The sequence below is a fragment of the Phycodurus eques genome, chromosome 11 (assembly GCF_024500275.1).
Source record: "Phycodurus eques isolate BA_2022a chromosome 11, UOR_Pequ_1.1, whole genome shotgun sequence".
NCBI lineage: Eukaryota > Metazoa > Chordata > Actinopteri > Syngnathiformes > Syngnathidae > Phycodurus > Phycodurus eques.
Genome location: NC_084535.1, coordinates 6,328,792 through 6,575,096, shown reverse-complemented (window position 1 = coordinate 6,575,096; position 246,305 = coordinate 6,328,792). Strand labels below are relative to the sequence as shown.

The 246,305-nt window shown below is 41.0% G+C and overlaps 10 protein-coding genes, 2 long non-coding RNA genes and 1 other non-coding gene across 29 annotated transcripts; 7 read left to right on the top strand and 6 right to left on the bottom strand.

Annotated features, from left to right (window-relative positions):
• The first annotated feature begins 53,039 nt into the window (after positions 1 to 53,039).
• LOC133409536 (E3 ubiquitin-protein ligase NEURL1-like) lies at positions 53,040 to 81,361 on the top strand. Of its 2 annotated transcripts, XM_061689671.1 has the most exons (8): positions 53,040 to 53,248; positions 56,584 to 56,954; positions 58,948 to 59,269; positions 72,874 to 72,905; positions 72,978 to 73,551; positions 76,358 to 76,480; positions 77,794 to 77,919; positions 78,320 to 81,361. In XM_061689671.1, exons 1-8 carry the CDS (start codon positions 53,221 to 53,223, stop codon positions 78,544 to 78,546), a joined length of 1,803 nt encoding a protein of 600 aa, XP_061545655.1. In that variant the 5' UTR covers positions 53,040 to 53,220; the 3' UTR covers positions 78,547 to 81,361. The 2 variants fall into 2 exon arrangements, with proteins under 2 accessions (XP_061545655.1, XP_061545654.1); XM_061689670.1 differs by having other exon boundaries at positions 72,874 to 73,551.
• Positions 81,362 to 85,865: 4,504 nt separating this feature from the next.
• Positions 85,866 to 141,440, bottom strand: sh3pxd2ab (SH3 and PX domains 2Ab). Of its 3 annotated transcripts, XM_061689470.1 has the most exons (14): positions 141,174 to 141,440; positions 138,140 to 138,220; positions 129,685 to 129,760; positions 128,005 to 128,081; positions 126,273 to 126,364; positions 119,416 to 119,447; positions 110,996 to 111,124; positions 99,197 to 99,310; positions 96,425 to 96,508; positions 92,258 to 92,375; positions 91,845 to 92,173; positions 91,521 to 91,570; positions 89,351 to 89,470; positions 85,866 to 89,274 (listed from the first exon to the last, which is right to left on the bottom strand). In XM_061689470.1, exons 1-14 carry the CDS (start codon positions 141,243 to 141,245, stop codon positions 87,355 to 87,357), a joined length of 3,294 nt encoding a protein of 1,097 aa, XP_061545454.1. In that variant the 5' UTR covers positions 141,246 to 141,440; the 3' UTR covers positions 85,866 to 87,354. The 3 variants fall into 3 exon arrangements, with proteins under 3 accessions (XP_061545454.1, XP_061545455.1, XP_061545456.1); XM_061689471.1 differs by lacking the exon at positions 96,425 to 96,508; XM_061689472.1 differs by lacking the exons at positions 138,140 to 138,220; positions 141,174 to 141,440 and adding an exon at positions 129,842 to 129,941.
• On the top strand, positions 108,135 to 108,207 carry trnar-ccu (transfer RNA arginine (anticodon CCU)). Its single transcript has one exon. It is a non-coding gene; the product is annotated as a tRNA-Arg (tRNA).
• On the top strand, positions 132,715 to 141,497 carry LOC133409460 (uncharacterized). The gene is made up of 3 exons (XR_009769410.1): positions 132,715 to 132,916; positions 139,543 to 139,633; positions 139,750 to 141,497. It is a non-coding gene; the product is annotated as an uncharacterized LOC133409460 (long non-coding RNA).
• A 1,275-nt stretch (positions 141,498 to 142,772) lies between these two features.
• Positions 142,773 to 165,892, top strand: slka (STE20-like kinase a). 5 transcript variants are annotated; one of them, XM_061689466.1, is made up of 21 exons: positions 143,233 to 143,347; positions 148,271 to 148,435; positions 150,605 to 150,662; positions 151,253 to 151,301; positions 151,742 to 151,891; positions 153,290 to 153,362; positions 153,918 to 154,112; positions 154,549 to 154,630; positions 154,778 to 154,909; positions 154,993 to 156,042; positions 156,402 to 156,532; positions 156,832 to 156,955; positions 157,739 to 157,918; positions 158,887 to 158,979; positions 159,981 to 160,052; positions 161,758 to 161,887; positions 162,064 to 162,188; positions 162,450 to 162,644; positions 163,121 to 163,246; positions 164,184 to 164,297; positions 164,779 to 165,892. In XM_061689466.1, the coding sequence occupies exons 1-21, from the start codon at positions 143,322 to 143,324 to the stop codon at positions 164,923 to 164,925; spliced, it is 3,417 nt and encodes a 1,138-aa protein (XP_061545450.1). In that variant the 5' UTR covers positions 143,233 to 143,321; the 3' UTR covers positions 164,926 to 165,892. The 5 variants fall into 5 exon arrangements, with proteins under 5 accessions (XP_061545449.1, XP_061545451.1, XP_061545452.1 ...); XM_061689465.1 differs by lacking the exon at positions 150,605 to 150,662 and having other exon boundaries at positions 142,773 to 143,347; XM_061689467.1 differs by lacking the exons at positions 150,605 to 150,662; positions 159,981 to 160,052 and having other exon boundaries at positions 142,774 to 143,347.
• Positions 165,893 to 165,960: 68 nt separating this feature from the next.
• col17a1b (collagen, type XVII, alpha 1b) lies at positions 165,961 to 196,595 on the bottom strand. 2 transcript variants are annotated; one of them, XM_061689463.1, is made up of 51 exons: positions 195,960 to 196,595; positions 193,589 to 193,653; positions 190,191 to 190,241; positions 189,921 to 190,037; positions 188,973 to 189,230; positions 188,811 to 188,867; positions 187,086 to 187,121; positions 186,952 to 187,002; positions 184,914 to 185,069; positions 183,204 to 183,890; positions 182,143 to 182,220; positions 181,975 to 182,040; positions 181,537 to 181,671; positions 181,362 to 181,454; positions 181,250 to 181,294; positions 181,035 to 181,169; positions 178,940 to 179,830; positions 178,809 to 178,859; positions 178,517 to 178,543; positions 177,957 to 178,019; positions 177,787 to 177,882; positions 176,561 to 176,596; positions 176,445 to 176,471; positions 175,492 to 175,536; positions 175,351 to 175,413; positions 175,030 to 175,056; positions 174,239 to 174,310; positions 174,064 to 174,099; positions 173,957 to 173,992; positions 173,500 to 173,562; positions 173,362 to 173,388; positions 173,212 to 173,286; positions 172,201 to 172,281; positions 172,068 to 172,127; positions 171,922 to 171,981; positions 171,826 to 171,852; positions 171,642 to 171,692; positions 171,473 to 171,559; positions 171,359 to 171,397; positions 171,010 to 171,120; positions 170,815 to 170,934; positions 170,630 to 170,743; positions 170,397 to 170,531; positions 170,210 to 170,329; positions 169,954 to 170,133; positions 169,242 to 169,382; positions 168,937 to 169,167; positions 168,525 to 168,689; positions 168,373 to 168,453; positions 167,534 to 167,617; positions 165,961 to 166,596 (listed from the first exon to the last, which is right to left on the bottom strand). In XM_061689463.1, the coding sequence occupies exons 2-51, from the start codon at positions 193,641 to 193,643 to the stop codon at positions 166,544 to 166,546; spliced, it is 5,595 nt and encodes a 1,864-aa protein (XP_061545447.1). In that variant the 5' UTR covers positions 193,644 to 193,653; positions 195,960 to 196,595; the 3' UTR covers positions 165,961 to 166,543. The 2 variants fall into 2 exon arrangements, with proteins under 2 accessions (XP_061545447.1, XP_061545448.1); XM_061689464.1 differs by lacking the exon at positions 193,589 to 193,653.
• Positions 196,596 to 197,199: 604 nt separating this feature from the next.
• LOC133409434 (uncharacterized) lies at positions 197,200 to 200,113 on the bottom strand. Its single transcript, XR_009769409.1, has 3 exons — positions 199,851 to 200,113; positions 199,462 to 199,557; positions 197,200 to 197,495 (listed from the first exon to the last, which is right to left on the bottom strand). It is a non-coding gene; the product is annotated as an uncharacterized LOC133409434 (long non-coding RNA).
• Positions 200,114 to 201,104: 991 nt separating this feature from the next.
• sfr1 (SWI5-dependent homologous recombination repair protein 1) lies at positions 201,105 to 204,564 on the top strand. Its single transcript, XM_061689421.1, has 3 exons — positions 201,105 to 201,344; positions 202,213 to 202,572; positions 202,657 to 204,564. The coding sequence occupies exons 1-3, from the start codon at positions 201,264 to 201,266 to the stop codon at positions 202,843 to 202,845; spliced, it is 630 nt and encodes a 209-aa protein (XP_061545405.1). The 5' UTR covers positions 201,105 to 201,263; the 3' UTR covers positions 202,846 to 204,564.
• cfap43 (cilia and flagella associated protein 43) lies at positions 203,523 to 216,945 on the bottom strand. 6 transcript variants are annotated; one of them, XM_061689413.1, is made up of 23 exons: positions 215,874 to 216,945; positions 214,929 to 214,980; positions 214,443 to 214,555; positions 214,237 to 214,314; positions 214,020 to 214,145; positions 213,853 to 213,957; positions 213,677 to 213,781; positions 212,454 to 212,624; positions 211,249 to 211,455; positions 211,037 to 211,123; positions 210,632 to 210,712; positions 210,401 to 210,529; positions 210,201 to 210,320; positions 209,495 to 209,602; positions 209,274 to 209,360; positions 209,111 to 209,199; positions 208,897 to 209,020; positions 207,383 to 207,495; positions 206,264 to 206,423; positions 206,026 to 206,190; positions 204,447 to 204,524; positions 203,918 to 204,071; positions 203,524 to 203,856 (listed from the first exon to the last, which is right to left on the bottom strand). In XM_061689413.1, exons 3-23 carry the CDS (start codon positions 214,497 to 214,499, stop codon positions 203,681 to 203,683), a joined length of 2,520 nt encoding a protein of 839 aa, XP_061545397.1. In that variant the 5' UTR covers positions 214,500 to 214,555; positions 214,929 to 214,980; positions 215,874 to 216,945; the 3' UTR covers positions 203,524 to 203,680. The 6 variants fall into 6 exon arrangements, with proteins under 6 accessions (XP_061545398.1, XP_061545397.1, XP_061545392.1 ...); XM_061689408.1 differs by having other exon boundaries at positions 203,525 to 203,856; positions 212,454 to 212,627; XM_061689411.1 differs by having other exon boundaries at positions 203,525 to 203,856; positions 212,454 to 212,627; positions 215,993 to 216,945.
• On the top strand, positions 216,354 to 219,009 carry LOC133409432 (glutathione S-transferase omega-1-like). The gene is made up of 6 exons (XM_061689420.1): positions 216,354 to 216,497; positions 217,639 to 217,747; positions 217,824 to 218,046; positions 218,373 to 218,474; positions 218,559 to 218,665; positions 218,741 to 219,009. The coding sequence occupies exons 1-6, from the start codon at positions 216,470 to 216,472 to the stop codon at positions 218,889 to 218,891; spliced, it is 720 nt and encodes a 239-aa protein (XP_061545404.1). The 5' UTR covers positions 216,354 to 216,469; the 3' UTR covers positions 218,892 to 219,009.
• A 1,235-nt stretch (positions 219,010 to 220,244) lies between these two features.
• Positions 220,245 to 223,538, top strand: LOC133409431 (glutathione S-transferase omega-1-like). 3 transcript variants are annotated; one of them, XM_061689416.1, is made up of 7 exons: positions 220,245 to 220,330; positions 220,553 to 220,615; positions 220,944 to 221,052; positions 221,831 to 222,053; positions 222,855 to 222,956; positions 223,018 to 223,124; positions 223,207 to 223,538. In XM_061689416.1, the coding sequence occupies exons 1-7, from the start codon at positions 220,303 to 220,305 to the stop codon at positions 223,355 to 223,357; spliced, it is 783 nt and encodes a 260-aa protein (XP_061545400.1). In that variant the 5' UTR covers positions 220,245 to 220,302; the 3' UTR covers positions 223,358 to 223,538. The 3 variants fall into 3 exon arrangements, with proteins under 3 accessions (XP_061545400.1, XP_061545402.1, XP_061545401.1); XM_061689418.1 differs by lacking the exon at positions 220,553 to 220,615 and having other exon boundaries at positions 220,247 to 220,330; XM_061689417.1 differs by lacking the exons at positions 220,245 to 220,330; positions 220,553 to 220,615 and having other exon boundaries at positions 220,889 to 221,096.
• A 56-nt stretch (positions 223,539 to 223,594) lies between these two features.
• itprip (inositol 1,4,5-trisphosphate receptor interacting protein) lies at positions 223,595 to 229,282 on the bottom strand. Its single transcript, XM_061689415.1, has 2 exons — positions 229,147 to 229,282; positions 223,595 to 226,074 (listed from the first exon to the last, which is right to left on the bottom strand). The coding sequence occupies exon 2, from the start codon at positions 226,005 to 226,007 to the stop codon at positions 224,421 to 224,423; it is 1,587 nt and encodes a 528-aa protein (XP_061545399.1). The 5' UTR covers positions 226,008 to 226,074; positions 229,147 to 229,282; the 3' UTR covers positions 223,595 to 224,420.
• A 564-nt stretch (positions 229,283 to 229,846) lies between these two features.
• Positions 229,847 to 234,304, bottom strand: LOC133409656 (tumor necrosis factor receptor superfamily member 6-like). Of its 2 annotated transcripts, XM_061689978.1 has the most exons (9): positions 234,154 to 234,304; positions 233,779 to 233,888; positions 232,940 to 233,077; positions 232,091 to 232,211; positions 231,930 to 232,000; positions 231,757 to 231,849; positions 231,612 to 231,658; positions 230,979 to 230,997; positions 229,847 to 230,551 (listed from the first exon to the last, which is right to left on the bottom strand). In XM_061689978.1, exons 1-9 carry the CDS (start codon positions 234,228 to 234,230, stop codon positions 230,271 to 230,273), a joined length of 957 nt encoding a protein of 318 aa, XP_061545962.1. In that variant the 5' UTR covers positions 234,231 to 234,304; the 3' UTR covers positions 229,847 to 230,270. The 2 variants fall into 2 exon arrangements, with proteins under 2 accessions (XP_061545962.1, XP_061545963.1); XM_061689979.1 differs by lacking the exon at positions 231,757 to 231,849 and having other exon boundaries at positions 234,154 to 234,300.
• Positions 234,305 to 246,305: the final 12,001 nt, after the last annotated feature.

Genomic DNA, 246,305 nt, shown 5'->3' with positions numbered 1-246,305 from the left:
GGGCGCGCTGATGGAGGGTGCGGAAGAGTGAGCGCCTGCAGGAAGCCTCGGCGCTTGCATCGCTGCACGCTTGCATGGATGCGACAAGTGGAGGGGAAAACACATGAAATCTTTTTTTTCGTGGTGGCGACAGTATCATTTGAAGCTGTCACTCAACTTAAAATGCACTCCGGTGAATCCTGTGTTGTAAAATTGCTACATAACATTGTTATGGCTCGAAGTGCATTCCTGTCAAACCCTAAATCAATTTTTTTATTTAAATTAATTTAAACTGGTGCTACGAAAAGCCCCAGGCCTAAAGGTCCCGAGAAGCAAGAGCTTTGAACTCCATCATCTGTCGTCTGTGTGACTTCTGGCGCCATATTTTACACTCTTCTCTGAATCAATATGCTATTGATATATATGAAAAATACGAGAAATTGTCCCACACAAAACAGTGTCTGAATATCGCAAAACACATCAAGGATCAAGAATAACAACACAATTTCGACCTCTCTTTTTACAGCCTTGATGAAATCAGTCGGTTTTCCGGTGGGCTGTGATGTCTCATACAAATGAGCCACTGCTCATCCGCTCTCCTCCGGCAGGGTGCTCCAAAGCAAGTACGGTATAGCTTTTTGTTACCGTGACGATCGGGGACAGAGTTGTTTTGCACCCCGATCTTTGCAAAGGTATCAATCGTATTTTCACTCGTGGAGGGAGCACTTCATCACTAATCAATCAGGCCGGATTTGAGCATTTTTGCTCTCCTGCGATTAAAGTCAGCAAAGGTCTGATTATCGGATATGTCTCGGAGAATGATTTTTCCTCCCCAAACTGCTCGGAAAACAGTAGGGTCCGAAAACCGTAAATGTGAAACCTGTTCACTATTTATGATAGCAATCCAAAAGGGAAATGTGAAGGGTGCTGTAGTGTGTTTTTGATTGGAAAGGAAGATGTTGTCTGGTCATTTGTGATTGCAGTATTTTATATTTTGTTTTGTGTACGGTTTGTGTCCATCACATTTTACAATTTTCTTTAGTTGTCTTCAAGTATAACAGCACAATTTTTTACCTCTCACTTTACAGTCCCGAAACGATTCGGAAGCTCTCTCAAGCTCGCGCTGTTGTCGGACCCAAATAGCAGGGCAAGAAGTTATGGCGCAACAGTTAGCCTAGCTTTGTGTATTTATTCTTCTTCTACTACTATTACAACTCTCTCTCCTCTTTCCATCAGTCTGGTTGCATTATGGCACCTTGCTGCCACTCACAGGTCGGTCCGAGTAATACAAGAGACATTGTTATGCGTGTGGTGCAGTGTGGGTCATCTTGAGTGCGCCACAAACTACAGTAGAAGAACACATGACGAATTAAAAAAAAAAATCAGTGAAGATAGTAAAATTCAGTACGTGTGTACCATGGTTTATTTGGCGAATGACACTTGTCAATTAGTGTGCGGAAATGTGCACGTGGCGCGTGCAGTGGACACACTGCCATATGCTGATAACGTTCCGGATCCAACAACACAGTAGCTCTGCTTAGCTTTTACCTTTGATATGATGGTGTTTTAGAGTAGTCCAGCTGTCACTTGCAAGAAAATAACAGAAAATGGCAGGTTTTGATGGGTGGCACTTTCGAGACAAATATTTGTGTACAAGCAATTAAAGTCATCTTTCCATAATTTTGTTCCCTTTACTGGAACGAAACGAATCCTGAAAGAAATGAGACTTATTATAAAAACAAGAGTAGTATTTTATGGAAATGAAAACAAATTTGCATCAGCCGACCATGAGCGACTCATTGCGTGTTGTTCAAGGATAACCAGTGCATTCTTGTATCACAACAGGATGAGAAATGTAACTCTTATGACCTTGTAATGCAACAAGAAAGTTACATCCACAATCGTGATTGCTTTCGGTCAACGTGTCGTCGTTGGCCAAAGGCTATAGCCGAGTATCCTGCTGTGACAAGTAGCGACAAAGCCTGTTAATGCGACTGAGGTCGCGTTCATCGAATGACCACAACGCATTCTCCTCTCACCGGGCACTTCATTAAGTATAGCACAATCTAATGAGATCCTGCACAAGAGCTCGGTCAAGATATTAGTAGATTGCTCCCATGCACGCAAACAGTCCAGTACACAGAAGACAAAAAACAAGCTCCTGTTAATTGGTTCTCCGAGTTGTATTTCCCCTCCAATCCAGATGGTAACAGGAAAACCCAGAACACTAAAACATTATAACCCTTTGCTCTTGGCAGGGGAAATAATAAGCCTACTCAGTTTCGACACTCATAAAAGTGAATTTAAAAATAGTTGGTTTATTCTGTTTTTGTGCAGCGCAGTAGCCTAGAACTGGACATCACACTGAAATCTGATCAGATGATCAGTATTTGCTTGTTCTGCCATGTTTGAGATCCAGATCTGAGATAAGACAGGTAAAATAGGTGAACTATGTAAACGAGATTAGATAAACTGAAAATAACATTTTGGGTTAGTTTACAACACACTTGGCTCAAGTTAATTATTATGTAGTTCTGTAATCTTAAAGTCAGTTGATTATGTTTTAACTAAATGTATATTCACTGAATAAGACCAACAATATTAGTTGTATTATACCTTACGTTGCAATGGTCCACAATCAAACAGGTTTAGATGAGCCATTTCCTGTTTCTCCACCAATCCGATTGTGCCTGTGGGTCAAACCAAGTGTAGGGAAGTCGTCGCAGGAGTTTGTTAAACTATACTTGTATTTTAGGTTGGTATATTTTGGTAATATTTCACAATGATATGCTATCGTGAGTTGGTAACTAGTTTGTTAATAATTGTGGTTGACCAAGTAGGACTTTGACACATGCACACAAAAAACAAACAAACAAACAGTTTCCCTTCTTTCAAAGTAGACATACCTAGCAAGTGATTCCTCCATTTTAAAATCGCAGCTTCATCCACTCTGGTAAATTAACACTTGCTATCATCTCTATAAAAATAGAAATTGGTAAAGTTCCTTTACTATACCTATACATTTTAGCTACACGACGTAGAGTTGTGCATACAAAGTGTCACTCTGCATCATATCCGTTGTAGCTTAAGCACTAATGTTGGGAATCTTTGCATTAGCCCCTGTCATTGGCCACAAGAAGATGCTAGCTTGGTACAGGTGCCAAGCTAACTTTGTTTTTGTTTTTGTTTTTTTGCTAGCTTGGTGTGTGGTATTGGCCTTGTGTGTGTTTTGGAACATTTGCTGAAGTTTAGCTTCCTTGACATCATAATGGTGGCAAACTGAGACAATGCTACCAGTTATCCAGATGCCCCTTTCCTATAGTGCTTGTCCTTATGAGTGCTGGGAAATAACAAAGTATAAATACTTTTCTACTGTACTTAAGTATATTTTTTCAGGTATTGGTAATTCACTTGAACATCTTTTTTTTTTTTTTTTTTTTTTTTTTGTTTTCTTTCTGACGACGTTTTACTTTTACCCTGTACACAAAAAACATCTGTAATTCCTTTTTTTTTTTTTTTTTTTTTTTTTTGTCTTTGTCAAGATACGCTTGTTAAATTTTTCAACCTCTGGGGATGACGAAAAGATGTAAATTCTGAATTAGATCGCTTTCCTGACACAACCCAGCCACTATTTATCCAGGTTTGGGACCAGCAGCGGCTACTGGCTGAGAATCGAACACTTATGGTCTGAAGCTGACGTGCTAATCACTTGCTAGGTAAATATTTGTGTGCTTCTTTTATTTTGCCAACTTTACACTTTGCATACTGGTCATTTGACAGGCCTGTAATTATTCTTTGTTTGAGTACCGGTTGGTGTACTGTTAAAAAAAAAAAAAAAAAAAAAAGTCTTAATTACATTCAGTTGCTTCAAGGCTCCATTGTAATGCTCTGTGGATGAACTCTGGGTTGCACAAAGCAACAATCTTCTGAGCAGTAAGAACAGATTTTGTCGGTCGAAAAAAAAATAAGGAACATTTGCTGTCCTTGAAATCTGCAAGTACAAAAACAAACCAATGCACTGACACCAGGTCCTCACCTTTGAATCTTGTAGACAACAGAGAAAATCAAGTTGACAGAAAAAGTACTGGCCGCCGTCGTCCTTCCCACCGGGATCATATCTTGGTCAACATTTTTTATTTGCCGGAGTCCCATTCTGTACAAACAAAACTAGATTTATACAACGCGAAGGCTGCGGGCAGCAGGTGCTACTGATACAGCTCGGCCACACGGCAGACAGTTCACTCTCTCCGCAGGCCATCCTCCGCCGGAACGCCTCGCCAATAATTGGACTGATCACTCTCTGTTTACTCATTATGCTGCAAAGATGAAGTGGCTTGCTCCCAAATAAAACTGTGGCAAGCTGGCAAAGGGAAGTGGAACCTCCTCCATCGGTGTCTTACCCTCAAACTCGTCTCTAGCCAGCGATATGACCCACGTCTGTTCAGTTTGTGTCGACTGTCAGAAGTTGAGAATGATTGTAGGGATGCACATTATAACTGATACAAAGTTGGTCGATTGTGTGAAATTGATCGTTCATGATCTTAAAAAATAATAGGTTTTGTTGATATAGTTGCAACTAGTTTGCATTCTGAAGAACAATATATTGTATATATTATTTGATATACTGTAGAACATCCATGCTGTGACACAATTAATCTGGGCAGCATTGTAGTGCTCAGAAAGACACTGGACATGGAAACCGCTCACCCGCGACCCTAAACTAAGCATTATAGAAAATTGTTGGATTGAACCAAAAAGCTAAACAAGAGAAACTCAAAAAACAATTACAAATGAAATTTGAACAGGGAAATGGTTCATTTTCTTTTATCTGGGCTATAATATCGCATCTGAGAACACAATATGGAGCACTAGATGAGACGGCAGGTTTGTTGAAGAAGAAGAAAATGCGCAGGGTTCCCAGTAATTGCAACAACTACATTCAGCGTTATGTCTTTACATGAAACCAGTTCGTGGCGCAAAAAGGTTGGGGACTGCTGTACTGTGCTGGGGGGGGGGGGGGGGGGGGGGGGGGGAGAATCACTGACTGACAATGTCATGATTAATCGACTTTCAACATATTTTAGTTGACTACAAAAAATGTTTAGTTGTTCGACCCCAAGTTAATATTATCCCGGTTACTCACCCTGGGGTGGTAGCAATCCAAATTAGGGTTTATTTTTCTGAACCTTCTTCTGCCGACCTGAACTGAACTGTACTGCTTAGAATCATGTCTGAATAACCCGAATTCAACTTTGGTGGGGAGAGAGCGCTATAAAGTACTGACTGTGCTTGTGTATGAAAGTTCTAAAAGTGTCTTTAGGAATGGGGAGATATCTCCTGGTGGATTGATGTTGATAACAAGGAAGTATCGCACATCTTTCAGGGTGGAGTACATGCCTTTGCGGTAAAAAAAAAATTCAAGACCGTGAGGCTGAGCAGTGTGTGCGGCAGTGTGGTTCGCTCTCCATTTTTTTTTTTTTATGTGCTTCTGTCTTCGGTGTAGATCATTAGCAAGATTATCAGATGCAATCATCTCATTCCGGTGGCGCATAACTCAGGCAGCCGTCCTCTCTTGCCTGTGTCTCTTGTGACGCAAACTCAAAAGCTTTCTGGACAAAAATCCCATTTGTGCATCTGCTGTCTGCCTTCCCAAGCTTGTTAGTTCCAACACTTCAGTGATCCCGGCGGAGGCACTAGGACGAGCCATAATGGCCATCATCCAGACAGCTCGTGCTCGCATACGGGGGATCAACAGCAAGGTGCACTTCCCGCTATGGTTATACCCACGCTGTTAAAAAGGAGAAATGTCCTTTTTGTTATTGCAAATGACAAAATGTCAACTGGAAAAATTGTCTTTTTACAATCTCTGCGGGAGGAGGACTTTATGATAGTTTGCCACTATAGTACAACCTTCCTCGTTGTGGCATTGGCGCATATTAACGTATTCATTTTGCTGACAAGACAATAACAAAACAATCACTAGCTTTGCCGCAATGTCATCTCCCGCTTGTCGCGTTTGATCACAAATACTCGGATGAGCTTATTTCCTTATGTTAACTCCTCGGAATATTGCTTCAAGGGTTCTGTGGTAATTTATTGCAACTTGGAACTGATTTTTATAGTTTGGCCGCAGCGGCTATCTGCGCTTATGTTAAAGTAATTGCTGAGATTTGGGGGACTCAGCACATCACTTCAACAAAGTCAAATGTGAGGGGGCGGGGGGTCTTTATAGGAGAATGTGAGTCCATGAGCACATGAGTTTTGTTTGGCGCCATTAAAACTGACACTGGACTTGCAAACACTCATATAGGGGAAGTTTTAAAGCAGAAGGTTACTGGAAGCGTACAATTTGGAATGAGACCAAAATATTTTGAGAGTCACATAAGACTTCGTGGTTTCAACAGCACAAAATGCACAGGACCTTTGTTCAGTGAGCATCAGATTAACTCTGTACATTTCTTGCTTTTTCTTTGGAGAGTTTTACAAATGTTGGCTTGTATCCCAAAAGATGTACAAGTACATGCCTCTGAAAAAAATATTTTTTTTATGGTTTTGAAGTTTTACAAGGTTTGCAAAATGTAAAAAAAGAAAAACATACATGTAAAATGTATAACAAACTAATAGTCCTTTTCCTTCTTCTTTAAAGTTAAGACTTATATTGTTTTTACATTTTAAATCATTTCGGTTTGTCAGCTGCACAAATCGGAGAACAAAAATGGCACAACTGCCAATCAAATTGAAGGCGGTATAAAACCAGAGATTACTCAGCAGGTAACATTCTGTACACATGGAGCAAATTAGCACCATTAGCATCCACTTATAGAGACGTTTACCTGAAAGTCAGTCGTTATTTGGTATGAATATGCACCACAGCAATTGGATTTATACTGTTTACTGTAGATCAAAATGTGTGCCTGTAGTTCCATTCATAAAATACTGTATTTATAGGATACAGGTAATGATGCTGTCACTGTTCTTTTTTTGGGGGGAGGGGGGGGGGGTCTTCATGTGTTTATTGGCATCATCCGCTTATTACCCACTGCACCTACAGTCAGGACAGAATAGTGTTGACAGCAATTTCATTTTGGCAAGAACAATCTCACAGCTCAGCTATCGACCCAGATCGCGCTAGTGATGTTAGCATTCTGAAAAAAAAACGCAGGTCGAGAGCTTGCCGAAATTGTCATTGGGTGGCAACTGGTGTTGCCACCCAAGACTCCTCCGCAGTCTTGTTTAAAAAAAATAAAATAAAATTCTGCCTGAGTGTTTCCAAGTCACCGACTGGTTTTATGTTTTTAAAGAGGTGTTTTTTTGTTTTTGTTTGTTCATTCATTATTATTATTATTTTATTATTCTTAAATTCAGTTTCTGAGTCACCGACTGGTTTTATGTTTCTCAAGAGGTATATTTTAGTCATTATTAATTTTTTTCCCCTTGTTTTATTTTCAAATTACACTTTTGTACAGCACTTGGTCTTAGCTGTGTGTTTTTGTTTGTTTTAAGTGCTCTATAGACAAAGTCGAATTGAGTTCTAAGAGAATGTGCGATAGAAGAGGAAGTGCTTATCCGCCTCAACCTGGCCAGTTATTGAGACCAACAGGTACGATGAAATCATCATAAGGCAGCACCATTAAATCTTAATGAAGATGTTTATGTATCGCCACTGGAGAGCAAACGCCATCTGTTTTCAAACGCACTGTACATTTTCTGACCCACTTTGGCAAATTATACCCCGCATCTGACTGTTAAAGTGGGGACACACTCAAGCGATTGTTATGCAAAGGTTAGTTTGACTTGTATAAATGAACCTTTAATCTCACTTGAACCGTATCCAATTTGTTAGCGTAATTCCGCTAACTGTGCAGGGAGCTTTTTTCTTTCCTTCCCCTCCCAAGGGAGAAGACATGTTAGCGCCTATTCTATCCACTGAATGGAGTCTGCCATTGTCAGGCAGATAAAGCCAGTGTTGAATCGCTAAAGGAACGCTTAAATGTAATGAAAGCAACCAGAGATTTTGAGCATACAGTAATTCCATTAGTAAATGGGAGAGTGAAATTTAGAGGGCATTATTCAGGTGAAACAACACAGCGAGACTGATGACTTTGGTCAACAACTTTATTTGCAAAGACAACAGTGTTCAATTGTTAGTACCTCCACTAAGAAGGTTATAAAACTCCAACGCAATCGCAACCCGAGTGAGGATAAGCACTATAGAAAATGGATGGATGCATATAATATATGCCAACAATGTGTATTTAAGAGAACTTTTAATCTGGTTACAAATTGATCACCAACGACTGGCCTGGGATGCATATTACAACATTTTCAGATGTTTTTGATCATGTTGTCTTGACGTGAAAGCAGAAGTCCAAGGCTTTAGAATGCCCCAATTATTTTGAGCTTTTTTAATTGAAATTCATGCCGGTCACTGTCACGTCACTCTGAAATGAAAGCACAGAACAAATAAACAATTGAAGTTACAAAAGAAATCATGAAAATCTATTTATTAACAAATGTATTAGAAACGTTTGGCTCAAACAGCTGAACGCACTCGTGGCATTCTTTCGACAATGGAAATGGAATATTCCTTAGAAGGTTCCTCCCAACTCTGTTGCAGAAGTTTCCATCAATGCGTTGTTTTGTCTTCACTGTTTTGTCCCTTTAATCCCAAACCAACTCAATGCGGTTTAAATCAGGAGACTGCCTTTTTGTATAATTCTGAAATTTTGAAATTCTTTTTCAGTTTTGGATGACCTTCCCTTTTTTTAACCTCTGATAGTTCACCACCATTTTAATGTATTCATTAGACTTGAACTGCTAGACTTGCAATTTAAAAAAACAAAAACAAAAAAACTGGAATAGGTGGTGTTTTCTAAAACGTTTGACTGGTAAGGTTTTTGGGAAAAATTAATTTTCTTACATTTGTATTGGTAAATTTGTAAAATAGGTGGGTTTTGAAGTACAATGTTTTATTGTAAACTTATTGTAAAATACTCAAATATACGTATATACTATGTCTTTTTTTAATATTTTCTGATACTGCTACTATTTATATTACTGATAATCGGTATTATTCATTATCAAATTTACCTTTCAAGAGGGGGCATTTTCTTAATTTACATAATTAAATAAAAAAAAAAGACTTCTATGCTACATTTGTAAAATTTGCAAATATTTTAATATTTATCATATTTTCATATTTTATGTTCTATTTATATAATAATTTTTTTATTGTTTACTAATATTTGCGAATAATGTAAAAACATTAATAACAACAAAACAGTAATATACATTCATATAATAAATATAGAACATTTTTGGAATCTGCGTCTGACGTGGGTATCGCTAAAGGTGTACAGTTTGGTGTGCAGTATATACAGTAGTTGGCCTCGTAGTATGCAGTACCACTGCTTTTTTACAACCACAATACTGTAATAAACATCTTGTTCAATTAAGACCTTTCTCTCTGTCATTGTCAGTTGTGAGCATTATTGGCTGTCTTTTGTTGGAATTGCTTAGAATATGCTGTATCTACTGTTGTGGCTGGCACTTTCACTGTTACACACGGACTGAATCTACATGTTGACTTATTATAAAGGCTGGCAACAATTGAGACGTTGTTGTCTTGCATTGCTAGTTGCTATCTTGAGGGCATCGCTAGCTGTTTAGAATGTCAGACCATAATGTGGGAGTAATATATGCATGCAAGTTCCAGTAGGGCTGCATGGTAAGTATGGTAACAATAGGCGCAGATTATATTAACAAGCAGCATGACACGGACACATCCCCCTTCTTCCCCTGTTAGCCTTAGTATGATGTTTGGCAGATTTATTATCACATAACATGGAAAATTAAAAGGGCACGGCATACGTGTCGGGAATGAAAAGTGAAAAAAAAAAAAAAAAAGTGCTTCCTTCCGTTTCCTCGGCACCATAAACAAGTAATGGTCATGTCAGTTTACTGTCCTGATATATTTTATGCTGACAACAGGGAGGGGAGAGAAACGCATCCCCCATTATTTATTTGGGGGATCATTGGCGTTTGGGTTTCCTCGGACTTGCAGCGGGATTCCTCGCGGCTTCCCTGGCATGCTGAAAGAGGAAAAAATCTATACTTTGCTCCAAAAACCCTCTGCAGCTTTTTCTGAAATGTCCAAATGAACACTTTGAAAGGGCTCCAAAGGTGACATGATCCCCGCTCCCTCATTTTTCTGGGGCCGCTGACAGACGATTGCTCCCTACCCAAGGTCCTTTTTACGTCTCCTGCGCACGCACACACACACACATACACATGCACACACACACACACACACACACACATACACACACACATAGACACAAATGCAGTATACACACGCACACATACACACCTCTTTGTCTATCTCCTTTCAAGTCCATTTCCACACGCTACTCTCCCAGCTGATGTACCTCCACTGGTTCTGCCCCTTCCGTCTCACCCTTTTGAAGTTGGAGACAGCTCCAAATCCATCGTGGCTTTCAGTGCAGCTGGGGGGGAGATGTCTCAAAAAAAGAGGGGCTTAAATTTTATTTTTTCAAAGAGAGAGAGATTCCAGAATAGGATGATGTACAGTCTCAAACCATCACAGTGTTATATGAAGATGTATTGTCCTCCTACACTCGCTCGCTGGATATAATTAACGATAAAAAAATGGAAAGCCATTCACAATACCTGAGATATGCACGAGTTGAGTGAGAACAAGAGCAAATATTGTACACCCTCCGTGATTGAGCTAACTTGCCTCCGAATCACTCATTCAGCACACAGATGTAATTGCTTGATATCAAACCTGCAGTATGCATATATCTTAGTGAATGTTCTTTTTGTGAATGTTTTTTTAAGGCATTGTACATGCCATTCTCAAGTGATTACAACCTCTGATGTCATAGAGTTTGGAATGCCACCAAAGTTTGTGGAAAAAAATATGCCTCTAAAGTCACAGAAGACTCAATATCACCACCTTAAAAGTTGAAATTTCCCATTGAACTTCGTAGTCATTGTATCAATCAGATGTTATCCTGTTAGAGATGCATCTTGGTCAAGCTCCCACTTTTTTTTATAAAATACATTTATGGCAAGCAGATAATGTACACGCAAACAGCAAAAATATATGAGCTTGCTGACAGGGTGGACATTTTTGGCCAATGTTGGCATTTGATGAGCATATGGTGGGCTTTTAATTAGCAACATGATTCAATTTGCAAGATGGCCATTTACTGTTGAACAAAATTTTTAAATTTTGGAATTTAAAAAAAAATATGTCTTAACATTTTACTATGACAGAGTGGGCATGTTAAACTAGACAACATCCAACTACACACACCCTCCAGTTATATTGTGGGTCAAATTGACCCATGAAGAGTTAAAAGTAGTCTTTTCGGTATGCGACTTCTGCGTGGCTATGTCTAATCATCTTACCGGTATCATAAAAATGGTTACCGTAATTTCACATATTTTCAATAGAATTGTTAGGATATTAACTGTTTATTGTGATTTTGGACACTTCAACCTTATCCGAGTCAAACCCACAAAAATACTGTATTGCTGTTCCTGAGAAACAAATGAAGCAGGAGGGTTAAAAGTAGAAGAAGACGACAGAAAGTTATCAGTGTGGCCCAATACAGTATTCTTGTCCAGCGTGACCATACACATTGGTGTCACTTGTTATAATTACAAATTGATTTTTAAAAAAATACTTCTGTTACAGTTATGAATGTTTAAACGTTACTTTTATTGTCTATGGTAAAAATGTGTTTGGATAATCAAATTGGAGGTAGTTTTTATAATTTCGCCGTCGGCGCAGAATGGCAGCCACGCTTCCGTGGCTACACAAGTAGCTTACCACCACCAGGTGTGACTGTGGATGAATGAATAATGTGGGCAATTGTAAAGCATCTTTGAGTTAACATTATCTTTGTTAAGGCAGATTTTCTTTATCTCTCTCTTTTTTTTTTAAATGCATACTGTTTTGGCTCATTGTCAATTGTGCAGATGTACCTAATGAAAATACCTATGAATGTATGTGAACTAGGATACATTCTTGTTGTGAGGCAGCTGGTTTAGTTATTCCCGGTTAATGCATATTGCTGCTAAGAAGCTGAGTCAAATTGGAACGTAAAGTTGCTTTTTGATTTTGCAGTCTCTCTGTCCAACTAATAAAATGTATCACAATTAGAGATAAGAGCTTTTATCCTTCAACTTTGTCTGCCGCAATACAAAGAGGCTTTGATCATTTATCATACTTTAAAACATTCTTTAAAAAAACATATACAGCAAGTAAATGAGATTTCTTTTTAAATAAATAAAATGTTTACTTCTGGTTGGACTGTCATCACTTTATCTATGTGTGCCATTATCCTATCCCCAACACCCCACCTTTCACATTAATGCAGAGCAGTTGACTAATGGCAGCAGTTCGCACAGAGTTACACTCGAAATGTTCTCCTAACGCCTCATTCTGAAAACCGGGCCGCCGTGTTTACAGGCGGTGCCATGAAACTTGTAGTAAAACTGTACAGATCAAGGGAGTGCGAGGGAGACATCATAAAGTTTCTCAGCTCTTGCAGCGTTTCTGCACAGAGTGGAAATGCAATGCATCCTTGGAGAGCAGACAGTTCTTTTTATTTACTATTATAATTTTTTAATCCAAGATCACGTTAAGCCTCGGCATGGAAATGCATGACTAATGCTCTATTCTTTGTGCATGGATTAATAAAAATATAAATGTCAGCATTTGCATTATGGACCTGTACAGGCTATATTGTTGGGTGTGGTCGCATAAGCACTCATAGGACACTTTATTATTAGGTACACCTGCACCAATACAGGGGTCCTTGATTTTCGACGGTCTCGGTGTACAAGATTCTGAAGCTACGAGCGACGCGCAGTGAACAACAGGATACGCTCAGATACTACTGACACTTACTGCTTTTCATTTGATTGTTTCATATACAGTTGATCATTTCATACAAACAATTCAGTGATAGTAGTGTTATGTGGAAGCCTAATTGAATTACTGTTGTATTACAAAAATAATAGCTAAACATGAGAAAAGTGTTTGTGCTTGTGATCTTGCTGCGCAGTTTGGTTTGGCAAAATTAGCTTGTATCTGTGCTATTGTTCAGATTAACGAAGGCAATACGTAAAGGCAGACAATGTGGCAAAAGGAGTGACCGTTCCATGATAAGAACACCATTGGTCGAAGTTTCAGTTCAATTCAGCTCCAGATTGTGTCGGCTGCATCACAGCTCCAGCCGCTCCACTTCCTGTTGCTATACAGACTCATCACCGTCTTTGATGAGGCCGACGACTGTGGTGTCATCTGCAAACTTCAGGAGTTTGACAGCCGGGTGCGTTGAGGTGCAGTCGTTCGTGTAGAGAGAGAAGAGCAGTGGAGAGAGGACACAACCTTGGGGTGCCCCTGCGGTGATGCTGCGTGTGGATGAGGTGGCCTCCCCCAGCCTCACCTGCTGTGTCCTGCCCGTCAGGAAGCTATAAATCCACTGGCAGATGGCAGGCGAGATGATGAGCTGGAGAAGCTTGGCGGGAAGGAGTTCAGGCATGATGGTGTGAACGCTGAGCTGAAGTCCACGAACAGGATCCTCGCGTAGGTCCCCGTGCCGTCGAGGTCTTCTAGGATGAAGTGCAGTCCAATGTTGACTGCATCATCCACAGATCTGTTTGCTCGGTAGGTAAACTGCAGGGGGTCCAGCAGGGGACCTGTGATGCTCATGAGGTGGTCCAGCATGAGGCGTTCAAAGGACTTCATGACCACATATGTCAAGGTGACAGGCCTGTAGTCATTCAGACCCGAGACTCCAGGTTTCTTGGGGACTGGGATGATGGTGGAGAGTTTGAAACAGGATGGTACTTCGCACAGTTCCAGAGATCTATTGAAGATCTATGTGAAGACTGGAGCGATCTGGTCCGCGCAGACTTTGAGGCAGGATGGGGACACGTGGTCTGGGCCAGCCGCTTTGTTCATCTTTTGTTGTTTGAAGATGCGTCTCACATCCTGTTTGTGGATGGTCAACGCAGAAGTCAGAGGTGTGATTGTGTTCGGTGGTGCGGCTGGGTGGGTGTGAGGTGTGAAAGTGTTCTTTTCAAATCTGTAGTAGAATGTGTTCAAGTCGTCGGCTAGTCTTCTTTTGTTCTCACCTTGGGGGGGTCGTCGCTTGTAATTGTATACAACCTATCCTATCATGTTTAGGTGGTCCTCACGAGGAATTCTGGTCATTTGTATTTGTTTTTGAATGGCATTCTGTAAGTAATGACCAAAAAAAAAACAAAAAAATGCCAATGGGGAAACAACGTTATGCAATCCACATCTCTCGCTCTCTTTCTCTCTCATTCTCTTTCTTACGTGTCAATCTCCAGGCAGTATCTATGAATAGACTTTTACAATTTACCAACATGTATCTGCTGTCCAGGTAGTGGTGTACCTGACATCTTAAAGGAAATTGACTACCGCACTTGTAGGACTTTAGCGTTGACCCCACAAGGACGACTTCCCACTAATGTACTTGTGACTTTTACAGCGACTTTACAAAATGCGCCATTAGTCCTGTGAAGTCGGCACGTCTCATTTGGAGAGGAGCTGCAGGTTCCGTCTGGCATTCAGCTGCCTCCAAGGACACATGAGGCGCTCGCTCTTGATGCAGTTCCTCCTAATGGAGAGACATAGCCTTCATCCAGAATATAAAGCTCTATTTTCAGCTGCTCAAATAAGATGCATGGCAGGGATCTACAAACAGAATTGTCACCTGCATCTGATGCCTTACCAGAGCTCCCAAAGGTCATAAGAATTCTTACTCTAACAGTTTGAAAAATGCTGAAGTAAAAATCAGACTTACTACACTTAAAGGATAATATTTCTCCCTTGCTATCTTGGTAACTGTTTGCATTGCATGTTGAGAAGTTCTCTAGGATACAATACAGTATGTTGGCAATGTTTTCTGCAGTGTCTGTGTAGCGACAGAAATCCATTAATGCAGACTGAAGGACTTCCAATGAGCACTTTGGAAGACCGCCGCAGCAAGCTAAAAACTTGACTACCTGGGAAAGTGGTTCCGCATGTATAAAAGTGCACAAAAACACTGCTCTGTCCAAGTGGAATTGGTGTAATTGTAGTCAAAGCAATACTCATCAGAAACGTTAAATTTTTACCACAAAATACTCATTTTGCTCATAATAATTCTAATTATAGCATTATGGTTGGACATTTGTTTTCAACTTACCATTACTATTGCTGCTGACATAGTCCTCAAAGTATGGCAGCATTTGCAGTTACAATATGTGTTCTCTCTTGCCAAATTCAGTCCACCATCCCCATCCCATTACTACAAATTACCTTAATTTCGTAAATTTGCAGACCAAAAAAAAGGAGGGGGAAAAAAGATGGTTTAGGGCATCTGTTTCTTCAATTCGGTCCATACTATAAACTAAAAAAAATTGCTCCTTTTTTTTCCCTCGACCCTGTGTTACATTCTAAAAAATGCCACAACACAACACTGAAAGCATTCATGTTTGACACAAAACTGGACTATTCTTCTCAAGATTAATCATAAATATTTTCACGTACGAAAAAAATTAAACACAGTGCCTTACTTTTTTTTCAGCAAAATGCTACCAAATTGTAAAAAAGAAAAATGCTGCAATATGGGTACGTTCACATATAGTTTCATATTGTTTATAAAAATGTATTTTTAAATTTTGTACAACAAAGATTTTTTTGTGATAAATATAGTGCCTTACTTTTTGCACAAAATCATGTAAAATGTATACAAAATTCAAAATCCAAAATCTTTTTGGGTTTTGTGAGATCTCGTGTGATCACGCGAGATTTCGAGATCGGCGGTGGGACAGAATCTCTCTGTGTGTGTGTGTGGTGTTCTGTGTTGAGATTATCGAAGAACACCACACACAATACGACCAAAACTGTTAAATACCAGATTTGTTATCGTCATGTGTGGGGGTCTGTCACAAATGAATCTTTTAAGATTTGAAAAATCCTTGTGTGTGCCAGGCCACGCAAGTAAAACATGCAAACTCCAACAATAGTTTGAAACCCCAACCTCAGAACTGTGAGGCAGATGTGCTACCCACTCATTCGCTATGCTACTGCATATTATAATGACAATTACTAATAATGACATTTCAAAATGTTGTCTTTTTTCCTGTACCCCAAAAAAACTTCCCTGCAATACTTAAACTGAAAAATGGAGCAAAATTCTCATACATTTACACGCTCCTTGCATTCAGCTTCATGAAGCTTTATTGGAGAATGGCTGAATGCTTCTAACATGCTTGTTTGGAATTGAAACATCACGAGTTAATGAAGGATCACATTTAATTTGCTTGCAAAGTGAGATGTTGACGTCGCACAATTAATCATTTTGGCTTCGATAACTTGCAGACATTTGCAGCTAAACAAACTGTAAGTAAATAGTTGTGATCGTATGTGTGGATTTTGATGTCAAAAGTTGAGGGGGGTTCTGGGTGACTCGTGGCTTTCCATGCAATGAGTCCAGTGGGAAAGTAGCAAATTAAGCTGCACAGTATCTAAAGAACAAACGTTGGCAAAGAGGAAATGTGATCCCGGTCACTCCTCCTCAGTGTGTATGTGACAGGACGTGAAAGGGTGAGGCTTTCCATTCCTGCTGAGATTGGCTTGGCTAAAAGCGTTCCCGTTCGGACTAATTTGAAAGGAGCTTCCCCTGCGAGGGCCAGCCTCCTCTGAGCTCGCTCACACGGCGAGATGGAAAAGTGTGACACACTTTGGTGGAAACTCCTGCCTGGGCCTGCTTGTGTGTGTGTGTGTGTGTGTGTGTGTGTGCGTGAGGCATATTTACAGATGCTGAGGACACTTGTGACAGCTTTCGACTCAGAGCACAGGATCCATCTTCCCTCCCATCACACTTCTATTCCAGTTCACTCGCTCTCATTCTCCCCTTCTGCACACATTCCGCAATGCTGTCAATCAGGAAACCTCACTTTTGCTTTTGCATTAGGAAACACATCTTTCACTTCTTAGCAAGGATATATTTTGGACCTGAACTGCATATATACACTCCCATGCCACACAACGTACACCCGCACCTGCCTAATAAAATGCTACAGATTCTAAAACAGGTACAGGACCAAAGTTTCCTGGAAAAAAAACAACAACAACAAAAAACACGTACCTATTCTGTTTTTGTTGTCGTTCCATTGCCATGTCTACTATTGCTTTGACTCCATCTTGTGGCATTTTGATGTCAAGAAACTATGTTGAAGTTCGGAATGGAGCTTCATTTAGTCTAATATAAAAGTGGTTTTGCTGACATCTTGTGGTATCTATAGGCAATTATAAACCTTTTGGTGGGGGGGTCAAATTTTCGCTTTTCAGGGCTCAGTCCCTATCCCGGAAAAAACATTGTACTCGCATACAATTTTTTCACAAATGTTTAACTGTTGCAAAATATTGCACTTATAGTGTGCGGTGTAGTCGAAATAACCAAATCAGCACAGCACACCCATGACAATATCTCCACCGACAATCTCAAGTCTCCTGCCCAAAATCAGATACACTATACTTCGTAGTACCAAGACTGATCTCTGTGAGAGGCAGCATAGTCCCACTGGGCATCCAGACTTCTGGAAAATGCAAAGAAGAAGAAAACAAGCTAGGCTAAAGGCTTCTTCATACTTCCGTGGACGTCACTGTGGCTATCCCGCACGCAGTTTGCCTTGATACTCAAGTGCAACCCACGCACACTGTTTTGAAAGTGTGCTGCAGTTCTCCTCCAAGTCAGGGGTGTCCGCTACGGCTGGTATTGGCTAGTACGCCACAGGGTGGAGTTTCTGCTGCATTTTGTGGCCATTTCCGGTAGCCGTTTTTACTTTCCTTTCCGTAACAAGGAACAAAGCAACAACAATGGTGACCGTAGAACAGAGTCTGCTCGAACAAATGGACCTAGATGACCAGATGATACGTTTAATTATGCTGCAAAATCGATCGAGAAGGCGGCGACGTAGGTGCTATGTGGAACCGGGAGGAACGCTGATTACATCATCACAGCATGTGACTAAAACGGACCAATCACAAGAGATGATCTCTGCGGCATTCTACGCGCAGCAACAATTTTTGCCATGTGCGCGTCAAGCTACGCAGAGGGGCCGCGCGTGCCAATTTGTCGGTCACGTGATGCAATGCGGGCGCTGTCTGCCCCGCGACCGCGGTAGTATAAAGAGGCCTTAACTGTTGGCTTGTAACGACATTGCGGTTGCAAGCTCCTCCCCTTGTCATTTTGACTGTGGTGCGTGACTTGGGAGACATGTTACACAAACAACAACACGACCAGTTATTTGTGTTTGTCAACAACACGAGTCCATGGATAATGTTTACGATTGTAGATCGGGGAGGACAAATCACTTTGAACACAGGATATTCGCATTGGATAATCTTAGCTCCCTCTAGTGGTACATGAAAGAATCACCGACTTAAATGTTCAGATTTTGCGGAATGTTTTAAATCTAGGATAGTACATTTCTTAAGTGCAGGTCAATTGGATTTAACTTTTATGTTCAGTGCACCCAAAACTGTACACTTTCCCACATTCTAATTCTGCTTCTAAAGTTATGGCTAAACAGTTTTTTACTTTACTTTCTGATGGCATCATGTTGTTCAGCCTCTATAATTTTGTATGACATTTTCATTTTGGTTGAATTTGCAAGGGTTCGACTTTAAAGGCGTTCACATTTAGAGGTTACACTGCACTACTGTACTTTCTATAAACTCTGCACAAAGTCAGAGGAGCATGGCACAGTAAGCATTTGCAAAATGGTTCATTTCTGCAGAGCATAATCTCGAAAGGGGCACCTGTTTGTGTCCCGCCTTTGCTGTGCAACACCAGTTCGACACAAGGACCAATATTATTTTTTTTTTTCCTCAGTAGCAGCTTATGCATAAAACGTAGCTGCATAAAGACGCACAAATTATAAACCGTCCCTCCCGGGAAAGAAAAGCTAAAAGATGCGAGCCACCCTGCATTCTATATATTTTTAAATTACATTTATTAACTTCTATGGAAAAACATGACATTCATGTTTCATTGATGTTGTGGTGCAGTGGTTCTAAAGACACAGCAACAATCAATCATCTCCCTTTTAGTCAACCGGCTTGTAAAAAGCAAACTATCATATATTCAGCCATGCAGATAGTGGTGTACACAATATTACACATGGAAGATTGCTAAAGAATGTTATCCAAACCCCCACCAATCAGGTTTTGTTTATTGATTTTTTTTTTCTTTTTGTTCCAGTTGTTTGTTTAGTTTGCTTTGTGTGCAACTTCATGACTCCATTAAAAAATAATTTAAAAAAAAGATAACTATACTGTAATTGGATTATGATTGGCTCACATTTTTGATGATTTTCCCAGAATGTGAAAATCCACAATGAAGTTACAATCAATGTTATCTAACTCAAATCTGTCATTTTTGTTCGAACTGTTTTTGTTTGGCTTCCTTTGTGTGCAACTTCTTGACTACATTTAAAAAAAAAAAAAAAAAAAAAAAAAAAAATTCTATTGTTAGTTTGTGATTGGCATAATTTCTCCACAGATTTTGCAAGAATGTGGAAAATCAACCATCAATTGCCTTCGATAAAGTTATCTAACTGAAATCTGATGTTATTTAATGTGAATCTCATTCATTCTTTTTATTTAAATAGTTTATTTTGTTTGGTTTGCTTTGTGTGAAACTTCTTGACAAAATTTTTTTTTTTTTTTTTTTTTTACAATAACAACAATTCTGTAAATGGTTTATGACTGGTACATATTCTTTAGAAAAGTTTCCAATAATGTGGAACTCCACCATCAATTGACATCAATAATGTTATCTGATGTTATCTGACTCAAATCTGTTGTGTTCTTTTGGTTTAAATTCTTAGTTTTGTTTGATGTTCTTTGTATGCAACTTCTCAACGACATTTAAAAAAAAAAAAAGATAACTATCATTGGTTTATGATTCACGTGAAATCTTGAGGAAAAATGTCGACTTCAAAAACAGGTCGAGTAATGCCCGGAAACATTTTTGCGCCGCTGGAACCCTTGTTTCACACGGACATTTATTGCAGACGGATGCATTATTGGGCCAATTATAAACTTGGTGAAAAACGACAAATGAGCGTCTTTAAGTGCTTTTTAAGACACTGTTAGATGTGTAATGTTCCTATAACATGATAAGTATGAGTGAGCTGAATGGTAGTTAGCGTTGTTTGACCTAAAATGCTAATCGCTATTGATACGGCTACAGCTACGTTTAGCATTTAGCTGTCTCAAATTCTGTACACCAAATTGATACCATACACTTAGTACCAACATATGGAGTTTAAGGATAATGCATCCCTCATAAATGAGTATAAAATGCATGCTAGGAGTACTTTAAAAAAAAATAATAAGTGTGTGTATGTGGGGGGGATTATTATTTGAATATTCCATCAATAGGAGAATCTTTTTGTTCAAATAATTTGTTTTGTGTGATTTACTTTGTGTGCAACTTCTTGACTACATTTTTTTTTTTTTTTTTTTTTTATAAAGATAACAACTGTAATTGGTTTATGATTGGCAGAAATACTTCAGACAATTTCACCGGAATGGGAAAATTCACTAGCAACTGACGTCAACAATGTTATCTAACTCCTCTCATCAAACGAGCTTCGAATTTGTTGTGCGAATGCATCTTTTTCTATTAATATTGTTTTGTTCACTGGTAGGCGGCACGGTGACGACTGTTTAGAGCGTCTGCCTCACAGTTCTGAGGACCGGGGTTCAAATCCCGGCCCCGCCTGTGTGGAGTTTGCATGTTCTCCCCGTGCCTGCGTGGGTTTTCACTAGGAACTCCGGTTTCCTCCCACATCCCAAAAACATGCACGGTAGGTTAATTGAAGACTCTAAATTGCCCGTAGGTGTGAATGTGAGGGGTTTGTTTGAATGGTTGTTTGTTTCTATGTCCCCTGCGATTGGCTGGCAACAGTTCAGGGTGTACCCCGCCTCCTGCCCGATGATAGCTGGGATAGACTCCAGCACTCCCGCGACCCATGTGAGGATAAGCGGCTCAGAAAATGGATGGGTGGATGGATGTTCAGAGGGATATGTATGATAAGCTGTATCTGGACTAAACTGTTGGAGACGTTTACACGGGCCCCTTAGTCTACAATGGTCCCGACATGCTCGGTTTGAACAAACAATGTGAAATTTGCTCAGTGGCATAAGAATACGTTGTCATAGGGCACAAGAAGGTATGCTCAGTTACTGCCATACTTGCTGTTTTTCATTTGATTATTTTATATTGATGAATTAGAAGTATTTGTCATAGGACTATTTACTAACGTATAGCATTCTCACTTGCAAAGTTGGGTTTCGTCATTGCTGGAAACCAAACTCTGCTCTAAATCAAGCTCCCCTGTACACAAGACCGATTTAACTGAAAATTGATATAAACTATTTTGTGTTAGCATTTCGTTTACATGGAAGCAGCAAATTGCATTTTTAAAACGATGTCAGCATTACAACCAATGGCGACACACAACGCATACAACAGCCTTTGCATTTTTAGCGCTTCTTCCGCAAAAACATAAATTTGCTACATGGCTACTGCATCTAGTGGTTGCAAATGTCAAAATTGAAAACTACGATGATGAAAAGGAGCTTTAAGAGAGAGGATTCATCACCATCTATTGGCCCGGTATGTGTATAAACACCAGCAGCCTGCATGAATGGAGAGGATTTTGACTTTGTTCCCTGTACTTTTCAAAACAATAATGTCAACCTCCCTTTCTTTTAATGTTCTTTTTACAGGTGTCCTAACTGCTCTAGTACAGCACAACTTCCTGCTGGTATCTGCACGTGGAAGCGAAGACATGCTGGTTCTCAATTCTGCAGGACAGGAGCACTCCCTGGTGCCGCTGGATGAACAGAGATGAAAGGTACATTCACACTAGACGCAAAACGGGGTTGACATCTTTTTGAACCGGGCACAACATTAGGTACGTCAGCACAATGGAATGCAAATATTCAATGATCTTTTACTGGCAATGCGGTACAATATACTGTAGATCCAGGACATACAGATAAATGTGTCACTATATGTGGCCCACCAGAACATATATACTGTGTGTGTGTGTGTGTGTGTATATATATATATATATATATATATATATATATATATATATATACATATATGTATATAATAGTTCGACCAAATGAATGCTGCATTCTCTGACTGCCTTTTGTATTTATTTACATTTTAGAGAGCAACTTCCTGCTGTTACATCCGCACCAGGAAGTGAGGACATGTTGCTGCTCATCTCCTCAGGGGAGAAGCGCTCTCAGGTAGTAGCGCTGGATGAACAACGATGATAAATGTACATTCAGGCTTTGCAGAGGTAGAAGAGCCGAATGTATTTTTGGATGACCTTGGAGTCAGCTGAGCACGGCGGATGATTGTAAACAGCATGGAGTCGAGGCCTATCAAACTCTAACTTAAGGCCCACCCGTGAGCTCCAAATTCTCATAGGACCACTTCTCAAGCAAGCGGGCCACAGTGCAACGGCCTCCTTTACTCTTCTCGGCTTATGGTCATGTGTTCGTGTATGTGCCTGTGTGTGTGTGTGTGTGTGTGCGTGTGTGTGCGCGCGCGCATTCCTTCCACGTTGTTCTGAGCCTTTATTCCTCACACCATTAGCAAGTCACCCCTCTCTAAATCCCCCCCTTCCCCCCTCAATCGCCCTCCTGCACACGCCTGCAGGATTTACTGTAGATCCCTGATATATTATGGATAGGGGGGAAAAAAAAAAACACTGCCCACCATTTATATGACACACTTGTAAGATCACATACTGGGGGTGATTACAGCGGGCAAACAACACCTCAGGGGACAGGGGAGGCACTCTGTGGGAGCACAAAAATAATCTGAGCCTGAGCCATTTTTCTTTTTTTTTTTTTTTTTTTTTCTCCCTTCATGTGCCGTCTTGTAACAAATTACATTGTTCCACCGCTCCCACCCATGCTGGGAAGTCTATTAAATCCTGCCGCCTTGATTTTATCGAGGAATTGCGTATGTTCTATTGGCATGATTATGCTTTTAATTGAGGTTGAGGGCAAACTTCATCAAGCCACAGGCACTTCCTATGCACAAGCGAATTAAAATATGGTTGCATGAACGACGGCGTTATGAGTTACATGAAGACATCTCCATGGTGAGGACGAGGTGTTGCTTTTAAAAATTTATCCCTTGCTTGGCGCTCATCATGGATGCACTGAAGTGAAAGTCACAGGTGGAAGTTGTTATTGTTTGGTCGTGTTTGGACAATTTCGAAATAATTTACCCAATAGGATTCCGTTATCATTGAAATAATCATTTAACTGACATAAGTGTGATAATACCTTAATAAAGCGTTGGAATAATAGTGTAAGAGTGTTGTCCTGTTTTATCATGACTCATCGTTTCAGCTTGTGGTCCCCAACTACCGATCCGCAGGCCATTTGGTACCGGACCCTCTACCCACCACCGCAGACGATTAGCTTCCCACTCAATCGTCACCGCCCCCACCATGGCAAGTGTCATTTTAGCTTTTGATCAGGAAAGTCAATGTAGTGTAACGTGTGCAGTATTTATTTTTTTATGCTTGGGGTATTTTGACAAAATTATGTCACAGTTCCCAGGTGCGTTAATAACACATCTGTTTTGAAATAGCACTTTCCCATGTCTATTACTTGTTCGATGGTCATAGTTATTTTCTTTGCCATTACAAACAAAGCCTAAGAAAAAGCTGAATATATTTCATTCTTTAATAATCAATGGGCTGAAATTTCACACCATTTGCAGAAGTATCACCTGACAGTGAGTGAATTTCTGCGGATTGAGACATAATCTTGTTTGAATTCCATTTGGGCATATGGCTTGGAAGCTTTACTGAAGTCATATTTGATGTATTTTAGCAGGGTGGAGGATAGGATGTCAAATTTCTGAGGAACAATTAAGATTTGGATTTTTGCTTCTTGGTGCTGTGCTTTATGTCGGCGAGGCAGTGTCAATCAAACTGGATGTGACTTAGCCACACAGAAGATTTAATTGCTTTGTGTCTTTGATAAATCATGGCAAAAGTTTGTAGTGTTATGCATATTTAATGTAAGAGAGGAATACTGCTTTAAAAAAAAAAAAAATCAGCCCTGTGTGCAGTTTAATATGAAATGCAAAATTAAACATATGTTAATTCCTTGCAAGCACACATCATTGGCGAAGTTAATTTTATTTTTATACAGCAGCACGGACATGGCCTCCAGAATTTAATTTGTAAAATACACCACATCAGGGTAAACACGCAACTGTATATACACCAGCAGACAGTTTAATCTTGACACTAATGCTCATTTGGCGTTCGGAAGGTCAAACCGTTGCTGTTATGCTAATAAAGCTCCATATAGTGTGTGTGGGGGTCTTCACTTGTCGCCCACGCATCCATACACAGGGAGACACACACTGCCTGTGTGCATACAACAGAACACAATTAGTGTGTAAAATATCCGTATTGTGTAAAAATGCTCAACATCCCTCCATAGTAAGCACCTTTGATAGTTTATATTATGACGGGAGTCTTGATAAGTTATCTAGGATATTCATCACATTCCATCCATCCGTCCCATCCATTTTCCTCTGCTTACCCAGTAACAATAATATCTAATCTAATAGTATTGCAATTTACAGTTTGTTTTCCTACTGTAAAATGAGTATGAGTAAATATGGTAATAATTATAATCATCATCATCATAAGTCTCCATGATGTTCCGCATATGCATTTTATGTGGTTTGCACCAAAATGTAATGGATTACTGCTCCACAAAGTTTTATGGAAGTTGGATATAGTTTTTGCACAATCCTGCTAACAAACAAAAAATGGGAAGGAAAAATAATTCTTGCCTTTTGCACTTGGCAGACGTAGCAGGGGTTGTGGAGAAACCTTTTGAAGAAATACACGCAATAAGACATAACACCGTGGGATGTTTACATTGTACATTAAGACTTCTGTACATGAACATTACACAAATGTTTTCGGCAGTTATCGTCAAGCGTGTTTAAAGTCTCCGAATTCACTTTACAGCGTCTTTGAAGATTAAATACAAATGTGTTGTACTAAAAACTTCAATACAATTGAACTAGACTTAGCCACTGATACTTTAGCGTTCCACTTTTGAGAATGACTGGCCTAAAACATTATTTAAATTACAAGTAGCACTTGTATGTAACTTAAATGGAGTAGAAAAGAATATTTCTTCAGTTTTAAGTTGCAGGGTTCAAATTTCCTTTCTGCATTATTCCGATTGCATCCTGCTTGCAGTTGAGACATCATTCATATGGATAGAAAAAGACACGCTTGACCTCACATTAGCATATATGGTAACTAGTATGGCGACCCAGATGAATTTAAGATAATAGCAATCAATAGGACACCGCTCCGGTGTCCTCTTGGTGGGTGTATGCTGCCGCTGCTCCTTCTGCAGCATCTTCATTTTGCACCGCGGTCTTTTTACTGTCTGGCAGAAATGAAAATGCATCCATAAAAAGCATCTATAAGTACGCGGCTGCACGGCAAAGAGTCTGATTGCGGCCACGGGATCGCTGTTGTAAAATAGAACACTCAAATGTGCCAGGTTCACTCTCTTTTGAAACACAAGCAGACCAACAGAAAAAGTTAACCGAGGTAAACGCATATCAATTATTGACATCTTCATTGATTTTTTTTCAATGTGAAAGATTCAACACTAGACGAAGAAATCAGCGTGTGTTCTTAAGTGCTCTTATCGTGTGCGGCGTACTCGAGATGACCAACACATCACAGCACACTCATAATGTCTGTCGTAGTACCAAGACTAACCTGTAAGAGGCAGCAGCATGATGCTACATGGCATCCAGTAGTTGTTGTAGAAGAAGAAATAGAAGAACTGGTAGCCCTTCGCAATAATCAGTACCCAAAAAGTAGCTCTCGGTCTCAAAAAAGGTTGGTGACCCCTGTTGTAAAGTAACAGTACTCTTACTTGAGTACAATTTTTAGCCACTCTACTTGATTACTCTGAGCTTTAATTACTATATACCATAAATGTACCATGGAATAATCGCTCAGGATAATCTTTTACAGACAGCCGATAATCAGCTTTGACAGTCAGTGGGAATGCTCAAATTCAGTGCAATTATCAGTATGTGTGTACCTTGCTTTAGCAGGACCAGGGTCCTGTGCATTGTACATTTAGAACTAAGGCTCACATTAGTCCATTTAACAAGTGGTAACGTTTCGTGTCAGTTGCATGAAAACACACATCCGGCTCAACTTTCCCGAAAGTTGGAATGAAGACAAATTCAAGTTGCGACGTATACATAATTTATCATCATTATTCCTTCCATCCTGTCAGACAGCCACAATTGTTTTAGTTCAAGGTCAGAGATGAATTGATAGCACAAACACACCATGGTAAAATGGCATTATATCTCTTCCTTAATGTTTTATCAACGGCGTCAGTGAGCTCCATCAGTCGACTCCATTTCAATAACTCTGCTTGTGTGTGCTCGCAGCAGCTATTCCTTATACAGTGGGGACATTAAAGTGTTTACACAGGCACATTGCGGTGACTCACCTCCTTTTTGAGGACAAAACGTCAACTTCGTGTGACGTAAATCACCATTTTGCAGAGAGGGTTTGTTGTAAAGCAAGGTGTGTGTGTGTGTGTGTGTGTGTGTGTTTACTCTTGGAGCCAGAAGAGAATTTAAATCAACATGCTGTACGTCCACTGAAGTGCTAAAAACATATCTATCGTGCGCGCGTGTGTGTGTGTGTGTGTCTGTGTGTGTGTGTGCACAGTTGTGAACGTGACCAGCTTAGAACTGAACGTTCTTTCAGAGATGTCCTAGAAGGTTTCCCAGTCTAATTCCGCCGCCCTCCCCACCCCACGCAAAAGGAGCGCTGAGAATCACCAATTAAAACGTCAATGCTAAAACCAGCAGCTGGGACAATAATAGACTTTTCTCCCAGTGACGCAATAAGTTCCACATGCATATTTCATAATTGCTTCACCCGGTTCAATTAATGGATTCGCTCCTCTCTTCCTCCGAAAGCAGCTCCGACAAACTCGGTCATCCCATTGACGTGTCGTGACGTTCACCAGTGTCTTTCAATAAGCGTGGCTCTTTTGGAAATATTAGGGCCGCGCTGAAGAAAAAAACCCATATGAGTATAGAATCAAGAGAATAAAGCTGTAATTACAATTTAAAAATGTATATGTATGTGATTGGGACACTCATTACAACTTGTAACACATAATGTCAATTTTAAGGTCTAAATTTTCTTTTCCTCCTCATTATCACATGATTCTTCTCTTACATTTTTCCTGTAATATTTAGGGTTGGGCATCGTTTGAATTTGAGCGGTTCCGATTCCGGTTCCTTAGTTCGATTCCGGTTCCAAACGATTTTCGATTCCGATTCTTTTTTTACCCGATTCTGGGTAAAAAAAAAAGATTGCACGGTTTAAAATAGTTATTTTAACAATGCTATATAGCTGCCCCTGTTTTCTGAATTTTGTCCCAATTCATTGTGATGTAAAGTTGCTACGGTGATGTTTTAGCCCAATATTAAGCTTTTGTTGTTGTTGTTGGGTTTTTTTTTTTTGGTCATTGGCACTTACATTGGTTTGAAGACTAAAATAAACGCTACAAACCATCAGTGCAAAAGTGCAAGCAATCGTTTACCTTGCTACTTGTCTCAATGTTGACAGACAATTTTCTCTTTCACTCACCCAAATGACTGACAGTTGACTTCACTGAAGCTCCACGCGGTTCAGGCTGAGGCTCGGAGCGCGTCAGATGCTACACATCGGGGAAAACTCCTTTGCATAATATAATCTAAAAAAATATAATATAAAAAGTTTTGCACTGAGGCGACTGGTCATTCATTTTAACAAAGTTAAAACACACTTTTGTTCGCCGCCGCTGACGTTTGGCACAAGCATGTCATCGTGCTCGTTCTTCTTCGTTGGTTTACGCTGCTTCTTCGTTGTTTTTCGCCACGACTTTTTCGCGGCTGGAGGACTAGGCATCGAAACTGGGAATCGAACATTAGTCCCGGTTCCTCTCGATTCTCGATGCCTAATCCTAGTAATATTATATTTTATATATTTTTTTTCCCATAAAATTACATTTCCTCTCAAAATATTATTTGTGCTATAAATACCACTTTATTACCTTAACATTATGAGTCATAGGGCTGCATTAGTCATTTCCCTCATATTACCACTTTTTTTGTAATATTACACATTAATTCTTGTAGCATTGCTGCTTTTGTCTTGTTATATTACAACTGCATTCCTGTAATCTAAACACTGTATTTTTCTTGTAATATTTCAATAGTTTTGTCAAATTATTATTTTAACATTATGACTTGTCGTAGAATTAAAAAAAATATTATCACCTTTCTCATAATTGTTATTTTTTAGTGCTTAATACTCCAACAGTTGTGCTACCTTCATAGTGTCTTGTCTTTTTCTACAGACGCCACAGAGAAAAAAAATGACCACGACTGTCATCAAAGCGAGCCAAATGATCAGAAAGCAACCCTCAGTTGGGTTCGGTCCATTTTCTGGCACCAATTAGGCCTCGCAATCTTCAAATTGGAGTTGTAGTGGTTTCATCTGTGGAGGTAAACCCATCTTGGTGGCTCAGGAGGTTGAGAAGCCATTTAATCTTATGACTTGCTTCCTTTTCTCTTCAGAAAAACATCCAAAATGGATTAATCACACAAAAGCCACTTGGGAGAGCAAAGGGGGCATGCTGGGAGCTGATTGGCCTGGATAAGGACTTTGTTAGGGCATGGCTGCACAGTATTTTACCAAGGCATGTTTTCAGTTATGTTTTGGACTCAAAATCTACTTTTTAATTGTTTGTATACAATATATTGGGTCTCTGGAGTGACTGCCTATCCAGCTAGTATGAAACTAAACAACCAGTTTTGTTTTGGTTTTCTCCTGCATACAGTATTTCTGAAAAGATCCAGAGCCACTTTCAAGCGGCCGTAGTGTCTAAATGCCGTAGTCAAGGCTCTGTCCCCGGTCTTCATGAAAACAAAAGCCGGACTCGCCATTGGTCCAGCAGTATATGGGGCGGGATATACAGTCGATCACTTTCATGAGACAGGGCCAGGTCGGCCCCTTTTTAAAACTGGCTAGTTTCAGGAAGACAAGAAATGCAGTACAATAATACTTCTTCCTTGTAGTAGTGAGACAAACGCGTGGCGCAGACTTATTAATGCACTTGGGAACTGCTTTAAATGCGCAATATGTCTTTACTCATTGTATGGTGGTGGATGTTTCATCAATACTCTATTTGTTTTTCACTTGTGTTCCGTGAAAAGTGTTTTGTCTTGAAGACTAAAGCCTGCTCAAGCCTGGAGCTTATCTGAATGCACCGCGCGGCCCTCTTGCAGACTTTTAAGACTTCCAAATGGGAGGTCATTACGCTTGACGAGAAAATATCGCCATCATTTCCCTTTTGAAAGCAGCCAGGCGAACACAAAACAAACAAGCCGAGGCATCACAATATAGGAGGCAACATGGCACGGGAAGATTATTTTCTCGGCAGGTCTTATTTAGATGTCTACGCAAGCACATTAGCGCTTTATTTTCTCCAGCATTGTGGCGGCCTTCCGCCCGGCTGACGTTTTAAACTCATCGCCAAGAGTGTGCGCCATTTACATTGCAAATTGCTCCGTCGCTAATTAGCGCACGCACGTGTAAACATTTTTCTTTAAGTGCGCCGGACCATTAATTCCACATCATGCGTCGTTAAAATAAAAGGATCGTGAGCTTGTTAGATTTATGAGATTAATTGCGCATGGAATCCTCCAACGTTCTTAAAATAGTGGAGCTGGGAAAAAGGAGACGGAGGATTCTCCATCGGGCACTTTTCATATTGTTTCAGGTTAAAGTGATGTAAAGCACAGCCTTCTGATTGCCAATAAATAATCTACAAGAAGTGCATGTGGCTGTGTAGTAAAAAAAAAAAAAAAAAAAGTAGTGTTGGGGGTCTAGGAGTGTAATAATTGTAGAATTTGCTCTATTGGTAGTGTGATAGAGGCGCATGGTGGCAAAGGAGTAGTGTTGGGAAGTACAGTTCCAAATAGCAGGCAGTGTTAACACAAAAGCTTCAGGCTTCTGCCGGAAAGAGCAAAAATAAAAATATATCAGGAAAACCCTACTAGGACAGACAAATTCTTGGGGGGGTTTAAAAGGAGGCACTTAGACTTTACACGGTGCCAAGTGTCTTCTGACACCCATTTATCATTAGTTTGATTGTATTTGGTTAATTCTGAACACAACCACATCCCCAGTTGTAAGAGGGTGTGCACACTTGTGCAATCACTTTATCTAATTTGTTTATTTTTACTTCCCCTCTCTTACGTCCCCTCTTTTCTTCAATTGAGTTGTATAGGACGGGATATAGGCCACATTGATGGTTGGAAAAACATTTATTTTGGTCTCTTTTTTTTTTTTATTGTCACGAAAACCTGGCATTTGAACAGGGGTAGACTTTTTATATCCACTGTAATTGACAGTAACGTACATTTCAGAATCTGTATTTTTTTTTACTTTTACTAAAGTACAGTCGTTGAATCATTACTTTTCCCAATCGTTTTTACGCAAGTATCTGAACTTCAATTGAGCGTGAGTACTCTTGCGACCTCCACAAAGGTGAGCGTGGCCCTCGGCTTATCAGCTACAGATTTCACACGCGCTAACAAGGAACATAAACAGTGACTGGATTGCTAATGACTGTGGCACGCCTCCAAAAACGCCTCCCTGCCAGTCTATAAACTGTGAAGGTTAGCCGACTGGGGAGGGCGCTGGTCCCCCTCGCACCCAGAGTCAATTTGTGGCCTGCGTCTTGGCCTTTTAGCCTCAAAGCTGTTTGATTGGGCTGTGCTGGCACTGCAGTCTGCTCAGCCGCTTTCCCGTTTTGCTCCTCGGGTCGCTGAGCACCGCTGGTCACTTCATCCGGCTGTTGGATCGGCCGCTGAGGCCCACGCTGTTTTCATACGGCTCATCTCATTTTTGAGGGGGGGGGGGGATAGACTTCAGCTCTGGAAGCAAAAACATGTCAGCACTGATTTAAAAAGCCGAGCTTGTGTGTTTGAGCAAAATAAGATTTTACCTGCTTGAATTTCCTTCTGTTTGTAGCGAAAACCAAGTCTACATGCACACAGTACGGTAAACCCTTGCCAATTCATCCATTCATCTTCTATACCGCTTATCCTCACTGGGGTTGCGGGTGTGTTGGAGCCTATCCCAGCTGACTTTGAGCGAGAGGCGGGGTTAACACTGTACACCTATCAGTGTATTTTTGTGCTGTTTTTGTAACACCCTAAGATGTTGCCGTAACACTTCTTCTTCTGAAGGCTCTTTAAAACTGCACTTAGCACAGCACAGTGGGCCGTCAACTAACCCATTCACTGTGTGTGATCTCCCGCTGAGGCTGGTAGCGCACGAGGCGGCCACCTGCTCACAGTGCGCTACGCCCGAATTGAAAAAGGTTTAATTGTGATAACTCGCCGATCAAATAGGAGAGATGGTGGTGGGGTTATTTCAGATTGACAGCAGCAAAAGATTTTGGTAGAGTTCCGCAGTCAAAACAGCATGGGGAAGGAAATTAGTGATTTAATATATGTATTTGTGGGTGAAGAATCCAACACTTTGAATCTTACCTCCAGACGCTTGGGCGTCTAAGGATCCAAATCAGCGTTTGCGTGTGAACAAAACTCACTTAATTCAATGGTTTCTTAAAATTCACTTTGGTACTTTTGCTGCAGAAGTTCAAAAACAAACTAGCACCAGCGACTACTATTTTAGAATTGTCCCTTCTTAGAGGTCAACCAAAAGCTTGGCGAGTATGAAAATATATTCATAGGATGTGAAAGCATCAAGTGGCGCTTTTATGCTCAAGCCAGTTTCGCTAATCAGGAACCCGAAGAAAGTTGCTTCAGGGAAAAGTATTAATAACAACATGGGCGCAGAGGAGTTAGTTATATGTTTTACGTCGACTAATAGTGAAGGTGAGTTACACAATTATAGTAGCCTACTTTGAAAAAAAATAAAATAAAAGTTAACAAAACTCACAATAAAAATGTGCTCACCCTGGCCTGAGTTTTTCAAGACAACCCTAATGAAGAATACAAAGTCAAGTTCTTCAGCATCAGCTTGAAGGAGAAGTTCTAGTTTCTGCGTTTGAAGAAAAAAGTAAAACCACACACTTGTCAGTACAAGCAGTTGAATATCAGTTTACTTAAGTCATTGGGTTCGAATTTCTCCAGTCAGGAAAAAAGATCTCTTTGTGTTTACTTTCCAAAGCTACACTGCCAGCTAGTGGCCTGGCATACATACTCCAGTGTTTCTTATATGGTGCAAACAAATACCAGATGGAGAAGAAAACAGTCAACATTTCCATATAAATGCCAAAGATAGCTCCAGTGTCTCAGAGAAATAGCATCTTAATTTTCATTTTCCTTTCCACTGATTTAACTATGATGAATATTTTATCAGTCTTTTATTACAACCTTCCCTCTAGTGAAACTTTGGAAAGTTTCTTCTTCTTCAAAACGCTGTAGAGTTTTATTCCTGGCTTTCCTAATGTGGCAGTCTGGATCCTTGTGGACACGTAATATGTCAAGATCACAAAGCTACGTTTTAATATCCAACATGCCTGTGCAGTAGAAATGAGTGATTCAAAACTATGTTGTATATTTCTGTGTAGACAATTTCAGATCGACGGCTCAGATTGGAGGCCTTGCATGATGGCTCTCAAGCTGATAATGGTGAGAAGATTTACTATAATAATTACAAGTTGTTGCTTGAGAAAAAAAATACAGCAATTGCACTTCATCTGCTTTGTGTGAGTTGAGGAGAGGAGACGGTGTTTTTAGATTTCTAATTGCTTGTGCAACAGTAAACCGTTCAAATCGTTTCTTGGAGATGATATATGTGCACATAGTGAGCAGTGTTTGGATTAGAGCAAATCTTGCAAAAAGCGAGAGGAACAATGAGTAACATGAGATAAATGGGAAGGGATGCCAAGACGTGTGTTTGTATTTGTCTATATACCGTACTGTGCTGTCTATACATGCAAAGTTATATTTGTAGGACGCATCACAGGCCTTGGCTTACATAGGATTTACCCTGAATGTCAGATGATCAAAAGCGTGAACGTTGGAACATTTGCAGCAACGGCAATACGTGATCATCTTATTTACGCAACGTGCGCTGGGAGTCCTTAGACGTTAAAACCGGAACATGCAGTATGTAGAGTCCACAGACATAGGGGTCTTGATTTGATTTGTGCTTTGCTGTCGCCACTCCCGCACACGGCGACGCCATTTCTGTAAAATACAACCAGCTGGAATTACTTTTAAACAGGTGTCAGGATTATCAGGAGGACGGGACCTATTGGGCTTTTGATTATTTTCTGACATTTAAAAGAAGTAAAATGTCGGATGGGCATGTTGGAGTGTCAAATAAGGTGGTAAACAACAACCAGACCCAAGGCAGGTTTTCAATAGATTTTCACACCAAGCTTACATATGTCAGCTCGCCATGGATTTTTTTTATATTTGGACGCAAACTCGCTGTGACATTCAACGGGCCTTGACGTGACAATGCACTAGTCAATGTTTTGTTACATGTAAACGTTTTATTGTTGGGTGTGTTCCTGCCTGAGAACGAATGACACACTTGTTGGGTTTGTTCCAACCATAATGTAACCAGAAGGCTTTTAGACAAATATTACACCTGATTATAATCAATGGTACATTTAGTCTTGTTCTGCTATCAAACGTTTCTCACATTACACTTCAATGTAATGCTCTTAAATTTAATATGCGCGTGGCACTCATACTCATACATAATTTCCCACAATTCTGTCAGTTCATTAAAAACTATAGGGACAAGGTCGGTCTCTAGAAACTGTTGGCAAGAGGTTTGGAAAATGTTCTCCTTGGTCGGAGTTTTACAAAATGTCATTTTCTTTTCAAATGGAAAAACTTTCTTTTGTCAGCCGTGTTCTTTTGGACATGGCCTAGTAGAGCAGCAGACTACCAGCCCCATTAGTGACAAAAGAGAGGAATCCTCTTTTCTTAGTTTAAAAAGCAAGTACTGAAACAATGGCGTTTGAGATAAACACAGTTTAAACGACTTTCTTTTAAATCTTAGTGTGTCATTTTCGCTGCTTGAACCAAAAAAGAAGGCGCCTTTTGCTTTTGCCGCTGTCGCCTTAAGTGGTGTTACACACGTACCGATAATCGGGCCTAATTTGAGCTCGATTCACCATCTTCTGATGAAAGTAAGCAAAGACTCAATTATCAACTGAAACAAACTGTACCAGCTAAAAAAAAAAATGTTTGTTTCTCCAAGTAACACCATCGTAGCCAATGTTGAAATTCAATAGCATCGATTGAACATAAAAATTAAATAACAATTATACCTAATGTTTAAAAAAAAACAAAGGGTTCGTCACGATGAAAAGCCCCCCGATCTGCTCCAAAAACGGTCAGGGCTGACAATCGCAAATGTTAAACCTCTTCAATATTTATGATCGCAAATCCTTACGTGCGTGGTCAACAGACTCTGCGATTGTGATGTGAAACGGCACGATAACCATTCCATCCATTCTGCCACCTGAAGCTCATATTGTTTGGACTTACGCTGTAAGATGTTTCCCAGCAGTAGCAAGCAAACACTTTTTCCCTGCCATGTGGGGAATCTCTTACATTTTAAACATTGGTTAAGATGTTAAAAACCCAGGCTATTGTGGTTGCTCCTTTGGATCTGTTGGGTCCGTTTTAATGTGTAAGTAGCATGGTCCTACTCTTAAGCCTGCTCGATATGAAAATTACCTCGATATAAGTTTTCTCTTTTATTCACTTCTACATAAATAGCAATTTATTCAACTGACTGCTACCAGCCAGCTGAAGTTTGTCAAGATTCGTCAAAAACTCTGCATCCGTAAATCATTAAATAGCCCGAAAGTAGGTCAGCGCCACACGTTAAGCATGTAAAATATATCTTGGTGAATTTTTACGACTTAACATAGAATATCTTGGTGATTTCCCAACTCATAAAAGGAACAATAGCGACAATACCCAAAGTGAATGTTTTGTCTAAGTGACCCAATGCTTTTGTAACCCTTACCGAGTGTTTTCAGAATAATAGTTTTGAGAGCATTTTGGAAGCCCATCCAAATTCAAACACCTGTAATTACCACTTATGTCAACAAAGGTTGCTGCTTCTGCGGTGAAAGCCACATTAGCATCTTTTTGCTTTAATGTGAAGTAACCATGTAGCCAAAGTAATGAGGCCTTTGGGGAACAGGCAGCCATTATTCATGACGCCTGTCTCTAAGTACGGCGGCTGAATGTCTGAGCGACTTTTCCGTATGTTCAATAATTCTTTAAAAAGTTCTTGAACATGCGTCGCGCTCAACATATTCTCTATGTTGAATACAGTTAAGAGTTGGCAGCAGGAGACAGCGCTACGCCCGATACGATGAGAATGAAAGCGTTTGAGGAATGGCGGCGATCGTCATCTGCCCCGAGATTGCAGAGCAGGCTGACATTTTGATTTCTTTCCCGCGAGCTTGATGTTAATGATTTGGCTTTGGATGGGGGACCGTCACAGAGTTGCAGTCGTATGAGTGCAATTTCCGTCCTGGGGATGAAAGCACATCGATTGCCCTCTGATGGTTTTATGGGGGGGGGGGGGGCTGCTTTCATCCAGACGGAGACATTATTGAACTGCGTTTGTCACTAATGTAGGCCTGATTCTGTGTAACTATATCAGCGTGAGTGCAGCAAACAGTCAATATGCTACACTCGTGTGCATGATCAAACTAATTCATTAGTGCAGATTACTCTGTACTCTCGTGAAGTACCATCATGTCATATTTAAAATAAAGCGGAACCTCAATTGACCCTATGGAGGAATGATGGGAAGACGGCATGGAGTTACGGTGAGGCGGGGGTGCAAACAATAATTTTTATTTGCTGTAATTGATTTTGAAATTACGATTACACGTACACTTTCCATTAAGCAAACCCTTCTGGATTCACGTCAGGGAATTTCCCCCCGCTGATGTACAGGCGCGATGATGCCCGCGGAAGCCGTCTTCCTGTCACGAAGCCCTTTCTGTGTCGGTCTGGATTACGGAATCCCCCGCAGCTTCTTTCACCTTGTTGGTGGGGCGTTTGCTTTAGTTAAACATTGACATTTTCTCAAACGATTCCCCTGCCAAGTCCAAACGTTTTACATTCATACGCCTTGGCAGGATCTGCTGTGATTTAGTCGTACCTAAATCAATTTACGCGGATATGCAAACGCATACTGATAGTCCAGACGAATTTGAACAGTTCAATCATATTTAGTCTAGCATAAATCACTCGTTATTTAATGGAGAATTATTATTATTAATTATTCGATCGAGAGCAGCATCCCACCATCCAACTTCCAGTAATCAGAGTTGGCGGCACATAGCGGCATGCTTGTGGCACAAAACAAAGCACTTGGGGAGGGGAAAAAAAAAAACAACTGGTGGTGCGGACTGTGATCTGCTTGAGTTCAAGTTTCTGATGCTGTCCCTTTTTTCCGAAATCGTGGCCCCCCCAAAAAAAAGCCAAAGAAAAAGCAAACCTGCAGTTAATCCTCTCACAGTTTCATGCAATAAGATAGCAGTTTAAATTCAAAAATTTTAATGCATCTCTCCCACAGATTTTGTCTAATTTCCAATTGTACAATTTAGATCGATTACATTTGTAATCCAGCGACTAGGGGGAAAAAAGCCCCGTTATAAATGTACAAACTCTACATTCGATTTTCCCACTAAATCCTCCTGAGAATACAGAAACATGTCACGGTTGCCACGCGGAAGCTTATTTAAATATTTTCCCTCCCTGTGTCAACGATCTGTCATCCATTTTTAATGTCTGTATGGCAGCAACACCCCAAGGGAGGCTTTACCTCGTTTATAGTACGTCATGATGCACTTCAGGCTACGTCATTATAACTTCGATTGAACGTTCAGACGTAAAGAACAAGAAAAACTCCCGAGGGATTTTCTTTTATTTTACGTTGGACACGTTACAGAGTCACGTGTGCTTTATAAGGGTGGTCTTTGTCAAAGATTACATTCTTGACATCAAAGAGCAATGATTTAAAAAAAAACAAATACAAGTTGTTAGCGTGCGTACAAGTCAAACCTTCTCCTTATAACATTATGCATATACTGTAATGCATTTAACTATTTAAAAACAGTTCCCAACTGTCTTAATATGTCTGGAATTCTTTTATCAAAATAAATTTTAAAAAAAGGTTATTAGAATGACGACAGCACACTTACTATCCACTTATTGAAAACGCTCGGTTTTGGGTGGTCGGTTCTGTCTCATACAAATGGCTTTTGTTACCATGACGACCGGGCATGGAGCTACAGAATGTGACAAAGCGAGCAGCTACTCAATAGTCACTATAGTTAGAAAACTCACCAATGGCTAATTTTACCAATTCGATTGAATTTTCACTCGTGGAAGCAGCACTTAGTCGCCATGCTACCGAATTTCACTTTGCCAATTAGTGTTGCGGCGCATGACATCGCAAAACACAAACACCCCTCATCCCACTTACAGTTTACCCCTTGAATATTCTGTATTACCAGAAGCTAGCATTAGTAACACTTTTCGCTAGTGCTTATATGTGCTCACACTACACTTCTGCTTACCTTTTGCCTTAGACGTAATAGTACTTCTGTGTAATCCTCCAACCGTACTTGGACAAGTGAAACTCGGTGTGTGTGTGTGTGTGTGTGTGTGTGTATGTGTGTGCATGCGTGCGGATGTGGGTGGGTGGGTGGGTGGGTGGGTGTTTTTATTATGTACAATAAATTAGCCCCACTGTCGTGTAACGTTAGGGCGGACATACAAAATGGCTTGCTTACAGGCACATTACTACTACTTACTAGCAAGCAAAACAATTGATTTCAGATGTGAAGTTTTATAGTGAACTTGATTTCTTTTGACTTTGCAATTCATAATATTGCGGTTGGAGGATAAATTACCGTAATATGCAGTTTGCTCGTACCGTGGCTGGTGCCCCATCGTTATTGGTGGTATCCAGTTCTACTAACACGAGAGTACTGTACTGCTAATATTCATGACTAATAATTGCCATCTGCAGTTATGTGTAGGGCCTGACTGAGTTGTGGTGCCCTTTAAGTGTGAACAATAATTCAGTCTGGTTAATCAATTTGTATGCTCAGTTTGAAGTGAGCCAATGAGTCGTCACCAGGACTCCAGTGTGGGCCAGCGAATGGGGAGAGGGGGACCCCATCGGGTGATATTCAGCACCCGAAGAAAGACTGTCGAGCGTGCGCCTTTGCCTGAGGGAGACGTGACCTCTGCTCCTTGACAGTGGAAATGTAAATATGGAATATGGCCGACTCGCCTCTGCAATCCAAATTAGCGCGACGCGAGGTGAGCTACAGGCCGGGTGGGGTGAGGTACATTGCAGTGGTATAAATATAAACCTGTATGGGTGTCAAGAGGTCTAATTAATCCCTTCATTACAATACTTGGCTCTATGCAAAATGAGCAGAGCGGACTTGGAGAAGGAGTGACACTTCCCCTCAGAAATATCCAGAAAATAACACCAGACCATCTACCTAATGGTCTGGATTCAAATAAACACAAATGATGTTTGCACCGCACGCTAACGGCGACCACCCGCAGGATTTTTTTTCATCCCGTCCAATCCAATTTGCACTTTTGTTCTTCAGCCGTCTCTTTTTTTTTTATTATTATTATTATTTGGTGTGTCTTTTTTTTCCCCCTCCCCCCACCACCTCCTCTCACAACTAAGACCTGCAATCCCCTCAGATCTCGAGAGGCTTAATCAGTGTCTGTGTCAGACTACTTCATGGCAGCATTCGGCCGTGGCGGATATTATCCATCTTTTCCTCCTAACAAATCTGTCAATCCACCCGACAGGAAATGAAAGTTTTCCTTTTTGCAGACGAGCAAACTGTTTGCATCACGACGAGAGATAAAACCTGTGAGATGGGGGGGGGGGGGGGGGGGGGAAGAACAACAACAAAAAGCAATATGAGGAATAAACTATTACAATGTATGCAATAGAGAAGTGGGGGTAGCGCTGGCTTTGATTTGGCACCATTTGCATAAACCCTCCCAACTATGCTTTTAATAAGTGATCCTCACCCAGGGAGTTGCCGGTGCATGGCTTATTAGCATATTCCGCACAACACAAGAGTGGGAAAGACAAGGGAAAGGGATGTGGGGAAAGTGGTACAAGGACAAATTGGAAGAGGAAGAGGAGGAGATATGTCTATGTGCACCAAATAGATCTGTTTGTTTTTAAATTTTATTGAGGCTCAAATGCAATCTTTTATGAGTCCCCTGCTAATTGGCCAATGGCTGCATTGCTTCACAGCGCCCCCTTGTGCTTTTTTTCGTGATGTGTGCGAGGGGAAAATGTGACAAAAAGCAGCAGAGCAAGAACCACGGGAGGCTAATGGCTCCTTAGGGCACCGATGGACTCAGATGAAATGTGTGCCATAATCCAATATTACTTCCAAAATATATATTTTAATCCTTTTGGCGGGTTATTGTCTTTTTTTTCTTTTTACCTGGTGTCAGCAATATTTCAATAAGCCACTTCAAGCTGTCACATGTAATTGTATTGTGACGTCGTCATGTCTGTAGACACTAGAGGGGGCTAAATCATTGGATGTTGCTGATTCCATTCACTGATGGAGGAAATAACATTATTCATTAAAAACAACATGACAAACAGAATGAAACCTTCAAGCCTTTCGGAACGTAATCCGCCAGAAAAAGAAGTGACTCTGAGTGGTGCATGAAGGAATTAGTCCAATAAAACGATGCAGTGCCGGCTGCGGGTCCACACCTTTGGGGCCTGCGTGGCATAAGAGGGGGAGCCAGCTAATTTGTCACAACCTTCATTTGCATGTGTTTCAAAAGACACTATGCAAAAAGAAAGAGAGAAAAATTGGTGGCTCTGTAAGTGTGTGTGTGCACGCGCATGTGGGAAGAAGGCAAGTGCCTACTGAATATTGGCAGGAACAGGAGCACAGGGTCTATTGTTTAATTGCCTTCCGAGGGGGGTGGGGGGGGGGGTAACATTTGCCAGAAGAGCAGATTCGGATTTCATAATAAAACACCTGAAAATCAACACCTGAGTGACCATTTTCACATTTTCATTTTATGTTTTGCCAGAAGGGATGAAAAACAACATTTTTTGTTTTCAATGGCAGCTTGGGGAAGAAGCACAATTGTCTCTCTCGCTCTCGCTCACACACACACTCACACACACACACGCAATAACTGCACACAGCTCATTAACTTTCTCACAGCAATATCTTAGAGAGTTTATGTGACATTGACAATATTTTCTGAAGAATATTTGTCTAATTTATTCATGCTGCTACATATCATTTTTAATTACCTTGGATACTCGTGTATAATTCGCATTTTATTCCCCCCCTCAAAATCTTCAAACGCCAATAGCGCGTATTATACATCCATCCATCCATTTACTGAGCCGCTTCTCCTCACAGGGGTCGCGGGCGTGCTGGAGCCTATCCCAGCTGTCATCGGGCAGGAGGCGGGGTACACCCTGAACTGGTTGCCAGCCAATCGCAGGGCACATACAAACAAACAACCATTCGCACTCACATTCACACCTACGGGCAATTTAGAGTCATCGATCAACCTACCATGCATGTTTTTGGGATGTGGGAGGAAACCAGAGTGCCCAGAGAAAACCCACGCAGGCACGGGGAGAACATGCAAACTCCACACATGCGGGGCCGGGGATTGAACCCGGGTCCTCAGAACTTTGAGGCAGACGCTCTAACCAGTCGGGTACCGTGCCGCCCGTATTATACCTTGGTATGGTAAAAGTTAAAAAATCTTTTCACAGTAAAATGAGGTATATGTGTATGTATGTGTTTTAGAACAGCCATAAATTAGTTTTAAAGCCGCAGTGGTAAAACTAAACACTAGGGTGCGCCCAATATTAAAAACATTTAAGAACAAGTAAACCTCAGTATTAATAATATTAGTTATAAATATTAATATTAGTATGAAACTCACATGCATAATATATACGAGACATTATGGTATACAGTAGATGCACATAGCTTTAACATCCCTGTAAAGTGAAAATAAATGTCTTCTAAATTTGAGAAATGTTGTTAACAACCCTGCCAAATTTGAATGAAAACGCCAATAGACGCTAATCAATCAAACCAAGCCGTTCTCCCTGCTCTCAAATGCTGTGGCCATGGCCGCTGAATGCGTGAAATCAAACCCCGCTCAACTGTCAACCGGTAATCAAATTCCACTTCTACAACCTGGAAAAATGGAGGCTACTTTGACTAGCATATGTCTTTTGTCTACACATTTGAGTCACTGCTTACAACCTCCGGTGGCGGGAAAATACAATATATACCTCCGGGTTGTGTTTTGGCAAATATTTTTCTGACAGAATAGGTAGTGTGTGTATATATATATATATATATATATATATATATATATATATATATATATATATATATATATTTCCACACCGCAACAATAAGTCGCTCTAAAGTAGCCACACCAGTGTGAAGCCCCTTTCCAGTGTGAAGCCCCAGTCCACGTGGCTGTCACGTAAGACTTTGTAAGAATTTTTTTTTTTTTTTTTCAGAACCACATTTTATTCCGGTGAAAATGAAATCGCTTAACTTGCTGACAGTTTCAGCTGTCACTCCAGCCTTCATCAGAGCTGTTCCTGCTTCCTGGTGTGACGTTTCTCAAAACAGCTGATCGGGTCTGATGAAGGCTGGAGTGACAGCTGAAACTGTCAGCAAGGTAAGACATTTCGTCTTCACCGAAACAAAAGAAATCTAAAAAAAAAACTATTAAAAGAAGAAGATAAGATGAATGTTTTAGACCTACTTTTTAGAAATGTTTTTGCCTTGCTCTTCCGCCTTCTCCCCTTAATGTGCACGCGCTGACTTCCTACAACGAGGCGCTCTAAAAAGGCCACACCAGCCCAAAGCAGCCTGGCCCCACATGCTGACTGCCAAGTCTGACTTAAAAAAAAAACATTTAAAAAAAAAATCTCACTCTTCTGACTCATTGCCGACAACGGGGCGCTCTAAAGCGGTCACACCAGCGGACTATCCAAGGGAATAGCTAGCTAGCCAACTGAAATTGTGCTGGACAACCGCTGATGCGGTGATGGGTGACTCCAAAGTGCATCACTGGGCCCTGTTTTAGCCACGCCCCCCCCCCCAAAAAATAAAGAACTGAAATGCTGAAAAACATTTTGATGCTATAGCTCCACAGTTGAGCACTACATAGTTCTCAGTCTCTGCACATTTTCAGCAATTATCTTCAGTGTAATAAGAAACAAAGCTCTGAATTCACTTTACAGGGTCTTTAATTAATAATTGCTCAACATGGCTACCATGTGCAGTACACATGTAAATTCAAATTTTATAGATATTGTGTTGTAAATCTAGAGACCTTTTGTTGTGTTATTGGAGACTTGTGGGGTCTCTGAGACTCACTCCAGAACATGTTGATGTTTACGATACATTTTTATTTTCATTTTGAGGAAGAACCTGATTAATTTTGAACGATGTCCGACAAAAGATGTTTGAGATCAGACTGAATCCAATTTAAATGTCCTTTAAACATCGGGCACTTATTGTTGTCACATACAGTATATGTACGTATGCAAGTATGCAACTGATTTATAAAAAAAAAAAAAAAAAAAAAATGTCTATCCTAAGAGGCCCTTGCTAAGCCCATTTTTAAGCATCTTTCAAAGTTTTTCAGGTCTCCATAAATCACAAAGCAAGAATCCTATTGATTTCAAAACATATCTTAGGTAGCTGAGGTCAATACACATTTTTTCTACTTAATTTTCCAACCCCAATGGAGTTATTTTGCTGAGTGTAGTAAAGCAACCCTGTTGATTTTCAATGATATCATATGAAAGGTCCACACACATTGTTCTCATTTAGTTGTGTGTTTTCCTTTAGCTCAGCAAAATGTCTAATCTGTTTTAATGTAAATCTCCAATTTGAATTATGATTCCCTTTGTGTGACACTTTGTGTCGGATCTTATCTTTGAAATTGCTCATAGAAAGTATAGTTCATCCATTTCATAGTAATATATGGTTGGGGCACAACCCGAAAGGGGGTTCGTTCAGTCCAGTGTGTCTATATTCCCCTCATTGTCCTTCTTCAGCACATCTGGTTTTAGTCACACTGTCAAAATGACTTCATCTCCACACGTAAACACACACTCAGATTAAATACATTCAAATCAACAACAGGCATGTGGTTGAAACAAGTGACTGGTTGCAGAATGAACCCTAGAGCAGATACAGTGAAGGTCAAAAAAACATTTAAATCTGTACTTTCCCTGACTACAGTCAAACGGGGCTAAATGAGGCAGGCCCCTTTTTTCCTCTCGTTCCTCATAAATCACACTAACAAGAGTGTGGCTTAATCACCAACAATGCAGATAAGGAAATGGCTGTGGTGTCACATTTGGTTGTCAAGGAAACCAGTCAAAATTAGCCCAGCAACCACATGTAGTTAAGCAAAACCTACCTCCTTTTACTGGCAGGATATTTACATCCACACAAACAAGACAGTTGTTAATATGTAGTGTGTATACTGTGCATACACGCAAATAACATATTTTTCGCCTTTGTAAACGCAATGCAACAGCTCTTGCATTGCATCACATTAGATTATACAAGCGGTCACCGTGTTGTGGCCCAAATTACAAAATTTACCGCAAAGTTCCAACTTTTCCAAGTGGTGGGCGTTGATACACGAGCAGAAACACGCACAAACACACGTCCCGCAGACTCAAGAGCGGCTCATGGTAACAGTGACAGCTCATATATTTGGGCGGCTTCGTACTCAGCCGAGCAGGCAAGCGTGTGATGGAGCATCTGTTTGACACAACAAATGGAAAAGAAAGAAGAAAAGAATTTTGAAGTAGACCCTGCACAGCCTCATCCCAAATTGTAACCAATAATGGACACGGCCATGGAAAATGCGGCGAGAGAAACTATCAACATTAATTCGACACTAGCATGTTTAACTAACAGTGACGTGCGAGCAGCAGTATAGTCGTGGTAGTAGAAGGAAGCGAGGCAGCGGGAGGATGCCGAAGAAGCTCATTTGTATCGGGAGGAGGCGAGCTGTCAGCCAGCTGTTTCACTGCGCGGCCTTCACCTTGGTGACAGCTTCGTATGACTGCCGCTCACACGCGCTGACGCCACATCTGCTTCCACGAAACCGATCGATACTCTGCAGCCGAGCACCGTTTCTGCTGAACGTCACGAGGACGGTATCACACCCGCTGGACACAACATTAGGTACACCTGCAAAAACCAGTGACAAAACTGAGGCCTTTACTAGGATGATCATCTATTCTTGTGGTAAAGTGGTCCCTCGTTCATTGGTTGGGCTTAGGTTTCAGAACCTACTATGATAGACCAAAATCCACAAAGTAGCAACTATATAATTATTTTATTATTTATGTACATTTTAAAGCTGTATGCGTAATACCAATACAGAATATGCATGTTACACGCAGGTATTTTTTTGGTTCTACGCTGTAGTACGATGGACTGACTGGGAGAACATGCAAACTCAACATGGGAAGGCCGAGTTGAAATTCGAAACCCTGAATTTACAATAAGTTATTTTTAACTTCTAAAAACATCAAGAATGTCATACCGGTAACAGTCACAAGTTTGGGCGCACTTGCTGTAAGAATATCAGGACATAGGTCATTTATATTATTGTACACTGTAAAATCGCTGTTTTTGGTTCATTTCACAGTTGCGAGGCCAAAGTGAGCTGCGTGTTCGTGTGACAGACGGTGTCATCAGTGTCCTCTGCTGCAGTAGTGGTCACTAGAGAGGGCGTGTCTCTGAGGAGCACAACAATTGCACCAAGGCTCTGTCACAGCTGTTACTCAATGAGGAGGAACATCCTGACCTTGACGTGTGATTGTTTGGACCACTTATCCTCTACTCTCTTTTACTCTCTGAAATGAGAATGGTTGTCTTCATCTATACAGATATGTTTTAAAAAAAAAACATACTGTAACACATTTGGGTTATGGAAGAATGTAAAAACAACAACAAATTTAAGCTCTTAACAGCAATGAATTGGCTCATGCAACACCTTTTGCTTGGTGAATCCTCAAATTGAACATCATACTTTGATGCCATGCTCCTTACACATCTGTCTGGTGTCATTTTTTTGTGTCTGTTATGGTACAGCAGATATGTGCACTGACAACTGTGAAACTTGCTTGACGCCATCTGAAACAAATGAGGTTATCTTGGGCTTGGTTCACACTGGAGGGCGTGATGCCCATTTCGGATTTAAAAAAAATATATATTTATTTTAATCCGACCTTTTTCTGCAGTCGTTCACATTACAAAGATAAATGCGATTTCACTTCTGTTGTGGACGGAACACGTCCACATGCGCACAAAACCGTGTACGTGCGTACAAGTGCGAGGCGGCGTGCTTATGGAAGTAAATGCGGCCCCTCGCAGAGGTCTCATCATGACGCAATTGTGCCGAATTCAAGGATTGACTGTTTTCTGCTGCTGCTCCAGCCATTGGCGTTGTGTGGCGTGTCTGCTTTCCTGAAAAATTATATGTCGGATGCGCGCCCCGTCAGCGTTCATACTGCCCTCGCGTCGGATACAAATCCGATTTATATGCACATATGAAAGAGGCCTGTGATGACCAATTTGATGCAGTGTGTAAAGGGTGGTCTAAGCACTTGACAGGCTAACCCCCGACCCCTTCAACCTCTGCAGCAATGTCGGCAGCGCTCGTACACGTTTTCCAAAAACAACCTCTGAATATGACGCTAAGTGCATGCATTCAATTTCTTTGGATGACCATGCCGATGCCTGTTCTGAGTGGAACCAGTCCTATTGAATCGCTGTACGGTCTTGGCCGCCGTGCTGAAGCTCAATTTCAGGGTGTTGGCAATCTTCTTTTCACCAAGGCCAGCTCTATGTAGAATAACATTTTTTTTATTTTTTTTTCCCCAGAACGTTCTTCCAGCCCCCTCAGAACAGTTTGCCCTGAGGTGCCATGTGGAACTTCCAGTGATCATTATGAGAGAGTGATAACATCAGAATTAACACACCTGCTGTCCATTCACAACTGACACCGGTGAAGGGAAATGGCTCACTGGGCCCAATTTGGACATTTTCATTTAAGGGTGTACTCACTTTTGTTGCCAGAATTTTAGACATTAGTGGCTGTGTGATGTGTTATTTTGAGGGGACAGCAAATATACATTGTTATACAAGCTGTACATTGACTACTTTACATTGTAGCAAAGTATCATATCTTCAGTGCTGTCCCGTGAAAAGATAATTCAATATTTATAAAAATGTGAGGGGTGTACTCAATAATAATAATACAGGATCTCTTCTACTGGATCTTATTAGATTGTAGACCTAATATTGTGGCCCTACAACGATAAATCTCCTGATCGTAGAAATATGCTTTCCAGTAGCATTTGCCAGTAGTTGCACAACGTACCAAAGTTTACCGTTTGTATACTTAAATATCTTGGAAACTTGTCATTGTGAGGACTTTTTGGTCTTAACTCTCCATCCCCGTGTTGAGGTTGTAATGATTTGTGTGGAAGTGGAAAGACGGCAATGAAGGAATTTGTAACATCCGAGCACAGAGACTTAATTTACCACAAAAAAACAAAAAACAAAAAGTGTCATATGAAAAGGAAAAAAGGAATCGTGTATCAATATGACATTAAATATCAGTTGGGTTCTTCCTATGGTGTAGAAAAAAATTATAATCTTAAATTATAATAGATGGAAAATCTGGTCTCGATGAGCGTTTACAGGGGAAATGGGGAAACTTTTTTATTATATAAATTTAAAATCAGTAGGGTTCCTGTGTTTCAAAGTCAATACAATTCTTGGGAGTCGGCATTGAGATATGATAATCGAGAGCCCCTGTACCAGGAATTATAATAAGCAAAAAAGCAATGCCTCCAGCAGTATACCATGATCACGACACGAGACCTATTAAACACACCAAGACGGGAAGCGTCTGCGTTGTCAACGCGTCCTTATAAAGTTACGCCAAGCGGTTTAATTATGCATTACAGCCAGGTTTGATGGGTACGCTTAAGTAGTTAGTCATGATAAATGTCGCATTGTATTATAAACACGCTTTATTCACGCTTTGTTTACACCTTGCGCCGGTTCACATTCCGACACGCTCTCGGCCGCATGCTTTACAGGCTCTATATTGGTCTAAACAATTTATAACAGAGCACTAACAATGGGTGATACTGCAAACAGCTGCGGTGCACGATACTGTAATACACCGTGCAAACGTGTTGTAATGCTAGTGGTATGCACATCGTCGTAATGCTAGCGGTATGCACATCTAAAATCTTGCGTCAGTGTAATGGACATGGGCACCACATGATGACCAATGTCAATTTTCCTTCGATTTGATCAAACAATTCAACCATTGCAAGGCAAAACAAAAGTGGTTATTTTCAATTGCCTGTAGCGTTTCACTCAGTACTTTTGCACACTGTCTTCATTGTCCCTATAATTGACAGAGAGTGCACCTTTTGGGTGTTATGCGGATGAGTGACCTGCTTCGAAAGGCATGCGGTTCGAGCAATGACGCACAACTTGTTTCCTTGTAGGTATAAAATGTTGATTGGAAAAAAACAAAACAAAAAAACACACATCATCACAGTAACTCAAAAATGAAAGAGTAAACATGAAAGGTGTCAAGTCATGCATGGCATGTGACTTTATTGAAACGCGCGCACAGAAAACGTATGAATATACAGTATAGGTAAATATAACACCCTCAGCTGTATGACGGGTTTTTGGTTCCACAGTCTTTGGAACATCGAAAACGCAGCCCTCGTATTTCTGTCTAATTAAATCTCTGACCCCGAGTAACCCTCTGCTCAAACGTCTAATCCCACTGAACAAATGTGAATCAAACGTGAAACTGGATCCCTATGACAGGTTAATAAACTTAAAGGCTTACAGCATTTGGCGCAAGTGTTCAGCATGGAGCTCAATAGAAAGAATCTGCCTTTACAAAGATAATACCGCTCACTTTTGATTAAATCGCCTTTTTGGGAACTTCATCATGCCGGAAAACTACAAAGCAGTGGTTTTTTGTTCAGTGAGAGTCAGAGTGCGTTCGTACGTTATGACCAGCTGTCAGGATGGTGGCACACGTGACACCCCCACACGCAATAATAATCGACAGTTGCAGGAGGCGTGGCTCTTTGCCCACGGCGTGTTCAGACCTTTCACTGAGACTTCTCAACATTGAAATTGGCGTGAAATGTGAGCCTTGCGCCGAGGTCGCCATGTCTAAAATAGTCATTCCTGGAAATTTCTGACACAACAGGCAGGGTGGGTGTTCATTTTTACAATCACTGTTTTTGTAGAACCTTTGGGGAAATGTTAAACATTCCCTGGTCACATGGACCTGGATGAATAAAAAGAAAAACATGCCACCATGCATCTCAAGCCTGTTGTTGGCAATGTCCCAACTCGCTGTCAGAACTGCTTATGCTGCCAAGTCTAATTCACAAGCATATTTTGAAACGAAAATAATAATGTACCGTATTTTCACGACCATAGGGCGCACCGCATGGTAAAACAATGTTTTTAAAAAGGCAGCGGGAGTAAAACTGAGTTCGGTTGTACTCTATTAAAGTATTTAACAATGTACTCGTGTTATTTTTTGATCAACCCTCATCCGCAAATCCATCAAAGTCCTCATCTTCTGTATCCGAAGTGAACAGCTGGGCAAGTTCTCCAACAAACACGCCGGGTTCCCCCTCGTCATTGTCAGAGTTAGTCTCGTTGCCGGGTGGGCTGTTCAGCAATGATGCCGGCTTTCACGAAAGCTCAAACAGTCAAAGCAGATACCTTAGCCCAAGCATCCACAATCCACTCACATATGGCGGCGTAACTCGCGCGGCGTTGCCTCCCTGTCTTAGTAACGCTGTGTTCGCCATCTGTCATCCATGGCTCCCACGCCGCTCGCAACTTCACTTTGAACGCCCTGTTTACACGGATGTCCAGCGGTTCGTCAAGCCTCCCGGAATGATGGCAAGCTCCGAGTTATTTCACTCAGTCGAATGGCGACTGTAGAGACGCTTCTCCCGGCTGTTCTTTGCTCATTAATCCATTGCTTGAGTTGGTCTTCCAACTCGGGCCACCTCGCCTTGTTTGCGCGTTTTGGTTTTCTTTTCTCAGCTTCGTCTTCTTGAGTTGGCGAAGCTCGTTTTCCTGCTTCCTCCACTTGCGAACCATGGATTCGTCGATCTTGATCTGATCTCGCGGCGGCTCGATTCCCATGTTCCTCCGCGTAACTGATAGCTTGCAGTTTAAACTGTGCTTCGTAAGCGTCTCTTCGTAGATGACATTTAGCCAAACCGATGTTGTTTTGCACAATGCACACCCCGGAAATGCTCCCAGTCAGTCAAGCGATTTAAAAATAAATAAATAAATAAATAAATAAAAAAACACCCCGGCGCAATATACGTACTGGGGTCGTGGCTTTAGCGTCCTACTTCACGCACCCTTTCCCCGTCCTCAGCCACGTGCGCTTTTCATCTGTGTAAGCAGCGTGTCAGCAGGAAATGCTAAAAAAAAAAAATAAATACATTTTAAAAAAGTCACACGGAGCGCTCATCACACAACAACATTTATAGATGTTGGAACTTAGTGCACACATAAGGCGCGCCACATTATAAGGCGCCCCGTCCATTTTGGAGAAAATGTAAGACTTTTAAATGCGCCTTATGGTCGTGAAAATACGGTAGCTGTCCACTTTGCTGGAGGAGCGTTCCACCATATTTTTGGTGGGGATGTAGTTGCACGCGCATCCTGTCCTGATAGGTCATTCGTGTTTTAAGTGTTTAAAAACACGAACATCTCATCTTCTTCTTCTTCTTTTTAATATCATTTCTGTATTTTCTCCATTGTCATTTTCAGTGACATCAGTTTAACCTGTCAGTTTCTGACAAATCGCGTTTCATCACGCCTGGTTTCTATTCGGCGCTCTCGCAGTTGACAACTGATCTATAAGGGATTATTTTTTTTTCATGTCAACGAGCCCTATTGATTTCACATGCATATACTGTACAGTACAGAAGACAAGATCAAGTGGTTTCATTTTCACATATGTGGTGTTTGGCATCATATGAGCTGGCTGAGGTATAGTTTTTGTCAAAGATCGAAAATCGATCCATGTCTCATTATTTGTAGTCGGGATTTTTTTTAAAACTGATTGTCTTTAAACTTTCCGTTGCTTTGGTCAGAGCAAGTCTGTACTGCTTCTTTTCCAAATACGGGCCATGGCGGTGCAAATACAGATTAGTATGTCCGCTGTTCAGTATGGACGTCAAACATATTTTATCTGTTTGATTAATGTCAGCCGCAATCGGTTCTTATTTAAAAGCGCTCATGCCCCTGAGACAGCAGCACCTTATTTCACGGCCCCTGGCTGCCCACGCACGTTATGTAATCGCCGAGGCCACCAGGCAGATTCCTGCAAGAAGCCTGCTGGGGGCGGCGACCATCACGCCGACCACGAACAAGGGTGTTCACTGTATTTCGAAATAAACGTTTTATTCATGCGTGTTGTTTTTTTTTGTGTGTATCTAACCGCAGCCGTCGCAGAGACGGATTATGACTTTAAACCACACAGAGCAATGAACAGTGCCATTAAAACTTTTCATGTAGAGTGTGTTGCGTCACCATTTTATTTTCATCTCCACCATCAGCATGCGGCCTCAAGCCAATCATGTCCGTTACGGAGTCATCACGGCAGATCCATCGAGCGTCGTCTGTCATAACGCATCAGCGTTTTTGCCCCCCTGTCATGTGAGTTGAGGGTGTGTTCACAATCGAACAGGACATGCGGACGTGTTCACAGTTAACCAATCACATTCACGATTATGTTAAATGCGAGTCCGCACATTTTAAATGTTTAACGCCAAATAAAGTTACGATGTTCGAGGAGGCTTTTCCTGACATGTTTTTCTTTCTTTTTAGCAGAAGCCTGAGAGTGTGCTAGAACACTGACTCCTACTTGGAACTGTTCATAATTCCCTCTTGACAAAGTTCCCCAGTTCCATCTGAAGACCAAAGCATGATGCTGCCACCACCATGCTCCAATGTCGGTATGGCGGTCTTTTAGTGTTGACCAGTTGTGTGTTTGCCCCAAACATAACATTTGGAATTATTGCCAAAACGTTCAACCTCAGTTACCCATAATATATTTTCACACGTTTGGGAGATTTCAAGTGAGGTTTTTTTTCTTTCTTTTCTTTATAAGATAAAGCTTCCCCACTGCCTTGTCAGCCTTACCTAATGGAGTTTACACACACGAAGACGAAGAGAGCTTGTTGTCACATACTACTACTACTAAACAGCCAGTACTTGCCAAAAATTCCTGCGGCCCCTTCAACATTGCCGTCATGCTCTTGGCAGCCTCCCCTGTCCAGTTTTCTTCTCGCCTTTTCATCAATTATGAAAGGATGCCCAGTTCTTGGTATTGTCACTGTTGTGCTATATTTTCCAGTTTTTAAAAAAAAAAAATTTTTTTAGGGGTGCTCCAGCAGCAGAATTTTTGGGAAATATAAAATCATTCATTAAGTGCATAACAACTGGATGCCAGCTTTATCTCCCAAACGACTTGTTTTCATTCTATTTCTTTGTTAGCCAACAGAATTATGCAATTTACGTCCTTAACACTGACAGGCAATGAATCAAGGAAAACCCCAATGAATTTTGATATTGATTTAAAAAAAAGTTTTTTTTAATTTTTTTAAATAGCCTCCATTTTTGGAGGCTATTTTTAGGAATTAAATAGCTTCCAATAATTAACTGCATTTGTTTTAAATTTAAATTTAATTCAAGCTTCTGGTTGGTCATAACTGTGTCACTTTCTGGGCTTAGCTGTTGTTTTGCCGTTTGCTTGAGAGCCGGCAAATGTGTTTTTAAAAAAATACAAACACCCACTTAAATATGTACTTGGACTGACTGGTAATCGGAAGTAGCCAATTCGGATCTTATAATGTGATGGTCAAATTTAAACAAAAGCAACTAACATATACAACAGCAGTTTATGGAACAGCATCATGATGCATTCAAGACTGCTTGGAAATCGACGTACTGTGTACCAGTTGGAGTTCACGAGGTCCGACCTGAAAGCTTTCAAGTCAAGCATAAACAAAAACAAAAACAAAACAAAAAAAGAAGAGGAAGACTACCGCACAACACACAAGGCAAGTAAGTAAAGTAGATAATTAGATGGCGTTGCAAACTATATTAACTGGCAGTCGCAATCATTTTTATAAAATAAATGTGTTCAAAATATGATTTTGAGTGCGTTTCTGTGGTTGCCGTCCACAAGTTGTTCCGTCGCCTCTGTTTGCGTGTCGTACAGCATTTGTGTGAGAATGACTTCCTCCGAACTTCTGCATGCCGAAAATAATCTCCAGGCGTTATAGCGCCACCTGTTGCTTTGGCGTGCTCTTCTTTGCAGCCTGAAGATATGCTGCTGCTGTCGTCGTTGTTTTCAACTGCCCGGGACTATTCAAGTTTCCCTGTTATGACATCATCTCCATTTTGAGGTGGGCTTTTGTTTAGAACACTTCCTGCATGCAAACAGAGTACTCACGTGGGTCGACATTTAGAAAACACCGCTTTCAATCATTTTTATTTTTAAAGAGTGTTGCATGAAGGGTGCACGCGTTCAAATGGATGTTCCCGACAAGCTCCACCTCCACGCTCACCTTTTATGCAAAGGGGGCATGCGTGGAGTGTGTGCGTGCCTACCAAACACACGACGCGCACCGTCATCTCGCACGCGACGCGTTTCGAAGCATTCAAGGACGCGCGGTGGTACGCGATCGTCGCGGATGCGCCGCTAAATTCCGAGTGGAGAAGACCGTGAACGCACCTTGCGTCCAGCAGCAGCAGCAGCAGCAGTCATGGGGGCCCAGATGACCAGACACTATAGTAAGTCCAGATCATGGGATTATTATTATTATTATTATTATTATTATCATTTTTAAAGCACATTCAACACCATTATTGTTTTTTTTTTTTTTTTTTAAAGTATTGTCCGTATAAGCTCTTTGGCTTGTAGTTTTAACGTCCTCCAGGCTACTTAAAAAAAAAAAAAAAAAAAAAAAAAAAAAAACACATGAAGATTACTTTTCAAATAAAACATTAATGTCATGCAAGTTCTTACTTTTCGCCCCACCCCATCCCTTGCCCTTGTTGAGTCGCCTGCAAATTGTCTTCGTTGTTTTTGACGGTTGCTTCTTTGCTTTATATAATGCAATGGGATGTAATCAAACAGGTACATGGGACTGCTTCTAGTCACTACAAGCTGTAAGGCTTCCCAGCAACATGATTCAATCAGCAAATTATTTAACAAATATATATATATATATATATATTACTTTATTCAAGGTTTTCACATCACTTGGTACTTCACTAGTACAGAGTGGACATGTTGAGCTTGACAACATCCAATTACACATATCATGTCAATAATTGCTCAACGTAAATATTTATTCTGCAAATATGTTTCAGCCGCCATTGAAGAAAGAGAAAATGCTGGTCGTAATGTCAAAGAGTTAGCCCATAATAACAAATAACTCTACATGGGCCACATGCCAAATGTTCAATATGATTATGAAAATAGAATATACGTGATGTTTTATGTCCCGTACACCCGATTTAAAAAAAAAAAAAAAAAAAAAAACACAATGTGGTATAAAATGAAGGAAACACATTTGAACACATCTTTGTACTGCTAAGTGTGCAACTGTTTGGCTACTTCTAATAAGACCTCACAGTTTAATTTACCTGCCACATTTTCATGATGACCGCACAATTCTGACGAGGACACAAAAGACACTTTATAGTGATGTTGACCCAACCGTTTGTTCTTTGTTTTATTGAAATAAATGAGAACATGTTGGCGTCTGTACGGCAGTTAGATCAGAGCTGAAAAGCAGACAGACAGATGGACTCGGTCCTTGCCAAATTTCACCTCGAGGGCGTGTTGGTGTTGAGTCGCGCTATCAGTTCTGTCTTGGAAATTCTTGGCCGCCCGACGGCATACTCTCATCCTCCTGGAACCCGAAACTTCACATATCAATAATCCCTGTCAGGGTCTTCTTGATCCACTTGTCCCGCTCAAGTGCCCATCAATCACGTGGGGTCTAACCTCACCCTGCGTGTTTGTCATTTTTAAGTCCACCGCCACCCCAGTGTGATGTAAACAAGGAGAGTGATTATGTGCATCTTGAAGGCGAACCTCAAAAGTTAACGCAATGGGCAGTTCATTAGGTACACCTGTACACTCTAATGGCGTCCAATACTAGAGCTGTTTTAAAGAATCAAGTCGTAAAGTAACGCTCATTTTGGATTGATACGGTCCGATTTGATTTATTTTATTATTTTAGCAAATAATTAACATGTTGCATGGTGTTTGGTTAATTACCTGAGTGGATATTAGTACCCTATTGCTGTTTGATGCCGTGCATTTGTACACAACTGCAAAGTACAACCACAATAATAAACATATTTTTAAATGACTACTTCACTGACACTGTCAATTAAAACTAAGCCGTGTTAACTTTTGTAAGACAGGCTCATTGCAACAGTGCACTTAGAGCTCCTAAGATTGTGTAGGTGTACAGAATGAAGTGTATTTGTTCACATGGACAGCTGCATAATACGTATTTAATCTGAACATTGGAAAGTACCATTGAAGGACGCGCTTAACCAATACTTTCACGTAAAGCCAACATGTTGAACAAAATTTGGCTTGTCATTTGGTACTCTGGTCCATGGTGCCTTTGGAATCAAATGCTTGGTTCACTTAGCGTTGACACTGGCATTCTTAAAACGTCGAAATTCGATTGGACGACTTTTTTCTTTGGTCCGAGTAGAGTTCACATTTTAGCGAACGCGAACCCAGCTGTTCCAGTCCGTTTGAAACTGGAAGCGCTCTCAGTGCTCACCAGGTTTCCGATATTAGCATTCACACTTGACCAATCGCAATTGTACAAACCTCACTAATGGTGAAACCACAGCAGAATTCGCCTTAACTGTGTGTAAGTGTGAACATAGACGTCAACATTGTGTTAACATCCTCCTGTTAAATTCTGGGCCGACACAATCGTGTTTTGTTTTCGACTAGACACGACGTATGACGTGACATCACACATGCGGTATGGTGGAAGTATTTATCGTGGCTTTGACCAGGGCAATTGAGCCTGCAGAGAAGAAAGAGCATACGAGTAGAATTAGAAATGCTTTGTTGATTGTGATTCTTGGCCAACAAGTTTAATGGAGATTAAATGTCAGCTGTCCAAATTGCACGTTAATCTGCCGCGTGACAATCCTGGAATAGAAACAACGGTGATGTGTCTGAAGTGGCACCCAATCAGCCGTTACCAATCCCAACTGTCTCGGGTTGATTGAGAATTTGTCTCTGGGGTGCAAACCTCTTGACATTCCAAGGTCAAGCATCGCAAAGCGAGAAAAGCGTGCTTAAGTGCGGGCGTCAAAATACAAGGAAACGTTAGTTTGACGTAAAACATTTGTCTTCCTGCTTCTCGGTTCTGCTGAATGTGTCTTGGACACCTTCTGATTGTTGATGAGATGTCAGTGTTGACATTAATGAGAACTTGTGGCCGCGTGACCTTGTCAACGACACACAAAGAAAAGAAGACCCTGATGGAAAGCATCATCGTAATTATAATTTTAAAGTCAAGTCAAGCTTATTTGTATAGCCCTTAATCACAAAATATTCTCACAGGTGTGTGTTATTAGTAATCCCACTCGTGTTCGAGGCAGGACATGTCCCGCTGTGATATGATTGGCTCCTGTATCGCGGGAAGAGCAGGCTATGCAAATGTAACAAGATGACCATTCCATATTATACTCAGGTCACATACTTTTTTTCCCCCGTCAGGAAGCAGTTGGCCTTGCTGCCAGCCAATCATATTGTAGTACCAAATGAACTGCAGCCAATCATATTGCAGCAGGATGATGCCTACAACATGAGTGGGATTCCTAACAACGCAGGCCCAAAGTTGACAAAGATTGGCGACATCCACTGATATAAACTCCCCCAGCGAAAGCATAATGGTGTCGTCTTGTTTCACAAAAGAAAAACCTTAGTCGCTTTGTTTATTTTTTTCAGCTGTTTATTTTTTTCAGCTTTGCTGTCCAATGAAAAGCATTTACCTCCAAACATCAGCGTGTCATGATAAACGTTTTCACCGTATTAGTTACACAGGTCCTGATTTAACAATAATTATGTGTCACAGATCTCATGCACGGACCGGTTCCCATCACGTCTCTTCCGTCCGGCTCACTCTATCACAAGCACAGCTGTGACTGTTCGGTTCCCGTCATGGCTCTGCCATGCACTTCGCACCGCCACATCAAGTCGGTACACTGCCCGGGTCCTAGCTTCACTGTGTCAGCGGCCTCAAACCACAGCAAGCAGCTATGCCTGCCGGCCTATCAGCCGTGGGTCCCCCTCAACGAGCCCCCTCTGCTCTTCCACCCGACGGCGAAGGGCTCGCAGATCGTCATGGACGAGTCGGAGAGAAGCGTCATCAGGAGGGCCAGCTTCTGCAACGGCATCGTCTTTAGCAACAGATGCGTTGCTGTTAACGAGGTGGTCCGGCTGAAGGTGAGCCAGATTACGTGTCATGTTTCTATGGCAACACACCTCCTTTGTCTACTTGGTTGCCTCTAGGAGTTTATTCTTTTGCCATCGTTTTATCCATCCGTCTGGTCATCCATTTATTTGCTCATCCATTATCACCCATCTTCTAACTATTTGTCCATCAGCCATCCATTTGTCTAATCATCTTATCAGTTTTTATGCATCTTTCAACCAATCCATCCAGCCATAGTCCATCCATTTTTAAGACCATAGATTACGTCCCATCCGTCAATTAAGCAATCATCTATCCATTTATCTGTTCATTCCTCAACCATCCATTTGTCTATCTATCCAGCAGCTATCAATTGTTAAACGCTTCTCTCCATCGACCAATCAATCCCCCATAGTCAAACCATTTTCCCATCCTTCAATTCATTAGCCATCCATAGTCCATCCATCTATCAACAAATTCATTATGTCCCATCTTTCAATTTATTCATCTGTCACTCATCCATCCATCAACCGGTCAATAATTGCGTTTTCCCCATTCCCATTTAGTCCATCTATCCATTTGTTCCATCAGATCATCCATTACATGTCCCCTATCAATCTATTATGCATCCATTTGTCCATTTATCCATCAGCAATCTGGTTGTCTAGAATCCATTTACCCATCCTTAAACCCATCTATCCATCCATCCATCCATCCATCCATCCATCAGACAATAAATCTTGCATCCTTCCATCCATTAACTATCCGTAGTCCATGTATCCATTTATCAGCCCATCCATCATCATGTCCCATCTATCAATCTGTCGTCCATATCAAATCATCCATCTAGCCATCCGTCAATCAATTAAACCCCCCATTGTTGATTCATTATCCCGTCCGTCCACCCATCGACCATTCAAACTCCATCTATCATGACATTCCAACTACCAATTTAGCCATCATCCATCCATTTGTTCGTTCGTCTGACCAACCATCCATTTTTTCTGTCCAGCCATCATCTACCCATTGTTAAACCATCTATCATCCGTCAACTAATCAATTCCCCCATTGTCTATCCATTTTCCATCCATCTACTGTATAGTTTTTCCATCCAGTTAGCAGCTCATCTATCCCCAGTCCCATTTATCATCTATCATCCATCCATTTGTCTCTTCGTCCATCAACCATCCATTTTCTATTCACCTATCGTCTGCTCACTGTATCCTACCACTGTCTAGCCACATCCCATCTATCCATGGAACCATCCATCTATCCCTTTGTCCAACCCTCCGTCAATTTATTATCTCTCGTCATCATCATGCAAATCCCCACCCTCTTAATCAATCTACCCATCCATCTGCCATTCATCCATCAAATATTTTCCAATACCTCCATTTACTACCCTCTGTCTAGCAACTCATCCTCTAACCTTCCACCAATCACCCATCCATCCAATTGTTAATCCATCCATCTTTCAACCTAAGTGCCCATATAGCCACCCACCCATCAACCCATTTGAACTATGTTGTATGTATAAACAGTATTGTCTTTTACATGTTTCTATGCTGCAATATTAGGATAGATAGCAGTCATTTTGTGAGACCGTGAGATAAAATCCTCCTTCACACCTACTCGTCTTCTCACCTCTTTTCTCTCCTCTCGAGTTTTCTCACTTTTGTATTTGTATTGGCCAAAGAGGCAGCTCAGCACAAGTTTCCACTGCACATATCAGGCCATCTATGTCTCGAAAAGGGAGAGCACTGCAGAGCTTGCCGTTTGAGGAATGCTGTCATCTTTGTACAGCAAACGCAATTTGATAGGGAAACGTTTGCAGTGCAGGTCGATAAATAATCATTCCTGGTTCAGAGAGAATGGACATGCTAAGTTAAGATTTTAGCTCATTCATTTAGAGCTTGCCTTAAAATGCATTACCAAGTTGCTTATCACCCTAAGATATGATTTAATTTTAATTGTTGTTTTATAACCCTCCAATTTTTCTTAATATTTCTTTAATGTCGCCCCCAGATCACGCATACCAACTACGTCTGGCAGGGTGCTCTACGCATTGGTTTTACAACCAAAGACCCGTCCAGGATGAACCCCAAAAGCCTGCCCAGGTATTCTTGTCCCGATCTGGCTTCTAAGTTCGGTTTCTGGGCAAAACCCTTGCCAGAGGATCTTCTCTGTGCCGAGACTGTCATTTCCTTCTGGGTGAACAAGAAGGGTCGGGTGCTCTACCGGATCAACGCACGCAACCCCAAACGGTTATTCAGGCAGGTTAACTCCTTCCTTCCATTGTGGGCTCTCGTTGACGTCTACGGAAAGACCAGGGGAGTCCAGCTTCTCGGTGAGTGTACATCATCACTACCTTTCTTTTTCAACAGAAACACACGTACATCTAATGCTACGTACGTATGAACAGCTGTTCCCATCTTCCTCACGCCCACCAAAATAGCTCAGTGGAAAAAGATGGTGGGAGATTAGGTAGATTGTAAACGCCACGCTTGTTAGTCACAAACAACTCTCCCTGAAGGGATTTTTCAAAGTTTAAAGGGTCGCTGGATGAAAGAAAACGAGCGATTGAGACATCTGCGATCGGCATCTTCTCACTGATTCACTTCTTGTAAGTTGGTTTTGAGAAGAGTTCATGAAGGAACAGCTGTGTCCAATTTTTGAAAACAATGCAAAAATAACAACGCAACTGTTGCGTTGTCTTAACTCTTCGAGTACTTATTTATAACCCTTTCCGAGAACGTTTCTGCTTCTCATCTCAGAATAGAGGCTGTCGGCACTGCAAATAAAAATAGAAGAGGCTCCTGTACGGTGGAGTTCAAACCATTTAACCTCATTTCTCGCCGTGCGGTTGAAAGCAAGTGGCATGCGCTATCTGGCGGTGGGCTTCCTGCTATCCAGCGCCAGAGTGCGATTATCTGAGGTTCGCTGGCCTTGCGGTGATGCCCGGCTTGCAGCTCTTGTGCAAGGACAAGTGGAGTGTGTTGGTCATCTCGGGATGACTGATGATGTCAGGTCTGCTGGGGATGTTTTTTTTTACCCCCCCCCCCCCCCCCCCCCCCCCAAGACAATCAAGCCTGTGGAATGTCTCACTCTTGGGATTTGAATGTGACTTCATGTGAGCGCCTAAAAAAGAGGTGTTATGCATCACATTCACCCAGAATCACATGCACGTTTTTTTTTAACCATTTTTAATAGCTTTCCTTGAAAATAGCTTTCCTAAAAAAGAGGTGTTATGCATCACATGCACGTTTTTTTTTAACCATTATTAATAGTTTTCCTTGAAAATAGCTTTCCTAAAAAAGAGGTGTTATGCATCACATGCACGTTTTTTTTTTTTAACCATTTTTAATAGCTTTCTTTGTACAGGTTTACTCTCAGTTGATGCGTTTGTAAAGAATGTCCATGTCCCTCCTGGTTTTGTTCATGTTTACATGTTTATGAGGTAACTAAAAAGACATTTCATGTTTTACATTAGGACGTGTTTGGAACTGTACCAAGACCACCTCGAAGTTTCGGACTGGTCCATTTGGTGCGCTCTAGAGTGTGTTCGCTGTGTTGACACCTATCCAATTGAACATCACCAAGGAGGGAAACAAACTGTAGTTCAAGGAACAGAAACTAAAGGGCCCTTAAAGCCTGTTGAACCTGTTGATTAACTACATCTCCTCAGTGCTTGATTAAATTCAAATCATGCATTTGGTGTCCTCATAGCTTAAACACGCGAACGCTACACCAGCTGCGAGAACAAGCCCGGTTTCCACCTGCTGCGGATGAAGCTATCTGACAATCAGCCTGCGTCCGCAGCAGTTGTTTCTGGGGGATATAAATGGAGCGTGGCGCTGTGAGTGAGCTCGACGGAGTGTAGAGAATGGCCCAGCTCGAATGACCTTGGTTTTATTTGAGATGTGAGATGAATGCGGCTGATAGGAGTTAGTTAGTTTTGGGTGGGCTTCATGAAGCCCAAGCCATCAGGAAAAAGAACAATACGGGAAAGCATTTGAAGTTTGCTTAGTTAAAGGTACAACAACGGCCGATGGTAAGAATATTTACTTAAGCACTGGATTAGTGAGACATTAAGTAGGCAAATGCTTTCAAAAGTATCCTGACAGTTTTCTGAAGTTGTCTTTTTATGTCAAGCATATTGTCATGTTCCAATGAAAAGCAAGTATCTCTCTTTTTTTTCTTTTATCCAAAAGACAAAGAAAAGTCATTTTTGTTGGTTTTGTGACAAAAAGAAGAAGAAAAAACTGGACTTATATGATTTTTGAAAAAGGTTAATTGAATAGGTGGGCAGTTATGGCATTTGAAGTTTAGACAAAAGGCAGCCACAAACGTCAAATACGTTGTTGTGGTCCAATTAAAAGCAAACGTGTCCAACATTGCCGAGTTTTTACGATGTGTCCCAATAAAACGAATTGGAGATACATTCTTTTAATTGAGCTGACATGGTTAAATAAGGCCAATCTTAATGAATACAGGGACAATTATGGGATAATATGAAGTTAATTCAGCAAGCCTAATGTCTCATAAGAATATTGTAGTAGCGTTATAATCAATTATATGCAGTGGATATATGATATTAACATCTAATCCCAACCTTTTAATTCAACCATTTAGAATTATTTCATAAATCATCCGCACAAGACGACAATTGATAGTATTTTTTCTCAGGACGCTTAATTATTGACGCTTCTTAAGGTCAACATTAACCTTGAGGTCAACTCTTTATTATTGGTAAGACTGCACTTAGTGTGGCTAAAGGCAAAACTTATATGTCGTCTATTTGTTTTTTCTAGCCCAACGTATGCTCTGTTAATGCTATCCAGCAAAAGTCTAGCGTTTTAAGGATGTTTTCAAGAGCAATGTTGCTATCGGGACCGTAAATGCAAGACGTCGAGGGTCAACCTGAGATCAATGAGCTGGCCTGAAAGCTGAGACATCATTGTATAATGGAGGAAGCTAAATTCATCCGGAGAAGTCAGATTTGAGACTTGGGGGGAGGGGGGGGGGTCTCTTGTATCATCACCTACTCGCACAGATATCAATCATGGTGAGAGTGCCTTGTATGCTTTTTGTACGGAACCAACCACTCTGTTGAGCATTTAGGCGGAAACACAAAAGCATCCCTTCAAGTGTGCTTTCTGTCGTATTTGTTTGATGCAATTTGGCCAAAACGCCCCTGCGCAATATTCGGTAAGTCTTATAGTGCGAAAGTCTTTAGCCAATTCAGCTTTTTTCACAGCAGTTACTGTCTTCAGTATTATACAAAAAAAAAAAAAAAAGACTGTCATTAGGATAAAGGTGCTAATACATTAGTTCCGCCGTTTGAGTCACTAAAGCTTGTGCAGTGGACAACTGGTTAGCGTTAGCATGCCTGCCTGACAGTTCGGAGGTTCCCTGCGTGGAGTTTGCATGTTCTCTCCGTGCTTGCGTGGATTATTTTCGATCATTTGCGCGCTTTCTGTCCATGTGCGCGCTTTGAGTGGACTAACCGTAAAAGGTGGGCGCTCCCTCTCACATCTGGCCTTGTGCAGATTCTGCCGAAGACTGAAGCGGGTTTCCTCTTACATGCTCCAAAAACTATAGTCAGTCTAGCACGAAACGTCATATTGCACGTTTTGCTTCGCTCCCGTGCTGCAATCCTCCCCGACGACTGCTGGCGGCCCGGCGGCTGACTCGGCACGCTGATGGACACCTCGCTGTACCATCGCCGACTGCTCAACGGCCGTAATGTGTCCTGACCACATTTCAATGGCAATCGCTTGTCTGAAGAAAACTCCACATTACGGGAATTCTACCCACCTGCAGATTTCAATGAATCACGCCTCTCGAGCCATTACGCGCAAACTGGCCGGGTGGTGTGTCAGAAGACATTATGGCAGAATCGGCATATATTTAAAACGCGCAAGCCAAGCACGTAAAAAAACGGCTTTCGCACCAACGAGAGACTATAGCCCAGTGTGTATCAACTGGAATATTTTGCAGAATTGCAGGATAGGGAACCTAAACAGTTGTGGAAAATTCGATATACTGTATCATATGAATACACTTGGAGTTAAAACACATTGAGCACAGTCACGCAGGAGCTGCTGTCGGCCACAGCTGACGCCCAGACACTCACATGCAGACTCGCTGATGTCAAGCACCACCCTGCCTGGCCCCACCTCTTAAAGACACATGCGCATGTATTTTCTATAGATTTTATGCTTGTTCAGATGTTTCCAATGTGTTTTAGAGTGTGTTTTAGTCCGTTTAAATGTGCTTAATTCTTGTGGGAGGAGTAAGAAAATAAAAAATATAATATATTGTCAGGCTGCGACTGTTTGTCTAACAGTCTCGAAAGACCATACTGGTTCGTACACGCATGATGGAGTCCTGCTAAGTTACATAAGCCCGGTAAGTCAACCGCATCGTTTGATGGATGCAAGAAACTCAACTGGGGGTTTGTTGACTTGAGTTGGATGAGTCACTTGATCACTGACTTGGTGCCAGTGGTCCACAAGGCTGAAATCAACTTGTTTCTCTTGGACTGTGGAGAAGAAACCAAACGTGTCTTTCTTAGCTCTCAGGTAATGAAGGCGAAGGTGAGGACATCTGTCATTACATTGAAACTGGAGAGGAGATAACCTGCTGTGTTCTTTTATTTGTATTTCTAGTACAGTAACTCCAAATGGTTTGGTTTATGTCCCAGGAGACCAGGCTGGAGGTTTGCTCGGGAATGTTTTGGGGGGAATAACTGTAGCCTGTTAGCATGTCAGCATTTTAGCGATTCTCATTATATTAGTACTATAATACAGCATTTTAAAATGGTCCATTTATCATATTCTTTAGTTCACATTCTATATTGTAACATTTCGACTAATTGGGCTGCTTTTCAGTTCAGCATTTACACGCATTTCTGGTAAAAATTGCATTCTCTCTCGTTTATAGATAAAGTCTTCCTAAATAGTAGTGATAAAAGTGCCCAGCTTTGATTGATGCTGTCTGAGAGTACTCTGGTTCCCTTATTTGAGCTATGCACAAGAGGGACAAACTGTAGACTAACTTCTAATTGTGATGCAGTGCAGCTCTCCAACCGCAACAATAAATGCATTGTTACATTTACACCACTTTTAAACATTTTATGGATGGAACGGTTAATACGGTTATAAACGTTGTCCATCAACCTGTCTCCAATTACGATTGACAGGTCCCACCATACATTTTGACGGGGTCAACAAATCAAATCTCGGCCATGAAATGCGAGGTTTCATCCGAGCCCTGCTTGCTTTTTGTTGCAGTGACCCCATATTTTTTGTGCCTTTGCGTCATTCAACTGCGCATTCGTTTTGTTAGCGTCACAAATATGGCCGCATGTTATTGTTGTCATCTGGACTCTAAACTCGATCATAGAGATAAACGAGAGTGCTATATGGCAGCTTGGCGTGGCACACAAACGTATACGAGGTCAACCCAACGACATTGTGTTGTTCTTTGCTTCTATTTGCGTTCACTGGCGTCAGCTTGCTTATTGTTTCACATGTCAATAAGGGATTACTTGGGCCTGTCACGTGTTTGTTTGGGGAATAAAAGGGTTTTAAATATAGAGCGCTCTGATACAAGTTACGTACTGGATGACCCATTCGGTCACCTTGTTGATAAGTATGAAGAATGCTATATCATCTTTGGAAGTTTACCAGCCTGCTTTGTCCCTGGCGAAGCCTCGCCTGCCTGTCGGACCGCTACAGGAAGCTTCCGTCACGCTGCTGCCTGGCTATCATCTGATGGCCAATGCTAGCTAATCTTCAGCTAACATAGCACTCCCAACATACTCAACATTTTAATTAGTTATTGTTAAGCGTCTTTGGGTCCCTTGAAAGGTACTATATACAATAAATCTAAGCTTTTACACGTTTATTTTTACTAGGTACTCGTATAAAAACACAAAAGTTGCTCGGACTTGCTCTGCTCAATCCCAAGCCTCCAACAACAACAAAGTGTACATTTCAGTTGCATTGTAACTACATGCAAAGTCATCGATCACGAGTGTGTTTCTTGCCAAAGGCAAATTGCTGTCAGTGAGGGAGAAAGGCAAATATGGTGCTATCATTAAGCCGTTTTCCTGAGATCTTATCCAATGATACAAAAAAAAACAATGAAACATTGTTCCTTTCTGTCCTGTAAATATTCAGTATCTGATCACAACAATTAATCATTTGAAGAAGAGAAAAAAAATCATTCTTTCAAGGGAATGGACATTTAAACCTGATAAGAATTGCCAGTATTTAAAAAAATAAATAAATAAATAAATAAAAAATCCTTTCCCAAGGTTTCCACTTTAGGAAATCACTAAAGTGTTTAACCTCTCCTCAGGTCCAGCGAGAGGACGCTGATGGTCCACGTTGATACCCTTAAAAATCATAAACCCGGTGACACACTGAATTTGACTGGTTCAAATCATGTTTGACTTCCCAGAACGTACCTTTACATGCTAACCCACTTCCAAAAATCTCCCCTAATTGCTGCCTACTGCTGCCATCTGTCACTAATGATGTGCAATGTACCAAATGTTATGTAATCAACATATGCAATGGATAAATTTGAAAAATAATTTGGCTGTGGTTATATGACAGTCTAGTCTAGTCTGTTAAAACAACCCTCTACCACGGTAGAGTGCTAGCTCGCTAGCCCGAGAACCATAGCATCCAATAACTCCCAGCCTCGCTCGGTTTTGTCATGTGTGGGTCCAAATAACATAGCAGTGTAGCGGTCTGACAAGCTAACAGGCTAGCAAGCAGGCCGGCGGCCGGGTCTTCTGGAATGACTGTGCTAAGTATTTATGTATCGGCGGAGGGCCGATGTGGTATTACAATGAAAGCGGGCAACTCTAATTCAGACTTGACACATTATAATTGGCTGCTTAAAAATCTGTGATATATCTTGGGCACAACTTCCTGAGGTTATGGACAGCGCGCGGTAAACTACTTTATTAGTATGTTTTCTGTTTCATTGGATTTTGTTATCTTTATGGCCGAGAAGGGTTTTCACGCAAATGATTTGCTGTAATAGCGACTTAGCTACTGCATTAGCATCGGTAAGTGATAGACGAAGGCTACGTCGCCACCATGAGAACGGAACTCCGTCGTGAACCGACGGTACCCCTTGTTAGTGTTTGCCAGAGTTCCGTTTGAAGTGATGTCAGGGTTTGGCCTCGATTCGTCCCAAGCAAAATAAACGCCGCTTGCGAGGCAGCTGCTAGGATTTGACGGGTCCTGGACTCTCTGTGAGCCAGCGTCGAAATTGTAATGAAGTTTGTCACTTTTGGATCTTAATGGCTTTGCTGCACAGGGAAGGTAGATGCTAATCACTTTCACATGACCACGGCCTATTGTGTTTACTGACTTCTGACGTCATTCGGTCAACAATATGTGGCACTATCCAACAACGCAACTGGATGGAGCCTGGAATTTTGTCAATATGCAATCATTTCCATTCTAAAAGCTCATAACAGATTTTCCCCAGTGCCTCTTCGCTCTCTTCCTTCGTCAGCCCCCTTCACTTTTTAGGAAACACCCATCTGCTCCACCCTGCTCTGCTTTTTCATGACAGATGACATCACTCAACATCTCCTCTTGGTGTTGTCCTGAATTGACCCCCTCCTCAGGCATGCATACTTAGCGCAAATCCCCGCATGGGCGCAGTTTAACACAGACGGCCTCGTTGAGGTCTTCTCTAAACCGGCCCACCTCCCACTCTGTCCGTAAAGCTCCTAATCCCGCTGCACCGGGCCAAGGAACAGAGTGAACCGGGACGAGTTTGGTGCTTCTAAAACTTTCCAAAACATACATTGATATTAGAAATTTGAAATACGCTCCGCTAGGCCCCAGCAATAAGTACAGCGTACCTGCACAAGCTAATTCCTGGAAAAATTCTGCATTTGGAATATATTTACCTTTCAAGATCAAATCTAAATAGGAGAAACTGTGATGCAGTGTAGTTCTACACAATAGTAAATATATTGACATTTTAATTCAAATATGTTATTACCTCCAACAAGGATCCTATTTGCTTATTTGTATCCAAATACTAGCTACACTTTAAATGAACTTTTCAGAAAATGTAGGTATTTTTCTGCGGATATTTTTGTATTCAATTCTGTTAAGTCACTCATAACTGAGGGCATGTACTTGACTACCAATAATAAATCTATTCATAATATTGTTGTTGTTATTATTATTACTATGTAATTGTTTAAGTTGTAAAATAAATAGCAATTTTTCAAGCAACATTCTTATTCAGTTTTGTTGGATCGTACACCACGAAAAGATATAATATTAATAAATAATAATAATAATGTTTTACAATTTCAAATACCTACTGTAATTTGATGTTGATATTTTTGAAACCGTCCAATGTATTCTATTTAACATGTTCAGATGCTCATAAATCTGTATGTTGTTCATTCTCGATGATCGTAGCTGTGCTTTATTTAGGAGGAAGGCTCGGCGGAATTTGTTTTCTCTGGCCATACAGTGCGTGTGTTGGACAGCTTTCAGTTGTGTAGGTGTTTATTGTTGAGAAGAAAAGATGCCACCACGCCAGCTCTTCAATTTGCCATGACGCGAGTTGTCGTTTTGCTTCCTGCTGGCCGGCGAAACGGGTTGTTCCAGTTTGTGGTTGGTTGTTCATAACGTTCATCTAGGGTGGAGCGTGTCTCCATTGTTTTTTTTTTGTTCCCCCTCCAGTTGGAAAGCTCAACGAAAGCGAGCGTTGAGCTCGTGTCCTAAGCTCAAAGATCACTTCATCATGTTCTTTGCGGCCGTGCACTTAATCACCTCTTTGTCTCCCCACATCTTCTTTAGCCAACCAATAGCTTTAGGCTTTTATTTAACATGTCAGCATAGAATAGAATTGACCATTATGTTTACTACTTGATTATTTGAAGCCAGCCGACAATTGTTTCACCTGCCTTAGCTATTCTGAGGTGGTTTTTAAATGAATGGAAACCGCTCTTAAAGGCACAGCTGTGCCACTTTCACACTCCTAACCTTCTCATTCAACATGTTTTCAGTACATAAATGTACAATCACTCGACTGTTTTTGTAAGATGATACAAGAATTTTACTTTTACAAATATAACCCAGCAGAATTTCTAATTGCAGACCTGTTTTGCAGGGGTACCTAATCAAATGGACATATTTTGTATGTCAACGCAGTCGAGCAGAACTGTCAATGTTCTCTTATCTTTGCATATGGAAGGGGCTGTTTGTAAAAGTTTATAAACACCCTAAATACTTGATAACCCATCTAATGTTGCAATATAGAAAATGTGCTCGAAATGACCTCAATGTGTTCAAATTGGGTTTTGTAACCAGGGGAACCAAGGAGAGGTTGTACAATCTATATCAGTACATTTTCAGTAGATTTTCAATCGTTTTGTGCCAATTTCTGGTTAATTTTTGATACATTTGCTATACATTTGAGTTTAATTTCCAGTACATTTTAGATCATATGTAAAAATTTGCAGTACAGTTCTGGTAAATTACTGGTTAATCTCTGTGGTCAATTTATGGTTAATTTTCTGTATTTTTCTGGTACATTTCCAATATATTTTGGATACATTTGTACTTATTTTTTGGTAAAATTACACTACCTTTTTGGCAATTTTGAGTACATTTAAGGTCAATTTATGGTATATTTATAATACTTTTGTAGTATTTATCTAATTAATTGATTGTCAATTTTCAGTACATTTCTGGAAAATATCCAATATGTTTTTGGTTAAAAAATATATTTTGGTTTATTTTAGATCAATTTCCAGCACATTTCTGGCAAATATAAAAAAAAAAAAACATTTGCTGGTCAATTTCCATTACATTTCTGGAAATATTTTTGTCAATTTCTTTTCCATTTCCAATACATGTTTTCGTATAAATTCTCATTAGTATTTTATGGGCAGTGTCCTGTAAATTGTAAAATTAGTTGAGCGAATCTAGGTTTAATTTTATTGGAATTAACTGACGTCATTTAGACAAACTATCATATGCAAACATAAATGTTAACAACTTTTTCAAACATATGGATATGAGCATTTTCATATTTAAATGACCACTAAAGACAATTTTGCGTTTTTATTTTATATATTATATATGTTTCACGTGAGGTGAACGTGACAAGAAATTTGCCGTGTATTTTTTTTGGGGTGGATATTGTCTGACAGCTGCAGACTGAACAGGTGTATTTGGCTTGTTTGGTCGTCTGGACTCTTAATAGAAAGTCTGCGTGGGTCAAATAAGAATGTGTGTGCGTGTCGTGATCGCACCATGCACGCCGCTGCGATGGTGTTGAAGATACAAACACGTGGTGAATAAAGTGTAAATGCCAAACACTTTATATTTATTGTATTTGCTTTGCCTCTTTTGTGCTTTTGCGGGACTTTACAAGATGTAAAAATGCCAACCATAATGGCAAGTATAGAAGTTATCAGGTTTGCTGTTAAGATGATAAGAGTGCTAATAATAAGATGCCCGCGCTTGCTTGTGGACGCTCTTTGCAGAGGAAGTAATTGAGTTCAAGCAGTTTTATCAGCGGCTGGCCGGAGATGTGCCGCCTCTGTGTGATAAATGTGAGGAGGGGAAGGGGTATGCCCCCACTCCAATCAACTGACCGCCAGAGGTTGGTAGAGTAGCCAAAAATTGTATTTGAGAAAGAATAATGTCACTTTGGAATAATATGACTCAAGTCCAAGTCAAAGAGCAGTAGTCGTTGAAAAATGCTCAAGTACTGAGTAACTGGTGAATAACTCAACTTAAATAGCGCCTGCAAGTCAAATAGACCAAAAATATAAAATAGGAATAGACAAAAATGTAAAATAGGAATATACAATTGAACCTATCAAATTAAAACAATCTAAAAACATTTTAAATAACTAAAGCAAATTCAGCCACAATAAATGGTCTTATATTTTTTCACGTGAACCAGCAGGCAGAGATAAATATTTATACTGTATAATCATATCTCATTCAATTATGTTGAACTTTCCTAGTTTGATTCAACCACATTCATCGGTAATGATGACATCAGTTTTACTAGTCAAAATTTGAGTTCTGCCACCTCCCATCTTTATCTTCTTATTTTCCATCTATCATCTCTCCCTGCTCCTTTCGAAAGCTCACAACCCTTTTCTACAGTGAGGAACTCTCAACAGGCCTGATTGGGTCGGACGGACTGCGATTTGCCTTCGTACGCTGCGATTGGCCTGCTGCTTTCATTCCACAGGCACAGAGTATTTTTACATTTTACAAAGGCAGACCAAGACAAGTGTGATTGAATGTTTGAAATTCAAATTCCAAGTGGAGTTATTGTCGGCTGAAATGTCAACATTTTTAGGCAGATGACAGCGCATGACGAGGTGGTGTTTCTCATTGTCTCTCCATACGTTTTATATTCCTTTTATCCCCTACAGCCTATCTGTAAGGTAGATATTGATTTCCGCCACGTAAACAAGTTCCTATGCCTGCCTGGCTCCGTTTGGTGAAGTGAAGTCAAACGTCACTAGTAGTGACGTCGAATTAGTGAAAACTGAGTCATGTGACAAATTCGGTCGCACAAGCAATAATACATATCTGTATATAAAGATACAAGTAGCTAGCGGACTGTAGCTCAATGTAACAAAGTCAAAGTAGTGTTTCTTCTTAACATAAATACCCAAGTAAAAGTACGTTGTGTTAAAACTACTCTGGCAAGAACATTATATCCTGAAAGTGATTTAATTGTAATGGAGCTTCTGTAGAGCGTTACTAGTCGCCTCTGCTGGGAAACCAAGTGCCTCTGAGTCAAAGGGGAAACCCAAAATCAGACTGAGGCTGAGAGCTGCCAACATGCCGCTCGTCTCTTGGCCTTAATATCCAATCACGCTAATTTTAGCAGGAGTTTGAGGAACTTGATCAATCATGCAAGCTTTCCCACGCAGCATGCCACCACGCGGCTGCACGGAAAGACATGCCCTCGCTTTTGAACGACGCTCTCATGCAGTTGCTACATTGAAGTGGTCAGAATTAGAAGGGGAATGTCTGTTTGTGAGGACGGAACCTGTTCGGAAGCCTACCAATGCCCAGCGGTCGTTTGGGAAAAGAAAAAAAAACAAAAAAAGTAAACAAACCTCGCACACACAGAGGAACACGCTAACCCAGAAGTGAAGTCATGTTTGTTATGTGAACATAAAGACTGCTGGCGACACTTTTAAGAGCGGTTAAAGGACATCTGAAGGCTGAGTGTAAACTCCTCCATTTAAACATGGCCGCATTTTCATGGCCTCTTGTTGCTTTCAAAATGTATGTAATTATTAAGTGGATATTATACCATAAATTAAATAATATAATGAATGATTTACTATAATTTATGATATAATACAAAAATAATTATTTTTTATTTATAATGTAGAAAGTGTCATATTTTAACATTTAATATAACAAATGTTTTATTTTAATTGCATATTTTTGTTTTAATTTTAAACACTATTTTAGTTTTGCATATAATACTCCAAACTCGTGTATCGTAATAATAAAGTCGAATATAAAATGTAATTACATATTTGTATTACAATGTTTAATAAATATAATTTATTTAGTATTTATTTTAACTGAAAAGAAAAATACAAATTGAATGGATTAAACTGAAATTGTTTTGTTTTAAGTATTTCGTTTTATTTCATTTACAATGCTAATTTACACTGCGGACAAATGCATTTGTGGCATATGGGCTGTGAAAATGGGAGATCATAAAATGGCCTCGCAGCGCCAATCCATCGACAACCTTTAAGACTACACACTGGAGACAGAGTGGGAGGCTCTTTCACTGACTTTGTGCACGTCGTCTTTTCTCATGCGCGTTACATAAACCCGTTATGACTCTTTTTTTTTTTTTTTTTTTCTTCTTCTTTTGTGTTGTTACGTAGCTGCTGACCCGCAGCTACAGAGTATGCACTAAAACGAATCCGCTTCTTTGTACGTGTAGTTTAAGTTTAAACTGCACGACATCAAACAAAGAGATGTTTCAAATTTTTATTTATTTTATTTTTTTTTTTTACTGTGAGAGGGGCAAAATATATAATGCATAATAGCTAGCTCTCAGAGTATCTTAAATTGCTAAAATAAAATAAAATTTTAAAAATCACTCTTGCATATCCAAAGCTTGTTTGTACAATAGGACATGTTCTTGACAAACCATGTAGCGAAGGCCTGCTACAGCCAGCACTGGTGAAATTGCTGAACTCCTAGAGCAGGCGATTGTGCAACACCATGGAAAGTCTATCCAGAGGTCTGCACTGGACTCAGCATGAACAAAAGCTCAATTCAGAGAGCGAAAAAGCTTTCCACCTACCGATTTCAGGTTGTTAAGCATCATATAGTCTTCCGCTTGAAGCCTTTGAACAACTTGAAGTCGATATGGGTGAAGCGTTGTCACTCTGAATCGAGCTTTTGTTAGTACCGCGTTCCAGGTTTGCCATCCTGATTGACTTTTGCTGTGGAGGCGCAAATGCCTGCTGTAGGAGTTTGGTGTTTTGACAAGTGGTGGTAGTCGCAGGCCTTTTCCGCTGCTTGCTTAGTAAGGAACTGTAAGGAACTGTCAAAACATTTGCCATGAGTAGTGTAAATTAATTCATACTCTGCATTGGAGCAGTGTGATGGCCATAAAGCTTTGCACACTGGTGTTGAACTGCAGTTGGGGATACCTGAAAGGAAATTGAAAGTGGAAGTGTATTGTGAATTTGCTGTCTTAAAGTTCCCTATTAAATGCCAACTGTCGATTTTGTAAATTCCTGGTTATTCCCAAAAATTCCCATTAATTCCCATACATTCCTATGGAGAGTTTACAACTTTGAAACTGAATTTTTCACCCCTAATGGAAACACAATAGTAATGTATTGCACGTCAATGTACTTGTGTCCCTCCACAGACAGTGAGACACTACCAACGGATGTGTCAAAGGTCAGTTCTATCTCTTCCCGAATGATGTACCAGACAGAAAAGATGCGTAAACGGCAACATTTGATGCCCAAGTTTGAGCTGTACGAAGAGGACCAGGATGATGACAACCACGACGAGCAACAGTGGGCTGGCCACATTCCCCAAAACACTCAAAACTTGCGACTGTGCTCAGTGCTCCCCAAGTACCAGGACGACGAGCTGTGCGTTCACTTTAAGCACGGCGAGCACGTGCACGTGACGGATCCTCACACGGTGGTGACGCTGAAGCATGAGGGCCCGAACAAGACGCTGATCTTCACCAATCGGCCTTTGGAGTACTCCGAGAGCGTCTTCGTGATGGTGCAGACCGCCGGGCCGGGTTCGATGGCTTACGGTGTGACAGCCTGCGACCCGGCCACGCTGGAGTCCCAAGACCTGCCGAGCGACCTCACGTGGCTGCTGGACCGCATGGAGTTCTGGGCCCTCGGGCATCTGTCTGCGCCACTGTCGGACGAAGAGATCCTGGGCTTCGAGGTGAACGCTGACGGCGAAGTCATCATCAGCAGCAATGGCGTCAACCTCGGGGTGCAGCTGTGCGTGGACAACACCAGACCGCTGTGGATGTTCTTCGCTCCTCAAAAAAACATCACGCAACTCAAGATTTTTGGTATGTTCAATTCATTTTCATTTAATCCATGCATTTTCTGTAACGCTTTTCCTCAAGAGTTGAAAAGGGGTGGGAAATTTCCTTGGGAAGTTTACTAAACCCCAAAAATGTAAAGCAAGCATACATTGTATGTGACAGCACAAATCAAAACAGTACTCTGATGAATATTGCGTTTGTGGAATAAGAATTAAGATGAATAATTCATCGTGTTGGGCTAAATCATTATCAGCTGCAGATCGGAAGTGACATCAAAACACAAAAATAGCACCTTATAATTTTATACTTAATAAACACATACAGGAATGACAAATAGAATTTAAAAAACGTTTTTTGTCACACTTTCTCCTTCAATGTACAACGTGTTACTCATTGTGATGTGTGTACCTTGGCCACCTGATGGCAGTACAAGACAGAGACATACAGACGTACTTCTCAGTACAGCAGTAATATTAGTTGTTCTTCACAGAGGATAAAGAATATATACCTGTGAAGATTGTTATATTGTCTCAGCTCCTCACTCGACTTCTCAGTATGGCAGTACCTTTAGTCGTTCTTCACAGATGATAAAAAAAATATATGCCTGTGAATATTGTTATATTGTCTGCCCGTTGCTTAAAAGCTAACAATACAACCACATAAATGTTGTTTGTTAGCCCATGTGCCTTTGGAGTTTCCCACTGTATGTTATTTTTAAGATAGCGGAGGCTTTGTAGTGGTTTTAAACACACAACGTGTAATTCTCTTTGTTTTATGCTTAGTTTGACAGTCGCCTTCAGCTGAGAGTGGCAATAAACAGCCTTGAGCCCTTTTTTTGGAATAAAATTTTCGAATTGTATCTGCCAAACTGCCACTTGTTGTGGAGTTTTGTCACCTGCCACCATCCAGCGCTCATATCTAAAGTTTGCACTCGCAAATCAGAGCAAAAAAAATGACAGCTTGTATCTTGACAAATTTGTAAGTCAGGTCATTAGTATCTCAAGGCACCACTGTACAGTATTGATGCTGTAAATAGACTATTGCAGAGTGCTTTACAGTTATTGTTTTTCACTGAACATCCTTCATCCACATCACAATAGTGTCAAGGCAAAATAATGTTTAGTTTTTTTCTTGTTTTAGTCATTCATCAGCGCTTAGGAGGTAATTCCTGCCAGGCTTGGGCTCCCCTGCTGCCACCAGTGTTATTTACCAGGAGGGCGGGTAGCTCATAATAGCTCCTTACGATGCCAACCACATGCATTATTAAATGTAATTGCACTGCGCTTGGAGATGCCTGACGTCCACCCACTGAGCGTCTCCTCGGCGGGACGTCATCCTCTCCGCTTCCTCCGTCCTCGCTCGCCGCCTCCGCTCTTCAGGCTCATCCTGTGAGACGTTTTCGCACTCCAGCTATGGGAAGGAGGGAGGAAGGGTGGGCGTTTAGGGTGGCGGGACGCATCTCCACTCGCGCACACGCTGCGGGCCTGGCAACGGCCGGTTGCCGTGGGAACGTGTCGCCACCGAGGCGAGTGACAGTTATGTCATGGCTGGGTGTCGTGGAGCCCGTCGAACGGAACAGATGGGACGCTGATGCTCGGACGCGCTTCTTCTCGACGTCTTCTCAAGATTGGATTAGTTTTATGCAAAATATTCTACAATTCTTGACTGTGAACACTATCCCCCTGCTATATCGTGGTTTACCTAATGCACCCCCGCTACATTGCAGATTTTTTTTGGGTGGAAAAAATTGCAGAAACCTGTGGTTTATCAATAGTTTTTACTTTAAAATGTACCCCGGATATTCATTTTCCATTTGTGAATTCACTTTTTTGCTGATTTTTAAAAATGTTTTTAATTAAAATGTATTTATTTTTTTAACCTACCCGCTGTTATTTGCTGAAAATCTAATATATTTGAAATTTTAGTGCAAAGGGTAAAACCATGTCTAATATAAAATGATTGCTTTGGTGCCATTCTGTGGCATCATGTTGCCAAGAAACTATGCTAACACCATGTGGCACCATGTCACGATACTAAAGTGAAGGGAGGAGTTTAATTCAGTCGGGCCATAACCTTGTCTAATAGAAAAAAAAGTCCTTAACTTCCATCTTTAATTGACAACTCTAAATTGCCCGTAGGTGTGAATGTGAGTGCGAATGGTTGTTTGTTTGTATGTGCCCTGCGATTGGCTGGCAACCAGTTCAGGGTGTACCCCGCCTCCTGCCCGATGATAGCTGGGATAGGCTCCAGCATTCCCGCGACCCTAGTAAGGAGAAGCGGCTCAGAAAATGGATGGATGGATGGATGGATGGATGGATACTTCCATCTTTTGGGAATTATGAACCTTTTTGGGGAGATGTCAGTTGCTCACAGATTTTCACTTTTCTCGGAGTACGCAAACGAATCACTGCCTAGCTACAGTTCAATTGTATTTAACTTTGATGTTCAATACATTTGCATTTCATCTTTAAGTGGTGTTTCTTTTTAAACATTTATTTAGGTAAAAATGTTATTTAACTTATGTGCAATAGTTTTTTTAAGTTTTCCTATATTTGAAGGTATGGTTATTGTTCAAACGGAATTTTGTTACAGTGGCTTTCCATACAAATTCATGAATAAAACGTTTTTGATCAACACTTTTGCCTACTACGCTACTGCATTTTAATGTTGGTCATGATGGTGGTACTTGGAGAAAAAAAAGAATATTTTTAGGTGGTGCCTAGTATAAACAGTTTGACAACCACTACTACAAAAGATGGGTGGCTGTTTGCTATGTTTGTTGTGCATGTCCTTGCTCTGTTGTGATCCACATACTGTTGTGTATTGTCAGGCTTGTCTTCACACTCAGATGTCCAAGGACCCCCGGGATCACCCTTGTCCCTATCCAGCACGGCCACAGAGCCCAACATTACCTCCGACAGACTCCTCAACCCTAGGCAGCCTTCCTTCACAGGTTTGTCCTTCTGTCGCATCCATCTTCTCTAGCGCTTGTCCTCATGAGTGTGTCCCAGCTGAGTTCAGACTTCAGGTGGGAGGTGGGATAAATCCTGGATCAGTCTCCAGCCATTCACAGGGCACATACAGTCACTAACATTCATGTCTAAGGACAATTTAGAGTCTTCACTGAACCTAAAATGCATATTTTGTTTTTTTTGGAATGTGGGAGGAAACCCCAAGGAAGTCACAGAAGCAGAACTGTACGACGTGTTAACCACCACCACTATTACTAAAAACAAACCCCCATAAAAATTATAATTTGATTTATTTATTTATTACTACTAACATTAATTTTATTCTCATTTATGAGGGGACTTAAATCCTCAAATTTTATCTTGGTACTGAGTGTATGGTATAAATTTGGTGTACAGAATTTGAGACAGCAAGATGCTGAATGCTAAACGCTTATAGCAATCACGATGAGCATTAGCACGCTAGCGATTAGCATTTTAGGTCAAGAAACGCCAACTTCCATTCAGCTGACTCATACTTATCATGTTATATGTACATTACACATCTAACAGTGTCACTTACAGATGCTCCTTCATAGTATTTGGCAAAGTTTATCATTGGCCCAAAGCTGCGTGCGTCTGCAGCAAATGTCCGTGTGAAACATGGGTTCTGGCAGTGCAAACATGTTTACGGGCAGAACTTTTTTTTGTTTTTTTGGTCCCGGCGGCGCTTCGGGGAAGTAATTTTGTGTCGGCCTATTTTTAAATCAACTTGGCCGAGGTGTTCTTGGCCTGCATTCTTATGTCGCGTGACAACGTATTCTTGAACCGCTGCGCAAAATAGTTCCTTGCGTGCCGTTCGAAACCTCGTCAGTCGATACCATCTTAAACCGAGAACTCTCGTATTGTATAACTTTTAGAAATGTTGCTGCATGCTTTGAATATGGGGTACAACCTGTAGTCACCTTTTGAGATAGTAGCCCAGTTTTCTATGTGACAGTCTCCGCTACGTATGTTCATAAGAAAAAATGTTTGCCAGGTTCATAAGAAATCTACTCGCCATCGTTTCCTCCTAATTACCTTCTTGGCCTGATGACCATATATGGACATAAGCATATAGTAAAGACAAAAATGGAAATGCCTAAAGTGAATGGAGTGCTGAAATAGAATGTTGCTATTTGTGTTTATGTTCATGACTACTTCCTGGTTCACCAAGAATGACGTAAGACAGGAGGAATGACATCCAAACCTTTGCGATAGGCTATTTCTCATCGTTGTTGACTTTGTTGTGATCCAAATGTCTGCTCTATATTGTCAGGCTCGGCTCTTCCCTCAGAGAACTTAGGCCGGTTGCTCCTGAGTTCACCCACATCTACTCCCACGAAGCCCCACGCCATTCCGTCTTACAAAATGCACCTCCGCTTCAGCGCTCCTTCCCTCTCAGGTTTGTCGAACACCTCAAATAGATTCTCCTCGATGTGTCTTTCATATTTAGATTCAAAGTTTGGGAAATTGTTGTCCAAACTGATGGACATCTGTTAACCGGAACGAAACCCTAGATGTCGTCGAAACTTCCAGTTATATTGTAAATGTGCATATCTTCTTGATCTGATGTTGTTTACTTACATCTACAAAGTATTTATTCTAAAAGCAATTAGCTTTAAAACCCCGCATCGGGGGCTGCCATTTTTATGTCATTACTTTTTACGTCATTATGTGTGCAAAATTTGCGATGCCCAAAAGGCGGAAGTGACGTCACAGTTAATGTAGCTACTAGCTAGCGCGTTCCTGTTCATCTAACGATTGTTGCTAGATGAACGGCGTTTTGTCTTCTTGTCATTCAGATGCAGAGCAGAACGCTCCCCCGTCCAGCCCGCACTCTCCCAGCTACCCGCAAGTCACCGACGACTGCGCCATTTGCTGCGACGACGCGGCCGACACGGCGCTGTACGACTGCGGACACCTGTGTCTGTGCTACAGGTGCGCCGTCAAGCTCAAGCAGGATCAGGCAACCTGTCCCATCTGCAGGAAGCCCATCCGAGACGTCATCAAAACTTACCGCAGTGCGTAGGGCAACGATCGTTTTTCAGTGGAACATTTCGTCTCGCCATTGGATTGTCAAGATCAACTCAGGTTTTGTTCGATTAGTAAAGTTCTATACTACTTTTTGTGTTTGTGTGCTGGGCCCAATCAGTTTTTGGAACCCTTCCGTTTGGCAGTGGCGGGTCTTGCATTTGGTACCTGGTTCTTTATTGAGGATTTAGTCGACTTCTTAATACAACCACTATCACGTCACAATTATAGAAACCATCAATACGATGCAAAAACACAATATAACAGCACACAACTGTGCCGTGTACATCTTCTGGAGCTGTTCAGAAACAATATTTATCGAATAACATGACGAAAAAAAATGTGATCAAATATACTCACCAAAGATTTTGATGATTAAATCTATTGAAGGGTGCAGCTAGCTCTAGATGTCTTTTGCTAGCGGAAGTTGGCGGTAAGTGGTTTTGCTCTGACTAACCATCTCAGAGGAAGGAAAAATGCTGACGTGATTGAGGGCCAGCCCTGTGAAGACTCATTTGCAATCTGATTGAAACGGTCCCATTGCTATTGTAGTAGAAGTTAGATCGGCCAACGCTTCTGATTCTGAAGGCCCTGGGCAGATTAGATCAACATGGCAACACACGGAAGCTGAAATCTGATCGGACAAAACAAAATCAAAAAATCGACATCCACATAGATCGACTGGAAACAGCGCAGTCAAGAGGAAGGCTACAAAATTGTGAGAATAGACTGTTGGTTATAAATGAATACAATTTCATGGAACAAAAATTGTAAATGTAGGTCAGTGCTTCTGATAGTGTTTAGGCCAGTGGAGAAGGACTGACCGCCCGCCACTGCCGTTTGGCTAGCACTTAAAGGGTGGAGTTTAATAGCCATGTGCCATGAAGGAACACAAAATTTCAGATGTCCTCCATTGTTCGTTGTTTACAGTGTCGCGTTGGTATGGAATGGACGTCACATTAATTGTGTACCATTAGTCAACCGAGCCAAACTTGGCAGAAAAACATCCGATACGAGATCAGATGAAGTCATGGGTGAAGTAGCGAAGACTTTTTTTAGCACTCTAAAAAAAATGTTATGTACAGCTTTTCAGGGATTTTGGTTTTAGATCAAAGCAGAACTACACCCCTTTCAAAAAGTTTGAGATATTGCGCTTTCAGGTAAAATTTCAGGATAAAAACAGATACAGAGAGACTGGAAGATTCACATAAAGGCTTACAAGTGGACGTCCTTGGAAATTTTCATGGATCAAACACCGGTTTTGAATTTTGCCAAAGGTCAAATTAAGTTCACCTGTAAAGGCTATAGTGCATTTTAGGTTTGTCCTGTAATTTCACCTAAAAGCCTAATATTACACATTTTTTATGGTTCGTGTATATGTAATCAATGCTGGTGGAAGTAGTTGTTTTTTAAGGGGTATATACACTATTGCCTGTGGCAGTTGTCCAGTACTGTAGGATTTTTTTTTTTCTTCATTTTATATCCAATCCCAGAGAAAGTCCTCTTGACAAGTTAGTCTAAGGATTAACACGTACAGTATACCAATGTGCTGTTGCGATAAGCAGCATTACAACTGGGTTAGCGGATTACTTAGTTGGGGAAATAAAATTTTCATTAATTGTGGCGTTGCAAAAGAGAATCGGATCACATTGAAAAGGAAAAATAACAAAAGCAATATCGGGTGGGGAATCTGAATGGTTTGAAGGAACTTTGGACTGTAAAAATAATTAAGTTGGAATAGTGCGAAAATAAAGTCCTAATATTATGAGAAAAATATGGTAATGTTGCTTTTAAAAGAAGTTTTTTTTTCTTGTAATTTTTGCAACTATACATAAAACAAATTCAGTTTTTCTCATAGTTTTTTCATAAGATAATTTTTCGTCGCATTATTTAAAATTTATTCAGTATATTTCAACTTTTTCTGTTGTCAATTTTTTCCAGTAATATTTATTAATACCTTATGGTAATGTAATACTTATAATTTTATTATTGTTTTAATTCTAATAATATGACCAAAGTTATATTTGAAACATTATTTGCCATTTTATTTTAGAATTTATTTTCTAATATTTATTTTCATAAAATACCTTTTCCTTTAATATTACATCTTTATTGTTTTACAGGAACTTTTTTTTTGTAATGTTCCAACTTTATTGGCATAAAATATTGACTTTTTTTGTTTCATCACTTGTTTTCTTGTCATATTAGTTTCTCTCAAAAGATTTTTCCCTGTCATACTCCAACTTTATTCTCATAAAATGCTGACTTTTTTCTCGCAACATTGCCACTTTGTTTTCATAAAATTATTGTTTTTCTTGTAACAGTAGGACTTTATCCTTACTATACTAAAAATGTCCTCCCCCCCACGCTCTCGGAAAATTTTTACATTCATTAATAATTTGTTATACTTCTGACATTATTTTTCTTTTCAATGTGGCCGTAACTCCTCGCACCAAATCATTGTGTTGTTTAAGGCCAACTATGAATTTTGTGCAACATTTTCTGCCACTTTATTTTTTTAATTATTTTTTTTTATTTAAGAAAACATTTGAATGCTAGGACAACATATGCCGCTGCTACGATAATAAGCAGCGAAAAGCCTGTCGAAGGTCAAATGCGGTGTGAAGTACGCGGCTACCTGCTTTGTGTGCTCTTGAGATGGTACGAGAGTGAGCCAACGAGCTGCTGTGGGCTCAAGGAGGACGCAAATGAGCCAGGAAGTGGACTAAGGTCACCTTGCTGCGTTTAAAAACAAGCTTTAAAGCATGTACGACTTTATGTAATTTGATAACAAAACAAAAAAAAAAGAAAAACACACAAAAAAAATTGGAAAGCTACTTTTGTAAAGTAGCTTTCCAATAATGGCAAGTGGATTTTTTTCTTCATCATCAGGATGAGGAGGCGGGCAGACACAACAAGTGACCGGCATCGCGGCTATTGAATCTCTTGGGGTACGTTCAATGACAAGCTAGTGTTTCTGAAAAGAATATTTGAGCCACTGAGACCTGGAGTGGGCTAACTCAATTACATTTTTTCAAGTTTTATGGCACGTCCGCGACCCTAGTGAGGATAAGCGGTTTGGAGAATGGATGGATGAATGGCACTAAACGTTTAGTGCGACAGTGGTCCAATTCCCTACATTAGTCAAGTCTACAATTCAAATACGTTAAAATTGAGCTGTTGAGAGCTAAAGTGTTTTTTTTTTTTTTGTGAATGGGGAGGGGGGGGGGGGTGTTGTATTCGTACCGTTATTGTCACTTACTGTGCCTTTTTTAAAAACCGTAAAAAGCCCTTCAAATGTCTCGTCGCTATTTCTATTGAATTCCTTTGTGCGCACAGGAGCGTACAGTACATAGGACTCCATTAATGAAGTCAAGCATTTGTTCAGTTTCAACCACTCACTGCACTGCCAAACTGGAATTATACTGTGCAGATTTATTTTGTCCTAATCCAAGAAATACATTAAAATAATAATAAATATGAAGTATAAGATGTATCCTAGTATGAGGTGTATTTATTTTCGTTAATGCTTCTATGAAGAATTCTTATCTGTATGTATTGCCACAAAACTGTCCCTAAAAGTATTGTTTATAGCGTATTGTAGTTTAGTTGCTTAAGAAATTATGACACTATTGGGAAATTGTACTGAAAATGTTACATGCTAGGTTAGCTACAAGCTAAGCTAAGATAGCTGGGGTTTTTTTGGGTAAATGTTTGGGGAAATTAGTGAAATTGTTACCATGTAAAATGTAAATGCTGAAAAATTAAATATGAAGAAAAAAAAACAACAACAAAATGTGATTTAGCTTAGCCACTTCGCTAAGTTAGCTTAGTTTAAAATCAGTGAAATGACTACAGCTCGCATTGTTGTTGTTGTTTTTTTATGTGACCAAATTTTTACTGTCAAAATTCAACTTGTAAAATATATGAAAAGTGAATTTGTGTTTTTATGATGCTTGCTATTATTTGTTTTTATTTTCGATTTTTTACATTAGGTCATTCACATCAGGGGCTGTGTCTTCTATACGAGGAAAGTCTTTCTTTTTCAAATAAGCCAATGATGCCAATTAATTTTATTTGTTCAATAAAGTTTACATCCAATAGCATATGGTGTTTTTTTTTTGTTATTGAATTGTGTTTAACTTATATTACAACCCTGTTATTTTGATTATACAACCTCAGTCTCCTACAATTAGGTCTTTTTTTTATGTTGCAAACCTTTTTTTCCCCAAGTAAAATTACAACTTTATTGTTGTTTTTACTTCATCTTAAAATTATATTTTATTTTAGTATAAAACTTTTCTGGTGAAATTACAACTTAATTCTGGTAGTTTATTTGTTTGTTTGTTTTGTTTTGGGTTTTTTGCTACTTTGTTCATGCTTTTTTCTTATTATTACTTTATTACCTAATTCAATATTTGTCTTGAACTATTCTCAACTTTTCTGGTGAAATTACATTCTTGGTTTTTTTTTTTAACTTTATTCTCTTTTTAGCTGTTTTCTTTATAATTTTAAAATTTGATGTTTTTACTTAATAATATAAACTTTCTCCTAAAATGTGAACTTTATTCTTGTAATTTTTTTTTTTCTTTGGTAATTTTTCTTTTAATAATTTGTTTTTTTCTCGGAAAAAAAAATATTGCAAGGTCTTTTTCATTAATGTTATGACTTTATTGTCTTACGATTAGGCCTTGTTTTAATATTATAAACCGGTTTTGTAGTAAAACTATAAATTCTATGTTGTAGTTTTGTTTTAGATATTTATCATTTTAATATTATAAACATATCTGGTAAAATTACAACTTAAGTCTTGTAAATTTTTTTATGTCTTTAATTCTTTTTAACTTTTACTGTGTTTTGCTCTATTCGTTTCTTTTACTTTACTATCCTAAAATTTTATGATTTTCTTATATTACACATCTTTTCTAAGATATTTATTTTTACTTAATTCTCTTTTTTTTTTTTTTTACTTTAAAGGCATATTTTATTCCAAAAACCATTATCAACTCCAAATATTACAAGCTTGTTCTCTTAATTAGGTGACTTTATTGTCTAACAATTGTTTTTTTTTTTCCTTTTAATTTCATAAAACTGTCATCTGGATAAAATACAACTGTTGCTTTTTAAATACACATTATTCTCTTAAAATAAACATTTTTGTTACTGTTTTTTTGTTAGTTGTTTTATTTATTTTTTTTCTATTTTTTTTTTTACTTTTTTCTAGTCTTGACTTTATTCTAGTATTTATGGTCCTTTAAAGGTTAACTGTTTTTTTTAAACTACAACCTGATTTCTCTTAAATTTTATGACTTTTTTTTTTCTCGTAACGTGACCATTTTATTTCTTGTCACATTTTAACCTTGTGAAAATGTGACTGTCTTACTTTTTCAATAAGTTCCATTTCCTGTTTTACGATTGTCACCTATATATCCTCTTAGTCATCACTCAAAAAGAAAAAAAAAACGTTTCTCTTTCCCCTGAAAATGATAGTTTTGGGGTCTCAACTCTTTAAGTTCCCTTGTACCAAACCCAATCGAGTATGTTGAAAAAAGGAGAGCAATAAGGGAACACAATAACGAACATACTGTACTGTATCTGCGCCGCATTAAACCTAATCGCTCAGTATGAGTACTTGTGTAACGCCCATTTACGTCTATACTATGTGACTAACTGGGGGGCTTTGAGTAAACAGCCGTAAGTCACAGAGCGACTGTTTATAGACTTGTGCTATGTAGCGCAGGCCTTGCTTTGTTACTTACGACCCCGCGGGCGCACGAATGTGGCGACATGAAACAGGCGGCCGAGTGTTGACAGAAACACATGCGTGCATGTGTGTGTCTCAAAGTGACAATACAGTTACAGCGCTTTATCACACACCTTTACATACTAACTTTCCATGCGGACTCTTTTGTGAACTTGACTGTTGGCTTTCTAATGGCTTTTGAGTGTTTACTTAGGTGGCACAATCTCTTTATGACACACAATTTATGTTACCATTGATATTTCACAAAGACACACATTCTGCATCGATTTGGAATCCTACATTGCCTTCAGACAAGAGATTGAAGCTGCTGTTTGTTGAAGCTTTAAGCTTTCACCTCACTAATATTGGACGCACTGACAAGTAATTATATTCAAAGTTCAACTTTCAGTAAGAAAATGGCAAGTACCTGCTCTCACTGCAATGCATTTTAAACACTGTGTGTGTGGGAGGGGTTCATTTAGTGACGCTCATCTGGTCAGATGCTGAACTCTGCTGCCCTCCAGTGGACACAAAGTGAAGTAGGTGGGGAAAAGAATATCCCACTGTTAATTTTCAAACTTTTTAATATTTACGAGAAAATATTTAAGGATGCAAATGCATTAAAAAAAACATTACAATGGCATTTTAATTACTTTTTTCGTAAATGTAATAAAAAATGTGTTGAATTAAAATGTAAATTATTTAAACATCTTAATTACAATGGTGATTAAAACTTAAATTAAAATTTAAATTACATTTGTAGTTAGGTTTTGATTCTATTAAAAATGAAAATAATAATCTCTTTGTTTATAATACAATTGAAATTTCAAGCGCATATATTTTGGATTCAATTAAAAATGAACATTTTTAATCAATCCAATAAATGAAATACATTTGTGAACATTGTTACAAGAATTGTTATTAAACTTTGTAATGACTTCATGATGATATCTTTGCTTTCTCGGTTTTCTGCCTCTTTCGCTTCAACAACTTCATAGGTTTGTGTATACTTGTATTTTGGGTTAGCTTATTTAGTTAGAAGAGGGGGGCAAAGTATGCACAGTATTCTGCATGTACTGCAACGGCCAAAGTGGGACTTGACATCTGTTTACATTAAAGTTGAATAAAATGCGTACCTTAATAAATGTTTGAGATGGAACAGTTTAAAAGATTAAATGCAAAATTTAATAAATTCAATACAACTGAAACCTTACTGAACAAATTTATTGTACTTGAAAAAAAAATGTAACATTATGCACAATTTGAACATTTAATTCAGTGATTCTCACGTACCGCACTTTACATCTGACATTCAGGTATTTTCTCTGAAATGTCTGATTACTGGGACAAAGAAAAAGGCTTTTATGGGCATAAATAATCCATCCATCGATACGTTTTCTGTGGCGCTTTTCCTTATTCGGGTCACGGGTAAACTGGAGCCTATCCCAGCTGACTTTGGACGAAAGGAGGGGTACATCCTGGACTGGTTGTAGAGACAAACTATAGCACTCATCTGTCGAGCACATATGAACACTATATGAGTCAATGTCACGCATGCAAAACAAGAAACAAAGAAGAGTTGAAAAAGTGCATTTATTTTCATTTTCAGGCACTTGAGTTACTGCTGCTTGTCACACCGAAAACAGAAAAACAAAAGTGAGCATCTGAGTTAAGACTAGAAGTAAAAATGTCAAATTTACTGCCCAGCAGAAATTTTTTTTTTTTTCAACGTCAGGATGGAGTTGGGAGCAGGTGTGTGAAGTGGCTGTGACCAATTCTGTCAATCGTAACGGGACGAAAAGATTGAATAAATACAGTTCCGGATGGGAGATAGGGAAGGGCCTCTGTTTTCCTGGTAAACCATCGAGGGATTCATTTATTATTAAAAGCCATCGTTAAAGTTAGAGATGCTCACAAAAGGACAATTACAGTAAATGCGTAAAATATCAGACATAATGGTGACGAACAGTACAACAAAATAAGGCTAGAAAAACATGCAAATAAGACAGCACCAAGTTGTGACTAACGCTTAGCAGCAAAAAGAAAAAAAAAATGTTACGTTTGAACAGCTCAAGGCTTTGTCACTATAATGAAATCAAACATGCAGTAAGCTTTAAATGCTTAGAAACCTCTACAAAAATGATTACAGTAATCCCTCGCATATTTGTGGTTCACTCATTCACTTCTTTTCCTGTGGAGCCTCGCTCCAGCTATTCACGTTTTTTTGTGCGCTTTCTCAAATGCTTTGAGATTCGACAAGATGGCGCCAAAGCCCTGTTTGATAGGAAAGTAGTACATTTGGCGTCAAGGAACTATGTTGAAGTGATATATCTCGACAAAGAGACGAGCTTTGTATGTTGGGGAGGAGCTAAGTTTAGCCTGGGTCGTTAGCGGAAGTTACGGAGAGTTTTTCCGCTGAGAGCAGTAAAACACAAAGACAAGCGCATTCACGCAGGAGCTGCTGTCGACCACAGCTCATACCCAGAAAATCACTCACAGGCTCGTCGACATTCAATGTCAACCCACCAGGCCCCGCCTCTTAAAGACCCATTCATGTGCAGACACAATACGTACAGTATTTTCTATGACTTTTATGCTTGCAAACTTTGTGTGTCGAAATGCATTTTCAATGTGTTCAAAAAGTGTTATAATGTTTAAATGCGTTTTAATAAGTCTGAATGTTTTTAAAACGTGTGGAAGGGGTAAAACTAACGACATAATGTATGGTCTCTATATCATGGACTTTCACCTATTGCGGGTGGGTCTGGAACGTATTCCCCATGATAATCGAGGGTACACTTATTATACGCAATTGCGTATACTACGAGCGTTTTTTTGCTGTTCGCAGCAGGGATCGGTCCCTATCCCCCACGAATAGCGAGGGACTACTGTACGTCCGATAGGGTGGACACCAAAGTAGTATCAAGTTCCACTTTTAGGTTGTTCTTTGGCTTTGCTCCTCTTGCTCCGTCGTGAACTTCCTGGGGTTCTTGTACAAAATCAAAGTGTCCGTGTGAGTAGTCTTTCCAACACGCGTTCAGAGTTCTGCCAGCTCCGAACGCACTAAGGCTTCCTCTCGAGGTAATTGGAAGGAACCCACCCTTTTCTGGGCTTGCCACTGTCCAGCACCTTGCAGTACCACCAACCATTGGGGTTCCTCTCAAGAACCTCCAGACTTGTCCCTTCAGGGAACCCCATGGTCTCCTCGTCGCCATGGTAGTCGGCAATGGAGACGTAGACCTCTCTGAGGTTGTTGTGGATGATGTGGGGCTTGGGCCTCACGGTAGACACAGGGAGGGCATTCCTCTGCGGCCCGCCACCCAGGAACTCCGGGCTGCCGGTGCCGGATGCGTTCCGGCTGGGCAGGGCGATGTTGTTGGGCGCCAGGCTACGGGACACGGTGCCGAATGAGGCATTGCGACGCACCGTGGGGCTGACGCGAGGCTGGTTGCCGGAGTTGAGGGACTCGTTTCTCCTGAGGGAGCCGATGGGGCTCGGATTATCCCTGATGGGGGCTGAGATGAAGACTGACTGGGGTCTGACAACCTGCTGCTGCTTGCCGCTGTTTTGTTTGCGTGACCCAAACAAGCCGGTGGGCTTGGAGAGACCACCGGGTGGTTTGGAAGGGATAGGCGGCGTGACCTTCTTCAGGTTCTGATTGAGGTTGTTCATGGCCTGCACCCTCTGCTCGTTCTTCTCCAGACTGTTGGACTTGCTGAGGCTCCCGGGTTTGGAGGGCGTTCCATCGGATTCTGAGCCAGCCGCGTCGTCCTGCTGCCGCACCGGCTCCAGGAAATACGTTGGGGCCCAGCCCTCGGAGTCATCCCAGCGGATGTACCACCAACCGCTCTCCTGCTTCTCCAGGACAAGCACCTCCACGCCAGCAGGGAAGCTCAGCTCCGACTCTTGGACTTTCTCGTAAGGGTCGGTGGTGCGATAGAGGACGCAGCCTTCCGCATCCGAGTCCCCGCGACTGCCTTTGGAGTAGATAGAGGAGAACTCGGACGATGTGCTCTGAGACGAGAAGGAGTCTTCGGAGGAGACGACGGAGGCGGTTTCGGAGTCCTCGCCTTTGCTTTTGCTGCCGTTCTTGAGCTGCCCCGTGGGTCGCAGCTGTCTTCTCAACGTGCTGATGTCCATCTTGTCACCGCTGGATGCCTTAGCCAGCTGCGGTTTAGGCCTCACCACTGGCTTGGGTTTGGATGAGGACTTGGTGTTGGGGGATGCTTTGCTTTCCTCCTGCTCTTTCTTGGCTCTGGACATATCCGGGGTCGACTCATTGGAGGCTGATTTAGAGCCGGACCCGTCCTCGCTTTTGGCTGACATTTGGCTTCCGTTCAAGGTGATCTTAAGCTTGTTGGCCGCAGATCTCCATCCTCCTGATTTTGGGTTGGTAGTCTTGCCAGTTTCGGATACAACGCTGGCCTTGGAGGAATTGGAGTCACGACTGCACTGCCTCTCCGGGGTCTCTTTGAAGGGTCGGAAGCCGTCGTTCTCGTAGATACACTCCTCCTCCGCCTCCGCTTCTTGGCCGTCTTCGAATGTCTCGCACATTCTAAAGGAGGCGCTGTGGAGCGATGACGCCGGGGACGGTTTGGAGGACCACTGGGATCCCTTCTCGGAAGACGTGTCCTCATTCTTCACATCCACCAAAGAAGCTTCGCCTCTCAGGAACTCAAACTCAGACTCCAGATCAAGGTCGCCGATGGCCGGGACATCGTATTCCGGCTCTTCATAGACGGGCCTCCCGGGAGACACGGGAGACTCCGGAGCCTCGCACCCGGGGCTGCTGGGCGGCGCCGTCTCCACAGAGTCCTGCTTCTTGACAGGCGGAGCCGGAGGAGGCACTTTGGGGCGGCACAGCGTGCTCGTTCTTCGATTGAGGTTGGGCTTTTTACGTTTGTCGATGTAGGAACACGGAGCCCAGCCCTCCCGCTCTCCAATCTGGACATACCACCAGCCTCCAGAATTCTTCTCAATCACCTAAAAGGTCACATGTGACAAACATTAAGTCACTGAAGCTAATCAATGTGGAAGTCATAGTTTGTGTGATTGTTACCTCCGCTTTTTGGCCTCCATTGAAACTGATCCCATCAGATATACAAGACTGGAACTCTGCAATGGTGTAATACTCAGCTTCAACTGTAGGGGGCTCAGGTGGCGAGGGCAAAGGAAATCCCTGGGGATAAATGGTTTGTCAGATACCTATCGTCATTCATTGGATAATAGCATAACAATAAGGCACAGGTAGACATGCTTAATATATCCAGCTCCATTGCAAAAGCTGTATCAAAATGAAATAAACAAAAACACTGCGAGAATCTTCTAATAATTTGCCCCTTTTAATGTAGCTATCTGTCCATTTTCTGTAGCACATCACATATGCTGTTTTTATTTTATCTTATACAGTGCTTGTCCTCATTATGGTCATGGGTGAACAAGAATTTATCCAGGCTGACTTTAGGTGAAAGAGGCGGGGTACACACATCATGAACTTGTCGCTAGCCAATCACAGGGCACGTGTAGATAAACATCTATGCTATTAATGTTTGTTAAATACAGTACCTATATATTGGATAGTCATTAATTGGATCATGGCATAACAATGAGACACATGTACACATGCATAATACAACCCCAATTCCAATGAAGTTGGGATGTTGTGTTAAACATAAATAAAAACAGAATACAATGATTTTCAAATGATGTTCAACCTATATTTAATTGAATACACTACAAAGACAATATATTTAATTTTCAAACTGATTAACTTTATTCTTTTTAGCAAATAATCATGAACTTGGAATTTTATTGCTGCAACGCGTTCCAAAAAAGCTGGGACAGGGTCATGTTTACCACTGTGTTACATCACCTTTTCTTTGAACAACATTCAATAAGCGTTTGGGAACTGAGGACACTAATTGTTGAAGCTTTGTCGGTGGAATTCTTTCCCATTCTTGCTCAATGTACAGCTTGAGCTGTTCAACAGTCCAGGGTCTCCGTTGTCATATTTTACACTTCATAATGCGCCACACATTTTCAATTTCCAGACCTGTCAGCTGGACTGCAGGCAGGCCAGTCTAGTACCCGCACTTTTACTATGAAGCCACGCTGTTGCGACACGTGCAGAATGTGGTTTGGCATTGTCTTGCTGAAATAAGCAGGGGCGTAAGTTACCCATGCGATTGGCACTAACACAGCCCCATACCATCACAGATGCTGGCTTTTGAACTTGGCATCCATAACAGTCCGGATGGTTCTTTTCCTCTTTGGGCTCCCGGAGGACACGACGTCCACAATTTCCAAAAACAATTTGAAATGTGGACACGTTGGACCACAGAACACTTTTCCACTTTGCATCAGTCCTTCTTAGATGAGCTCGAGCCCAGAGAACCCGACGGCGTTTCTGGGTGTTTGCTTTGCATAGTAGAGTTTCAAGTTGCACTTACGGATGTAGCACCGAACTGTATTTACTGACATTGGTTTTCTGAAACACATTGATGTCGGTTTTTGATGCAGTGCCGCCTGAGGGATCGAAGGACACGGGCATTCAATGTTTGTTTCTGGCCTTGCCGCTTACATACAGTGATTTCTCCAGATTCTCTGAACCTTTTGATGATATGATGGACCGTAGATGATGAAATCCCTCAATTTCTTGCAATTGTAAGTTGAGGAACATTCTCCTTAAACTGGTCGACTATTTTCTCACGCACTTGTTCACAAAGAGGTGAACCTCGCCCCATCTTTTCTTGTGAATGACTGAGCGATTCAGGGAAGCTCCTTTTCTACCCAATCACGGCACCCACCTGTTCCAACTAGCCTATTCACCTGTGGGATGTTCCAAACAGGTGTTTGATGAGCATTCCTCAACTTTTTTTTTTTCTCTTTTTTTGCCACCTGTGCCAGCTTTTTTTGGAACGTGTTGCAGCCATAAAATCCTAAGTTAATGATTCTTTGCTAAAAACAATAAAGTTTATCAGTTTGCCCATTAAATATCTTGTCTTTGCTGTGTATTCAATTAAATATTAATATATAATTTTGCAGATAATATTAGAAACATGTCTCAGTCTTTATCCAAATATTAATGCAATACCTCTCTCAAGCACAACTGAGCATACAGGATCTTTGATCTGGCTCTTGTATTGGAGCTCATAATTCAGACTGTGCAATACCAGTATGTACATCTGACATGTTTATGTATTAATATGTTATATAAAAAGCACTCCCACCAAGGTTGCATCTCTTCGAGGAGGAGGTTTTTGCCTGAGAACTGGGGAACCTGTCAAGGAGAGGAGAGAAATTAAACAACCACAAAGAAACAAGCACAAAGCTCAAGATGCGTCATTATGCTAATAATGCTAATGCTAATAATAATACCAGGAGTACCTATGTCACGCCACTAGATGACAGTATTGCTCTGCAAACACATCCCTGTTTGCAAGCTTGTTATGCATCTATTAGGCGTTCTCAAAAGGTGAGTAGTTTTACTTTATTTTGCCTATAATTTGTTATTGTTCAATTTTATTGATCATATCTTAATGACTGTGACTAACCAATTTCCACCCGGTGCGGCGCAATGCGGGCCACGGCCGGCGAAGCCGGCTCCGTACTGCCTTTGCCGTCCTGAGGTGTACTAACAGGGCCGGATTCAGAACACAAGACTGGCGAGCTGATCTCCTTGCGGGCGGCTTGCGGGCTCTCCGAGACTTCATCGCCGCCTACGTCCTTCTCGCCGGGGGCTTTCTTGTTGAGCAGGTTACTGATCTCCATGATGTTTCCGATGATCTCCACCGGGCCGGTCACCGTCTTTTTTCTTGGGGAGAGGTCCTCCTTCATTTTCTTTAGATAAGAAGCTGGAGCCCAGCCCTCCTTATCCTGGTACCTGTGAGTAAATAACACACAAGCAGAATTCCATAAAACAAGTTCCTATGAACTTGTCATTTAATGCACGTGAAGTGAGGCTGACCTGATGAACCACCAGCCCTCCAAGTTCTTCTGAATGACTTCCACCACCGCTCCTTTCTCAAATGCTATTTCATCTTTTCCTTGGCTGGTGTACGGCTGCACTGCGATGTACTTTTCCGCTGCCAAAGACACAGCGAAACACAGCAACGCATTTAGAAACATGCTTTATAATGAATTTGAATTCTTATACTGTAAGGTGTCTATGTCTATAATCAGATGCTATTTTTTATTTTTATTCTACTGAAGTGTGCAAGGCGGCACGGTGGCCGACTGGTTAGAGCGTCAGCCTCACAGTTCTGAGGACCCGGTTTCAATCCCCGGGCCCACCTGTGTGGAGTTTGCATGTTCTCCCCGTGCCTGCGTGGGTTTTCTCCGGGCACTCCGGTTTCCTCCCACATCCCAAAAACATGCATTAATTGGACACTCTAACTTGCCCGTAGGCAAGTTAGAGTGACTGTGAGTGCGAATGGTTGTTTGTTTCTATGTGCCCTGCGATTGGCTGGCAACCAGTTCAGGGTGTACCCCGCCTCCTGCCCGATGATAGCTGGGATAGGCTCCAGCACGCCCGCGACCCTAGTGAGGAGAAGCGGCTCAGAAAATGGATGGATGGATGGGTGAAGTGTATGAAATTGTGTGAGATCATGTGTAGGATTAAACAATATTTTTAAAATATGTATTAACAAACAATATTTTAAATAATTATAATCTCAGATGTTTTTTTTAAATGAACATTTATCAAATTATACACAAAAAATATTTTTCCGAATGTCATGTTGCGTGGCATCTTTTTGCTGGGTACAGCATGTGGGGCAAAAAAAGCAGCCCAATTTAAAATCCGTATATATTTCGTCACCACGCGTCGTCAATCTTTGTCAACTGTGGGCCTGTGAAGTCCTTTGAGACTGTTTCGTGATTAAGGGCTATACAAACAAACTTGTGTTGACTTTGGCGGCATCTTGTGGCATTGTTTTAAAAAGAGCACAAACACTGTATATCGGTGTTTTTTTACGGCAATGGTAGGTCAATTTGTGAATAGTGAACCATGTACAGGCGGGGAATTGTTGTATACATCTGCAAAGTACATTTTAAAGTTAGCGTTAACAGAGCAGCGCGACATAATGGCCGCACATTAAGTTATAATGGGTAACACATCATGAAAGTTTGCCATTGTGTTGCACACAAAGTAATCCCGGAGATATAAACATTGTGTGCAGGCTGTCATTAATTTAGTTTTGTTTACATTAAGTGCACCTTAGGCGAGCCGGCGTCCTATGAAGTGTCCTTGGCCTTGCGCCTCTTAACTCAGCACATAATGGCGAGCGAGAGGCGCCGTGCTGATTTATGCATTCCTGCAAGGCCAGCCAGCCATTGCAGAGACACAATTTCCCGTCATTATGGCAATTCCTGACCGAACCCTGCCCGACTGAGTCCCAAGAGAGCACGGCGACAAAAAGTTACAAGACGACGAAGCACTGTTTGGGATCCTGCTTAGAAATAATTCATTTTTTGCCCCTTTCCTCACCCTTTCCCAAGGTCGTCTAGGACTGTACAGGAAGCAGGATAGCAATACTACAGCAATATATTTATGTCGCTGATTTTTAAGCAATTGTTTTGCATTGGTTATTACAGTATAGAGGCTCATCCGAATTTCGAGTTGCGTGACTTCAGTGTAGTACCATGTTGGGCCACAACATGCCAGGCAGCACTGAGGTCTACTGGAAGAGATGCAACTTAATAAAGAGGAAGAAGAAGGGATAGAGCAATTTATTAGAATTAGATGTTACCACAGAGCGAGAGAATATTTGCTTGCGACTATTGTATGCTGTTTGTATGTGTTGCTGCTCTGTGTGTGTTAAAGTAGCAGTTGTTTGAACGTTCATAATTACCTTAACATTGATGCTAATCTCAGTTAGCCTGTCTATAGCGTTTCACAATATATATTAGCATTAAGCTAGCGGACTAGCACTAGACAAAACTACTGCTGTCCGCAGGGGACAGGGACCGAATAATTGATACCAATACCAATTCCAGTTTTGTCTAAATGAAACATCTTAACTCACTTCAACAGAGTTCCTAGGCAGCCAAGAACTAGCTTTGCCTGAAAGATGTGCCTCAATTCACTTCAGCATACAGTAGTTCATTGGCCATAAATATACCACAAGATGGGGCCAAGGAATGCTATAAAAAGTGTGTTTTAATGTTTGTGTGCAGAAGGGGTAAAACGTTTCTAGTTTTTAGTTTTTTATTTTAACATGGTATTTCTATAATGGAATGTACTGTATCTCTTCTGTTAAGCAGGAGTTCACTGTAATTCATTGTTCCCTTTCCTCACCCTTTCTCAAGGTTGTCCAGGAGCAGACAGGAAGCGGGATAGCAATTCCCTTCACTTTCATGACTACAGTAAGATCCAGAGAGAGAGGATATTTATGTATTTTTGTATTTTTGACCTTGTGGACTCTTTTGTGTGCGCGGCCTGGTGAAACGTTTCCCCTCTCAAACAATATCTAGCCGAGCAACGAGATGGGAAACTCTGAATCAGATGTTTTGTTAACCACAACATGCTTCGCCTCCATCACAGTTTGAATTGATTCTAGTGGAGTCAGCACAATCTTTCTCCTTTTTCTCTCTCTCTCTTTCTTTCTCAAGCAGGATTTGAGTCCTCGGGTGGAAACAACACTCTCGGTCTCTTTACTCCAGAGCGCAGTGCCAAGCACAAAGTTTGGTATGAACCCAATAGCCTATTCTCCCTGCTCCTCTAATGGTGACAACTTGGACTGTCCGTGAACGTCATAAACGTCATTTTTGGTACGTCAATATTAGTCGCAATTTGCGCTGGAGCCGAGTAAATATCTGGCTCTAACACGGTTCTTAAATGCAGCGTCAGGCCCGTCCCGCCGTGTATTGCGCAACAGCTTTTCGGTGCGTGGGCGAGAGCTATTTGGGATAATTTGGCAGTGTTGAAATAAAACGAAAACACTGAAACAAAAAAAAAATTTTTTTGTAACATAATTTCAGTAATTGTTTGCTAGGCATGAAGCTACTAATTTCACCTCTGCTTCCCTGGAGACATAATTGGTAGCTTAAACCTGAGCCGAAATGGCCGGAAAAGGTCCCACTATAAGGCAGTGAACAGTATGACAATGAAATATCATGAAAGGAATATTCCCCCAAAACCACGGCACTACTTTTGTCTCAATGAAACTCATCAACTCACTTCAACATAGTTCCTCTGCACCAAGATGCTACAAGATGGCATTAAAGTGCCACTTTTGACGAACTAAAGCTCTTCAAATCACTGCAACTTAACAGTACTTCCATGGCAACAACATACCACAAGATGGTGCCAAAGTAATACTTTTATTGCTTTGGCTGGGTGAACATTTTGGTCTTTAAATATACAATGTATAATAATTCTGTTTTGTTTTATGAGTCACTTTTACAGTAAACTTAAAATGGGGGAGCCAAATAAATAGCTTAAAGCAAGCACGGTTTGGATTTCATTTGGAGAAATGTGCAATCAAGTCTCCTTTTCGTTTCCTTAAAATTGTTATATGATCCCATTTCTTGACAGCGAGAGAGTGAAAAGAGGTGCTAAGCAATACTTTGAAACGTGTGTTTTAATAAGTTTAAATGTGTTTAAAGCATGCGGGATGGATAAAACTAAACTCTCTGTTCACAGATTTTCATCAATCATGGTTCATGATAAATGGTTATTTACTGTACAATAAAAAATTTAATTGCATACATACAGCAAAATTCTAACTTTGTTTTATTTAAAGAAAACAGTAGTATTTTTCTTTTCTAGTAATGCATAATAATAACAACAGTTTTATGCATGTATGTCATGACAATAAAGATGATTCTTCTTTTTCTTGTAACAAATGTTTTTAGTTTTTTGGGGGCAGTGGGGCTGCAACGGATTAGTTGCATTTCAACTAATTTCAACTGGAAAAAATGATTTGATATTAAGAGTCACGATCACAGTCACGGAACGAATTAAATTCAAAGGTACTTGCTTATACAGTGCTGATTTGAATGTCAGTTAGTAGTTAGTCATGGTGGATTTACGTCAACACAGGATGCAGGATGAGACAAACAGCGATGACGTCAGGAGCGCACACAAACAAAGGCGTTGAGGTTTGGTAATGCGGCATCTGTCTCACTTCACCTCGGCTCTGCTGCCGGCTGATGACACCCCCAAGCGTCCATCTCCGGTCCAGCCGCTTCAGGTGGGCCTTGTGTCGCTTAGTGACTGACGGACACAAACGTTGACCAGACAATGGTGAACACACACGCATACATGGAAAGCGGAGTGCGAAGCGGCGAAATGTTAAAAAAAACACACAACACACAAAATGCTATTAGCGGGAAATGGAAGACGGTGGGCGGACGGTGAAGTGTGGAATGACGGCAGGTTGGATGGGAGGGTTATAGGGGACATGTTAAATGAAGACATCTCTGCGGTTTTTAATTAGGATCTTGTTAGCATGGTTTCCCCATCCTGTCATATTGGAGCATCTGGGCCACACATTGCTGCCCCCAGGAAATGCATCAGATTACTGGAACAGCTGACTATGCCTCATAAGCCTCAAAGAGCCTGTAGATTCCGCTTGTATTAGGCCTCATTATGTCTTAAATGCGCAGGTGTACCCAATGAAGTGGCCATTCGGGTTGCATTTGTCATACAAACCCCTTCTGTGTATACATAGTCCAATCCAGTCTCACATTTTTACACAGTAAGGAAATTGTGTGGCAAAAACATGTTTTGGCCACACTTACAAACTCTCCGTGTTTGTTTGGAAGTCTAATAATCATTTCCATACTCCGTTTGTTGTTGTCTCCAACAGAACGCTGCGTAAGCCTTTTGCAAATATGCTGCAATTGCTTCACTTTCATTTCAAAAGAGTCCAGAAGGGAGAATTTTCCACTTATTATGTGGATTTATGGCCAGTGGGAGATTTAAGCGAGGCCATCCAAAGGTGTTCTATTTGTAGTTCTGTTGTATTTGGACAAAGGTATTGGGACACCTGAAGTGTGTTTATGTCCCGCAAAGCAGCTCCCACTAACTACGCATACAATTGTCCCAAATATCTTGCTACAGAATTAAAGGGTCTAGATTTATTAAATCGATTATGAGGTACGTATCAATACTTGTGTCCATGTGCCTCCAGTGCATAATCAGTCACAGCCTTATTGATCATGAGGCAGCCACACAATTTCTTGGTTAAGGACTTTTTTTAAAAAAATCATGTTTATAATTAATAAGTGATAAATTAAAGCATTTGTATATGTTGTGTTCTTTACCATAAGTTTACAAGGAGTGCATAACAAATGTATTAGACTACCACCCAATGCAGCCACGCGCTGACCTGTTAGCTGGGGCTTCAGGAGCTTTGCTGACTACTTTGGAATATCCACCGCTGGAAAATAAAACAATTTCAAAACAAAAATGCCAATCCCTTGTTTGCTAATAAATGGGCATAAGAGTAGCAAACAAGAGCAGAGGGATGGGACCTCGGGCAGCTGAGAGGATACAGATGCGACGCGGAATTAGCAACGTTTTTGTGTTTATCACCTTATTTTGATTTTTAATATTCTAATAATTAAAGGGATTGTTGAAGTGAGGCTAGATTAAAATCTTGCTAACAGTTTTAAATCTGCAAACGTTAACAGCAAAATATAATTATTTTTATCCCTCGATTCCTGGTCCGTGTTAAGACCCAGCCACTGCCAGTTCCAAACACAGATAAAAAAGAAAAGAAAAGGAAAAAAAAGAACATTTTAAATGGGTGGATTATGCCAGGAAGGGCATCCGGCATAAAAACTGTGCAAACAAACAAATTATGTGAGTTACTCGCTGTGGTGACGACTGAAGGGACACGCTGAAAGTTGTAACAACAACATTGTTAAAGAAATGGGGGAAAAAATAGTGAAGCACATTATGTTTTTATTAAGAGGTCAAATTATGGTTATTTCCTTGCATTACTTGACAGAAATGTAACGCTTCGTGTTTGAATGTGATGCTTTATTTATATTAGGTATAAAATAAGTGAATCCAGTTTGAAATTCCTTATTCCTGTTCAAATAGTAAAATATCAAGAGCTAACTGAAATTGAAAGAGTCTGCATTAAAGCATTTCATGATGCCCGATGGGACTCTTCATACATATATATTTTTTTTATAACAGGTGGTCTAATAAATTTGCTAAGCACTGTACATAATATGACATATTTTTTTGTAATTTTGGGTCCTGGAAATGACATTTCTAATTGGGGTGTATAGCTGTAAGGGTCTGGGAAACCCTTCACTGAGGAGAGCGTACCATTTGTCACTGTATGTGATGTATATGACATCAGGATATCGTTTTTCTACCATCACGATTTCTTACTTTTTTAACCGTGTGTGTGCGCGCATGTATGTATTCGTGTGGCTGAGTAGTGGGAGGGGGATTGATTTGAACTATGTAAAGCACTTTGAGATGCATATCATTGTATGAAATGTGCCCTATACATAAAGTTTGATTTGATTTGATTTGATAAAACTCATGATATGTAAAATTACAGAATATTTAGGATGAGTTAAGTAGTAATTCAATGCTAACTATAGATGGAAACAGTAGCGATCATGTAGTGAGTAACATCCTGGTATGTACAATGCACTACTGTACAGCTCATCACCGGGCTGCGGTCTGCTCCCTCCCGGAACCCCTCCTCGCCACTGACGCAGACTTGAATCCGCGCTCTGTTCAAGCGTGCTTACGATGGCAGGCGGACAGGGAAAGCGGTTCACGGCGGGCCGACATCGCCCGTTTAGACACGGCCAAGTCAGAGGCCAGGTTTGCGCCGTCTTGTCACCGATCAAAGGTGGAGGGGGTTTATGGCTACAAAGCGCCGTGTGTTTGCGTGTGCGGGTGGGCGTGCGTCAGGTGGCGACGACTTACCTTCCCCGCTTTTTGAAGCGCCCAGGTCCAAGTCGTCCCGTGTGCTACTATGGGAGTTGAGATAGGTGGCGGGGACCCAGCCTTGCTCCTCTGAGGTGCTGACAAACCACCAGCCTGTGAAAATAAATCAAGACAGCAGATGACGGATGTGGATTGACATTTACCGCATGATTTCACTGAGCTTCTTTGGGTATGTCGGTGGTTCTCAAACCGGTGTCCGCGAGCCGTAATAAGTTAAATAAGCTGCAATTAATTTATATTTTATATAATGTTTTTATAAAGATGTGCTTTTAATTTGTTTCCTTGACCAAGCTCATAAATCAATTTACTCGTACAGTATATCAGATGTTCTCCGTTGAAAGTCTGGTGGTTCACTACCAATACGTGGATGTACATTGTCTGCTTGCAGTTAATTTATAAAAATAAAAAGTAAAAGTGTTGGGAGTTTGACCAATATGCATTTCTAACAGCATAAAATCCACTTAATACAACAAGAATGAAGAATGAATTGAAACTCTCAATTTTTTGGGATGAAATCGGGAAGTCTCAAAGGAACCTCGCCTCTCTGTTTACAGCAATGTTGTTAGTGTAAGCCATGCACATCAGCCAGTGACAATGGATAAATATGTATATAAAATTTTAGACTACTGAATTAGGTTGCATTGCTTTCTATTGGTGGCTGACTGGTTAGAGCGTCAGCCTCACAGTTCTGAGGACCCGGGTTCAATCCCTGGCCCCGCCTGTGTGGAGTTTGCATGTTCTCCCCGTGCCTGCGTGGGTTTTCTCCGGGCACTCCGGTTTCCTCCCACATCCCAAAAACATGCATTAATTGGAGACTCTAAATTGCCCGTAGGCATGATTGTGAGTGCGAATGGTTGATTGTTTCTATGTGCCCTGCGATTGGCTGGCAACCAGTTCAGGGTGTACCCCGCCTCCTGCCCAATGACAGCTGGGATAGACTCCAGCACGCCCGCGACCCTAGTGAGGAGAAGCGGCTCAGAAAATGGATGGATGCTTTCTATTAGACAGGTCATGAATATTCAAGTTCAAGGGGACATAATTTGCCAAACCAACTTTTATAATATTTGGGATGTAATATTGTCTCTGTGGTGCCTCGGTAAGCATGTGAAATATGAATTAAAATTGTCCACGCATTCCTAAGATCCAGACTTTTTTCTGCCGAGAGGCCTGAAATTCATTTGCATTTCTCGAGCTTATCTAGGTCACTAGCGAAGACTTCCGCCTTCCCTTTCTACTCCTGAGCCAGCGCTGTCAACATAACAAACACGTGTGCTCTCACAAGTGGGTCGGCTACACGGAGGCAACCAATCAGAGGAAAGTGGGCGATGTCTTAGCCAAATATGACAAAGCAGATACAAATTTGTGTCAAACAAAAGTAGCCGTCAGAGGAGCCTTTTCTGGACACGTGTACGACAAAACCAACTTGTGTTTTTAAATTAAATTGACACTTTTATACTAAGTCCATATTAGAGAGTCACTCTATGGAGGCAAAATACAGGACCTGTAAAATGTTTTTAAAAAACAAGAAATAATTCTCATGGCATATATTTGTTGGTGCACATGCAATTATGAGGGGAAAACTTCCCCGGACTCAAAAACATTTCCAAAACCCTGGGCTTACTACACATGCGTGACCCTGTGTTAGCTCTCGCAGCTGGCACCGAAACCATCCTATACGTACGCGGTACTCCACCCGATTCTCTTGTTTGCTGTGTTAACAGAGAGACAATGCCCCTGACAGGTGCTCGGAGAGCCATAAAGATGATGGGAGCGTTCAATCACAGCTGGCCCAAACCTCCAGCGCACGTGTTCCTGCCGAAATGTTGTGTTTAGAGGGCTCTCCCAGTCCCACAGTGGGAAGAAGAATTGGAAAATCCCATTGTAATGGCTTGTTACCACGGTACTGTTTTGGGATCCCAGTAGCTTATTCGGGCCATCTCTGTGATCCATGTGGTTAACAGACAACCGCGCTGCGTTAGCTGGACAGCAGTATGGAAAGCCGTTTGAGCATTTATTCCATATTGTTGCTTCCCTAGTTCTCTGAATTGACTTACTAGTGAGGACAAAGAGTTTATAAGTACATGGACCTTAAGCATCAAGGATATGAAATAAATGCTCAAACGGCTTTCCATATAGCAGAGCTGCTTCACGTGGAGTTCGGGCGGGTCCATTGAAGAAGGCCTCTGTGTTGGGTGTCTGGCTCAGAGCACCACCCGCTGGCTCAGACTCAAGGTTAAGGCATGTAATGTGCTGAGTCTTTTGCGTAAAACCCCGCAGCTCAAACAAAAAGCGGTGCCCATAAATCAGTCAAGAGCCCGAACAACAACCCAATCCCAGAACAACAACGTGTTGTCTGTAGAGGTCTATGACGGACAACTCCCCGTGGGCCGCCATATACCGAACGAACTCGACAGTACTGGACAATCGCAAACAAATTGTAGTGAGTAGCTAACCTTCACACGCCTACCAATTCACTGCTACAGGACAACTGCAACCCCTGGTGTTTTTATCGGCAATGTTATGAGGTGCCAAAAATACTGCATCATATCATTATATTGAACTTATAACAATATGTGGGAATTTTCCAGGAAGAAGCAGCTTGCTCTGTTTTTATAATTATATTATATTGTAGTTACGGCAAAGAGAATAAAGGACAGCGGATGTGGATGTTCAAGAGGCTCATAGCCCCGTTCATTTACTCTACCAGTACATTTCGCCGCCAGAAAGACTCGCCACGCTTCGCTTTTTAGCCATGGGTAAATATGCTCAATCCTGTTACTCATGTTAACAGACAACATATTAATATCAAAGTTTTTATTTTTTTTTACTGTAGAGCTAGGTTAGTTAGCGTAGTGGCTAACACAGCTAGCATGTACTCTTGAGCAAAAACTCGAACAGTAGCATTGATTTTCAACCGTGACTAACTATAATTAGAGTAATACTAAAATTAAATTACCATTAAAATAAAATGTAATACTGAATTGTATAACGTTTATAGAAATATTTTTTAAATCTGTTTTCAAGGTGCCTGAGTATCAGTAACTGGGTTGCACCAAACTAGTGCTGGGGAAAAAAAATTAATAACTCGGCAAAGTCGATATTGACGCAGAATTTCTGCCTCGAAGCTCCGCTGCTAATAATAATATTAATAATAATAATAATAATAAAGAAAAACTATGTTTTTCGCATAACGTAATTTACACCGCCGGAAGCAATGTTTCACAAGGACATTTATTGCAGACGGACACAGTATTGGGCCACTGATAATCTTTGCCAGAAACGACAGAGGAGCGTCTGTAAGTGGTTTTTAAGACACTATTAGATGTATAATGTACATGTAACATGATGTATGAGTGAGCTGAATGGTAGATAACGTTTTTTTGTACCTAGAATGGCACTTGCTAGCTAGCTAATGCTAATCGCGAATGCTAACCATTAAACAATGGCTGATTTTGTTGTCTCAAATTCTGTACAGTTTATTCCATACACTCAATACTAACATATGCAGTTCACGTATAGAAGTCAAGTCCTCAGAAATTAGAATAAAATACGTTAGTTTAAAAAAAAGGAAAAAAAACACACACACCCCTACATCAAACACAGCAGAATATATGACATGACAATATCTCCTAAAAAGTGTACTGTTGATGGTTTAGCTAGATGAATAAAATGTTATGATGTTTTATCACCTGTTTTTCTTGGGGGGGAAAGAACAACAAAATTATAAAATAGATGGTATGTTTTTCAAAGATTTTGGTGCCTAAATTGTCCTCAAATTCTGGTATGACCAATAAAGTGTATATATTGTATTGGTACAACTCAGCTATGGCCACCTGGCTAGGTACTCGGAAGCATAATTTTTGTTGTGAAAGATCATGTGATACCACATGGCATTTTGGTTGGCTGTTACATGTGCAACATTGTGATACCGTTTACCTGCGATTCAACTTTACAATTGCAGCAAAACTATTTGAAAACTGTCGCCCACTCGTGAAATCTAGTTCCAGAACCTCCGCACACTGTCCGACAATTCAGTTGTATTCGGCTGCATCGCACTAGAAAACATCTGTGTCACCTGTTAATGACGGTAGGGGTCTCTTCACACATGGCAAGTGCTTGAAAAAAAAAAAAAGACAAACATTCATCATAATATTAGACACATTGAATCTCTGTCTCCACAGCCCCAGTGGTCTAATGGATAAGGGACTGGCCTCCTAAGCCAGGGATTGTGGGTTCATGTCCCATCTGGGGTGTAAATGTTAGTTTTGAGCAAGACAGTGGCAGCACAATTCTCATATACAGTAGTCAGTATTTATGTTGGACGTAAGAAGTATAGTCTCACTAGTTGGTTCTAGTTTTCTACAAAACATACTCTCTTTCTTAGTACATTTCCTGCTTAAATATTTGGCTCTGTTTTTGTTAAACTGCTTGATGTGTTTCAAGTAGATTGGAATCGCCAAAGTGAAACACATCTCATTCCATGACACTGGGTGACTTCCAAACTTTTTTTCTGATCACATATAATGTAAAGTGAACAAATTGTTTGCTGGTGCAAACTGTCGCCATCATAAAATCTTAACATCAAGAGTAGCGGTAATTTGTAAGTACATCTTGTGCACAGTTTTGCCTCACTAGTAACATGTAGTTACTGTTAGTATGCCAAAATTGTCTTAGTAGAAAACAAAGTGTCAATCACTGATGGTCTCTCCATATTTTTCGATGGCTTTTTATCAAAACCAGCCCCTCCCTGTGTTGCTAACAACAAGTGAGGAGTTTAGACCACAAGTTGGGGGGAAAAACAGAATGCGCCAATTGATGACTGGCAGCATCCATTTCTGTTTAGTATGTCATTCTCAATGTCACTTATCCTGTTCAGGGTCACGAGGTGCTGGATCCTATCCAAGCTGACTTCGGGCGAAAGGCAGACTACACCGTGAACTGGGCACATATAGGCACGGACAGCTACTCGCACTCACATTCACACCGTCACTGAGTGGGAACTAAACCCACGCTGCGATCAATTGAGCAAAACACGTATCATTTTCGTAGTGTGTGCTCCATCTGCATCTTTATAGGACCAGAATGTCTTGGAAGGAGGAGGATGTTGCTGCATTATTATTTTTTTGCATTCTATACTGGTAAAAGTGAAAACTAATACAATTTTGAAAGAGAAAACACTTTATTACTTTAGTTATTTAAGTTGAATGCATTGAAGCTATTTGAAAGCGGTTATAAAAGGGATATCTACAAAGAAAGAGCGTGGTATGAGCACTGTGCTGTGGACTAAACTCTATTTGTATTTCATACTGTTCTTGACATCTGGAAACTCCACACATGCTTCATTTTCACTGTAATCCATACCAGATTGCCGCAACAGGAAACCAAATATACACAAATTGTTTTTTCACCATAAAAGACTGGATGATATGTAAAAGGAGACTGCGTTTCTAAACACAATTAATCAAGTTCGCTAACAGTGTAATTTGACAATATTACACCCAAAACAAATTAAAACTTTCACCAGCTAGTAAAGAAAACAAAAAAGCTCGACACTTCTCACACGAAGCACTGATTCAGCAGCAAACCGAGGCTTTTTTCTTTTTTTTCTGGACCTGGAATGACGAGGAATGCATAGGCGCAGCGGTCCTGCAGATATCCGACACCACTGTCAACTGGAGCAGCAGAGAACCCCATTCATTTCCAGCTTCTGTATTTATTAACAGTAGATCCAGTATCAACACACAAGAGGGGGAGGTATCAGCTCTACACACACACACACACACACACTTCCAGTTTTCATAAAACACTGGGTTTCAATTACTTGGGCGCCTCCGGTGTACTGAAAAGGGGGGTTGTGGGAAAACGACACAACGCGACTTTCAAGAACTGTTGACCTAAGGAGCTGCGTTTTCTCCAAGAACTGTGAATGGATCACCTCATGGTCCGAAAACGAAGCGCTGCTTGTACACTGCTGAGGCCCCGCTGATGTCGAGACATAGCAACCCTTCAACATGGGCCACCCCCGGTAATGTTGTTTTAACTGAGCGGTTGCTTTCAGACTTACTGTCTTAGTTCCTAATCAGTGATAATTAAGACATTTTGTGTTGCACTCTGACAGCCTCTTGAGAAAATAGAGCTTAAAAGCGATACTACACAAGCTTTTGAAAACATAGAATGAGGTTAATGCCTTCAAGTGGTCCCCAAAGACTTCTGATGGAAATCTCAAAGAATGCGCAGGAAACGCACCAGGATGGGAGGCTAATGCCTCCTCCATCTGCTGCTGCAACTTAAGCTTTGAAAAAAGACAACAAGCTGTTGATTGCTCTGTCGTGTCTAATATGTTGATTTGCTGACAAACGTTAGCCACTTTTGAATACAAAAACATGCTGAAGCTGCAAAAACCAAGATTGAAAGCATGCACAGATACTTGCCAGTGTCTTGATTATTACTGACAAAAATCTGCAAAGCATGTGCTTGACCTGAGTCTACTGTCTTCCTGACAGGTTTCAATTTGTGCCAGATAAATGAAAAGTGTGATTATATCGTGCGTCACAATATGAAAGCCTCCAAGAGCCCTGCAGTTTCTTATTGTCATCCAAACTGTGTCTCTGTTCTGCCTAAACAAACAAGTAGACAGTATAGACATCCTCTGAGGGCTATAGATATCCATTCAAATATCCATGGCGATCCATCATCGCTGCAGTAAATGAGGGTTGGGGGGGAGGTCTTGGTATTGACTGGCAAATTGCCCAGGGTGTACCTGTTCTTTTTTATGTCAGTGTATAGATGGATTGCATTAGTTACCTCTGAGTCATTGCGGACAGGTCAATGCTCCTGTCCTTGTTGGAATAATTTAATTTTCCTGGATGAGTTTGGTGGGGAAGAACATGAGAAACCTGACAGACCTTCAGAGCCTTCAGACACGTTTGGGACCGAACTATGTTTTTTAGAATGGATTGCAAGTCCGGCCCTCTTTATCCTGTGATCCTCAGGAATGCTCTTCTGGATGAATGAACAGAATTCCCATGCACAGACACTCAAAAATATTGTAATAAGTCTTCCCAGAAGAATGTACTTTTATATTTCCTCCCATTTCCAGTTCCTGTAGTTGTAACGGACAGGTAACCTAAAACTTTCCCCCATGCTTGAGCCAGTAAACCTGACTGACCATCCAATGCTGGTGAAGCTACATACAGACTTAAGGGACAGCCTGTATGAATGAGGTTAGACATGAAAGGAATACAGATGCTTCGGGGGGGGGGGCTTAAACTTCTCTGATTATATTCTGTGTGGCTTTCAAAGGGATGCTGCTGCTGAACTCCACCACCATTGTCGCAATACCAAATAAGGGAGTAGAATCAACATCATCTCTCCAGTAGAGTTCCGGGGAATCCAGGCCACGGTTCACATTAAAGCTGCGAAAGCGATAGCATGGAGTGGCCCAACACCTTACAAAAGGGGTGTCAAACTCATTTTTGTCACAGGCCACATCCGCCACTAGTTTTAAAATCAGAAGACTATGAACACATGTTTTTAATGACTTCATTTCTTTTCAAAGGGTGATTTGTAACAAAAATGCTTGCAATATCTCGTTATTAAAATAGAACATTAGCTCTCTTGATTTGATTTCATGGGCCACATAAGATTATGTGGTGGGCCGGATCTAGCCCGCAGGTCACCAGTTTTGACACCTGCACCTTAAAAAGACACATTATGCCTTTTCATTTCATTTGTCACCCATCTTTATGTACAAAGTGTGGGATTGCAGAGGATAAATCTAAAGTCTTTCCAAACATGCGTTTTCTGAGCCAAGCACTAAAGCTCATCTTGCCCTCAGCTCGCAGACAGACGCTGGAGACTACAGTACGGATATATTTTTACCATGTGAGAGTAAAGCAGACATCCAGTACATCTATCATGTCATTCCGAGGGCCAGAGCGGCTTAATCTTCCAGAATTTCCTGCAGGTTCAGTCGGCATTTAGCCAGCCAGTTGAACATCAAAAGCAGGTGAAGAAACCTTTTTGCCTTGCAGGTTTTCAGCAGTTCCGATCTGCCAAAGCCTTTAGTGGGATGCTGAAGAACATTAAGACAAGTGCTTCTATCCTTAGCGACCTTTAGGTTCCTCATATGTCTTTACTTAGTCCACCCTATTAATTAAAGTGGGTGGGGCAGGTACCATGCATACAGTTACAAGGGTGGTGCCAAGGGGTCTTGGGGTATTCCTGGAGTTCATTTATAATTTATGAAGGCTGATATAGACTTGGAATGGAGACAAGTTAAACACTGGCTGGTCCATAGAGAGAGATTTACTACAGCGGACCGGGCACAGTGTGCCTCGGGGTGCCCTTGCGGCATCGGGAAACTGGCTGTAGTTAAGTACAACATTTCCAGGACTTCAAGGCTTTTTTTCTGTTCTGTTCAAATTTTAAATAAAACACTCATTGAAGAGCTTTTGAACTTGCCAACAAGGTTGGTAACTTAGTTTTGTTGAACATCTCTCACATAGTGTAAACAAAGGAGAGGCATCCTGGAGGATCCATTAAGCCATTATAATGAACCAACCTCTCTGAACCATTAACTTTGGCAGGAAATGACTTTTTCCATTTCTCCGTGAGTTTCTCCTGTGCTACTCTCAACAAGCAACCCCCCCCCCCCCTACCTCCACCAAACTCCCACCTTGGAAACAAATAAAATAAAGTATGTGTAATCATGCAAAGGGAGTGAGGACAGAATTATTATAAAACACATTTTTAGTAAGGATTTAAAGCTTACGTTTGGACAGTTTAAAGCTATAAGTTTCCTGGCACAGCCCCTTATACTGGTGCGATAAAGCCTTCCTTTCTATGCATTTTTTAAGGGGCAGATTTACAGGGTTCGGATTTTACATGACAATTTATCAAAACAAGATTAGGTAGAGCCCCAGTGGCCTAATGGATAAGGCACTGGCCTCCTAAGCCAGGGATTGTGGGTTCAAGTCCCATCTGGGGTGGAAAGTTGTGTTTTGAGTGGGGTAGTCACATGGGTATCCCACCAATTACATTACACATCCCTCCCATTTGTGTCTTTAGTAACAGACTGTTGAACTAACATGGGATTCTTCTCCATCATCAACACTGTAACCACTGAAACAAGGGCTACGGCAAAAACTGTATCGTCAAGCCGTTTCAGCGGAAAATACTGTTTTGGCTGGAAACGAGGGGAAAGTTGGGCTCCCTTACAGCTCTGACCTAGATTCCCTGCCTATCCAATGACAAATATTATTTAATCCAAGGTGAGTGACACATGAACACCCAGTCAGCAACAATCACAGCAACAGAATTAAAAAAAGATGGGTGAACTCAACCCCTGACACAAACGTCAAGACCAAAATTGTCCTGAATGTGTCCAAAAACACTGCAGATGTCCACAGATCAGCAGATTCCTTCCTGGCCTACCTCTGTAATTAGGAGATCAATATGTCAGAACACATTAAAACATTTGCACACGCATTTTTTTCTTTTTTTTTGATAGTTTTTGTGACTTATCCTGCTTGGGGGAACTGATTCTAAATTAAATGAGCTCTAAATTTCTATCAGCCATGTGCTTGTGCGAGTGTTGGCAAACCCATATGAAATGATGTCACCCAGCCCAATGCAGTGGTGATAGCCTACTTCCATTGCAGGAGGTTAATTTCACTTGGTGGAAACAAAATGTAGACCAACGGTATTAACCTGGGAGCCTGGCCAAAAATCTGATCAATGAAACAATTATGGAAATGCGTGGTAGAGCATTCGGTTAGCACATTTGGCCCAGAGTCAAAGGTTCCGGTTCTTGGTTCCGACATTTCTGTGTGGAGTGTGCATGCTTGCATGGGTTTTCTCCAGGTACTTCAGGTTTCCATAAATTCTATTAAATGTAAGGTTAATTGAAGACTCTAAATTGCTGAAAGGTGTGAATGGTTGTTTATGTGCCCCTGCAATGGACTTGCAACCATTCCAAGGAATAAAAGTGGTTGTGCGTTTATTGCAGGAGCCGCCCGCGGTCAACCACAGAGACGGGACGCCGTCCACTGCCGTGGAGCTGCAAATAGTCCCCGGTGGGAGTCTCGGTAGCCGCAGTGGGGACAACCATGAAGTCTATAGCCCTCCACCAAGACCATGAAGAAGAAGAAGAAGGCATCTGACAACCGAGCCTAAGAAGCTGCATGGATATTTATGGTAACGCAAAACCGAAGCCGGAAAGGAGCCACCACTCGAGGAGACGGCGACCGCGGCAGTATGAATGGGAGAAAGTTGAGTAGGAGCCAACACAGCATAGCAGATGATGAATGCTACATTAGCTAGCCAGCCAGCTAGCTAGCTAGAAATGAGGCAACCTGACCCAGCCAGCAAGGATCCATGACACCAACACAGGTGTAAACCAACCTGGCTCTACCTTTGGCCATGGTACGGCAATGGATCCTGGTTAAAGTAAGCCATTTTAAACTAAAAAGAAAAACTTTTCTAGAGGGAGAAGTGGCAGCCAAACGCGGCACCCAGACAGCCAGTACGCCAGCATACTCTTCTTCCGGTGGGAGCGATATAGTTCCCGACCTCTCGCCCAAAGTCAGCTGTGATAGCCTCCAGCTCCCGCCTGAATCTGAAGAGGATAAGTACTACAAAATGGATGGATAAATCTAAAAGCTTGGGAAATCATAACGAGTGTATGTCAGTAGTCCATCACATTCTCCATGGATCATCAGCACGCAGCTGTTAGCTGAAAGGCATTATGTAATTTGACTTCCTCCAAGTCCCTGGATGAAAGGACTTGAAGGTGATGGTGTATACATCTCGCTGTGGCTCCCCATTGGGCTAAGATCCTACTGGAGCAGCGAGTGAAAACAAATACGTGAACCTGAGGCGCTAACACGTGACGCTTCAAAGCGATCCCATGCCACGTTTTCCTCACTAAGGCCAGTGTGGCACAGCGTTGCACTTACACCCATCATGAAACCCAAGTCCCGTTCCCTTCCTGGTCACTGTTTTCCTCCTCAATCTCTCTTTCCGTGGCATGGCTCTGAAGAACACATGAGTCCCATTACTGTTTAACTGTCTCAGCACAGGATTAAAGCTCAGCGTCAAACCCTTGTGGACCTAAGCCTCCCTGGCTCATCTTGCCATTTACGCTTTAAAGCCGCTTTAGTTGTAATTGAGAGTTTTTACCAAAAACATATGGTTTGGTACTCCTGGTGTTCATTACAAATAACCACCACTTATCTACATTTGTGATTCTCCTGTATTTAAAGTCTTATTGTCTGGTTGAATTTAATTTGCTTTAAACCATTTCATGCATTTTTGCATCTTTTCACTGATGTACAAAAGATCAGTTTCTGCAACCATCCTGGACAACATTTATGATGGTATCTAAAACCTCTTGGCCCTGTCCACTCACATTTTCCAAGTGTTAAACAGCTGACTAAGGACTCTTTGCAGCTGGCATTTGCAAATCAGGCATGTCTTGCTGGCCTTCTATTAAAGTGCGGCAGAATAATTAATAAAAGTCTGGGAGAGATTCGTCTTGCCAGAGGTGGAATGCTGGCTTCTCGCCTGAACCAACAGTGGGACAAAAACAGGGCTGACTGCAGGCCAGAATGAGCCTCCAGATGGAGCTAAAACAGGGTTGACGTGGGACAAAGGAGGTGAGAGGGTTGGGATTGTCGAAGAGTGGAATGTTTGAGGAAGCAGTGGAAAGATTGCTTTGTAAAGGTGTTTGATTCTTGCTGAGCATGCTTTTGTCGTGCATGTGTTATGATCACTCACCGCTCTCACTCTTCTCGATGACGTCGACCACCTCACCCGCTTGGAGGCTGATTTCTGCAGGTTCCTGCTTCTCGTAACTGGCCACCACCACATACTGTTCCAGGAGCATGGGGTCCGAGGCGTCCAGACCTGGAGTTGACGGGAAGAAACAGGCTGTCAGCCAGCTGCCAGCAATAGGTCCCCGGGAACGACCGCTGGGCACCCGTTGTGCCATAGGCCACTTTGTCACTTGTGCTCAGCCAATCGCAATATTCACAGGGCTCAGTGCATCTTCCTGAGAGTCTAGCCATAGAGGTGCATCCCCCTCCAGCCCAACATGAGGGGCAGTGGAGATACTGAAATTCTACAAAGAGACCATCATCCCAAAAAGGGAATGCTCAGGCAGGAAAAAAAGCAGAAAATCCATTGTGTGTAACAGAAATCACTTCATCCACAGTGTCCAACAATGCTGAAACCGGGTCAGGAGAAGCAGGTAGAAACATTAGCATAGTTGGATTGAGCTCCCCAATCAGATGCCGCACGAGTCATAGAAGTGTTAAGGACAGGACAGTGGAGAGAAGGAGAAAGAAATGGCTTCTCTTGGAAAATAAACCATCTGCTAAAAAGCCTCCTTCTCCTCAGTTGGGGCTGGAACTTGGAGGAATAGTAGGGGGGTTGTGTACGCCAATCATAAGAGTCGGTACCAGAAGCCTTAAATAGAAACAGATGAAGGGGCTGGAACAGCACTCAGAGGGATGGCCCTCTGTCTCCATGAAACACTAGACCTCGGCCTACGGCGTGCAACACAGCCAATGGAAATGTTCCTTTCTCTACCTCGCTGGGTTAACCATGTCAACACCAGCGGTGACTTAGTTTGTGCTTGTTTTCATAACTTGATCACATTCATTTCTTAGCCGGCGCTCGCTTCACTCTGAGTATCGGAATGCCCACTTGTGAGGCATACACAGATGGATTTTATTTGCCAGGATACTCGGAAATATGACCCATTGCTGCTGCCAATCGGGGTCTGCAGCTCGGAAACTGAGGCTTAATCATGAAAAATCTTGCAAATAGGTGTAGCTGAAAGAAATAACGCAGAGCTAACAAGAGTTAACTGCTGCAATCAGTTCACCTATAAACAAATGTTTCTGCTGTCCACACTTTAATGTGGTGGTAGACTTACAACACAGGCGCCAATATGCATCCACTTGAATGCGCTTTTAAAGTTTGTTCACATAAATGTTCACATAACAATAATGACCTACGAATAGCATGGTGTGAAATATTGCAAGATTTGTTACTGGGTAAATACAGGGCTTGTATTACCGACACCCATACCATACCGATAAATTTTTCCATTAAGGTGGCTCTGTCATCAAATTTCAGATTTACAGTAAATATTTGTAAGAAAAACACTTCTAGGACATAAATAGATAACAGAACAATAAGTCGGTCGGGCCAACGCCAGTAACTGACCATAACTTCTTGTGCCGTGTGACAACGTATTCTTGCACAAACGAGAAAGGTCAAGTCCTCACCATCCGTCTTTCAAATCCTACTGGAGAAACTGACATGGGATTACCGCGGTATCACAAACGTCATGTATTCTGTAAGACTGCTGGAGACAGAAACACTACTCCTATTTGAGGTATTGTCTCTCGGGCTTCCAAGTATAATATGACGGTGGTTATAATTCAGTCGATGCAGGCAAAACCATCCATTTTTCTAGAAGTACATAAGTGTTTTACATACACTGATGATTTATTACAGCAGCTAAATGAAGACGCGAGTGCCGCAATGCTTTTTCCGCCTCGTAAGACTGTGAATGTACTCATGCATGTGTTGAATTTCCTGTGTAATTACTCATTTAAAATGCAGTAGGTTCACATATATAGCACTGGCGCATATATTTTATGCACAAAATGGGGTATCGCCAGAGGTGCATACAAGTGGTGCTCAGGTGCGTATGTGCACTGAAAATTTTAACAGCGCACGAGTTGGATTGTATCACTGCTGATTTGCGTAACATTTTCCTTTTTATGTTTATAGCAGTGGTTGTCAAAGTGTGGTACGGTACCCCTTGTGGTATGCAAGGTCCCTCTCGTGGTACGTGAAGAATCGTTGAACTAAATGTTAAAACCATGCATAATGTTCCAAAGGCTTGAACTATTTTTTAGACCTACTACGCTACTCAAAATTAATGTTGGTAATGATAGTGGTATTTGGAGAGCTAAGTATTTTTTGAGTTTATAATCCATTTATCAGAACCTGAATATGCATGGAGTAATTCATATCTTAGGTAGCTACGCAATTGGCAAGACAACAATAATACACATATTCTCTTCATAACTGTTGTTAAATGACATGCAAAAGAGTAAATAACAGACCTTGGAAGAGTATGCAGAAACGTCAGTCCGTCTTGAAAAACTAAAGTAAATATTTCAAAGCTGAGGAAGTGACATGAGGCAAAACAACATTGCTCCTAAATTGGTCTTATTTCAAAACACGTCAACCTTGTTGCTGCGCATTAAATATGCATGTGCTGCGAGTATTCATTTAATGGGCCTCGAAAAGAAGTATTTACTTCTTGGCTTGCACCAGACGGCTCTATTAACTGCGTGTTAACTTGTGTTTATGTCCGACTCACATTTAGCCGTGTGCTTCCTGCTCGCCACCCTTGCACTCCATCCAAACCCCCTAAAACGCACCCATCATCATCTCTATAAAAAGACAGTGATCGCTCAAAAACTGCAATAATTAGTCACAGTACTTAATCAATGGAGTAACTTTTGCTTTTTTTGCGAGGGCTCGCGAGGAGTCAAATTTGGCAGTGCGTTTGTTTGGCTCATCGGCGGCAGATGAGCAGCGAGATGAACAAAGGTCACCGGACTGCTGTTCAATGTAGTGCAGATGTACTCATGTCACTGCATCACTATGTGGCCCTCGGGGGGGGGGGGGAAAGGTCAGACAGAGTACTGACATTTCCAAGAACAAATCTTGGGCTAAGACAACCTTTACGAGCTTGTTAGTCGATGTTATAAAAAGAGCTCTGTTGTATTCAATTAATTTGTAATTCAACAGTGAAGCCTTTGATAGGAAAAAAAAAAAAACTCAGAGACTGAAGCATTTTTTTTTTAAACAAAAAAGGTTTTGTTAACATCTGCTGTTTCTCAATAAAACTGTTCTAATGGTAGTCTCTGTGGAGCTACTTATAGTTTTTAGTGGCAATGGGGTGAAATGGAACAATACATTAACACCAGTGTGTCAATAGCTCCTTTAGTAAAAGACAGATTTTTTTCCTGCCTTTTTTCCGAATATTGTTGTTCTGTATAAACAGCACCTACATGGAATGGGGAGGATGAAGTTGACCTGTGATTTTCTGCTTTTTTTTTTTTTGCTTTTGCAGGTATCCCCCTTATTTGTGGTTCACTATTCACAAATTCACCTATTCACATGTTTTTCTTTTTGGAATAACGGGTTAGTCCATGTCCAAATAAAAATGAAACTAAAAAGCAAATTACGAGGTATGTCAGAAAACTTCCAAGACTGGTGTCACAAACTACAGTATATATTTCAAACCCAAACTACAAGCTACGAGTTTTCCTCTTCAATGTGTGCCAAACGATCAACCAGCACGTCTACGAAGAGATCCTTCAGCGTTTGCTTCATTCAGTGCGCGAGAAGTGGCCAAAGTGGTGGCAATGAAAACGTACCTGCTCACAATGCCCTGACCATCTGACAGTTCCTGGCGAAGAAGAATATCACCTTGTTGGAACAACATCACTACTCATCTGACCATGTAATTTTGTTCCCCTTTCGCAAGCTCAAGGGCGTCATCAAGGGGACACGTTTTGAAGATGCGGATGGAGTCAAGATGGCCGTGATGACAGAGCTGAGGAGGAGTGCATGAAAAGTGCGGTGTACTCCAGATGGATTACTTCCAAGGGGAAAACTTGTACTTTGGATTGGAATTGTATTTTTTGTCACACCAGACCTGGAATTTTTCTGACACCCCCCATATAACCGTATCTTTAAATATTGTACTTTCTTAAAACATACAGTAATGACAATTAGTCAGAATGTAAAGAATGAAGCCAATTCAATGGATATTGTATTGCTCCTTCTGGTGTGCCTGCATTGGCAACATGCGGTCAGTACAATAGAACCATACGGCTATACAGCTTCTCAGGAAGCCGCAGTATATTAGCCGTTCTTCGCAGAAAGGCTAAAAAAATGTATATTATTTGATTATATTATCTGTCTAAACGTGTTGCTCAGCTGTTTGTGTTCAAATATCCATTGCTTAAAGGGTTGAAACACGGACACCTATTCGTTAGCCTCTCTGTAGTGGTTTTGCATTGTTAGCATAAATCTAAACAGGCATACTGTACCTAAATACACAACGTGTAATTGGCTTTGTTTTATGTTTATGTAAACTTCACCTGGGGGGCATTAAACAACTTGAAGCTTGAAAATAAAACCTTTATTCACTGGATAGGCAAGTTAAACATTGTTATCAAGAGGCCACTGTTCTATTACTATTGAATTAATTGAACATTAGTGTGGTCATTTTTCAGACAACTTCCTCGTGATATGCTGCGCCCTCATTGATTTGGAGTGGGTATAAAGGCCAGCTCACTCAGCTAAATGACATATTATACACTTACAGCTTCTTTAAATATTTAGTTTTATTTCCAACAACTAAAGCCTGGTAGTTTGCATTACACTATGATGACTGTCTATCATTTTTATGCAACAGAGAACAGTAAATTTAAATGGGAGGCATCGTTTATGACTCAAGCTGCGTGCACTGAAGTTGAACCTGGTTTGACCTCTACAATGGGTCGTTCTTGTTCTGTGAATCTCATCATTGTGTATGAGCAAGTGAAAGGGGGGGTGATCTGTTTAAAGGCACACTACTCAATGGCTTTTCATTGAGAAAGAGGCTGGTGAAACAGTGCCGAGTTGTCCTAAGAGATTTGCCGTAAACGATTTCCTGCGCCAATTTCGAGTCTTATCCATCTGCAAACACAAAACACCTCTTGACCCACCCAACATTTCACCCGTGCATCGGTTAACCCTTTTGCCCACGCCCGAAACATAGCGCAAACACACACGCGCACATGTAAACACTGACAGAGGCACAACCACACATATACGCACACAAACATACACGCCCCTATAGGCCCCCGGAGGCCTGTAGCGCAAATAAAGACAGCAAGACTGCACACATAAACACACTCCCTTAGATTCAGGCACAACACTGAAATGGTTTCCACTTGCCACGTAAACCTCCTCTCCATCTGCTTTTCACATGCACTACACCCCCGAGCGCTGCGCCTCTTTTTCTTCTCGTACTCATTTCGAGCTGTCTTCTGACTTCTCACTTTCGTAATACACAGAGTGCGTCAAATGCTCCAAAAATATCAGAAGCCGCTGAGCCTGGATATAGTTCACAAGAGTGACAGGATAACATTGGATGTTTGTACAAATCTAACCTTTGGATCATTTTGTATCTATTCAAAGGTGACTATAAATGGATTATAAATGACTTTTTAATTCTCAGGTATCAGATGAGTTTTCATTTTGCAAAAAATAAATTAAAATTGCCTGTGCGCAGTGTAACCTCAAAGGTGGATACAATTTTCCCCATTGGAATCATTGTATATTTTTAGAATCGATTATTATACTGATTTTCCCATTGATTAATTAAGTACTCAGATGAAAAAATGATTTTGCATTATTAAATAACAATATGCATGTGAGGTGCAGGTATTATTTTTGTCCACTTGGTTTCGCCGCACTCACGTTCTACACTGTAGTGACTGTGACTTTGATTGCATGTACTTTAATAGGTGGGGGCCTGGGCTGTGAATTATATGTCCGTCAGCGAATGAGAATGCAGTTGGGGTTTGGCTGTATTTTTATATTTGTTTTGTTCCCGTTTGTTCCTTAAAGCGATTAAAAATGCACCGGCGGCTGTGTCTATCCTTCACTACTTGCGGAAGCATTACAGTGCATTATAACTAAAGGTTGTAGGCTATATTAAATTAGCTAACCATGTTTACATAATTGTGCTGGAGCCTTTCCCAGCTATCATCGGGCAGGAGGCGGTGTACACCCTGAACTGGTTGCCAGCCAATCGCAGTCATTTATACATGTGTGCATGTATTATACTGCGCCCTGGTGGGCAAGGCGCGCACATCAGGAGGAGTACCAAAATTAATGGTTGAAATCATGACGCGCAAACTGGTTAATTCTTTCATTCCATTTAATCATGTTATTTCTGTATGTGTTTATGAAGTACAATACTCTAGAGTGCTATTTTGCTGATCAAAATACACATTTAAAATAATTATGCTGGGGTTGGAACAGATTAATCCGTTTCCATTCATTTCAATTCATTGCAGTATTTGAGATACGACCGTGGTCACGAAATGACTTAAGAACAAAAAGGTGATACTGTACTTTTGATTGTTTGAGTTTGTTCTACAAGCTGCACAATGTGCACCTGAAGTGGAATTTGAAGGGTTGAAAGCTTAAAAATGAATGGATGTTTTATACAACTGACTAGAATTGACGCTAGTGTAAAACTTTATGCAGTTAAAGAACCCAAAGAACCATATATTTTTTTAATGGCCATGAACAAGATGAAAAGGGTAGTAAAATGAAACAAGGCCTAAGAATTAATAAGTTCCATTGTAATTCTGTAGAGGAAACAATAGAGATAAAAGAGCCAAGTACCAAGGTGCCATTTTAAAGTACTTATTCTCTCTAATCTCTCCATAAAGACTACTGATGAATGAAAAAAACAAACATGAGATCGATTGTGTGTTAACCGCAAATGTTTAGAAGTCTTGCGTTTGCCAGGTAAACACACAAACCCTTGTCCGCAACCTCCCCACCGCTCACATTCTCAGCAAAGTCTAGCGGGATACTGGCACCGTATAATTATGGAAACCGTAAAAGATGCAGCTCCAGCACAAAATTTCACCACAGTCTGGTAGAGGAGCGAGGTCAAGCGTTTCATCTGCGCTAACCGCTAATGTCCAGCGGAGGTTTACAGATCAGTAAACGCATAAACACATGTACATCTTAGGAGCGGCAAAGCTCATTAAATGCTAATTAGGACTATATGATGAACTTTCCAGGTCCGCCTCTTTGCTCAGACTGAATGTAGGTTACTTGACACACACACACACACACACACACACAGTGTAAAAATCTTTCCATTTTGCAATGTCGCTCAAATTCCTTGTTGCATGAAGCTTAATGCCATGGAACATATGATAAATTTAGGTTAGATGAGTTTTTTCTTTTGGTGGCAAATCTGGTCAAGCGGAGCAAATGTGAATGATTGCAAAAATAAATGTCATTTAGTAGCGTGTGTTTGTGTAGTGGGGGAGGTGTTGCTGCATACATATTCACAAATGACAAACAAACAGACACAAATACACTTGCACAGCTGCTAGCCAAAGCCCTTTGCATACTTTTATTGCTGCCTCCTACGCTCGTGTCCCTATGGTCAGCTGAGTCACTCACACGTTCTTCCTCCCTTTCGCTCTCCTCACACACACCAATACACACACACACTCACACACACACACACACACACACATCTCTCGAGCCGCCAGCCTTGGCAGAGAAACTATAGAGGCACAAACAGGTGGTCCATCCAGCGCCCACCCATCATTTTCTTATAGCGGGTTAGTCGGTTCAAATAATGCCTTGAGATACGAGCCGTTTGCTCGGCCAATTTTTTGCTTTCTTTGCGAGTGCAACCTTGAGATACGACTGCCGTATGGTGGCAGTGAGCTCAATACAACCCACTTCGCAATAAGCAGCAGTTTGGTGAATACAAGTCTTCTGTTGTGTCTCGTTGCTAATGTGCCGTGTGTGTCAAGCTAACTTGGCATGGTTCGTACAATTTTAGAATGGCCGTCAATTGGTATTCGTGGTCCAGCCTGGTTGTGTGTGACGTCAGCGAGTCTGTGTGTGAAAGTCTGGGTGTGAGCTGTGGCCAACAGCAGCTCCTGCATGTTTGTGAGCTTTCCCACATTGCAAGGTCAACACAGTAAAAAAATTAAATACATAAAAAAATAATTAAAAAAACAATACAAAGTGCAAACGCTGAACCGCAATATGCCAAGGGAACTTTGTAAAGTGTTTTGGGATCACAGTTTGTCATGTATTTACAATTTAAACTATTATTATTATAGGCAATTACAAACATTTTGGCATTTTGAGGGTTGGGGTGTCAATTACTCGTGTTTGTTCAGTATTTGCAGAAGGGCTTGGTCTCTATCCCCACAAATAGCAGAGTAAATATATAATGAAATAACATTTATAAGACCCGTAAGCAGTGAAATCAGACGAAATTGAATACAATAGTTGAATTTCTAAAGAATACAATAGTTGAATTTCTAAAAACAGATCCTTACCCGATTTGCGTCTGCCAGAACCTCCGCAGTCTCTGCAAAAGAAGCAACACCAGAGAGGCATGGTCATTTTAGGGCTTCAGCTCTCAACGCAAGACCAAGCATTGATACAGCCTGATTAATGCACTAGGTGAATACGGCTCAATCTATTTGTGGGACGGTCCGAATGCGGGTGGCACAAACATAGCGGACCAACCCCTGATTGGGAATGCATGTAGGACTTGTCACGATATCAAGGGTGTGGGGAGACCACATAGGAGTGTGTGGAGGGTCTCAACAGACAACAAGGTGTCATCAGACTCGAGTAGAAATGCTGACTCAACACTTAATAAAACAAATTAACTATAGAATTAATTAACTTAACAAAAATGTTTTACAAGTAATGCAACAGATGAATAATTTTTTTTTTATATAATTGTCAAATGTAAACAATAGTTGACCACTAAGGTCATGTTAGATGTTGAATCAATAAAACACTAGCTTAGAGGGGGAGCAACGCAGGAGCCTGCCAGGTGGCTGCTAGCTAGCTAGCAGCTAACATTAGTAGTCGCCGACATAAATTGCTGAAGTCTCACGTGATGTTTTTGTGAGATTATTAAGGTATATTTTTCCAAATGGTACAATATCTGGGCAGTTTGAATTTTGAACAATCACTGTATTTGGCTAAACTATTTTCTAGAATTACGAGCAGAACTGTTCCCATGTATTCAATAGCACTCCCAATATGTATATTTGAGCAATATTTTCCAAATACAAATTCTATATTTACCCAGTTTTGTATTTTTCTCATTCAGCTCAACTTCTCCAACTAACACCTGTCCCCAGAAAAGTATATATATTTTTTAGTACATCATATTACATGTCGTACAAAATCCGACTAAATTCTTTATTTTTAAAAAAATGGTGTAAAGTTAACCCCCACTATATCGTCATTCATCATTTGCGCCAGCACTATAGCACGGATTTTAAGCGAGTATTTGTTTTGTTTTTGTTTCTTTATGGCTTTTAACATTATACAGGCAAGTCTGAATAGCTTTTTACATAGTGGCTCTGTATCATGGATTTTCATTACAGGTGGGTCTGGAACGTATCCCCCAGCAATAAATGGGGCTTCACCATCACTATCAGCTGCCTTTGTTACTCAAAGCCCAAGGCTAGCAAGGAATTGCTGAGTGACTTCATTAAAGTACACTTCTATGTAAATATGGATTGTAGCATGACGCGCTGCAGGTTAGCATGGTGGCGTGCAGAGACGCTGCAGACTGACATTAATGTGAGCTGACACTTGGCGTTCGGCAGCGGCACCGACGCTGTGGCCAGTTATGGATATGAGGGCATGTTTGGAGAGAGCTTCTCCGACGTTTGCATGCTTAGAACAACATTCACCTCTGTTTCATTTCTGCTGGTTTTCCGGAAAGAAAATATTTGTTTAACCCTTACATACAGTTTATGCACACATAGTGTGGTCTGGGTCAGATTTGACCCGGGCCAAGAATATCCTCATGATAATTGTCTATATCAAATTATGAACTACAGATCTTTTCAAAATCTATTAATAGCTTGTCTGAAATTAATAAATGGATGATGAATCCTTGCTCAATATTACAATATATTTTAGTGTACAGGGGTCAATTTTGACATCTTTTATTACGTGTGAAATTATTTTTGTCTTTTACAAACTCTTCCTCTTGTTTTGTGTTTTTTTGCCACGGAGGTCTGCAGTCACAGTCTGTGTGGAAAAATAATCACTGCAAAATCCTGCGACAAATCTGCAATATAAGTATGATTTAATAAAATCTGCGATGCACAAAAAGTGACCCGCGATATAGAGAGGGGCGAATGTATTTTCATTGTGCGTTTTGGGTCACTTTAGGAAAAGTCATGAGATTTCAAGGTAAAAGAAATACATTTTGGGTAATTTTATTCCTGCCAAATGTCAAAATGGTTAAAATTTGACCTGAACTATATGTAAGGGTTAGATTTCTATGCAAACACAATGATCATATAATGATCAGTAGGGGGAAAAAATGATACGGGTTCAAGCCGAGCGAACACTTCTTGCTTGAATAACATCCAAATACGAACTGGATTCATGTGTTCGTTAAGATAAAGTCACTCTTGGCAGACTCCCACTCTGGTTCTGGACACATGAACTAATCCCTGTGGAGGCATTCCAAAAGATGAGCATTAGATAACGGCCCAGTCCTGCTTCATTAAAAAGACATTCTTTAATATTAGAACAGGACCACAGCGAAATATCAAATTAGCTTGTGACATTAAAAAAAAATTCCATTGGCTCGTCGGGAAGATGAGAAGTGGATATGAATCGTGAGAGGGGTAAACATGCAATGATGGACATAAAGTAGATGACCTGTGCAGCGAGCATGTGATCTCTAGCACGGAGCTGGGAGGATATTCTTCCCGAGAGGAGGACAAAGAATGCAAATTCTGGCTTGGCGCACGTTGCAATCAACCCTTGAATCTCGTAAGTGTGCCAAATCATTAGCCGTGTGGAGATTACACACACACACAAAAGTTTGATCTCAAAGCGCTGTTGATTAATCTCAGGTTGAGGTTGTTTGGAATGAGTCCACCAACAGTTGTTTCAATTTGTAATCTAAAACAACAAGTCGGTTGTCAAACCATCATCATCATGAAGGGAGGATTGTAACAAGATTATATTGCGCGGGGTTTATCACAGTTTTTGCTGGCTTGTGAGTTAACAGCCGAAAGTCATTAAAATGTTTGACTGTTTTTTTTTTTTCTTTTTTACATTAAACACACCTTTAATCACCAGATGGAGAGGTAGGTAGCTACCTAGCTAGGTGAGTAGGGAGGTAGGTAAGTAGAGCTAGATATCAAACTGTCACCATCATAAAACCTTTGCCGTGTTTAAGTGATATTTTGAGTATTTGTCATGAAAAAGACAGATAAACAGATAAAGACAAGGTAACCACTGTTTACCTTACTGTTACTGTACTGTTTATTGTTTGCTGTGGGTGCCAGTAGGGAGTGAGTGTGGAGTGAGTGTGGATACATTTAAATATCGCTAGCAGTTTGAAAACGTGCACTCTCTACCTTCAAGCCATCTGGTATAGGATAAAGACAAGGTAACCACTGTTTAATGAAAGTATCCACTTATCCATCCATCCATTTTCTGTAGATCAAACCACATTAAATGACAACTACAAGTGGCTTGAATTAGTAAAGACTTGAAATGTAATTCTTTTTTAAATTTTATTGTATTGCTCATATTGAACTGAGCGACCAGATTCTTTCATTCAATACTTATACTTCAATATCACGTTTCCTTTTGGGGTGGCATTACACACAAATCCAGAAAAAAAACACCTTGTGGTGTTAATGTTTTAATGTGTTAATGTTTGCTCACTGAGATGACTTCCCGCTTGATGATGGTTTTGGTTGAACTGAATTGTACAACCTTTGAGGTATTTTACTGACCTACGTTCATTATTGAGGTAGCAGCTTTGAACACATCACACACACAGACAAGGTTTTAAAGTTTTGGTTACCGTACTGGTGGCTGAGTATGTGCATTACTCAGTACCCACATCCATTATTAAATCATCCATCCGGCACTTGAATTGGGAAAACTAATCTAGTTCCGTGCGTCATGTTTGGTGGGCCTATTAGAAATGGAATGTGTGGAATAATACTGCTGTGCTCCATGTATCCATTACACAGACACCGAGGTCGACCCAGGATTAACATCAACGGGAGGAACCGGCAGCTCTGGCCTCGACCTCTCGACATCACAGAGCAGGAAGTCATTATAATAGGGCAAGTTGATTGTTTAAAAGCCCCCAGACAAATGCACAAACAAAGACACCAGCGCTGCGAACTTGCGTGGGGTGGTGGGGGGGATGGTGTCTGTTTGTGCATTTGTGTTACAAATGCTGCATATTCCTGGGCTTGGAAATGACCACTGCCCCTGACGTACGAATGAGCGGTGCAGTCATCTTTCTCACCGGGTTGTCAGGTAAGTTGATCGCCGCTCTTATATTTTTAAATGATTGTACATTCCTAAAAAATACAACATAAGACCAGTAACATTTTGTGTTTAGTACGCAAGTAGTGAGCTGGGGGCGTTTCTTTGGACAGAGGTGTGAGTGAGGGGGCGCCAGTGGGGAGCGAGTGTGGCTCCATTTAAATATCGCTGGCAGTTTGAAAATGTGCAAACTCTACCTTTAAGTCATCTGGTATAGGATAAATTCCCATGACCCAGTATAGAGAATTAAGGGATAGATGGATGGATGGTTAACATAGTCACCCCCCTCATAAATACAGGAAATACACTCAGCCGTGATTAGGATGTCTGCAGGTAACAGGAAATGCACTCCACGAGTCAACGAGCAAATCCAACATAGCGCCCTCGGGATGATTTAAGTTGACGTGGGAAGCGCAGTTGATGAACTGGTAATATTTAAAGTAGGCTTTCCTCAGTCGGCGGTGGTCTTCATCTTCTCGCAGTTGCATGCTGAGTGCATAGAATCCACGCTGGGGTCTCATATGCTCCTATTGCGAGTCCAGATGTAAAGTACAGCCAGGCAGCCCTCACACATAACACGCTGAAATTCACTGAAAACTCCAACTGTGACAAGCGGATTATTAGCGCCGCTGAGTAGGCAAACGGCGTTTGAAATGGAGATACAGCATGCATGTGTTTAGCAGAATTATGCATACTTCCATCAGAGCTGGACTGAGTCCCGGAGTGTCTCAGTGGATGTGCACACGGTTCCTAAAATTATTCAAAAAGCTTAAATGCAGAGGGGGAAGATTTATCTCCATGGGGACTGATGGAGTGTAATTTAATAGCAGTCATTACATGCAATACAAAGCAATGAGGCTACAGGTTGGCCAACGAGTTATGCTTTCCAGTAGTAAGCATAATATTGATTGAATATTATTAGCAAAAATGCCAAGTCACACAACTGCGAGTTTTAAGCCTGCATAAATAACACTGCAGTTTTGAGAAATTGTATTGTACAGTATCATTGTAAAAATATATTTATTCATACATCAATATTATAAAACTAGTATTATTAGTAGTAGTAGTAGTAGTAGTAGTTGTAGTAGTGGTGGTCGTAGTACTGGTATGATTCTGCAAAGAGATTTTGCAGAATCTCCATACCGGGTTCAGGCTGGCTATTTGGCTCCCTCTATTGACAGCTTGACAACACAGCATTGTCTTTTTGTTTTCATATGGACGTCTGCTTGCCACTAGATGGCAGTAGACGATGAGTTTTCAGAGAACCACATATATGCCACAATAAAACTGTACATGGTCAATCAAAACAATATTATATTTGCTAATGAAAGATTGCTTCTTCCTGCTGTTTCATTAGATCTTACGCTACTGAGCAGGTGGTTTTGATAATGTTGCATGCAAACCCAATTGCCTCATGTGATCAGAATGAATATCATAATAGTTGTTTTTAAGCAAATGATGTGTTACGGCCACATAAAAATAGTTATTTGACTTCTCTCCTCAGTGGTGACGTCAGTCAGGATTTCGATGGCATGACTTCCGAGACCCCCCACACCCGCCTTATTGAGACTGTGCTGGACGGTCTCCCGTCTTACTTTGAAGTGGGATTAACTTGAATGAAACTGTGAGCCTGGTGGACGTGGAACGATGACTCAAGAGGTTTTTTTTCCCCTTGAGTGGGCCGGGGCACTGTAGCGTTAACATTCATGGTCTGAGAAGTTTAAATTCACGCCTGTGCACTACCTAAAACATAGCTTAAATACGCATAAATAAAAGGATAAGAATAACACTTAAACTAGCGGTGTCTAAACATTTCCCTCCGAGGGCCGCATACAGAAAAATCAAGAGATGCAGAAAGTGGAGCATATGATTGTTTCTTCCAAATGAATTCTCATTATTCACTGGGACGCTATGAAGAGAAATGTTGTTACAGTATAAAACCAATGTTTTATTAGTAGTAGTCGTAGTAGTTTTGACTTTTCACACCCGTATTCCGTAAAATGTATTATTGTGTGTAAATGCCAAAAGGTGAATTCAATGACCTAATAGGATTTAAGTAAAGTGCTAGTGCGCATATTTATTTGACCACTTACGATGTCACGTCAGTTTATGCTAGTGTGTGGGTTAGGCTAGTATGCTAGCTGATACTATTGATGAGCCTCAGGCGAGGGTGGTTTGTATTAACTGCTGAATAGTCTTTTATGTAGCGGCACGGTGGGCGACTGGTTAGAGCGTCAGCCTCACAGTTCTGAGGACCCGGGTTCAACCCCTGGCCCCGCCTGTGTGGAGTTTGCATGTTCTCCCCATGCCTGCGTGGGTTTTCTCCAGGCACTCCGGTTTCTTCCCACATCCCATAAACATGTATTAATTGGAGATGGATAGTCTTTTATGAGACATGGGTTCGTGATTGTGTAAATGCTAGATGTATGTATTAATGCTTTATGATGCTCTTTGTTTTAAGTGCTTTGCCACCATCTCGTGGCATCTATACACAATTAAAAAACCCTTTTAGGAGGGGTGTCAATTATTCACAGATTTTCGCTATTGAATGCCGTGCGGCGCTAAAATACTGGGCCGCAGAAACCTACGACTTCAGCAAATAAGGGTCTTGCACTGATTCAACACTGTGACTTCATAGTGAAAATGACAAAGGATGACACCATACCAAGATGTGAACTTTGCCACATTTTCACGACACCGCTGATCCTAATTGCATTTGTTCTGGGATCAGATGTCCCCTGCCAGATGCTATATTTCATTAAAGGCCATTTCACTCATCTGGATCCAACACACATATGCAACAAGAGCTCATGAGTCAGTATATGGAGCGCACAGAGTAATAGTTACTCACTCAGTGGGAGGGTTTAGGTCCTCTGACTTGGTCTCGAAGAACTTCAGAACCTCCTCGCTTTGGGAAATGTGGGTGGGGAGCTTCATCAGAGCCTGCGGGGGGGAGGGTGACACATATTGAACAACAAAAGGTCGCATCTATTCTGAAATAGGTTTGAATAGTAGTGAGTAATAGTTTGTGACTGAACAGTCAGTCAGATGAGAAGACCAGGTGGAGGGTGTGGATGGGAAGGAAGAAGGTTTCTTAGCCTAGAGTGAAGCCCGCAGGGATGATATAGAATGACAATCATCTGTCTCAGCCAGCTGCTCTGGGGTCATAAACAAAGCCTTATAGAAACCATATTCAAAAGGGCATCTTGAGAAGGACAATTCTGTCACGCTCACTAAATTTCATTAGAGGAGGACACTTATAGAGAGCATTCCCATTAAAGTTTAAAGTCAAGAAAAGGAAATTGAATGTGAAAACCAGGAAGTCGAAATTGGGAAAACGACAACTGAAAAAAAAAAAAAAAAAAAAAGAAAAAGCACTGTCATTGAATAAAATGGTCATGAAGGGGAAATCTGGAGACTGATAACCACATTGTAGAATGTATACTATATTTTCACAAACACAAACATGTCAATGCAGGGATTGAGTCATAAGAAACAGTATGATGTAATGCAAAAATCACAGCATTATTATGTATTTTCCATACTTTTGCATTTGCGGGACTAATAAAGCCATATTCAGTTGCCTCTGTCAAGCACGAAAAACTCCTCAGCACAGCTACATTTTGACTGCTTTTTCTTAGTACGTTAAGGAAGAATGATGTAACCAATTTTCGCAAACTTTCTGGGCCAATGACGAAATCATTAAATTTGGTTGCAGATGCGGATAAAAGTGTCAAGGGATTAATTCGGTTACACCTTTTGACAGTTATATTTAGACTGCAGTGGGGCCAAGCGAATGTACAATGCTTTGGCACCATCTTTTGGCATCTTGGTGCCAGGGAATTATGTTGAAGTGAGTAGAGGAGCTTCATTCAGACAAAAGTAGTGCTTTTCTGCCATCTTTTGCCATCTTGGAACCAAGGAACTAAGTTAAAGGAAGATGAGGAGCTTCATTTAGACAAAAGTAGTGCTTTGCTGCCATCGTGTGGCATCAATAGGCAATTATAAACCATTTTGGGCGGTGTCGGTTGTGGATTTTTGCTATTCGCTGCTCCATTGTAAAGCAGTTAAGACCCACCTTGGAAGGATGAGGATTTCTTAATGAAAACCAGTGACACGCTTGGCACCACACCTGCCCAGCGCTTCCTCCCTGACTTAACAATGAAGAGAGGGTCACCTAACTGCATGTTGTCTTGACTCCGCTGATTCATTCGTGCTTTCTTCGTGTATTCTGTTCCAAACGAGCGTGCCCCCACTTCCTTGGCTTCCGTTAAAGGCTGCCTATTTACACTGACCACGGGAAATGAGCGGTGCAGATAGAGCGGTCGCTTTCCTGTTCAGGCCTGGGACGGCGAGATAAATGCCGAAAGGCTGCCTTAAAAACGTTGCAGCACTTACGCGCTGCGAATAAAGCACTCAAAGAGATAACTTGTCCCTGTCACCCTGACCAACACAAACACTAAAGACTCAGTCATTGTCTGACCTACAACATAAAACTTCATTATATTTTCAGGAATGACATTTATGGACATGTTACAAGCCAATTATAGCTCTGAGGATGAGACGTGCAATCTTGGTCTTACTTTGCAGTAGTTGTCCAAGTGCTTCAGTCTTTTGACGGCTACATCTCGGATGTGACTTCGCCGAAACAGGACCTTGCCTAGACACAAACACAACACAGTCAGTTTTGTAAGCTTATAAAAGTAATACATTATACCTCATAAAAGTAGCGATGGATATTTTGGGGGGATTTCAGAATCCTCCTTCCCCCCTTTCCCTTTAAAAAACAACTAGTACTTAACATTAATTAAAGGATCAGTTCAATCAATAACGGAGGATAGGTTCCCCCCCCCCCAAAAATAAAATCAGTGAACAGGCTAATTTACGAATCATGAACCTCAAATATGTAGAGGGTCAATGAAGAACAAAAAAGGCCGGTCTCCTTATTACAAGCCCATCCAAATGATTTTGAAGCTCTTACCTTACATACTGTAGGTTTAATTTTGTCAAATAATGCATCTTCTTTGTTGTGTGTTTTTGGGAGTAGCAGTCGTTAAACCAATGGTACGCTTACTGAGTGCTCAAAATAGCACCAGCCAGACTCAAGCAGTCCAGCTTGTCTTACAAAGGATCTCTTCACTGCTCCCCAATGAATTGACTGAAAATAAGTTGATCAGATTAGACCAATTTCTCCCTGCGAACCTCCTGCCCACATGGCCGACAGCGCATTGCTCAGGTCTAGGTGGAGGGACTGATCGTAAAAGCAAAACAATGCAACAAGAGTGACCATGCTAGTCTACAATAAGCTGGAGTCATAAAAAAAAAAAAACATAGGCTGTACACCCTTCGTTGATTCATACAAAGGGACTTCCATACTAGTTAAAAGTTAAATATATCCAATTTGTTCATTTCACAAGGACATAACAATCTGAATGAATGCGCTTGGATCCTTGGACTTCTTTCCTCACTGTTTGACTCCCTCACACATGATCCTTGTATATGGTGGCCTTGCATCGCTTTGGATTTGAGTAGGAAAAAATTTCGGTTGGTCACGTCAATTATAAGGGAGAGAAATGCTAACACGATTAAAGTCGGAAAGGTTTAGGCACCTCACACTTGAACAGAGTATCTAATATGAATGGTATATATCGAGTAGATATCGCAGTGGGTGGTACCAAGTGTGTGTCGCGATCGTGGTCATGCGTTCATGGAGTGAATGATGAACGACAAAAAAGCCATTGACGTTCAACTCGGGCCATGTCAGCGTCACTCACACACAGCGCATTTCTTCTGTTTGATGTGTCACAAAAGCAAAACATCAAGGTCATTGTTCTGCTTGACGTTTCTTTTCACAGTTTGTTTTTCTGCTTCTTCATCAGAAAGCAGTTTTTGGTGAAACCAACCCATGTTCTACTACCGATTATTAAAGAACGGAAGAAGCTGAAACTAAACTTTTTGGGTAGATTCTGTGCTTAGATTGATGATTGATTTTTTCCCCCCCCATTTTATAGCTGGGGAAAACGTCCACAGGAAAAAACACAAACAGGGGAATTTGTAAATAGAGAACTGCAAAAATGTCGGGGGTTACTGTACCGTAAATTCTACAAATGTTGCACTGATTGGTCAAAATAATCTAATAACAGCTCTGGGTCTGTACTGAATGGCGTCTGGGCCAGATCCAGAACACAGTCCGCAGATTGATGACCTCTGCTGTAGTCTCTAAATTCGCTGAATTTAGTGTAAAATTTGTGTTCATTCATCACCTGGCAAAAAAGGAATAATCCTCTTTTTGGGGTCCTTTTGTCCTCCTTCGATGGGAAATTTGTCAAGAATCCGCATCTGCAAAAGTGAAGACAGAAAAATCAAAATTTCACTCAAAATCTGTCACTTCAATGGGAGAAAGAGTAACGTCAATCAAACCAGAAATTGAGTCAGTCATTCCTAGTAATTCTTTTCAAGCGATCTCAGTTAGGGTACACGAATTCGATAGCGAGTGTGTAAAGAGCTACTGTGTCATCCATCACACATGAGAGCCACTTTGATCTCTGGGGAAGCAGACAAGGTTACATCACGCACACTTTTAACTGGGGGAAAAAATACCCTCTTAAGCATCAGATGAAGACCAGAGAGGCCAGCATACCAGTCTAGCCATCCAAACAATGCACTTACATACATATGTATGAGTTTGTATAATGAACACATTTCTGTTTGGTTTCCTCTTTAAAATAAATCCTGGTGATACAATATCCAAAGACAGACATGTTTCTGCTTTGCCTTGTTCCAGATGTGCTTTGTTAAGCAAAAAAGGCTTGTGAGCGTCAAGTACATTCAATAGCAAGAAGAGCAGTGTACGAACATGTTGAGTAAGTATGGATTTAAAGAGTTGTTGGTAAGATTTCTGCGGTATGATGTGGTTTTGGTTTCTGTGCCCTCATCTGTTGCCTTTACAGAATCACCACAACTCTTTACCCTCTGCTCTAATAGGAGAGGTTAGGAGATGTGGTTTCCTTTGTAGACGGTGACTATTGTCATTGCGTTTAAAAGTGCAGAGTGAAATGCTGTGTCAGAAAAACATCCTTGTTTAAATGGGCAAAAATCCCTTCAAAGGTCCTTTTACGGGTAAACCCAAAACATCATGTTTTTATACCGCACCATTTTTCACTTTGGGATACTACGTCTGTGAAATCAGGACCTGTGCCAAGGAGGTGCTGTTTTACACTTGTGTGAGTCAGACGCTCCGGTTCACAGTTCTGAGGACCAGGGTTCAATCCCCGGCCCCGCCTGTGTGGAGTTTGCATGTTCTCCCCGTGCCTGTGTGGGTTTTCTCTGGGCACTCTGGTTTCCTCCCACATCCCAAAAACATGCATGGTAGGTTGATCGATGACTCTAAATTGCCCGTAGGTGTGACTGTGAGTGTGAATGGTTGTTTGTTTCTATGTGCCCTGCGATTGGCTGGCAACCAGTTCAGGGTGTACCCCGCCTCCTGCCCGATGATAGCTGGGATAGGCTCCAGCACGCCCGCGACCCTAGGTGAGGAGAAGAGGCTCCGAAAATGGATATATATATATATATATATATATATATATATATTGGCCACTACTTCACAGATGTCTTCAATTGCGGGGTGTTCTGGAACGTAACCCCCACAATAAACAAAGGATTAATTTATTTAAAAATGTCATTCTTTTGTACAGGTGCTACAAAGCTAGTACACGCTGAGGCTCTTTTGGGTCAAAATTGACTCCTGTACACTAGAATATATTGTAATATTGAGCAAGGATTAATCATCCATTTATTAATTTCAGACAAGCTCCAGCACACCCGCGACCCTAGTGAGGAGAAGCGGCTCAGAAAATGGATGGATGGATGGATGAAAGTATTATTCCAGCGATATTCCCATGAATGTATGCATCTCACATCATCTTTCCCCAGTGAAATGAATGGAAATGCAATTTCATTTAATCAATTAATCCATTGAGGCTCCCGCAAAAAAAGATTTGTGTTTTTAAGGAAGAAAATAGCAGTCTATAATATTGTACTTTATAAAATACCATAATTAAATAGAATGTTAAGAATTAAACTGTGCATCATGATTAATTAATTGCAGCACTATAAGACAATCATGCCAAAAAATTAAGTTTCACAACTGTTGTAAGTGACTCAATAAGCTGCAGTAATATTCTTCATTGTCGCAGAGAATGAAGTATATTTAAATATTGTTAGTGTCTGTCTACATGTGTTGTTTCACCCTTTGTGTTCAAATATCCATCGCTTAAAGCATTATAACTCTGCCACATGCTATTCATTTTCCCATCTATGGCGTTTACCATTTTGTGCAAGCATTAAGCTAGCAGACGTTAGGGCAAAGTTATGTGGTTGTTTTATAAACACTGTGTGTAATTCTTTGTTTTATGTTTAGTTTGATAGTAAATGTCAACAGATTGAACACTTTTTTGAAGAATTGCTTACTATCTGTCAAACTGCTGCTTGTGAAGTGAGTTGCGTTCACTGCTACCATACAGTGCTAGCATCTCAAAATTTTGACTCCGAAGTCAAAGCATAAAATCGTCCGAACGACGGCTCGTGTCTCGAAAATCTTGTGAGTCGGGTCACTCCTATCTCAAGGCACCAATGTGTTTTAATGATGGGTGAATCCTTCTTTGATTGTTTTGAGCTCCTGTTTTGACGTCAGAGTTAAAGCAGAGGTCTATGTGGAGGTAGTTCAACTGCCCTATTACATTCACAGTACATGACAATCCCTATTGCTTATAATGAGTGAAAAATGCTCATCTGGTCTCATTTTCAGTCACTCACTTTGATGTGGTTTCATTCTCAATCTTAACTAGGAAAATCCCATTTAACACATTGTGGGGCTTAGATCTTTGTTAGATGTTATCAGATGAAGTTGTGCTTTTGTATGAAACAGAAACGATGGACACGTCCTTTTAGTTATTAAGATCATAAATTGTAGCACTCATTTATTTTGAAGCCAACAAACCTTATTTGGAGGTCTTCCAAAAATCTGTTTCTTTAGCAAATGTGATTTCTGTCAGAAACACAGTGCCTTCCACTCCTTCTGCGATGGGAGTGTTCACGTAACACCTTTCAGACACATCCACATGCGATGATGACATCGTCCCATGTGACATGGCTGGATACACTCACAGCTCCACCGCACAACGGGGGTGAAAGGTGCTTGTTTTGGAAACAGCACGACCCACATACAAGCTAGTGAACCACCGCTATGTTGCAGATTTTTATTAAATCGTTTTTATTGTTTTTTACAGTATACAAGCAAGTCTATATCATCTAGACTTGCACAGCTTCAGTGTAGCACCACAATGTGCAGGAACATGCCGGGCATCATTGAGGTCTACTCGAAGAGATGCAGAGTACCTCACATCAAGAAGAAGAGGGAGAGAAGGTCCCCAACTAATACTGCAGTCCCCAACAGTGATAGATGTTGTTCCCACAGAGCAGAAAGAACATTTTCCTGTGAGTATTGTACGCTCCGTTTATATGTGTCGCTGCTCCATACCTTTAACTAGCAGTTGTTTGTAGGTTTATGATTACCGTAGCATCTGTGCAAATTTTCATTAGCCCCGTCTAAGGGGTTCAGCATTACATATTAGCATTAAGCTAGAGGACTTTCGTTAGACAAAATTACATGGTTTAGTTGAACATTTTGGTATTTACCATAATTTCTCGTGTATAATTATACAAATGTATGCCGCCATCTAGAGGTTATGAAAAAGCTGCACACTTTTATTCCACTATGCCACCGCCCCTTAGAGGTTATAAAAAAGGTGTACACTTTCATTCTAGTATGCTACGTAGAGGTTATGAAAAAGGTGTAGTCTACACTTTCATTCCAACATGACAGGGGTACATATGACTGCATATATGTACAATTGTGCTCATAAGTTTATATTCCCTGACAGAATTTATGAATTTTTTGGTTTTTTTTAAATACAACTGATGACTGAACAACAATGATCATTAATTTAATTATGGCGATGTTTTGTTTAATGATAATACCTTTATGAAATGCTTGACAGTTTAATTTGAATCCCATTAAAATAAGATTGAATGTGTTTCGTCTGGCCTTTCATGTTTTCGTTAAATAACTGTGCCCATCTCACAAATTCTGACTGGGCACTCAAACATATGAGCACAACTGTGTTTTCTCATTTACTAAATAAAAGTAGGGCTGTGAATTTCAAAATAAGAGCAAGTAAATAAAAATAAAGTATAATGTGTTCAAATAAAGTGTTTAACTTCAGAATAATTATTTGAAAAAACTAACAAAATACAGATAATACTTCATGTTTTGATCATATGGGTAGAAGCAAAATCATGCATTGTAAAAATGCATTATACATAGGTTGAAGCGTTTTCCAGACATTTTAGCTCAACTTTGTGCGTGCGCATTATACACAAGAAATTATGGTAAATATACAATGTTTCATTCTCCTCTCTCTTTTCTCTTTGTTTTATTCTCATTCTGTTTTATGTGTTAGTTTGACATTAAACTTCTAATTGACAAACTGACAACCTGATAGTCTCCCATTTCTTGATAGTAGGAAAGTGAGAACAGGCGATCCAGAATACTTTTGTTTTAATAATTTGAAATGTGTTGAAAGAATGTGGGACGGGTAAAACTATTTTTTAAATGTTTATGTTCATGCATGTATAAATATATGCAAACAAACAATACTGCACCGACAGCACGCTGCCTATAAAATCGACATGAGCGTGCTATGATCTCAAAAGGAAAAATCAGCAACGATCTCTTAGAACTCTGCAGAATCTCTTCAAGCATTTTACTTAATTGAACTCACAGGGATGGTTAGGCCAAAACAGACAAATAAGAAACACCACATGTAACTGGAGACAATGGAACTTTTTGGAGAGGAATCTAAGGCAGGAGGAGTTTGGAGGAATGTTGGTGTGGGCAGGCACTCCAACTCTGACTCTGACTTTTGTTTTGACATCTACTAGACACTTGTTTACTACAGAGAGATTAGAGTGCACTGACCTCTTCTTTCTTGGCCAGGATAACACTTCTTTTGCATATATCGAGTGATATAACTTCACAATGTGTGCCGTATCAGAAGCTGCATTAGCAATTGCCTCGTCAAACACATCTGTTTTTTGGCTCTCATCACTCAGTCTGTTTTGCATTAAATCCCATAGAATGCAGACAGGGTAAGACCGATCGCAATCTGATTCTGCAATCCAAAAATAATGGCAACTAACAGACTTTTGGGGAGGTTTCAGTCCAAAAGGCAAAGGCAAACCAGGTCGCACACTCCCAAATCCTCCTGTGGAATGCAGCAAAAACCCATGCGCTCAATCCACTGAGGCTTCAGGGTGTGGAGGCTGAAAACTCCCTTCTGCTTCTCTCAGAGGGTAAACTCTGCTTGACACACTGACCGCTTCAATAAAACAGTGGGGTGAAAAAATAGATCTGTGCTCAGCACTATTCTGACATGAAAATAGGTTAATGTGCTTTAGTCTGCACATGTATTAGGGAGGGCAAACCACATTTAAGTTAAGCAGCAAGGAAGAAAAAAGGCGAAGAGGCGGATAATATATGATGATTGTTACCCAGAGGGGGCTGTTATGAGCTATGCTAAGTGCACTAGTGGAGAGGTTTGAAAACATTTACAACACAAATGGATTCTTAGTCTTCCTGGCTTCTTTTGACAGGTATTAAGACCATGTCTACAACACTGCCTGCTGATAATTGTCCACTCTGTGACCTTTTTTTGTTTTCTACTGAATTGATAGTTATAGTTAGTGCAACATTTGCACAATGAACATTCTCCCAGATTATCGCACTACTCATCACTTTAAACTGCATACACTCCTTGGAGTTTCGGCGCCCTTTGCACAATGGTCATTGCACCAGACTATTGTGAGATTTGTCATTCGAACTGTTCTAAGTGCTAGAGGACTCTGCCTCTTCTTGCACAATTGTCAAAAAAAATACTACTTTGTACCAGCATTACCAGATAACTAGCTACCAGATAACAGCATTACCAGATAATTACCAGATAACTAGCAAACCTTTATTGCTCAATGACTGTTTTTGTCAATGTCTTTATGTCTCAAAAGTGTTCTCTGTCAATTGACTGTCTGTTGTCGTACTAGAGCGTCTCCAAATACCGGAGACAAATGTTTTTTGGACATACTTGGCAAATAAAGATGATTCTGATTCTGATCTGATGAGATCATGAACACATTTGTCAGACCAGGGTGTCAAATGGCTCTTTATTTTTCCTCTGTCCGCTTCCAGAGAGCATACAACAAGCAATTGTGCTCCAAAAACCGAGAAGGCGTCCGGGGTTGGATAGTAGGTGTTGATTGGCCGACGCACAAACAAAAGCTCAGTTTGTGGTTTGAGGAAAGCGAAATATTCGGATACATCTGTGGATGGGTTGCAACATGATCGATTCAAAATACTGACACAGCCTCTTTCTGTCAGGATTCCAGCATCAGTTTTAGGAGGAATTTGTCAGTGTTATTCCTAACTGCACCCCCTTTCTCTTGGTTTTATTTTACTAATCCTCACTCAATTTGTTTTCCCCTTTCCTAAGGTGCACCTGCTCAACAATCAATCAAAATATTGTCATCACCCCCCAGTGTGCTTCACACGCTTTATCAAAATGCACTTTCCCACCCACTTTGCATGCACAGCTGCGGAGTGGTGATCCTCACAGATAACCATAGTCATTAAAAAAAACCACCTCAGCAGCAGCCATCTATGAACATAATGAGGAGTGTTGACAGAAACGTGAGAGAAACTCTTGTTGCCATCAAACACATTTCCTGGATATTATCATGGGACCGCAGAACAAAGCGTTTCCTCTGCTGTACTCCCTAAGCCTACCAAAGAGGTCGGTCCACCAAGCGGTATAGATCAGCAGACGTGGGGGATTTTCGGGCAACTGCAACGCTCGCTGTGCATGTTTGCCAATTTGGCAGACCGGTCTGCACGAAGCTAGGTGTTCCGGCGCAGCGAGCGGGTGTCCTTGGAGATGCGCCCAGCGGGGTGGCAGAAAGTCAGTCGAAACTTACCCCCGCTCAAACCACGTCGAAATCTTGGCGCAAGGTAGACTGCTGATCTAATGCAATTTTGGTGAATTTGATCAGGGCACATAGAGACAGATACTGAGATTCACTGACATATTTAAATCGCCAGCACTTATCACCAGGTGATACTGTATTTAATAAGGGTACCCGCTCACATTGTCTGTTCCCACACTGGCCAAGAGCAGTGACAATTACGCATCGTCCTCTTCTTCACCGTCGAGACTGTCATTGCGCCACATTTTAAGGGAATGAGAGGAGTTGTTTCTATGGGCGGCGAATTCAGTTGGCTGTAAACGCACCCACAGTGGTGCATCCCTCCCACTCTCGGATCTGCTAGGATACCCTCGTCTATGAAATTACCAACACCGGTCTAACACGCCCCGAGAGCACAGTTGCGCCGCCCGCCGGGCCAGATTGACGCATGTCACAAAAATAGGCCCATACTAAATTTAAGACTTGCACATCATATGCAACTAAATCCCACCTCTGCAGATCAGTTTGCAAAACCCCAATCTAGATGTTGTATGCCACTGTATTTCCTATTATCGGTTCAGTTTGTGACTGTACGGTTTGCAACTGTAATGCTGGACTTGTGCAGACACCATCCAGAAACCACACACAAACCTTTTTTTTTTTAGCTTTTAGGTTCTTACCATTCCATTCTCATTGTGAGAATCTATCAAGTGACTGCAGCATGTCTAGAGCCACGCTACAACTACCATACTGTACAGTACCAATGTAAGTTTGTAACCTGGTGGAAAGGTGCCAAAAAGTGGAACAGATTGGTTAGTTTTGGTACCCTCTATGGGTTTTGACAATGGAAACCAAACTGACCTTATCTGAATTCTTCACTGGAAACATGACTCTAGTGTTTGTTTGGACTGCTTAATCCTTCCTTAATCCTCCAAGCATTACGCTTCAATTCAGCTCGGTACGGTACGCCTTTTACTTTGTTTCCATTGCAAATCCGACAGCATTTTTCAATACCCATTTGTTTGGGAGTCAGTGGTTTGCCTCAGTACGCTTGTGGAGGGTAGAGCTGGAGATATCGCTGTCTGCTGATTGATTGGCAGAGAAGTGGCCACTTTTTTTCATGTTACAATGTAGGAATTGAATGGGAAGAAAGCACAACAACTGTGGATTATAACAGAAGGGGGATTGAAAGCATTGTTTCTTGTTTACAGACACTGTAAGCCAGCGAGGTAAATGCCGGCCTGATTAGGATTTACCTGGTTTGAACTGTACCGTGGCGAACTGAACTGAATTGTACCACAAGGTTTTAAAGAGCTCAGTGTTGTTTTCTTCAGGCTGGTTAGCCCCCATCAACCTGTAAGACCCCACCTTGCACCCTACATTCCATCTGACATGTTTTGTACCTCCCCTCCCTCCCTTTAAGCGAATGAATGTGATACAGCTGTCGACTGGATTTCGTCTATACACTTATTTGCAAGGGGGGCTCCATTAGTCTTGAGACCATCCATCATCTGAACACAAAGTAATGATCTAAAGGTCAAACAGAAGACAACCAATGGGTTTAATGGCAAAGCTGGCAACATAAATAATCCTCAAGCCTTATCACTTCTAAAAATGACTTATTTGTGTGTTGCTTCCATGACATACCTGTAGGTCAAAGAATTTGCTGTATCTCCTGTAGATGACATGAGAAGTGGAGTCCGAGTAGGTCACATTGATAAGGTACACCTAGTGAGAGAAGCGCAAACGAGACAGGCATTAAGTCCCTTTGCTAGAGACGCCACAGCGGCACCGCTTGAGCTGTGTTTACTCAAGTGACACACACACACACAAAAAGGCGCATTCCCTCCCGTATTAACTTGAGGAGTTCGACAAAGGTCAAGTAAACTCATTAAAGTAGGTGCGCTTCACTGACACATTGGAAAGCCATGTGAGTTGATGCCAGGGTCAATGGATATCGGGTAATGTGCCATGCCTGTAAATCACTGGTTATGATTAAGATGCATGAGCGTGGCTCTTGTCGATCAAAAACTCAGATTCTGAGGGGGGGGGGGACTACATGCTCCAATTGTGTCAGTGCACTGACAGCAGTGAAATGTTTACACATTCAGAAGCTGCACTGGGAATACCATTTGTGTAGCAGACATCAGTCACTTACGGGACAAAACACAGTTGCCAGACATTCTTTATTTGCATGAACAATTAAGGGCCAAAACACACTTTTGAGCAGTTTTGAGGTTTTGGAAACAGATGGCTGAACCTAATGCATTTCAATCCAAGCACGTGGGGGCGCGCCGAGGGTTTAGACACGCAGCGTTCACACATATGGCGACAATCTGCAAGGATGAGTTTGAAAGTCAGCCTGCACTTCAGTTTATTACGCAGGCTCTCCAGCGGTTCACTAATTATATACACAGCATGTGTAGATGTCTTTTTAATGTCGTAAAATGTCATTCACAAAAAAAAAAAAAAAAAGGAAGCCCCGCATTACAAAGTAACTTGCTGCATCTTTCCCATACGAAATCTAGTACTCGTTACCAATGATACTGTTACGATTGTACATAGACTGCATAGATCCTGCCCACTATCATGAAATTTACATACCGAAAGTGTGGTACGTGTCGTATGTATGTATTCATGTTAGCGGTTCACTATTCACTAATTCACCTATTTTTGTTTTTTTATCTGTGCAACGTATACACAGCTATTTGCTAAAAAAAAAAAACATATTTGTATCGATATACCTATTTGTGCTTTTTGTGCTCTTTCTGAAACGCCCTAAGATGCCACAAGATGCTATCAAAGCCCAGTTTAAATAGGAAAATAGCACAGTAACAAGGTAGTATGTTGAAGTGATACATCGCAACTGAGAAACAAGCTTTGTTTGGCAGGGAAGAAAGCAAAGCAAAGTTTTGCCTGCTACAATGTAGCCCACAATAAAAATGACTGTGACACCCCTGATATTCTAAACTATTAATATAGGCAGTCATGACACTTTCTTTGGGGAGGAGGGGGCGTCAATCACCTGCATTTATTTCTGTTTACGGCAGAGCTCGGTCCCTATCACCTGCGAATAACGGCGGATTACTGCACACAGCGCTAAGTGACAACTTTATGGTACACCTTTCATCTCCTCAGAAGGTGAGTAGTTTTACTTTGCTTTAGTTTTATTAAAGAGTGGTAAACTTTTATGACGGTCACCATTAGACCCAAAACAAATGAATTCCTTACCAAAGCAAATGCGTTTGATTTTTGAGGTTCCACTGTATCGAGTATTGGTTAAGAACTTGGCTTTGGATCGAACTCAAGGATGAGTTGCCGTGGGCTCCAGTCCTGTCAGTCCCTGGAAGGAAGTTACACTCGAAGAGTGAGGAAGGACAAAAGACAAAGGGTTGCTTCTTTCCTCCCTTCGACCGGATAAGCATTTTCAGTTGCTTAGCTCATTGATAATGAGATGGGTTTTTTTTCTTCCTCTACTTCCCTAAAGGGGACTTCCCTTCCTTCCCTGGGGATTGTCAGTCTGTGCCTTCTGCTTGTCGGGGCCTTGGGGAGATCCCCTCTCAGCAGGAGATGGATGAGGCAATTGATCCTCACTCTCAGGTTAATGAATCCAATTTCATCCTTTGGACGAATTGACTTTTGGGGTCCCACTGAGACATGTGTTGTTGCTTAAATCAGCAAAATGATCCCAAGACCATAACATGCAATCCAACGCAGTCATATTCGAGGCTCTGGGACATGGATTATCATTATTATTATTATTACTATATTCTCATCCGCAACAGCCCAAAGCAGATTTATGAAGACTGTGTCGCTTTGCCGGACGGACGTTTCGCTGCTCTATAGCGCGTTTGTCCGGTGACGGCAGCAGACGCGCGAATCGTGAGTCCTCTGCAAATTGGTCGATCAGAAGACGAGGTGCCAAAAATACGTGATTAGTGATTAGTCACCGTCAAGCATTAAATATAATTAAATAATAAATCATAAATAATAATAATAATAAATTGAATATAAGTATAGGTCGACTCGCCGACGAGTCGACAAATCGATTCAACCCCTAGTGCACATTCACGCCTCAGTAACTAAACATTTTACAAATGGTTATGTGTGATTCTATACAGCAGGGTGCTCATTTTCTTTGGTTATGGTAAGCACTAGTTATGTATGACTGGTGTGTAGAGAGCGGTTTTAGTTAATTTACTTCGTTTAGTTAATGCAGTGGTTTAGCTCATTTACTTTGGCTTATAAACTCTGTGGCTTCACAGGACTATTTCAACGGTTATCCAAACTTCATTCAAACATGACTCCATTAAACCCCTGAAGAAGTTTAAAAAAAAACAACAACATATAATTGCTCGTTAAAATATACATGATGTTATATCAATGCATGTTTTCAGCTCCTGTAATGAGTCTATTGAGCCCTATATTCTTTTCTCTGACACATATTATGTAAACTTATACACTTACATTGAAAATGAGTAAATACTATATACAGCTAAGGTGTGGCACAGGTTATGGTTATTAAGTATTCAGCAAGCTTATTTTGGGGATGAATTTAAATGTAGCCTAATAATGATGAATTAAAAAAAATAGCGCATCCCATCTAACTTTGTGAAGTTTGTTTACAGGCTTCAGGGAAATTAAGTATAGCTGTTATATTGGGAGTATTCGTCCAACTTACATAGTGTTTGGAGGGATTCCTCCTCTTCTGCACATCCACAACATTGACGTCAAGCACTGTCCTGAGCTGCATCTCGACACAAGTGAACGTTACACTACCAAATCAAAACACAACGTCTGCCCATGAAAGCCAAGAGGAAGTTTACCGAAGACTGTCCACTGTGTTTTGTTTAATGTTTGTTTTTTTCTAAGTTAGATACTGTAGAGGGAAAAGTCCCATGCAGCCATAAGTACAAGGGTTGCTCTCGAGCGGTCTGGGAGCTTCTGAAACATGACAGCCAAGTAAAAGTAAATCAAGAGTTCTCCTCCTCCCGAAAGGACGGGGGCTGGACCACCACATTAAAAAAAAAAAAAAAAAAAAGGCGAGTCAGAATAGGAGGAGGAGGAGGAGGAAGGCAGGGTGAGTGTGCAGGGCGGTCCCACCGTCCCTTTGCTCCAGCTGGCCCGATCGATGCATGTTCAGATCACACACATCATACATGAAAATTACACAGTGTATATCCTTACATGCCTACATGCATCCTAGATGCAAATAGTTATCAAAGATCAAAAGGAATTAAACTCACAGCACGTGCTAAGAATTGGTAAATTATGTGGTTTGTCGCATGGGAGCGCTACAACACAATAAAGCACTTTTTTTTAAAAAAGGGACCCATAAATAAAAAAATATATATTTTTGGGTGCAAATCCAGCAAACTTTATTGGGAATGTATCGCATCACACTGACAGCAGTTTCCAATTGTTTTCTCATAACTATTCAGGGGTTTAACAAAGTTAGTATTTCTCACGAGTAGATAGTAGCTAAGTAAGTCAATTTTGTCTGTAGTGCACTTTTTACAGAGAGGACTCACAGTGCTTCAGATGGTTAACAACTTAGTCATACATTGATAAAATACAGAATTCCAACATTTTAGATTTTAGTTATTGCAAGAAAAATCTAAATAAACACGCATCAAAACAAAAACGATGTAGTCCTACTGTACAAGAATGTATGTTGTTTAGTGTCTTATTTGTTTTTTAAATTGCTCAATGTTGCATTGTTTTATGTTATTTTTTTCTTTGTTTCCGCATTTTATTTGATTTAAATCTTATATAAATAAATAGAATTTGTGTGGAGCTGTGGATTGAATAGGCCAAGGCCCAATTTAAGGTCGCTTAAAACACGTTGACACTGAATGGTGGCTTCCGTTACATTATCGCTTAATTCTATGGGTTCTAACCACAGGTTTTTATGTTCCCAGCAACAGAGGAAAAATAAATAAAACTTTATTCCTCCTTGTGACGTCAGGAACTAAATTTCAACGCGTGTTGGAGGTGGGGGGCTTCTACACAGGAAACTCACAGGGCTAATCTACCATCAAGTTAGCAAATGTTACGCCACTGTACAACGAAAATGTGTAAACATTTAAATAAAGTTTTTATGGGCAGGGGGGGGTTCGGGTGACTGTTGTTAACTAGCTTAAGCAACATAAGTAAAACACAGCAGAACGTAAAGAAGAAAAAAAAGAAAACTGTCACAGTTGTAATAATACGCGGTCGTACTTTGCACCTTTATTGTGAATGCCCGTGACGGAAATGACACCCCCGACGTGAGCTAACTTGATGACAGCTCGCCAAGTTGAGCGTGTGGTCAGCTAGCCGAAGCCGAAGAAGAGGGCGCGGGGGCTTCTTGCCTCGCCTTCGTCTGCCATTTCCGCGGTGACGTTCAATGAAGGCGCGTCGACGCTTTGGTTGAGTATGCTCGTCACCGGCTTGGTACTCTCTTTCCAAGCCGTTTCGAACAAATAGCACCAAGAGGAGGGGAGCTTTCTTCGCGCAACGGTCAACTCCTCCTCCGTCGTTTCGGGCTAGAGACGACTCGAGGTGCCCCGGAATGGAAGTTGCAATTTGACAGCGCCACCGGAGCTTAAATGACATTTCCCCGATATTTAGCTTCTCGAGCTCCGCGACACTAGCGGAAATCAACGAGGCATCACCAACAACCGTAGTAACACACTACTCCACTCCTCCTTTAAAAAAAAAAAAATGTCCTTTTTCAATTTTCGCAAGATTTTCAAGCTAGGGCCCGACAGGAAGAAGAAGCAGTACGAGCACGTCCACCGAGACGTCAACCCCGAGGAGATTTGGGACATCATCGGGGATCTCGGAGATGGAGCCTTCGGCAAAGTCTACAAGGTAGTTATCAGGACGCCTTGACGTTATTAGGTAACCGTCCTCCATAGAGGCTCCGTAGAGGTTCTGTTATGACACACGCTTGCCAAGTAAGAACACGTGAAGATGACAGCTGCCGTGATCACACACTCACTAGCGGTGCTGGGAAGAGGAGCCAAAACAATTGCACTCAACTAAGAGTAATGTTACTTTAGAATAATAGGAATCATGTAAAAGTAATTACTAGAGAGAAAGTAAATAGTGGAAAAAGGGACTCAAGTATTGAGTAAGTGGTGGTGGTGTAAATTGTGGTTAATTTTTTTTAATCACTGCATGAACGACACATGTAAAACATCCTGCAACTTCAGCTATTTCCCAACAATATTCTATAACAATAATAAATTCAATCAAAATTTCACATTTTCCACTGTTTTATGCATAACCAAATGAGTCCGTGACCTGGTTTAAGTTTGCCATCCATGTGGTTTGTTGATTGAATTAAACACCAAACCGCTTGCAAAACAGGTGGATTTGAAATCGGCCATGTTGTGACATAGTTTCACCAAGTCATGTCAAGTACTGTAATTTCTTGTGTATACTGTGCATGAATAAATTTACAAAAATTGTCAAAAATCAATAGTGCGCATTATACATGGGTATAGGGGGAAATGGAAAAAAGCTTTCACATTTTATAAATGTATCCCGCCATCTAGAGGTTATTAAAAAGCTGTACACTTTAATTACAATATGCCACCGCCACCTAGAGGTTATGAGAAAGGTGTAGCCTACAATTTCATTCCAATATGACAGTGGTAGTATGACTGCATATATGTACAATTCTGCTCATAAGTTTATATTCCCTGGCAGAATTTATGAGTATTTTATTTATTTTTTTAATACAAATCCCATTAAAATAAATTAAATGTGTTTCGCCTGACGCTTCATGTTTTCTTGAAATAATTGTGCCCATCTCACAAATTCTGACTGGGAATCAAACATATGAGCACAACTGTGTTTTCTCATTTACTAAATAAATGTAGGGCTGTGAATTTCAAAATAAGAGCAAGTAAATAAGAATTACGTGTTCAAATAAAGTGCTAAACTTCAGAATAATTCTTGGAAAAAACTAACAGAATACAGATAATACTTCATGTTTTGATCATATGGGTAGAAGCAAAATCATGCATTGTAAACAATGCATTACACATTGGTAGAAGGCTTTTCCAGAATTTTGAGGTCAACTTTGGGGGTGCATATACATTGGTGTGCATTATACACAAGAAATTGCAGTCCCTGCCCACTTCGTGGTTGCACCACATGTGCTCATCTCAGGAAAAATGGCCGAGTGACAACGTGGCTCCTGCAAAGCTTAAACTTTACATCAAACTTTACATCACCTGCCAAAGTTTTACAAGAATACTTAACTGTATTTATAATGTATGACGTAACTGGATTAAATAGCGAGGCTTGTGGTCATTGTCGGCCAAGTGTACGCTAACGATGAATGCCGCGCACCGATTTGGTTGAAGTGATTGAATATTAGCGCAGGACCAACCTCTCAAAATAATCTTTTATTTTCACCCATCTGCCCTCTGTTGTGGTTTGGGAGTCGTTGATCACGTTCCCTATTGCTGGGCGAACAATCCAACACTGATAGTAAGACCCTGCATCGAAGGATCCGTCGCTATGAACACTTGTCCGCTGAGATATCGCCAACGGCCAATCATAACAAAACTGTTTTCCGTATTTGGATTCAGAAGATGAGTGATCCAGTGAACGCAAATCTTATTTACCGGTGGAATATTAATGATAAATCAGTCTGTTTCAAATGTCAGATAAAAAAAAAATCCTACTAGAATAGTTTAAAGGACATTTTGGGCCTTTTCAACTCAAATTATCATGCAAATCCGATAAAGGACATCAGAGATTATACAAATAAAATTTAAAAAATGATGGCATGGGACCTTTAAATATTTATGAAAATATATAAGTATAAAATAAATTAGTAATAAATTAAGTCAAATTCAGCCATTACAAATGGATTTAAATTAGCGCACTAGGCTCACCAGTCAGAGATTACATACCAAAACCGCAATGTGTTTTCTCAAATTCAGAGTTCTTGTACTGTAGGCTGAAATGTTAAAAAAAAATTAGGCAGTCACAGATAACCGCACGTCATCCATTTTATAGACCGCTTAACCTCGCTCGGGTCACAGGTGAGCTGTAGCCTATCTATAGATGTAGATTCCAACTCTTTTTCATGTAAATGAGTACCTTTGAAAACTTTGCTTCTGTATTCGGCCGCAGCATGGAGACTGTGCGGTCATGTGACTGCCAGGCTCCGTTCGATTGGTCAAATGAATTCTTAATTCAGAAGTACTAGTGGTGATACAACTAGTACTTTTTATACATACAATTTCAATTAACACGATGACTTACAAATTGTGAAGAGCTTTGTTACGCACATGATGATTTGCCGATGTGTCAAACCGCCACAGTGTAGCGCCAACTAAAGGCAAGGAGGACTTAATTCGATGTCAGCTATTTTTGGCATTAGTACCGATGGCTGGTATCGGCAGCATTCACGAGTACCTTATTTATCTCGGAATTATGCGTTACTATTGTTAACATTGGCAAAATATCATGGTCATATTGCGAATTACTCTGATTCCAGGTACTGATAGCGAAAAGATCTGAGAACCCATCTTAAATGCAATAGAACTGTGGCCTTGACGTAAACCGCGCCTATGTTTGAAATTTGCTATCAAACAAGTTTAATGGGATTATTGCTTAAGTTCCATAGCAATTAACCCTGAAGGTAGATCACTTAATACAGTGTTTACAATACTACACATAACCCACGTTGTCTGTCTGCATGGATGTCAGCGAGTAAACCACTATACCATCAAAGAAGGCAATTTTTCTTTATTCTCGTCTTATTTAATGCAGTACTGTAGTCTGATCTGGACGGCTTTCTCCCTTGTGCCCCTTTCGGCGTCAGTGCAGGAGTTCTTCCTGGAACTCTCCTGATTAAATAATACTGCTAATTGTCCAGAAATGTCCATTTGCCAGTTTTCAGTTCCTCATTAGCTGAGTAAGTTGCTACGATGAAACCCAGGAGTCTGTCAACGGCTCTATAGATGCTAAAGTTATCTGCACATCGCAGAGTAACAAAGAATAACGGTCGTATCACAATATAATAATTTATATATTGAAACAACAATACAATTGTGTTAGACTGTGTTTTCTGCATTATCTAACCTGCATTTTCATCTTATTTGTTGTGGTTTTGTGAAGCTTTGATTATTTTATTCATTTATATTGGTAACTTTACTAACAAATGTAATATAGTGCCCATTGCAAATGCCGAGCCAAGTGCAGACCCAGGCCAAAGTTGTTTCCTAAAGACGCGCATGAAGGGCGCTGACATGCAGTAGTCGCCACAGACCGCTCATACCGTTCGCATTGGTGCGATTCAGATTGCTTGAAATATAAGAGACAAAAATTGACACTGACGTCAGGGCATGCAGAGGGAAAGAGACGGGGCGTGTGTCAGGTTAGCGCTATGTAAACATAGGATCAGTTGTTCTAATCCTAACACTCCTTCCTTCCCTCTTTTTCTCTTTTACTCTCCCACGTTGGTTCTGAGTTCATCAGGATTTAAAGTTGGCCTTTTTTTTTTGTACCCAATGTATTTTTTTTTCTAATTGATGAGACATTTTTCCATAAATGCACAAATGTCACGCCTGACTAAAGGGACGGGGGGGAAAAAAACAGGAGGATGGGAGGAAAAACCAGCTTGAGGAAGTGAGCGAACGTCAGTGAGAGTGGGTCAGATGATAAGCTTTGCTGACAATAGTTTGACATGCTATTGGCTCTGTGGGTCATTTCTGTAGCAGCAATGGCCACACCCATGGCTGGATGTACACTGCGTTGTTCAAGTGTCACAATTGAGATGTTTTGCACTCAAGTGGCACAATTTAGATGTGCGTCATGGCAGCGTGAATAGAACAAAACTCATGGAATTGTAAATTTCCACATAAGACCTTTTTCAAATGTGAATTAAAATCTGATGCATATATTTGCCAATGCAAGTGCCGCACGGATCAGATAGTCCCGTCAATGTGAGTTTGACGTAATCAAAATAAACAGATTTAATTCCAGCGTCTGCCCAAACGACACAAAACCTTAAAAGGAACTACCACTGTAATCTAAACTACGGCGAACGCACAGTACGTTTAATGTGATGTAAATATCGCCGGCCTAATATCAATAAAACATACCGATGTGCTTGCTAAAAAAAATTTTGTTTTGTTTTTTTCTATGTCGATTGTCAGTCATCCAGGTCAGGGTAATCCACAAAGGCTGAATCGAAGCAACTGGACTCTTGTTGGTTGAATAGAATTTGTTTATTTTTTATATTTTCAAAAAAATTTACAAATTACTTGAGCAATTGTGCTATTAGGGTAACGCTATGTGATATTGGTGGCAAATGTGAAGGTTACCCTCATTTTAAATTGTGGTTGAAGAGTCCGCCTCAGCCAATTTAATGCTATTTAACATGATTATTTATGTATTATTTTTTATTTTCATGTTGTTACTGCCCAGTTATTCAGTTGCATTTCTGCTCATACTTGTTGCTTCATGTTTTCTGTCAGTGTAAACACAGCCAAAGCGGATAAATCCAGCCCTTATAATTAAGAAGTCTTTGAAATCTCTTAATGGAGATGTAATCCTGCTGGGACATTGCTTGCTGCCTTTCCTAATCTCAAATGCATTCATATTTATTGCTGTGATACAAACTATCTTGATATGGATTATTGTTAAGGATGTCCCACCACAATAACCACTGGTAGCCTAGCTAGAAATAGTTGAAAATGCATCCTTTTGTGTGATTTCTGTGTCAAAGTAATAACTAATGTGACAACGGTGCATTGTTACCTCCAGGCTCAGAACAAGGAGAACGGGACCCTTGCCGCCGCCAAGGTTATCGACACGAAGACTGAGGACGAACTGGAGGACTACATGGTCGAAATTGACATCCTGGCCTCCTGCGACCACCATCACATTGTCAAACTGCTGGACGCATTCTATTTTGAGGGGAAACTATGGGTAGGTAATATGTTGCTGTGTTGATTCAAACCCGAGGAGACTTAGGGAATGGAGCACTCGCGCATACAGAGGTCAGTTTAGCACAGCCCATTAGTTGTAACTCGCTTCCGCGTTGCAGTTCAATATCTCATTTAAGTGCATTTTTTTCCCACTTTCACCTACTTTTGGGCAGTGAAAAATGCTCATGTGACACCATTATGTGTTACGGTTTAGTGTAACAATAAGCACCAGCAGAGGAAGAAAAGGAAATCTTGAGCCACAAAAAGTGTGAGAGCAGAAGTCACTCACTGTATTAAAAACATCACGCCTTTGCTTCCCTGCACAGATAAGTCTTGCTCCAGAAAATGGGTGGAGGAGGTGCTATTGCTAATCGCCGCTTCTTAAACCTTTAATGGAAACGCTAATCAGCGTAGCACAGTTTGAATCAGCCTAAGGAAGAGCTTTATTATATCTTGTAGCGATCTTTATGAGCACTTAAAGACCATCTGTTTGAATGGCAAAGGCCAAGTAGAGTTTATCATCACACTTTCACAGGCATGTAGACCATTAGGTGTTCAGTCATCAATTTACCACTTTAACTTAATGATCTAATTTATAGTTATACTATACTGTAAAAGCTAATACAAATGGATATAGCGCTTTTATTATTAGGGTCAGGTGTATAGACATTTTAAGTATTTTTTTTGTAAACACCCTAAAGAAGGTTTCAGTTCTGGGCACTGGTATAAATACAGAACCGCCAATTTGGGGTAAAATACGCCTATTAAGTCGCAGGAAAAGGCCAAAGCCACAAGTAGAACCGTGAAAAGAACAACAGGGAAACTATGAACCGGAATTTACACAAAGCAAGTGACTGCTAATGCAAGCTGCTAGCTAGGTGGCTAGCTGCCAACATGCCGTCACTTCTTATCAATTGTGGTGTTGTTATTTTAACTTATTATATTAGTAGTTAACTTTTTTTCCAACACTTACGCTTGTGTGACAGTTAATGTAAAAAAAACAACAACAAAAAAAAAAAACACTTTTACGACCATGAAGAATAGTAGGGCTGGGCAATATGTTGCCTGTTTCTTAGCAGGAATTAAACTAGCTAGTTGCTTTTTTTGTTCAAATGTTTTCGATCAAATCCCTAAGTTGGCAAGATGACAGTTTTGTAAAGTGGCTCCTGTCTGTTCCCAGGCATGTTGTTAGTGTAAGGAGCATATGTCAGCATGCGAGCTAACTACGGAAGCTAAAAATCGATCTAAGAAGTCCTGACAAACTTCAATCACCCAGCCCTAATTAAGAATGTTAAAATGTTACTAAAATAATTCCCCATACAGACTGGTAATGGTTTTATGAAGGTGACAGTCTTCACCCTTGAACTGATTTTCATTATTATTTAAACTACAACAAATTGTGTTAAAGTCCCTGTGCTGTTTTAGTACACACTCAGTAAATCTCACGCTGTGCGGGACAGGCCGAGAGGCCCTTCGGCAATTACGTCTTGGCAGTCGGTTTCATGTGACCCGTCCCTAGGGCACGGGCCACATTCACTGCTGAGATAATGGCGCCGTTTCGGACGCCGGAGAAAGTGCCCGTAAATAATTCAGAGCTACACGGCAGGTTGGCCCAACGGGGCTTGTCTTTAACTAGCCTGATGAATGTATAACTGCATGTGCGTTCGCATGTGTTGTTGTGGAAGTTGTTATTACACAATTTGTGGGGGAATATGGTGGGTTGGTGTTCCTGCAGGATGTTGAAATTAACGTGAGGTTATACATTTAACTGATGTTAACACCAGTACGATTCAAAAGGAAGTAGATTACAAGCAAAGCAGTTATCATGTTGAATGAGAACAAACACCTGGCTCTCTCTCTTTGTGTCAATCCTTGAATAGAGGACAGTGTTCGGTAGTAGGTTGGATTGATTTTTATCTCTCACCTGATACCACGCACGGGCTTCTATAATGGATGGGCAAGAGCACATTGTGTGTATTTCATCATACACAGTATGAAATATTAGCAATAGAAGTAGGTCGGGTTCTCTGATAGAAATAATAATGTTCAGATAAAAGCAAGTTGTGCTTTTACTTGCATGCAGTAAAATCCTGTGTCGTATCTGACGTGATTAACAAGATGACGATGTTGGCTGCGCGGTGAAGTAGTGGTTTGCACGACTGCCTCACAGGTCTGAGCTTGGGGGTCCGGACTTCCTTTGCAGGTTCCTTTTGTGCTGGCGTGCGAATGTGAGTAAATGGTTGTTGTCAATTGTTCTTACCATTTATTTATTTTTAATTTTGTTAAATTAAAAAACATACCAAATGAACTTTTTTCACGTTTTAAATTTTTTAATATTTTCAATTGCCACTTGGATGTGGAAAGAACAAATACAGTTTTTTGTCCATTGTTCCCTGTGATTGGCTGCCGACCAGTCCAGGGTGTACCCTGCCTCTTGCCCAAAGTCAGCTGGGATAGGCTCACCCTCGACAAAAAGAGAACAAGCGCTATAGAAATAGAAGGGAGATGAGGAATTAAACAAAATGTATCATGGAATGTCAGATTTCAGGCATTTCACTTTCAGCACGTTTCCTTGCTACATTCCGAGGAACAGCCACCATTGCATTGAAATGATTTCTGTGTCAGCGCTGATTCAACAGTTAAACTAAATGTCTGTTGATAATTCGCTCCAATTGATTAGCTTCTTGGAACGCAGCCTAATCGATGATGTTTTTCCTTTTAAAGGTCATTCTGTCCAGCGCATAATAAAGACTTCATTTTGAAGCACATCATTTTAAAACGTGTCCCACAAGATGTTTTATTGTTCTTCTCTGCTCAGATCCTGATTGAGTTCTGTGCGGGTGGTGCAGTGGACGCCATCATGCTGGGTAAGTCCCTCATTCACCATGAAGTTCTGTTCAACTCTTTTTTTTTTAATGCACTGTGGGTTTTTTCCTCTCCTTTCTCTGGTTAAAGAGGCCATTCCAGGCCAGCGTGTAATTATTGTAGCTCTGGTTTCAAGGAGTAGTAGTCTCACCCTTTTTTTATGAAGCATGAATAAAAACATCTCTACTCTCTGTGAATGGGTGTCCTTTTCCATAGAAAATCAGCCATTAATTCTCTCTGCTGTTGAACGCATAGCCACTCTGACTCCACTTGAACACTAAACTTTTCCTCTCATACAAGTGAGTTTTGTTCTCCCGTTGCTATGGGTTACCATCACAGCTGATGTTTACTTACTTACTGGCCAAAACGCACGCTGTGACATAACGCAGAATAATGTGAAAGAAAATGTGACTCACAAATTGTCATCCGCGTTCTTTTGTAGAACTGGAGAGGCCTCTGACTGAACCTCAGATCCGTGTGGTGTGTAAGCAGACCCTGGAGGCCTTGGTCTACCTGCACGAGAACAAGATCATCCACAGAGACCTGAAGGCTGGCAACATTCTCCTTTCCCTGGAGGGAGAAGTGAAACTTGGTAATCAAAAATATACTTGACACAATACTTAATACTTGACACAAGAAAGTGGCAAAATAGCTGAAGCAAGAGACGGGCTTCACCCTGGACTGGTCTCCTGTAATACAGACAAACAACCGTTCACTCTTATACCCACCTATGGACAATTTAGTGTCTTCACAGAAACTCATACATGTTTTTGAGATGTGAGAGGAAGTCAAAAGTACCTACAGAAGTCCGGGGTGACATGGAACTTTTTATCAAAATGTAAAAAAATAATGAAAATCATGATGTTTGCAAAAATATATCTCTGTAAATGTCTTGTACTCTTTTGTGACTTGTGTAACTTCCAACAAAAACAAACAAAATTAAGTCTCAACTCAACATTTGGTCAAGGTATGAATAATCTTGGACTTAACTGTATACTGTACGTATACCATCAGTGGTTGGCAGAAAAGTGTCAACACGAATTGATGAACCAAACATCAACCCCAGCAGAAATGTTCTTTGCGTCGGGTGTTCATTGTTCATCACCAAATGAGAAGGATTATTCATCCTGGAAGCGATCGCTCCTCTTAACGCAAAGCTCAAGTCTAAGATGCTCAGCAGAATACAGCGTAGAACAAAAGCAGATTAGTTGTTGTCTTTTGTGGCTTGTGTCCTGGGTGGCCACTTAGAAGCCTCCTACTGAGTCACTTTAAAGGCTTAAGGGGATAATTAGTTAAGTAAATTTTTGGGCTTCCATCAGCGCCGTGGCGCCCAGTTGAGCCGTGTGATTTTGACAAGTGCACGCTGCATAGCGCCGTGTTGACACAAGCGGCTGACTCATGTGGTGCTTTTTTATTTTTTTTCCCTTCAAAGAGAATTTTTGGCATTCAAAAAATAGAAGACAATTTAAATCTCATAAGGTGACTGATACATTTTATTCAGCGCACTCATCTCTTGCTGCTGCCTCCCAAAGCAATTAAAAAGAAAGCGATTAGTCAACGTCACGCTCTAAACGTCATTGAAGGAGTTACGTTGACTGGTCGACTAGTCTATACAACCCCTACAATACGTCAGATTGTTAGTGTAATATTCCAAATCTATTCATGGTTTTCCTGTAGCACCCATCCTGCATGATTCATGCTCTGTGGGCAGAAGTTCAGATGGCAGTCTGGCAAGCAATAATTATCAAGCAGCCTCAAGGGAATTAATGATATATGTTTGCTTCTTTCCAGTGCGTACATAGTGAATGTGAGGCGAGAAAAACTATAGTGTCGAGTGACTAATAGCTTTGGGCATTCCTTTTCGATTATCTAAAGTTGTGTTTAGGATGCATAAAAAGTGCCACTTTAGTCACTGAAAATAAAGCTTTGTCATTGCGCCTTGGTCGAGTGAATAGAGAGAGGATTTATGAATTCATTTCCTCATTTTCAGCGGACTTCGGGGTTTCTGCTAAAAACACGAAGACGTTACAGAGAAGAGATTCTTTCATTGGAACGCCGTACTGGTGAGTCACTCGGCCTGAATACAAAAGGGTATTCAACCCTTTCTATTTGATCGCTGTCGAAGCAGCTTGAAAGCATCAGTTTTCAGTGTGCTATCACAAAAGTTGTCGGAAAATAAAGGACGAGGGGTAACCCTGAATGCACTTGAGTGTTGGATGACCTCAGCTTTAATTACAGGCCGGTGTTCAAATTCCCAGACACATGCCCAGTCATTTTCTTTACCAAAGGAATTGCTGTTGAGGTATTAGCAACCAATCAAATAAGTCCTCCAGTCCAAGTGGTGCTTACCTCCCTCAAATAAATGCTTCCCTTCTACTGTCAGATATTAGTGTTACAGTAGACTTTGACGTGATTGTTCCACTGTTGTGTCCACACTACGCTACCTAATCTTTATTTTGTTTGAACTACTACATTAATATAGCAGTAATATGGTTTAATATTTTAATACATTAATAATAAGGCCTCTTGCATCCCTTACTGAGTATATAAACACACCCAAGCATAATTATTTACAGAAGAAATTGTAATTGCCAATCCACTCATTCGTCGCTCTGCAGGATGGCGCCAGAAGTGGTGATGTGCGAGACGTCCAAGGACCGCCCGTACGACTACAAGGCGGACATCTGGTCCCTCGGGGTGACCCTGATTGAGCTTGCGCAGATCGAGCCGCCGAATCATGAGATGAATCCCATGAGAGTGCTGCTGAAAATAGCCAAGTCCGAGCCGCCCACGCTCATGCAACCCTCCCGCTGGTGAGATGGTGTGCCGGTGTTGAGGGATAGCTTGTCTGTTTAATGTCTGAGCCCAGTCCAGTGAACCCCACGTTTATTGTTGGGGCTGGGAGGGTATAGTAAAATTAATAAATATATATATTATTGTAATACAGAGAGACTATAAAAAATACCATACAGCAATACTCACAGGCATATATTTACTGTTCTGTGGGAACAACGACTTAGAAGAGGTAAGTTCTCCAATTATTCTTGCAATTAATCACGATGAAGGCTCGCAACTCTACAGTCGGACTTACCTGTATGCTGTAAAATTATCACTTCAAAATCTGCGATATAGCGGGGGCACGGACAATGAATTGCGATATAGTGCAGGTTAACTAATTATGTAATGCTGAACAGCCAGTGAGGGGAAATGTCTTGATATATGCCTAACATGCCCAGAAATGTATTGCAGGACACCAGAATTCAACGACTTCCTCCGCAGAGCACTTGACAAGAATGTGGACAACCGGTGGGGCCCGTTGCAGCTTCTAAAGGTGGGCCGCCATGCTCCGGTCATTGCCTTCAGCTGGCATATCTCTGGACTACTCACTATTTAGCTGATAGTAATGGGCGGATCTGCTCACAGATCAGTAAACAGCTTTATAATTACATTTCTTGCATCTCTCCCTCTATCCTGGCAGCATCCATTTGTCGCCAGCGTCACAAACAGCAAACCTCTGCGAGAGCTCATCGCAGAAGCGAAGGCTGAAGTCACAGAGGAGATTGAGGACAGCAAAGAAGAAGAAGAGGAGGAAGAGCCTGATACACCTGTGGTACCAACTAACTACCAGTTTATGTGACTTGACTCAGTGCTAGTGTGATTTTTAACGTTTTCTGTGTTTTGGTTTTGGTTCAGGCCGCTCCTGGACACAAGCGAGCCCCGTCAGAAGTTAGTATGGCAAGCTCAGAGGAAGACAAAGTTCCGCCAACATCATCCACGCTGGAGTCTGTGACAGAAAAGACAGAGGCTGAGCCGGCTGAAGACGGGACCAGCGATAAGCTCTCCGATGAAGGTCTCGGAGCAAGTGAGCCTAAAAAGACGGAAGAGGAAAAACTCAACGAGGTGCCCGAGACCAGTAATGAAGACGCAGCCTCTGGGCTGATGGAGCCCGCCTCACCAGAGCCTACGGAGCCTAAGGGCCAAGCTGATGAAATTCCTGCTGAGCAGACTGCTTTGGAGGAAGACATTATAGATGGAGTGCAGACAGCGGAAGAAACGGAGACGCGGGAAAAAAAAATAAACGACTCTCCACAAGTATTAGAACTTGAAAAAGAGCCTGAAGAGGTGGCCAAAGAAGATGAGTCAAATGAGCAATTTATTGGATCTCCAGAATCAGAAGAGCCACTTGAGGATGCGCGTGCCAAACCAGAGTCTGCATCAGAGGTAGAGGTAGAGGTCGAACAAGTGACTAAGCCAGACGAAATGCTTCAGCATGAACTGACCGATATGGCCAATGGCACAGATGTTATTATTGAGGTTGGAGGTCATGCAGGAGCACACACAGTGGGAGACACAGAAACGGAGTTGAGTAGGGACGAGTCTCTTCCGGAAAAGCCTGAGAAGAAGATTTTTGAGTCACCTGATCAGCACTCACAGACCATTGATGAGGTCAAACCTTCAAATGGAGTGTGTGATGACACTATCAACACCTCGGAGGATGCGGGGCCAGCGCTCCCGACTAAGGAAGACGACGAAGCGACGCTTGCAGAAGAGGGTACGATCCATAGTGAAACCGACTCTGAGACGAAGACGGAGCAGGGAAGTCCCGCTGTGAGCCAGCAGGACCTGGAGAAGGACTCTGACTCTGGAAGCAACTCGGCTGCCGACAGCGGCAGCCTGGACCTCAATCTGTCAATCTCCAGCTTCCTATCAAAGAGCAAAGAGGGCGGGTCAGTGTCTGTACAGGTAGGTTCATTTGACCTTCTCTTCTAACACGCTAACAAATATCAGCACTTAATCATCCATCCATCGCTTTTCTATAACCGCTTATCCGGTTCAGGATCAGAGGTAACCAGATTTAGTCAATCATAAGACATTTATTCCTATTGGCAAAATAGTTTTCATTTAAACTAGATACATGTTTTTGAACTCGGCAAAGTAGCCAGATTATTCTGAGGAGAAACCTATGCAAGCATAGGGAGATCATGCCGACTCATCGCAGAAATCATAGAAAGCCCTGAGCAGAGATTCGTACCAGCAACCCCTCTTGCTGTGAGGCAGCGCCGGGCTGGTACTTGACAGCCTAAACATGTTTTACTTCCTAGGAGTCAAAACGGCAGAAGAAGACCCTGAAAAAGACGCGCAAGTTCATGGTGGACGGCGTGGAGGTCAGCGTGACGACGTCTAAGATAGTGACAGATGACGACGCCAAGAATGAGGAGATGAGGTTCTTGAGGTGTGTGCCTGATTCTAATCTCTGCCGCTATACTGACAGTTCTAAAAGGAACATGACCTATTTATCATGCATGCCTTTAAATAGTTCACCACTCAATCCAGATGGGTTATCTGCAACAATTTAAAAAATGTTTTATTTTTTTTTACTACATACACCATGATGACACCAGTACATAACAGCAGGTAAATTATGGACTTTACTGTACCATAGATAGGTTTCTGTTGTCAATAGCTAGGGGGTATCATTAGCGAGTTCCCTTTGCACCCTGATGACATCGCGGCATGCTGTGGTTTCCTCAGGCGGCAAGAGCTACGAGAGCTGCGCCTGCTGCAGAAGGAGGAGCAGAGAGCTCAGCAGGAGCTCAGCAACAAGCTGCAGCAGCAGAGAGAGCAGATATTGCGGCGTTTTGAACAGGAAACGACAGTGAGTCACTTCCACCGGAACTATTTTTTCTTTTTACTTCTTCAGGTCGGCCAACCTCTGCCAAGTGAGCTGCTTTGTTTCATAGTCGCGCTAAATCCAATGGAGAGAAAATGGAAAAAATAAATTTTACACTGTCATATGAGTAAAATATTAGTTAACAATATTGAAAACATTATAAAGTACCACAAATATTTCAAAGTATAAGTCACCTATAAATGTACCTTACTTCGCAAGCTACATTCATTTCGTATTGTCAACCTCAACCTATTGTAGACTCGTACTGAGCAGCCAGGACAAAGACCATTTCCGGAACGCCACTTGTGGCTAGGTCGCAACAAGTTCCATTTCCGGTTCTCTGGTCGTCATACTTCTCCTCTTTGTCACCCCTGGGTGATATCGCAAAAGAAAAAGCTAAGAAAAAAAGCAAAACACAACAGTTGTGACTTTTGGCTTGTCCCAACAGTGCTATATTTCTTAAAGGTGTTCATTGTTTTTTGGGGGGAGCTGGAACATATGAATGCCATTTCAATGAGGAAAATGTATTAGCTATATTGTCGCTGTCGTGCGGAAATCTTGTATTTTCAAACATGGTCACAATTTAGTTTTTTTTTTCACAAATTGACAGTGGGTCTGTCCTTAACGTTATTTTTATTTATTAACCAACTTGCGTTGAAAATGGCTTGAGAACAATGATATTAACTTTTGTAAACACTGTCGGGGGTTTGGCATGTGCATAAACTTTGTTACTGTTTTTCTCATCACATCTAATGTTCACGTATTGAGGCTAAGAAGCGACAGTACGACCAGGAAGTGGAGGGCCTGGAGAAGAAGCAGAAGCAGACCATCGAGCGCTTGGAGGGGGATCACACCAGCCGGCTGCGGGATGAAGCTAAACGCATCAAAGGGGATCAGGACAAGGAGCTCTCCAAGTTCCAGAACATGCTGAAGAACAAGAAGAAAGAGGTATGTGGAGGCCTGCATGGAGGTGTGCTGATTCGCTGGTGGTGCTCGTGGTAGCATGCTGTAAATATGAGACTTGAAATTGTGCATGGCAGCTTCTTGGCAAAGTCATTTCAAGCCTATGGGAGTGGTGCGCCGTGACGGTAGCATATTGCCGTCCTACTCTTAGCCGCTGCATGTTTTGTTATCCATTATTCATCCGCCTCCAGAGCAGTTTAAATGCAAGTTCAATCCAGGTTGCGTAACAGCAGCATCAGCGCTTTGTGAGGTGCGCAAGACATCATCATCATCATTATCAGCGTTCTCTAGCTTTCAGCTGTTTTATTATTATGCTTTGCTACTTGGCATTGTGCTTAGTGTTGCCATGGTGATCATACAATTTCTTTATTGTGGTTCTTTGCTTCTGCTTGCAGCAACAATACGACTGTTGACTATTACCTCTGATAAACAGTGTTGACTCTGTATTTTTTGTTTTTGTAAACTTGAACTGTACTATATTGACCTAACTATGTTTTTGGAATGTGTGATGTGGCTTTGTTCATTGGATGGGTGATTTTGTGAATTTTTTTCCTCTGGTGGTGTGGGGATGATATGGGAATAAGGAGTAACTGACTCATCTTTAATCTATTCTTTTAATATTCAGTCAGCATTGTGCACTTCTGTGTGATGATTCCAGCTCAGTCGCTTGGCTTTTAATTTGTTATATATTTATATATAAGATGCAAAATTCTGTCTTATGGCTGACTCGACATTTGCAAAGTATCAAACTCATGACTAATTTATCTGCAACAACTAATGTAGATGGGTGAGCTCTAATGCGGTGGCGGGATGCCCTCATAGCCTCTGCATGTCTTCTACTCTTGAGAGACAACCTTGTCTCATATATATATATATATATATATATATATATATATTTTTTACATTTTCTTCAAATCAATGAGCAGTTTCTGCCCAAATACAACATTTTCTAGGCGAAACAGGAAGTTGGACAGTCACCTAAACACATGCGAAAAGAGCTCATGAAGCGTTTAAAGGCGGACCTAACGCTTCTTAAGACGTCTGAGGTAAAACACTAACTTCTACTGGCGTCTTCTCTCAATACCTTCCCTGCTTCTCCTCTTGACTTCAACAAAATTATGTCTCGACTCACTCTCCTCACTACTGGAATTCTTTTACTTGCATTTGAGTGATTAGGCAATATGAGCCACTCCAGACAGTTAAGGTCATATATTTCACAAACATACCAAGTGGTGGTAAAGAATAATAAGTAGTCCATTTAGGGACAGCAAAATGTTTGACTCTAGCTTGGAGTACAGTGAACCTCTTTTCCAAGGGTTCGCTACACTAAGTGCCACTTAAAAAATAGCTCTTCATATAATCAGCAGTAAAATACAGTACAATATTGTAGGACTAGGCCATTTGTTAAACGCAATAAATTTGTTTTACGGTTTGGTGACAAAACATCAAAATTTAGAGGTTCGACTATGAAAAAAAAACAGCATTTATAAGCAGTTTATCCTATGAATTGATTCATTACAAGAACATGAAACAAAGTTTTGCGTCTTATTGGTTTATCGCATTATGAACATAATCCAGTATTAATGGTCATTGGTCAAATTCGGTGACTCATTTTCACACAAGTCGTTTAAAGTTTTTTCCATTTAGAAGCTGATATCCACAAATGACAATAACACACTATAGACCAGAAGCATGGATCTTGTTAACAAAACTCCCCCTTTTTTATTTTTTTTATTTTTTTATTTTTATTTTTTTTGCAAACTGGATTCAGGACGTGTGAGCTACTTTAATAGCATGACAGGCAAGCTGAGCATTAATAAATTATATGGACTAACATTTATTCACAACTGTGCTGCGTGTCGCAAATTCAACTATATTCCCAAAGTGGGAATGGGATAGCCTGTTCCACGATGAGTGTGCGCGTGTGTGTGTGTGTGTGTGTGTGTGTGTGTGTGTGTGTGTGTGTGTGTGTGTGTGTGTGAGAAATAGTCAGCCTGCTCCTTGTCCCTGACGAGGGCGAGTGTGCGCTGTGTGCTTTCCTCTGCAGGCGGTCGCCCAGGTTATGATACAGTCTTTTCAGTTGTCCTCATGCGCACTCTTCAATGCTCAGATGCAGGATGTAAGTCCTCCCCCTGCTCCCTTCACTCCCTCTTTCTCCTTCTCTCTCTCTCTCTCTCTCTCTCTCTCCAGCCCATACTTAGATGTGTGTAACGTGACAGCGCAGCATTTATTCAAACCAAGTAACGTGTAAGCATGGGCTCTGGTGTGTTTGGAGTGACGTCATCGCTGTGTTTTTGTGCAGTGGTTCTTTCCTCTCCTCCACCAGTGTTATTGTTTTATTTACATTTGGATTGTCGGACAGATGGTGAAGTGGGCCACTTCCATGTGAGTCCATGTTTGTCTGCGTTAGGATGACTGACATTGAATTCTGAATTAAAATGTTGCATTGTAGGCACAGTGCTTTCAAGCAGAGGTTTTCCAAAGTGAGATATTGAGACATCATAATAATGTATTTTCACAGATGCAGAGGTACCTTGACTTACGAGAGTTTTTTTCAATTCACAAGCCGCGATACCGCAATGAGGATGCTCGACAGGACTCCAGCCAACTCTGGCTGCTGGTGTCATTCACTAGGCCACGCCCCTTAATGGCAACACGCCCTCTCAAATACAACTCCTACCTCAAAGTGCCCTATGGAAAGTTTAAAAAAAAAAAAAAAAAAAAAAAAAAAAAAAAATTGCCCATAGCACCAGTTTCACTGCTTTAGGATGGAGATGTCTATCAAAATATGACCCACGACCCGAATTGAACAGGGAAGACTTCTACTAGCAATTTTTTCTGAATGAGCCCCAATAAGAAGTAGGTATACTAGACAGAAGGGAGGTACTAAATTGTTTTTTTGTTTTTGTTTTTTTCCCCTACGCCATCAATGTATGACTCAACCCACCAAACATTTCCCCACATTCACATTTTAATAATCAGCTTTAAAGTGTTTTTGAAAGTGTAGCTAATTTTTCAATGATCTTTTTAAAATCTTACTGAATACTGTTGTGCACTTAGGCTGTCTTCCCCACTTGCTTTTTGAATATAAAAAAAATTAAAAAAAATCTGTTATGTAGATGCACATACAGTATCAAATTGACATATACTGTAGATCTTTTTTTCCACAGCTTTAATGTGCTAACTTGAAAGCTTGAAAATGTATCTTAAAAGTGCCTGAAAATTAACCTGTTTAGGGTTTTTTTGTATTTTTTTTTTGTCAACCTTTTTGGTCCTTGATAGGACAAGGAACCATTTTTGGTAACTTGAAGAGAACATGGACACCACAGGGAGTGTAGAATTGAGTGATTTCTACCAGCCTAGCAAAGTAACATACAAACATGAAATAAAAGAACAGTTTTCAGTTAGTGCATGCATGGACGGGCATGCCAGGGTTAATGTTTAGAGTTTCATTTGCCCGTATAAATTGTTTAGTAAAGAAGTTAATAGTGAAGTAATGAGAGTGAATGCAAATGATGTGTGAGGTTAGACTGTTAAATGTCATTGTAGATGTTGTCTTACATGAACTGAAGTTTTCTCTTTCCTCCATTGTGGCTCATGCTCCTGTGCTGGTCCCACTCGATGATGTCACATCTAGTGCTTTGTACTGTGGATATAATCCAATTACATCATTCACTTAATGGCAGAATGTCTTTTTTCCCCTCTTTCCAAACTCTCACCTGTCTCTCTTCCTGTGATCCTCACGTCGTATGGCTACTACTTTTTTGTTATTTTGTTTTTGTTTTGTTTTGTTAACCCTCTCCTCTATTTTGTGGCTCCCTCAGGAGCAGGAGTTCCTCCAGAAGCAGCAGCAGGAGCTAGACGGGGAGCTTAAGAAGATCATCCAGCAGCATAAAGTGGAGATTGCCACCATTGAGAGGGATTGCCTCAACCATAAGCAACAGCTGATGAGAGGTGGGTCCAGTTGATATCATTACCAGTGGCAAGAACTAGGAAAGTAGAAATACTTTTGTTACTGTTCTTGAATGGATTTTCAGCTCTTTTTACTCTTTACATTTGGAAATATATGTTTGTACTTTCTACTCCTTATGGCAAAATAGGCCACTAAAATACAGCTTCTGTGTCTGCAGCTCGGGAGGCGGCCATGTGGGAGCTGGAGGAGCGCCACCTGCAGGAAAAGCACCAGCAGCTGAAGCAGCAGCTGAAGGACCAGTACTTCCTTCAAAGACACCAACTCCTCAAGAGGCACGAGAAGGTGAGCACAAGGGCTACCCCAAACTAGGTTTTTTGAGAGGATGGGCAACCCGTACAAAAAACTTAGCATTTTTATATTTCCTTTGGGCAGTTATAACAAAATGCTAAAGTTTTAAAAATGAAAGCCCCTACCTTAATGTCACTTCATAGCATAATAATGCTTGCTTCCCTAATGTGCTCTACTGATCGGTCGAGCAGGTAGTTAAAATGGTTAAAACTCATCTTCATGGATCCCTTTTTTTTTTTTTTTCCTCCTCTGCAGGAGATGGAACAGATGCAGCGCTACAACCAGCGTCTGGTCGAGGAGATGAAGAACAAGCAGAACCAAGAGAGGGTCCGCCTGCCCAAGATCCAGCGCAGCGACGGCAAGACTCGCATGGCCATGTTCAAGAAGAGTCTCCGGATCGCCGCCTCGGCCGTCATCACCCCTGAGCAGGAGCGGGACCGCATTAAGCAGGTGGGATCCCTCTTCTTTACCTCAGCATTTTAACACACCGGATGTGTTTGAAATCATTCACTCCCTAATCACGATACAGTGGTACTAGACTTATAAGTGCCATAACCTACTATGAGCTTGGTCGATATTTTGAGGTTTTGTGTTGTCAACAAAAATTTGACTCGTGTGATCTTTTTTTCTAACCATGATGTCTATTCTGCCCCATTGAGCATGCCGGCATGTGCGGTTGGGGAGATAGCGAACAGTTCTTCAAAAAAGAGATAGGCATAGTGACCTTTTTGTTGTTCACTATTTCCAAGATGCATGTGGAATACTTTTACGGCACTATTTAGGGGATCATTTATCCCCAGTACAAATTTGAACAGCACTATTAAATATCAAACTCACTATATAGTTCACCATATAATGGCTAAGGGAGTATTTTCCCAACACAGCCGCTGCTACCAGAGGAGTCATCCATCTTGTGTGCACTTCAGTTTGCTTTTCAGGAAGAGAAGCGGCAGAAGAACGAGCGTCTCCACCAGCACCAGAAACACGAGAACCAGATGAGAGACCTTCAGCTGCAGTGTGACTCCAACATCAGAGAGCTGCAGCAGCTACAGGTGACCCTCATGTCTCAGTGCTGGTAGGATAGTGGCTCACGGAGTTGTCGCTCCAGCTCAATTCAGGGAAAATTCCAGAGACAGAAGGTTAGGTTAGGGTTTCAGAACAGGGTAAGGGTTTCAAAGTAGGGTTTAAAAACAGGGTAAGGGTTTCAAAGTAAGGTTTCAAAACAGGGTAGGGGTTTCAAAGTAGGGTTTAAAAACAGGGAAAGGGTTTCAAAGTAGGGTTTCAAAATGGGGAAAGGGTTTCAAAGTAGGGTTTCAAAATGGCGTTTAAAAACACGGTAAGGGCTTCAAAGTAGGGTTTCAAAACAGGGTTAGGGTTTCAAAATGGAGTTTAAAAACAGGGTAAGGGTTTCAAAGTAGGGTTTCAGAAATGGGTATGGTTTCAAAGTAAGGTTTCAAAACAGGGTAAGGGCTTTAAAGTAGGGTTTCAAAACAGGGTTAGGGTTTCAAAATGGGGTTTAAGAACAGGGTAAGGGTTTCAAAACAGGGTTAGGGTTTCAAAAAGGGGTTTAAGAACAGGGTAATGGTTTCAAAGTAGGTTTTCAAAACAGGGTAAGGGTTTCAAAGTAGGGTTTCAAAACAGGGTTAGGGTTTCAAAATGGGGTTGAAGAACAGGGTAAGGGTTTCAAAGTAGGGTTTCAAAACAGGGTTAGGGTTTCAAAGTAGGATTTCAAAACAGGCTTAGGTTTCAAAGTAGGGTTTCAGAACAGGTTCAGGGTTTCAGAGTAGTGTTTGAAAACAAGGTAAGGGTTTCAAAACAGGGTTAGGGTTTCAATGTAGGGTTTAAAAACAAGGTAAGGGTTTCAAAACAGGACTAGGGTTTCAAAGTAGGGCTTCTAACATAACGTAACGTGCTTGAGCACGGTACAAAATTAATATTAGTGCTGCTAAAGTCTCAACTGATCGTCACGTCGCCTCCATTTTGTTTCAGAATGAGAAATGTCACCTCCTGATTGAGCACGAGACCCAAAAGCTGAAGGAGTTGGATGAGGAGCACTGTCAGGAGATCAAGGAATGGAGAGAGAAGCTCAGACCCAGGAAGAAGGTTTGTCGTCCTCCATACAGTGGCGGTGGCTACGTTTCGCACCCACCCGTGATAAAGAGAGACCATCTGAATCATTTTCATAGAAATAACCCTCTCATACACTTCAAATGATTCCTTAAAGCCTGTTCTCACTCACTTGCTGTCAAGAAATGGGAAACTCTTATTACATCACTTTGAGGTCACGAAAATAAATAGTTGAACTCATGAAAATTAGCATGGATGTTACAAGAATTATTTGCCTTCAATCAACTGTTTATTTTCACACACAGACTGAACAACAACCACAATTTTTTTCATCTAACGAAAGTACGCTATCTTAATGCTAACATAGTGTGAAATGCCGTAGAGCGGCCAACGGAAATTGGCATAGATATTATGGTAATTCCTTCACAATGTGGTACTCCGCTGAAGGATTTGGAGTTTCCTCTATTTTCTTCTTCTTTAATCACCTCACGCTCTTGGCCTGTGCCGCCCCCTGCAGGCGCTGGAGGAGGAGTTCACGCGGAAGCTCCAGGAACAGGAGGTCTTCTTCAGAATGAGCGGCGAGTCGGAATGCCTTAACCCCACAGCTCAGAGCCGCGTGTCCAAGTTTTACCCCATCCCGCACGTGCACAGCTCCGGCTTGTAGCCATCCCTCAAAAACGGCTACAGTATTGTGCTTAGTTGGGAGAATGCTGTTTTTTCTTTTGTTTATTAGGGTTTTTTTTTTAAAGCATGTTCTGATTTTCAAAGGTCGTACAGGTTACATTCGAGTGCCTCCTTTTCTTTTTCAGTTGCATTTTTTTGTTTATTACAGTCCACACCCTCTCCAACCAATGAGTGTCTCGCTCACCATCACTGAACAATGATTTAATTCCGTGGTTGCACCCTGTGATGACTCCTCCATTCATTTCACCACGCGAGTGCCGACTACTTCCTGGAACCCATATATAGAGTGAAGGCTGTCAAATGCATATCAAAGGAATGTAAACTGTTGCTGTCAATTTTGCACTTTTTTTTTTTTTTCTGTTACATTAGCTGAAAGAATATGCCGTATGAATCGTTTGGATTTTATCATCTGCTTTTATGATTATATGACCACTGTCTGTTGTCTAATCATACATTCCTGCTATACACAGATGCTGTAATTCAGGGGTGGGGAACCTACACCCCAAAAAGCCCCCAAAATATGAAACCAATAACTGCGCATAATATATAATTTGTTCATCTTACTTTTTCATGAATATTAAGGCCCTCGTAGGACTTCATAAGAACTCAAACAAGAAAAAGAAAGCTACAAGTGATGACTTGTTGAATGAAATGGCTGTAATAACTATCATCATCCGCTGTTCTCAAAATGGCCTAAACTTGATTAATTTATACCTTGTCATTTCCGCACTGCTCGAATTCTCATCATGCTAGTAACAAATGCTGGATTTTAATTTGGGTTTAACACCAAACATACATAGTGATATATTTTTTCAGAATTTTAACTCGCATTTGTAAAGTCTCACCACCTCAATGAAAAAAAGTATATATGCAGTTATATTGTCTGATCAAATGCATTGGAAACGTCAATGGACATATTAGTTGTAAATAAAAAGTATTCATGTTTTTTTGTTGCGTTTGTGTTGTTGATTTTCAGTAAAAACAAGCGGCAGCAATTTATAATTTAATCTTTTCCCAAAAAAAAAAAGGGATGGTATAAAGTCAATACATCAAAGTCAGTGTTCTCTCATACAAAAATATACAATCTAATCGGTTATTCCTTCAGCTTCATCTGCAGCCCTAAAGCGGAATATTGCTTTATTTAAATATTAATCTACAAATCTTTCAAGTACAGTCATAATCGGTCCTAAATACAGCAATCAATAATGGCTGAGTGAATGCTAATTCTACAATGCTAACATAAATATGTTCTATTAAGTAATTTTAAATCCTTTTTGGAGAGATCATGGAGGCCTGTGTGGCAAGTGGCTAATAATATAATTTTCATGAAACAGCAATTAACGCATTGACCTCAATACAGTAGAATACTCAAAAAATGAAATGCTTCAGTCTAAAGCTTAATCCTACTATAATAATATTTTCATCAAAAAAATATTAAGCAAATATTAAATATCCACATGAGCAATGGAAAAATGTTTGTCCAAAAAACAAAACACCGGCCAGCAGCAAAGCTAAAGATAAAATCATTACTAAAGTTTTTTTTTCCTTCTTGCATTGCTTCCGTTGAGAACAGAGAAGAAGAAAGTGGTAGCCATGCTTCAGCCGCCATCTGCTGGACCTTCCTGCTGCTCCCGCTTGATTACTTTACCTCCTGTAACAACAACACATAATGCTCTTCATATATAATACATTGCGTCATACATTTAGGATATAGTAACAATTTTTAATGGCAGGAATACAAATATTTGGATCTCTGAAGAACCTGCCTGTCCATCAAGTGTGAAAGAACCGTAAAAAGTAAATCTTTTTTCTGCCTATTCCTGAAAATGTGACCCAGAGCCATATGGGTTCAACATACAACGAGAGCCAGCCCGCCGAGCCATTCCATAGAGAAGACAGCCAAATGCCTGCTCGAACGTGCACGCTTGCTAGTGAGAGTCAGCCCTCTGTTACACGCACACACTAGCAGGTGAGATGACAAGACCCAGCATGCTGAGTAATGCGGAATAAAAGATGGCCGAATGCCAGCAGGAATGCGCACACTAGCCAGCGATATCCATCCCAATGTCACGCAAACACTTGCTGGTGAGATCCAGCCTGCTGTCACACGCACTCGGCAGTGAGATCCAGCCCGCTGTTATACAAACAGTTGCTGAAGAGATGACAATAGGCGGCCCGCCAGGCCGCTATTACATGCACTCGCCAGCAAGTGTATGCATAGCAGGCGGCCGGATCTCTGACAAGATCCAAGCTCCCTGTTACACATGCACTTGCCGGCAAGAGGACGAAGGAAGCCTGCGAAGATTCTCTCGTCACTAAGCCTCACCCGGTTGTCATTGGCCCAGCGGTATATGGGGGCGGGGTGAGGGCTGGCTCACTTGCGTGAGACAGGGCCAACCCTTAAATTGGGTTAATTTCAGCAAGACAAGAAATAGTGTACTATCATGCTTCATCCTTGGGGTGTTGTGTTGAAAGCATATGATAGAAATGTTATTAAAACACCTGGGAACAGTTTTAAATTTTGAAAAAATGCATAATACGTCTCCTTTAAAGAAAATGGCTTGCGGAGTCGGACATTTTTTTAGTACCTGCGTTCCTCCTCTGTACTCGATGTGGAATTTGGATCGTGTACGTCCCTGGAATTCCTGGTAAACCTGGACGTCCGGCATCACCTGTAAACAAACTTACAATCCTCAGATGAACTTCCAGAATACAGTGGTAACTTCACATAAGAGTCTCCCAACACATGTTTTTCAGGTTACGAGCCATTGCTTGGTGATTTTTTTGAGAGCCAAAAGGTTCAATGTTTTTCAATTTAGTGTCATCCATCTGTCTAGGGTACGTGGTTCAAGTTGAGTAAAAATTGGAGAAAAGTTCATTTCTGAAGGACCACTGGAAATGGTCGAAATAACCCCAAAAATGGCCACTTCAAACCAAAATGGCAGACTTCTTGTCTTTTTGGCCATGGGTTCTTGAGACTTTTTTTTTGTACATCTACACACGAAGGACACACCGACCAAATTTCACGTTGTTAAGTCAAGCTTACTCTGGCCTTGCGTAGCTGTGTTGTTAGAATTTCACTGAAAATGGCCAAAACGACCCTAAAATGGCCGCTTATACCAAAATAGCGAACTTCCTGTCTTTTCGGTCATGGCTTCTTTGGGCATTTTTGTAGGTCTACTAATGACAGACACACCTACCAAATTTTACGTTGCTAAGTAAACTGGCTCTGACTTTATGGAGCTGGGTTTGAATTTTACTGGAAAAGAGCCCAAATGACCAAAAAATGGCCAATCAAAACCAAAATGGTGGACTTCTTGTTCATTTCACACCATCGGTCCTTGAAATGTTTTTCTACGTCTATTCATGAGAAACACGCCTACCAAATTTCATGTTTCTAAGTGAAACTACTTCCTATTGACTGTACCCTTATCTCCCTTGGGTCCCGGGTAGCCTCTGTCTCCTTTTGGTCCGGTGACTCCTGGAGGACCAGGGATGGTCCCGTGAGCTGTGGCAAGAGAAGACGGCTCAGTCAGAAGCTCACGTGAGTTTGACCCCTTCCATGATCCGAGTTCTCACTTCTGAAGAAGTCCATGAGGTCAGCCGTGACGTTGCCATAGGCGGCGATTACCCGGCTGTAACCGGGCGCTCCGGGTGGTCCCGGTGGGCCGGGAGGGCCTTGGACAGCTCTTACATTCGTCCTCCAAGGACCCTCCACCAGGTACTCCTGAAGGAGGCCTTGGTCTGAGTGAGGGGAGAAACACACTGCTGTTTATTTCTGACTTTTAGTGGTAGTAGTTTTGAAAAATGTATACAATAAGTTTTTCTCAAGATGTGACATTTATAGGGAATTACTGGACATCATCATTTGCCTTCGATCTGATTTTGGTGCAAAATATTGGATCGGTGTTTGGCGCACAATTTTTCCTTCGAACGGGTTGAACTCTGCTGAGTCACGACGCTGCTATTACGTGGCGTGTCGTCCACTCACTCTTGATGTAGTCGGAGACTTTCAGGGCTACGCTGCTGTAGTCCAAGGTCTCGCTCAGCTTGCTGACGTCAATCTCGTGCTGCTGGGATACGTGGCGAGCGTCGCTCTGAGAGGAGCTCTGACTCTGGCTGGTGTGTCTTTGGATGTAACCCGGCTCGCCACGATCTCCCTTGTGGCCCCTCGGCCCTGGAGGGCCTGGGGGTCCAATGAAGGCGCGTCGAACGCTATCGGCTGATGGAAATCGGTGATGTTTGTAAACGTTGTTATTTGCGAAAATGGCAGCTCATAGTAAAGTCGAGGCTTACTAGTCAGGTAGTCGTGAACTTCAGTACGGATGGTGTCCCGGGGGAAGGTTCCGCTGTAAGAAACGGTACCACCGGAGCTACCGGGTGGTCCTTGAGGGCCTGGAAGTCCGGGAGGGCCTGGAAGACCTCTGAGGCCAGAGCCTGTCAAACACCCAATGTTGGATTTTGAATTGTAGAGTATGTCAAGCATTCCATCATGAGAGACTTTAATTTAGACATACATTATCGTTCGCTATGACGTCTGCTAGCCAGAGGCTGAGTTGCACTGTGGTTGTTTAGGGAGTGTGGCTAGAGTGGGAGGAACTTACACTTCCTGTTCCTTACCCAGGCTTTTTGTCTGCATATAAAAATTGGATGCGGCTGCCTCTGCCTAAACTCCGCTGACATCATCGAAGGCCAGCTAGCTGGCCCTCGATGCCAGTTTGCCAGTTTGAAATCTGATACACAAATATAAATTAATGGAACAAATATTGGAAATTGGATTGTAAATGTAGATCCTTGCTTCTGATGGTGCTTAGGCCACCGGGGAAAGCCTTACAGTGATTATCTCACATTTGTCATAATTTTTTCAGGTTTTTCCCACACCACAGAGCAAGCGGTTTTGATCTGCAAAACTGGAATGGTACCAGCTACGCTTAAATTTGAGACAGGAAAAACCCTGCTTACCATAAAATGTGGGAACTCCTAAAGTTGGGTTGGCGTCTTTACTTACCCTGCAGGTAACGCTGAAGCTCCTCCAAGCTGTACCCGCGACCGCCCGCCCCCAACACAGTGGTAGTGGATACTCCAGGCGGCCCTTGAGGACCGGGGGATCCTGGTTGACCAGGAGTACCAGGAGGACCTGGGGAACCTTGGTGCACAGCAGAACCTATCCATGTACGGAACTCTGGATCTGTGCGGGAAGGAAGACGTGGAGTTACTCATCTGACTGAGAGCGAGGATCAAGTGGATTGTGGAATCTGTTTTACTTCTAACTAGCGCGGAGTAATCGATTGAAACAGTTGAATGGCCCGTGCCGCCTGAGCCGCCAGCTCCTGGAGGCCCAGGGAGCCCTGGTGGTCCGGGTGGTCCTCTCGCGATTCCTCTGTCTGTTGACCAAAAATGAACAGTTGGTTAACTGACATGGCGACACCACCGTTTTGATTCTGGACTCACCGTTCATTATGTTGAAGACGTATGTTGCTACCTCCTCGATACTGTAAATGTTAGAAATCCCTGTCGAACCTCCTGGTGGTCCGGGTGGTCCTTGAGGACCCGGTGGGCCTGACAGGTATCTCCTCACCTCTTCTCCTAGAGATTATAGAGAGGTTAAACACTGTAACGGGAAAGGTATTTATGTCATTGACTCGAACGCTGTCTTTCCACTGCACAGTGTTTGTTGTACTTACTCTGCAGCATGGCAATCAGACCACTGACAGTCAGGGCCCCTCCGGGTCCAGGGGGTCCGGGTGGTCCTGGAAGACCCTGAACACCAATGCTGATGCCCGAGCTGGAGCCCGAACCTGCAGGACAACCAAGTCAGACAAACACTCCTCTCCGTGTTAAAAATGAGGAGAAAGAACTTGAGACTCACGTCGCAAGTAGGCTACAATACGACCGGAGATCTCCTCTATGGAACCAGAGAAGGTTCCGGGTTGTCCTGGAGGTCCAGGTGGACCTGGAGGTCCTGGAACGCCAGACTGTCTGCTTCTACCTGCAAAGTGATGATACTTAGTAGTCATAGAAATGGTCTTCATAGGCGGTCTTTGAAGTTCAGTGTGGAAATTACTTAGGTAGTCCGTCAAGTACTGGCGCATCTCGATGGATGAAGAGAAGGACCCAGGAGGTCCGGGAGGTCCTTGAGGCCCTGGAGGACCGGGAGTCCCTGCGGTGACTGCGCCTGAAGAAAAAGAGGATGTTGGTGTGACAAACAGTGCTCTCACTAGGGTTGCAAAGGGGTTAATTTCTTACAGATTTTGGTAAATTTCCATGGGAAAGATGGGAAATTTGGGAAATAATCAAAATTGGAAACTTTCCATGGGAATTATGAGAATTCACTGGGAATTGAGGGCAATTTAATGTAAAGGTATCATTTTTGTTCCCTTCACTTGTGCAGGTTTCAGAATGACTCGATCTACCTCGGGAAGATCCGGGAATTCCAGGAGCTCCAGTGTCACCTTAGAAGCAGAAACAACAAACCTTCATTGGACGTTCTGTTTAAAGCTAATCTTCTGAGTCCTTACTAACTTTACCTTTGACTCCCTGTGGTCCTGGCAGTCCAGGATGGCCTGGTGGTCCTGGGGGTCCTTGCACTCTGTGTTCTCCAGTGTAGGTGGACACTGTGAAGGGGGAAAAATAGCTTAGCCCAGCAGAATGACGCAATTTTTAGTGATTTTCTGTTTGAAATGTTCCTGAGCTGACCTCTCTCCAAGCTTCCTGGTCTTCCTGGCAAGCCGGGTTGTCCTGGTTCACCTGGAGCACCACAGTGAATTAATAATGTATAAATACACATTCCCCCGCATATTCCCTATTCATGACTCGTGGATTCACTATCACCCGTGAATAAAGGGTGATTCCTCAATATAATAACTTCTCTAAGAATCACCTTGGTAGCCTCTTGGTCCAGGAGAACCTAAACACAAATGGAAAAATGACTGAGATATAATGGATTGAAAATGCTAAGATCACTCAGTGTGGTCACCTGTGGATCCCTTTTGCCCAGCAGGCCCTGGTGGTCCTGGTGGCCCAGTATAGAAGGTTCCTGAGTGTTTAAATAATTGTATTGTTATCTTGTATGAATTCCTTAAATGCTGCTAATGTGTGTAATCCCATTTAGTGATTTCATACCAGAGCTGGATGTAAAACCAGAATCCCCTTTGTCACCTTTAGGTCCTGGTCTTCCGTAACCTAGCCAGACGCAGAGTTGTTTACACAGTCAAGTCAATGTACAACTATGGTTCTCCCATCAGGTGATACATACCTGGCTGACCTGGAGGTCCAGGTGGCCCAGGTGGACCCGGTGGGCCGGGTCGAGATGACACACCACCAGAAGCAAACTGCCCTAAATCATCATTAAAAGAAAAAGTTCAAGGTTCAAGGAGAAATTTGTCTTAATGAAAACCATTTTGGTAAAACTAATAGTGGAAATCATATACATAGCACACATTAGCCTTGGGGAATGGGAATCATATCTCTCGTTCCTTGATAAGACACAGAAAATGGATTTTCTGTATAAGGATTTCTTAACTGGAGACTATAAAGACATTTCCTATGGCTTTTTTCACTTTGGCAAAAAAAAAAAAATATATATATATATATATCTTTAAGGGGAAAAAATGTGGTATAGTGGTCCATAAATAAATACAATTATTTTAAAATATATATATTTCATTCTGTAAAATAATTACATTTTCATAATGAGTTAATATTTTAACAATTTATTCAATTGACTTAAAATTGATGCCATTTTGGCACATATTTTTTTAACACCACAGTCAGAATAAATAACGTAAATACAAAAATAACTTTATTCATTCATTTAAAAGACATGTATTTTTATATTGATGGTAATCAATCTATATTTTTATTAGGTAACTCATATTTAAATTTTCCTTTATATTTATGTCATTATGTCACACAAAAAACCCTCTTCACACACGCACACACAAAAAAAACTACATTTACTCACAATTTAATTCAATTTAAAAACTATCCATAAAAGAGGATAAAGTAAAAACAAACTTGAGGAGATTCCATGTTGAACCAGATTTGAATACATATTTTCTATCTCTAATGTGTCGTCTGCCCTGACACCACATTTTGCAGACAGCCGTTGTCCTCACCCTTCATTTCCGGTCCGTCTCTCATGCATCCTGCTTAATTAAGGCTCACATACTGCATTCCTCGAGTTCATATGCAGAAGATAATATTACATCTAGGATAACAGTTGTCTTTTTTTTTTTTTTTTGATAAACAGGAGAATAGTACTCACTCTCAGCTACGCTCGAGCTGAAACTCTCAGACGTCCTCACTGTTGATCCTGATTCTCCTCTGTCACCTTTTGGACCTGCCAAGACCAACAACATGCACCATGTAGATAAAATATATTTGAAAATACTTGTGAAGACGTGTAAGTCTTTACCTGCAGGACCGGATGGGCCAGCGGGACCTGAGAAGATATTTTACCACAAAAGAATATTAAATTTTACCAGACTGTGTATTCACATGTTGTTATTATGTTATTATCGTGTTATTACAAGGTTGAAATACGGTGTGAGACCTGATACTCCCTGAGGTCCGCGAGGCCCAGGTGGTCCAGGGATATGTACAGTGGCGACACCGGCTGGAAAATGAGAGACAGATAAGAACCCTCACATTGAAAACTACGAATACACTGGTACATGGACTTACATGTTTAATTTGTTATGTGACCAAGCTAGTAAAGTAAGTCTATTTACTTGTAAATTAAATACATTTTCCCATTTAAATTGATTGGAATTAAGTAATGTTAGCCATTTACCACATGGTTAGTTCTGTTCAGTGTGAGCATGTTTTTCATGCTCTTTGTGAGCATTTTCATTTTGTATTTGTGTTTGATTGTTTGTCTCATCAATAAATCACTGCAACTCTGCTTTTTTTCCATTTCACTCAAGTGGTGGAGTATCTGAATGTCACTCATCCTTTAATTAAAATTGACAACTTCTAACTAAAAAAAAAACTCTTCTTAGGCTATTTACCTGCATTGATAATTCTGCCCGCTTCCCCTGTATCACCTGAAACAACACAGACACAATAATTATTTTATTGATTTGGAAAGCCTGCAGATTTTGTGCTGGCTCTTTACCTTTTTGGCCTGATTGACCTGGATTGCCTGGTAGTCCTTCAAGAAGAAGAAAACACCGTTTCACTTCACAGTCTTTTTAAAAATATTTCAAAGCAACAGTTTTGCAATGGCCAAGAATGTTGTTAAGATTGATATATATAATCAATTCCAATGTTTCAGAGGAGCAGGACAGCACCTGGAGGTCCAGCATCTCCTGGCGGCCCAGTTGGACCTCGAAGTCCAGGGTGGCCAGGACTGCCAAGATCACCTGCGGGCATGTACAGTATATCATTTACGATAAGAAATGTCCTGAAACTTTACTTAAATATAGAAATGTGTCATTGAGGATGAATGAAAGGAAACCGTTGACGGTCTTTCGAATGGCATAACGTAAAAAAAACATCACATGCGGCAAGATACAATAAACAACTAAAGCTGCAAACGGAGAGAAGTGGGCCCTTGCCACGACATTTTCATGCGGAATCCTTGAAAAAATGATCATCATGAACTTCAATGCCATGTTCTGGCCACATTAGTGTCGTCTAGGATACTTTCTTCCAATTGGGGCTCGTTTTGGGTGAATTCCATAGTATGAGTTTGTCAAAGTAAGAGCCCTGGAATTTGCCCAAAATGGCTACTTCAAACAAAAAAGGCTCACTTCCTGTTCAATTTTGGGCATGGGTCCTTGAGACTTTTTTCATGCATCTCCACACAATTTCATGACAACTGGTGAAACTGGTGTCGGGGGGCTAATTTTCTCAAACTTTCCAGAGGGCGCTACTGAGTGAGTTTTGTGGGAGTGGTGTTGCGAACTCCTAAAATCCATACAATTTCACCAGGACACACATGGTTGCAAAAACGGATGACTTTTCAGCCAGGTTAGGGCTCCCAGAAAGGTGATTTTAAAAAAATGATAAACACAGTGATTCCCAGGAGGGCTTAAACTAATTATGAGCAACTTGGCTAACCAGAAATGCTAACATTTACCTCTTGAGCCTTTTGCCCCATCTTGTCCTGAAGACACAAACACACAAACACTCACGTTAAGCTACTATAGTCGGGAAAAACTGAAACATAATAAAGCAAACTCCTCCCTGCTGCCCACTAAAGGAGGATCACTGATAACATTCCACATTGTATTTGTGGTCTTTATATCCAAACAGTGAAAAATACAATCAATGAGTGATCAAATATCTTGCAGTTGATATTTTTCTATCCATATCAGACAATTTAATTCAAATGTCCTACAGTATTAAATAGTAAAACCCTTTTATATACAGTATGTGGTTAACTGGTGGTCACACTCACCTGTTGATCCCTTTGATCCTTTCTCTCCAGCCGGGCCAGGAAGACCAGGTAAACCACGATCACCTGACCACACAGAAGTGAATTTAAGTTGATTTTACTTTAATACAACTTGTTATTATTTCAATACTTTACAGATTTTACCTTTCAGACCAGGTGACCCTGCTTCTCCGCGGAAACCCTGAGGACCTGGTCGAACAAATAGATCATGTTTAAAAACAAGCAATCCAAAAATGTGTTTGCCAATACTTTATTATATCCATTATTATATATTATTATATATCCATTATTTTTGGAGCCAGTCAACCCCAGCTATTCACAGGGATAGGGAGTAATTGACGTAATTGCCTATATTAGAAATGGACAGAAACATTGTCATTTGTGTAAGAGTAGGTGGAAGAGAACCTAGAAAGGTGGAGGTATGCAGTGCAGAGACCAGGAGTGAAGGTGCAGGAGCTCAAGTACTGTATTTGGGATCAACTTTTCAGAGCAATGGGGACTTGGAAGAGAGTCAAAGGAGAGGACTGGGAAGTGGACTGGGAAGGCAGGATAGTGGGAAGGATACTGGGAAGGCAGGAAGTGGCAGGATAGAATGGGTGGTGGAAAGTACCAGGGGTGATCTGTGACCGAAGAGCTCCAGCAAATATGAAAGGAAAGCTTTACAGTATTTGGTTTGGAGTGGGTAGCAATGACCAGAAGACAGGAGACAGAGCTGGAGGTGGCAGAGTTAAAGATTCTCTTTGGGAGAGACCAGGATGGACAGGATCAGGAATGAGATCATCAGCGGGACAGCACAGGCTGGAAGGTTTGGAAACAAAGCTAGAGAGCCAAGATCGAGATTGTCTGGCCATGTCCAGAGGAAGGATAGTGGATTTAGGGAGCCTGGAAATGTAGCCACCGGTTAGGAGGCAAAGAGGAGATTTATGAACGTGGTGGGGAAAGACTTGCAGATAACTGGAGTTAGCGCAGAAAATGCAGAGGATAGGGCGAGATGGAAGAGAATGATTTGCTTTGGCAAAATACAGAATACAGTTAAGCTCAAAGAGAAAGAAGAAGAAGAATCTTGCTTGAACGAATGAGAACAGGAAGATGCTCACCTGGTGCTCCAAGGAGCCCGGAAGCACCTAGAGTGAATAATCAGTGCAGAGTTAAGCTATATACTGTAGATGTGTAACTTAATTACCATTAAAAACTAGTGGAGGTGAGGTCTCACCTTTTTGACCAGGAACTCCAGGTTCCCCAGAATTACCTTCCAGAACAAAAACAATGACATACTGAAGATTGACAGGACTTCCTTGTGATTTTTCTCCCACTCCTACCATACACCGGTAATGCTACTTGGCTCCCTACTACTGTCCTATCTTCTCCGTCATGTCCCATCCTATCCTATTTGCTACTGGTCTTGTCCTTCCACACAGGGTGTAGCACTGCCTTCCCAGTCCACATATACTGTAGACAAAAAAACAACTCCTGGCTCACTACCCCTGTCCTGTCTCGCCCCAACTCCTGGCTCACTACCCCAGTCTGGTTTTATCCTCTCCTGACCTGTCTTCTGCTCACCCCCAGACCAAACAGAAATAAAATCCAACTCCTGTCTCACTACCCCTTTCGTGTCTTGTCCCAACTACTGCCTCACTACCTTTCTCCGGTTTTATCCTGTCCTGACCTGTGTTCTACTCGCCCCCAGTTCAGTCCTGACTCACTACCCCCGTTCTGTCCTGTACGATCATGTTTCCTACTTGACGTGTCCCTTTCTAAAATGGTGTAGTACTGCCTTCACAGTCCAGATAGAGATACAATCCAACTTCAGGCTCCTACACCTGTCCTGTCCTCTCCCGTCCTATCCTATAAGCGACCTGTCACACCTTGTCCTCAAATGGTGTCGCCCTGCCTTTGCAGTCGACATATCAATACAATGTAACTCTTGGCTACCTACTTCTCGCCTGTCCTGTCCTGCCTAGCCCGTTCCCGTTCTGTCCTATTTGCTACTTGTCATGTCCCTTCCTCACAGGTTCTAACACTTATTTCCCAGTCTACATATAGATAGAATCCAACTCCAGGATCACTAGCCTTGTCCCGTTTCGTCCAATCCTATTTGCCACTCATCATGTCCCTTCCTCACAAGTTCTAGAACTGCCTTCCCAGTCCACATATACTGTAGATACAATGTATCTCTTGGCTCACTACTCCTGTCCTATTATGTCCTGTCCAATTTGCTAATTGTCATGTCACTTCCTTACAGGCTGTAGCACTGCATTTCCAGTGCATACACACATCAAATTCAACTTCTATGTATATATGTTTTTGTTCTTTTTTTAATATCCATGTCAATACAATTGACAACAGAAGGGGTATTTCAAACTTGAGGCATACAGATCCACCATACTGCATGAATCAGCAGCCCAACAGGCCAGGGGCAAAACATTTAGTTTTATGTACCTTTTTCACCTTTGGAGCCAAATCCTGCTTCACCTCTGGGTCCAGGAGGGCCTTCTCGCCCCCTCAAACCAGGAGGACCCTCCATTCCATGTTCACCTACAGAGACATGTCGACACTTATTAACCCACCTTAAAACAGTCCAAACAGTGTACTTGTACCACGATCCATACCATGGCTTCCTTTCTGGCCCTTCGGACCCTGAGGACCCTCATGCCCAATGGGACCGGGAGCACCTGAGGTGAAAACGTTTTATCTTAAACAACAGACAATATTGTATGTCAAAAAGCATCTCCTTTTTTTCTGATGTGTTTAGCAACCAATGTCTTTCATAACAAATATTATTTGTAACTAAATTATTCTAATATATTCAGGAAAACTGTTCAAAATTGTCACCAAAAAACACATTTAACACTGTTTTGCATTTAAGATAGTAATGTAAGATACACTTTAAAACACTAGGGGGTGCAAGAAACATCATATGTCCCTCAAGGCTGCATTTAAAACTATGAAGTTGTAAAAATCCCAACTTTGACCATTTCTTGACAGTTTTGATCATTTGTAAAAACAAATAAATTTCACAGAACAACTGTATACAGAGAGGATATAGTGACATAGCTCCACTTTTACTCATCAGAGGTCTGAAATGTATGATTTCACAGTTTTCTGGAACACAGTGTTACTCTCCAAATGCTGTGATGCCATTCAAGTCCTGATTCCTGTCATCCCTTACCTGCAAATCCGGGTTGACCATTGTCACCTGTGATGACAAAAACACACATTTGATTTTTTTATTCCAATACTTTGGCTTATAAGGAAATGTGTCAGTTGTAGCACAAATTGTGTGTTGTTGTTTTTTTGTTTGTTTGTACAAAAAAAAAAAAAAAACGCCTATTCGCTGTTTTTGTGATCTTTCTGAAATGCCCTACGATGCCACAAGATGACGCCAAAGCCCTTTTTAGTAGAAAAGTAATCAAGGTACCACTGTCTGTTCGGGCGAAGGTAAGTAATAAAACAAAAGTCACCTTTAGGTCCAGGCAGTCCTCTTTCTCCTTGCATTGCGCCTGTTACAAAAGCTGAAAATAAGATAATATATATAATAATATTATATATGCTTTATGTCCATGTAAGCATCCATATTCATGTCTTAAGTTACCTTGGAATGCCTGCGACTGCATTTCCCCTCTCACCATGCGCTGGATGGCCATGTGAAGAGCGGCGGCGTCCACGTAACCGCCGGTCCCGCTGGTCCAGAAGCCCTGACCGCCATTGTGGCTCACGCTGGAGGTGCCGGTGAAACTGGTGGTGTGGCTAGAAGACGAGCCGCCGCCGACGCTGCCGGCGCCGCCCAAGCCGGTTCCGCTGGTGCCTGCGCCGCCGCTGGAGCCGGTTCCGCTGGCACCAGCGGCAGTACCGCCACTGGTGCCACTGGTGTGGGTACTGCCAGTAATGATGGTAGTACGTCCGGAACTGGAGCCGCCACCGAAGCTGGTGCCTGCGCCACCACTTGCACCGGTTCCGCTGGCTCCAGCACCGCCAGCTACGCTGGTTCCACTAGCTCCACCGCCACCGATGCTGGTTCCACTGGTTCCAGCGCCACTCATACTGGTACCACTAGCTCCAGCGCCACCCATACTGGTACCACTAGCTCCAGCGCCACCCATACGGGTACCACTAGCTCCAGCGCCACCCATACTGGTACCACTAGCTCCAGCGCCACCCATACTGGTACCACTGCCTCCAGTGCCTCCACCCGTGCTAGTACCACTGGTGTCACCAGCACCTCCAGCTCCAGCACCAACACCCACGCCCCCAGCAGAACTACCGCCCCCAGCACCAGCAGCAACTCCGATTTGCGTTCCAGAACTGGAATCCGAGCCTCCTCCTCCGCCTGCTCCAAATACGAATATGTCTGTTTTGGACTGGCCCCCACCGTCCACAAAGGTGTTGCCGCCGAGACCTACGAGACGACTGGTGCGAGCAGAGATGATGGCCGACTCGCTCTCCAGAGTGGCCACGCGATTGTTCAGCTTTCTCACATCCTCGGCTAGAAATGACAACGGGATCCTACGTTTAATTTCGTTGAATAACATTTCGAGTCAATAGAAAATGTTTCTATAGAAGGTAGAGTTAGGCATTCCCAGATGAACATTAAAATATGCCCCCAAGTGGCTACCAACGAACGAACCAGCAAATGACATCAGTGCAATCTGATTGGACGCTTAGTAAGCGCTGTGATCATCCGATGATGATATGACATCATTGGGTTTAAATTTTTTTTATGTTATTGGACAATAATAATAGAATTCAGCCACTTAACAAGAAATTTATTTTCTCCGAAGCCATTTTAAGATGTATCTTAATCACAATAATTATCTAGCTTAATATAATCATAACTACTTCTTTATTACGTTATTGGATACATGTGATTAATATATCAATTTATTTATTTTTAAATCACATGAAATGTGTCACTGCAAACATTCTTAATAGAATGAAGCAACGTAATAATAAATTGCTAATTATTGTAACTAGTTTATTACAATGGTTTTGGACAATAATAATTCAATTCAGCAATTTAACAAAAAAAGCATTTACAAGTTATATAGACATTCTTAAAAAGTGAAATTGCCATTAAATTCAGTTGCTTGTTATTTACATTGTAATAAGTAGTTTATTACAATGTTATTGGACAATAACCATACCATTCTACCATTTAACAAGAAAACAATTTGCAGTGTGTTTCTATAGATATTGTCAACTAAATTAATCTATGTTAAAATTAGGTTCTAATTATTTGCATTTTAATATTGTCACTAGTTTATTACAATGGTATTGAACAATAATCATTACTTTCTGTCATTAAGAAGGATGAACCTACATCAAATTCAATGTTGTGATAACTAGTTTAGTACAACGTTATAGGACAAGAATAATTCCATTCTGACATTTAACATGGAAATAAATGGATATATATCTCTATAAACATTTTTATGGAGATTAATCTAGATTATATTTAGGTTCTAGTTATTTGAATTCTAATAACTAGTTTATTACACTGTTATTGAACAATAATAATTTGTGATGGTTTGCAAATTCTGACATGCAACAAATGAATTTGCACTGCATTTCGAAATAGAAATGTATAAAAAGAATGATTAGGTACTAGTTATTCACATCGTAATAACCAGTTTATTACAATGTTATTGGACAGTAACAATTGGTGATATTTTGCAAAGGAAGGACCTTACCCAGTGCAATGAGGCCGAAGAGGAGACCGAGAAGGAGCAAGAAGAGGAGCAGGAATGCCAGCAGCCACTTCCACCACGAGCAACAGGCGTCGAAACAGCAACACCAGCCGCAGACGCCGCCTTTCTTGCGAAGCTCTGCGGACGGAGGCGACGTTTAATTCAAATAAAAGTGTGAAGAGACTGTACATGCAGAAAATAGTAGCAAAAATACATACGTGCATGTGTGCCTTTGTCTTTCATTAGAACTCCTGAGGATCCATCTGGTGAATGCACACAGCTTTAGTTTCAAGAATAAAAGCCGAGGTATTGTTGCGGTTTTAGACTCACAGTAGGCGTTTCCTGTTCCTGCCTTGAGCTGACCTCCTTCGCCGTAGCTTGTGATGAGCTTCTCCTTCTGGATGGAGTCGCTCGAGAGGGAACCTGAAACATCCAAATACACGTCTGTAGTCGACGTTCACAGTTTTTCCACTTTAATTTCTGACCATGCGAAGGCAGGCCTCACCTCCTCCTACAGTCCTGGTGAACTGCTTGCCGCTGTCTTTGGCCAAAATGAGCGTTTCCGTGTCCCTGGCGTTGTCCTTGTCTGAATTCACGAACATGTAGTCCTTGTACGCGTCCTCGTTTTGGGATCTCGTGGCTGAAGATCACATAAATGAGAAGGTCAGTAATGTCACAGCAAGCACTGTGTATTCTCTCCAATGGGGGGGGGACAGAATTTTCGCCTTGACAGGATAATAATTAGAACCTTAAACTAAATTGTGTAGTACTTCCACTTTGCGTATTTAAAAAATTTAACTCAAAATTAGCAAGTAATAACACAATAATACAATGTAACTACACAATAATAATATAATTCAGCATTAAGCAGTTTTACTATAAACTGAATGTGTGCTTTGACAGTAGATTTTCCTATCCACCAGGGGGCGCTAGAGCAGCTTACTTGAAGAGACTCCGGTGTCAACGACACCACCGCCAACACCAGACACGTTTTTCTGAATTCCATAAGCTGTAAGGGAAAAAAAAACACAAACAGGAAAGGTGAACTTTCACAGCAGGTAATATTTCATATATCATATTTTATGTTCATGACATTTGGAAAATTTCGTACTTGTCATGTTGGCATTTGTGCTGCTTGTAGTGACTGCACAGCCAGAAGTGGGCGCCAAATTATTCTGAAAGCCATAAACTGCGGGGGGGGGGGGGGGGGGGGGGAATTTATCTCATCATTTTTTTTATTTTTTGAGAAAGGCAAGAATTGGTTATTGCTACAACATAGAAAAAAGTTCATAATGAGTAAATTTAAATACAGGCACACTTAACATGTCTTGTATGTAGAAATGTTTTCTTATATGACTTTTGTTGTTTGACTTATTTCAAATTATACATTTGTATGTGCAAATTTACCTCATTTTGTGTTATCCATACGATTATCCATTATCCAATATTTTATTTATTTCTTTACATGATACTATAAATTAGCATAATATCAAGGCATCAAATTTAAGGGCATATACTTGGCCCATGACAATGAAAACAACCACAACAACAATCATAATTATTCATGATAATTAAAATGCAGGAAAAAATATAAAAGTTTAAAAAAAACAAAAAAAATCTATATTTTATTTACATATTTCATTTTCATTAGTAGTTCAATCAGTTATTAATTACATTAAAAACTATTCAAAAATAATATGCATGATTATTCATTATTTAGTGGTTGATTTATATGCAAAAAGCAATGTATACATTTGCGTATGTTATATATATGCTTTTTAAATACATATTTTATACTGACTAATAATACAATTACTCATCATCTAGACATTTTTTCCACTCCTTTTTGAACATGGAAAGCTAATTGTATTGTCAATTTTTGATGGTTTACTTAAAAAGACATTTTTTTGTAACATTTTCCTATTCAAATAAATCAAAATAAATCAAAGATTTCCTTGTTGATTTGGCGTTGTTGGATTTACTTATTTTTTTTATATCAGTAAATCTATTCAAATACATAACAGTTTGTATTGTATAATTAGCATTAATGTTGTCTATTTTTTGCATTTGTTATTTAAGGTAAAATAATAATTTCAAAAAACTAAAAATATATGTATATAAAATATATATAGACAATATCACATAGAATAGAATGTACTGTATGAAGCTCACCTGACAGGGATGGTGCGCCCAGGCCAACGGGCGTCGCTCCCCCCGACATATTGTTGGCGCCGGCCTGGTACGCGTAACTGCTGCCGGTGCCCGCCGCCACCACGGTGGTCCCGGAGCCGGAGGGCAAGGTGGCGACGGACCACGGGAAGGCCGGAAGCGCGACGTCCGAGTCGTACTGGGTCGACCTCACGCCGGAGTCGTGGATGCCGGATTTCTGACTGATACTGTACTGGGATGACCTCACTCCAGTATCGTACTGACCGGACCTCAAACTACCGCCATACTGGGATGATATGACACCAGTATCGTACTGGCCTGACCTCAAACTACCATTATACTGGGCGGATACGGCTCCAGTATTCTGCGTCAGGGATCTGACGCCAGTATCGTACTGTCCTGCTTTGGCGCTACCGTTATACTGTCCTGTCCACACCCCTGTATCATACGATAATGATCTCGCACCGGTACCGTACTGGCCAGATCTCACGCCTGTTTCATACGTGACTGACCTCACGCCAATGTCTGACCTCCCCGCGTCACTGTAGTGGCCCGATTTGAGACTGCCTTCATAATGGCTGGTTTTGCCGCCCGTATAGAACTGGCCGGCTGTCAGACCCGTTTCGAGCAAGCCGGACGAGTCTACGGTGCGGAAGCCATCCGATCTGCCACCGGAACCAAATGTCAACACTGTGAAAGAGAGATTTAAGAGAGATTTAATGTCTCCTCAAAATTATTCAATACATAGCCATTAACAGCTAAACAACTTGCAACAAAGGTGAGTACACTCCTAAGTGAAACTGTCCAAATTGGACTCAAAGTGTCAGTATTTTGTGTTTTACAAAAATGAAAGTTGTGTACTCACTTTGGTGAGATACCGTATTAATTAAAAAAAAACATACTGTATTGTTACCGCTCTAAAAAAAAAAGATCTTTATTACCGGTATGTGGCATTGCGCCACATTCACACAATGTCTGTTTACTATTATTCCTTCCACGATTGAAAAACCTCATCATGGCCTCCCAAACTCATCAACATTTGCAAGTGTGTGCATCCTGGTAAGAATTTAATGTATGCATTTTAGACTCCAAAACATTTTTTGTAAACTTTTGTGACATCTTTTCATGGGGCAACACTGAAGAGACCACACTTGGCTACAATGTAAAATAGTCAGTGTGCAGCTTGTAAAACTGTAAATTTACTGCCCCCTCAAAATAGCTCAACACACAGGCATTATTGTCAAAACCATTGGCAACAAAAGTGAGTACACCCCTTAGTGAAAATGTCCAAATCGGGCCAAAAGTGTCAATAATTTGTGTTTTACAGAATTGTGAGGGGTATACTCACTTTTGTGTTAGATATTTGTAAATGCGTAATTTATGCAAGTTTGTGATGCATGTTGCTTGTTGTGCATGTGTACCTAATGAAGAGTCCTGTGTGGTTGGACAACACGTCATGCTCATGTTTTTGTACTGCACATCGTCATCATTGTTGTCATTGCACTTGGTTAGGTATACACCAAGTGTACATTTTCATTCAACTAAATCTTAGCCTGAAATGTCAGTGTTCCCCGTGAATTCACTTTCTCAGGAAAGCAGATGTCGTGTGTGACTAACTCGCTGTAGCAGTAAACCCCAAATGGGAGGAAGACAAAGTGTCTGTGCATGTGCGTGGGAGTGGGTAGGAGGGAAACTTGCGGCGGGGTCAAATACCCGATTGCGAGGCCCGAGAGGTCACCGAGATGGTCTGGGTCTCCACGCTGGCCTTCTTGGGGCCGCTCATGATGGCCGAGGTGCTGGAGGCGCGGGCGGGGCTGGAGCTGCTGGAGCGAACCTTCAGCAGCTTCTTCACGTCGTCTAGCTCCGCCCCTGCACGTCAAGTAAACACTTAACAACAAATATGTTTTCTAATGAGAAAAATGACACTCTAATTGCACTTATATTACTATGATGCAGTAATGACATAATTGAATATGCATATTTTTTTGCCACACGAGAACATTGTGCTGCTCCTTCTGGTGTTTGTGCCTTGGCCACATGGGGGCAGTATATTACAGGCGTAGACACACACACAAAGAAGTGTTTCAAAATTAACTCCTGAAGCTGCTGTAAAATGTATTATTTTTTTTGCAAATAGTTAACATTTTTACACGATTTTAAGCTTTAATTCAATCGACGTCATCTTCCCAGCGCTCTTTCTTAGGACTCGAGTTTAGAAAAAATGAAATTTGGCAAAATACCTGCTTAAAAATGGAAAATGCGAGCACAAAACAGAAAAATGAGATCTTTCGTTTCACTGCGAGGTAACAAACGTGAAGTGATGGTGGCCGGATGTTGTGAAGTTCGCCGTCGCCACTTAGCGGTAGATTGTCTGAAGCCATTACCATCGACCATTGCTTTTAAATATATAGTACACCATGAATACATGCCTTGAAAGGCATAGGAAGTCTTGTGGCAATAATATTGTGGGCTTTGAGCGTATATTCCATGCAAGCACTAAAATAAATGTAGCAGCGCCAATTATCTTTTTAGATGAAGTGGATATGATGTGAAAATGCAAGCATCCGCTTTGCAGTTGTGTCGTCTGAACTGTAAATGTGTTCCATTACGGCCGAGTTCTGTTTGAGAGCGTGTGAAGCGTTATCCCCCCTCAAGTTAAAGAACAGAATGCTCCTTCCTAACAAATAAGAAGCAGCTGGGTGGGTAATTGGACACCCGGCCCATGTGGGGTTAGGTCTGCTAAAACCGCATCGACTGCCTCCTGGGCGTCTGCCTGGGCCAAGAATAGGCGGCGTTCGCGGTGTTACGGTGCATTTCGATTGCGGCGTTTCACCGTGGGGTTCCCAGTGCACGTTTTTCTCTTCAATGCGAAGAAATCCCTCACATTCTGAGCTGAATGCCGTGTGCATAATGGCAAATGTCTTTTTTAAATAGTCTCCAGAGGGCAGTGTGAAATTAAACCACCAAGTAAATCTTTAGGTATTTGCCCATTTCTGAACATTCGTTTGTCACCAAGCCATTTTGCACTAAATGACATAATAATAAGACGTGTCTTCACATTTTTTAAAAATTCTTTTAGGCTTTGTTTCCATCAACTCGGTGAATGGATCGAGAAAGTCTTTTCATTTCCTCAAAAGTTTTATCGTATTGGGGGCGACTTGTGGGGGTTAATAAAACCAGTCAATATCTGGTGTGACCACTATATATATATATATATATATATATATATATATATATATATATATATATATATTTCCACCTATGACAGGTGGGTCTGGTATGTATCCCTGCGATAAACGGGGTTCACTTTGTGTCCTTTAATGGATGGAATGGCTACCATTATTCACTGCACTACAGCAAGGGGGCGTGATCAGCGAGCAGGAGCATGTGGTCAACAGTGAGTCACTTGCACCACCGCTGATGCCAAATCAGGCACCAGAAGCAGCACAGTGCAAACAAAACCCTCAATCAAGCCCGTCTGAAAGCCAGGTTTTACATTGTGCTGAAGGGCCACGTGTTAGCGATTTTGACATAAACACACACGTGAGAAATGCAGGAATGCCTGACGCGGGAAGAGAAATAGTGAGCCCCGACGGGGCCGTAACTAAAAAAAAAAAAAAAAAAATTAATTTTTTAAAAACGTGACTCCAAAGTAGCTTGTAAACGATCCACGAGGTCCCTTCAGCGGGAATAAAGGTGCTTTGTTGCTTTATGATACATCGCGTAACGAACAAAAGTGAAGCCGACTCACATCTGCCGGCCGTGGGAGAGGCGCTTTGTAGCCGGGCGCGGATCTCGCTCTCTGTGCGGGGAACAAAGAAAATCCAGATTTCAATCTAATGGGAACATTTTGATGTGGAGGTCCTGCGGAAAAGGAGCGCGTACCTCGGCTCTCGCTTCTCCCTCTGGCGTTGCCGGAGCCTGGAAAGTCCAAACACAAAATCCAAATGATTAGGCGTATGTTGCTTTTGGTCTTTTTTCCTTAATATTCAGCAGTATTTATTGTGAATACATATGTTTTTGACCCTCAGTAATTATATTAGCTTCTATAATAATCTGGATTTAATTGACCAAAACCACCACTGAGACAGCAAAATGACTCAAAATACTGTGTTACAAATGATCAAACACAACACTTTAAATTCATGGTGGCCACATCACGATTTTTACCTCCCTTTATACCCGAAGCAGATCACGCTTTAATGTGTTTTTTGTTGTTGTTGTTGTAGGGTGCGACAGTGCGTTGTCTTGCATAAGAATAATTTGACCGCATATTCTTTTTATACCATGGCAGGAAATGGTCAGTTTGAAAATTAGACTGTGTATTATTGCATTTCTCTGGCGCAAACTTAAGGAACGATGTTCCTGAGTCACACACTGATTTTAAAACGGCACCATCATTTTCTTGAAATGTGCGGTGTTTTCATTCCTTCTCATGAATTCTCGTTGTCGTTCTTTTCATCGACAGAAGCTATTTTTGTTCATTTTCTTAAACAGTAGTCCATGCGATTTATGGTGGATAAAGGTTTTGTTCATCAACAGTTATATTAGCTTCTAAAATAATCTGGATTTTATTACAGAAAAAAAGAGCATGGTCTGATTAACAGTCCAGTAATATTAGTTGCATTAATTTAGGCATTTTCCCCTTAAAATTGATTGGTTAATTAAAATGTATTAATTCATTTGTATTAATTTCTTTCAATTTCATTAATCTCATTAAATAGCAGATTTATTGTAAATAATAACAGATATATTAAAATATTAAAACAATATTTTTGACACAGGTTTGACATTTTTTATTTAGTTTAATAACTAATTAATTATAATTTACTGAGTTATAAATAACTTAATAAATAAGCTATAAAAATATATTATTTTATTCTCAAAATAAACCAAAGTATCTTGACTTTTTTTTTTTTTTTAAACCTCATCTCTGAATGACCTGGCCCATGTGTCCAATTTTCGAAATCCAATGTGGCCCTTGAGCCCAAACGTTTGACCGCCATTTATGTTCAAATGTTACTTAAAACACTGGCTGTGCAGTTTAACATGTTATATTGGCCACAGTTAGACCCTGGAACGGATTACAGCGCAACCTATTCGCTACGCGCAAATTAATCTATTTGCTGAACCTATCCTCCGTTAGTCGCTAGAAAACCTGCCTATGAGCTGTGTTTGTCCTCTTTCTGAAACACGCTAAGATACCATAAAATAGTGCCAAAGCACTGTCTAATATAAAAGTCGTGCCTTGGTCCCGTCTTGGTACCAAGGAACTATATTAAAGTGAGAGCAGGAGCTTTTATTAAACAGACCAAAGCCCTGTCTTATAGAAAAGTAGTGCTTTGGTGCCATTTTGTTGCCAAGAAACTATGTTGACGTGAGGGGAGGAGCTTCTTTTAGACAGCCCAAGGCCCAATCTGAGAGAAAAGTAGTGTTTTGGTGCCATGTATAGGCAATTCTAATGCTTTTTGGTCTGAGTCAATTACTGGCAGATTTTCAGTATTTCCAGCAGGGCTCGGTCGTGTACGTCCATAATTTCCTCTTGGAAGAAATTTGTTTCTGAGGTTGACTATCGTGATTCAAAGATTAGAAGCTGTCAGAATCACTTACAATAGATTCCATAGTCTTTGCGGGAAAATTCCGGGGAGGAATTAGCACTGGAGCTCCCTGGAAGAGACACAATAGGGCATCACAAGTATAAACAGTGTCCTTATGTGGCCCCCGTGGCTTCCTTCACCTCCACCACGCCAACTTGGTTTACGACCCACTCACCCTCGTAACCTCCAGAGCGGCTGGACGCTGCGTGCTTCCTGTCCGAGGAGGCGGCGGAGGCGGCCTGCGTTCTCTTTCCGCCGCCGCCCGACGAGCTGACCTTGGTCACCGAGCTGACGACGTAGCTGCTTCCTCCTCCTACTCCGCCGCCGCTGCCGTAGCCCTCGCCATCCGGGTAGCTCCCGGCGCCGTTGGCGTCTCCTCCAAGGTAAGCCCCCGAGGAGGAGCTGTAGTTACTGCTGCTCACGCCCACTGAAGCTGCGAGGACACGGAGAAGATGTTTTGGTGGGACTGACGAGCGTTCACAGATACAATAATAACACATTACATTTGTATGGCGATTTTGCAGGCATTACAGAAATAACGATTGTGTTTTCATTTTGTGAATGCTGAGTTACATTTTGGTAAATATCCTATTATATCTTTTCATGGGACCTCACGGGGGGGGGGGGGGGGGGGGGAAGACAATTTCTAAAATGTAAAGTTGCGTAACAGTGTAAATTTACCGTCCGCTCGAAATAACTCAACACATAGCCATTAATGTCTGGAGCGCTGGCAACAAAAGCGAGTACACCCCGAAGTGAAAATGTCCAAATTGGGCCCCTGTAGCCATTTTTCCTTCCTGGTGTCATGTGGGGAACAGGTGTGTAAAATTTGGTGTTATCACTCATAATCGCTCTCATACTGGTTACTGTAATGAGCAACTTAACAAGATTTTAGAAAATCGGATGATGGGTTCCAGAGTTTTTTGTGTTGGGAAAAAAAAATTGCCTTTTTTGGAGAACATGTTTGTGTGATATCAAATTATGTGACCCATATGCTGTGATATTATCGTCCTCAAGCGAATGTTTCACAGCTGCAGAAGTTTAACGTCGCATCGGTTCGCCGCAACAGTCGGGAAGTGAACTTTTCCCCATTTTCCTCAGACGGGTGCGATCGGAGACTCACAAGAAGTGAAGTAAGTTGTGCTGCTCTTCTGGGTCAAGATGTTCTTCTCCAAGGCTCCTCCTCCTCCAGCGCCGCTGCTGCTGGCCATGATCCTGTGACTCGATCCCCCGGTTCCCTCTAGCAACCAGAAGACACACGAGCAAAACAAGCCAGCGGCCGTTACTCATCGGGCACTTCCCCCCAGAGCCGCACGCTTGTAATTACTGCGTCATGCCTTGGCTCCAACGTCAACAATTAAAGCGAGCGCGGCCGTCAGACGGCGACACTCACTTGGCGGGAGGGATGTCAGTCTGCCGGTGGACGTCAGGGAATCCGTCACAACTGATAGCGCGGCACACCAGGAAAAATGATTAGTTTGTGACTAATCCAGGGAGTCTCTATACAAAGCAATGTGTGTTTACTTTAACATCAGCGCTAATCCCTGCTCGAGCAACTGTCGAACGAGCGGGTGCCTGATGATTATTCCCAGATCCATCAAGAGTGAGCGTACCGGTGACATGCTGGAGTGCAGTTTTAGTACTTTTAATTTGTCACAACCCATTTAAAGTGACTTTTTGCTTTGCTTTGACCCAATGTTTGAGTTTACAGATGTGTTTACACTCCTCCAGTGGCCCCATAAATGGAGTTTTAGCATTAAGTGCACAAAGATTTGACATAAACATTAACATCGTGGTTGCTGTTCAACAGAATTTTTTTTCTAGTTTTTGTAACTTTATTTGACAAACAAAAAATAGCTCAGATTTAAAAAAAAAAAGATATGTATTGACTTTTAAATGTTTGTTTCATTTTTTTAAAAAAAAATTTCAGAAGAAAAAAAAGAGTAGCTTTTTTTTTTTTTTCTATTTCAGTCACAAATTTTGAAGTTACAGGACATGATGACAGCCCACCCACAGTGTATATAGCTCAACTTTTGTTGAATATTTCTACATTACCATTGACGGCTCAACCAATTGTCGACCGAGCGGGTGGCTGATGATTTTTCCCAAATCCGCTGGAGTGCACTCGCGACATGCTGGAGTGCAGTTTTAGAATATCTTTGAATCAGGCACAAGCCTTTGAAGTTGCCTTTCTGTTTTGCTCTGTTTTGAGTTTTAAGTTGAGGAAAAGTTTTTTTTCGACTGGAAAAAAAATAAAAAATAAAAATTCTGAAGAAAAAGGTTTTGCTTCAATTCAATCTTTAAAAGTTGAATCTAATTGATTGTGATTGATAAACCTGTTGGAGCCTTCAAATCAAATCCATCAAATGGGATGAAACCACACCCACAAACTGTTTATCTTTATTTTACATTATATGTATTTATTATTTACTCTTCACTATTATTCTGGTTGAAGTTTATAGTGGTCTAAAAATTTATATTTTGCCCCTCTTGCAAAGCTAAATACATTAACCAAAATAACAGAAATAGCTCTCAGTATGACGCAGAGAAACCACAAAGATAAATATAGAGTTTCAAAATAAAACTATCTTTGTAAAGCAGCATTTACAATACAGCTATTGTACTGGAGCTCATTAGACAACGCGGTTGTCGGCTTGGGATTTTTGTTGCTTATGCAGTGGGGACAAATTGGACAGAAATGTTTTTTGGTTTTGACTTAACTGTACTGCATCTGTCCAATCAATCATGAATACATTTCCCCAAAATATGCAAGGGTGGAATCTAAACTGGCACTTAAATTTAATGTGCACTGCGCTACTAAATATGTATCTTCTATCCATCTATCTAGCGAGCTAGTTAGCTATCGAGCTAGCTACCTATCTGTCCATCTATCAGCCATACAGATCTATCTTCTATTCTAGCTGTGTATGGACCCATCTATGTATCCCGTGTAATGTAAATACAGCGTTATTTTCTTTTGAATTGGTGCGTTCAGTGTGCAATGAGTGTGAAGTGTTTTTACTTCCTGGATGTGATCGTTAATAATAATCATAACGATCATACCAAGGAAAAGCCCGACTCATGCGTAACGTCATCCTGCCTCCCTGTTCTGGACTCCCTCTTCTTCCTCCTCTTGCAGACTTTTATGGACTTCTCCCCTTTCGACGTCAGGGCAGCAAACTAACGGCGAACATACTTGAGCTCTTTAAGACTTTGGCTCGGTTGCCAGCAAGCCTTCCAGACGCCGACTCCAGTGTCCATTTGTTAACTCCGCTTCAGGTTCAGTTTCTTTGCACCTTTGTAATTTGTCCCCCCCCCCCTTTACCTTTTAAGCACTTTGCGTCTTACTGAGATTAACCAACAAGGGCTGATTATTTTTAGAGGTGACACAACAAGAAAAGTATGCTCCGTATTTATGTGTCCACTTGTAGTTTATCAACAGACGGGACTTGACTCCATCACGTTGATTATTAAAGCTACTGCTATGTGCAAAGATGGCCAGGAGGGTTTAAATGTGAGACGAGTGGAGCGAAGGTGGGGACATTTATTTGAAAGGTGAGACTTTAGAGAAGTAGAAGGCATGCGAAAGTGACAGTCTGCGTGAGACAAAAGCGCCCGAGAAAAGGCGGCAGTGGTGTGGAAAGTTAACCCTTAACCTGACAGGAGTGGCTTTGGCGTGTTAGTCGGGGGTCTTTTGAATGCAACATAACATCAGTTGAAAGGTTCAAGTGGCTGCCGGTGAGCGTTTCATAATTGGACTCACCCGTGACATTCAAGTCAAATCAAGTGAAGAGACGGTGGAACCTCTAAAGTGCAATGTTACGGAAGACCTATAGTACAACGCCAAGACTTTTTAAGGACAATTGAAACAAAAGAAACATTCTTCATTTCAGAAAGCATTCGACTGATTAACAATGCATCGGCTTTGCTTTTGTCTTGCAAAAATTCAATTCGGCAACTCCTGAAGGTTTGCTTTTTCTTTTCTTTTTTTAGCGAGACGTTTTGTCCTGGTCGTTTTTACATTTAACATTGTTTTTCTTTTTACACGAGGTTGCCGAATAAGAATGTTAAGAAAATGCGTTCTTTTGGACGCACTTGCCAGCCGTGACTCACCCTTGCATTGCCCTTCATCAAACAGTAAGTAGTTTTGCTGTATTTTACAGTACAGCCTTGTCCTGCTATATCGCGTTTCATCATTTGCCATATCACAATTTTTTTAAAGCAATCCTTTTTTCATGGGTTTTTACAGGAAACACACTTACTGTAATGCTCTTGCACTATTGAGCCATTTATTGAACACTGCTGTTGTCGGCCACAGCTCACGCCCTGACACTCACGCGGACGTGACAATGTCACATGACACCTCATCGCCTCTTAAAGGCACAGACATGTACACAGACACAATACGTACAGTATTCAACTTTCTATATGTTTATAGTGTCTTTTAGTAAGTTTAAATGTGTTTAAAGCATGCGGGAGGGATACAAATATTAAATTAGTTTTACTGTATATTGTCCCTTTATATTGTGTATTTTCACCTACTGCTTGTTCTGGAATGTATCCCCGTGATAAACAGGCGTTCACTGCGTCTTTTTCTACTTGTATGACCGTGAGGAATACTTAAAATATCGCCTGGCCACACTTTGGAACGGATTATTTCTATTTTCATTATTTCCTATGGGGGGAAAAAAGTGTTTATTGAATGCAAACAAATCTGCGGTTGACCAGTTGGGCTTGTCCTCAGAGGTTCCACTGTATCTTATTACACTCTGAAGACTTCAGAAACCTCACCCTGTTCGTTCGCCAAGTCTCCTGAGAAGGCCGCCAGTTTCGTTAGCTCGTCCATCCCATCTTATCTGCCGACAGGACGAAAGCACAACGATGACCGCACTCGCGCTACTGTGTGAGGGCGCCGACTGTTGTTACCCATCTAATGCAGTTAAATGGCAATCAGGCAATAAAAACAATGATCGCATGAGGAGGGGGGAGCACAAGAATGTCACAAGATTCTCTTGAGTTTCTGCGGGAGAGGACGGTCACAAGGCCGGGCATGGAATTGATGCTTTAATTGGAAATTTCGTGCCGCCGGAAAACAATCACATGGGTAAACAGCAAGTTTTGCTCTTTTTAAACATATGGAGGAGTCAGTTTCTATCCATTTAGGCACAATAAAGTGAAGTATCAGCCTCCAAGGTAAATGATTATACCTTTTTGGTGTCGACAAAAGGCACTTATCCCTGCTCTACAAGCCAAATGCCAAGGTTATTCCAGAAGATGGACCAGGGCGGACCACAAGGATCAACTCTAAGCACGTTTTGTTTTTTCCTTGGCTTTTTATGACACTTAATCCAAAAGGTTGGACCACCTTATAAGGCATCCAAGGGGATTTCCAGAATACCTCTTGAGAAGTCAGTTTAGCAAGCATCAAAGGGGTTAACTCTGTGCATATTTAGCGTTTTCTTTGGCTTTTTAATGACGCCTAATCTAAACAATGATGTCAATTTTCAGTGAAAAAAACCCACTTTGAAAGTCATGTCAACTTCCATGACAACAAGATGTGAGAAAATCTTGTGAGACCTCAGTTCAGTGCGCAGAGAATGATTACATCCAAGCACATTTTGGCTTTTTTTTGGGGGGGGGGGGGGCCGTTTTTTTGCCAAATGTGAGTCATCCTCACGTGAGATTGTCAGCAAATCTTGCAAGACTTCAACAACGATTAAGAGGATTAACTAGGTTTTGCTTTTTCTTTAGCTTCTTTTTATGATACTTTTTCTAAAAGTTGTACATTTCATGAAAAACACATCTCAAACATCATGCAAACTTTGTAGTTCGAACCCGGATCGTCTAGAACTGTGATTCTCAGTTTGGTATGCGTACCACTAGTGGTATGTGGGCTCCCTCTAGAGGTACGCGAAAGAATCACTGCCTAAGGACAGTTCAGTTGTATTTAACTTTTAACATTTGCAATTGATCTTTAAAAAGTGTTTGTTTTAAAACATTTATATCGGTGCAGTTTTTATGTAACTTTTATGTGGAAAACATTTTAATTGAATTATTATTTAAGTCCAGTTTTTTTTCCAGTGTTCTTATATTTGTTCATGTTCAAACTGTGAATAATAATACTGAATATACTTTTTCGGGAATAAAACCTATTTCTCGTTTTTTTGAGGAGCACTTAGGGGAGCACAACAACAACAACACTTTGGTACTTCTATATTTTAATGTTAGTGATGATGGCGGTACCTGGGGAGCAGAGGGATACTTAGTGTAAATAAATTTGAGAACCACTGGTCTTGAAGGTTAAAGTCTGCAAGCATGTATTAAAGCTCGGCCTCCAGGGTAACTGTTTATACCCTTTCAGGGCCAAAAAAAAGGCACATGCCAAGCTGTAAAAGCCAAATGTCAAGGGTATAAAAGCAATATCTTTGAAAGTACAAGCCCTTGTTCCATACAAACACTATTCATCTACATTTTTGTCCATGAACACAACATTAACACGTGTTTAACTCCCTGTGAATAGCTGCTAGAACTCACAAAACAGGTGGCACCAAAGGCTCTAAAGCAGCATTATTGTAAGTGCCTAACAAAGGCTCAATAGGCCAGATGCACACTCCACAATCCACTCACCACACCCTAAGGATATTTAATATAGCCAACACTTTTCCTATTTCCTCAATCTCCTATAAACACGCACTGGTTCTGTTTTTTTTTTGTTTTTTTTCCACCTCCCATGCTGACCAGACTTTTTTTTTTTTTTTTTTAAGAAACCACATCCTAAATTCCTTTAAGTCACCTAGTAGCCTGTGTAACTTCACCTCATAACCTGGAAATATAAATAACGTATGGAGGGTTCCTGTCACAGAAAGTAGTGGAGGAATATATTTAGGAGAGATGCAAATAGCCCAGTAAAGCGCTTGTAAAACTACCCAGAGAGCTCATGGTAACAGACTAATTTTAACGTGAGCAAAAAAAGTAGGAAAAAAAAAAGACATACAAGAGGATTTTGTGCATTTCCAGCTCAAAGCACAAGCAGAGAAAGTCCTTGAAAACTTCCAGAGTGATCTGATTCTTATTAGCCTGTGTTCAGCAAGGAAAAAAACGCAGTAAAAAAGAAAGGAAAAAAAAAGCTTTTAAAAAGTATTTCCAGTGTTTGTGTTCATACCTCCAGCCAACGGAGTCAATCAAGTGCCCCCGTCTGCGTGGAACTCCTTTCGGGGTGGGGGGCAGCGTGCGTGAAGAAGCCCCGGGATGTTCCTGGGGAAAAAAAAACAACAACAAAAAAAAACAGTCCTCTCCGCTCCTTGTTGTGACTTTTTTTTAGTGGCCCAAGTAAAGTCGCAGCCCAGACTTGCGGGCAGAGGTCCCGGCCGCGCCCCTCAGCGCCGCTTGGCAGGCAGGTGTAGCAGTTGGGAGTTCCAAAGTCCCACAGCCGGAGACGACGCGTGAACGCGTCCGTCTGCAAACTTGAAAACAGTGAGTGAAAACTCCTCCTGCGGCTCCATGGCCACAACTGCTCCCCAAATGTTTTTTTTTTTTCTTGCTTTGTTTTTTTGAGGAGGGGGTGGGAACCTTTTTTTTCACCCTCTATCTTTTATTAGCGTGGAGAACGATTGTGTGCAAAGAGAAAATTCATCCTGTTGCAGCTGGATCACATCTGCTGCACACATTGGACAATAATTGGAATGCAGTTTGCGGTTGCATCCACTGCTATTACACTGCATTACTGTACTGTACTTTATCAAAAACAGTACACACACTGTATTTTGAAGATGACACTTATCCATGTGAAATTTTTTTTTTTTTTTTTTTTGCTTGTGAGATAATTACAAGTGATACCCTGTGCTTAGCTCAATATGACCCATGCAAAAAAAAAAAAAAAAAAAAAGACATTTAGTAGTCCACATTTACCAAAAGGAGATATACAGTGGATGTAAAAAGTCGACATTACCTTATTTAAATTCCTTTTTTCCTTCCTTTTGTGTGTGTGTGTGTGTGTGTGTGTGTGTGATGTTAAAAACACAAGGTAAACGATAAATCGTTTCAAAACTTTCCCCACCATTTCTGTGATCTATGACATGTACATCTATTGGGGGGGGGGGGTCTTTTAGAGTGGGAATGTAAAAAATAAACAACTGAGAGAACGTGGTTGCGCAACTATGCACACCCTCTTATAAAGTTAAAGTGCCTCTGATTAACCCCAAGTCAAGGTCAGAAGCTCTAGTCGGCTTTTACTGACATTATTTTGAAGGGATTTGAAGGTTTTGTGTTCACACGGCCAACACTGACACAAACACTATTTGGAAGTGTTCATAATTCCCTCCCCCTTGTCCCATGGCCCCAGTTCCATCTGAAGAAAAGCAGAATGTATTTGAAAGATTTCAAGGGTGTGTTTTTTGTCTTATATGAAGAAGGGAGATTGCTGTACTAAACAGCCAGTACTTGCCAGAAATTCCTGCAGCTCCTTCAATGTTGTTGTTGGCCTCTTGGTAGCTTCCCTGACCTGTTTTCTTCTCAACATTTCATCAGTTTTGAAAGGGCCTCCAGATCTTGGTGCCACACTTTCTCCACTTGATGATGGCAGTCGTCAATGTGTTCCGCAGTATGTTTAATGCCTTGGAAATTCTTTTGAAGCCTTCTCCTGACTTACACCTTTGATCCGTCTGATGATGTGGACGCTCTCTGCGAACCATGTCTCATGCTGACAGAAAAACGACAGGAAAAGCCTACTAGACCATCTTAACTTTATTTGGGATTAATCAATCATCTTTTAGAACAGTTTGTCTTTCAACATTTGTTTAGGTGCAGTTTTTATTTAACTTTTATGTACAATATATTTCAATTGAATCCTTATTTAAAGTAGCTTTATTTGCCTATATTTGAACTGTGCATAATGTTACAATGGGTTACATCCATCCATCCATCCATCCATTTTCTGAGCAGCTTCTCCTCACTAGGGTCGCGGGCGTGCTGGATCCTATCCCAGCTATCATCGGGCAGGAGGCGGGGAACACCCTGGACTGGTTGCCAGCCAATCGCAGGGTTACAATATTATTAAATATACATTTTTTTAATGAACACTTGGGCCTACTACGCTGCTGGACTCCAGCGTTGATGATTATGGTGGAAGTTGGAAAGCTAAATATTTTTTGCTTGATTTTTTTTGGTGCTTGATGTACAAAGTTTAAGAACCACTGGTCTAATAGATTTGTTAAGCATGTAATGTAAATGTTATATGTGCATTTTGAGTGCACCGAAATACTCAAAAATGTAAAATTTCAACCATAGACAATTATTGGAGAACTTAAAAGGCTGTGCAAGTTAAATGGGCCACAGTTCTCCTGCACACATTTCAAAAAGTTCCTAGCATACAATGACTATGCTTCCAAGTTGATCATCCTTCAAGTAAACAAAGGGTTTATTCTTTTATGGCACTCACTGAATAAAATTAATTTGTTGTAAGGGTTCTGACCAATTACATTTGTGCAACTTTGAGCGAAGAGGCATTCTTTAGCTCTCCAGCGAGGAGCCATTAGAGCCGGTGGGATCTCCGAGGCGCCACGCCCTTGCGGCACTGACCTCCGCCCACCCGCATGACTCACGGCGAGCGTGACTCGGTTCTGCTCCACTGATGGAAAACAAATGGCCCCGAGGACAGCGAGCGGCAGGCGGAGAAGGAGAAAGGGCGGGGGGAATCTCCACTCACATCTATGTGCAAACCTAACGGGAAAGTGAATGATTTTGGGGGGAGAAAAAAAAAAAAGTAGGATCCCATGACAGAGGAAAAAAAAGTTGAAATTTTTAATTTTTTTTTTTTTTTTTTTTTTTTTTTCCCAGCAGACAGTTTGGATCCAACATGTTTGTGCTCGGCAAAACTGATAAAAACACAACAAGGAGATTAACTTTACATAAACATAATTGGGTCCAAAGTTTCAATGCGAGGCAATGATTACTTCATTACTCTTCGCACTTGGAATCGAATATGTAAACACGATGCACTGTGGGAATACTTTTAATGCATTAACAGGTCGCATTTACCAGCAACAGTTAGGTCCAGAAGTATTTGGACAGTGACGAGAGTTTTTGCAAGATTACTTTTATACACCACCAAGATTGTTTGGACATCAAATGTTGATTTTCTGTTTTAATTTAAGAGCTTTTACAATTTTTTTTTTTTTTACTTTTCAAGAGGGGATGTAAAATAAACAACCAAGTTAATGTGGTTGCATAGGTGAGCGCAACTTCTTATAACTTGGATGTGATTGTGTTCAGAATTAACCATGCACAATCAAACTCATGTTAAATGGGAGTATACTCATCAATTAAATAACCCTAACCTAACCCCAAATAAAGTTCCAATGTTCTAGTTGGCTTTCTCTCTAGCAAAAGCCTGAAGGTTTTGTGCTAACACTGACTGAGTATTTAGAACTGTTCAGAATTCCTTCCATCTTATCTAATGACAAAGTTGCATCTGAAGAAAAACAACATGGTGTTCTTTAGTGATGAGCAGTGTTTTGTTAGCACCAAACATACCTTTTGGAATTCGGGTCAAAATTTTCAACCTTGGTTTCATCGGACCATAATAAAATCTCCCAATTACATGTGGGGAAAGGTGTTTAAATCACAAACAAAAAAAGGCATTCGAACAGGGGTTCATGCACACTAACTTAGCTCCTGCGGCGATGCATCAAGGGGGGATTAAGTTGTCAGAGATGGAAGGCTGCACATGGATGTCTGGGGGGACTGCAGTGGGTTGCTCACAGCTGTGGTGAGAAAAAAAATATATTTTAAATCAACATAAAAAAAATTTTAATTAAAAATTACAACAACAACAAAAAAAGATATACACAAAATAACTTAAAATATTTTGGAAAAGTAATCAAAGTTTTTAAAAATGGTAATAATAATAATTTGGGGCTTCACTGGTTTGATCTCATCAGGGGAAACTACAGAATTTTTAAAAACTGTTGTTTTTAAACATTTAAGATTTTCAAATTTTGAATTTCCACAAAATCTATATGAAAGGTCAAGCCAGCAAAGCTGGCCGTGCACTCACCGCTCCAATTTATGCATGACAATTATGCTAGTCTTCATTGTGTTAATTAAGGAACGGGAATCTCTCCAGCAACTAGTCCAAACCGGCAAGTGACCCACACACGGAGCTACTGCAGACAGCATCACTCACTCTTCACCACGCTTTATAATTAGAACTGATCCCATCACTCATAACTGTGGCTTATTTTCGCACGTATGCACTCTTGTAACAGAGCCTGGTGAAAAACGCCTGCAATGTCACTGGAAACAACATCAAATATTGTCGGAGACTATTTTGCTGTTGTTGTTGTTCCAGGGCATCTTGTTTCACACTTTGCAGGGAAATGAAAGCGGTAAATCACCCAGCGAGACGAAAACAAGCGCTTCTCTGTGCATGGCCAAGGCCGTGCCCTTCGCTGGATTGTAACTGAATCTCAAGGTCACGCTCAATCACATGAGAGAATATTGAAAATATTGTAAAACTGACAAATGGTTTAACCGATAACATAGCAAAGTTTGAAAAAGTGTGGCTTGGATGCCCATGAAGACGTGATATAAAACTATACTTATGAGTGCCTGTGAAACACGCACGCACACACACACACACACACACACACACACACACACACACACACACACACACACACACACCTGTGTTGGATGAAGAGTTGGCACCCTCACGCACATCTCACATGGACTCTAGATTCTTGATAAGCACACCTTTGGCTGAGAAACTTCAAACCAGCGTCAGAAAGTGAAAGTCGAAATGTTGACTCAGTCGCGCGAATGAGCTACAAAGCTTAATCGTGGCGTACGTGAACGTGCACAAGTGTCCGCAGGCGTGATGAGGGTACAGAAAGAAATGTAGGAGGCTGGTGAAGGAACTCTTAGAATGGAGGTGAATCACCTGATGGGAAGTGTTGAATCACTTCATGACTCCCGCTTCCAAACTATTAGGGTAACTCAGAAATGGTCTGACAACACTGGGCCTATAATATGAATTGAGATTAACTTCACATTTACTTTAAATTTCGACGTGTGAAATGTAACATGATTGATGGAAATATATCACAGACTCCATGTAAAACAACGGGAAACGCCACCTAACTGCAATTATATGTTTTAAATGAAGATTTAGTGGTTTTTGAGCGAGAAAAATCAATACCTACAATTCCCATGAGCCTCCCCGGGTGTGCGTCATCATATTTCCACCAATCACAGATTTTGGAGGGCTTATGAACTACAAAACACGGAAATGCAGAAAACTTCACGTTTATCCTCCAATATGTAGAACAGCAGCAACAAAAACTCTTCGCAGTACTTCCACGGCTTTTCGCTTTTAGTTCTTTTATTTTCTCTCTCTCTTCTCAGACTCATCTACGTTGCTTTCGAATCGTTTTGCGTAGACTGCTAGCGAAGAGCTGTCGTTTGCTTCATGGAAGTGACGCCGAAGAACAACACTTCGAAATCGGCGTACCGTTCACCGTCCAGTCCGTGGGAGTCCAGAAATGAGACGGTAAATTCAATGGCGTGAACGCATTCTTGTGTGCTGTTTTTTTTTTTTTTTTTTTCCCCTTTCCCAAAATAAAGTGATCAACTAATCCAAAATGCTCACAAATACCCCGTTTTTAATCCTGTTATGTCTATGTATCGTGAACATTTTGGAATATTAATTTCACCGATTAGAAAATAATTCAGAATTTATTATAATTTACCATTCGACCGCTTTAATACTCAGATCTGATGAAAAGTGTCACTTTCCATCTCTAATGCATCCTCCTCGACCGACACTGACAGCAGTGCTACTGCAACTGGCAAGTGTCTGGCTCTTGCTGCCGTTGTTGTTTACGCACAATGGATGGATGGATGGATGTTTTCCTTTCACCTCCTCTTCCCCACTCCACTGGGATAGCGCCCATTCATTTTTCATATAACATGCCAACAAGTTTGTCTTGATACCCTGTTCCTGAACCAAGTCTGCATGTGCACAGTAAAAATATGGAATAGTCCATTGCGTGAGAAGACGGGGGGCCTAACTGGAAACAATCAAGAGTAGTTTAGGAATTTTGATTTATTTTTAAGCATGGAAATTGAGACTAAAACAATAACTGGTTCAAAGATCAAATAATAAATTAGTATGAGACATTTGGGGGGCCCTGGAAATCTGTATCATAACTACATTGCATCATACTGAAAGATTTTACTTTCATTTTGGAAAAGTATAGTGCATTCAATCAAAAAGGATACACCACATCTACAATGATAAACATAAAAAAAATGTTTTAGATGGCTCTCTAATTATATGTGTAACGAATGTCAACATAGAAATGGGAGCGTTAGCTTAAGTCTTGTTGACCGCACACTTTGCCTTCTGATCTCCACAGCCGCACCAGAAGCTGAGCGCCTCTCTGAAAGCGCGTCTGAAGAGAACGCGACGTGCCTTCACCTCGCCCTTCCCCGTGGCCAAGCGCCTCTGCGTGGACGTGGAAGACGGCCAACCAGTTCCGTTAGATTCCCGGACGACGGATGATGATAATAAAAATCCTCCGCTTATCAGCCCGTCTGCTGACGTCAACGTTCAGGAAGCCAGACCTGGGAGTGAAATGTTTTCCGGGATGATTCCCGGACCGGCGCACGCTCACGCTGAAAACCTTGCGCAACGACGGGAGCGGCTCGGCAGGCAGGTGAAGGACAAGACGGAGACGTTACGTCGACTGAGGATGGTTAAGATGTACAGGAGCAAGGTGGGTCACCCGATGTGGTGAGAAGACGGCGGGATTTGGCATGATCATTTCTAAAAAAAAAATTCTCCTCGTCTTTCTCTCCAGAATGACCTGGCGCAGCTTCAAACCTTGATCGACAAGTGGCGGAGCTGCGCTCAGAACGCGTTGTACGAGCTCCAGTCGGACGTCCCTGTGGAGGGACGCAAGGCCAGCCTGTCTGAACTCATCGATCTCTTCGGTCTAGATGAGAAAATCTTGCACTTTGACCGCACACAGGACGACTTTGCTTCCTGAATGTGCTTTCAAACATATACAGGTGCATCTCAATAAATTAGATCGCAGAAAACTTATTTCCCCTCGTTAAATTTTAAAAAGTGAAACCCAATTGTAGATTCACTACACAGAGTGAACAACTTCCAAATTTTTAAAAATAATTTGGATGAATATAGTTAGTTAACAAAAACCTCATTTACCCTCAAGAAATTAGACTACTACATCAACAATCAAAATGATTATCATTATAGAAATAAGGTAGGATATGGACTAAAAGGTTTTCTTTCTTACCTATACAATTAATCTATATGAGGCATGAGTTTCACTTTTTGAATAAATAAACCTTTCTACCATAGTTTAGTAAGCCATCCAATGGAACCTCTAAGGTCGAACACAAGAATTTGGAATTAAAAAAAAAAAATTTCCCATTGGAAAATAAAGGAAATCTAAGTGATCTCTTTCAGGGTCAAACGGTAACTTTACAGGAGGTCCTTTTTCCACAATAGGCAGTACCGCTCTGTTGATACACAAATTAACAAGTGACTGTGCATGAGGTGACTACGTAGTTAGGACTAGTCCTTTTGAAATAAGTTTTGCACAAAAAAAAAGCCAAAGAAGCAAGTTAATATCTTTTGATGTTCGCTTAACTTTTTTCCCCCCCCAAAATGTTGCTCAAATTCCAAATTGTTCGACCTGAGGGGTTGCACTGTACAGTCCCATTCCAAATAATACTACAGAGAATATGTTCAAACATATGGAGTTCTTTATTAGTTGCTGCTATGTTATTGTCACACACATCTTGATTTGTAGTTATATTTATTTACGTGTAAATAAAACCTGGTTGTCTGCGGAAGGCTCAGTCGTATTTGATCTGCACCAGCGAAGGGACGTTCCTCATCCTCAAACGCTGCGCCTCGGCGCTGAGAAACGCCAGCTTCTCCATCTGGAACCTGGCGGTGTCCTTCAGACGCTGCACTAGCAGGACCTCCTGGTAGCGCTGCTCGGTGTTCACCGCCTCGTTTTCCTCCGTAGCTATAAAACGCTAGGATGCGGTTAAGGAAAAGTCTGAAACGCGTGAAACTAACTCAGTTACCTGAGGCTTCGTAGATGTGTCTCATCTGCGACACGGTCACGTGCATGTCCTGGACCTGCTTGTCCAAAGCAACGTTCTTCTGTTCCTTCATGGCCGCCTGAGCTTGGAGGTTTCTGATTTTTTGTTTGCGATACTTCATGTCCTTTTGATAAGTCTTTAAAACGAAGAAGGAAAATAAGCATAATAGAACTGAAGGGTCTCGAGGATGTTTTAAAGGCCTTGATTTTTATTTTTTATTTTTTTCCCCCCCCTCATCATGTGACAAGATGGAGGAGTCCCTGACAAAAGCAGCAGTCAGAAATAAAAAAACGAATACTATGTAATCAGTGTAAATAATTGTAAATTCTAAATGTTATCTGCGGTATTGCTTTCATGACATCATTGGATTTGAATGGGTTTGGTCTTCTTTGTACAGCAATCTACATCAATGTGATTGATCTAAATGTTTCAGGAAAAGCAACCATGGGGCGAAGGAACTTCATGTAACAGGTTTCAAGTATTTGTGGTGTGAGAGATGGCCTTTTGTTACCTTGAGCTGCATGGCCTGAGTCTCCTTCATAGATATCGCCTGCTTGCACACACGACTGTCGCTGTCTGTCTTGAGATACTAAAAACAAAAAAGTGTACAGAGAGTTGGTTAAATGTGCCGTTGCCATGTTGGTGTAAAAACAATAGCGCAATAAACATTACGACCGCACTTTATGGATTTGTTTGTATTCAAATGTTTGAATTGTCAACGTTCCAGAGGCTTGAACAATGAGAGGAAGCAGCGCTGCTCGCCACGGGAGAACCATCTGAATGCTTTGCCAAAGTAAACGGGCACTGGGGCCTGGAGAGTAGATTCTCATGCGCAGCCATTGCCATGTTAAAAATAAGCCGAAGATGGGTGAGTCATCAGGTCTTTATGGATTCTGTTTATTCTCCAAGCTACTGACTCCCTGTTGCCTGGACATGTCTTAAGGGCGTTTTAATGTGTGGGAGTATCTCCCTCTTAGGTCGCGTGTTTAAATGGCAATAAGAAAGAGGGGCTTTCACCTTGAGAGGTTGCGATGATAAAAGATCTCAGGTAATTTTCTGCTTGTAAATCATTTGATGGCTGCCGAAGAGCGCTTTATAATTAGCTGGTGTTTCTGCAAGATGGATTAAAAAGAAAATAAACCGTATAAACAAGGGGTTGGGATACTTATGGCCATTAACACAGTCACTGCCATTGACGGCTTTAGAAGTCAAATATTCATGTTAACTGGGAAGGCTGGCAGTGAATGAGTTAAGTACATGATTCAGGGGGCAATGAGGGGGTCTAACACGGCTTGGATTGATTAAATAAAGGGTTTGAGATAAAGTTCTTCCATAAAATTATCCAAGCATACATTGCTGGACCTTGATTTGTGCACCGCTAAGATGCGCTAAAATGAAGAACTAAGAACCAGGAGACAACTAAGGGGTCTAACCCAAGTGTATTTAATATAATTTTTAGCCACTGTAACATGATTGACAGTTTCAACATCAACACTGCGCTAAAGTATAGGAAGATAAGATTTTCTCCGGGCACTCCGGTTTCCTCCCACATCCCAAAAACATGCATGAATTGGAGACTCTAAATTGGCCGTAGGTGTGAATGTGAGTGCGAATGGTTGTTTGTTTGTAAGTGCCCTGCGATTGGCTGGCAACCAGTTCGGGGTGTACCCCGCCTCCTGCCCGATGACAGCTGGGATAGGCTCCAGCACGCCCGCGACCCTAGTGAGGAGAAGCGGCTCAGAAAATGGATGGATGGATGGACAACTGAACACTACTTAACAATTGTACTGTACTAGTTTTTTAAAAAAAAACACACTGTAACATTATGCGCAGTTTTACACTCGCTGGTGAGATGATGAGAGTCAGCCCGCCGAGCGTTGCGCAAGACGGACCAAAAGAATTTACCTCCTATCATTTCAACTGATGATTTGATTTAATTGCTGTTTCTCATTTTTATGCGTTTTCTTTGTTATTATGTTTGTATGGTGTTGTTGAGTGTCCAGTAAGGTGCCAATAAATTATACATTAAAAAGAAACCAAAAAAAAGACTTATTAGGCTTTGTCAAGGCTAAAAGAGACGATGCAAGCACCTCTTTGTGATCCTCTGTGAGACGCAGCTTCTGGATGTCCCGTTCTTTGTTCTTGAGATCCTCTATCTGCATCCTCCTCATGGTGTTGTCCCATTCCACCTGGATGATGCCCTTACGGAAGTCTTTGGTCTGCACCATCATGGCTATCTTCTGCTCGCCGAGGGTCTGATTGGGGGGGGAACAGCAAAGGTGACACACTGGTGGACTTCTGCGAGGCGAATGAGAGTCCTCCACTGACCCGAATGGTGTGGTTGAGTTCTTCCACCTTGCCCCGGTGGAGAAGAATCGACTCGCTGTAGTCAGGGATGAGATCCATGTTGGTCACCTCCACCTGGCCCTGTTTGAGAAGGAACTGGACCGTGATGTCCGTCAGGAAGTTCTTCTTCTCCTCACGCAGGCTGCAAGGGGTCAACACAGAAACAGAGAAGGATGTTCGCATCAGTACATACAACTGCACAAGCTAATGAGACTGATATACTGAATTTTGCCTCATAAAGATATTCATGCTCATATTTGCTTGATACAGTCAGAGAGAATCGATGTGTTTGTAGTTTTGGTTATGATTGACAGCAGTGAATAAATGTCACGATTCACTTCCGTTTTTCTATTTCGTTTCAGGTACCGCCGGGCAAGCGGTTTTTCTGTCTCTGACTGCTTTGAAAAGCTTTACGCTTGTCACACAAGTTATCCTATCAATAGCAAGTTTCTGGAAGCAGGATATGTTTTTGGGAAACATCGGAGCGGAAGGCCTACCACCAGGGATGAAATCCCCAAACTTCTAGAGCAGGCATTCACGCAAAGCCAGGAAAAGTCTTGATCTCGTGGGCTGCACTAGAACTCGGCATCAAAACTTTATCCATACCAGTTTCACGGTGTTGAGCATCATAATCTTCCGCTTGAAGCCTTAGGACAACCTGACGTCTGTACATTATTTGCTATGTTCCTGTGCAGCCCAATGTCAATTAGCGAGCCATGAGTGAGACAATGACATACTGTACTTATAAAAACTGCGAAGCCTAAGCTTTCAGGTGCTAATGACCTTATGTCTGAAAGTGAAATGTAAAAAAGGATGTTTATAAAGACATTTAAGACATCCTGTACATTAGTTTGTCCTTTTAGTCATAGTTTAGCTGCATGAGAGTCTCAGTATCTCTACCACTGAAAAAGTGAACTGACTTGCAGCAACTTGAATGACATAATATTTACTTGAACTACTGTATATTGGAACTACCAACTAACCTTTTGTCTCTATTGACTCTTTGCAGTTTGTTTACACTCCAGAGACCCAACCATTTGTATACCAGCCATTCAAAAAAAGTCAGTTTTCCTTAAAATGACTGAATGAAGCGTCACCCACTTTTCAAGTTCTGCTGCGAGATATTCAATTTCCTGCTCGCCGGTCTCGTCCTCTTCTCGCTTCTTGAGCAGGCTCGCTTGCATTTCAGCCAGAGTGGCCCCCGTGGCTTTGATCTGCAAGAAAAGTGCATTAGTTTTAGTTCTTTAATTAATGACTACTTAGACTGTTGACTATGTTTGTGGTTGGGGGTATAGTTCCTCCTTGATTAAATCGGAGGACGACAAAGTCAGACAAGACCATCTTCCTGGTATACAGCGGATAGCGCAGTTGCCAAAGTGTGGTGTGAAAGAAACTGAATTAATTGTTCAAACTGTGCATAACGTCACAGTGGTTTGGTTTAAACTTTTTTTTTTTTTTTTTTTAAATCCAGTACAGTACATTTGTTTAAGTACAGTTCGGCTGTATTTAACTTTAAAGTACAATACATCTGCATTTAATCTTGTAGAACTGTTTGTTGTCAAACATTAATTCATGGACATTTTTAGTTCAAACTAGCGTGTGAAACATTTGCTAAAAAATAAAAAATAAATGTTTTCACTAAAGCCACTTTTAGAGGAGATGTTACAATGCTGATTAAGCTTAGAAGCTCATCAAACGTCTTGCTGTATTTTTAAATATTTGATCTTTTACATTTTGTGTTGACCAGCGACATTCCCGCGCTGGTCCACTGGGTGGCGCACCGAAAATGACAAAGCGGAAGTGTCGCATTTTACCGAGCAAAGAGTTGAGCGTAGCCCCTTGTCTCCCATTTGTAAAAAGCTCACTATTTAGCAATCTTTGACTTTCTCTTACAGAAAATAATCATACAACAACTACTCTGTAAATTAGAACAATTGCCGCGAACCAACGAAACACGTCTTTCCGAGGACCCCTTAGCTGTCCAACAAGGTGCCTGACGAAAAAATACACGCAAATGAACGATGTATGCACAAACGCAGCAATAATGATCACTCCATCTGCATTATACTGCCTGGGATATTTCAGTCCGATATTCAGTCCTTCATCACAAACGCAGGCAGGAGTCGATGTGCAAAGAAAACAATAACTGCCGGGAGCGACAGAAGTTACGCACACAAGCTTTACCTTATATATGCAATCATTTTAATTGAATCTGTATGTAAGTACAGTTTTTCATTTTCCTAATGTTCGAACTGCATAAGGTTACAGTGGCTTACAATAACACTAAATATACCTTTTAGGAAAGTTTTGAACACTTGGGCCTAGTGTGCTACTGTATTTTAATAATGGTCCTTATGGTGGTATTTGGAGAGTTAAGTATTTTTTTTAGGTGGTACTATAGGTTAAAAAAGCTTGAGAACCACTGAGCGAGAGCATAGTCCACATTTAGGGAAGAACATTGGGCGTGACTTATAAAAGAGAAGCTCAGACAGGTATTCTTTGAACAACTGCTGCTTTTGCAGGAATAGGAAATCATCTTTAAGCTCATCCAGGTCTCCCAGGTATCATTTAAGTAATTTTAATTCTAACAAAAAGCCCGTGCACCCATGCATTACCTTATGCTCAGTGTCTATTTTTGTTCTGCGGATTTGACAAAACCTCTCCCACAAGGGCAGGGTCAAGCCCTCCGGCATATTCCTCTGAGCGTCCAACTCCTCCATGGCATTCTTCTTTTGACCTCTTAGCAGTAAGAAAAGAAAAACATTTACACACACACACAAACCAGCACAACTGCAGGTACTTCCAAATGAAACGGTAATAATGACCAACCTAGGTCTCCGCTTGAACAGTTTATACAGCTGATCAACATGGGCTTTGTGCACACTCATGAACTCCTTCCGGAAGTCTTTATCCTGAGCCTTGAGCGGCACAAGACTGTGTGAATAGACATAGACTGGCAAAGAGGATGTCCGTACGCCACCAGCAGACTCACCTTGTCGTCCGCCACAATGTTGTTGTAGCTCTCCTGGAATGATTCGACTTCATTTTCAAACTTCTGCAAGTCTTCGCCCATTTTTTTCTGTCAATTGAGTGACGATGAAGGTGAGCGCGTACGGGAAATGATCAAAATGGGAGTGATGGAAACAAGAAAAGAAAAGAAGAAAATCAAGTACTAGTGAAATTAAACAAATGAGTTGATTTTCTTTTTCTCACCCTCTGCGCAGACATTTCCTTAAGTTTTTGCACCAGCTCTAGTTCTTCATTCCTCATCACCTCTTCCATGAGCACGGAGTAATTTAGAGTTTTAATCTTCAGTTCTTCCTGTAAAATACAAACATTCTTTTCAATTTCACGACATTTTTTTTTCATGGCACTGTAATGACAGGATTTTTATAATGTGCTGAAGTGTCGTTTAAGGGAGAAAAAAAAACAATTTGTCAAATATGCCATCAAATAAACTCAAAATATGAAATTCATTTTAAAAAGTGATCAAAAATAATGAGATGCAGTTTCTTAAAGCAAAGCTTAATCTTAAATGCTGTGGAATTACTGTAGAATGTGGGATTGAATCGGTCAAGAAATGTAGAAGAAGAAGGAATACTGTAAAATACGTCTTGATTTAGGCATTTTAGTTTGAAAATTGGTACATTTGGAGAATTGTAATAGTTCCCAAGATGTCCTGAATGAGCGGAATAGTTTGAAGTTGGAATGGTTTGAATTAGTCAAGGAATTTGGAAGGAGGAGTCAAATGTGTAAAAATCTCTACTTTGGGAATTTGTTGTATTAGCACAAGCATCAATGCCCAGGATTGAAACGTTTTCCCCTTATAGCAGCTTTAAAACATAAAACAAAAAATAATAATCCACAATGAGCATTATGGCTTTAGTTTGGTGGGCGTGTGTGTGCGCGCGGTATTCACCTGACATATGGCTATGTCTGACTTAATTTTCCTCTCAAAGAGCTTTTTCAAACCTTCATCAAAACGCTCAGTGGCCTCTTTGGTGATTTTCTGAAGGCCTTTGATTTCATTTTCCAGCGACTAGAAATCACAGTGAGCCGAAATGGGAGAACGAGTCAATAAATATTAGTTAAAATGTCACAGCACTTGTGGCGGAATACCTTTCTGTACTTCTCCTTCTCCGTGTTCAGCTCTTTGACTTTGTTTTCGTATTCTTTCAACTGCTTTTTCTCCTCTTCGGTCCACTCTTTGTCAGGTTTGGCCACAATGAACTCGGGCTGGGGTACTTCCTGTGGAGTACATTCAATAGTCACTTCCTGTCCTTTCTTTTTGGGCCCATTTGTTTAATCCAACCGAGATCGTGGAGCCGTAATGAGTGCAACCAGACCTACCGTTTTCAAGACACTGTCTTTTTTCACTTCAAGAACGCCGTCCATCATGTCATCAAGAGCCCTTTCTCGGACATCGTCGCTCTGAAATAGCCAACTAATGCTGTTGTGAATCCGAAACATACACATATACATATATACAGTATATATATATATATATATATATATATATATCAGCTGTGATTTATCAACCAACCAAACACTCCTCAACTGACTTCTTTCTTTTCCATTTTGGCACAATCCCGTTCAAGTTCTTGTTCTTTTGATGTGTAATTTACTGCTGCGAGCAGTTTGCATGCAAATGTACACAAGCTCACAGGTTGGTCCGGTCTCCAAGCCAAGAAGAATTTGGACGGAACCACAACAGGAGTTTAAAAAGACAAAGCCACATTTGTTTTGGCAACGTACCTTGGCAGCCAAGTGCTTTTGCTCCTCTAGCCGCTTCCTTTCCTCTTCCTTCTCCTGTTCTGGAGTGAGGTACTTTTCGGCCTTTATCTAATAAGTCACAAGAAGAGCTTCGTTCCTATGATTTCCCTTTTACTGATAGCAAAGTGATATATTGTGTGGATGAAATGATATGTGCGATTGTGTGGGTGAGGGGGGTGGGGGGGGGGGGTCACCTCGGAGTCGTCCACGACGAACACCCTCTCGGGCACCTCCCTGTCGTTCAAGACGGGCACCCACAGCTCCTCGTTGACCTCCAGCTCCTCCAGGAGCTCCCTTACTTGCTTGTTCCGCTCTTTGACGCGGCTGATCTCCTGCACCTTTTGCTTGTACACCTTGTCAAACTGCGTGTTGAGAGCCACCTTGATTCTGAAGATCACATCCTGCATATTGGGAGGGAGGCAAAATCAGAAGACGGGTACAAGTCAGGGATGTGACTTGGCATCAGTCACGCACATTGTTGTGTTTTTTCCCGCATTAGATATGTTATTCCACCATTTGTGGAGAATTTTATGACAGCACACAGTAGTATGATAGGACCAGCGCTGTTGTCTTTGTTGCTCACAGGCTCCCTCAACTGTGACAAAGTGTAACTTACCTTAAGGCACTGTAAATGCAGTTCAGTACACGATGACTTCTGAAAATGAATATGGGCCATTAAACGGAGAAAACTAAATTGCGCTCTGCAGTAATTCAGGCAGAAGTAAATATGTATAATTATATATATATGTATTGTATAACCAATATATAATCACCAAGAAGATGAACAAGAAACGCTAACGCAGAGGATTCTTCATAGCAACAACAGAGAACCTTTTCTTCTTGTTACAACCATCCAAATGCTTTTTTCAAATGTTTTTTTTTTTTTCATTTGGTGACAGTTCTGTATGGACGAAAACAAAGTACTTCATACACACTCGAGATGCTGATTATTAGACGTACTAATGTGTGCAAATGACTACAGATGTGTTTTTTGTTCCGATCAATCAGAGGACGGAAAAATTCGGACATCGAGAGCCAGCGCTGTGGCCCTATGAGGATGAATTTCAAATCTGATTGGTTAAAGTCACAGTGCCATTACTAATATAGTTTAAGTTAACATTGGCCAGTAACACTTGATTCTGAAGGCCCTGGGCAGATTAGATTGACATGGCAACATGTATTGGCTGAAATCTGATTGGACAAATAAAAATTAAATAAATAACATCCACATACACGTACCGGAAGCGGTGCAGCCTAGAGAAACGCTACAAAACTAAGAGAATGGACTTTTGGGAATAAGTGAATACCATTTTTATGGAAGAATTTAGGTTGTAAATATGTGTCAGTGGAGAAGACCCGGACCACCAACCACCACTTTATATAGTGACGCGATTCCCACCTGAAGCATAATGATCTGGTTCAGCTTCTGCTCGGTGGTGTGCAGGCTGAACTGGTCGTAGAGGTAAGGGTGTGACAGTCCCAGCTCGGCGGAGTAGCTGCTCATTACTCCACTTTGGGCCGACAACACCTCCTCCGCCTCTTCCTCTCCACCCTTTTCTTGGGCCCTCTGCTTCTGCCGAAAGGTGGAGAGCAGTGGTTCTCAAACATTTTACACCAAGTTCCAATTCATAAAATACTCCGAGTACCACCAAAATGACCAATTAAAATACAGTCTCATAAATTGTAACTGAATAGACGTTTGAAAACAAATACTTCTAAAAGATTAAATGTGAATGTATTCTATTTGAAAGTTAAATACAGCTGGACTGCAATCAACAAATGTATTGAAACTTTTTTTGTTTTAAAGTTTATGCCACTGCAACATGCACTAGACATTTAATTCAGGGATTCTTTAGCGTACCACGAGAGGGAGCCTGCGTTGTTGGTGACTGGGAATAAACTAAATAAATAAATAAGTTGATCAAAAAGTCCTTTAAAAGTTTGAATACAGCCAACTTGAATATGGGAATTGTGTATATGGTTGTCTGATGCAAAATAAACATTCATGATTGAATATGTTCACATCTATTCATTGACCAAAATGTTGATCTGAATTGAAAAACATTATTTGACAGTTTATTTTGTCAAATAATTGTATTTTTTCATAATTAGATATGTTAATAGCATCCCAACAATATTGTATATAAAATTAAGTCCAAGTCATTTTAAGTACATTTTGTGGGGTCCTGCATCCATCTGTTGTTGTTTACAATTTTTAATCTCACAGTATACAATTTTACTTACTTTCAATTTTAAAACTTTTGGTATTCAAAATCAAACCTCTTGCCATCATGTTAGTGTTCGTATCTGTGAGTTTACTTTTTATTTTTGGTAATATTATGATAATACCCCTTATTTTGGGCATTATCCTCACAAGGGTCACGGGAGTGCTGGAGCCTAATCCAGCTATCATCGGGCAGGAGGCGGGTATACACCCTAAACTGGTTGCCAGCCAATCGCAGGGCACACATACACAAACAACCATTTGCACTCACATTCAGGCATGATAATCGTGATGTGAAATGTTTATCTCTATTATTTTTAGAGTGGATTTCACTCAGAGCGAACCAAATGTACTATGATGAGAATGGGAAAAACAAAACAAAAAAACTACTCGGTTACCAGTTCCGCCTTCGTCCTATTTTCAACTCTTTTAAGGTCATCCAATTCAGCTTGTGGTCGCTCTTTGAGGGGGTAGTTCGTCACCTCGTGCTCCGTGTGGAAGGCCTGCAATTGACAAATGCACATGAGTTATGTCCATTATATTTTTTGACCTAGCTTGAGAATGTGTTTTCTACCTTTACAGCCCTGTCTTTAACTTTCAGACAATCCCAGCAGTCCCTCTTGATGAGATCACGCCTGTAGCATCTCTCCAAAATCTCCATCTCAATTCTATCTTTCACCTGTCCAGAATCGCATCAGAAATGCCGTCTAAGAAAAGACAAACATTTATTTCCAACGTTACCCTGGAAACTTCCTCCTCCACCATGGCATCGTGCATCTTTTGCCTATCGTCATCCACGTTGAACTCCTTCAGCTCCAGTCGTTCGATTTCGGGAACGCTCTCATTTTCCAGAATCATCTCTTGGATCTGACAACATGGATCCATTCCGCTTAACTGTACATTTGTGTTTCATCACTATAATACACTTGAGCTTACGCAGATGCCACATTCCACTCACAGTGCTGCGGATCTCCTCCATCCTGGCCTGCAGTTTTTCCTTTGTTTCAAAATAATTCAGATCATCTTCGCTCAGATACTGTTGAATAAATAGTACACACACACACAAAAACAAAACATGCCGTGTAACACTTGAGCATTAAAAAAAAATGACTACAAAGAACTGTAACGTGGTGAACAGAAGTAACAGAATGGAACACGGTTTACCTCACTTTCTGGTGGCGTTTCAGTGTCAGTTTCAGTAGAGTCTGTATTGACATCCATAGCGGACTGAGTTGTTTTACCACATCAGCATTCAAGGCTGTAGTTCGGTATAAGGCCTGGGGGAAAACACACCGCACACACTTAATATCATAAACATGGACATATTACTTTTAAAAAAAAAAAAAAGAAAAAAAGTTACATTAACACAAAGACACGTGTATCGTCTTAATTCTTAATTAATTAAACTACATTTTAAGATATGCATTGTCTTTACCAGTCCTCCATCAACAGCAGGACCAAATCTACAAAATCATCCACAGATAATGTTTAAAGTAGTTGACTTAATATACAGGGGGAAATACGAAGCATCGGTCAACCTTTCAGTGGTCAGCATGTTTATAATCTTTGGTAAAGTCTCAATGAACAATCTACTATGGCAAGACAACACAGAGAAGACTACTTTTGTCTCAACGAAGCTCATCTACTCACTTCAAATTGGTTCCTTGCCACAAAGATGCCACCCAATAGGGCTAAAGCAATACTGTAATGAGCACAAAACAAAACAAAAAACATCATAAAGGTGAGTTTTTCAGCAAATAATGCGGGGCAGCTTCCCTGAAAAATCTGTATTGTACTGCATCAGTATTTCCCAAAAAAATCATTCACAAAATTCACACAAACCCCCCAGTTCCACTTGTGACATTGCTTTGCAGTCTCCTATTTCGCCACTAGATGCCACTAAAATGAAGCCTCGAATAAGTTCATCTATTTTCTATCCGTCATTTAAATACTGTACTGGTTCCTTGCCTCATTTGCACATCAAAAACTGAAAGTACAGTATAGCCAATAGCACACACCGAAATTTGCATTTACAGCACACACTCTTTATACAGCGAGCCAAGTTACTTTTAAACATTTTGAATTGTGTTAAATATTGTTCATTTTTACGTTTTATATCACTTTGTAAACTTCTTCGTGTGGAAATGATTCGTGTTCGAATACTCCCGCTCAAAAGAGCCAAATGACATGACGTTGATTTATTAATATTCTTGATTGGTCGAGCTGATAAAACGTCATAAACACACGACAGTTCCACATTTGTTCCCTGGCCGTGTGCCGCGACAAAAGTATTGCATTTATATTTTTGTTTCTGCTATAAGGAAGATGATAATATTAAATAAATACCAGAAACTCAAAGCGTCAACATATTGCTAAATTAAACCGAGAACGTTCACTGTTTATATGTCGCGTTGTATATGGCGTCATCGTAAGTGACTCAGTATGACAACAGAAACGCATTGAATAATAAAAGTTATTTGCGACCGCACTAGATCCCCCCCCAAGTAAGGAACATTAGCTAAGACTACTTGGCAAACGTCAGAACTCAATTCCTGCATCCGAATTACAAAAACGGCACATTTAACTCCCACTAACCTGGAATGTGTGGAGAATGAACAGTGTTGAATACGAAGAACAAGTGTCCAAGACGAGATAAATAATATTGACTGTTGCTGCCTGTAAAACGCCTTGAATTCAAGCGGGGGTGCACTCACGAAAACTCTTCCTTTGCGGTGTTCTTATACTTGATGGCGAGACCAAAAGAATGAAAACCTCGCTCCGAAATGGAAGTGTCACGCATAAAAACGACGATTAAATCAATAATTCCCACGTTTACTTGACTCGATGAAAGAAAAACTTATTTTCCCTAAGGCAGCAAGACTACCTACTTTTATAATAAACCTAATACATTATTTTATAACTTTTTAACTATGTTGTGGGACTGGAATTCTTACGTTCAAACCACCGAAATGACATGCGGCTGGTGCGTATCCTTGGAAACCAGAAACACCAGCCCCGCCTCGCCCACTTTCTCCTTCGACCCTGATTGGCTCTTGCATTTTCCCGGAAGTGACCACAAATAAAAACATTTTTTTTTCAGCCTCCGCGTTTTTTCCCCCTTATAATCAACGCAAGGTTCAACTCATTTGTGTAACAAATTTTCCTATTCGCCGAACGACTTTACTGTAAAAATGACAAGTGTAAAGTGCGTCTCCAAAGGTAAGCCATTTAATGTGGATTTATATTTAGCAAAATCGTTCCTTATGTAAACGAAGTTCAGCTACAATATTGCACGACTAAAAAAAATGAAGACCCCGAATGTGCTACTGAATGTCTTTGTGCGTGATAGTCACCCTTTCTTGACAAATGCAGGCGACTAAGCGATTTAATGACCTGTGTGTGTGTCACATTTACAAGGATATAAACCAACAGGGAGTGCCCTATCTTCCTATTAAACAGCAGCTGTAGTTGGCTTTATTTTCATCACGGTAATCGTCTCACAGGAATAAACAAACAAGGTAATGCAAATAGATGATGGTTTATATTGTGGCAAATGCGGTGAATGAGCCATAATTATGAATGGTGAGCAATAAAAAATAAATGAAAAATCACATCATGGGTGTGTGACTCAGCATTTTTTCAAGAAGGCGTGTTGCACAACCTCACAATTTTGGCGATTTCATTACTTCATCATTTTGAAACCTCCAGAATCATGTGATCCACGACTTGAAGAATTTAGATTTTGACTATCCCAATACAATAAAACTGCACACGAGTGGCCTTTTATTGTGGGCAGCCAAAGGCTCACCTGTACAATAAATCATGCTGTAATTAGCATCTTATGCAACACCTGTGAGGTATGAAAGGAGAAGTGCACACTGACACAGATTTAGACAAATTTGTGAACAATATTTGAATGAAATAAGCCTTTAGTTTACGCAGAGAATCTTAATTCAGATGATGAAAAGTGGTAGCCAAAAGAAAAGTTTTGCATGTATTTTTTTTTTTTTTTTGCCCAGTATGAATATCACAAATCTCCCTGTCGGGCATCTTCTGGAGGTAGTAGCTTTACTTTTTGTTTTACTTGGATGTAGTATAGTGGCTAACTTCTCTTTAGACCTGTATGGTAGTTTAGTCTGTTAAAGTGTTACTTAAAAAATTGCCTGTACAAATAAAAAAATAGTTTGATTTGAAGTGGGGCTAAAGTGTAGCTTTTCTACGTGACCTGTAATTCAGGTTTGAGAAAATTAATGTTACTCGCATATTCATCGAAATATGCTTTTGATATGTGCCAAAACTGTCTGTAGTCACAAATGCCAATCAACGTGCAGTGTTCATGATGTCACCAATATTTTCCCAGGTTGTGCCGCGCCCGGGCCCGTGCCAGCCGGCTCCATCAGACTGTACAGCATGAGGTTCTGCCCCTTCGCTCAAAGGACCCGACTGGTGCTGAACGCCAAAGAGATCAAGTAAAGACAAGAAATTTCGCCCCCCCCTGTGTCATTTAAGACAAAACATGACATTTTCATCTGTCTTGTACATTAGGCACGACATCGTCAATATCAACCTGAGAGACAAACCCGATTGGTTCCTGGAGAAAAACCCCCTCGGCCAAGTGCCCACCCTGGAGACGTCGGTAGGCGAGGTGATTTACGAGTCTCCCATCACCTGTGAGTACCTGGATGAGGTGTATCCTGAGAAGAAGCTGCTTCCTGAATCTCCCTTCGGAAAAGCCCAGCATAAGATGATGATGGAGAATTTTTCCAAGGTACCTCAAAGACGCACACTAAAGTTGAATACAAAACATTCCGTTACGCTTTTTGAGCTCCGAATTACAATGGTACCTTGACTTTCAATTTGAACGGAACAAGCAGCCAAACCCACAAATACAAAATAAACACACTCGCAAGGAGCAGATGCTAATAAGCAGACTAACCATGTGGTAACATTGATTTGATATCTGACTAATTTGAGTTACGAGCTTGGTCACGGAACAGATTTAACTTGTTAGTCAATGTATTCTTCATTAAGATTATTATCATACTGTCATTTTATTATTACTATATTAGGACTGAAATCACAATTTTGTGACAGATACCACCATTAACCTACAAGATCCCACTGGGCAGACTGAAAGGCGAAGATGTCTCTGGACCTCATACTGAACTGAAGCAAAGATTCAGCAAATTAAACGAGGTTTGTTAAGTATTTCTCTTTGATTTTCAACAGTGCTGTGTTAACCGTTATCTTTTGGGCCGTGACAAAAGTTGTATTTTCCAGGACCTGGCGAAGAAGAAGACCATGTTCTTTGGTGGCGATTCTGTCACCATGACTGATTACATGATGTGGCCGTGGTTTGAGAGGCTGCAGGCCTTTGAGTTGAACGAGTGAGTTATCCATCCACCAGGAAAACATCAGCGTTGAAATTGAAATGATAATGATGATTTCATTTCTCCCTCTAGCTGTTTGGAGAGTGTGCCTGAGCTTAAGAAGTGGGTGGCGTGCATGTCGCAGGACCCCGTTGTCAAAGACAGCGGGCACAGCATGGACACCTACAAGGCCTACTACAAGACCTACCTGGAAGGAAAACCCAACTTTGACTATGGCCTGTAGAGTGGAGACAACAGGCGCCAATGCCTTTAACTGTCCAGTTTTCCTATATTTTTTTTCATGGTTCTTGTTCACGTGTTGAGTCACACATATTGTTGAATAAAACCTGTGTTCTACTCTGTATGTTGTTGGGCGATTTTTTCCCCCACAATTATTTATGTGCTGAGTTGGATACAACCTGTTGTTCTACTCTATTTATTTATTTTTCCAATTATTCATATGCTTTGTCACATATTGTTGCGTGAAATGGATAATATTGAGCAGTTTTTATGTGCTGACTCACAAACATTCTTTGAGGAGACCTGTTCTACTCTATATATTATTGGGCAGTTAATCTTATGTACTGAGTCACACATACTGTTTTTTTAGGCAAAACCTGTTGTTCTCCCCTGTATATTGTTAGGCTTTTTTTTTTTTTTTATGCATCAAATCCAAAATGCAGGCAAGCTTCAAGGGGAATTTCAACCCCTTACTATATGTATTCATTGAGAAGAGTGTCCAAAGACAGTTCAATAATGTTTTAACATGCAGCATAGTAAAAAAAGTAAAATGTGATTCAAGTAGGTATATTTCTAACAACTAAAACTTTTCAAAGCACTCAAAGACGCTTTACATTTGCACACATTATTATTATTATTATTATACTATTCTGGTGAAGTCATTTCAGAAACAGATGACTTTACCAATTAAAGAGACTACATTCACAACAACATTGACGTGTTATACATACCTCAGACAAAAAAATATCAGTTTTAAGCGCGCCTTTTGTGTTAAACACAGTCTTCACAATCTTCAACTAAAACACAAGTGAGCCAAAAGGCAGATGACGTATGGTCACTTGAGATCAATGATTGGTCGGGGAGACAAACGTCACCAACGTGCGACATTTCGCAATGAATTTCCCCATGGAGCGAACGAATATTCTACATTTTACGTGCTGCTCACAGTAAGGATTAATTGCATAGCACCGGCATGTCAGAAAATGAAACTGACGATCTATTGTTTGTGTCGTTGTAAATGGGAAAAAAAAGTAAACATCTTAATGGCGTGCAAGGGAAACGTCAGTTAAATCAATACGAGTACAGTCAACATCGTTATAGAGGAAAAACAGATGTTAACAGCACCCTTGTAGTTCTCCATCAACAGTATATTATCGTTAATCTGGGACCTCAGCTACAAAAAGAGAAAACGGAGGTGTGTATCGTTGGTAACCAAAACATAAGCCCCGCCCACCTACCCTCCTCCCTCAACGTTCACTGGCTGATGCACTTTCCCGGAAGCAGGCTCAAAATATAAACACCTTTTTTTTTTTTTTTTTTTTTTTTTTTTTTTTTGCTCCCTCGGTGTTGCTGTTGGACAATACGAGACTGCAAACGACAAATCGTCATCTACGCCGAACAGCTTCAGTGTCAAGATGACTGCTGCGAAGTGCCTCTCCAATGGTAAAGATTGAAATACTTTTATTTCAACAAGCACCAAGAACTCTTTGACATGAACTCTGTTTATTAAATAGATAAGTATTTTACAGGGATTATTTTTACATGATTATTTTTTATTTGTTATAATTTGGCAAAACATCCATTATGCAACACAAATTCATTTGAATACGACACACCTAAGTGATACAAATGAACATTTTTTTTTTCCTTTCTTCTACTCAATAGAAGAGTGCAGCTGCATGGCTCTCAGCTTTCTGGGTGACAGTCACCCTGTTCAGACATATGCAGGTGGGTACACAATTACTTTCAGTCGACACCAGGGATGGGCGAGTGTCTTGCTTGCATAGGGTAGCTGTGTCCAAGTCACAGTGACTCTGCACTTTTTACTTTGTTTGGCATGTCGACTAATCACATGGTTATACTATTTACGCACATTTCACAAAAGACCTTTGTCTTTTTCCAGTACTTCAGGCATGACAATATACACTAAATGTGCTTGTTTAAATTTTTTATTTTACTAGGCCTTTGACTTGAGCCAGAAAAAAAAAAAAAAAGATACGCGGTTGCATGTGTGAATGAACATGCAATGTTTAGAAGGATGCAAATATTTTCCCAGGGAGTGCTGCGCCCGGGCCTGTGGCAGCCGGCTCCATCAGACTGTACAGCATGAGGTTCTGCCCCTTTGCTCAGAGGACCCGACTGGTGCTCAACGCCAAAAGGATCAAGTAAAGACATGGGGAGGAAACCGTTTGAACATTGATATTTCACGGTTCGTGCACTAGGATGCTTTTTTTCCTCATCCCGAAGACAATTCAGCACACTAGTAGAAAGACTATGGCACACTAGTGGAACAATTGTCTTACGAGCAAAAACATTTTCCCCCACAACTGCCTTCTACCACTATATAGGACACGTCTGCACACTAGAACAGAGTTACTAGTACAAGGACAGGAGGTTGGATATCAAGGATCGAATAAATGCTAAAATGGCCTTGAAATCCAGCATTATGGTCGATGAACTAGTACACTGTTGTCCTCTCTAGTAAGACAATTCAGTGCACTAGTATAGCAACTGTGTCTTGATAGTAATGTTTTTTTCCCCAACTACTGTCTTCAACTACAGAATTACATTTCTACCCACTAATAGGACAACTTGGGCATATAAGTAGAATAACTACATGTTACTAGTGGGCATTTTGGTGTGATGAGTAGGGTCCAAGAGGCTACTAGTGTGTTAGTTTCCCACTATAGTTACTAGTGCAACAACGTAGTTTACTAGTATGGTTTAATTGCATTGTCAGCCAAAAGTGTCACTAGTAGTTGAAAAAAAGTTACTAGTAAGACACAACCATGCTACTAATGTGCTGAATTGTCTTACTCATGAGGACAAAAAGCACACTAGTACACATATCAAGAATGTGGAATAAATGCTCCAAAGGCTTTCCATGGACACATTTCAACTTCCTTTTATGATTTGGGAATTTTTTTGGGTTTTATACCTCAGGCACAACATCGTCAACATCAACCTGAAAGACAAACCTGATTGGTTCCCGGAGAAAATCCCCCTCGGCCAGGTACCCACCCTGGAGACGTCGGCGGGGGAGGTGATACGCGAGTCTACCATCACTTGTGAGTACTTGGACGAGGCGTATCCCCAGAAGAAGCTGCTTCCTGACACTCCATTCGGAAAAGCCCAGCATAAAATGCTGATGGAGAATTTTTCCAAGGTATTCTGTAGCGCAGGGCTTGGATCTAAATAAATCTTATTGCATCACACTCAACAGTGACGCCTTTAAAAGACAAACGCAATCTGTGACGCGAGCACATTTTGAACCTATTTCACCATAGTGATATATAATAAAAAATATATAATAATAATATAATAAACTTTAGTCATCATCTGTCTACAAACCATGTTTTAATCAACATTTTAGCATTCAAAAACTGTCATAAAAGTGTCAAATAAAAATAAGTTAACCATTGTAAAATGATTAAAAAAAATTAAGACATAATGGAGACCAAGAAAGATGTTGCAGTGATACTGTCACCTTGTGGCGATTTAGAGGTACTGCTGGAATATATAAGTCGTGTAGTAGTATTCGCCCCGACTATTTGCGATTCACCTACTCGCTGATTTATTTTGTGAACCTGTGTTGTTCACAATATTTTGTCCGGAAAAATCCGTGTATAATTTAATAAGTATTGAACTATGTCGCAGTGAGGGGAGGAGCTTTATTTTGGCAAGCCACAGCAAAAAAATAGTGCTTCGCCACCATCTTGTAGCATTTATTCTAAAGCTTTTTTGGGAGGGCGTCAATTACCCGCTGAAGTGTCTATCACACTGTAATGTGTATTTCTTGATGTTACTGTGGCGTCATTAAAAAAAAAAATAATAATTACGTCAAAGCAAAATGTTTGTGGAGTTTCACCTTTACTAAGATGAAGTATCACGAGATTTAGTGAACATATAATTGTCAAGATTTTAGGGGATTTAAAGGCATATTGTATCAATCGCAATTTTGTGACAGATACCGCCATTGACCTTCAAGATCGTAATGGGAAGACAGAAAGGCGATGATGTTTCTGGACTGCATTCCGAAATGAAAGACAAGTTCAACAACCTAAAGGAGGCAAGTTTGCATATTGACTCTATGTTTTGAAATATGACATGTTGTGGTGTGTATTTTCCAGGACCTGGTAAAGAAGAAGAGCAAGTTCTTCAGTGGCAATACTGTTGGCATGAGTGATTTCATGATGTGGCCGTGGTTTGAGAGGCTGGAGGTCTTTGGATTGAGCGAGTGAGTAAGGCCTTGAACATTGTGCAGGTGTACCTCACCTGACGATGATGTTAAAGATGAACGCCTCCCTTTAATCTTCCAGCTACTTTGACGATGCGCCTGAGCTGAAGGAGTGGATGAAGCGCATGTCTGAGGACCCTGTTGTCAAAGGTAGCGGGCACAGCGTGGACACCTACAGGGCCTTCTTTCAGAACTTCAAGGATGGCAAACCCAACTACGACTATGGCCTGTAGACAACAACAACCAAAACCTTTAACTGCCCAGCTGTGGTTTCTTTTAAATATCCATTTTCCGCTGTGTCATTACAAACTTTGTCAATATTGTTGCATGAAACCCATTGTTGGACATTCCGCCAGTGTTTTAAGTTTGTGCAGTGGTTTTTCAGTAAATATTGGGGGGGGGGGGGGGGGGGGGGGGGTAAATAAAGGCACATTTATCACGTCTCGCAGTGTGTTTGATGTGGATTTATAAAAAAAAAATAAAAAATAAAAAAAAGTTGTCTAACAGACAAGACTATTTTATTGGTTGAATATGAATTTGACATCAAACTGCAATAGCTGCCATCAAAATGAGGTAGTTTGGATTCCTATCCCCATTTGTTTTCAATTAAGTGTTGTTTTGCAAAAGTTACTTAATACTTGCGGCATCACAATGACACCACGTGACTGTCAGAAGCAATACCAATGGGCTCCCATACAGTGGAGTATACAATACACATCTCAGATAGTTTAAGATGCACATCTTTTACTGAATAGCACACTATATGGACAATAATATGAGGACACTTGGCCATATGGGAAATGAAAATTGGAAGGGAAGTATGTGGGGTCTGAAAGAGGGCCCGCTGGCACACAATCCCCGTTCTAGTTCAGCCCAGAAGTGTTGGGTGGTGTTCAACCACACCAAACGCAACAGAGAACACCTTCATGGTCCGCGTCATGGGCACTGGACCAGAAAAGGGCCTTCCCCAAATGGTTTCCACCAAGTTGGAAGCACAGAATTGTTCAAGAAAGAAGATTCAGGGGAAACAAAGGTGTCTACCCAAACCCCATAGTTTAATTAGAAGGTGTGTGCCAATAGGGTATCTGATTCCAGACTTCTTGGAGGCACGTTTGGACTGCAGGTGGTTCAAGAATCAGGAAAAAGTTGGGATTCAACATTCTTATGAGTCATTAAGAGGAGGGGCCAAAGACTTTTGTCCATACGGTGTGGCTACAGCACTGCGCATCATACTATGCCCCATAAATAGAAAAGTAATAATAAGTGCCTCAAGTCTACCATCTTGTTAAAGTCTTTCTAGTAATCCAAGCCTCCACCAGATGATGAAAGCGGAGTGTACTCTTGTAAAAGCGCGGCTGCATTCCTCAACATCTCCTGGAGGTGGCGCACCGTCGCCGCGTAAACATCCCTCCCCAACACCAAACCCCGGAACAGATTGACCGGCTCTGCTTTACGGATCGTCTCTGGAAGCTGGATCTCTCGTGGGGCTCTGTCGTTCCCGATAAGGACGTGATGGAGTCTCTTCTCCCGGAGGCTGCCGTGCATGAACCCGAGCACCTCCCGCAGGCGGCACTCGGTTCTGTCGGCGGTCCACGCTGACGGTTTGTTGAGCAGCAACAGGTGCAAAAGGACCGTCTTCCAGTGGTAGTCGGTCAAAGCGTTTCCCCCCGTGAGGGTCGTCTGCTTCCTGTGTAGGAAGATGACCACCTGAAGGCAGTGCAGATGGCAGGAATGTCGAGGTAGGAGTTTGGTGACGTGTTTCAGTAGATTCTTCTCGTAGACGGCCAGCGAGAGAGGCCAGAAGGGGTCCGGAGTTCCGCCGCAGTCCGAGGGGAAGTGAGAGACCAAATAAGCGTCAGTGTCCACCAGCTGGACCGCCGGTATGATGTTCACCATAACGGATTTCCCCGAAGGGAATCGGACCTTCAGGGCGCCCGCCGCGTCCAGGCTGCGAAACGTGACCTCGAAGTCATACTTGTGGGAGATGCGCCCCCAAGCTTTGGTAAGGGACAACTGAAACCACTTCATGACTCGATCCTTGGTCAAGAGCGGCGTTCTTTTGGAGCAGAGCAGCTCATCAAGACTGCGGTCTACGACCTGCACTGCGTCGGTTTTACAGTGTAGCAGGCACAACATGTCCTCTCCCAGGTTGGCAGAACCGCACAGGCACCCGCCCTCGTGGTCCCCGAACCTGCTCACCTGGACGGTGCCACAGCCTTGCCTGTCAGGTGGCGTGTCGCTGGATGGCTCACACCACAGGCTGACCTGGAACTCCAGCGGCTCTGGAGGGGATAAAGGCACCACGAGGTCGCACGTTGGAGGCTTGCGCATCTGCCAACACTCGAACATGCTTCCGATCCCGACAAAGTCCCCGACCTCCATGTCGGCCTCTCGGTTGGAGACGCTCCTGAGGGATTCCAGGAGGTCGTCGGCAAGACCCTCCACGAACTCCCTCACCCTCCCGGTGTCGTAAGACGAGCTGTAGGTGCATTTGTCGCAGAAGTGGCTCAGGACGTCCTTATCTAGTACCATTGCGCTGGTAGGAAGCGCCTCGTCGTCGTCAAGCGCCCTCGTGTTCGACTCCGCCATGTCCGCCCTGCACATCTCAATGGCGAAGAACACCACAAAGGACACGGTGCCCCAAAAGTACCAGCTGTAACCTTCCTCCCAGCCGCCGCCCTCATCCTCCTTCGCGTCCGCCTGGGAGAGCTCCGCCTCCAGCTTGGCCCGCTCCCTTTCCAGCCTCTCCGCGTGCTCTCGCATGCGTGCCATCAGGTCCTCATCCTGCTCTGCGACGGTGGCGTTCTCTTGCGGAAAGAGCGAGGGGTGGTTCAAAATGGCGGCGGCGACGACCATACACACCCTTGAGATGGCTCCCTGCATCTTCGGCTTGTTTCTGGTAACTGCATCTAAGCACCGCTCAAGAGACCCTGCAGCTGCATATCACTTCCTGTAACATAAAATAAAGTAGCTTCACTAAAATGCAAATTAGCAAAACACGCGTGTTGTATTTTTCACATAGAGATCCCGCAAAATGTACGCATTAGAGCCATGACAGAAAACCTAGCGTTTACCCGGAATTACCGTTTACACAGAACCCTGCAAAGTGGGATGTTAGCAAAACACAACATCCCGCGATCATATACAGTGGCAGCTTGAATTACGAGTGCCCCGAATGCTGATTTTTTTTTTAGGTTGAACTTCATTTTTACTTAGTCGTTTCAATGTGTATCAACATTTACAGATCAGCAACCTGGGAAGGTGGAAATTCCCGCCTATTAGTGTAACAACAAAACACATCGAGCCCATTCATCCATTTTCTACACCGCTTCTCCTCACGAGGGTCGCAGGCGTGCTAGAGCCTCGCCCAGATAATTACGGGCAGGAGGAGGGGGTACACCCTCAACTGGTTGCCAGCCGATCACAGGGCATAAATAAACAAAGCCATGAGCACTCACATTCATACCTACGGACAATTTAGAGTCTTCAAATGATAAGACTTTTTCACTTTTAAGTCTTTTAAATGATATTTCTTGCACTGTACGCTGTTTTAATTGTACTTCTATCTTTTTTTTTTTCCAGGTACGATGTCAAACCCAAATGTTTTAGTATAGAGAGAGAATAAAGTTGGCCTCGCTGTTCCAATACTTTCCAGGGGGAATGAATTTTTCCAAATGTCTCCATTCTTGGTGGACATGCGGTAGGTCAGGTGATTAGTTTATAGAGGGCACTGCCTTCGTTCAACAGTTCACTTGTCTACATCACTGCAATCTCCAACTGATGCTTACTGTCAAAACGGTGCATTATGTTCTTTGTAAATGCCAAATATGCTCTTAATAAAGTAGCCGGTGGGCGCCGTTATAACAGGAAAACTATCCAGCTGTTTGTATAAAGGACTCCACCCATCGGAGGGAAGCAGACTAAATTCAGCAGCGGCAGGCGGTGTGACGCACTAACACAGGAGAGGAAGGAAGACTGAACATTATCCTTTTGTTGTTGTTGTTGTTGTTGTTTTTGTTGATAACCTTTTCTTGTTTGCAGCAAGCCTGCAATCATTTTCCCCAAAAAAGACTTTCTGGAGAATGTCCAAATGCAGTTCATAGTATTGTACATCACAAACTGTGAGGAACAAAAAAAACGATAAACATTGCAAGAGGAAGTTACATAAGGGCCTTGCATCGCTTTGCTGCACTTAACTCTGGCGAGGCACCACGGGACGGCCTACGATGACGGAATTATTGATACAGTATAAAGGAAACCGCCTTTTCTCTGTGGAAATTACAACAGTAATGGTGCAGAAACCTCCCTGTGACTTACACAAGACGGCTTAGTTAAACACGAGCTAAATGAAAATATCACTCTTCAAATTATCACTAAATATATAGATATTCATATCATTATTAGTACTTTTGCCACCTCCACTGGCTATGCAACTGAGATTAACAGAATGCAATTCGTTTAACCCTTTAACTACCCGCCTGGCGCATCAGTAGACCACAATAAGAAAAGCAAATAATCTGCAATCGTAATCATGTTTCGGAAGGAATGATTTATCATTTATGGCATGCGTTGTTATTGTTGGAAAATGGAAATAAACAGATGAGATGGAAAGAGAAATTTTTAGACAAATATTCAAAGCATTGAACAACAACAGAAATGAGAAATGATACCAAAAAATACAAAATACTGTCAATTCAAACCTTTGAGGTGTGTAGTTCTTTTTAAAAAAAAAATTGTCTTCCTTTTTTTTCCATTATGTTTTTTTGCTTCTTCCCACCATCAAGTGACATCAACCATTTGGAAGAGGCTCATATCCTAAAAAATATACATGTAATTTTTGTTGGAACTGCCTTAAGAATTTTTATTGCTCAGTGCTACCTTTGTGATTTTACTGTGCATATGACAAGAAACATCTTGAATCTAAAGGAAACATAAAATGCTAACTTTGTTGTATTGGTTGTTACATGGTTAATTTCACTTCTCAAAGAACTACTGCAGCATTAGGCTGGACACAGGACAGGAGTATGACGTGCAACTAGCTTGTCAATCAACCTCGAGTATGGGCTCTCCCTAATGCTATACGAAAGAATCACTCATTTAAAATATGCCCAACAATCCAAATATTATGCATTAAACTTTTTTTTTTAAATCAAGTACAGTACTTTTTTTTATATATATACTTTTCAAGTATTATACACACACACACACATATATATATATATATATATATATATGGTACAGAATACAGTTCAGTTGTATTTAACTTTGAAGTACAGTATATAATGTCTAATCATTATGAGTTGTTTGTTTTTAAACATTTTAGTACAGTTTTATTCAACTTTTATGTGCAATACATTTTAATTGAGTCATTATTTAAGTAACGTTTTTTTTTTAATTATTCAATTTTTGTCAAATTATAAATAATGTTACAGTCGCATACACCCATATAAAACACGTCTGCCTTTTTTTTTTTTAATGGACACTTATGCCACATTACTATATTTGAATGTTTGTCATGATGGCGTTAGCTAGGTATTTTTGGAGGTGGCACTTGGTGTAAAACGTTTGACAATCACTGGCTTATGTCATGGTAAACTTTCGAGAGTCTAACCTTTTTTTTCTCTCTCGTTAAATGCCTAAAATATAATCATGAGCTCAGGTTTTGTGGTGGGGGAAAAAAAACGACATTATTTACATTAAAAAAAAAAAAAAAACGTCCTCTGAAGGCGAGTGAGTGTGCCAAGGCGGCGACTTCTCCTCTGTTGTCCGGGCAACAAAATACGGAAACGCGGCCACGGTACTACGACGTGGGGCACATGAGTCACGTTGCACTCCGGTGCTGCTTACAACAGCAATAAACATATTGCGCGGACTATTCTTGATGTGTGGAGGTATTGTAAAGATAATAATCTTTGAAAAAAAAAAAACAGGTAAAGACCAAGTTGTTATATCCCCTCGCGCCTTCAACCAAATTTACCGGAAGTTTTATGTAGTCACGTATCGTAAATCAGTCAGGGCTTACCTTTAACGCGATATGTGCTCGGTATCATGATGGGGAACTTTTAACGTGGTCGTCGGCTTGGCTCTCTGAGATGTTTTTCGGAGTCGGGGGGCTTCCGAGGCTCAGGCTGCTGCTTTTCTCTGACATTTCCTGTACGAGCGCGCCACCCAAACGCGGAAGTCACGCCCAAGAGGAGGAACCACAACTGCCGTCAAGCCATACTGCGCATGCGTCAATCATATCGTCGACATTAAAAACGACACAAAAATAACAAAATAAAAAACAATTCATCCATCCATTAAAAACGAAAATAAGCAAAGCACTGTACAGTACCAGTTTTCTCTTTCTAATTGGTTCCCACGTCTGTGCTCATTTTCTTGAATTTATGATTATTTCCTCATAATTCTATTATAAATAATGTTGTTATTGAAATTTGTTTAGAACATTTTTGTAAATCATCTTTCCTGAAACATAGAGGAATAGTATAGTGAGGTTTTTTTTAAACATAGTTTAAAGCTTTAAGACTCTCCCCACACTCTTATTAACCTCTGCCATACTCTTATAAACACTTCCTAGGATGGCTGAGGCTAATATTTTTAGAATCGATTCTTCTACCATCATCCCATTGATTATTTTATTGCATAGAAATTAATTTAGCATAATATCAATCATTGTACTTTTTATTTTTTTTAAAGTGTGAAATGATCCCAAATGCTGGAAATTCTCTTGTCTTTTACACATTTTTTATTCCCGGCTCATACATTCCACAGTTACAGTCCGTGTGCAAAAATGATCACTGCAAAATCCTTGGTTATAGCCAAAAATCTCAGATAGAAAATTAAAAACATTACCTCCAATTTAAAAATCTGCGATACTGCGAGACCGCGGAAAGTGAACTGTGTTATGGCGAGGGACAACTTTTAGGTCATTTTGAAAGTTCAAGTGCTGAAAGAGACGTATATATTTTAAGAACACACACAAAGATACCCCATGTAAACAATTCGACCCATATTGTTCTGCTACTTAATTCACGTAGATTGCACATAAAAGGTGGCTTTCTCCATCGGCTGAGTTCTTAGGTCAAACATTTCCTATATTGTAAAACAACATTGAGAAAAAAATATACTGGCTAAATTCACACAAATTTAAACATTGGATAAAACAGCCAAAACCCTCTGTGCTGTGTAATTCTGCTTGATATTGGTCAGGGTTTGTATCAACTTTTTCATGGCGTCCATGCCCTGCTCCTCCACCCACTTCCTCAGGAGCTGCAGCGTCTGTTCCTGACTGTTGCGCGGATAGTCCAGTTCGCAGCTGTCAATAACGATCGGGCTCATCCCGCTCCGTCTTGCCACGTTGGCCATAGTCGTCCACCCAAGCACTTCTGCGACAGCGGGCAGGTGCCGAATAGGGTCAGTGTCTGGAACTAAAGTCAAAGATGAGAAAATTACAATTGTATTTTCTCTTCACATCTTCTGATGTTTAATGTCAGGAAGTAGCAGGGAGAGAGAATAAAAATGAAATGTGAGTTTTGGTATTTCTCCATCTAACAAAACCATTCAAAGCTTGAAGATGTTATTTAAATATGTAGGAATGAGGTCTTACAAGGGCCTTTGCGCTCCGAGTAACAAAATCTCATATGTAGTGTGCCTTTACGGAAATAAATGAGACTATACAAAAAAAAAAAGGAAACATGTTTTGTAATCATGAGTGGCGCCTGAGGTTTAAAGTAACTAACACCGATCGATTAACTAAATAATTTGTACGTATCGTAGGTAGGTGCGTGGTGATTGAGGTTGATCGGTAGGTAAGAAAGTCAGTAGATAGGTTGGTACGCAAATAATGGTACTTACGGCTAATTGACTGCATCTCCTGGGACAGAAAAGTACAAAAGAGAGTCAATAAAGGTGGTCCGTATTGCCGGAATGAAATATCAAAGCGGTTACAATCGTGCTGACAAGCACAGCGAGTGTTCGCGGCGGCCGACCAACCTGTACTTCATACAGAAACGGGAGCTCGCAGCAATAGCACATACAAATCGGAACAATACAGTACATGAATTGAGCACATGACTGTTAAGTCGCATCCAACTAGCATAGGTTTTTATTTCACCAATTAACTTGCTACAGTGATTAAAGCATTTGCCTGACAAGCAGAAGAGATCATTTATTCATTCATCTTCCGATCCGCTTATCCACACTAGGGTCGCAGGCGTGCTGGAGCCTATCCCAGCAATCTTCTGGCGAGAGGCGGGGTACACCCAAACTGGACGCCAGCCAATCGCAGGGCACACATAAACAAACAACCATTCACACTCCCATTCAAACCTAAGTGCAATTTAGAATCTTCAAGTCATAGCTTTACCTCCAAGCTCATTAAAATGCAACATGCCGAAATTCCCCAGGGATCCGTTTTAGAGCCACTCCTACTGTCTTGACATGCAGCACAAATTTGCATTCATCACAGACCGTTGCATAAGTACTTACCACCTCAAATGTTGTTGGATTGTTGGAGCTCTGTCGGTTGCTCCGTCCTGATCAGTCAAATCATCCAAAACCGAGATATGCCATTATTAAGACGAGAAAACACAACTTTCTATTACACTAGCTGTACGCTACTAGGAATACTCACGCTGTTTCCTGTTCCTCTGGTATCTTAAAACAACTAAAATTATAACGAACAACACACAAGCTACGGCAACTCCAGTACATACATGATTTCTCCCTAAAACAAAACCATTAAGAGATTATATTTTATGACATTAAGATACAATTTCATGACAATGAAAATATTTCAAACCTTACTTTCTAATTGAGCATTGCACACTGTGTCATTGGTGGCTGTGCAGGCTACTTTGATGCCTTCCATACCGCATCTGCCATCCCAAAAACAAAACAGATGTAATCTTGGACAGGGGATACTAATGTTATCTTACAGTATATACTGTGTGTGATGATCAACTCACTCTGTACAAGGACTGCAAAGTTTACAGTCTTGATCATTGGCACTAATGCAATAGTGGTGGGTTTTGCACCGGCATTTGGTGTCTCTGGCTACAGTACAGAGCGTCTCCACCTCCAGATTGGCTACAAGGGAAGTATAAATTGATTTAATGTGAAGCTAGAGCAACTTGCTGCAGTTGCAGAATACATTTAAATAGGAACATGTCACTACATCAGCCTGAAATCCAAAGGTTTTGAATCCCCAGCGAGATTAATTAAAAGCAGCGATTCATATTTCTTTGCAAAATCATAAAGAAATATGAGCGGCTTCATCTCCAGAGATGGGAGGCTTAGAATTTGCTTGAGATTATTCCGATTACCATTTGTAATAGAGAATAATTTTAATTTAATTACAAATGATAAGTTATATTTAATTATTGTTCATTTATATTAAAATATATATATATTATTAGATCTATACTGTATATATTTTGCATTAAATATCATCCTATTCAGTATCTTGTGATGCATATAGGTATTAAAAAATATTGTAAAAAATTTCTACTGTTGAAAGATATAACCTGTACTAACTGATGAACCCTTTTTGCCCTGTAGATATATATATATATATATATATATATATATATATTGCATAAAATGCATAGAAAATACTGTGTATTGTAGAGTCTGAGTACATCCATGTGCCTTAAAATATACAATATAACAAAATAATACCTAACTGCAATATGAATAACTGATGGACTATAACAATACAATGATAGACTTAAAAAAAACAACAACAAAAAAAACAAAAAAAACAAAACATTTATTATTTATTATTATTTTTTAAAGTATATTAAAATGAAATGTACCATTGGTGTGTGAGCAGGATGTGCAGCGTTGGCAGTTTCTGTCCTGGTTTGGGTGGCTGTTGTATGTGCCCGACTCACACTGATCACATTCCGTTTTATCTGGACTACCAGCAAGGCAATGTTGCTCCAGACGCTGACCTGTAGGGGAGTGCACAGACGGGAGAAACCATTTGCTCCAGTATGGCCCCGTCAAGTGGCATCATAATGATTGAGGGATGTTTGAAAAATTGTTAGTGGTTAACACAAAGGAGACATATTATGCTATTTTGTTCACATTTTAAAACAGTTCCTTGATAAAAGGTCTCTCACATTCTTCGGTTAAAATACACAAAGGATGACAAATTGAATGCCCACTTGTCATACTCTCAGTTTTGGGGGGGCGGTTCTGTCTCGTGCAAATGTTTGTTTGTTACCATGGCGATGGTTGCCACCTTAGCAACTTTTCCACCCACCTATTAACCACTACCATCCTCTTACAAACACTTTCTATACTCTTAAAAACATTTTAAACGCTTAAACATGCAATAATACAGAGTAGTACTGTTCACCATGTACATTTTACCCCTTGTAATTAATATGTGATGAATGATTTCTTTTTTAAACCAGTTTTAATGTTTTACGGTAGGAAGCGTTTATTTTACCCAAAAAAAAAAAAAACAGCATACACTCAAAATCTCACGATATGAATGTAGAGGGGGGAAAGAAATACACAATACAATACACCGCGGGAACACTGTACAAGCAATTAAAATGTCTCTTTTGCATAATTTACCCCGTTTCAAAGTGTAACGTTTGCAAAAAATAAAATAAAATAAAAAATGGTGTAGTAGTTTGCTCACCTATGGCACACAGGCAACAGGCGATTGTGCCATGATGGTACAGTCCGTCGGGACATTGTTGGGCTTCTCTTTTTTTTGGGGACCGAAGAAGCAAAGATGCCCGGACGCCCCTTTCCAAGAACAAAGTGAAAGCAAGCACGTGTCATTTGCCTCAATAAAACATAAAACGAAGCTGTGCTTCCTATAAAAGAGCTTCACCAACTAATGTGGCCCCGGGTTAAACCTTCGTTTGGATTCGTACACTTATCAAGTCAACTCGAGTTAGCTTAACTAAGACTAAGACAACTCACAAAAAAACGAACAGCGACACGATTACACTTATCACGTACAAACACTAAAAGAGCGCATTTTGAAGCCGATTACACTTTTACTTACAGAGTCGAATAGGAGTCGAACAATAGAAGGATGAAAAAACACGTAAGAAACGTACAAGAACAAGACGACGCCTTCATGTTAATGCACTTAAAATGAAACTAGTTATGGGGCTGACAAGTTCTTCCACGCATGCGCACAACTCAGATGTGTACTGTATTACGATTACGTCTTTAGTGAATGATAAACAACGATTGTGGACATTTTTCGAATGTATATTTAGTAAACCCGATCATACGTGTTAGTCTGTAGTTTGAAGACAAATTATGGACTATTCGAAAATCCCCCCAAAAATGATATATTTGTTGGGAAACAATTTTGGCTGCCAAATTACACAATCATGTTATGGGAAACCCCACAAAACCCAACCAAAAAATAAAAAATAAAAATAATCCATGATTAGTGCAATGAAATGAATTAAATTAAACAAGCTTATCAGAAAAACAAAACATAGAACAGAAATAAGCATATTTCTTAAATAATATAATATTTTTATTGGGTATATTATTTTTTATTGTCATTTACAGTTGTATTAGTTTTTTTTTAAATCTTTCTTTATTCACTTCATTCAAATAACGGGTGGAATTTTTTTTTTTCATGCCACTCCACAATTAAACACTAGAGGGCAGCATTATGTTTTGCACGACGAGGAAGTAAGAAGGCGCTCATGAATTGCAAATGATTAAATATAATCACATTTATGTTACGCAGTTGGTGTGACTAGATTTACTACAAACTGCGTGAAAAAAAGACTCCAGATCTTTCATCAACAACAACAAAAAAAGCACATAAAAACCTTGGAAAGCATTATTTTCTAACAAATCTACGTAGGTTTAAAAAACTTGGGGGGAAAAGTAACTTTCACATGAACGTGCACACACTTTTAAAAAAAAAAAATGGGTAGATCATTCACAATGTGCTTGAATGTAGTTTTAAAAAATGGAGTTCAATAATGACAGTTTTTAAATGCAAATCTATAGCACAAAAAAGTTAAATACAACTGAACTGTACTCTAGAAGGAGCAGAAAATCCACGCAAGCATGTGGAGAAGGTGCAAAATCGACACCGGAAGACCTGAGCTAAAATTCAAACGCAGAGCCTTTTGACTGTGAGGCAGATGTGCTAACCACTAGAGCAATGTGCAGTTAAGAACAATATTAACAATGTGCAGTTAAGAACAATATAACAAGATTACATTTGGCCATTTTTAGCTTTACAGTCAACGTTCGAAGCTCAGATTTTTTTTGCGTGCTGACACTCCTGCGCGCAAACTTGAACGGGAAGTCAGCTCTTGAGCTACAGGAAATAACCTCAGCGCTCATGAGGCGGGTCTCGGGGGGGAAAGCTCGGCAACTTGCACTGAGCCGAGGTGTTACTGTGTTCACTGTGGTCAAAAGCACGGTACTGCATGCCCATACTTGTGCACATGCAGTAAACTTGTAAAGCTGTCACTTGTCAGTGTGTACGGAAAGCCATTTGAGCATTTATTTGATATGTAGCTTGAGGTCAATGTATTAGTATGCTTTGTCCTCACTAGTAGCACAACTGTGACATACTAGTAGGCAGGGCTTGACATTAACACCAGCCAACCGGCCAAATGCGGGTGAATTTCAGCTGACGTGGGTATCACCGCCACTCCCGCTAGCCACTATGGCAGGTTGTATTTTGATCAGAAAAAATGTATGTCAGCACCCCCCCCCCCCAACTCTCATTGATGAATGCATTTCAATTGGGAAAAAGTGTGACTATTTGCATATCCCTTGTTGACCAATACTGGTTGAGAAGTATCTGCACCATTTGCACAATTGACATTGTTCCAGATTATCGCACTACTAGTCACTTGAAACCGCATGATTTCTTGAACCCTCTGCGCCATTTGCATAATGGTCACTGCACCAGGCAATTGATCTATTAGTCATTTCAAACCGCTCTAAATTGCTAGAGGACTTGGCATCATTTGTACAATTATCTAAATAAATAAATATATTGTATCGGCATTACCACATTATTGCTCAGTGGCTGTTTTTTTATGTCTCAAAAGTATTCACTGTCTGTCGTCGTACTGGAGCGGCTCCAACTACCGGAGACAAATTGTGTGTTTTTGACATACTTGGCAAACAAAGATTCGGAATGGTCTTACTAGTCAGGACAAAGAGTGTACTAGTACCATGGAGCTTCAGATGGAAATCATAGATACAGAATAAATGCTCAAACGCCTTTCAATACTGTACTTGTGTCTGTGCGGAGAGATTCCCCCTCCAGCAACACGTCCAGCGGTTTCCTTAATTAGAGCTTAGCGTATCTGCGGCTTGTACATGGCAATGAGATTTGAGGATGAGGAGGGTGGAGGGGGCATCCACTGGCAAAACAATGGAGAGGAGCGCCCATCGGTGTGAGGAACGACAAGAATAAGGCCGACTCGAATATCCCGTGGAGATGGCTCTGTCGGGACTATTGATATTGGGAGGGGGGGTGGGGTGGTGGGGATATCCCGAGCGGGCCTTAAGAGGCTAAAGCGAGTCTGTAGGCTGGGCCACGCTCGCTTAAACCCCGCTTGTCCCGTCCTGTACCTCTCCTCTGAGTGGGTCACTTCATTAGGTACACACCAAGCATCAGGTGCAATGACTGCATCATGCAAAGAGCTGTTTCTAATATTTTGCTTTAAAAAGAAGAAACCTACAACCACAAAAATAGAACTTATCATATTGTTAGATTAATAGGATAGTTGCCTAAGTCATTCAATTTACTGTTAACTAATTAATCAGACTAATGTGCTTGCAAATTATTTTAATTTTTTCTTGCTTCCAGAAAATGTTCAAATATGACTTTGGCAACAATGCTATTAGGCTAGCGATATTGGTAAACTACATTTATGTAGTGAATATAGTAAAATACTTCAGTGGCTCACATGATCTCTTATGATCAAGTTAGTCATCAATGTAATCTTTATTTGAGTAAGCATTTTTTAACCCATTGATAACTTATAATTGATAATCTAATATAAGACATGACATAAGTATTGTATTATTGTATTATTCATAATTATATTTTTATAATGTGATTCCCCCCCCCCCTTTTTTTTAACCAGTTTTACTTTTTTTGATTATTTTTAAATATGATTTTATTGGATTGACTGTGCGGCACGGTGGGCGACTGGTTAGAGCGTCAGCCTCACAGTTCTGAGGACCCGGGTTCAATCCCCGGCCCTGCCTGTTTGGAGTTTGCATGTCCTCCCCGTGCCTGCGTGGGTTTTCTCCGGGCACTCCGGTTTCCTCCCACATCCCAAAAACATGCATTAATTGGAGACTCTAAATTGCCCGTAGGCGTGGCTGTGAGTGCGAATGGTTGTTTGTTTCTATGTGCCCTGCGATTGGCTGGCAACCAGTTCAGGGTGTACCCCGCCTCCTGCCCGATGACAGCTGGGATAGGCTCCAGCAGGCCCGCGACCCCAGTGAGGAGAAGCGGCTCAGAAAATGGATGGATGGTTGGATTGACTGTGTACTGTTTTGTTTATTTTACAGAAAAAATGCTAATGTTTATATTTAAAATAATAGTATTTAATGTATTAACAACATGAATGTGGATTTAAAATTAAAACAAAATTATAAAAAAATCTATGAATGGACTTGAGCCAATTTCCCCACTATGATTTTTTTTTTTAAATTGGTAAATAAATAATTGCTGAAAATAATTTATAGATAAATTATTTCATTGGACTGAATGGGAGTTTTATTACTATTTGTTAACATAATAAAAAAGTATAACGTATTAATAAAATATATGTGCAATATACATTTTTACAAATAATACAAATACTTCTATTAATTGACTTGGATGGATCAATTTCCCCAACATGGAAAAAAAATAAATAAATAAAATATTCACATGCATGCATACAAATTCTATTATCATTGAGCATTTATTTTTGGATTCTTTGAAATTGTCTGAAATATATGAGCTAAACCAATCAATCCGTGTTTTATCATGGCAACATTTTATGTGAAATGCTCCCTATTCGCATGTACAGTTTGTCCCTGACCCCAGCACACACGCAGACACACAGCTATCACCTCCCACCCACCAGCCTGGAAGATATTAACCTCATGTCACCTTTTCATCTAACTTCATGCATCATCATGCTTGCAGGACTCCGCACGCTCGCCACATGTGCTTTTCCCCCACTTTTTTGTTTTGTTTTTCCTTACTGGTTCTTACTGGTTCACACACAAAAAAAGCTCCTCAAGAGTCACAAGGGACATCTCCGAGGAAGGCCAGAGAATTTGGGGAGTGGAGGAGGAGGCCGTTCGGTTGGAGAGGACCAAACGGCAGGAAATGAGAACGCTCCCCCGTGACTGGACTGCATGTGTAATCGGAGGCCCAGATCAGTCGGAGGATTAAAGGGGGAGGGGGGGGGGGGGAACAGAGAAAGTTAACAGTGAGGAGGAGGATGAAATGTTTGAGCGGCCTATAAATAGACGGCTCTTGTCAGCGATGATTGCGAGAGGCATGCGAGCATTCATTATTCAGCCTCGTTTTGCCACCTGCATTAAAAAAAAAAAGCAGTCTTTTTTTTTTTTCCACGACGCCACCTCTGCAGCCACTATATTAACTCGTGACATTTTGTTGGCATCAATGAAATCGACTACAGAGGAACCCCACTATAGTATCATGATTTATGGGTTTTTATTGGAGGTGCAACAGTTAATTGATTAATTGACAGCTCATTGATGATCAAATTAATCGACACTATTTTGCTAGTCGATTTATCGTTTGGAAAACTTAATTTAAAATTGTCCAAATCCTGGGAATTTCAGCCTCTCAACAGTAAATTTTCTCAGATTTCTTTAGTCCTCCATGAGAGCAGACTGATTATCTTTGTGTGTAATCAAATTAAGACATTTGCAAACATCTGCTTTTACTTTGGAAAACATTTTTGCCCATTTTCTGACATGTTGCAGACTAAACAGAATCCTAAAAATGTGTTGGTGCATTTTCTGCACTATAAATTTGAAATAATGTCCTGTTTTTGACTAAAGGGGTGGAAATCAAAAGATGATTTTCAATCCAAGTCATCGATTAATCGAAAACAATAATTGAGAGATTATTAAAATAATCGTTAGTTGCAGCCCTAGTTTTGAAAGTTAAAATTTAGAGTTGGGTGTCTATAGTGTAGTACCAAAACATCTATACTAATTTCCATTCAACCATCACGTTATATTTTAGCATGAAGCTACGGTATGGTGTGGTTGAACATTTGTTTTTCCATTAAACCTCTTTTGTTTTATGTGTCAATTTTGGCATAAACTCACGCTGTTACTGGTTTTATTTCAGTAGGTTTCTAACTCCTGTGGTTTATTCTCCTTCCTGTTGGTTGACTCTGTCGGAACTGATATTGACCAAGTTTGTGTGAGCCAACGACTGTAATTTGGATCTGTGACTGGTATTATGCATTTCGGAATTCATTTCAGTGGGATACGTTCAGACTCTCCTATGATCGGTGAAAATCTGCAATATAGCGAAACCATATCCGAAAACATTGGTTTTACCCCTCTCACACGTTAAACACATTTTAACTCAAAAAAACAAAAGATAATTAAACATTGTATACTTAAACACCGAAAAGTTCAACCAACTGATTTAAAAAAACAAACAAACCATAGAGTAACTGCTAGCTTAATGCTAACATATAATGTGAAATGCCACTGACAGGCTAGTGGAAATTAGCACCAATGTTACGGTAATTATAAAGCTTCAAACAACCGCCACTTGAACACACACAGAGCAGCAACACATACAAACAGAGCATACAACAATACTCATTATTACCGGTATATATTTTCTGTGTTCTGTGGGAACAACAACTATGACTCTCTCGTTTTTTTTTTTCTTCTTCGCTCTGAATCTCTTCCAGTAGACCTCAGTGCTGCTTGGCATGTTGTGGAACAATGTGGTACTACACCGAAGACACGCAACTTGAAATTGGGACTTGCCTGTACGATACTGTATCCTGTAAAAACACACAAGAAACCCATTGCATAAAGATCTGCTATGTAGCGGGCCCGCGAAAGATGGACCGCCATGTATCGGGAGGTTTTCATTTATTCCAAAATGGTTATTTTGCAACCAGCATCACAGAACCAATTGGGTTCGACCTTGGAGGTACCACCGTCTGACCGCGAAGCACTTTAAACCCGCCTTGGTGGTCTGAAAAGGGAGCGGTAATTGTCTTCCACGCACAGTCAAGAGCCATCTGCTTTGTTTGAGCATGTCCACAGACACAAAGGGGATTTAGGAAGGGCCCTCCAATAAGCCTCAAAGATGCTTTTGGAGCGAGGCGCGAGACAAACGCCGCCATCAAGGACAAGAAGAAGAAGAAGAATGCTTTTTACATTGAGGGAGGTGCTGGAGGCCTCATTCATAATTCAGAGGCGTTGTCGCAGCGATACGAGAGAGCAGGACGCATCTGTCTGCATTATGCCAGCATTGCCTCAACGTTGCATCACCCAGCCCGCTCGTTCTTTTTTTTTTTTTTTTTTTTTTTTTCGAAGGAGAGAGAGTTTTAATGCGCCGCCTATCAGCGTCGCTGCGGCTGCGGTCTAATTTCGGCCTCGGATAAGAGCCTTTATTTGTCACAGCGCCCACTTTTTTGGGGGGGGGGGGGGGGGGGATGATGGGACTGATCATCTAATGGATGGAGGAGTGTGTTCACAACGCATATTATGAGGGCTAACTGGAAGCCCATCCCCCCTCCTCTCTATGCACATGTATAACCGTTTCCCCACACAAAGAGAGGCGCGTGTGCCCTATTACACGTGCATATACGCACGCGCGCACACACACACACACACACACACAGCTGGCTGCTAGTCCGTCTGACCTAGTTTATTTCTGTAGGCCGCTCTTAATGGAGAGCCCGACGTATTATTGTGAGGCTACGCTCCCCATTTGCATTTCTGCCCCGTCACGGACAGATGGCACCAGAGGCCGAGCTGCTCCGAGGTGCTCGTGCACACACGGTCAAAGCATAATAAATCTACTGAAGTGCCTCACTGTACACACACACACACACACACACACACAAAGCGTACCTGCTTGTTTTGGAGCTCCACTCGAGGAGATCTAATGCAGGCGTGTGTTTGGAGGCGGCGACATGAGAATGGAGGCGCTTGTGTCAGCGGCAAGTGGGCCAGCAGCCAACCACATTCGGCATTTGGTTCTGTTTGTGTCATATTGTCCAATATGTAAAGTGGATGTAAAAGACTACACACCCCTGTTCTGAACCCCGCCACATCCCCAGTTATAAGAGGGTGTGCAGACTTGTGCAATCACATTGTATCTTTTTTTTTTTTTTTTCCCCCTCAAATGAGTTGTATATTTTATAAGTCTCATTAATGGTTGTAAGGGTTTTCAAAATTAACATTATCTTGATGATTTGATGCTCACGGGCCATATTTTTCCCACCCCTGGTTTTTGCATATATAGTATATATAACGAAAAGGAATCAGTACGGTGAAAGGGTTTACCACTTTACACTGTGAAGACGTGCTGTATTTCATCTATTTACTCAACTGTGGAGGGTACCCGACGTCAATTAGGAGTAAGGTGTTGAAAAATAGATTGAGCATTTGAATAATATAAAATATTGCCTATTTTCTGGGGGTCAGTGTTGAAATATTTAGACATACAACAGCACCTTCTATTTAACACTGCCAGCCTTCCCAGTTAACATTGGATTTTTGACTTCTCAAGCCGTCAATGGCAGTGAATGTGACGCTCGTGTAAACTTCAGCTTTACAGATGCCATGTTGGCTCTGCTGCCTCAGTGTGTTTATTTTTCATCCCGCAGATGAAGTAAATCCATCATTTCATCTATTTTTTTTTTTTTTTTTTTTTACAGCACTTGTTCTCATTAGGGTCACGGGTGACAATCGAGGGTTGAGTTTCCGTTGTCACCTGCTTTGCTTTTCAAGTGACTAAAAGACACATTTCCTCCCTGCCCGAGTGTGACAGAGACCCCATTAAAAAACACAAAAAAATGTTGCATGCCATGAGTACACTTCCTCTGTGATTTCTAAACAGCGCGTGTGTGTGCGTGCGTGTAAGACAGAGAAGCCACACGGTTAACTCAAATTAGTGAGCGTGATTCATCATTTCCTTCCTATTGTGCAGGAACAGTGCAGCAGAAGTAGAGCAGCAATACCTGCTAGTGATGTTTTTACACTTACACTCACTCTTACTGTGCCTTGACGACGATTTTTCGAGGCACTTTTTCCAGTATGGGTATTCTGGTAAAAATATGTTTTAGGGGTACCAAGAGAACCACCTGGAAAGTTAGAAAAAAATTAGCCAACTTCACCAGTTTCACCGATTAACATGAAATTGGGTGGACGTGTGTCTCATAACAGGATGTGTGAAAAAGTCTCAAGGACCCATGTTTTACTAACTTATACTGGTGCATTCGCCCAAATAGCCATCAATCAAAAGAAGGAATCAAAGACTTATGAACGCTAAATTACGATGCATTTTTTTTTTTTTTTTTGGCCTATACGCCATCTAATGTGGGAGCATGGCGTCGAAATTTGACGACCATTTTGCGGATATGCCATGAGAAAGGGCGTGCCAGGGCCCCTTCATTGCTTCAGTCACCTTTTATTTATTCAGTATTAGTATTATATGTGCTGCGATGATATGCTAGTTAGCAGGCTACTTTGCGGTTTGTGTAGAATAGCGCAGAATGTTGGGAATAGACTAGAGCAAGACGGGGCGGGGTCTATCCACATTTAACACAGACTTGTACCAAAATCTTATCGGTCCTTCTTCCGTCTGTAAAGTTTCATCAAAATTGATTGTTTGTTTATACTAACTAACAACGCAGTGAACAGTGATCGAAAAATAGCTCTCGCCAATTGTTTTTTTTTTTTCTCCCCCCCCCCCCCCCCCCCTTCCCCCCTCCCAGGGTCATGGAAGAGTTTGGTCGCCATTCTGCTGGATGAGACTTGCCGGGTGGAAGGCGACTAACTCGGCGCAACAATCGCCGTAATTTCCCCAGTTGAAATTCGACGGCCAAGTTCAAACAGAATGCTATTTGCTCGTGAAGATTCCGCCTGCCCCGCACACGATTTTCCCCGACGCGCCTCTGACTCATCCCGCCGTTCTTCAGCATTTTGCCCAACATCTATTCAGCCCTTTCTCTCTCTCTCTCTCTCTTTCTTCCATCTGCTGGCTCAATTTCTCCCTCCTTCAGCTTACTTGCTCGCTGTCCTGGCTATCTTTAGCAGAAGGTCAAGTTCTGTATAGATAGCGTTAAATAATGCATGCGGTTTAAAATTAAACATACAGCGGACGCTCAGGTGTCAAACGCAGTCGGTTTGACTCTTTGATTGGTTCTGATTATAAATTCAATTTCCCTATTTTTTAAAAAAGGAAATAGAAGTACAGTGAATCCGTTTATCATGAGGTATATGTTCCTGACCCACCCATGCATGAAAATCTGTCATATAGACCTATATTAAAAAACAACAAAAATGTTTCTATAGTTTTACCCTTCCCACACATTTTAAACAAACCTATTCAAACACATTTAAATGTATTAAAACAGACTTCTTAATGTATTCCTCAGCGCGTGTTCTCACTCTCTCGCAAGTTACATATTGCAGAGATTCTGCAATAACGCTGAAGCAAGTTGGCTGTAGAGTGTATGCCAATAGTTCTCCAAAGGAGAGACAAAACGTGCTTCTTTCAAACTTTTTTCTCCCAGTTGAAGTTCACTGTGAAACTGACAAAACAAAAAAATGACACATTGTATATTTAAACAGTAAAATGTTCAACCAACTTTGTCAAAGGGAAGTTCCCCACCTTAATGCTCTCATATAATGCGAAGCGCCATAGACAGGCTAATTGCAACTAGCATAGATGTAATGGTGATTATAAACCTTCAAACAACTGCTACTTTAACGCACACAGCAGCAACACATACAAACAAAAGCAGGCATATATATTTCTCTGCTCTGTGGGAACAACAAATATCACTGTTACATGTTTCTTTTCACAAAAAGCTTTTTTTCCTCCACTTTTTGGTCAGAAACAGGTGTTTTGGGTAGGAACAAACCATGTTCTACAACTGTTTACTGAAGAACGTAAAAAGCTAGACACAAACCTTTTTTTCTGGTGAAAGAAGAGTAGTCTTTCTTTTGGTAGGTTCGGTGCTTATATTTTCACAGAACACAATATTCCGTGGGTCTCGAAAGATCACTCAAAATGCTCTAAAACGGCTGGCTATGAATAAATTTGTCCTTAAAATCTCTTTGTTTTTATTCTGTTTGTGGTGTAAAACGCTCGAGAAGCACTGTTCTACAGTACGGCACATACATGATGCCATTTGGATGTCACTTAAAAGAGAGTCCATCCTCTCAATTCGGAGCCCGCCACTCAAAGCAGCCCCGCTGGAGCTTCTGATTTGACATTATATAGCAGGACGATTGGGGGCGCGGGGGGCGTTCGGATTAGGATTAGCAGCTGTTTCCCCTCAAACGGCGGCGACGTTACGCCTGCGCTGATGGCAAATTAATAGATGAATAGAACACGCGCGAGTCGTCTCAGATAATGTGCTCAAGCTCCCGCTTTCATAAATAGCGAGGAAGGTGTCCTTTTCTTGAACCCGCCACGGTGTGTGTGTGACAGGAGATATACACACACACACGCAGTGACTAGTAGCAGAGTGGCAATGGGAGGCATATTGTAGCCGTGAGAACAGTTTAAAACATCATCACTTTAATCTGGCCGGCACAAAGCCAGCTCCAGATTACGCCCGCTGCCTCTCAAGCGACTGCGCCGCAGATCCGGCTTCGATGACCCCCGCTCGCTAACACCCCGTGCGAGACTGCGGGCTGCTTTCCACCCCCAAACAAACAGGCCGCAGACGGAGGAGAAGATACACAATATCGGTGGTGGGAGGTACAAAACGGATAGATGAATGTTCTTTAGAAGTTAGTTTTTCTGACGACGTTTTAGTTTTACTCCCGACATTTGAAAACAGATATCTGCACTTTCTACTTCTTACTTTATCAAAATCGTTGCGTTACTTTTTTCCACAGATGACGGCACATTGTGAAAAAGCGGTGGAAAAATTGGAAAACTAATCGAAGCAAAATTCTGTGGTATCGCGAATAATCCACAATATAAATAAGTACGATAAAAGAAAATTGACAGTGAAGCCACAAAAAGTGAAACGCGATATAGCGAGCAATGACTGTCAAAAAGTCATTTTGTTTAGATAAAGTCATCATTTTTTAAGAAACAGGAAGCATAAGAGAATCTCTTAGAAAAAAATAACAAGACTGGAATACAGTCCTTTTTTCTCAAGAAGAAATGTCATAATACGATAAAAAAATTTTTTTTTTTATCTTGGATAGGAAATTGTATCATTACAAGAATTGAGTTGTATTTTTTTATTTTTTTTTATTTTTTAGATAAAATGTAAAATAAGTACATTTATAGATTTTTAGATAAAGTTGGAATACAAGAATAAAAAAAAATTTCAGCAAAAAAAATTTAATTAAGAAAATTTACATATTTTTCTCAAGCAAATAGTTCTTTTTTCAAGATAAAAAAGTCAATCTTACAAAGAATAATATATATATATATTTTTAACAACAAGTGTACAGTAATGAGAATAGGTAATTTTACTTGATAAAACAATATTATAAGCATAAAGTATTTTCATTAGATAAAAAGACAATATATAATAATAAAGTGATCTTTTTGGGAAAGAAAAAAGGACGAATAGAAGCTTTTTTTTTTGTTTTGTTTTTTTAGAAACGAAGGTGTACAGTAATATCAGTATTAATTCATTCTACGAGAAAGTCAAATTTGTTTCAGTACATCAAAAGACAATATTACAAGTGGATTTTTTTTAATTAAAAAGTTTATATTACAAAAAAATATTTTTTTTAGATAAGTCTGTTACAAAAATAAAGTACTAAATATTTTTAAAGGCATATTTAGAGAATTTGTATTTTTCTTTCGAGAAACAAGATCTTACAAGATCTTTCAAATTATTGTTTGATTTATAGACCCCAGTTTGTTGATGTAATTGTAATTAAACACAAACTACACTTTCATTAATTAGACACGAGCAGCACTTCACTACACAATAA

Excerpts from the sequence above, each read along its gene's own strand:
- LOC133409536 (XM_061689670.1), top strand. The coding sequence starts at position 53,221 with ATGGGGGCCCAGATGACCAGACACTATA. Across the intron at positions 73,552-76,357 it reads CACGCAACTCAAGATTTTTG|GCTTGTCTTCACACTCAGAT; the intron begins GTATGTTCAATT and ends GTGTATTGTCAG. Across the intron at positions 77,920-78,319 it reads CAGCGCTCCTTCCCTCTCAG|ATGCAGAGCAGAACGCTCCC; the intron begins GTTTGTCGAACA and ends CTTGTCATTCAG.
- sh3pxd2ab (XM_061689470.1), bottom strand. The coding sequence starts at position 141,245 with ATGCAGCTCAGGACAGTGCTTGACGTCAATGTTGTGGATGTGCAGAAG. Across the intron at positions 111,125-119,415 it reads TTCTGGCAGACGCAAATCGG|GTCTGGACGCCTCGGACCCC; the intron begins GTAAGGATCTGT and ends CGTCAACTCCAG. Across the intron at positions 91,571-91,844 it reads GCCGCACCGGGTGGAAATTG|GTTCCCCAGTTCTCAGGCAA; the intron begins GTTAGTCACAGT and ends TCTCCTTGACAG.
- slka (XM_061689465.1), top strand. The coding sequence starts at position 143,198 with ATGTCCTTTTTCAATTTTCGCAAGATTTTCAAGCTAGGGCCCGACAGG. Across the intron at positions 151,302-151,741 it reads AGTGGACGCCATCATGCTGG|AACTGGAGAGGCCTCTGACT; the intron begins GTAAGTCCCTCA and ends GTTCTTTTGTAG. Across the intron at positions 154,910-154,992 it reads AAGAGCCTGATACACCTGTG|GCCGCTCCTGGACACAAGCG; the intron begins GTACCAACTAAC and ends GTTTTGGTTCAG.
- col17a1b (XM_061689463.1), bottom strand. The coding sequence starts at position 193,643 with ATGGACGAGCTAACGAAACTGGCGGCCTTCTCAGGAGACTTGGCGAAC. Across the intron at positions 188,868-188,972 it reads CCGCTCTGGAGGTTACGAGG|GGAGCTCCAGTGCTAATTCC; the intron begins GTGAGTGGGTCG and ends TGTCTCTTCCAG. Across the intron at positions 171,560-171,641 it reads ACCAGGAAGCTTGGAGAGAG|TGTCCACCTACACTGGAGAA; the intron begins GTCAGCTCAGGA and ends CCCCCTTCACAG.
- sfr1 (XM_061689421.1), top strand. The coding sequence starts at position 201,264 with ATGGAAGTGACGCCGAAGAACAACACTTCGAAATCGGCGTACCGTTCA. Across the intron at positions 201,345-202,212 it reads GGGAGTCCAGAAATGAGACG|CCGCACCAGAAGCTGAGCGC; the intron begins GTAAATTCAATG and ends TGATCTCCACAG. Across the intron at positions 202,573-202,656 it reads TTAAGATGTACAGGAGCAAG|AATGACCTGGCGCAGCTTCA; the intron begins GTGGGTCACCCG and ends CTTTCTCTCCAG.
- cfap43 (XM_061689408.1), bottom strand. The coding sequence starts at position 214,499 with ATGGATGTCAATACAGACTCTACTGAAACTGACACTGAAACGCCACCA. Across the intron at positions 211,124-211,248 it reads TCGTCGTGGACGACTCCGAG|ATAAAGGCCGAAAAGTACCT; the intron begins GTGACCCCCCCC and ends GTGACTTATTAG. Across the intron at positions 207,496-208,896 it reads AAATAGACACTGAGCATAAG|ATCAAAGCCACGGGGGCCAC; the intron begins GTAATGCATGGG and ends CTTTTCTTGCAG.
- LOC133409432 (XM_061689420.1), top strand. The coding sequence starts at position 216,470 with ATGACAAGTGTAAAGTGCGTCTCCAAAG. Across the intron at positions 218,047-218,372 it reads TGATGGAGAATTTTTCCAAG|ATACCACCATTAACCTACAA; the intron begins GTACCTCAAAGA and ends ATTTTGTGACAG. Across the intron at positions 218,475-218,558 it reads GATTCAGCAAATTAAACGAG|GACCTGGCGAAGAAGAAGAC; the intron begins GTTTGTTAAGTA and ends TGTATTTTCCAG.
- LOC133409431 (XM_061689416.1), top strand. The coding sequence starts at position 220,303 with ATGACTGCTGCGAAGTGCCTCTCCAATG. Across the intron at positions 220,616-220,943 it reads CCCTGTTCAGACATATGCAG|GGAGTGCTGCGCCCGGGCCT; the intron begins GTGGGTACACAA and ends ATATTTTCCCAG. Across the intron at positions 222,957-223,017 it reads AGTTCAACAACCTAAAGGAG|GACCTGGTAAAGAAGAAGAG; the intron begins GCAAGTTTGCAT and ends TGTATTTTCCAG.
- itprip (XM_061689415.1), bottom strand. The coding sequence starts at position 226,007 with ATGCAGGGAGCCATCTCAAGGGTGTGTATGGTCGTCGCCGCCGCCATT.
- LOC133409656 (XM_061689978.1), bottom strand. The coding sequence starts at position 234,230 with ATGAAGGCGTCGTCTTGTTCTTGTACGTTTCTTACGTGTTTTTTCATC. Across the intron at positions 233,889-234,153 it reads TTCGACTCCTATTCGACTCT|GGGCGTCCGGGCATCTTTGC; the intron begins GTAAGTAAAAGT and ends GTTCTTGGAAAG. Across the intron at positions 231,659-231,756 it reads CCAGAGGAACAGGAAACAGC|GACGGAGCAACCGACAGAGC; the intron begins GTGAGTATTCCT and ends TTGACTGATCAG.